This window comes from Rhinatrema bivittatum, chromosome 4, assembly GCF_901001135.1.
Source record: "Rhinatrema bivittatum chromosome 4, aRhiBiv1.1, whole genome shotgun sequence".
Lineage (NCBI taxonomy): Eukaryota > Metazoa > Chordata > Amphibia > Gymnophiona > Rhinatrematidae > Rhinatrema > Rhinatrema bivittatum.
In genome coordinates, this window is record NC_042618.1 from 64287639 (window position 1) to 64575996 (window position 288358).

The 288358-nt window shown below is 43.3% G+C and overlaps 2 protein-coding genes across 6 annotated transcripts; one reads left to right on the plus strand and one right to left on the minus strand.

The window, feature by feature from the left end:
* Positions 1-35053: 35053 nt before the first annotated feature.
* On the minus strand, positions 35054-69305 carry AP5M1 (adaptor related protein complex 5 subunit mu 1). 2 transcript variants are annotated; one of them, XM_029598245.1, is made up of 8 exons: positions 68903-69304; positions 64142-64787; positions 58943-59170; positions 51427-51566; positions 49272-49357; positions 49061-49179; positions 37075-37171; positions 35054-35783 (listed from the first exon to the last, which is right to left on the minus strand). In XM_029598245.1, exons 1-8 carry the CDS (start codon positions 68968-68970, stop codon positions 35701-35703), a joined length of 1467 nt encoding a protein of 488 aa, XP_029454105.1. In that variant the 5' UTR covers positions 68971-69304; the 3' UTR covers positions 35054-35700. The 2 variants fall into 2 exon arrangements, with proteins under 2 accessions (XP_029454105.1, XP_029454106.1); XM_029598246.1 differs by lacking the exon at positions 35054-35783 and having other exon boundaries at positions 49268-49357; positions 68903-69305.
* A 51-nt stretch (positions 69306-69356) lies between these two features.
* On the plus strand, positions 69357-171979 carry EXOC5 (exocyst complex component 5). 4 transcript variants are annotated; one of them, XM_029598243.1, is made up of 18 exons: positions 69357-69648; positions 74079-74173; positions 82189-82336; positions 83337-83531; positions 86298-86362; positions 91864-91892; positions 92051-92160; positions 103458-103502; positions 103602-103742; positions 104514-104596; positions 106485-106694; positions 111227-111374; positions 127656-127764; positions 129461-129581; positions 139211-139297; positions 140549-140657; positions 141349-141564; positions 164135-164324. In XM_029598243.1, exons 1-18 carry the CDS (start codon positions 69622-69624, stop codon positions 164297-164299), a joined length of 2103 nt encoding a protein of 700 aa, XP_029454103.1. In that variant the 5' UTR covers positions 69357-69621; the 3' UTR covers positions 164300-164324. The 4 variants fall into 4 exon arrangements, with proteins under 4 accessions (XP_029454103.1, XP_029454101.1, XP_029454102.1 ...); XM_029598241.1 differs by lacking the exon at positions 164135-164324 and adding an exon at positions 144412-144675; XM_029598242.1 differs by lacking the exon at positions 164135-164324 and adding an exon at positions 169750-171979 and having other exon boundaries at positions 69361-69648.
* Positions 171980-288358: the final 116379 nt, after the last annotated feature.

Below are 288358 nucleotides of genomic sequence, written 5' to 3' on the forward strand. Positions count from 1 at the left end.
AGGAGCCACTGAAACCGCCCTGCCCCGAACCACCCATGTCCCGCCCAAGCCTCGCTCCTTTTTTCAAGCCCCGGACTTACACGTGTCCCGGGGCTTTACGCACGCTACCAGGCCTTTTGAAAATAGGCCCGGCGCGCGTAACCCCTCTACACGCGTAAATCCTTGAAAATATGCCCCTTAATCTTTCAGATGGTAGAAGGACTAGAGGGCATGCAATGAAGTTAGCAAGTAGCACATTTAAAACATATTGGAAAACATTTTTTTTTCACTCAATGCACAGTTAAGCTCTGGATTTGTTGTGTTTGTGGCAATGTGGACCCTTGGTCACTGTGGAGATGACTCCACCCACGGGGAGGGGCCTCGTGGGGAACCACAGTGATCGGCTGAACTCAGATAGCAGACACGGAATGAATGGAAGGCTTTATTGTACTGCTGTAGATAGATGGTATGAAGCAGGAAGATAAGGCACTGAGGTCCGCGAGGTGCCAATACGTTCAACAGTCTCAGATGTATCATTCTAACCTCCCCCCTCTTCCCAAACCCATTTCACAACACGCACGAAACCTAGGCATTATGATAGACGACCAACTATCATTAAAACCATTCATCAAAGCCACCCAAAAAGATTGCTACTTCAAGCTACACGTTTTAAAGAAATTAAGACCCCTCTTACATCTCAGTGATTTCCGCACTGTGCTCCAGACCATCATCTTCTCCAAAATCGACTACTGTAACTCCCTCCTCCTAGGCCTTCCTGCCTCCACCATCAAACCTCTACAACTCTTACAGAACGCCACAGCCCGAGTCCTAACCAACTCCCGCAAGAACGACCACATTACACCCATTCTGAAGATCTTCATTGGCTCCCCATTAACTCGAGAATACAATACAAAACCTTATCCCTCATACATAAATCCCTAGTGAACAAAAACATGCAATGGCTTCATGAACCTCTCCAACTCCACTCCCCCATCAGACCTACACTTTATGTAATGCATCCCATATGCCAATGCCCTTCTCTCCATGCTACCTGATTACCCGGTTTCCCGTTTTTCATTTTTCCTGTTTCCCAGATAGTCCATGTTATTGTTTATTTTATTATTTTGTGTTGCATGTACTCGTTGTGCCATGCATTTGCCTTTCTATCTCTATGTTCCTTGTAAACTGAAACAATGTGAAAACGGTTATCGGTATATAAAACACACAATTTATTTATTTATTTATGCGATTTTATATACCGTTACACAGAACACAAGATTCTATCTTTACGGTTTACATAGTAAAAATCATTATACAAAAGTTAGAAACAGAATAAATACAATAAAATTCAATAAAAATAAAAACAAATAACTAAAATCTACTCATTAAAAATAAAATAAATAATAATAATGTAGAATCTCACCCAGATGTTCAAAAGAGGTGGAGACCCGCGGTGTGGGCAACGCCGAGCCTGGTGGGTAGAGAAGAGCACCGGATCATAGAGGTACTCATAAGAGTGTAGGCATCTTCCTGGTAGTGAGATGGTGGGACCGAAGGTCCATTGTACAGGATGCATAGACTGGTAGGCCCTCAAGAAGCGAGTACCTGATAATCTGGAGATCCTGAAAAGAATAAGAGAGAGAGAGAGAGACCCCCGAGGAGTGGTTGTCTCAGTTAGTAGAGGCCCCGAATAGCGATGGAAGAGAGAGACCCCTGAGGAGCGGGTGTCTTGAGCTTTAAAAGGAGCGAGGCCCTTGGAGTGAAGAGCGGCATCTAACTGTGCAGCTTAGAGCGGTCAGAGTAGCTTAAACCGAAGTCCTTGCTAATTCAAAGGTGGTAGCGAAGCGGAGGCTTTAAATACCCGAAGGTATTGACGTCATGCGGTGGGGACGCCCCCGAGGTTCCCGCCATGACGTGTATTTGAGCATAGGAGATGTGCACGCGTGCGCCCTAGGAGGCCATGGGAGTGAGCATGGAGGACTGGAATGTCCATGCTTTGCTGGAGACGCCGAGGCCCTCGGCACTAGAGGCAGCCATCTTGCCCAAGGAGGAGGAAAAGGGAAGAAAAGAGGTAAGGCTGAGCGGTCGCAGCTGTCTACGACCGACGGATGCAACAGGAATTCATTACCAGAGGATGGGCTAGGACGGTTAGCGTAGCTGTGTTTAAAAAAGGTTTGGATAAGTTCCTGGAGGAGAAGTCCATAAACTGCTATTAATCAAGTTGACTTAGGGAGTAGCCACTGCTATTACTGGCATTAATAGCATGTGATCTATTTAATATTTGGGTACTTGCCAGGTACTTGTAAACTAAATTGGCCACTGTTGGAAACAGGATGCTGGGTTTGATGGACCCTCGATCTGACCCAGTCTGGCAACTTCTTATGTTCTTAGGATTTACTTTTGTGACATAATTAACTGAATGTTTCAATTACCACAAGAGGGCAGGCAAGATCTTTCCAGGATAAGGAGTAATCATGCATTTGATATATATATGAACAGAAACACCTAGATAACAGGCAATATATATTCAATCTGAAGCACTGAAGTACTTACACATGTATAACCAAGAAAGACACTAATATCTGATATAACTAAATATTTAATACATTTATTCATAATTCATATATGCTTATCAATTTATAAATGTTTATAAACATTTAACTAGGCAAATAAACACAGACATTTACAGACATTCAGATAAAGAATCACTGTACCAAGCAACGTGCTAAAATCGCAAAGTGCAAAAAAGCGGTCTCCCATGATATCAATAGCATAATATCACCATATTAATATATAAATCTGTCCCAATGCAATCTGGGGGTTTGATGATTTTTGTATCAATTGGAAAATGTTTTGAAAGTTCAATAAGTTAAGTATCAGATGTGTAATCAAAGGAACAGGTTAAGCAATCTCTTTCCTTTGGCACAACACAAGTGAAATTTTAAACACAGAAAACGCTGCAGTATTTCCCTCTGGTGCAGTATTTTACCCCCAACAAAGGATCAGGCAACTAGAGTGGGATCCAAGCATTAGATCCAAGAACTGACCATCAAATCGTTGGAACTTAAGTATTTCCTTTATAACACTGTTATTCCTGTGATCATCGGAAGGTTTACAGTTTGTGCTGACAAATTTGGTAGACTACTTTTGGAGGGCACGAGGGATTTGTGCTTATATTTTATTAGTTAGCGCGTGAGTGTGGTTGAATGGATGTGGGATGTTTTTAACTTAGCACCAGTTTTGTGTATCATATGATTTGGAAATTGTACCTCTTAACACTCTTAATTAGAGCATTGAAAATTTTTTTTGGTAATCCTAAAATCTTTAGAGGTAGATTTTAAAAGCCTTGCATGCGCAAAAACGGCCACCTAACGCACGTGGGTGGTACGCGTGGGAGCTAGGCGAATTTTAAATAGCTGGGAAAGGTGCACGCACATTAATGTACGTGCATCCAGAAAAAGTAGGCAGAAAAGGGGCAAGGTATGGGCATTCCAGAGCTGAGGCCAGCACTGACGCGCATAAGTTTTCGGGAGGTGGGTTGGGGTTTGGGGTGTGGTGTTACAGACACAGTCAGAGGTATTCATCGTAAAATTGACATCGTTAAAGAATTTTAGACCTTGTAAGTGATGAAAAGGAGCTGATCTGTACAATGTAGCTAGTCATCACTTACAAGGTCTAAAATTCTTTAACGATGTCAATTTTACGATGAATACTCGCCCTCCAAAAACTCACCCCGAATCAAAGTGCCCCCTTTACAATGGTGCATATATTGAGTGTCAGGCTGAAGCTGTGCCTTGTAAAGAGGCTCTCTCTCTAAGATTCTTTTTCATTGTAATCCAGGAAAAACTGTATTAATCAGTTTAGCAGAGGCCAGGTACACAGCAATCATATTGAAAAGACCCCACTTCCATGTGCCAGAGAGGTACAGGATTGTTCACCATTCTTGCATTTTAAAATCATTGGACCTGATTTTAAAAATCATTTACTCATGTAAAACTCGGTTTCACGCGATTAAATGCACTTTACTCAAGTAAGTGGGCTTTTGAAAATTGCTACAATATACGCCATTGAATTGTCCATAGGATTTGCTTGCATAAGTGCCATTTACATGTGTAAATGGCTTTTGAAAATTGCTACGATAGTAGTTACATTTACACATGTAAATTCATTTGAAAATTCACCTGAAAATCTCTAGTATGTGGTGAGTAGCTACATCTGTTATGCCTTGAAATGTTTCCTTAGAAGAAAATGTGTCAAAATAGGTTCATGAAAGTTTGGCAAAATCAAAGTTTTCACAGCTGAAATAAATTGATCCATTTTCCTATATGATTTAAAACTTAACGAATGATAAACCGGTGTTCTGTACCCAATTAATACTGTCACATTTGGTAAGTGAAATATTCTGTTCAAACAAAAATGGACATGGTTTTTATGGTTCATATATAATCATTTAGATACTGTTATATTTATATATCAGTTTTTCAGTACCCTATTTTTTAATGAATAGTTAATGATGGTTTATTACTACTATATATATATATATATATATATATATATATATATATTTTTTTTTTTTTTTTTTTTTTTTTTTATGGTTTCTAACTCCTTTTTGTAGTAGCATTGTTGGACTACATTGAATATTTTAATGAAAACATTACCATTCATTTGACTCTCTAATTACAAGTCCTAGAGGGACTATAATATACAATTTCACCATAAATGGAATGAATATAAATGCAGATAACAGTATATTTTTGATTCAGTATACAATGGTTTCAGATGTAAATTATGATCATTAGAGTGAATGCCATGATTTAGCAAACTTTGAGCCTGATTCAGCAAGAGACTTCTTTCACTCTAGGGCAGGGGTGGCTAACTCCAGTCCTAGAGGGCCACAAACTGGCCAGGTATTCAGGATATCCACAATGAATATGCATGAGATAGATTTGAATTCAATGGAGGCAATGCATGCAGATCTATCTCTTGCATATTCATTGTGAATATCCTGAAAACCAGGCTCCTTTGTGGCTCTTGAGGATTGGAGATAGCCACTCCTACTCAGCAGGTACTTTATGTTTCACAGCAAACATGACATCATCATCATAAGGTTTGTCTGTGTCTTCTTCTTAGTTTAATAGCACATAAGACAGAACAATGTATATGAGGGGCTCTATATTGGCATTATTGACTACGTAAAAAAAAAAAAAAAAGTAATATCTTTTTTATTGGATATCTATTGGATAATGCAATTTTGTGATTATACAGTAAGCTGGGAATGCCTAATGTCTATTTGATCTTTAAATGTTGAGTTAAAAACTTTGGGCCTCATTTTCCAGAGGGATCGCACGCGAAGTCCCTTATTGCATGCGATACCAAAATGGGGGCGGAGTCGGCTCCAGAAGAGGAGGAGTCAGGGCGTCACCGGGGCCGACTCCGAGAAGACGCGCGGACAACGAAAAGGTAAGGCCCTTTTCGCAGGCCTGCGATACTTTAGAAAATGAGGCCCTTGCTTTTTAAACAAGCCTTTTAATCTTTAGAATCAGTTTTAGGAGCCCTATAGAATGTTTATTTATTTAAAGGCAAATTTTAAAAGCGATATGCGCGCCAAAACTTGGAGAACATGCGCATGAATCGTTTATTTGCGCCCAGTCGATTTTATAAACATGCCACATACGTGCACAAGTACCGAAGCACAAATATCTCGCATCAGGGAAAAAAGGGGGCGGAATGGGGCAGTGGCCTGGGCATTCCAGGGCGGAGCAAAGAGATATGCGCGTATATAACAAAGTGAATGCGGCGTTGCAGCCGGTTCATTTCACTGCAAATTTACGTCTGCTATTGTTGAAAGTCTGAATAACAATTTTTATAGCCACATATAAACTGCTTGAGGGGGACTGGGTAAACTAGGGAGAGTACAGGCTATAGAACCAGGGGGATCTTGATGACTTAGGGATTGATTGAACAAACTGGTGAACGAACTGGTTAAACTGGTCACAAGCCTATGTAATACAATTTCCCCATTTGTGCGAGTAAATGTCAACAATTCCCTGCTGTGCAAGTAAGTGCTTAAAATTAGGAGCACACCAACACATGCAAGACCTATTTTGTAACATGTGTGCATACTTGTGAGCAGAATATAAGATTTCAGTGTATGTGGCCGTGCGCCCATATACATGTATATATGGGCACCCACGTGCTTATTTTAAAGTTACCATCCCTATCTGTATATTTCACTCACAATTTAGCTGTGTCCATTGAATTTTCTATTAATCTATTTACAAGGATTTATGTTCTGCATATCCAGTGTAGGAGTTCTAAGTGCAGTACAAGCATCAAATATAAGTATACAAAACCATTAATCACAAAGATGATGAGTTAATGTTTTCTATTTTAGGCCTGGATTTATCAAAATGCACTAAATATCGCATGCGATAGGAAAAGGGGCATGTTTTATGGTAATAGGCTGTTTATCGCAAAGTGCGCTATCTTAGCACTTCGCATAGGTATTACCGCAAACTGCGATAACTTTGTGCAATGTTCTCTCAACCTAGCTTGATGGACTCTCTACGTCGGTAACATCAAGTTAGGTTGAGAGAACATTGCATAAATCTCATCTTTGGGTGACTTTCCTCACTCTGAAGGTCATCAAATCTTCACAAGATTGCACTGTTCTGTTCGTATGTCGCACTCTGCATGTCAAAGTGTCCCCTAACCCCTACACTAATACCTAAACCTCACCTTGAGTAGCTAGGTGGGCCTCCTATAGAGGTATCTCTCTCTCTCCTAACAGTTTAAAATACTGAAAATTCTATTTGCGAAAACATCGCAAAGTGCGATAAAGCCATATCGCACGGCTTAACGCAAATGAAAAAGGTGTAGTTAAAATCCGCGTTAAAGCCGTGCGATATGGCTTCGCAAATTGCGAAGCCGGCCTGCTTGGCCAGAAATCCCGCCCCCAAACTCCTCCGCTTTTCCTAATTTGCATCTCACCATGCATTATGGTGTTTTTGCATGTGTTAAAGGTGCTTTTCACATGCAAAAACGCCTTAACACATGCGAAAATGCCATATTGCACTTTGATAAATGACCCCTTTGTTTTTTTTGATGACTGGTTTTACATGTTTTTAGTTACCTACGTTTTATGTTTATCTGATTATTGGTTTTATATTGCTGCTGTTATGTTTTATTTAGTTAAAATATTTTATTTTGGTTTTTGTATATCCTGCCTTGTGCATTAGTAATTTGGAAGGGGAGTTTGTAAATCAAATAAATAAATACATAAACAAATGACAGCAAATAAGGCGCAATTATTCCACCCAGTCTGTTTGGTTGTTCACATCTACATTGCTTTAGCCAAGGTTATAGTCCAGTTGTCAGCTATACAAGCTTGATTGCCTCTAGGATATTGCTCCTTATCCAAATCAGTTTTTTCCTTTCTTCTTTGGTCCTGTATCATTATGGGTAGATGAACCTACAAGTTCTCATCTGTAACCCAACACCCAGGATCCCACCCATCCAACCTCTTTACCTTGTACTTACCATTGCTCTCTGATTGTGCCCCATACATTTATTTATTTATTTATTTATTTATTATATATTTCTATACCGGACTTCATGAATAGAAATTCACATCAGGCCGGTTTACATGGAACTTGGGGGAAAACAAGTGTAACCAAGAACAAGAAGGCTGAATCAAGCAAAGTTACATAAAACAGGGGCATTGAACTTGGGGGCTAGAGTAGCCAGGAAGAAAGGTAGGGCGGAAATAAGCAACAAATAAATAATAAATAACTGGTTATGAGATTGGTAATTATCTCATTCCTTAGGCTGAGTTCGAAGTGGCATTTTGACTAGGGGAAGGCTTGGAGGAAAAGCCACGTCTTCAGTTGTCTTCTTAAATGCTTAAATTATGTCACAATTATGGTTTTCACCAGCTCTCCAGGAAAGTTATTGCAGGCATCTACCACCCCTCTCAGTAAAGAAGTATTATTTTCTTCAGATTGCCTCTAAGCCTCCATCCAATTTAGCATCATGACCCTTTGCCCTTGAAATTCCTTTTTCTGTGAAAAATGGTGCCTTCCTGTACTTTACAGGGATGTGCACAGAAAAACCTTTTCTTTCATTTGCTATTTATTTTATTTCTTTATTTTTGTTTTGGGTGCACAGTGCATGCTGAACGACTGAAACAAAACAAAATTGCACTGATTTGTGTTGCTTCATTTTGCACATTACATAATGATTGTGATTTTCATGTTTTTAAATGACGGCACATCTCCAGTTTTGTTTTTTTTAATTGAAGCTGGCTGAATATTTGAATGTTTCTGTCATATCCCCCCCTTTCCATTCTATCCTCCATCAAGTGCATTTTGAGTGTCCTAAGCCTTTTCTGTGTGTTGCAGATCCCCGGACAGATTTAGCAGGCCCCTTCTCTGAACCACTTCCGACCTTTTAATGACCTTATGAAGGTGCGGCCTCCGGAACTGAACCCAGTACTGAAGGTGAGATCTTTCCAGTATCCCCGCCTTTCTCCTGCTGCTAATGCCCCTACGTATTCTCCCAAGCTTTCCCTGTGGCTTTAGTACACTGACTGGCAACCTTCAGGTCATGTAATATGGTGAGAAATGCGGTGTTAAGGTAACTCTGCAAGAGACAAAGGCCATTTTTTTTCCACTGTAAGAAACATCCATGATTGAACAAGAGCTTTGACGTGTATTACACTATAAGTCTGCAATGCCAATGTAGCTGATGTTTGCCGTGTGCTATATTAAGGGCTAATAAGAAGTACCAGTGTTCCTAAAAAAAGCTGTTGGGACTGAAACCAAAAGGCGCCGCTCGTCCTATTACATAAGAAACAAACTTCATTTGATATTCAATTGACTTTCTAACTTAGCAGACAGGATTTTACATCTTCAAATACTGAAAATAGATTGCATTCTTGGCCCTTGCCTGAAAAGGTTATGGAGAATAAACGCTCACCCTGGTAGTGTTCTAGTGATCTCTCTAATCTCAGTTGCACTTTGTCAGAACGAGGTAACTGGTAGTTAAGTGAAATAGCCTAGATCAAAGGGGGGATTAATCACCAACTGAATCCATGCTGAATAAACCTGTCATTCAAGAAAATTATTTCCACCGAACTTAGCAGAGGATTGAAGGTATTTGCATAAGAGGGACCAATGCACTTCAGCCAGGTTAAAAGGTTCCGAATTCAGCCAGTGTTTAGCTTTTTGCCTCCTATTCCTTTCAGGTGCCCCATACAATCGTTTCTAATCTGATAATACAGCTAACTATCTCACTGATGTCAGACAGGAAAGTATTGCAAAGTTTGCATGTCGGATGGATCAATTTCACTTTCAGTAACTTCTAAATCTGATTTGTTGGAATTTAAGATGTAATCCTTAAAAAAAAAAGTCCCTTAAACCTGAGGATTGTTTATTAACATCCTTCTTTTCGACTTTTGTCTTAAAGACAACTATTTCGAGGCCTCCCTTCAGAAGGGAGTCTGCTATAATTCTGTACCAAGGTCATGTCTGGTGACAGAATTCCTCATGGTATCAGACGCCCAGCCTTCCTCATCTTGTAGGTGCGCTGGAAGTTTGCACTCCCTTCAGAGCATCCGTCCCATTTGAGTGCCATTCCTCTAGGCACTGATTATGAAAAATTAAATCTTGTGCTCACGCTTCAGTGCACCATGCATAACAAATGTTATTTCTGGCTGACCAGCCAGTACAGTTTCTGAGAACTGTGGTTTGTTTAAGAAGGAGCGCCACTCAAAACTAGATTTCTCCAGGGAGAAAATCACTTCATTTCTTTTTGTTTTAAACAAGAAAATAATCTTTCTGACCCTCATTTTGAAAACTGTAATGCAACAGCACGGTTTATTCCTGTATCGTACCTTGCAATGTAAAAAAGCATGGAAAATGTGACTTCTCTTCCGATATGGGTCGTCATGCACTCCAGAGTTTTCCTTTTCCTTTTTTTTTTTTTTTACCTTTTTTCCACATCCCTGAAGGATTTTTTTTTTCTTTACAACATAGGCCTCAGATTTCCTCAGTGTGCTCTGACATCACCACCAGGATCCATGTGATGTAATACATATCTGATTCCCAGTTCCCAGTTTAACCATGCAGTTCCCAGTGCTGCGTGGTTAAAAGATTCCTTCGCACACTTTGGGCCTTATGCCAGAAAGGTTTTTTCTATAGGCGCAGAATGGGAAAAAAATAAGTAAAGGCCCTCTTTAAAATAAGGCCCTTATATTCAAGACATCTTTTAAGTTAAAACAAACAAACAAACAAACAAAACAAAAACAAAGAAAGATAATGAAAGAAAATCCATCTAGAGATAATTTAAAATTTTTTTTTTTTTTTTTTTAGAAATTGATTAAAGTTTTAACCCAAGAAAGGACTTGGAGTTTCTTATAGCTTAGAATAAGAACTTGTCAATCACGATTAAGCTTCTGGAATCGGAATCCCTTTGAAATGCAGCTGTTTCTTCTTTAATTGTGGCAGCGAACTCGAAAGAACAGAAAGGTCCAGCCTTAAAGATGAGTAAGGAATACAAAATAGGGCAGGATTAGCTGCGGAGTTCAAAGGTCGCTAATTACACTAAGGAGTTCCCAGACAAGGGGAGAACACTGAACAGGTCACCTACCAAACGGGAAACAGACTTTGCACCAGAAATTAAACCTTGGGCCAAGGACCTGCACTGCTTTTTGCGCAAGCTTTGTCCTGCACAATTTATTTTTCCTTTGCAGGAAATTTTAGCCCTTGCAACTGATGAGCTAATTCTGAACTGGGTGGGCAAACTGGCTTGTGGACTTTGTGTGGCACCTCTGTGCCATTTGCAATGCAGACTAATTCCAAGGACGATCTGTGTTAAATGGGATGGTAATGGGGGGGGGGGGGGGGGGGAGTCAAGGTATCTATCTTACAATTATAACAAATATTTTGATTAGATTTATCCCTACTGCAGCCAGCTTAATGACTTTGATTTTGCACTTTGCGTTTTGCACTTTTGGAAAGGGTGCAATCTGAAAGTTATACATTCACCCTAATAACATCTAAGACTGAAGACTGATACAGACAGACATGTATACCATACACAGCCACATTGAAATGCAGGAGTCAGCAATTCTGATGATGCCAACAATCTTGCAAAATCTCTTTAAGAGATGTTGGCATGCCAGGATGAACCTTGACTGTTTGGGGGTTCCCTCAATGTGTTCTACCTTCACGGATTCCCCCCCCCCTCCCCCTCCCCGATCAGATCCTGCTCCATTTGCTTGACTGCCCAGTATGCAGCTCCAACCTAAACTGCTGGCAGAATGAGCATTTTCAAAATTTGTAGGAGGGCTGAGATATACAAGATCAGCATGGCCAGCATGCCAATAATGAAAATGCTCATGGTTTTGGCTGTGTAGATCGGAGTGGCATGGCAGGGCCATAGGTTGCTGACTCCATCCATGTGTAAAAAAACAAACAAACAAAAGAAGTAAACAAAATAACCACAGTTATGCTAAACACCTAAAATTCTTAACTTCAAACAGTCCTGTATGTATTAAAGTTGCAATGACATGCTCATTAGATGTTGCATCCGTCAGTCACAAACGGCTGTGACCGCTCTGCCTCACCTCTTTTTTACCTTTCTCCTCCTCCTTGGAAAAGATGGCTGCCTTTGGTGCCGAGTGCCGAGACCCTTGTCATCTCCAACACAGCATGGGCATCCCCATCCGCCATGCTCCTTCCCGTGGCCTCCTAGGGCGCGCGCGCACGTTGCCTACGCTTATCTACACTTCATGGCGGGAACCTTGGGGGTATCCCCACCGCATGAAGTCAATACCTCCGGGCATTTAAGCCTCCACTCATCTCCTAACGAACGAGATAGCAAGGACTTCGATTTAGCTACTCTGACCGCTTCTAAGCTGCACACTTGGATTCCTCGCTACCCTCCAGGGTATCTCACTCTTGAAGAAGCTCTGGGCACCTGCTCCTTGGGGGCCTCTCGCTTCCATCTACCTTTTGGGGTTTCTAGTACCTAACTCAGACAACTGCTCCTCGTGGGTCTCTCTTCTCTTTTCAGGATCATCTGCACTCCTAGGTACTCACTCCTCGAGGGGCCTATCCAGCTCAGGATATCCTGCACCACGGACCTCGGGTCCCATCTTCAACATCTACCAGGAGGATTCCTGCACTACCCTTCAGTGAGTACATCTATGCTCCAGCTCTCCAATTCCACCCTCCAGGTTCAGCTTATCCCGCTCTGCGAAACACTACCAACCTAGTACATCCGGGTGAGACCATCTACATCTGAGACTGTCTGAGCTTATTGGCACATTGCTGGACTTTGGTGCCATCCATTCCTGTGCAAGTACCATCTATCTACAGCAGTTCAATAAAGCTTTCCCTCTCAAGTAGGGATGTGAATCGTGTGATCGAGCGTCTTAACGATCGATTTTGGCTGGGGGGGGAGGGAAATCTGATCGTCATGTTTTGTTTTTTTAAAAATCGTAAAAAATCGTAAATCGGGGGAGGGCGGGAAAACCGGCACACCAAAACAACCCTAAAACCCACCCAGACCCTTTCAAACAAATCCCCCACCCTCCCGAACCCCCCAAAATGTTTTAAATTACCTGGGGTCCAGTGGGGGGGTCCCGGCGTGATCTCCCGCTCTCGGGCCACGGCTGCATTAATAGAAATGGTGCCGGTGGCCCTTTGCCCTTACCATATGACAGGGCAAAGGTAGCGCCGGTGCCATTTTGGTTCCTGTCACCCGACGTCACGAGTGCAGGAGATCACTCCCGGACCCCCGCTGGACCCCCAGGGACTTTTGTCCAGCTTAGGGGGGCCTCCTGACCCCCACAAGACTTGCCAAAAGTCCAGCGGGGGTCCGGGAGCGACCTCTTGCACTCGTGCCGTATTGCCAATATTCAAAATGGCACCGGCGCTACTTTTGCCCTCACTATGTCATACGGGTCCATATGACATAGTGAGAGCAAAGGTAGCGCCGACGCCATTTTCAAATTGGCGCCGGCGCTACCTTTGCCCTCACTATGTCATACGACTCGTATGACATAGTGAGGGCAAAGGTAGCGCCGACGCCATTTTCAAATGGGCCACCGGCACCATTTCTATTAATGACGATAAATCGGGGGAATTGTTATTGTATCGCGGCTCTAACGATTTTTGACGATTTAAAATATATCTGACGATTGTTTTAAATCGTCAAAAAACGATTCACATCCCTACTCTCAAGTATCTGCTCTCTGAGTCTAGCCTATCACTGTGGTTTCCCACGGGCCCCTCCCCGTGGGAGGAGTCATCACCACTGCGACCTCACTATGTCATACGACCCGTATGACATAGTGAGGGCAAAAGTAGCGCCGGCGCCATTTTGAATATTGGCAATACGGCGCGAGTGCAAGAGGTTGCTCCCGGACCCCCGCTGGACTTTTGGCAAGTCTTGTGGGGGTCAGGAGGCCCCCCTAGGCTGGCCAAAAGTCCCTGGGGGTCCAGCGGGGGTCCGGGAGCGATCTCCTGCACTTGTGACGTCGGGTGACAGGAACCAAAATGGCGCCGGCGCTACCTTTGCCCTGTCATATGATAAGGGCAAAGGGCCACCGGCGCCATTTCTATTAACGCAGCCGTGGCCCGAGAGCGGGAGATCGCGGGAGATCGCGCCGGGACCCCCCACTGGACCCCAGGTAATTTAAAACATTTTGGGGGGGGGGGGTTCGGGAGGGTGGGGGATTTGTTTTAAAGGGTCGGAGAGGGTTTTAGGGTTGGTGTGCTGGTTTTCCCGCCCTCCCCCGATTTACGATTTTTTGACGATAAATCGGGGGAATTGTTATTGTATCGCGGCTCTAACGATTTTTGACGATTTAAAATATATCTGACGATTGTTTTAAATCGTCAAAAAAATGATTCACATCCCTACTCTCAAGTATCTGCTCTCTGAGTCTAGCCTATCGCTGTGGTTTCCCACGGGCCCCTCCCCATGGGAGGAGTCATCACCACTGCGACTAAGAGTCCACACTATGCCACAAACCCAACATTAGATTGTTCAGCAGGCCAGTTTACCCTTATTTTCGACTCTATTGTTCTTACAATAAAATTGTGTACACCACCGAACCACCGAACCAAAGAATGGCTTGATGATTGAGTGTGAAAATTGATTTCTGGACAGCTAAGTGGCTTTCCTGGATCCACACTTATTGACCAGATGCATAATACTGCAGTGAAAGGACTGGAAGTAATGACCCCCCCCCACACACACACTTGGTTAGTTTCTTATTACTGCTCACAGTCTTTGCACTAAACACAATAAGTATGTTTATGTTTATTAGGATTTACGTATCGCCTACACACAAGGAACTACGCGAAATACATTACAAACACTCATAATATAAAATATACACTAATATAAAACAACACAACATCAGCAAAAATATAAACTGACCAGAATCAACTGGAAATCTGTACATGGGCAATCCTTAAATAGACAAGTAAGCTTGCTGAAATAAAAAGGTTTTAAGCTCCACTTTAAATGACTTCAAACTTTCTGGCTGCGAGTTCCGGAAAGTAGGAGCTGCCACAGAAAAAAATCAACCCCCTTGTTTCTACAAGTCCATCCTGCTTAATTGATGGTACATGGAGGTGAGCATACTGTTGAGATCTTAACATCGTAGATGGCTGATAGAACCGCCCTAGCGTGTTTGCCCAAGGGCAGTAATTGGAGGTAATTAGTTTATGTATGGTTACTCCAGTTCTGTACTGAATTCACTGGAGGTTGTGAAGCCAGTGTAGCTCCATCAGTATGGAGAGATGTGTTCATGATGTCGCTTACCAGCTGCATTGAGCAGGAGTAAATTCCGTGTACCTTATCCTTAGTCTTCTCCTCCTCTCTGCCATTTGATTTCTTTTTCCCATTCAACAAAATAGTGCTGGCCTCAGGGTCGGTCATTACCATTGTACAACTGGAACAACAGGAACAACTGGGGCTCATTCCTGCCCCTTGGACCCAAAGATTGGGTGAGTGGTCCAGTGCCATTGTGTGCAAACCAGGAGGGTCTTTATAGTAGCGGTGGCTGAAGTGAAGGGGTCAGAACTGGGCTCAATATTTTTTTTGTTTCTTTTTTAAATTTCTTTTGTTTTTTGTTTCAAATAAACAAAATAAACAACAAACCAAAAAAGAATGATAAACAAAACGAAAAAATGTTCAGTGCATACCCTATTCAATATCTTTGTGAGTGATATTGTAGAAGAATTAGAGAAGAAAAATATGTATTTTTGCAGAGGACACAAATATTCTATTCTGCAACAGAATAGACACCATTGAGGGAGTACACAGAATGAGAAGTGATCTAAGAAAGCTTGATGAGTGGTTGAATTCTTGACAATTAAGATTCAGGGCCAAAAAGTGCAGTCATGCACTAGGGATGGAGAAATCTAAGGGAGCTAACCTGAAAAAGGAGATAGAGCAGCTTTTAAACTAGAACAAAGGGGAAAGCTGACAGTCACCCAGCAGTGCATGGCTCGGAGGGAGGTACCTTCGAAGGATACTAATGAAGCAGGAAAGTTAGGGAATCCCAACAGAGAGGTTACAATAAAAGCAAACGTAGTTCATGTGACTTTAACCAAAGAATCACATGTGCTAAAAGATTCCAAATTATTCTTGTTAACTGAAAAGCAGGTTGTTAGTGGCATAGCCAGAAATTAGTTTTTGGGTAGGCCCAAGGTTAACAAGGATGGGCAGTAAGCTTATAGGTGTGAACCCTACTAGCTGTACTCTTATTGATAAATAGTGCCTTAGCATGCATCTTACAATGGGTTCCTAAGTAGTCCACAACAAACCTTATGCAACATGAGTGAAACCTTTTAGAATATTTTAACTATATTATTTCAAGCACTTACCAACATTAACAATTCCTTCTTAATCTGTATTAATTTATTTTATATTTATTACCATTAATTAAATAAACAAGAATATCAGGTAAAAAGCAAAGAACACAAACATCAGAACCAATCAATTATGTCATAAAACAAATATCAATGTATTCTTTCTCGAATCCTCTTTCCAGAAAGGCAGAGATCACAATAACTACAATAAAATAGCAATTATCATGAGAACAGGTGCAGAGCAAAACTATGACAGTTCATATTACAACCCAACATGAAAAAAACCTATATTCTAATTCTGGGGTCACCTCACAAAAAAAAAAAAAAAGATTCCCTCCACAGCTAAACTTTTTGTGAAGTGACACAAAACCCTGCAACAACAAAATAAAGAGCGCCTAGAACCTTGCCATACCATATCATAACAGCACTGACTCTCAGGACTCAAACAACACCAACCTTATGAAAAAGAAGCAATGCAAATACTACACTAGGCCCTAGAACATTAATATACCACCTACTGGGATAACAGAACAAGCCAGACTGCTACAAATCTCTACAGAGAAACTACATGCTAGCAGCAATACAGCACCTCAGTCACACTCAGGCAGAACACAGACTGACCCTTATCTAATACAGAAATAAGGGACTACAATTTAAAAATTGAAACACACAAAGATGGCATATTCCAATTGCTAAAATCTCAAAATAAGTTTTTGTTTTTACCTTTGTTGTCTGGTTAAGGTCTCTTTTTTCCACTTCCCCCTTGTCAGTCTTTTCCTAATTCTTTCTCCAGGTCACTCTTCTCTTTGTTTCTTCTCTTTCTTCTCTTCTTCCCTTTCTCCCTCTCTCACACACACAAAGGCTCATGCTTTCTCTCACAGATTCCCTTACACACACAAGCTCTCACTCTCACATTTTCTACCACACATAAAAGCTCTCACTCACACACCCAGGCTCCCATCCTCATGCACACATCCAGGATCCCAATCTCATAACCATACCCAGGCTCCCATTCTCACATAAAGCACACAGGCTCCCATTCTCACATACAAACACCCAAGCTCCCATTCTCATACACACACACCTGAGCTCACCGTCAAACCTCTTCTTTTGCTGCTGTGGGGATGGGCTCCCACTGTGGCTTTACTGTGGTGGGCCTTCTTCTTTGCTGCCATGGAGATGAGCTCCCATGGCGGTTTTGCTTTGGTGGGTTCTCTCCTTCTTCAGCCACCATGATGAATGAGTTGGGTCTGAGCCCAAGGTGGGTGGACCATGACCCTCCCAGGCCCACCCATGACTATGTCACTGTTGTTAATACAAACAGTGAATGATGAGATAGACTTAGGGCCGGATTTAGGCGCGCCGGGTCTATTCTAGAAAGGCCCGGCGATGTGCGTAAAGCCCCGGGGCACATCTAAGTCCCGGGGCTTCGAAAAAGGGGCGGGGAGGGGTGGGGGCAGGGCGGGGCGGGGCCAGAGGCTCCCAGCACAGTGGCCAATTACCACTGTGCTGGGGGATCGCGTGCCGACAGACGCAGAAGATAAAACAAAGGTTGGGGGGGTTTAGGATAGGACTGGGGGGATAGGTTAGGGGAAGGGGTAGGAAGGTTAGATTAGTGGGTTAGGAAGTTCCCTCCAAGGCCGTGGCCTGGGAGGGAATGAGTGAAGGCCACGGGTGTCGGCATGAACAGGGTCACAATCAGGCGTCCATGTGCTCGCGCCGGATAGTGCGTGCACATGGACGCTCGCACATACCTTTTAAAATCTATCCCTTAATTGGCATCTCAGAGACATGGTGGAAGGAGGATAACCAATGGGATAGTGCCATACCAGGGTATAAATTATATTGCAATGTTAGAGAGGAGCAACTTGGTGTGGAGATGGTGCTTTATGTCCAGGATGGCATAGAGGCCAACAGGATAAGGATCCTGCAAGAAACTAAATGTACAATAAAATCTTTATGGGTAGAAATCCCATGTGTGTCAGGGAAGAGTATAGCGATAGGAGTATACTACCATCCACCTGGTCAAAATGATGCGACGGATGATGAAATGCTAAGAGAAATTAAGGAAGTTAACCAAATTGGTAGTGCGGTAATTATGAGAGATTTCAATTACCCCAATATTGATTGAGTAAATGTAACATTGGGACATGCTAGCGAGATGAATTTCCTGGATGGAATAAATGATAGCTTTAAGGAGCAATTGGTTCAGGAACCGACGAGAGAGGGAACTATTTTCGATCTAATTCTTAGTGGAGTGCAGGATTTGATGAGGGAGGGAGGTGGAGTTGCTTGGCAATATTGATCATAACATGAACGAATTTGAATTAGTGACTGGATGGGGGACAATAAGTAAATCCATGGCTCTAGCACTAAACTTTCAAAAGGAAACTTTGATAAAATGAGAAAAACAGTTAGAAAAAAAACTGAAGAGTGCAGCTGCAAAGGTTACAAGTGTACAACGGTCATGGACATTGTTAAAAAATATCATCTTGGAAGGGCAGTCAGATGTATTCCACACATTAAGAAAGGTGGAAGGAAGGCCAAATGATTGCCGATATGGGTAAAAGGTGAGGTGAAAGAGGCTATTTTAGCCAAAAGATCTTCCTTCAAAGATTGGAAGAAGGATCCATCTGAAGAAAATAGGAAAAAGCATAAGCATGCCAAGTTAAATGTAAAACATTGATAAGACAGGATAAAAGAGAATGTGAAAAGAAGTTGGCTGTAGAGGCAAAAACTCCTAATGGAGAAATTACTACTTACTGTTGCGCTGCGATGGGATGGAGCACTACTGGGAGCTCTTCAACGCAGGACGAGAAGAGTGTGTGCCCTTGCGGTGAAACCAGTCCAAGTCTGGAAGGCTGGAACAGGCAATGAAAGTCCTTGAAGACTTGGGAACAGACATGGAAAGTCCTTGATGACTTGGAGTAGATGAGGAAAGTCCTGGAAACATAGACATAGACACAGAGGGGGTTGAGCAACGCCCTCAGGCGCCCTACACAGCCCTGAGGCTGGTCGTGGATCACGCTGTCCCCAACGCGCCCTACACAGCCCGAAGGCTGGTCATGGACCACGTGGGGAGCGGGACAGACTCGGGAAGTCTCAGAGCACAGGAAAGAAGCAACCCCTCGGATCCTCCGGAGTCAGGACTGGATTCAGGAGTAGATAAAACATGGAACTTGGAACTTGGATTAAAAACAAGGAATCTCCGGAGGCACGGGTTGTTCAAGATCTGGAGCATCAGGACCGGGATGGAACATAGGGACTGGAACGGAACATCAGGACTGGAATGGAACAACCAAGAAGATCCATGGATGAAGATCAGAGATGCCAGGCAGGAGCTGGAGACTAGGAGTCCTAGGGAGGACTAAGCCCCTTGCCGAAGCAAGGACTGAATGACTGAAGAGCCCTTTTATAGGGCAGAAGCAGGCAACTTCCTGTGAGTTCAGGAGGACCACACCTGCATTGGCCCTTTAAATACAGAGAGAAGACATGGCCACACCCCCTAGGCAGAGGGGGCAGGACCCTGGACAGCGGCCAAGCTTGCCGTTGAGGAGACGGAGTAGGGCTGGGCTGAGGAAACAGGCCCCGACGTGGAAGGTGGCTCTCCTGCTGCTGAAGAGGCAGCTGATGGCGGTTCCATGCCGCAGGAAAGTCTGGGGACTATGGCCTCCAGGCCGTGGAGCAACTGGTGTTGTTGGTGGCCTCCGGGCCGCGAAGAGGAGCTGAAGTCCGTGGCTCCTTGCCGTGGTGAAGAGGAATTCGGTGACGGCCTCCTGCTGCATGAGAGAAGCCCGGTGCGGATCCGGCCACGCTGGCATGATGGCAGCCTGGGCCGTGGAGTTAAGAGGCCTCCCGTGGCTCTGGCCATGGGAGGAATCGCAACACTTACCTAATAATTTTGCTTTCCTTCGTGTATACAGATGGACTCAGGACAGTGGGTTATGCTCCCCTGCCAGCAGATGGAGAAAGCTGACATCACAGTATATATACTCCTGCAGTGACACCAGCCTGCCGGTATTCTCTTCAAAAGCAACTGTGGATAGACTAGCAAAAAACTTGATTAAAAATAGTCAACCATAACAGTACCATAACACTGAACTCAAGAAAGAATATAGGTACCTCAATCTAGGGACTGAATGAACACTTACCAAAAATCCCCTGGGACTCGGAACCCCACAGAAGGACCATTGACACAATCATTAGGCAGCCGAGGGTGGGAAGCTGAGTCCATCTGTCTACACTAAGGAAAACAATATTATCAGGTGAGTAGTAATTTCTCCATTTCCTAGCGGGTAGACAGATGGACTCAGGACAAGTAAGAAGTATCAAAGCTATTCCCAAACAGGGTGGGAGGCTGCCCGCTATCTAGTCAACACTGTACGTGCAAAATCTGCGCCCTCCTGGGCCGGCAGATCCAGATGATAAAACCTGGAAAAGGTATGTAAGGAGGACCATATCGTAGCTCAGCAAATGTCAATGAGAGACAACAATCTAATCTCTGCCCATGTCACTGCCTGAGCCCTAGTGGAATGAGTCTTAACCTGAGTAGGCAACGGCTTTTCAGCATCCACATATGTGACCATGACTACCTTCTTAGTTCAGCCATCTATAGTAACCCCTGAAGCTGGTTCACCCTGCTTCCTTCCACCATGAAGAACAAACAGATAATTCATTTTTCGGAAAGGTTCAGAAATCTCCAGATACCGCATGACAAATCTCCTGATATCCAAGGGATGCAGGAGGCGATACTCCTCCGCAAGGAAATGAACTGATTCAAATGAAAATCTGAGACCACTTTGAGCAAGAAAGATTGACTAGTAAGCAGCTGTAACGCCCCTGGAGTCACTCACAGGAACAGCTCCTGGCAAGACAAGGCCTGCAGCTCGGAAATTCGACGCACAAAATAGATAGCCACCAGGAACACCGTCTTCAAGGTCAATAACCACAAGGAAAAGCTATGCAGTAGTCGGAACTTAGAGCCCATCAAGAATTCCAACACAAAATTAAGGCTTCACAATGGAACCAGTAACCTCAAGGGAGGCTGAAGATGCTTCATTCCCTTCAAAAAACAAGCCACATCAGGATGAGATGATAAGGAATCACTATTTACCCGGCCCCTGAAACAGACAAGAGCCATAACTTGTTCCTTCAAGGAATTAAGGGCCAATCCTTTATTTAAGCCATCCTGCAAAAATCCAGAATGAGCAGGATCTTAACCGATTGAGGAAGAACACCTCAATCCTCACACCAGGCCTCAAACACTCTCCAAACCCGCACATAGGCCAAGGAAGTAAAGAACTTCTGAGCGTGGAGCAAAATAGCAATCATAGAAGAAGAATATCCACTCTTCAACAAATGTGCCCTCTCAGGAGCTAAACTGTAAGACAAAACAGAGTTGAATTTTTGTGAAGGACAGGTCCCTGCTGCAACAGATTCATGCATAGCAGAAGATGAAGGGGGTCTCCACCAGGATTCTTCGCAGATCTGCATACCATGGTCATCCAGGCCAATCAGGTGCCATCAGGAGTACCATCCCCCTCTGGCCTTCGATCCTGCGAATTACCCTGCCCAACAAGGGCCACAGAGGAAAGGCATAAAGTAACTTGTTTTCCGGCCAGACCTGTATGAGAGTATCTATGCCCAAGGACCACAGATCTCTCCTGCGACTGAAGATCCACTATCAGCTGAAACACCTCATCCGACAACACCTATTCTCCTCGGTCCAGACTCTCTCAGCTGAGAAAGTCTACTCTTATGTTGTCTTTTCCTGCAATGTGAGAGGCCAAGATCATCTGTAGATGTCCTACTGCCTGTTATGATAACGTGTTTTGTGGATCCTTGGGTGCTGTGGAGATGACCACGCCCACGGGGAGGAGCCCCGTGAGGAGCCACAGCTCTGGGCTAGACTTGTACACACAACACACAGGAGTTCTTTATTAGACAGCTTGAAGATATCCACCAGAGGTGGCAGTAGTGAGGCAGTCTGTAGTTGCAGTCTCAGGGACCTCGGCAGAGGGAGCCCTTCTCTCCTAGATGACGTCAGGAGGTTCTGCAGCAGGTCTCCCAGCGAGGAGATACTTTAGATGACATAGACTGAGAGTTAGAGTACTCACTAGGTGTTGCTGTTTATATGCGATTCCACCAGGTATGTTGTAGAAGGTACAGGCACTGAGGCAGGGAGAGCAGGTCCTCGAGGAGCGAGTACCTGTTCCCTGTAAGGCACCTGAAATACAGCAGAGGGCCCCCAAGGAGCGGGTACCCAGGTTAGCAATTACTCCGAAGGGCAGAGAGCGAGCTTCCTGCGGCAGCATGGAAGCGGCAGAGTAGCGTAGACAGGAATGGATTTGAGTCCTTGCTAACTCAACGAGCTAGCAAATTAGTGAAGGTAATATACCCGGATGGCATGATGTCAGCATGAGGGATCGCCCTCGAGGTTCGCACCAAGAGTTGTACAAAGACGTGGGTTGCGCGCACCCTAGTAGGTACCTGGGAGGAGCAATGGCAGGAGGCTGCACCATAGCCATTCTGGGGACGCCAGAGAGGTCAGCTTGTAGACGTGGTGGTAGCCATCTTTCCCAGGTAAGCGGGAGGAGCCGTGAATAAGGTGAGACAAACGGGGAAAAGCCGTCTAGGACCGACGGACGCAACACTGCCCATTCCATAAGTTGGTCTATTTCCTGCAGCACTTGTTGGCTCTTGGTTCCTTCCTGTCGATTGATGTAGGCCACCATTGTTGCATGGCCTGACATCACACAGACTGCTTGAAACTGTAGTCTGTGGCTGAACTGCAAGCATGCCATCCAGACCGCCTGGGCTTCCAAGCGATTGATATTCCAGAGGGACTCTTTAGAATTCCAATGCCCTTGGGCCGTCAGGTCCTGACAGTGAGCTTCCCAACCCTGGAAACTCGCATCTGTCATGAGTATCAACCAGTTCAGGGAGGTCAGGGAAACACCCCTTCTCAGATGAGCCTCCTGCAACCAGCACTGGAGGTGAGAGCAGATTTCCATCGGCAACAGGAGACAGACTGAATAGTCCTGAGACTGCGGGTGCCAACGAGACAGCAGTGAGCACTGAAGAGAACACATATGTGCCCTCACTCATGGCACTACTTCCAGTGTTGCCACCATCAAACTGAGCACCTGTAATTAGGACCACACTGTTGGGCATATTGTGCTCACCAATTAATGCATTTGTGACATCAATTTCTGAATATGAACCTCTGGCAGGAAAACCTTGACCTGCCTCGTGTCAAACCAAACACCCAGATATTCCAAGACTGAGATGGCTGAAGACTGCTCTTGGCCAGGTTTACCACCCAACCAAACTCCTGCAATAAGGAGATCACCTTGTGGGTCACCAGGTAGCTCTCTTCCTGAGACTTGGCTCGAATCAGCCAGTCGTCCAAATACAGGTGTACCAGGATCCCATCTCTTCTCAACATCACTGCTACTACCACCATAACCTTGGAAAATGTTCTGGGAGTGGTGGCTAGACCAAAAGGCAGCACCCAAAACCGATAATGGTGTCCCAACACCACAAAATGCAGAAAACGTTGGGGTTCCAAACAGTTGGGAATATGAAGGTAGGCCTCAGACAGATCCAGGGAGGTTGGAAATTCCCCTGACTGAATGGCCATTATCACTGAGCACAAGGTTTCCATGCGAAAATGAGTCACTCTCAAATGACGGTCGACACTTTTGAGATCCAGGATGGGATGAAAGGAGCACTCCTTCTTGGGCACCACAAAATAAATGGAATATCGCTCATACTTTCTTGAGATGTAGTCACTGGAATCATAGCCCTCAGCCAGAGGAGCCTTAGAAGCATAGATTCCACTGCCTGCTTCTTCTGCGGGGAGTGGCAAAGAGACACCATGAACGTGTCCTGAGGAATACTGTGAAATTCCAGTGCATATTCTTCTCGTGTCACCTCCAGGACCCACTGATCCAATGTGATCTCAACCCACCTCTGTTAAAAGAGACGTCCCCTATCTCTTGTTCCCGAATGTGGGTCAACAAACCTTCATTGGGAAGCTTGGGAGGATACGCCATCCGAGCCCGCTGCTTTCTTGGGCTGTCGGGGATGAAAGGACTGAGACCTACTGAAAGTCCAAGTACTCTGAAAGGTTGACACTCTGTAGGGACAAAAGCGTTTGGAATCCCGGAGATAACCCTCATACCAGAGGGGCGCTGCAACTACCTCTTATCCTCCGGCAACCAAGGGACCGGAGATTCGCCCCACTTACTGGCCAATTTCTCCAACTCGCTCCCAAACAAGAGTGAGCCTTTAAAAGGCATTTTTGTAAGATTGGTCAGGTGATGCAGCCTTCAAAACTAATTTTGTAGCCATAGTTGACGCCTGGTTGCTACCACCAAAGCCACTCCTCTGGCTGAGGTACAGACCAAACCACAGCCCGCATCAGCTAAAAAGGTGGCAGCGGATTCCATAACCACTCTGGAATCCACTCCAAAATCATCAACTTCCTGAGAGAGAAGCAGACAAGATCATGCCACTGGGACGCAACAAGAAGCTATCTGTAAAGTCATCGCCACTGTTTCAAAGGCTTGCTTAAAGATAGCCTCAATCCTCCTATCATGCACATCCTTCAGGGCTGCTCCTCCCTCCACAGGGATAGTCATCCGCTTAGAAATGGCACAGACCAGTGCACTCTTTTTGAGAAAATGCAAATGCTTCCTCACCGCTGGATCCAGGGGTACAGCATGTCCGACCCCCTTTGAACATTGCCTCTGGGGTGCCCCATTCAAGATCAATCAATTTCTGAATGGCGTCCATAACAGGGAAAAAACAAGAAGCTTTGTACAAGGAAACCAAAATGTGATTCTTCTTTGGTTCAGACACAGAATCTGCACCAGGAACACCCAGCATCTTTAAGGTCTGGGAAATCAAGGCCGGCAATTCATCTCTATGAAAGAACCGCAATATGGTCTGATACGGCTCCAGATCCAGAGGAATTTCCACATTTTCCAAGGAATCAGGATCTGCCTCATCATCAGTGCCATCTGGGTTCCTGTCGGGATTACCTGCAGCGAACTGAGGCATGTTCTGTACTTAACATAGGACTGGAAGAGGGAGGGGCCACCGGCTGAAGGTCTGACTGACAGGAGTGGGTGAAGCTGAGGACTGAGCCTGCAGAAAGGATTGCAAACCTTGAAAAACCTCTACCCAAGAAAAGGCAGTTGGATCAAGGCCAAACCCAGAAGATACTGGTGTGGGGCCCATAGAACTGCCATCTCCTGCGGTGGAACCAGTCAAGGAAGTTCCAAGATCCGGTGTACCTCCAGACAGATCCTGAACCAGACCATCAGTAGGCTGAGAGGATCCAGGCTTAGCAAAATCAGAAGATTACTCTCCCTGAGCCTCCAAACAGTGCTGATACATTTTAGAAGACACATCAGGCTAGATGCCCGAATATGACAGGCAACACAGAGAGAAAAGCGCTTAGGTTTCTTGCTCACTGGCGCTATCAGCACACAGGTGATGGAGAATGTGCATCTAGCTGGCTCACACTGAAAAAATTTCAAGTGCACAAAATTTATGCACCCCAAGAGTAGGTGCCACAAAAAACACATGCACAAACAGTGTGCCAAAGCCTAGGCACACTGCCAATGCTTAAAAATTTGTGTGTGCAAAAGGCACACCGATGTTCTACAAAGGGCAGTAAAGCATGCACAGAAGTGTGCAAAAACGCTGCCATGGCCTACCATGCAGCACGCAGGAAAGAAGCCTAACTCCAGGGCCTAGCCCACCGAGGCCACTCAACCCGCCAGGCTGCCCAGTTCCCCTAACTCCCATGGGAGCGGGAATGGTGCACCGAGCAAGGAGCCCGGAGGAAGTCCTGCAAACTCCTCTACACTGTCTCTGCATTTACGTTTTGTTTTGTTTTTTTTAACTTACTCGAGCTCAGCCTTACCGGCTGAGTACAGAGATGGTCTCCGGTTGTGGTGGGAGAGGGCATGTGCCATCACCGCTGTGCTCGAACTCCTGCACCCACTGCCTTTAAACTGTACAATCAGCTAAGTCCATGCCGGGAAACCCAGGCACACATCTGAGGGACCACGGAAATCACCTCAGGAATTCTTAACTGGGGGAGGAACCATCTGGTATCACCACAGGAGAGGGGTGCTTTCCTTATTCCATTTTAAATTCTCCTTCCAAAATCTGAAGCAATCCCCATTGGGAGGTGCATGTCCACCATCTGCTGGAAAAGGAGAATATTAGCAGGTTGGTATCACCGCAGGAGTATATATACTGTGACGTTAGCTTGCTCCATCTCCATCTGCTGGCAGGGTAGAGTAACCCATTGGTCCTGAGTTGAACTCTCTACATGCTAGTAAATAAACACTTTTTTAAATGTATCCCAAGCAGGAAGTCTGCAAGGAAGTCGGTGGGACTGCTAGATGATCGAAAGGTTAAAGGGACACTTAGGGAAGATAAGGCATCATGGAAAGACTAAACAAATTCTTTGCTTCGGTGTTTAAAAAGTGGATATTGGGGAAATACCCATTCCAGAGGTTTTCAAGGGTGACAATTCATGTGGAATGACCCAAATCATGCTAAACCTGCAAGATGTAGTAGTCCAGATTGACAAACTGAAGATTAGCAAATCACCTGTATACATCCTGTAGTTCTGAAAGAACTAAAAAATGAAATTTCAGACCTGTTACAAGTAATTTGTAACCTATCAATAAAATCAGCCATTGTACCTGAAGACTAGAAGGTAGCCAATATAACCCCAATATATAAAAAGGACTCCAGAGGTGATCTGGGAAAATATAGACCGGTGAGCTTGTCTTCAGTATTGGGAAAAATTGTGGAAACTATTATAAAGAATAAAATCACAGAACATATAGAGATAAGAATTAATGAGACACAGCCAGGTTGGATTTACCCAAGGGATGTCTTGCCTCACAAATCTGCTACATTTTTTTGAAAGGGTGAATAAGCATGTGAATAAAGGTGAACAGGTAGATGTGGTGTATTTGCATTTTCAGAAGGCATTTAAACAAAGACCCTCATGAGAGGATTCTAAGAAAACTAAAAAGTTATGGAAAAGGAGCCGATGTCCTTTTGTGAATTGCAAACTGCTTAAAAGACAGGAAACAAGAGTAGGATTAAATGGTCTATTTTCACAGTGGAAAAAGGTAAACAGTGGAGTGCCTTGAGGATCTGTACTTGGACCACTGCTTTTTCATATATATATAAATGACTAGAAAGAGGTACGACAAGTGAAGTGATCAAAGTTGCAGATGACAAACTTTTTCAGAGTAAAATCACAAGTGGATTGTGATAAATTGCAGGAGGATCTTGCAAGGCTGGAAAATTGGGCATCTATATGGCAGATGAAATTTAATGTGGAGAAGTGCAAGATGATGCATATAGGAAAAACTAACCCATGCTGCAGCTACACGATTGTTACCTCCCCCGATGGCGTTGGCGTTTCTCCCTGATGCTGGCGTCTCTTGCAGCGCGGTCCCGCGCGAATCGGGGCTTGGCCATGCCCCCCTATGATGTCAGACGCCGACGGGATTCGGATTGCGCGGGAGATTTGCCTTTTTATTGAGAGTCTTCTCTCTTGTTCCCTGCTTCGGCCACAAGTGCGTTGAGGAGTCTCTCTGTTGGTTTATTTCCCTGCCGCTTGCTGCCTGCTTGACCTGGACTGTCTCTGGATTACCCTGCCTGCCGCCTGCCTTTGGATTATTGCTTTGGTCCTGTTGTCTGCTGCCTGCCCTGACCTGGACTGTCTCTGGATTACCTGTCTGCCGCCTGCCTCCGTCACCGCTACGGGTTTTCTGGATAACCTGATGACCCGCTGTGAGTTTCCAGTTCCTTGTGCCTCATCTACTCAAGGTAAGCGGTCACCGACCTTGGTTCCACTCACCTAGTATAACAGTTGGCCGAAGCAGGGAACAAGAGAGAAGACTCTCAATAAAAAGGCAAATCTCCCGCGCAATCCGAATCCCGTCGGCATCTGACGTCATAGGGGGCATGGCCAAGCCCTGATTCGCGCGGGACCGCGCTGCAAGAGACGCCAGTGTCAGGGAGAAATGCTGACGCCATCGGGGGAGGTAACAACGATGTTAAGTTCCATTCTAAGAGTTACCACCCAGGAAAAAGATCTGGGTGTCAGAGTTGATGTTACATTGGAATTGTCGACTTATTGTGCTGTGGTGTCAATAAAGCAAACAATGTTAGAAATGCCAAATAAAATGGAGGATGTCATAATGCCTCTGTATTACTCAATGGCTAGACTGCACCTCGCTTACCTTGTGCAATTCTGTTCACCACATTTAAAAAAAAATATAGCTGCACTGGAGAAAGTACAGAGAAGGGTGACCAAAATGATAAAGAGCATGGAATGGCTCCCATATGAGGAAAGGCTAAAGACATTAGGGCTGTTCAGGTTGGAGAAGAGATGGCTGAGTAAGGATATGATAGAGATCTACAAAATTATGAAAGGTCTTGGTTAAATGTGAAATGGTTATTTTCTCTTTCAGATATAATAGAAGGACTAGGGGGCATCCCATAAAGTTTGCATGTAGCAGATTTCAAACAAATCAGAGAAAAAGTTTTTCACTCAACATACAATTAAGATCTGGAATTCATTGCCAGAGGATGTGCTTAAGGCAGCTAGTGTAGATGAGTTTAAAAAAAGGTTGGATACATTTCTGAAGGAGAAGACCATAAACTACTATTAATCAATAGGGAATAGCCACTGATTATTGCTGGTATTTGTAGCATGGGATTTATTTAATGTTTTGGTACTTGCAACTTGGCTTGGCCACTATTGGAGACCGGCTACTGGACTTGATGGACCCTTGGGTCTGACCCAATATGGCATATGTTCTTATGTTTGCAATAGGTGCACCAACCAGGACAAGACTTAGGGGGTGGGGTTGGGGGAACAGTGTGATAAGAGATGCTGGGGTGTATTGGGAGAGGCATAATCATTAAAAGAAAAAGAAGAGATAATGCCTCTTTACGAGTCATTGGTGAGGCCTACAGTGATGTGAGGCTGGCGTTTCTGCCGTCTATATGCAGCTATGCTACCAGTGCAGGTGATCCGGACTGAAGATTCAGATAAAATGAAGGTACAGGGAAGATGAGAGGGTAAGGGTTAGGGTGGGGATGTTGGAAGAGAGGAAGCTCTGTAGATGTTAAAATTTAAAAATTGAACGGGCCAGGGATTAGGTGATGGGGGGAGGGGCCTAGACCAGCACCGGTCACGACCAGTATATTTTTTAAAAAATTGAGAGGGGATTTTAAGAAGGAAATTTCTGGCTCAGCCTGGCAGGGTGTCGGTAAGCAGTGGGAGTGAGTGTGGTGGCTCGTGGGGCAGTAAACAGTACCTCCCTCCAAAGCCCCTCCCCTTTCTTCTAGGCTTGGGTTTCCTGTGGTATCTCCTGCAGAATTCAGATATGAGTTAGGGGGCTTGCAGGTTGGAGGCTGGCTCCCAAGAATTCTCCTTGAGTCCATAGTTCTTTTCTGGAGATAAAGATACTGCAACTGGTTTTGGACTCTTTGGGAATCTAAAATCTCCTGGACTTTGAATTGAGTGTCCTCTTTTGTAGCAACTTTGGTGGTCTGGAGGGTTGGTCTGCCCGGCTAAGAGAGAATAGCAGGTTTCAACAGTGAGATGTGGAAAACTTCATGAATTCTTAAAAATGCCAGTTTGAGCTTGTAAGTTACAGGGCCTAGTTGTTGTTCAATGGGGAGTGGACCCACGAATCATGGTGCAAACTTTAGTGATGCAGCTTAAATTGTAGATTTTTAGTGCTGAGCCAAACTGAGTGAAGTTGAGGCACTGGGTGGCGTTTCTTGTTTGCATGATTTTTAAAACACTCTGTCACTTGCTGTAGGAGATGGTATATCTTCTGCCACAATTCCTGAATTTCCTGCTAGCTGCTGGGCAAGGGTTAGCGATCAGAATAGGTCTGGGAATACAGGGATGGAGCTTAAACACGATGTAGAAAGGTGATGACCCTGTGGAACTGTTCACATGGTTATTAAGGAGAATTTGGCCCATGGGAGGAGAGAGGCCCAGTTATTCTGCCATTGGTTCACAAAGGCTTGTAGAAAAGATTTGAGTCTCTGATTTACCCTCTTGGTTTGTCCATTGCTCTGGGGCCCGTAAGCTGAGGTGAATTTCAATGTAATTCCAGACTTCCTGCACAAGCCTTTCCAGTAGAGGGCTGTGAACTGAACTCCCCGGTCTAAGAGGATATGAAGAGGTAGCCCATGCAGACAGAAGATGTGTTGGACAAAGAGTTTAGCCAGTTCAGGCATAGATGAGAGGCCTGGAAGGAGTGTGAAATGAGCCATCTTAGAAATTATATCCACTATCACCCATAAGGTGGCTTTACCGTGAGAGGGGGAAGGTCAAATGGGTCCAAGGTTCCTTGGGGCTGGCAGTGGCTGTAACAACCCCCAATGTCATGCTTGTACACTCTTATTCATGGCACATGGAGAGCAAGACTCTATGTAATGCTTTGTGTTGTCTTCATCTGAGGGCACCAGTAGTGTCAGACGATTAATTCCAAGATTTGGGTGATACCTGAATACCCTGCCAAGTGGGAGTCATGAGCCCTCTCAAGAACCTTCTGTCATAGGCACCTGGGAACCAGTTTTCTTAGGAGGAACTATAAATATGGCAACAACCACATTTTTCATAGGGTCGATGATATGCCGTAGAGCTTCCAGAAAGCCCTCAATATCAAAGGAACATGAGAGGACATCAGCTCATCAGTTCTTCTCAGTAGGACAGTACGTCACCTCAAAGTCAAACAGATTAAAAAATAATGACCAATGGGCTTGCTGGGGAATCAGTCTCTGAGGTTGCACTAGATGCTCTAGGTTCTTGTGATCTGTATAGAGAGTTACTGAATGTTTGGCTCCTTTCAGCAGGTGTCTTCTTCCAAGGCTCACTTGACCGCTAGCAGCTCATAATCTCCTATGGTATAATTCTACTCTGCTGGAGAGAATTTCTTTGGTAAGTAGGAGGAGGTCACGAGTGTACTATTATGGTTATGCTGTAGGAGGACAGTACCTATCACAAGGGTAGACGCATCTACCTCCAAGATGAATGACTTGGATGAATCTAGGTGGTGTAGGAATGGATAAAAAATGAACTCCTTCTTGAGATGTTCGAAAGCTTGGATAGTGTTTGTGATCCAGTTCTTGGTGTCGGAGCCCATTTTAGTTACAGCTGTGAGTGGGGCCACCAGGGAGGAATAATCATGGATAAATTGCCTATAGTAATTTGCGAATCCCAGGAAGTGTTGCAGTGCCTTAAGGCCCACTGGCCGGGGCCACTCCAATATAGATATTAATTTATCTGGGTCCATATAGAGGCCTTGATGAGAGATAATATATCACACGAAGAGAAGTTCTTCCTATTCGAAGGTACACTTCTCTAATTTGGTATAGAGGTGGTGCTCATGGAGTCTCTGGAGGACCTGTTTCACATGATGTTGGTGGTCCGACAATGACTTCAAGAAAACTAGACTATTATACAGGTAAACTACTATATGGGAGTGGAGCAGGTCCCGGAAGCTCTTGCTTACCAATTGGAAGCTGCAGGGGCATTGCAAAACCCCAAGGGCATCACTAGGTATTCATATTGTCAGTCATAGGTGTTAAATGCGGTCTTCCACTCATCGCCTTCTCAGATTTTGATCAGGTTGTATGCCCCATGAAGGTCTAGCTTGGTAAATATTTGCACACCCCAAAGGTGGTCAAAGAGCTTGGAGATCAAGGGAAGAGGATAACTATTCTTCTTGGTAATAGAGTTAAAACCACGATACTAAATGCAGGGATGTAACAACCTTCCTTACGAAAAAGAATCCAGTCCTTGCAAGTGAGGAAGAAGGGCAAATGAAATTTGTGTCCAAGTTCTATTTAATACATTTGGTCATAGCCTCTATTTCAGGGGCAGAGAGCAGATACACTCTGCCTCTGGTTGGAACCTTGTTGAGGACCAAGTGTATGGCAGCATATATTGTAGCAATTTGATACTTAAGAACAGGGGAAATATCCTTGCCACCCCCAAAAACCCCATCAAGCCATTTCCCCTTCATTCTGCCCCATCTAAAATTTCCCACCAATTAGCTCTTTCCCCTTCTTTCCTCTCCTCACCAAGATCCCATCAAGCCTTTTTCCCCAGGTTCTAAGACTCCAATAAGCACTCTCCCCCCCCCCCCCCCCTCCTTCAAGGTCCCAACACCCCAGAAAACACTCTCCCCCCCCCACTCTAATCTTCCCAGGCACTTACTTAGTGCTGGCAGTCTGAATCTACATCTGGGCTGCTGACTGCAAGGCCCCCTTTCCTTTTGCACTGCACGAGCTGAAAGCACCCCCTTTCTCCACGTCACAGGGCAGACACTGCACAGATGACACTACCCGTTCAGTCCTGCATTTGGTGGGAGGTGTCTGTGCTGGCTCCCAGTTCGTACCCCCCTAAGGATGGCCCTGGTGGTTGGGAGAATGGTTTTTAGTTATTCAGAATAAAGAGATCCTCGTATTACTTTCTGGGTTGGGTTTATTTGGAAAACAAAACAAAACAACCTACTGAATTCTCAGATGCACCTTAGCTGGGTATTATTCAGTTACAATTTGTTTTGTTTCAAGTGAACTGAACTGCACTGTTACTATGGCTTATTCTACCCTTAGGAAAAACTACCAGTCAATTTGATTTCTATTGCAATTCAAAAATGACTAGTCTTATTTCATTGTGTATGGTTAAACAAGGGGCATTGCGGTTGCACAGCCACTGTGCTCAGATATTAGAGATAACACATCGCGTCTTTTGTCTTTTGCCCCAGGGTCACACATCTCTCGCTCTCTCCCCCACTCACCCTTCAGGATAATGTTTTAGAAATCTGTTTTCTATGCTCCTGCATATGCTGGGAGGGCTCTCTGTTAAAAGAAGCTGGGACTGGGTCCTTCTAGATTAGTGGCGGGGATGATTATTTGAGAACTTTCAGGCAGAATTCTGTTGGCCCTTTATTTAATCATGTCATTACTTTGTGGGTTCGGGCAGCAAATGTAAAGGATTTGGATGTTTAGTATCCACACAACAAGAGGGAGATGCAGAGCAAATACACAGTCCAAAAAAATTAATGATTATTAGAATCGTTCTTTTATTTTTTCAATATTTTCAAAGCAGCTCATCCACAGCTCATCACAGTATAAAATATTGAAAAAAAATAAAAGAAGAACGATTCTAATAATCATTTATTTTTTGGACTGTGTATTTGCTCTGCATCTCCCTCTTGTTGTGTGGATAATTTTTGGAGTGCTGACTTTCTTCTCGCATATTTGTTGGAATGCTATTTTTAGGTATGGGATACTTCCTTTCACTCTTCTGGTGAGGGGGGGCTGTGTTAGGAATGGTTTCTTGTATTTATTTTGATAGATTTTACTCATTTATTATAGTTTATTGATGTACGTTAATATTTCTAAAAATGCAGACTGCTTTGTGGAGAAAGGTGGTATATGAGCCTAAAGAGAAATAGGTTTTTCCCCCTCCTGCACCTGGGCTCTCTTCACTTGTCCTCTAAGCCTCTATTTCTAATTATAACGGTAATAAACCAACTATCTTGACTGTGCCAGATATCATCAACAACCTACATCTTCGTTTGCTCGAGTTCAACAACAGGGTCAGCTGAACTGTGTCCCATAAATATTCTATTACAGGAACAAACAAGGGACTGCTCTGTACCAATTTATAAAACTTTACAAAAGACATTACATGCTGCAATTACTTAAAACAGTTTATTGAGAAACAGAACACCATGTTAGCCTGGCAAAAATAAACATTTCTTAAAGGAAACCAACAAAGTAGTTAGGTGAAGACAATACCTTCACAAGGCTAACTAGTGTTGAAGGATACCAGCCTTCAGGACTATTTTACTTGGCTCCTGTTCTTTTATGGGACATTGCTTGAGGAGCTACAGTAAGATGGCAACAGGCGGAAAAGCAGTGTGCTGCGGCAGTCAAAAAAGCAAACAGAATGTTGGGAATTATTAGAAAGGGAATGGTGAATAAAACGGAAAATGTCATAATGCCTCTGTATCGCTCCATGGTGAGACCGCACCTTGAATACTGCGTACAATTCTGGTCGCCACATCTCAAAAAAGATATAATTGCGATGGAGAAGGTACAGAGAAGGGCTACCAAAAGGATAAGGGGAATGGAACAACTTCCCTATGAGGAAAGACTAAAGAGGTTAGGACTTTTCAGCTTGGAGAAGAGATGACTGAGGGGGGATATGATAGAGGTGTTTAAAATCATGAGAGGTCTAGAAAGGGTAGATGTGAATCGGTTATTTACTCTTTCGGATAGTAGAAAGACTAGGGGGCACTCCATGAAGTTAGCATGGGGTACATTTAAAACTAATCGGAGAAAGTTCTTTTTTACTCAACGCACAATTAAACTCTGGAATTTGTTACCAGAGGATGTGGTTAGCGCAGTTAGTATAGCTGTGTTTAAAAAAGGATTGGATAAGTTCTTGGAGGAGAAGTCCATTACCTGCTATTAAGTTCACTTAGAGAATAGCCACTGACTTTAGCAATGGTAACATGGAATAGACTTAGTTTTTGGGTACTTGCCAGGTTCTTATGGCCTGGATTGGCCACTGTTGGAAACAGGATGCTGGGCTTGATGGACCCTTGGTCTGACCCAGTATGGCATTTTCTTATGTTCTTATGTAGCAGCAGGAACAGTGTGCTGCGGCCCCAATCAGCAATCCAAGACCAGCTACCTCGCTCAGAAACACATCCACAAGCTGCAACAGAGTCTGCGGATCCCAGATTATCCAAGTCCAGCCACCTCGCTCAGAAACACATCCACAAGCTGCAACAGAGTCTGTGGATCCCAGATTATCCAAGTCCAGCCATCTCGCTCAAACACATCCATACGCTGCAACAGAGTCTGCGGATACCAGATTAGCTTTCTCCACCATCTTTGGACTCAGACAGGACAATCACTCTTGGCTGTGAGGGACTGGAGATGAGCACCCCCGAATGCTGGTACCTTTAAACACATTTAGTCTACTTTCTAAAAGGGAAGAAGGCTTATGGGATCACCATGTCCATGTGTGTATTCCAGTAACTTCTGTGTTTAGTGTCTGATCCATGCAACATTTTCATAACATGTCAGGGGGTTCAAGAGAATCCTATCAGGAGTATTATTTGTGTGAATAGCGCGGGCTACAAATCCTTTTTTTTTTTTTCTTCTTCAATAAATAAGTGTGAGCGTAGGTTCCATGGAATTTCTTGTTGATTTTATAATGGTATCAGTTTTATCCAACTATTTTGTTGATTTTCTTTTTAACCACTTTTTCAAGACCATTTATAAAAATCACCATTAGTAAAATCAATTTTAAATATGATTTAAAGTAATGTATAGATTATGATTAACAACATATAGTTAATTGGGATGACAGAAAAATTTAACGATTTCGTAAAACCACATAGATTAGTTTTTTTTCATTCACTGTATGAATACTGTCGTCATCTTACTTCTTGAGATGTGACACAAACATCAAAGTAAAATAAGAAGTTCAAAATCAGTTTTGAAAATATTTTCTTCCAAAAGGTTCTGGCTGTAAAGGCAAAAGCAAACTGCATGTGGGACAAGAGTATTCTGGCATTAAAAAAAAAAATAAATTCTTATCTCCACCACAGAAATTTCAACATATAAAAGTTTTAATTAAAAAAAAATCCTGGAGCAGTTTTATTTTTACTATTTAACACACGTTTCAATAGGTTCATTTTCCTTTTCAGTGCAAGAATGCTTAATCAGGCAATTAAAGAAATGGAGATCTGTACACTACAGGTGCAGGCGCTTTAGAATTCCAGATATAGTAATCTGATGAAATTAGTTCCCGTGCTAAAAAAGAAAAAAAACAAAACCAAAACAGAATTAGATACAAACACCATGGGGTTAATCCTTCCCACCTTAACCCTCCCACGTCAGCCACGTTTCTCAGAGACAGACATGAAAAACACTGGCTCCGGCACATATTGTCAAATTATGCAGCTTTATAAGTCAGCTCCTGTTACATTATCAAGGTGCATGCTAAAAAAAAGTGGCATGCTAAAAGGGTCCAAGTCAGAAATAGTAATTGGGGTTTGCAGGAAACTTTAAGACCGTGCAGCTTCAGGGTTTCAAATTTTTTTATTTTTATTTTTTTAAGTCTGCGAGCCAGGCACGCTGATCTCCCGCTTCCACAGCAGCAGCAGCAGCATCTTCATTTGGAGGGACAATGCCTCACGCAGAGCACACCAGCTTCCATGGAGAACTCTGACTTTTTTTTTTTTTTTGGCCATCTGCCATACAAGTTTTGACAATCCTTGGCTTGTGCAAATACAAGACAGGCTTATACTTTTATTAAAGAATCAAGTTAGGATTGTTTATAATGACTAATGTGATGTTATTTAATATCACAGTCTTAAATATTTTGAGAACTTAGGGCTTTCTTCAATTAATGCAGTCCTCCAGATGAAACCTTCATGGATTAAAGGGTCCCACTCACTCTACATAAATCATAGCGCATACATGCAATAAATAAATAAATATATAATATTAACTTAGATCACCTCAAAATTAATTTAGTTTAGGTTATTTAGTATAATATATAAGCAATTACACAGGAGAAGACAAACTCACTGATGTGCTAACTGCGAGCATAGTACAGAGTTTGACTATCTTTGTAGTCTTATTCCCTGTTATTTAATAGTTTTGAAGAAACAATTGTAACCACTAATATCAGACATTCATTAAACATGCCATTAAGGAGCCAGTCTGATGTCTGAGCAGGGCTTTCATGTGGAAGAACCATGACCTGCCCATGGTCCTAGACGGAGAGTACCGCAGAGATGTTCACAGCCCCTGACAGACAGGGAGTCCAAGTTAACCGCACACAAGTGACACCTACTGGCCAGGCTTAGGATGCACATACAACGGGTTTCAAAAAGAGAGCCACGATTTGCGGCTCTTGGCCAAAAGCACAGTTACTGCAATGGTTGGGCTAGAGAGAGTTTACACAAGGTAAACTTTACACAGGGAAAAAGAAAGGCTTAAACTCCTCCCCCCCAAAAAATATTCCCATTATTGTATTATGCTATTTGTTCATAAAAAAAAAAATAAACAAAATATTCAAATGAAGTGTACAACTTACATGCAATTATTTTGGGTTTTGCAGATGTAAAAACTTGAATAGAATGCTGATCTGTATAACAGCCAGTAAGGGTGTAATCTGGAATCCTAAAATAAAGCTAATAAACAGAAAAAGAAAATAAGAACAGATCCTCCTGAACATAACAACAAAAGAAGTTGCCATACTGGGTCAGACCGAGGGTCCATCAAGTCAAGCATCCTGTTTCCAACAGTGGCCAATCCAGATTACAAGGACCTGGCAAGTACCCAACATTAAATAAATTCCATGCTACTAATTCCAGTAATAGCAGTGGCTATTCCCTAAGGCAGAGCTTTCCAAACTTTTCATGTTGGTGACACACTTTTTAGACAAACAATTTCATGACACAGTAATTCAGTCTACTAGCAAAGCAGAGGTTAAAAGTTAAATGAACATACATTTACACACACACACACAGGCAGGCACCTATTCTCACACAGACAGACCCCAGGAAGACATTCATTCATTCTCATACCCAGATACATTCACACATATACACCCCCAGGCAGACTCCTATTCATACACTTGCACACACTGAAGGCAGACCCCCCTCTCTTTCTTTTGCCAGCCTCTGTCATTTTTTGCCAGAGCCTCTGTCATTTCTCTGCTACTGCTGTCACTGCTGCCATGTGGATATTTGGGGAGGTGCTGATTGCTGCTACTGGCATTGAAGCCCGTTCTGCTGTCTCCTCTGTGCAGGCCCTGCGGTATTAAATATTTGCGGGCTTCCACTTCCTCCATGCCGATCTTGTACATTGCGAGATCAGCATAGAGAAAGTGCTACTCTTGCACATTCCCAAAGATTACATGTGCCAATCATTAAAAAGTAATTTTTTTTACCTTTGCTGTCTGATCTTAGTTTTCTAATCGGTTGGTCACAGGCTTTTTTTTCCACCTTCCCTATCTTGTTTTTTTGCCAATTCCTTTTACAGGATGTTTTTTTTTTTCTATTTCTTTTCTCTCCATCTGTCTTCTTCCCTCAAACACAGGTTCTCATTCTCACAGCGGCCCTACTACTGGGTTTCCTCCTCTTCTTGGGCCACTACGACGTGGGATATGCGGCGGCCCATTAACGCTGCTCTTCTTCTGTACATGGCAGATGCTCTTCCTCCTTCCTGCCCACGCAGCTCCGGCAACGTTTTTCTTCCGGGGCTGTGCAGGCAGGCAGGAAGGAGGAGTGAATGTGACCCTTTTCTTCGGGCCGTGGTGAGGTAAGCTCCACCACAGCCCCGCCGATCTTCCTGCTGTAGTTCTCTGCTTCCGCCGGCCCTGCTGCTATGCGGACCGGGCGACACACCTTCACACTGCAGGCAACACACTAACGTTTCGCGACTCACAGTTTGGAAAGCTCTGCCCTAAGGGCTAGATTTTAACAAAATACGCGCACGCGTCCAATGTGCGAGTGCTACCCGCCGCGCACACATGGACGCGTGATTTTATAACACGCGTGTGCTGGTGCGCACATGTTATAAAATCAGGGGCGGCATGCGCAAGGGGGGTGTCGATTTTGGCAACATTCGCGTGGCAACATATCGGGGCCTTCCCAAGTTCCCTCCCAGTCCGCCCCAATTTAGGAGCGGACTGGGAGGGAACTTTCCTACCCTAACCTCTCTTCCCCTTCCCCTCTCCTCCCCACTCTCTAAAACCCATTTTTAAATTTTTGTACCTTTTATTTTGCAAGTTACTTCAGGGCCCAACCTGAAGTAACTTGCGTGCGCCGGCAGTGGGCCGGTGTGCGAGGCTCCGGGACAGCGAGGAATGACGCTGTCCCGGACAGCACCGCTCCACCCCCTCCCCCGGACCGCCCCTTTTGAGGCCCCAGCACTTACATGCGTCCCGGGGTTTATGCGCATGACTGGGCTGGTTTGAAAATTGGCCCGGTGCGCATAAACCCCGGGATTTACGCGCCGGAGTTTTAAAATCTGGCCTTAAATCAACTTGATTAATAGAAGTTTATGGACTTCTCCTACAGGAACTTATCCAAACCTTTTTTAAACCCAGCTACACTTCATCTGGCAATGAATTCCAGAGCTTAATTGTGTATTGAGTGAAAAATAATTTTTTTCTGATTTGTTTTAAATGTGCTTCTTGCTAACGTCATGGAGTGAACCCTAATCCTTCTATTATTTGAAAGAGTAAGTAACCGATTCACATTTACCCATTCTAGACCTCTCATGATTTTAAAGACCTCTATCATATCCCCCCTCAGCCATCTCTTCTCCAAGCTGAACAGCCCTAACCTCTTTATCCTTTCCTCACAGGGGAGTTGTTCCATTCCCTTTATCATGAATTAATGCTTATAACTAATTTTGTTTATTTACCCCATTTTCTCCTATTTCATCCTCCATCAAAATACTATCAGAAAAATGAAATCTGCCACACATCCCAGTGACACGATACCCACTAAACATCTTCTTTCTATCCCAGAAATTATAGCACCTTCAATTGCTGAAATAATCAATTGCTCACTAGCTTCTGGAGAAATCCCTAATACCCTTAAACAAGCTATCATCAAACCTATACTAAAAAAGCCCAAAGCTAATACCTCCGACCTCACGAACTACCGACCCATTTCCAACCTTCCTTTCCTAGCAAAAATTCTCGAAAAAATTGTAAACATATAGCTCACAGATCACCTAGAAAAACATGAACTTCTTTCACCCTCACAATTTGGATTTCGTAAATTTATGAGCACCGAAACCTTGCTCATCTCTCTCTTCAACGCCATACTCACTGGGTTTGATAAGGGACAATCCTACCTACTAGCCATGCTCGACATATCTGCAGCCTTTGACACCATTAACCACAACATTCTCATTACGCAGCTCAAGGAAATCGGCATAACTGATACCCCACTACAATGGTTTGAAGCCTACCTGCAAGGACGGCAATATAAAGTCAAGTTCAAAAACCATGAATCACAACCTTATAATATAAACCATGGAGTACCGCAAGGATCTGCCCTTTCATCAACCCTCTTTAATATATACATCCTGCCACTTTTGTCACCTTCTATCGGAACTTGGCCTACTGTACTTCATCTATGCGGATGATGTACAAATCATTATCCCCATCACTCACTCCCTCAATGACGCCCTCAAGACATGGGAATCCACCCTCACAACTATTAGAAACCTCCTTACAAATATCAACCTGGCCATCAACCCTGATAAAACTGAGCTTATGATCTTTACCCCCCAGAACTGCAAAACTAAGATTGATGCCACTAACACACTACTCACATCTTTTGCCATCACACATAACGTGAAAAACCTTGGAGTCACATTAGACAACCATCTTAATTTTAAAAAACACATCAACAATACTATTAAAGATGGTTACTTCAAATTGCATACCCTAAAAAAACTAAGACCATTATTATATCGTCATGATTTTCGCACTGTACTGTACTGCAATCCCTTTTATTTTCAAAAGTCGATTACTGTAATGCCCTCCTCCTGGGCCTCCCCAAAACTACCATACTGCCCTTGCAAATGCTGCAAAATGCAGCAGCGCGCATACTTACTAACACTAGAAAATCGGAACACATTACCCTCATACTCAGAGATCTGCATTGGCTCCCCATTGCACAGAGAATCATGTACAAAACCTTATCATTAATACACAAAACCCTACACAATGAAAATATGACATGGCTCAATAATGATCTTCGCTTCCACAAGCATTCCAGACCCCCCAGAACGCAACATACTGCCACCCTACACATTCCCCCTCACAAAGCCATCATTCATGAGTCAACTAGAAAGCGTACAATAACCATAGCTGGCCCGATTTGTTGGAACAACATGACACCTGAGTTACGTCAAGAAATATGCCCTATAAAATTTAAGCAAAAACTCAAAACATGGCTATTCTTTCAAGCTTATACATAATTTACACATTTTCCTCTTATCTGCTTGCCCGCAATTGTTTCTCTATGGAATATTCATAAGATCCCCTTTGTTCTAGAAACTCTCTCACATTTATTTATTCAAGTTCCACTATATTTATTCAAGTTCCACTCCCAAGATAACCAACACCCATCATCAGAAACCTACATTGGTTACCAGTGAATTTCAGAATCCTATACAAATCAATCACCCTAATACACAAATCCATCCACCATCAACTTCAACTCGACCTTGAATTCCCTTTCAAACTACACTCCTCCAACAGACCAACTAGAGATATTCACAAAGGAACTCTGAATTTTCCACCTACTAAAGCCACACGCCTCTCCTCGACCAAAGACCGAGCGTTTTCGATAGCAGGCCCATCGATCTGGAATAACATCCCATCAGACCTCAGATTGGAACCCTGCCTTTTAACATTCAGAAAAAAACTCAAGACGTGGCTCTTTCACCAAGCCTTCTCTGATCCCCCAGACAATCACTAGCCGCCCTTACTCTTACTTGGACCTGGATGGTCTTTTATCTTCATGAACGATGTACTCTGGCACTTCCAGGTTAAAGCGCTTTAGCTTTAACCCGTATTCTCTATTGTATTTCATAATTATTACCTGCCTTTACCTTCTTTCCAGCTATTTAAGCTTCCAAGTTCTTTACTCTTGTTGAATGTAACTTTGCCTTATTCACCTCTATTGTTTAATTACTTTAGTTGTCGCTTTAGTTATACCCTTGTTAAATGTAAACCGATCCGATATGGTTATTACTATGAAGGTCGGTATAAAAAAGTGTTAAATAAATAAATAAATAAATATATGGCATTTTGCCTTGTAACGCTCTTCGCTTAAGGTATTTTACAATTATCTTTCTTTGTCCCACTTCATAGCATTATTCCTTGTAGCTCTTTTCACGTATTGTATCTTTTTGCACCTTTTTTCCACCCCCCTCTTTACTTAGTTTATTCATTAATTGTAATGCACTGGTGCTAACCTCCTGTTATTTAGTACTGCTGCAACTTTTTGTTGAATGTAAACCGATGTGAGGTTACTAAACAAATGTCGGTATATAAAAACTGCAAATAAATAAAAAATAAATAAAATCCTTTTCTCCCAAGAGAACTGACTTTGGCAACTTATGTTCCCTCACTCGTGAAAGTCTAGTGGTGACAGGACCACTTAAGACAGAAACTCTTAGCACTGGCCTGCACCAGCAAAGGTCACTCTTGCATCAGAGGGCACCATCCTTCCCTTCCTCCCTCCCTCCTTCTCAGAGCCTAAATTGATCAGAATCGCAACTATAGCCAACCCACACGGCCTGAAAAACAACTGCTATTTGTGGGTTAATCTATATGTTACCTTTGAGTAATACCTGTGCCACACACTCTATATAGGGATGGTCCCCAAAAAAAAAACAACACCACGGAAGCCGATCCAATGCAGCAGAGATGCCAACAAGCCAGAAATAGGATCAGTGTCAGAAGAAGAAGATTTTATTAATCATGTGATAAGATTGCCCGACTCGGGCCGAGTTTCATCCATAAACAGGGGCTGCTTCAGGGGCCATATCATTCAGAGTTCAGAAAATAGTTGTAGCCAGGTAATTATTTTTCAGGAGAGTAGTGCACAACTCCATCTCCTCTAACAGCAGTACACCAGCCGGCTTTAAGGTATACTGAACTCTGAATGATGTGGCCACTTCTGGTTTGTTGACTCACTCTATTATACGCATCAGTACACAATGTCTCCGTGAGAGTGAAGAGAGTGCCAGAGCTGTGAATCTGCCAGAAACAGAAAAACTGGTAAATGGTCTAATGCTGGGACCATCTCCAGTGAATATCAGTGGATGCAAACAATATGAAACAGACCCACAGACCACAACAACATTAATATTATTCATTATACAGCAAATGTGTTTAGTAATATGAATCATGTCAGAACACATGATTTTTAAATGATGATGTAAGTTAGGGATGTGCAGCCCAAAGACATTCATTTTGGTTCATATTTTGTTTTGGAGATTTTTTTCTAGTTTGTTTAACAAATATTTAGGTTTTCATTGTTTCCTCAAACGAAGGTTAAATTCTTTTTATCTGATAATTTTCTTTGCTTGAGTCCAGCTAGACCACTCGCCACGAATGGGACTTCCACCTCCATAGCTGACAGAGACAGAGGACACATCTCTTTTACGACCTCACTGTGGGCTATGAGGGAGGTGTAGTCCAAGGTTGACACCAGCAGCCTACTGCTAGAGGCCTGTGACTGTAAATAACTCCTCCTTTCCTTCCCCCCCCCCCTTAAATATATGATAGGGCCCACAAGACGGTTCTGAGTGAGGTAAGAAGTACAGCGATAGAAAGAGAGACCAAACACCATTAGGGTAGTAAAAGTGTTTTTTATTGTTTATGCTCTTCCCAACCCTGAGTTCCTGGGTGGGCTCTGGACTGGTCTAGCAGGACTCAAGGAACGAAAATTATCAGGTAAGAATAATTTAACCTTCCTTATCTTCCTGTTACACTAGTCATCATGTATGGGATTTACAAAAGCTACTCCTTAATGGGTGGGAGGAAGGCAGGGCTCTCTTTATGATTCCTGCCCCAAAGGCAGCAACTGCCTCATTCTGTATATCCAGTCTGTAGGATGACCAGATAGCTGCCCTACAGATTTCTTTTGGGGGAGGTTGAAGCTGCCTCTGCCCAGGAATACATCTGTGCCCTTTTAGAGTGGGCTCGGAGTGCTGCCCAGGGTATGTTTACCTGATAGCATGGTAGCCTGATATTGCCTCCTTGATTAACCTGACTATGATGGCCTTGGAGGCTACCTTTCCTTTCTGGGGGCTGCCAGTTAATTCAAATAAGTTGTCTGTTTTCCTAAAGGCATTTGTTACTTTCAGATTTCAGGAGCATAGGCCGTATGACCAGAAGGTGCAGGCTCTTATCTTTTCCCTGATAGTCACCTCCACTGAAGGCAGGAAGGGATACTGATTGATTTGTATGAAATGCAGAGACTACCTTGAGCAGAAAGGATGGGAATGAAGCAAAAGGTAACTGCGAAAATATTAAATAATGATCCCTGTATGACAGGGCCTGAAATTCTGAGACAGGCTGTACTGAGTAGATCATTACTAGAACAGCAGTCTTTAGCAACTGGTACTTAATAGATGCTTGCTTTATTGGCTTGGTGGCTTGACCAAGATCCTTAATATCAGATTAAGGTTCCACTGGGGAGCTAGTGGGCGGAATGGAGGCCTGATGAACCTTACCACTCTAAGAAAACACCCTATATCTGAGTTCCCTGCTATTAAGATGCCCCAATTCGGCTCCTACAGCATGAAATAGCTGCTACCTGAACATTTAGGGAACAGAGGGCCAACCCTTTATCCAATCCGGCTTGCAGAATGTCGAGTATTCTTGAGATATCTGCTCTCCAGGGGGAAAACTCCTGTGTGTTGCAGAAGTTCTCAAACATTTGTCAAATCCTGACAGACTAGAGAAGTGGAGAACTTCTGTGCCTTTAACATCATTGAAATCACATAAGAGGAATAACCTCTCTTTTGCTGGTGTGCCATCTCAAGGGCCAAGCCAAAAGAGAGAATGGAGACTCGTCTTCCACTGGAACCGGACCTTGCCAGAGAAGACCTCGCTTCCTGAAACTTAGCAGGGTTTTGTCCTGCAGTCTTACTAGATCTGCATACCAAGGTCTCCTCGGCTACTCTGGGGCTACTAGGATGGCCAAATATGGATGATTCTCTATCTTCTTTATTGTCTTGTTCACAAGTGGCCATGGTGGGAAGACATACAGGGGGCTGACCCTTGGCCATGGGCACAGAAGTGCATCTGTGTCACTGGACCCCAGCTCTGCAACTGAAAAACATGTCTGTTCATGGTGCCATTAAGTCTGCACATGGGGGAACCCAACGATCCATTATCATTTGAAAGGCTTCTGGACCCAGTGCTCATTCTCCTGGATCCAGCCTGCTCCTGCTGAGAAAATGGTCTTGTTGTTTCTCCTTCCCTGCTATACAGGAAGCTAAGAAGTGGAGGAGATGCTCCTCCGCCTACTCAAAGAGGCTGGCTGTTTCCTGAGCCAGCGAGTGGCTGTGAGTATCATCTTCTCAGCTGACATATGCTACTGCTGTAGCATTGCCCAATAGTACTTGACTGGCTTCCCTCTTACCAGCAGTAGAAAGTGCTGAAGAGCCAGCCAATAGCTTGTTGCTTCTTCTCTTGACCAGTGTCTGCCCTATGCTCCCAGGCTGGCATTCGTTGTGATCAAGATCTAGTTGGGTGGTTCTAGGCTTATCCCTTTCTGAAGATTTGAGGGTTGAGTGCACCAGGTCAGACTGCTTTTTACTTACTACGAAGTCTGCACTGGTAGTCTTGGGAGAAGGATGACCAACATGATAGTAGGGCCAGTTGGAGTGGCCACGTGTGAAGCCTGGTCCACGGGCCTAGATCCATTAGCCCAGTAAATATAGGTAGTCCCATGCCCTGGGAGCTTCCTGAGCCAGAAAGGACAGTAACTGGTTTATTAATTTAGACATCTTGCTAGGTGTCAGAGAAAAACTGCCCCTTCTCTTGTGTCGAAGTGAGTGCTGAGAAACTCCAACATCTGAGACAGTTCGATCTTGCTCTTTGAGAAGTTTACTACCCAGCCCAATTGCTGCAGGAGGCAGACCACTGTTTTGGAGGTTCAGTGGCTCTCTGGGGCTGACTTGGGTGCATCATGATGCACTTGACTGATTAGGGCTGCTGCAACCATCACCATGACCTAGGTAAAGGTTCTGGGGGCTATCGCTAGGCTAAAGGGCAATGCCTGAAACTGGAAATACTTGCCTAACATGCAGCTCCTCAAAAGGCTCTGGTGAGATACCTGAATTGGGAATATGGAAACATGCCTCTGCCAAGTTCAGTGATGCTGGATACTCCCTGTGCCTTACTAAGCTAGTACGGATTATAATGTTTCCATTTGAAAATGGGTCACCTCTATCAGGTCCAGCACTGGGCAGAAATAGCTGTCTTTTTTTGGAACAATGAAATAAATTGAGTAAGGGACCTAACCCTTCTTTTGTGGGGGTGCTGAGATAATTACCTGAAGGAGCTGTAATTTTGTGTGTCCCCTTGACTGTACAGAGGGGAGGTACATAGGAAAGCTACAAAGGCCCCCGGGACTGGTCTTGTACATTGGTCTGAGGTGATTCAGGCCCATTCTGTGTAGTACCCTAGCAGGCACCCTCCTACTGGGACCACTGCCAGAGGCACCCGCTGAGAGTCATTGGGTTGGGTGGTCGCCATCTGCTGCTGCGGGTGGCTCTGTTTTTGCTCTTGTTGCCTCACAAATGGGCTGATTCCTATAGTATATTGCATGTCTGAAGGGCCTCGCGGGCTTGTATCTGCGTCAACCCTGGAACTGTTGGGACCTGAAACTCCATGACCCTGACAGGTTTTTACCCTCAAAATTCTCTGGGGGTTTGATTCCTTTACCAGTTTTTCCAAATTCTTCCTTAAAAGTAGAGTTCTCTTAAAGGGCAGCTTGCAGAACTGAGATTTTGATGCCAAGTTTGCCACCTAGTTATGCAGTCACTGCAGTCTTCTACCCACTACATCTGAGGCCAGTGCCCTGGAAGACATTCTCAACAGATCATACATGTTGTCTGCTAAAAATGCTATGGCTGACTCCAAGCAAGTTGTTTTTGGGCTCTCGGGGAGCTGCTGGGGCCACCGCAGAGCAGTCTGGGCCACATGGCCACCACAAACGTATGCCTGTAATGACATTGCACTTGTCATGAAGGCTTATTTAAGAACTGCTTCTGTCTTCCTGTCTTGGGGGTTCTTTAATGCTGAACCCCCTTCCTACAGGAATCATGGTCTTGAATATCACAACCCAAGCAAATCTAAGGAGGTTATTCCTTTCCTCTAAGGAGAGAGAGTAAATTTTACTTAACATTCTTCCCCCTTTTATCCTCTTCTGCAGGGTATTCCATTCCATAAGAACCATGCACCTCAGGGTGCTATGCAGCAATTCCTTCCAGAAGAAACAGACTGTGGTGGAGTCATCTTCCTCCAAAGAGAGCTCCTCTTCCTCCTGTGAGCCATTAGGAAACTCCTGGGGTGACTCACACCTGGACCATGACACTTCCCCAGAATTCTGGGTCACCGTAAGGCCAGTAGGGGAAAGCTTCAATCCATCCCTTGGATACTGCTTGCTGTCCCTCTAGGGTGAAAGTTGAATCCTGGGGAATCAGATGTCCTAGGTTCTACAGATCTATGCATGGCCATGTATGCCTTATGTATTGCCATAATAAAGTCTGGGGTGAAGGTTCCTTGCTAGGATTTCCTATAGCTCACTTGTAATGACTGAGGTAACAAGCGCCCTGCAGACATTGACCTTGCACTGAGGATGCCCCTTCCATAGGGAGGGGGAGGAGGGTGCAATTCTCCAAAGGGTCCAGGGCTGCTTTGCATTAAAGGCACCTGCCCTGGTTCAATCAGGGATTCTGCTTTTGATTGATCATCCCTTGGATGAAGGGCTGTGTTACTGACTTCCTCCTCAGGCTCCCTGCTAAGCTCCCCTTCACAAATGGGGCAAATGAAGCCTGAAACATTTAGGATCTGCTTAGCCCCACACATGGAATACGTCCTGCCTCTATGCATGGACGCCATCCCGAGAAACATGCCACAATGTTGAGCAACTGCTCCCTCCTCCTGCATCATTCTAAGCATGTTTTAATTACTGCCCTCTCTTCCAGCGGGCCTGGTGTCAGTTTTATTGCCATGGCTGAACTTAATCGCCCTCAGTTCCTGCCTGCTCTACAGAAAAAAAAAAATGCTGTACTGCTGATTTCCCTTCCTGACAAAAAATGGCTTTGCTGGTACTCACCACCTCCAAGACCGTGCTGCTACAGTCCCGGCTCCCTCCTGATGCTTCACTTACTGCTGCTAGAGCTCTGCTGTTCCTTTCTTTTTTCCTTCTATACCTTCCACCAAGATAGTGAAGAAGAAGAGGAGGTAGCAATAGAGAAAGCAGTCCTGTTGGCCCATTCTCCCCCCCCCACCCCTTTTTTTTTTTTTTTTTTTAGGGACTTCACTCCCGTTGGTTCCTCTGAGGTCCAAAACCTTAGGGTACAGGGATTGTCCCCAGAGGCTCAACCAAGGAAAACCCCAGAACACCACTTCCAATTGGAGAATCAACCGCTAGAGGTGTTGGTCCCAGAAGAAACAGAGACTTAACCAGGTCAGGGCCACATCCAGGCTCTGGGATTTGTCCTCAAAAGTCTGCAGTTGCCAGAGACAGATATTACTGGCAAAACCTTTGGACCACACCTTCCTTATAACCCACAGTGAGGTCATAAGAAAGGTGTGTCCTCTGTCTCCATCAGCTATGGAGGGGGAAATTCAAACATGACGACTAGTCTAGCAAGAAGTTAAGGAAATAAACATTAAAAGAAAAACAAAAACCATAACAAAAACAAGAAGCAAAAATGAGGCCTCCCCAAGGCCTTCAACTCCTCTCTGCCCCCCCTTGACAGCTATAGTACCAGGGCTGAGCCCTGACGGGGGCTCTCTGGGACCCTCTGTCCTCCTTTCCGCTCTTCAAAGAAATCAACAAGACTGGGCCTACCTGACTGGGCTGAGCCCCAAGAATGATTCCAAAGTGACATTACTTTTGTGTCATTCTCAGGGCTGGCTGCACCATTTTTAAAGTATGTGGCTAGGGGCAGGAGTCAATGGGCATCGCTGTTGTCTCTTTCTTCACCAGCAACCCCCACAGAAGAGATAAGTGGGAGCCAGGGAGATCCTCAGTCCCAACAAATTTTTTTTCGGGGGGGGGAGGGGCGAGAAGGGCCAGTGAGGTCCCTGCCGGGATCAGCTCTGCCAAACCAAGTAGGTCCAAGCCCCATGGGTTTTTTTTGAGGAAAGGGAGGATGGTTGGAAGGACCTGGGGAAGCTCCAGCTGGGCTCTGCCCATGACCCATAGCTGTCTTGGTGCGGAAGGGGGACTGGAAGGACTTGGGAAAGCCCCATTTATTTTTAAAGAAAATGAAAATACTTGAAAACTACAGCTTACTTTAACATAGGCCGTGTTCCCAGTACAAATAGGATTACATGGCTGTTGAAGATGGCTCACTGAACCAAAAGTCACAGTGCCAGTAAGAGAAATCTCCAGAGATTTTGGAAACTTCTGACCTGAAAAACAAAATATTTCCAATGAAGCAAGAATACAAAAACTAACTGAAATGTAATGGTAAGGAAATAATAACAAAAGTGCACTTACTCACCAATGATCCAAACCAATGAGCCCTTCTCTCGTAATACTTCCAATTGACCAAAACTAAGTTTGTGCTCAAAGTGTGCGATCGAACCCCTATAGCACAAAAATATAAAAAAGACTAACGACGGAGCAGTGCAAATATCCATCAACCAAATACCTGATCAAAGAAAGCAAAATGTATTATAGTACCAACACAGAGGTCTCACTAATACAGATCCTGCCCGTAAACAGTGTAATTTGCTGCAAAACGATTTCATATTAGGATATTAGATATATCAGCAATTCATGAAAACTAAGACAACTAGCTATTTAAGCAGACACCTTTGTACTTTAAAATGACAATTTACACATTGGTTCTAATGTTATAGCCTAAAAGATGGAATTTTAGGGCTGAATTTTTTTTTAAAAGTCATTTATGCAAATAAAACCTGATTTTATGTATGCAAATGGCTCTATTAAAATAGCCTGGGGGGCTCAGTTTGCATTAAAAGTGCATGCATAACCAGGTTTCACACATGCTTTTACGCAAACTGGCAAGAGGCGTTCTGGTGGGGGCATAAATTAGGATTTATGCGCACACATTTAGATTTTACAATGCTTGCGCCTCTGGTGACCTGCACAAGTTAGGCCCTTGATCGAGCTGATGCAACTTTGCGTGGATGGGGTTGTGCATACACGCGGGCATTCACTTACATACATGTCTGCTTAGAAAATGTAAGTGTTTTACCCTGCTGCGCACAGTTAATATTCCTGATAAATTAAAAAGAATAATAAAGCTTTTCAACCAACTCGCATAAAGGGGGTAACTTCTAAAACTACCTCCCCCCACAGACTAGGCACCAGTTCTCAATGGGAAAGTGTACGTATACTTCCTCTCTGAAAACTGCCTAAGGAAAAGAAACCGGTACAGACTTGCAGTCACCTTTTCTGTAGATACCCTTTCCCCTGAAGCACGACACACAGAGTTCTGAAAACGCGAAAGGTTAAGTGTGGCGTTGTCTTTTCCGAACTAAGCCTGCCTCTGAGCCAGGCTATGGGTAACAGTACATGCGTGGCTGATCCTCGTGTATACTTTGACGCAAGTACAGGGCAGGCAATTTTGATGCAGGCCATCTATCCAGGTAAATGGCTTTTGAAAACTGCCCTCTTAACTCTTTTGTTCTGAATGACAGGAATATGCAGCCGGTTCATATTCTTTTCTGTATAGGTCTTGGAGTTTCCCTGTCGATGCCATTTGATTTTAAGAACCCAAAGTTGTGGCTCATACTCATGTCTGCCCTAACACTAACCTATTTGTATTTTCTGACAAAAAAAGGATTCCATGAAGTTAGCAAGTAGCACATTTAAAACTAATCGGAGAAAATTCTTTTTCACTCAACGCACAATAAAGCTCTGGAATTTGTTGCCAGGGGATGTGGTTAGTGCAGTTAGGGTAGCTGGGTTTAAAAATGGTTTGGATAAGTTCTTGGAGAAGTCCATTACCTGCTATTAATCAAGTTGACTTAGAAAATAGCCACTGCTATTACTAGCATAGGTAGCGTGGAATATACTTAGTTTTTGGGTACTTGCCAGGTACGTGTAGCCTGGATTGGCCACTGTTAGAAACAGGATGCTGGGCTTGATGGACCCTTGGTCTGACCCAGTATGGCAATTTCTTATGTTCAATTTAAGAATAATCAGTTATGTTACAGTACTGTCACTGAGGTTAGAACATCAGAGTATGCTTCCAAACCTGCCAATAGTGGTCTTAATAAAATTGTGTGCCTGCGAAATGGGATAACTTTTCAATCACTTAAATCGAAGCTCTTAGTTTATGGATGGGAAAGGCTCAGCATGGCAGGACTGAACATAGCTCCTGGAACACTGCAAATCTAAAATCCTGAACTAGAAATACACAATCTACAGCTGGAAAAAGATTTCTATTCAAACCCGAACCACTCTGCTAAGCTCAAAAGATTAAAAAGTGATGTGGACACCTGCCCACTTGGAACTGGACTGTTTGCCCACCAAATAATTTTGCACAAGGCACTGCATGACTACAGTGCTCTGGATCAGATTTTTTCTTGTGACCTCATGGTGGAGGGCTTTGTACAGTATATCATAGGCAACTCATCGATCCATGCTCTCCCTAATCTTTGACTTTAGCATTTTACCATTTTTACCTGTTAAAAAAGGGTATGTGAGCTTCACAGTACTCAAACCCATTTTTTACACTTTCATGAAGTTTTAAATTGACCGTTACTTTTAACTTCAGTTCTTCTTCTTGTAACTGGTAAAATCCCAAAATGGGTGGTACAGGGACCTGAAGAAAAGAGGATAAAAAGTCAGCACAAATGAATCCACTCCTGTCACTTCTTTGCTGAAATTCAGGAAAATGGGCCTCATGTAAAAAGGACTTTTTTCCCATTCTATGCTAATGGAAAAAATTATTGAATAAGATCCAATGTTTGTGTACAGAAACTGAATATTATTACTTTTCAAACCTGAGTTTAAATAACTGGTCAGTTAGAACCTCCCGAACCCCACCCTGAGGAAAAAGTTATTTATCTATGAAATGTCAACTCTTGGCAGCTAGAAGTCAGTTTTGGACTGTTTTAAGTATCACCTGCAGTCCGAACTGGGAAGCAGGCCACTTATAAATTTGAATTAATAAATTAAATCACAGGGAGCAGCTGACCAATTCCATTAAAATTGAATAAACCAGCTGGAAAAAAATATTCAAAATTCTCTTCCAAAATTTTCTGGATGATGTTAAACAAGAAAAAAAAAAATGAAGAGCATTTCGTACCAGAAATTTTCTACTCAGTTTAATAGGAAAATGTCATGTGTTTTCTTTCTGGACAAGTTTATGGGAAAACATTATTTCTGTTTCTAGCTTGTATATAAGTCTACCTATCCTGAAAATTTGTTGGCTGTAGGTTAAATAATTAAGGAGATTATGTGCACCAGACAGACAAAGCAAATGCATGTTATTTATATCAAATCTTTTTATTAAATCAAAATCGTGAACATCACTTACAGGCCGATACAGCGCACTGTCAGCCCCCGGTTGGATGCGCTATTTTTACCCCTTATATAGTAAGGGGTGATAGCACGTGGAAAACGCATGTCCAACCCCCCCCCCCCAAAACTAATAGCGCCGGCAACATGCAAATGCATGTTGATGGGCCTGTTAGTTATTACCGCGCGATACAGAAAGTAAAATGTGCCGCCAAGCCGCACATTTTAATTTCAGCCGGCACCAGGGAAGTGAACAGAAAAGCAGAAAAAACTGCTTTTCTGTACACCCTCCGACTTAATATCATAGCGATATGCCGGTAAAATTGAGCGGCGGCTGTCAAACCCGATGACAGCCACCGCTTCTGTCAAAAAGGAGGCGCTAGGGACGTGTTAGTGTCCCTAGCGCCTCCTTTTACTGCAGGCCCTCATTTGAATATTTTTTTTTCTGAATCACATGCCCAGGAGAGTGGCCTGGGCGTGCGTCGGGAGTGCGGGTGCTTGCTGGCTCTCCCGCAGGGTTTTCTGTATCGGACTGTTACATAGTAGAGTGCTTGGTTTCTGATACACCCTACTACCATAGTACAACGGTCATAACATTTTTTAGAACAGATATAGCCCTCCCCTCCCCCCAGCCCCTCTCTTCAAAGTAACATAAGCTTTTTTAATCAAGCTCGAAATCTCATTTAGATTGCATCTATGGGTAGTTAATTAGTTCACTTCTAGCCCCCTAGGGGATAGTGTTCGGAGATAGGGATGCCAGACACTTATAAAAGATACGTTTAAAAGATATTGCAGTGGATTGGTTCTCCATTTGCACTACGGCATGAATTTTATTTCTCCATAACCAAAAGCTGGGGGGTTCTGATTTACACCAGTGCAGCAGGATGGCCCATTTTGGTCTGGTAGACCACTGGATGGAGCTTAAACATACTGTGGAGGATATAAAATTCTGTGTCATTAAAAAATTAGATTTGCGGAATGGTGGGAATGTGTCCTTAATGCTGAGGAAGATAGAACGTCGTTTTATCTTTAATTGGGGTACAACTGCGCCGGGCGGTTTAAATGGTCCTATCGAGTGGAATGCGTTTTTTTTTTAGAGCAGAAGGTATAGGTAATTGGTCAGTTCATTTGGTCAAAAAACTTGAAAAGCGGGGTAAGGACATTGAGATCAGGTGAATTATATTATTGATTTATATAGTGCAGCTGATGAGTTCGGCTTTATTAAGAGGGGGTAATGGCGTAGAGATCACACAGTGTTATGTATGATGAATTATGGTGAGGACGTCAGTTCCGGTTTAACGTGAGTATTCAACAGGGCGGTAGTGAGCGGATATGGTGAAGGAGGTAAGATTTGTGTAGTTTAGTTTTTTGATCCTGTGTTTGATTTGTAGATATGTAGATATGTGAGAGACCTATTGAAGAGACTGTCGTTGGTTAAACAATTTTCAAGTCCATGGTTTTGATATATCGGATTGAAGGTGATATAAAAGTATAAGCGGTTTGTAAGTGAGTTTGGGCAGCATTAGAGGAGGTAGTTGAATCTGTAAAACATTTTTGAATGTGGAAGGTTATGTAATTGTTTTCTTTTTAGGAAAAGAAACTGAAGGATTATTTAAGAAGTGCAATTGCGTTAGAGTTTTTTGGGTTAGTCCCTGAGGAAACCCTTGTGTAAGGGAGAAACGAAGATATCTTTGTCGGACGGACAAGATACATCTTGAAACCCAATGGAAAGAAGCATGTGATAAAAAGATTTATGAAGAATGAATATCAAGTCATAAGTAGATAAAAGAAGCTTTTGAACATTTGTTTACATATATACATAAAAGAAAGTGTTAGAAGTGACTATGTTTACATGTATTTGTTATATGTTGTTTTAAAGGTATGAATGAGGAATGTGTGGGTATGGTATGGTTCAGTCAGATTTTAAAATGTCTAGATAGATGTTTGTATACATTGCTTGAATAAAAAAATAATATTGTATTTATAATAGTGATATTGTCTCTGAGTGTGTTGCCATTTTGCTACCAGACATGCTTTATGGATCAAGAGGCTTCTGTCTCTTCCCCGGTCTAGGAAGGAAGAAGGTACATCGAAGAGTACCCCCTCCAGCGTAAAGACCACTGGTTGCTTGATTAGAGATGATAAATGCAGCCGGATTTTTCCCCAAAAAAACTTGAATGGGTTTACAGGTCAGAAACTGTGCCCCAGTGTACCCTTACAACTCTGGCATTTACCGAAGGAGTCAGAATCCAACAACCCTGCTCGAAAAAGCCCACATGGTGGGAGATATGCCCGATGAAGAATTTAATATTGCATTTCCTTAGGTTAGCAGCCTCTGTTAACTCAGGTATGCGCTTGAAAGATCCCAAGACCAAGAACTCCATCAGGGTGGGCAGGTCAGCCTTCCAGCCCACGATAGAGGAGGACAAAATGCCATTTTAAGCTTGGCCAGTGCCTTCCGGAGGCAAGACACACCCACCTTCCCCCTGCATTCCACCTGCATCAATTCCTCAAGGTTATCTACAAAAGTCTCAGTGAAGTGGGTTTTTTGCAGGGAAGAAATATAGTGTTTCACTTGAAGATATGCAAAAAAAGTTTTAGAGGAGAGATTATATTGCGTTTGTAGCGCCTGAAAGGGAACCACGGTCCTCTGGGAGTCAAGAAGCTGTGATATAGATGTTATGCCTGCTCGCATCCATTGACGGAAGATCGGGCTCTGAATACGGGGGAGAAAGTCTAAATTGCCTAAAAGCGGCAGGTAAACAGAGGTCCGTGGATCCTGTTGCAGGCTGGCACAAATATAGGTCTAGGCTTTACATAGGGTTCTGATCCGATTATTACTTCGTAAGGTTGGAGGAAGCTGAGACCTGCGGGCAGGAAGTAGAAAGATCGGAGTCAGGGGTTTAAGGAACTTGGTCTCTCCATCTAGAGGAGTAAAGTGGGTAGAAGCCAGAAGATAGTCTCCGACATGCTGTAAAAGGCAAGCCATGTTATAGTGTTCAATGTTTGGGAGACCGAGGCTACCTTGTTGCCAAGTGCCCACCAGCTGAGTGAAAGAAATCCGTGCTCTCTTCCGCTTCCATAAAAAGCGTGATAGCACGGCATAAATCAAGCGTATGTCTCGTTTCTGTAGGGTAAGCGGCAGTGTCTGCAGGATGTAAAGCCAATGAGGCCAAATGATATTTTGAATAGATTAATACGTCCCGTTACTGACAGTGACAATTCCATCCAACCTAACAACTTATCTTTAAGAGTTTTGAGCAGTAGGAGAATATTAAGATCATAGATCCGGGCCAAGGATGTAGACATTTGAATACCAAGATAACGGAAAGAGTCACCCGCCCAATGAAAGAGGAATCGTTGACCCCAGAGTGCTTGAAAATGTGCGGGGTGCGCCAGGACCTCAGATTTTGTCACATTAAGTTTAAATCCAGAAAATAATCCAAAAAGTTAGGAAATTCTTCCATCAATACTTCTAAAGAGACTTCTGGGTTGATCAAATGGACCAGTAAATCATCAGCAAAGGCTGCAACCTTGAAGTCTCTGGGGCCCAGTCGCATGCCCGCGTTATTGGCATTTTCTTGAATGGTACGCAAAAGAGGCTCCGGAGTTTGTATAAAGAGCATAGGAGAAAGGGGGCAGCCCTGCAGTGTCCCGCGTTGCAGTAAAAAGTCCTTAGTCAGGGCTCCGTTTATCAAGAGTTGGGCACTTGTGGCAGAGTATAGGAGACTGATAACAGATATGAAGGCTCCCTGGAAACCAAATTCAACATGGATCCAGGAACCTTCTCCTGGGTGGAATTTTTCAAAGGGCTGCAAACCTTTGTCCAGGCACAACCAGCCCCTGCTGTCCACCTGACTCAAATCCAGCCGGAAGCACAAGTACTTCCCAGCGCCTCCCGGGCTTCTCGAGACATGCCTCTCCTAACTAAGAGCCTCTCTGGGGATCCAGATACCTCAGAGGATGAAACAGACTCCCTGGAAGAAGGAGAAATTCCCTGTTGAATTTTCCTGTGGGGGCGCTGAGTTGGAGATACTTAGGTCCGGGATGCCATCATCCGTGGTATCTGATCCCTCTCCTGGCTGTAGACGGTCTTGATTTGGTTCTCCCTGGTTCTGTTCGCATTGTTGCACAGGAGGGATTCCAATCCAGGCTACACAGCTCTTAAGTGGCAGGCTGGGCAAAGGAAGGGTCCCTTGGCTTTCTTGGATGGCAGTGCCAATATTTGTGCACGTATAGGGCTTAGGAACTTGCCCGTGAGTGGAGTTGTGCGCGTGGATGCACTTAGTTGTGAGCGTCGCGGACACCACGCCCCGACCCCTCACTGCAGAACACAAAGAAATGCCAAGACAGTAACGCCCACGGAACAGCGTGTGCAGACACAGAGCTCAACACAAAGGAATGCGAGGGGAAGGTCAACGCACCCCACGAAAAAACAGCAGCTCCCAACATCCAGCATGCCCAAATGAAACGAAAGGAGGGGAGGGGAAGTCCATCAGCCCTCCCTTCCTCTCCGCCCTGCGCCAAATGAATTTCAGGAATTCCAAAGGGAGGGGTGGACTCACACAGTTGGATGCACAGAAGTTATGCGCACGAAGTGCGCACAAGCTGTGCATGCGGGCAATGGAGTTTGTGCGCATGGCACAGTTATGCGCCCAGTTGTGCATACAGCCTAATTGTGCGTGCGCCCAGTTGTGCACATCATAGTTAAGCACCTAAGTTAGGCGCTTCGGCCTCCGGCCTGCCCCGCACATACCAGAGGGGGAAAATGGCGCCAACGACCCCGAAGGCAAGATGGCGACGCCCCTGGAGGGTCTCCACGTGTGTGGACCCTCGCACCGAATCGGGACCTGACCCAAAGGAGGGCTGCTCAACCCGATTTAAACCTCGTCAGAGGAAGGACGGTACGGCTGTTTGAGCCTTGGAGACCGGAGACTTAGAAGTAAGGTTCCTACCTTACCTGGTCTCGGTGCTTACCGGTCATCTGCCGGGCAGTCTCCAGCTGCGGGGGGAGAGGGAAATACCTTCACCGCCACGCTCAAATCTGCACCCACTGCCTTTCAGCCACCTTGGGGGCTAAGTCCATGCCGGGATTCGGCCATTGGACCAAGGCTTGCCTTTGAGGGATATCGAGAATCGACCTCAGGAAAGTCTCAGCTGGGGGAGAGACCGTTAGCTTTCACCGCAGGAGAAGCGGGGCTCTCTTAAGGTAAATTTTCTTTCTTCTTTCTTGCTGTAAATGCAACACTATTCTTGTTTGGGATAGTGTCCACATCTGCTATGGTGACGGAGAAATACTGAAGAGCTAAGTATGCTGCACAGGTATATGTAGGCTGACGTCAGCTTTGAAATCTGACTCAGTCTCCCATCTGCTATCAGGAGAGCACAATACCCATTGGTCCTGAGTCCATCTGGCTACACGCTAGGAAATTTATGTTTTATTCATATTCAGTACCAGCTTATTTGCCAACATCCAACCCTTAATTGTTCTCAAGTAGTTAGTGATCTTATCTAACGTGAGACGCACAGAATGTTGAATAGGCACAAAAAACTGGATGTCGTCCGTATAAAGACGATAGCCCACATCTAGGGATTTTTTTTGATACTTTTAATTTTTGTTTGATTTTCTAGTAATGTGATTTTATTGTATTTTTATGCTGCACATTGCTCTGATCAGGTCTGGTATCTGTGCAGGTGGCATATAAGAATTTGGAAATAAATAAATAATACTTGGCAAAGGAAAAACATAGATATTCAAAAGAATTGCTGACAGGGCCAAACCTGAAGTGCACTGGTCAAGAAAGGAAATAAAGAATTATGCACTAAACATACAACCTTTTGAAAGCATGCGGTTAAAAAAAAAAAAAAGACTCAAACCAAGAAATAACCACTAGCAGACAATGAACAAGCATCAACATACAGATTAAAATTGTCTAAAACTATAAAATTATTCAAATCAGCATTAAAAGATAATAAAACCTCAAAGTTGATAGGCATAAATTCAAAAAAGTGGGAGGGTTATAGACTAAACAAATCCCCCTTATTGGAGATTGTCAAAACCTCAAAATTAGCAACAGACTCAGTCTCTCTAAGGAACATGAGAACTTGGCACCTGTTACTAGATTTGTAGGAAGGACATGGCTTATCAAACCACAGGGGATCAGGAAAGGCAAACCGCAGCACTTTAATATAATGTTTGAGCTACACAAAGAGGTTTTTCTAAATCCCAATTTTAAGTCATTCACACACAAATGGTGTTTCGGTTTAATATTAACCCTTCTCTCTCCTTGCCCTCACACAATATAAAAGTTATCCGATGGCATGCTTATTAGATATCACAGACCAAAATGTATTTATTTATTTATTTAACAGTTTTATATACCGACCTTCATAGTAAATAACCATATCGGATCGGTTTACAATTAACAAGAATAAAACTGGGGTAACTATTCAAGTAAACGAAAGATAAACAGTAGGTAGGAATGAGTCAAAAGTTACAATCAACAGGGAAGAGAACTTGGAAGCTTGCAACAAGCTGGAAAGAAGATAAGGCAGAAAATAAATATGAAGTGATACCATAGGGCGTACGGGTTAAAGCTTAATGGTGCTTTAACCTGGGAGAGTCAGAGTTTTAGAGTTGAATTTAGAATATAGCCTTGTAGGACAGAAAGTGTTTACCTGTGATGTGTAGTAGCACAAACTGAACCAATCTAAAGGTGGCGTGAATGGAAATTTGTAGGGTCCACTAAATGCAGAGTCATCAGCTAAATCAACACTGCTAGAAGTGAGAACAGCAGAGTCCAGGGATGTCACACAAGGATGAACCAGGATATCCTGAAGAGGGGAGCCATTGGCAGGAAGATTCAGGCTGACAGTCACATGTGGCATTACACCTTCCAAATCGCACTTGAAAAAACAATAAAACAGGAAGTTACCCAGCAAAATTCCCAAACTGGAAAGCAGACTATGTATCTATCTTTTCCTCTGCACACATCTGAGGACAGAACCTGTGCGGTCTGGTAAGCCAAGCCTGAGTGCATCATCCCCTTTAGATAAATTTTGTATTTTGGCCCAGTAACAGGAGGTACAACCTTCAAAGGATCTGGATTTCTCCAGCACTAATATACTAGTACCCTGACACACACACACACACACACACATACACACCTTTAACAGAATCCCTCTACTGGATTCCCAAATCAGTTTCTTTTGGGCTCCAGTTTGAACGATACCAATACAAAAAGTGTCCCAGATGTAATAAACTTTTTCCATAGACACAAAGGGCCTGATTCCCAAAGGAATTCTCCCCATTCTAAGTCTATGGAGGAAAAAAAAGCTTTAAAAAAACCCTTCAGTGCATCCAACTCATGGTCAGCAGAGACCAGTTAGAATTAATATGTGAATGTGGCTGCTCACAGGGATTAGGGGACTTACAGGAGAGCTCCTTATCCAAGCTCACTAACAAAGTATAAATAAAATGTTGGTTTGATACAGGTTGTACATTATTCTATACAATGTGTACTTCTGTATTGTCAGATTGGAAAAAAACCCCAAACAATTCTTAAAACAAGCCGGTGAGTCAAACTTCAAAAAGGAGACAAAACCAGTCCCTTTCATTTATTGCAAAATGATTTCATGGTTCAGCTTTTGTATTCATGATCACGCCACTTAATACAAATAACAGGAAACAATGTTTTACAGAATCTGGCAAGCAAGTGAATCCCTTTGCAACCCCATACAACATTTAACAAACCCAACCTGGAGAGTTCATAAATGACATTACAAAGACTTACATTGCCCGAATGGAGCCAGACATTCCTACAATTAAAGAGGAGACTTAATCATATGCTGTCTCCGTTGTATGCAAATTTATCTCATGCATATTTACTGAGGATATCCTGAAAGCCCGACTGGCTGGGGGTCCTCCAGCACTGTTTGGGAACCTCTAAGTTAGATGATTCAGCAGGTAAAGTCCCACTGAAAGCAGTATTCTCCTCCCAGTTACTGCACCCAACTCATGAGCCGCTTTTTCCCCAAACAGAATTTTAGGACACACCCAAAGTCAATGGTATAAAGTGCCTTCAGCTTCATATTTTAAACATCTGTCAGAATTTACAATCCCAGCTTTACAAGCTCTCAATGGAGAAAAAAAAAAAAGTGTGCATGGAAAATGCAAATTTAAAGTTCCCTTAGCTTGATGTTCTCTGAAGTTTTATATATAGATACACTTAAGGCAATGAAAAATCACGTTGCCTGATACAACTACATTTCCAATGTTAACCACTAGTAAATTAATGAACGAGTAGGAGAAGCATTTCACAAATGGTACTTGAACAAGTGTTTGGCCCAAGAGAGGAGGTGACAGAATCGTGAGGTTACACTACAGGGAACAATTCTGGATGCTGAATGAAGATCTTGATTGATTCTCTCTAATTTGATAAATGAGTGGTTATGTTCTTCTACATTTGTTCCTCAGGCGATGCCTACATCTGATGGGTTTACTTTCAGATAGCCACTGCATATATCCCATGTTATTCCAGAGGAGCCAGATTACAACTATGGGATTTCGGGCAAGAGAAGCAGCATTAGAACAATTGCCCAGAAAAGGAATTGTTGAAACACGGCCAGTTTGGGTGGTTCCCTGATTTCTCTAGAGTGACTCAAGGAAGAAGGAAGAAATTCCTTTCTAGGCATAATGCAGCCATTAGTTTAGGCGCACGTTTTTTTTATTGCATTTTCCATGTTAAATTTATATTTCTTCAGAAAGATATGTTTTGGTTTTTTTTAACCTTCCCAGCTTCAGTCCTTTTTAGATTCTAGGTTGCAGATCAAAGTAATGTCTCTTGAATGGGGGATTAGTGCAGGATGGGGTTGGTATCTATTTTGTAATGTATGAAGGAGATGTCTTCTTGGAAGAGTTTTTCCATTGAAAATATTTTCCTCGTTTTTTCTCTCTCTCTTGTTTTGGCTCTCTTCCTCCTTATTTTGGGACTGTCTTAGCACATATGGTTATATTGTAATAATTTTTCGTGTTTTCTTTTTTTCCTTATGTGAAGATTTTCTTACTATAAGGTTGGCTTAATTTGCCTTACCAGTTATACTTGTATGTTATTTTGAAACTATAAATAAAAAGTTAAAAAAAAAATATGCGGCCAGCATCGGGCAGTGGCCAAATAAGTTGACTGAATATTAAGTACTATTTTCAAGATAAGTAGTCCGATATTTGAATATTTATTCATCAGTTTCTAAAACTCAAGTCAAGATTTGGGCAATACATTTATATCAGGCGCCATTCACACTTGCTGCATTCTATTAAATCAAGTATTTTATTTGCAAAATATGAAAAAATAAGGAAACAGTGATTTGCACTGTTATTTAACAGTAGGAAGAAGCTGGCTGATAGTAATGGGGCACTGGCATGAAAACTGTATCCATAAGTGATATGCTTCTCCTACTCTTCCATTACTTGTAGTTCTGTCAAACTAAGTGATTTTTGCATTAGATTATTTTCAATTTGCACATCGTTGTTCACTTCAGTATGGTCTCATTTAAGGGAATACAAGATCTCTCTGCCACAAATCAGCAAGTATCACAGAAATTCCCTGTGATTTCAAGTTGTTCAGAAATGTATGCAGACCTGAGACAGATAGAGTGTCTTGTTAAAATAGATGAACAAATAAAACTCGGAAGAATGATAATGCAATATATGTCGAATTTGCAAATATCCAAAAAAATACTCTCTTTGCTTCTTGCTAATACAAAAATTAAAAAAAAAAAAAAAAAAAAAAAAAAAAAAGACTACAATACCCGTTTTTTGTTGTTGTTGTTTTTTTTTTTTTAATCAGCAGCTTCTTCACTATAGATGCTCCAGTTTTAGCCAACTTCTTGTAAACTGGATACAACATCACACCCCATTTGAAATGACAGATTCCCAACAAATGATAAGTATAAAGAGATTCAATGCAGCAAGGCCATCTATGTTCTTAAAAAAACCCCATGCTTTCCTGGTTAAAGCTACTTCAATAATAACAATCCTTTTCTGCAGACAGCACATATTTAAGAATCAGGCGACAAACTATCTGATTTTCTAATTCTAGATCATTATGTATGTTGTGTGCACTAGCCAGTCATCCAATGATCGAAAGAGGCATGCTACGTTTTATAGCTTAAAATGGGGAAATCCCGTGCTAGCTACCTCTAAAGGGTCAGTTGTAGTTTTATCCCCTGCCATATAAATTTGGAACAAAGTCTGTCAAGCCACAATGATTTTAAATGTTAAAGAGCAGCTTACCAAAAAGATTGTTCCACACCAACGAGGCACAAAACAACCCATTTCAGATATAAAACTGTTCTCATGTCATGCGCATTATTGCAAGTCATGTACACCTTTGAACTTACAAGTTATACAAATCTATATAAATAAAAATGTTAAATAGTTTGGACAAAATCGCTAATCTCAGAAACCACTGAACCGATTGCTTTCAAATTTGGACACGACCTTCATTTCGCATACAGGAAGGTTCTTCTGTACTTACATTACAGATATGTCACACCTGTGACAGGTAAAATAGGTTTAAAGATTTTTTCTAGAAAACAGCGACATCTGCTGGACGTAAGCGCCATCTGTTACACCTTACACTAACACATGCTACACTAATCATTTCGCCAGTCCAGGTCCACGTTTCACTTCCATTTTAACACATTCGCACACTTTTTTCGCCGGAAGATAACTATTTCCTTTACAGATAAAATATATCCACCACCCTCCTCACACCTCCCACACACATGGCAAATTTATTTACTTCCCAGGCCCTCACAACACACACAAAACCTGACAGAAGTCCGGGAGGCTTCAGCAGGGGGCCAGGACCGGTCCGGGACACATCTCCTGCAATACGGCCGTCGGCTGCCAGCAATCAACATGGCGCCGACGGCCCTTTCCCATACTATGCCACTCGGGGACACCAATGGCGGCAGTAGCCCATGTGACATAGTAAGGGCGAGGGCCCGTCGGCGCCATTTTCAGGACTGGCAGCCGGCGGCCCTTTGCCCTTACTATGTCAGAGGACCTACTGCTGCCATTGCTCCACCCCAATGACATAGTAAGGGCAAAGGGCCGTCGGAACCCGTTTCAGTGCTCGCAGCCGATGGACCAACGACAATACATCGCTCCAGGACCGCTCCTGAATGCCCGCTCCACCGACTGACATTTTTATCAGGTCTCGGGGGGTAGGTTTCATTCATTCGGCAACTCGGGGGGGGGGGGGGGGGGGCAGGAGAGTGTGGGGTGGTTAGTTTAAGAGAACGTTTCTCATAGGGTTGTTTTTTGGGGGAAGGGGGAGGTTCACACACAAATACATACACTAAACTTGCGCGATCTCAGGAATGCACCAAAATAGCCCTCCCCAGACCACAAAACAAATTTGGTAGTGCAAAATTGGTTAGGCACTCCCCTATTTGGCTACATAATGCGCACAGACGCCCAGGGACAGACCACATGTAGCACCAACAATTTTAATTTCCCAGGTCTTGGGGCGGGGCAGGAGGGTGGGGGGGGGGTTCCCACAGAAATAGAAAGACAAAGGTTTTCTGATCTGAAGGGTAGGCAGTAGGCGGGGGGAGGTGACAGTGAGGGGAGGGAGAATAAGGGGGGAGGTGAGTGTGAGGGGAGAGAGTTGGAGTGGGGACAGGGGAGGGAAGGGGGGGTGAGTGACCAAGGGGGAGGGAGGGAAAAGAACCTGACTCTGCCACTGCAACGCGTGGCGGGGTACCGCTAGTAAGTTATAAGCTTAGTTTAATTTGTAATCAGTGTATTTCCATGTTAAAGGGAACATTCAGGTTTATGCTAACTGATCTTTTTTTTCAGCATTTTCTCACCTTGCAGCTAACGGTTCCATGCACCTGCCACATATCCGTGGTGTCCCCCCTGTCATATTGCATGCACGTCACTTTTTCTGAAACAGAGACTTTCACCTGTGCTTTGCCTTTGTATTTGCTGGTCTTCCATGCTGGTTGTTTTTGTGTCTGACTCCCAGAAACTCCAGCATGGCTGTCCAGGAGACCATGCAAATTGCTGTCTGTTGGGGTGCCAAGAGGACAGGCCTGTGTGAGCAGAACAGGAAGCTGAGCCACTCTTGCACAGAGCTCAGCTTCTGTTTTCTGACCTGAATTAACAAACTCCAATAGTCCTGCCAGGAGAGTAAAGGCTTCAGAGATTCCACTAATGGTAATGAGTGGCGGAAGAGGGTTCAGAGACTGCTCCACCAGTGGAACGCAGGCATATATCAGATTGTTGTTTGGAATGGCAAGGACAGGCCAGAGATTTCCGTCTCCGACAGGAAGTGAATAGACTGAAGTCTTATCAATTCGAGAGCAGCTATCTCTGCACTCCACAAAGTTCTTATCAGGCTCTGTCAGACCAAGTTCAGTAAACAATGCTGTGAGGAAAAGGTCATCCTCTGGCAAATGTATGTAGCTTTCTCCATTGAAGATTTTTGCTCGCTTCTCAACAGTGGGATATCTCCTGCATTGTGGAATAAAAATATAGGTTAGCTCTGATTATCTCTGACAAGTGTAAGCAGATTAATTTCTTTTATGTTGTTTGTTGTTTTTTTTCTAGTATAGCATTTTAGGACTCCCATGACTTTTTCTTCTGAAAACTATTAAAAAAAACAAAAACCAAAACAAACTTGTTTTCTCATTTCTCTTTACAGCAACGTACTTCCAGAAGGTGCACCAAAGGAAGGGTCCTCATTGTCTTTAGTCAGTTCAAGTGCAGATAAACATAATGCAGAAATATCTCATGAGAACCAGAACAGCAATTATAATATTTAAGTGTTCTTTTGAAAAAAAATGAATACACTTCAGCATGGCCCTATACTCAAAATGCACCTCTATGTACAGATATGGGGTAGATTTAAAAAGAAGCGCGCGCACATGTACGCCCGATTTTATAACATGCGCGCGTGGGGATACACCTTGGAGCTAAAAGCCCTAATAAGAGAAGCCTTTGTTCTTTTCCCATGTAAGATTTGAAAAAAAGGAGGTGGTACAGGCAACAAGACAGACTACTTTACCTGGAAACAGTGGTACCTGTGACAAGAGAAGAGATAGGAAAAGGAAGATATTCAATTTACTTTGTTGTTCCAAGGAAGGAAGGGGCAGCTCAACCAGTTCTGCATCTGAAAGATGTGAACCAGTCTTTGAAAATACTTCACTTCTGCTTGGAGACTTTGAAGACAGTGATCAGTGCAGTAAGAAAAAGAGAGTACCTGTCCGCGTTGGCTCTGTCCAATCAGACATCAGCAGCAGCAGGACCTGCACTTTGCTGTACTAGGAAGCCACGTTCAATTCAAGGCTTTGCCATTTGGACTAGCCGCAGCTCCCAGGACCTTCACAAAAGTAGTGGTAGCGGTAGCAGCCTACCTGTGCAGGGAGGGAATAAGCGTACACCCATTCTTGGACAACTGATTGATAAGAATGGACTCCTTACTGGAAGGACGCCAAGTGACAGACAAGATCATACAGATGCTGGAGAAGCTGGGATGGGTGGTGAACAGGAACAAGAGCTAGCTGGAGCCCTCTCAAACATTAACCTATCTTGGAATCCAGTTTGATGAAGTTGAAGGGAAAAAAAAAAGAAAAAAAAGAGTGCTTAACAGAGAAACAGATCAGCAAGCTACAGCACCTGGCGAGGCTGACATCAGCTTCCTTATGGACGTGCCAGTATTTACAGCTTCTAGACTCCGCAGTGTAGAGGTGGTTCCCTGGGCAAGGGCCCTCATGCACCCTCTGCAGCACAGCCTGCTGACAAGCTGGCCCCCACAAAGTCAGGAATACAACAAGGCATTACCGATAACAGAGCAGTCCTAGAGAAGTCTAAAGTGGTGCCTGGTGATGACCAAACTAAAGAAGGGAGTAAGCTTGGAATCCCCACATTATGTTACAATTATCCAAATGCAAGCATATCTGGGCAAGGGCCCTCATGAGGGCCTGTGCATGAGGGCCCTCATGCACAGGCACAGCCTGCTGACATGTTGGCCCCCACAAAGTCAGGAGTCTATGCACTCCTGTACATAATTAACATATGTTTATTGTTATCTACCTCGTTATACATTAATATTTGCAACATGTTAGGAATCGGCACGCTGAACCTTATATTCTTAGGTTCTGAACCTTTCTGCCAGTTACTCTATATTTCTATGCCTCTCTATTCGTTCACATGGCCCATGCCTTATTACTCCCCTGTTTAATGTACATCCCTGTTTAATGTATTTTCCAAGCTACTGTTATAATGTAAACTGATGGGATGTACACACTAACACTGGTATAAAAAAAAAATCTTAAATAAAATAAATAAAATAAATTTTTGGCTTGGGGGGGGGGGGGGTGCACTGCAAGGGATAAATGGCACAAGGACACTGGTCCCATATGGAGGCGTCATTCTTCATGAACTGCTTGAAGACCCAAGCAATCAGGTGTGCATTAAAGAGCTTCTTCCCCAAAGTAAAGGGGAAAGCAGTTAAGGTATTTTCAGACAATGCCACATTAACAGGCAAGGAGGAACAAAGAGACTGCAAGTAGCGGAGGAGAAGGAGCTCCTCATGAGGTGAGTGAAGTACACCTGCAAGAGATTTCAGCTGCTCATATAACGGGAGCACTCAACATACAAGCTGACTTTCTAAGATGCCAGATTCTGGACCCAGGGGAAATGGGAACTGACTGAAGTAGCCTTCAACCAAATTGTGACCAAATGGATCACTCCAGTGAGATCTAATGGCGACATCCCAGCCAAAAAAAAAAACAAATGGAGATCCAGAGGGATAGATGCACTAACACAAAAGTAGCCCAGCAACACACTACTGTACGTATTCCCACCTTGGCCAATGGTAGGAAAGGTGGTGAGAAGAATTGTGGACCATCCAGGGCCAGTTATACTGGTCACCCCAGATTGGGCAAGATGCCCTTGCTATGCAGATCTAGTCAAGCTCAAGTTAGGAAAAGTAATCAGATTCAGTCACACGAAAGATGTACTACACCAAGAACCAGTTTCTTTGGAGGGTCCAGTGCAATTTTGTCTTGCAGCATGACTCTTGAGAATAAAAGACTCAGCAGAAGAGATTATCCAGAAGAGGTAACATCAACTTTACTGAAGGCAAGAAAAGTTTCAATCTCTCTAACATACATTAGAATGTGGAAGATTTTTGAATGGCGGTACAGGAAGAGAAATGTACAACCAAAGAAATTTCAAGTAACTGCTACTCTGCAATTTCTACAGGATGGGCTATATAAAGAGCTATCGATGAGCTCAATGTGGGTATAGTTAGAGATTGCATTCTATACGCCGCTGTGTATATGTTGCATCCAGATACAATGTGCTTCCTGAAAGGGGCATGCCGGATTAGGCTGTTAGTGAAGCCACTAATCCTGCCCTGGGACCTAAATCTGGTCCTGAAAGTCTTGACAAGGGCTCCATTTGAGCCTTTGAGGAAAGCATCCATAAAGGATCTTACATTGAAGAGAGTGATATTAGTTGCTATTTATTCTGCCAGAAGGATCTCAGAATTACAGGTCACCAACAGGCCAGTCCTATCTTTCTTACTGAAGGAAGTATCAGAATTTCATATAAATCAAATGGTTTCCTTGCCAGGCTTTAGGAAAGAGGATGTAAAGGACAAAAACAAGAGCTCAGATTTTTAGATGTATGTAGGGCTCTTTTGAAATACCTAGGAGGCCACAAATGACTGCTAGAAGTCAGATGACTTTTTGTGTTGTTTGCAGAGACCCCGCAGAGAAGTGGCCTCTAAGGCAACAATTGCACAATGGATTAAGGAAGCAATTGAGACAGTGTACATATTAAAGGGAAGGCCGATGCCAGAGGGTCTAAAAGCACATTCCACTACGGCTCAGGTAGTGTCATGGGCAGAACAGAGATTAGCAGCCCCAGCAAAAATCTGCAGGGTAGCCACATGGGTATCACTACATTAATTTATAAAGCACTTTGTACTTTTAAACAGAGATCATGGAAGCAGCTCTAGAATACTCTTGCCTGGGGTAGGTACTGCTTAAGTACATACTTATTGTCTGAACTGGTCTGGTAGGCCAATTTTGAAGGTTCAATTAGATTCTTACCTGCTAATTGTCTTTCCTTGAGTCCTGACAGATCAGTCCAGAATCCACACTGAAAAAGAACTGGGGGTCAGAAGCGAAATATATAAGAGTAATAGGATGAAAAAGGGACATATAGATATAAATGATAGGAGTATCCTTATCCAGAAAGGAAATGCAACACAAGGTAAAGAAAGCAGAAGTGATGCTCAATCCCTTTCTATTTCTTTCTTTCTTTTTTTTTTTTTTAGATCTTCTCTTTGTTATTGAAACTATATTCTTATTTTCCTCATTTTGAAAAATCTTCCTTTGAGTATCAGGGGAGTGGCAAGAGACTATTTACCCTTTCCCTGCTGTAGCAGAATATATAGGAAGGGACTTCAAGTCAGTTCAGCTTGTTCTCTGCCTCCACCTGATGGTGGGGTGAAAACAAATCGCACTTGTCTGCACTGGTCTGTCAGGACTCAAGGAAAGTCAATCAGCAGGTAAGAATCTAGCTGAACCTTTTTCAAAAGTGGACATTATTTTTACCTTGAAAACTTGACGGTTCCACAACCCCCTTTCTCATGGCTTATGAGCCATAGTCCTCGGATGGCCATCTTGCGAAGAGCAAACGCTGGTTAATTTCTTATCAAAGTCTCCGGACTGGTCTCCAAAATGTTTGTCCGTGCAGGGTGTGGCATGCTTTCAAGCAATAACAAACAGCAGCAGTAAAATAATTACCCTGAAATAGAGAGCGAGGCACGAAGAAAAAACGGTGGTCAGTTTCAAGGTGTCATGCACCGTCCCCGATGCAGAAAGACAGACACAGACTCGAGGTTTGCTGGTAAGAGTCTCAGCAGAAACTCGAAGTTTGTTAAGCATAATAGCTCCAGTCCACAACTTAGCACATTCTTGCAAGACTGCGCTTCCGGGATAGGACGCAGAACGTGCGGTTCAGAGGTCACCAGCTGTCTGCGCAGAAGGTTACTTCGGGGCCTGCGCGCAGCTCCACTTCCGCTAGTCGCTGACATGGTGACGGTGAAAGCGGTGCGGCGGCGGGCGTGCTGAAGCTCCGGTTTGGTGCTCGCTTTGCCCTTTGGGTTTTTCTGTTTATGGCCCTGGGTTTGGCGGCTGCCGGGGTCCGACTGCGGTTTTCCCACTGCGCTTGGCCTCTCGGAGGGGGGGGCAGTATGTGAGTGGGGGAGCCCGAACGGGGACCTATTTGTAGGGGAATTGCTCCGGCACTCGGTGCGGCGGATCCGAGCGGAATGGCCACCACAGCAGAGCTCTTTGAGGTGTGTCCCGGGCTGAGCCGTTGGCTGCTCGTTTTTCTTCCTTTATGAGTAGTCTGTGTAGGCATGTCTGGGACTTGTGCTTGATAACCAGTTCGGGAAGTGATATGGTTCTTGCGATATTGACTCTAGATGCCAGGAGTTAATAGGTCCATGCGTTAATAATCTCCCCCACCAATGTCTCTAATCATTGTATATGTAAGATTCTAGCCTCCACCCGTAGCAGGAAGAAACCCATTAATGGAGTTTGGAGTAGGGGTTTTCCCTTTTGTATGAAAGAAAAAGGAGTTAAATAGAATTTACTACTTGGAGATGTGGCATATTGGAAGTCATTCAAAATACTGCATATTTCAAAAAAATTGTTTCTATAAGCATTGGTACTAAAACGAAGATTAAACTGGAAACAGTATCAGTGCATGAGAAGCGGTCACCACGCTTTTTGCATCGATGTTGTTTCTTTACGGCAGGGCGTGTGATTGCAGAACAGCTGATCGAGAACATCAATATACAAGCCATCACATAGGGTTTCTACTTTGTAATTTATACATGCTTATATTTTATCCGGGTCAGAACACCTCCCATTGAAGTGCAGATGTAAAATCAGTACATGAAACATACAAAATGGCATCACATAACTGCTTTTCAATAGCTTTACTATTTTGGCATAGTGCCTCCAAGGGAAAACTTAATATCATATTTATTTCGCACTATGACCATAATTTTTACTACTATTGACCATAACAATATTTTTTTAATATGGACTCTTAATTGTCTTCTAAAAAACAGTTAATCTAGAAGTTTTATGAATTGTATATTCCAAGCTACTTAAAGTTTAAAAAAAATGTAAATGATTAAAATATAGTACATGAATAACATAGTGAAGCCTACTGCATAATAATTAATAGATATAGGCTATAAGGCCAATTTGAAAGAAAGATTGGATTTTTTTTCTTAGTATTTTAATATTTATTTATTAAATAAAAAAAAAAAAAAGATTCTAATTGTTTGATTAAATATTTATATACTTACCTTTGTTAATTGTATAACGCCTATATAACTCTGTTAAATGTATAACGCTTTGGCGTAAGTTCCTGTTTACTGTACACCGACGTGATATCTTTGATGAGCGGCGGTATATAAAAATTTATAAATAAATAAAATAAATAAATTTATTAAATACTGTCAGCATACACAGCATTGCACATTCACAAGGAGAGGAGAACTAAACTAAGCACAATTGGTAACATAAACAGTGGAATAGAGTGGTGAAGATGCTTTAGGTCTTTACCCTAAAGCACTTAAGCAGTTTCTGATGAATCAATGCTGATGGCCAGACTATGGAACCAATTTACTAAAGATTTACAGTCTTTGATTTTATGTATGAATTTGGTTTTATTTCATTTTAATTTAATTTATGAATGTGAATTCTGTGAACCATTGTGATTATGATAGAACAATGGTATAAAAATATTTTGTGCCTATATGAAAAATGCTTAATAAATAGCGTTCTCTATTGCAGGTAGAATAAGGAAATACTTTGTGCATGTTGCATGTACAAAGCTATGGCTGAGTAATCTTAGCTAGTTAATTTGTGACCATTACTGTGCCATAAACACAAATTTAAATTTGTATATGCTACCAAAAATTGTTGATAAATGCAGAGCATTAAAGGAAACAAGTGTATTGAAACTATTGATAAAGTTGTGATTGCAAGTATATTTAAAAAAAAAAAAAAAAAAAAGCTTCAGTTTAGCCATACATTTAATGCTTACTGTAATTGTTAGCTGTTTAAGGTAGTATGGCTTCCAGCATACCTTCAGAACTGCTGGTTTATAGTGACCTGATTTTTTTTTTTCTTAGACCAAATATTTCACATTGTATGCATTTTTTATTTGCATTTAAGGGAAGGTTACTATGGGGCGCAATCAGAAAACAGCTCACATAGACTATATTTTCCAATCTATATGTGGTATTTTCCACTGAATATTTAGCATCATAAAAGCAGGTGTAAAGTCCATGGGTACATGTTGTACCAATGGCAACTTTCAAAAGAGAGTGTATACATACATTCCCTTTGAAATTAGGTGCAAGGTACAGGTATATTAAGCATTTTCCCCATAGACTCAAAATGGGAGTCATTTGGTACATCTAGCCCTTAGATTCTAAGTCGCTGATAACCAGTTAATCACTTTAGCTGCAAGCAGTGACTGTGGTGCTATGAAAACAGGAAAGGAGGGCGATGCCATTGGTGTAGACTAGTATGGGACCGAGGGTAATCAGGTTTAAAATGAGGTGGGGGGAGAGTTGGAAATCTTTCCATCCCTTCCCAACTTTATTTTAAAGATGATCACCCTTGGTCCTGTACCATTTCCTTCTCATGCTTTTAAAGGCATCACTCTCACTTATACCAGAATTACTCCATCATGACTATGAAATCTCATTTATGATTGTAGCAGAACAAGACAGCTTGTTGGGGGAGCACTGCACTATGGCCTGTGGAGCAACAAGTTAACTGCAAGCACAATAATCAACCAAGCCTTTCCTTAACCTTAAACTCACTGCAATGACAGTGACTGCTGTGTCCAGACTGCAACAAAGACTCCTTTTGTGACTTGACTACTGAACTTGTCCTCTCAACTGTACCTTTCATTCATTGGACTTCCTGTCCCCGTCCCCCCCCCCCAACTCTCTTTTCCCTCTACACCACATGCTTCCTTTCTACCCTTTCACCTTTCCCAGGGCATCTTCCATCTCCCTGCTCCCATGGCACCTAGCAACCCTGACTACTTCGCCTTATGTTCCCCTTTAGTTAACCTCCCCACACCTCTGCCTTCCTTATTCCCTTCCTGGAATTTCCTTATGCTTAGTACCACTGGTTCATTCTTTCTGAAAATGTCTTATGCTTGGTATAAATATAAGCACCAATGTATAAGAATTCTTCTATAAATTGATTAAGGTAAAATATTAAATGTTTATAGATAAATGAATAAATGCAGCATGGCAGAATTGACCACAAAAGTCCTTACATATAAGGAGTCAAATATTATTGTAAGGGTGGAATGTGCCATAAAAATGTAATAGCTTGGATTTGGCTTTTGGGTTTAATTACCTGCTGTTCCAAATACATCAAGGCACGTTACAATCAGGTACAGTTGGTAGGGCCTTGCATAAGAGGGCTTAATATCGAAAGGTTTTCCTCAATTTTCTGTCTATGCTAAAATGCTTAGTAAATAGGACCCTGTGGGGCAGATTTTTATTCTTACGCGCATGGGGTACATTTGTGCTCGCTAACCGGTGTGCACAATTGTACACCCGATTTTATAACATGCGCGTGCTGCCGCGCGCATGTTATAAAATCCAGGGTCGGCGCGCGCAAGGGGGTGCACACTTGTGCACCTTGCGCGCGCCGAGCCCTAGGGGGAGGCCCGATGGCTTTCCCCATTCCCTCCCTTGGAGGGAACTTTTTTTCGGCTCCCCTCCCCCCAGCCCTACCTAAATCCTCCCCCCCCCCTACCTTTTGTTGTCAAAGTTACACGCGCCGGCATGGCCGCTGTGCCGGAGGACCCGGGACCGCCCCCGGACCACCCATTTTTGAAAGCCCCGGGACATACGCGCGTCCCGGGGTTTGTGCACGTCACCGAGCTTATGCAAACTAGGCTCGGCGCGCGCAGGGGTAGGTTTTCAGAGGGGTTGCGCGCATGTAACCCTTTGAAAATCTACCCCTAAGTTTGTATCTGAAGCAATGGAGGCTGAAGTGAGTTGCTAAAGGTCAGAAGGAGTGGCAGTGGGATTTGATTCTCAGCCGGGTGCTCTAACCACTAGGTTATTTTTCCACTCTGATGTTTCATTTATTTTGCTATTTTTAAATTTTAATTTAAAGCCATTCACTTTTTTGAACACTTTTCTAACAATTTTGTGCAAGTGAGGACCTCAGATGCTCCATGATGTTTTGAGTGCCTGCAGATTTAGGCTATGACATGTGATAGGTAGCCTTCAGCTTGCAATGCAGGAACCAAAGGATTTCAGTTTGTGTGGATTGGATTTTATTTCCAACAAAGCAGAATTGAAATCTTCCCAGCACAGAGTAAAAGGGTTATTTTAAAAGGAGTTAAACGTATAAATGTTACATATTAGCATAGGAATTTTAAAAAGCCTTTTACGTGCCTAAAGTGCACTTACGTGGGTAAATCCTATGAACGATTCAATGGCATATATTGTAGCAATTTTCAAAAGCCTGCTTATGTGGGTAAAGTGCATTTACACATAAAATACCCAATTTTAAGCATTTAAATTCTTTTTTAAATTACCCTCTAATCTTTTACTGCTGAAGCCTTATGCCAGTCTAAACCAGTATTTACCCCTTAGGGCAGACAGTAGTTAGTTGAGTAATGCTTGGTGAATAATATGTAAAAGCCCATTTATTTTGTGACTAGGAGCCGTTTGTTGCGGATGAGTATATTGAGCGTCTCGCATGGAGAACTCCTGGAGGTGGTTCCAGGGGAGGGGCAGAAGCTTTTGATCCTAAAAGGTAAAATGAAAACATCTTTGCATCCTTGAAAACAAAAATTCTATAATTTATGCATGTGGAACCAAATGGAAAATAATTAAAACATAAAATTTGAATGATCATGAAGTTTGGAAGCAGAACTTGAGCATAAAGGACCAGTTTTTTCTATTTTTATGTCCGTGGGAATAAAGCTTAGAACATCCGGCTCAGTGTGTTTTTGATATGCATGAAACAGGAAGCCAGCCAAGAATCAAATATATAATGTTTGTTTTTCTGTGTCATTTCTAATAATTCTTGGAAGTGAATTCCTTGCTTGTCTAAGACAGACAAAAAAGAGTTTGATCTGCTGTTTAATTTTTCATCGTTTTATCTACACATTTTTATCATGCTAAATAGCTTTTAACTATTTTAACCTTTTATTTATTTAAAAAGCATTTAGTACCCGCCCTTCCTATGTTCAGGGTTGGGTACGTTATGAACATGCACACAGATAGGACCAAGATCATATGACACATTACATGTCCTTGAATAAGGAAACATAGCCTATCATATGACAACAGATTAAAAACATAGGTGTTAATTTCAACAAAACAGAAGAGCTAGTAGGGGGCCTAAAATAGGATATCGAGGATCCACTGAGGTGAAGGGGTGTCGGGGGCTATCCATTATCATTTAGGTTTGGGAATGCTTTTCTGAAGAGGAAAGGTTTTGGTGCTTTTTTTTAAAAAAGAATATTGGGGTGGATTTTTAAACTTAGGGGCGCGCGCACATGGATGTGGCTATTTTATAATGCGTGCGCGTGTTCTAAAATACGAGGGGCACGCACACGTGCGTGGCAGATTTTAATATCTGCACGTGCATGTGCATGCGGCCTATGACTTTAGCACAGAGGGGTAAAATTTATATTTATGCGTGGCGATGTGATGGTCCCTTTTCCCAGTTCCCTCCCAGTCCGATCCGATTAAGGAGCGGACTGGGAGGGTACTTTCCAAACCACCTAACTAACTTGCCTCCCTCTTCCCCTCTCCTGTCTAACCCCCAAATTTTTCTTTTACCCTTTGTTTGTCTTCCGGAGCAGAAGTAACTTGTGCGCGCTTCCCCGGCGCAGCAGCAAATGGCCGCTGTACCAGCCGCCTCCAGCCCCGCCCCCCGGACCGCCCCTTTCTCTGGGCTCGGCACTTCGGCGCATAACGGGGGCTTCGCACATGGCTGGGCCCCTTTGAAAATGCGCGCGGCACGTGCAAGGCCTGGCCACGCGCATAACCCCCATTTTTTAAACGCGCAGGGGATTTAAAATTTGGCCGATTCTTTTCCGGAGGCATCTTGCTTCCTTTGGTAAGCTGTTCCATAGGAGAGGACCTGCAGAGAAGAACGCATGCTCTCTGATTTCATCAAGGTGGGTGAGCTTTGGAGATGGGACATCTAATAATATTCGGTTTGCCAACCTGAGTGACTGGGAGGGAGTGTGGATTTTTAGTATCGAGGAAATCCAGGGGGGGAGTGTAAGTTGTAAATAATTGAGTGTATGAGAATGGTGAGCTTGTATTGTATCAGGTATTCGATTGGGAACCAGTACAGTGTTTCAAGGACAGGGGTGATGTGTTTATGAATGGGAGTTATCTGTCCTTAACAGGTGAAACAGTACATAATCTTTTTCCACTTGGTGTGCAGGATATTTTTCAACTAGACAAACCTTAAAAAAAAAAAAAAAGTGTCATATTTTACTCTGTTTTTATCCAGCAAGTGCAGACTATTGTTGTAGTGCTTTCATTTGTTAGGCAGCAGACTAGGTGTTTAAGAAACATAACCTGGCTTAAAAAATGCTGTATTACTGTATACTCGCATATCTTCAGGTTGCTGCTAAAAGGCCCATTTCAGCAGATAATGGATCTTTGGTCTCATGGATACATCATAGCATTTCTGGGATCTTCCTGCTAGATATCCAGACATAATAGTTCATTATCATTTTAGTCAGCCTTTTTTTGTTTAGGAGCTGTTAATGTACCCCAAAAGGCTTCCTCTTGCATGCGCACCTGAATCTTACCATACAGTGAATTGATCTCTATATAAATAATTCTGAGCAAGTTGTACTAATCTTACACCTATAATCTTAATTGTAACTTTGCACATATGCAAGGCCTCTTGCTCAGTTCTTAAATAGAACCACAGGATAATGCTTGTTAGTAACCCATTCCAAACTGCCTGCAGGCTGAAGAGTTCCTTTTTTTGCTATCTGTTTCAGTTTTCCTTCTTCTGGGAGCACTCGATGGTATTCTACATCACTGAGAGTCGTGTCATGTCATATAATAGTAGCATGGCACTTCAGAGAGAGCGGATAATGCAATTGTTTACATTCCTTTTGTGTAGCATCCCCTTGTGCAAGTGTGCGTGTGTGTGCGCAAAATAAATGTTGCTTGTGCTCCCCTGCCATGCCATAATGCTTATTCCTCATTGTCCTCTAGACTAGTCCAGACAAGTGGGATTCATCTCTCCTACCAGCAGATGAAGGCAGAGGGCAACATGGTTTGAGCTGATGTTCCTCCCTATATAGACTAGTGCAACAGGGAAGGCTTCAGTAGTTTTCTGCCTCCAGCAGATGGTAGGTGAAATCCAGAACAGTAGGAAAGGTGGAGGAAGCAGGCTCCTGGGGCAATGATCTCTTAGGCTGCTTTCCCTAAGGAGACCTTGGGTGAGGAGGGCGCTGGAAACCCAGGATGACATCAGTAAGGTGGCTGATCTTCCCCTCCCCTTAGGGCAATCAGGGCTTGAGATTCCTGCATTTCCCTTGAAAGACAAAAGGGAGTTGATCATGGTGAGCGTGTATTGTATCAGTTATACGATTGGGAACCAGTACAGAAAGAAAGCAAGGGGAAAGGAAAAGAGAGCAGAGAGCCCTGATAACAGACAGAGAGCCCTGATAACAGACAGAGAGCCCTGATAACAGACAGAGACTCGCGGTGGTGACTGGGCCAGAAGTTCCAGTGATTCCGGGAGCATCCACCTACTGCATCGAATGCAAGGTATGGAATGCAAGAGGAAATGCAATGGTGGTGGGCTCCACCGCATCATGAGTTTAGTTGGCTCCTTTTGCAGGAGCTGCGATATTTATTTTATTTATTTATAACTTTTTTTATACCGAAGTTCAGGTAACAGAATTACTTATCACTCCGGTTTACATTATAACAAGTAGAAAACAATGACAACATATGTCTTACAATGAACAAGGGAGTGAACAACTTGGATAATATAACATAACTAGGAACAGTAGCAGTATGCAGTATTAGAGCGAAACTAGCGCATGGGGAGGGGGAAGGAAGGTTGTTCGTGGAGGGGGGGAGGAGGGAGAAATTTCTTATTGATGAGTAAAAACATGAGCATAGGTTCTGGACGTCAACAGTATGAAAACAGTCTATGGGAGCTGTGGAAGACTAAGTAAGTTAAGGGAATGCTTGACCGAATAGCCATGTCTGATAGCTCTGAAACAGACTCAGCACCACTGAGGGAGGGGCCCATGGTTAGAGTAACTACCGCTGAATTTCAGGGCCCATCAGAAGCAGTGTTCCCCCCACGGGCTGGAACGGGTGGATCGTTCCAGGCACTCCTCGGCCACATCATACCTGTACCTTGGAGGTCCACAGCAGGCACAGGAACCATAAGAGCTGAAGAAATTTGAGGAGCAGGGATTTACTATTGATTTTGTAACAGTAATGCATCAGGCATTTTGTAGACTAAAGCCCAGGAAGAGACGGGGGAGAAAAGCCAAACAAGGCTCCACGAGAAGCTGAACCCTGAGAACCTAAGAAGCCATAATTACAATTAGATCATTTTTTACCTCTGGAGAAGGACTCCTTGCTAGATAAAGAGGATTTAGAATCTCTGGTATATTCACAAGAAGAAGGGGAAGTAGTAGAGAAAACAGCAGATGCAGCAGTTAGGCTATTCAGAGGTGAAGAATTGGGGTGGCTGATTGCTAAAGTAACTCATGCCATAAAACTGGAAGAAGACCAACCCTGACGAGGGGCCAAAAGGGACCCAATACTGAAGGGGATACAGAAGCCCTCCAAGGCTTTCCCAGTCCATGCTGTCATAATGGAAATCCTGGGACTGGATTGGACATATATAAAATCTAAATAAAATTAAATAAGGGCAGAAAGGCTATGGAAAAATTAAACCCACTACAGCAGCAACAAAGGAGCAGGTTGCCTAAAGTAGACACCATGGTGGCAGCAGTCACTAAAAGAGCCACAATTCTGGTTGAAGGTGGAGCAGTACTGAATATCCTGCAGGATAAGAATGTTGAGTCTGCAATGAAGCAATCATTTGAAGTAGCTAGCCTTTCACTTTAGGCAGTTATTTGCAGAGGATATATAGCGAGAACATTGCTCAGATGGATGCATTAGTTCCCTTGGTGCGAGGATCTGGAAGTATCACAATCTAGTCGTATACAGATATACTGCTAGAGTCCACAGCAGCTTTTATAGCAGACACCCTGTATGATTTGATCAGGGCATCAGTCAAACAAATGGCAACTAATGCAAATGCCAAGAGACTGATTTAAGGTCAGATTGAGCAGATTCCCATTTAAAGGCAGCCAGCTCATCAGGGAGGAGCTAGAGAAATTAGTCAAAAATCTTTGGGCTATCTGAAGATAAGGGTAGGATTAGTTTTAAGAGTCACTGGGAGGACCTGGCCAAATGACTATAGGTCAGGGAGATCTCTGGCAAGGCAGAAGTCTAGACTGTTAAGACGAATGCAGTCCTTTCGAGAAAGTAGGCACAGTGGCACAGATAAGACACCAAGAGGGTCCACAGCAGGGAGAGGCGCCCAGTGATGATACTCAGGGCCACTCCACAATCCGACTGGTAAGAGGATGACCACGACAATATTACGAGGAGTAGATCCATGTAATGAGGAGACCAATAGTTCATGGAATTGATCCGGTGGGGTTAAGCATTCAAATTAAATGTCCTAGTAAAAAGAAGTCTTTATTCAGTCCCCATGCAAGGTACGTAAAAGGTTAGCGGTACAGGCAACAATAGATGGTTTACTGTACTTACAAGCTATAATACCAGTCCTAATACAGAAAGAGAAGGTATCTATTCAATCTACTTTTTGGTCCTAAAGAAAGATGGAACCTTTTGGCTGGTCTTGGATCTCAACGTGATAAACTAGTGTCTGCATGTACCTCATTTTCGCACGGAAACATTGAAGACAGTGATTATGGTGGTAAGAAAGGGAGAATTTATCAACAATAGATTCCACTAAAAGTTGTGTCAGAGTTCTGCAGTCACCTTACCAGGATTCAGAAAGGAACAATGTCAGGGACAGAAGAAAGATCTTATATTTCTGGATGGAAGGAGATACCATTCAGATATTTGGATGCTACGAACAAGTTTAGAAGATCAGGTAGACTCTTTGTATTATTTGCAGAGGCACTCAGAGGGAAAGCGGTCTCAAAGGCATCAATTGCTAGATGGATTAAAGAAGCAATTGCATCATCTTACATAATGAAGGAAAAGCAAATACCAGAGGGTCTAAAAGCATACTCCACGAGAGCTTTGGCGGTCTCATGAGTGGGACATAAACTGCTAGATCCAGTAGAGATTTGTAGGGCAGCCACTTGGGCATCGCTGTATTCATTTTCAAAACATTAATCGGAGAAAATTCTTTTTCACTCAACTCACAATTAAGCTCTAGAATTTGTTGCCAGAGGATGTGGTTAGTGCAGTTAGTGTAGCAGGGTTCAAAAAAGGTTTGGATAAGTTCTTGGAGAAGTCCATTAACTGCTATTAATCAAGTTTACTTAGGGAATAGCCACTGCTATTAATTGTATCAGTAGCATGGGATCTTCTTGGTGTTTGGGTAATTGCCAGGTTCTTTTGTGGTCTGTTTTTGGCCTCTGTTGGAAACAGGATACTGGGCTTGATGGACCCTTAGTTTGACCCAGCATGGCAATTTCTTATGTTCATTATGGGCTGAATCCTTAAGAGAGGAGATTCAGCCTTTGCCATGGGAGTCTTAGAGGGAACTCTAGGATACTCTCACCCAGGATGAGTATTGCTTAAGTGCATACCACTTGTCTGGACTAGTTTGGTAAGCCAATTGGGAAAGTTCAATTAGTTCATACCTGCTGATTGTCTTTCCTTGAGTCCTGACAGACCAGTCCAGACCCCAATCCAGGAAGGGATCGGGAACACAGTTTTTTCTAGTTTTGTTCTTAATCGTGAGTATAATGAAATGAATGAAAATAGAGAATATGAAGCAAACAGATGACTCTCTTCCTTTTTTCTTTTGTTTACATAAGGGCCATAAACAGGATATTTATTTATTTATTTATTTATTTATTTATTTATTTGAATTCTTTTATATACCAACATTCGTTTAGTAACATCAGATCGATATGATCCAGAGAAGATGAGCAGAGCTTATTCTAATTCCTATTCATTTCCCAATTAGGGATCTAATGTATGAATATCATTCACAATATGTTTTTGACAAGTTCCAGAGGAAACCGTATCATTCAGCATGGATAGAGACTACTGACACTTTTACTGCTGCATAAGGCATTAAGGAGAGGGATGTCAGGTCAAAACATGTTGCCCTCTGCCTCCATCTGCTGGGGAGGGGTTGGGGGAGAAGAATCCCACTTGTCTGGGCTGGACTGGTCTGTCAGAACTTGATGAAAGACAATTAGCGGATAAGAACTAGTTGAATCATAATATTCGTTTCTTTGTATTCAGAACTCCAGCTCTTATAGTAGTTTCCTAAATATCTGCAAGGTTATTTGAGCTATTTTATCCTGTCTTTAATCAGATTAACAGAAGATATTCAAGCTCTGTGGCATTACATGTGGAAATCTTTAGGCATGTGTGAAGCCTTTACCCACTATATCAAAAGTCCCTCCTTGCATGAGGGAAGCTATGAAGAGAGAACTTGTACCAGCCCTGACTTGATGATTATTTGTTGCAGCATTGAATTATCTTTAAATGTGTTTGATGTTTGACATTTCTGTGGCCTTGCCAGCAGTTTGCAGAATATTTTGCCATTGAATTGCAAGCTTGTCTATCAGTTTCACATTGTTTTATGAATTTTCCATGATCCATCGTATAAGTATTCAACTTCCAGATAAATATTGAATTTAATTTGAGACTTAATGTATTTCCCAGTTCTTGTAGAGGTATTTAGATGCTGATACTGAAAGTTCAGTTGAGAAGAGAGGAGTTTTATTGGTTTTTTACTAGTGACAATAGCTTGGCTTCTTCATCAATTCGTTTAAAGTAGTTGAACTCTTAATTGTTCTTTTCTTCCTCGCCTTTCAAACCCTAGTCTCTTATTTATTTATTTATTTAGAGATTTTTATATACCGCAGTACGTAAGGATATACATCACCGCGGTTTACATTTAACAATAACTTAGCAACAGGCTTTACAATTGACATTATTAACTAGAATTAGAAATTAATTACAAATAACAGGATTGACGGAGAAACAGTCTGTACAGACCGTGGACCATCCATTAGAGTTTAACATACAATAATGAAATTGAAGTAGCTAAAAATATTTACGAACCAACACTAAAACCATAGAGCAAATAATACAATAACAGTGCTGAGTGGGAATACAAATTCAAAATTGATCAATGGATAATTCTATTATATAAAATCAATTAAAATATCATAATCGGGAATGGTGCAGGCAAAAGGGAGGTGAAGATTTGGGAGGGACAGTGGGTAGGAGGGACAAGGAGCATGGGATAAATAGGGGTTGCAAATTGAATGGTATTTCAGTTTAATTGTGTATCAATGTGTGACATTTCAGTTTAAATTGGGTATCATTGTGTGAAAGCTAGTTCAAATAACCACGTTTTGAGGCCTTTTTTGAATTTCTCATGGCAGGGTAGGTAACATCAAGATTCTATACAGCTTTACGTGTTAATAAACTATTGAACTCATTCCCTGAAACATAATCTCAAATTTGGCCCACACACTAACATAGCATTCTGAGTATCAACCAGTCCTTCTATTAACTCATTATCAGATTGTTAGAAGAATTTGTAAATCATATCCAAGAACTGAAGATAATGGATGAAAGGATTCAAAGAAAAGTTGAGAAGCTAGAACATCAGTGCCAGAAGGAAGCCAAGGAATTTGCCAAGAAAGTGCAAGAATTACAAAAGAGCAACCAGGTAAGACTAAAACTGATGACAAATAACTGTAGTCATTGCATGCATCTCTGAAGTTTTCACCTGTATAGTGCTGCTTCTGGATCAGGCCAGGTAGTCCCAATAAAAATGTCTGTCTGAAATTTTCAGAATAAATGTTTTAAGTGTAGAGAGGCTGCAGAATGTATTGGCCTGGCATTTCTTGCAAACTCCAGTGCAAGGGATGTTTATGATTGATTTGTAGAAAGCGTCCCCAGAGAGAATACAGAAACTGAGATGTTTCTTTGGTGGCTGTAAAACAAGACTACCTGCTGAGTGCTTCTAAACAATTTAAAATAATCCAGTTGGCAGCTCAGGCTAACGGGGTCATCAGCAATCAATTTCAGGTTTCTGAGCAGGTGTTTGCAGTTTTTGAAAGATCCTTCATGTTATGTGGTTTCACTTTGATGCACCTAAATCTAAACAGATGGATGCGGCACCTTTTTTTCTTTTTGAGTTAGCTTACCAAATAATGATGGCTCACTCGTGGTCAGCAGAAATAAAGCATGGGTGTGAAGTAGGGGAGCCAGCTAAAAGATGTCGTCATTGAGTGCTGCCTGAGATTCGTCCATCCTTAGTGCTGGAAGTACTCTTTGTAGTACATCAGAAAAGAAGCAGAGAATCGAAGGCGAGTCGGGAAGATTCAGTACAGAAACGGCACTTGCTGCTGTTAGAGCAGTGCTTTTTCATATCTGAGGGAGAAAAGTCTCTTCTGGACCAGTGTATCGAGCTTCTAGGGGCAAACAGGGGCAGTGTGCCTGAGGTCATTTTGTGAGATTTAGTGGCTCAAAGAAAGGCAGCGTATGGTCGTGTCCAGACAAGAGTTATTGAGGCTAGTTCCCGTGGTTTAGGACCGTCTTCATATGTTAACTTGGATGTGCTACTTTTCATTGTACATTATTTTGGACAAAAGTATGGAATTTTGTCCGAAAGTGTAGTAAAAAGGACACTTTTTTTTTTTTTTTTTATGTGCGCTTCCCTTTAGGTTGCCTTCCAGCATTTCCAGGAGCTAGATGAGCACATCAGCTATGTAGCAACCAAGGTCTGTCACCTTGGTGACCAGCTGGAGGGGGTAAACGCGCCAAGGCAACGGGCAGTGGAGGCCCAGAAACTGATGAAATACTTTAATGAGTTTCTGGATGGAGAACTGAAGTCTGAGGTTTTTACAAACTCTGAAAAGGTAAGAGCTGTCAGCGGGATAAAATAAGTTCAAAGCAAGAAAGAACACTGCCCTAATTACAAGCCGCTACCACAACCTGCCTTGGTCAGACTTCAAACCAGTCAGTGACTGACTTGTTAGTTTCATTGTTCTGAGATGTAAATTAACAACATTAGCCTGCAGAGTGCTGATAAAGCATTTTTATTCATGGACTCTTAATGTTGCAACGCTAACATTTTTTCATTTTTATGAAATTATAAGAGATTTGAGAAACGCTGAGAGAGCAGCTATCACATGCGTAGCAATCTTTTCCCTCTTTAAAAACATTAATCCAAGCATTGGGTCAGATTTATTAAGCTTTTGCAACCATGAAAAGAATTAAAACTAGCAAGGTTTTTGTGTGTGTCCAGCTTGTAAGGCTTGACTGGGCCTGTCGCACACGGATCAATTATTTGCAGGATTTCCTGACAGACTGAGCAGATATGAATTTGAGAGACTGTTGGGTTCATTCCTAAGGAGGCATGAATTGGGGTAACCACCCTAGACCCAGTGCTTGGGTGGAGGAGAAGCCCAGCGCTTCAATCCTTTCTAACAGGAGCAGAACAGCGCTTCTTACCTGTGTCTGCTGCCACCTTTGCTAGCTTCATTCTGGGGTTTGAACTGTATGGGCCTTGTAGTCAGCCCCGTGTGGTTCACTCTGCAGGTTGACGCTTGAACAGGAGGAGGCAGACACAGGTAAGGCGAGAGCTGCTCCTCTCCTGCCGGCGAGATGGAGGATTGTCTTTGGGGGGAGAGGGAGGAGGAGGGGGAAAAGGAGAACAGGAATTGAGGGAGGAAGAAGTTGGATGGGGAGGACTCACACAAGATGATGGGTCCTAGGCCTTGCACCCCTCCTTGGGTCAGCCCAGGGTATTGTTTAGAGAGGAAGGCAATCAGGAGATTTTCTGAAACCTGAGTTTGTCCCTAACTCTCTCACTTTGTCATTATGTCTCAATTTGCTTAACTGTAGATTAATTGTAATAGTATTTAATACTGTTGTTCTCTTTCTACTTAGTTTAGCCTATTTTTAATTTTGCTATACTGGCTTTCTGTAATAAAGTGGTTTACAGTGTAATATAATGCAATCTGGAATGCAGTTCAAACACAAGGAAAGAAAGGATAGTTAAATATTTCACCAGAGAAGTGGCTGTAGGCAAGCTTGACATTTCATACCGTAAATCTACTGTAGACAGATAATAGTGTGTAATTCTAAATTCTTATTGTTTTTATCATTGAGCTTATAGCAGTACTTCTTCAAACTTACCTATGCATGATTGCTCTTGAAATCAAGAGTTTGCTAGTATTACCGTATCTCATTAACCAATGTTATATATTTTTTAGCATGGTAGCAATATGTTTCATCTTTCAGAATCTTATTAACTACCCCAAAGTTGATGCCCTGAACAGAGAGCACTATATCTAGGCCAAACCATTTAGATTTGCTGTGATGAGCAAATTCACTACCATCTGAAATATGTGACTTCATAATACTCTGAGAAATGTCCATCCTTTGTATCTGGTCTAAGAATGAACACATAATCTTGAAAAGATGCTTGCAGTTTTGAGTGTGAGATGATTCAGTCTTTGAGGACAATTTTCAAAGCCATTTATGCAGGTAAATAACATTTTACACGTTTACACTGGCTGAGGAAAATTGGCCTCAGTATGGCAGAAAGCGTGCCTGGAGGTGTTCCCCAGTGCACACCTTTTAGCTGCATCAAGAGGAGGCCTTCCCGGTGACATGTTTAGGTTTCGGGAAAAACGAAACATGCATAGATTCTGTTTCCAGCACTGTGCGCGCTGTTCTCCCCGCACAAAACGGGAGGTGAAAGGTACACAGTTTGGAACTCTGTGCAAAGGTCCTGGATGAAAAATGCTCACAGAGCTGGTTGCAATGTGGATAGTTTGAAAAATCCTCCCCCCCCCCACCTCCCTGCATATGCATTCCATAGCAAGACCATGGCACTTTGTGTGAATCTTTTATGCTTTATAGCAAGGGCCTGGCGCTTTGGAGGAATTCTTTTCTGTATGTACATAACATTTGCTTGTAGTTCTGCACTGATTAAGATGCTTTGCTGGCTGCAACTTTGAAAGAAACGATGTGATAGAAACACAAAGAACGAATATTTATGCTCTGAGAACAAAAGGACTGAGCAAGATGGAAACAAAACCTTGAAAATGATCAGCTTTTTGAACTTAATCTAAATAAAACAGTACTGATAATTTATTTTTTAAACATAGGCTCTATGTAGTGCTTCGATTTTGCCTTATCCTTGATTTCATTTTAGTGGATTTGTAAACAAACAAACAAAAAAACCCTGTTAGACACACAGTCCCAGAAGTTTTGATACCTTAGAGCATCATAATATAGTATTGCAATACAAAAACTAAACTCCACCCCCCCCCCCCCAAAAAAAAAAACAACAAAAAAAATGTGTGTTTATCTAGCAGGCCACAAGGGTGACCTGTCCTCCAAAGCCACAAACAGGTCTGGTTTTCAGGATATTGTCAGTGTATAAATATCTCGTGCATACTTGAGAGCTCGCCTCACAGCCAGACCTGTTTGTGCTCTTGAGGACAGGAGTTGGTCACACCTCTTGTTTAGGCATTGCCATTATCGGCGTCAAGTTGGAGAAACATACAGTGTGAAAAGAAATGAAAGTTCAAAAGCTCTGGATGTGGAGGATAGACATTTTTCATGACATAGGTCACTGTGCAAATAACCTTTTTTTTTTCTCTCTTTAATAGATTAAAGAGGCAGCTGATATTATTCAGAAGTTGCACTTAATTGCGCAGGAGTTACCGTTCGATAGGTGAGTTTCTGTTTTAGATGAGATACGAACTGCATAGATCAGGAATCACCTGGCCATTCTGGTTTTCAGGATGTCCATAGTGAACATGCCTGAGCTCTATATGCAAAAAGCAAATTGGAAGCCGATCCAAGATGGCTACGTGGCAACCAAAAAAGGAAAAGAAGATCCTTGAAGTAGTTATGAAAACAATATCCACTGGACAACTTAAAGACAGAGCTTGGTGATGCGTCTGATCAGATATTGCGAATCATTTTGTATGATTAACATTTAGTGTTATGAGTTAAGGCTTCTCATGACTATAGGACTGAATATGAAGTCCGTCAGACCACATAAATCAGGGCTGTGAAGAGAGTTCTAATATTGTAGGCACTGTTAATCATCCAAAATGATTTGCAACATCTGATCAGATGTGTCACCAAGCTCTGTTTGTAAGTTGTCCAGTGGATATTGTTTTCCTAACTACTTCAAGGATAATTGTGTCCGTGGTACTAATAGCAGATGCGCTACTACGAACACTTTACAATATTTATACATACCATTTGCTGATCGTTGACAGAGGAGAGTACTTTTTATTTAAAAGTTCTTCTGTACAGCAGCCCCTGAGGCAGCTCTGTATGAGAGCGAAACTCGACCAGCGCCGGGCAGGAATATTTTACAAATAAAGGTCTTTCTTATATACCCATCTTCTTTTCCTTTTGAGCTATATATGCATGCACTGCCCTCCTTGTTTTCAACTCTCTCTCATGTATATTCATTGTGAATATCCTGAAAATCTGAGTGGCTGAGTGGTTCCTTAGGACCAGGTTGAGAACCACTGGAAAAAGTTTGTCTGGTTTTTGACTCTGACAAATCAGTTTGGTTTTGTAGAGTAACTAGAATATGCAAATTAACCTCATTCTTGGATTGATTGCAAATAAATCTGATGAGTATTCATTTTGACATCCTGAAATCCCAGCTTGCTAGTGGTCTTTGAGGACTGATTTAAGTTATATGACCAGAATTTTATTTCTTGTTTCCAATTTTTTCTGCCCTTGAAAGCTCCTTCATTTCAAGCAGCAGTGCTGTCAAAATACTTTAGGCTTATCATCCGGTAACCTGGGGACCTTATTGTCCCCCAGAGACTGCATCAACTGCTCCAGGCCCTCACCAAACAAGAGCCGACCCTTAAAAGGCAGCAAGCCTAACTGTGACTTGGAGGAAACGTCCACCGACCAATTACGCAGCCAGAGCAACCTCCTGGCAGAAACCGCTGATCCCATAATCTGAGATGACGTACGAACCAAATCAAACAGAGCATCCGCAACGTAAACGACTGCCTACCTCAACACGTTTGGCCCTGTCCATCTCCTCGCCCGACTTCAGCAGGCTTTCTTGCATCAGTTGCACCCAGCACAGGCAAGCATGCTGCATAAAACTAGTACAAATAGCAGCACGCAAACCTAGAGATGAGACTTCGAAAATCCTCTTGAGGTGTACTTCCAATTTACAATCCTGTACGTATTTCAACGCTGTGGACCCTACCACCAGGATGGTTGTCCTTTTTGTAACCGCGGAAACTGCAGCATCGACTTTAGATAGGGCAAAAAGCTCCAACATCTGTTCAGGCAATGGATAAAGCTTCACCATGGCCCTTCCCACCTTTAAACCAGAATCCAGCATTCCCCACTCTGTTTCCACCGACTTCCTAATGGACTTGTGATATGAGAAAGCCATCGGGGACCCTGAATCGCACCCAGGACCAGATCCGCCCCCTCCAAATCAAAGTTCTCCTGGAGCATTTTAACCCCAAGTACCTGAAAAGCCTGAGGAAGTAAGGCTTCTAGCTCCTCCTTCCTGAAAGATGGACTACCTTTGGGTCATCCCTCTTGGGGACCGGGATTCCCTCAGGATCACCCCCTTGATCCACACCTCCTGCCATCGGATCTACCAGTAAATCCTGGCCAGGAGGGTCCCCTGTCCCCACTGGAGCTACATCAGAAATCTCTGACTCTTCCTCACCTGGGCCTGATCCCAAAGGAGGACCCAACAATCTCTGAATAGGGGAAATACGTCTTCTAACAGTTTCTGCCTTGGCCCTACAGATCAGCCCCCTGGTGGCTGAGACCGAGAATCTATACCCACACAAACTGCCTGCTGGCTGGCAATATAAGCTTCATGCAGCAGCAAAATAAAGTCAGCTGAAAAAAGGACTTGACATCCCAGCCCCAGTAGGATAGAAGCTAGGGTCTGGCAGCATGGGACTCTTGTTCCTCTTCCGAGTCCCCCTGATTATGCCTGGAGACAAGCTTAGGGGAACATCCCCTGATGGCGCAGGAATGGCCGAAAGTGAATTCAAAATGGCCCCATTCCCACACTGAGCGGGAAGGGATCAGCAACCTGGCCCGAACCCTAGAACGGCGCAGAGGCGGGAGCAGTGGACATCAGACGCTTTTTTTTGTGCCTGCCGGCCCATCGTACGAGCCCTCCCCGCTCTCCAAGCATCCGGCACTCAACCTAAGCTGGTTGAGATGCCAATGCGCATCCTGACCCACAGCCCATCGCAATCAGGGAAAAAATTGTCTGAGGGCACAAATAATGAAAATAACCTACCTCAGCACTAAAACAGCCTCACAAACAAAAATAAACACATCAGCTGCCAAAGCAATGAGGAGGAAGCTGCCTGCACAGCAGGGCAGCACTTTTTTTTTTTTTTTTTTTAATTTTGTTCAGCTCCCCAAAGCTTAAACAGAGGCTTCAAAGAGAAAAAGGAGTACCTCATAATTAAAGAATATCCTGAGCCTGCAGCCGCTTTAGCAGTCTCGTGAAGGGGAGGGATCTGGACCACTAGATTTATACTCTACGGGCGCATGGACTGAGCACACACAAGGGTCACCAACCCCTGGCTCATCCACCTCAACTGGACAGGGAAGAACCCACTAGGATTCACAAAAAACCCCCGAAAGGAAGGCTCAAAAGAAAAAAATTGCCCAGACTGCAGAACTGCAGGTCTTGAGCCATCTACATTTGCTGGAGACAGAAATACTGAGGAACTGCAGGTGGCACATGTAGTTAAGTAGCAGCGTCAGTAAAACTTTCTCTGTCTCCATCTGCTGGCAGGGAGGCATAACCCACGAGTCTGGACTGATTTGGGAACATACATGGAAAGTTAATTTATACGTGAGCCTCAACTAAGACTCTCTCTCCTCCTCTCTTCCCTTCACTCCTCCCAAACCGGCATTTGCGATTAAAAAAAAAAAAAAACAAAACAAAAAAACGTTTTGCAGGCATAATGCACAGAAAAAAGGTGTAGTTATTTCCGGCATGAAAGTCTGCGTTGGTATGCGTTACTCTATCGCATGCCATGTTAACCGACCCTCATTTCTATTTACTTTGCCCAGTCTCCTCCCTCTCGAATACTAATTTTAAATTTGCATACGCATTTTGCAATGCAAAGCGTTAGGGCCCTAACACAATTTTATAAATGACCCTGTTAGATTGTGAACCTTGTGGGCACAGAGAAATATTTACAGTACTTGAATGTAATCTGCTTTGAAGTTCCTGAAAAAGCAGAATATAAATAAAAAAAACTAGAGAGAAGACTAGGGGGCGAGCCTGGAGCAGACAGAAGAGCCTATTTTTAAGGCTGGGGGAAGGGGGCCCAAACAAAAAGGCCACAGGTTGCCCTGTGGCCTAAAACCACCCATCATCACCCTACAGTCACTCTTCTTTGGCGCGTACTTCCATGGGAGGTCATGCGCATACCTCAGTGTCCAGCACTGTCCTCCGCACTCTGGCAGCTTCCGGTCCCTGCGACAGCAAGGGTGGAGGTACACCGTCACACCCGGTGCTGTCTCCTGATCCGGAGTCGTCATTCCCCTCAACATCGAGGGGGGGGAGGGGTTGCCGATCGTATACGGGGGGGGGGGGCGGCAAGGGAGGAAAAGGGATCCTTTTTGGGATTAGGGGGAGAGAAAGGGGCCTCTCACCCCCTCGCTTTGTTTCTGGGTGAGGGGAGGGACACCCAAAACGTGCACAACTTGAAATATAACTACAACAAAAAGAACTTAAATTTTCAGGATTAACTCAAAAAAGGGGAGGTGAGGGAGGGGAGCAGAGCACCCCGTCCACTGCCCACTGGCGTGCAAACTCCTCCACCCGCCCAGTGGACAGCGAGCAGAAGTGCTCTGCTTTAAGCCGGGCACGCACCACTCCTCAGAAGAAGACCTCGCTGTCAGACAGAGAAGAGAACAGCCACTCTGCTGCCTAATCCAGCCCCTCCCCTCCTGTTCTCCATCCCCTACAGAAGGGGGAAGGGGGTTTACTGAAACAGACACTAGAGCAAAGACCAGACAAAGAAAGGGGATGAATTAGCACGTTTGAAAGTTGTGAGCAGTAGTGCCATTCAACAAGGCCTTTTCCAGGCTTGATAATTGGCCCTCCATTACTGAGGGCTTAATTTCTGGCAGAATAACCCAGACCTGAGAAAGCGGACCAGAGCCAGCAGTGTATATCAGTTCTGGCTCCCCTGAGGAAACAGAGCAGATCCAGTACTTGCATGGATTATTTATGGCCTCCCAGCCCTTGGAGGAAGCAGAGAAGAACATAGAGTATTGGAGCTGCTCACCCTGAGATAAGGGCAGCGGCCCCATTCTTCTCACCCCTTCCATGATTCCACTTCCTTTTTGTTTACAAATCAAGCCCTGGCTGTAACTATAAAAGAAATGCTGTACTGCTTCTTTTAAAATTATGGTTTTGTTTGTGGTTTCCATACCTCTAGACTTTATTTAACCCAGACCAGCTACCTGTTTTTTTTCTTTTTTTTCATCAATAAATTTTAGCTAAAGCCCACAACTGCTGAATATGGACTTCAAAATCTGTAGTATGACAGGATGACTTTCAATAGACTATATTTACTTAATGAGAATTTTAAAGTATGTGCTATTATGTTTTACTTTGTAGTTTACAGAATAAAAATGGATGTTTAGAACATTAACTAACTAAAACCAGCTTTTCAGTCTGATTTTAATGGATGGCCATGCATGATCCTGGCTGTTGGCGTAGGTTTCAGATGCAGAAAGCTCACGCTATATATTACCGCAGCATTCTGCATTCTGTCTAGCGCTACACACTTCAGTAGGAAAGATGACTGCTTTGTAAAGTTATTTTTCTGTAACTGTAGTGGGCTAGTTCTAGGGCTTCTGGTTGTCCTTTGACTCTTTGGTACGCCTCGTTGATGCACAGTTCATGAAATGCAAACCATATTAAACAGCTTGTAGTTGTATTACAGCACCATGCATGAACATTACACCACTACTAACTCATTAACTACTTTGAAATTAAGCTGTTGCTTAGTAATGCTACATACCTGAAGCAGAAAAGATGTTAATGTAACAGAGAAATGTTTTGTTTGGCTTTAACTAATGCTCTAATATATTTTTAAATAATACAGAAGTGTGTCAGGTCACATGCGCCACAAATATATTTAGGTTTTAAATAACCATTCTGTTTGCTTTTGTTTACAGATTTGCAGAAGTAAAATCTAAAATCGCAAGTAAGTTTTGGAAATATGATTTGATATATCTATATTTGCATAAATATATGCCTTTTATTTCCTAATTCTATTCTGAATTGAATGTTTGCCTTCTAGAATTTAATAGTTTGAATCCTTATCCACAGTTTGCTTTAAGGATTGTTTCTGCCTCTTGACAGGTAAATATCATGATTTGGAGTGCCAGCTGATTCAGGAGTTCACCAGTGCACAAAGAAAAGGAGAAATTTCTCGCATGAGAGAAGTAGCAGCAGTTTTACTTCATTTTAAGGTAAAGATTGCCTATAGTATCACACAGTACAAAACAATGTGAATGTATTGATTCTTTTGCTGATGTCAGCTTCATGTGGAGGGCCCTGAATCACAGTGGCAGAACATATTAGGACACTGGAGCTGCTTCATGTTGGAAAGAGACTGCTTTAAATCTTAAACCCTGACTGCCTCTAATAACAGCTGTGCCGATTTTTTAATTTTAATTTAATTGTTATTGAATTTATTATTTAATAACAAAATAAGGCTTGAAAATCATAGAAACATGATGACAGAAACAGACCATATGGCCCATCCAGTCTGCCCATCCATCCAATTAATTTAATATTATAATTCTTAACACTTCTTTAGAGATCCCCTGTATTTATCCCATGCTTTCTTGAATTCAATACTCCATCACTTCCACTGGGGAGCTGTTCCACACATCCACCACCCTCTCTGTAAAGAAATACTTCCTAAGGTTACTACTGAGTCTACTACCTTTCACCTTCATCACATGACCCTCATTCTTGAGTCTCCTTTCCATTGAAAAAGGCTCACCTCCTGTGCATGGAAAGCTTTGAGAAATTTGAATGTCTCTATCATATCTCCCCTATCTCGCCTTTCCTTTAGGATATACATGTTTAGATCTTTGTCTATCCCACTATGATTAACAACATAACATTACAAATTATATAAACAAAAAGTAAAAGGGGATCAGCAGAGAGAGAGAGCGAGCGAGCTGCTGTCTGCTTTGGTTGCGCCTCAGATCATCTCAGGAACGGTCTCCTTCCTTGGCCTTGCGGCAGTGGTGGTCTCTCTGCAGGAGTCCGGCGTCTGATGTCATCATCTGGAGATGTCAGGTGGAGCCATAAGAGCATCCTTCAGTGGCACTCCACCAGGATCGGCAGAGAGAAAGGGAGCTGCTGTCGGCTTTGGGTGAGCCCTGGATCATTTTAGGAACGGTCTCCTTCCTTGGCCTCCTGGTGGTGGTGGTCTCTCCATGGGAGCTCGGCATCTGACATTGCCATCTGTAGACAGTGACGCCCCCAGTAGATAAAGAGAGAGGGAGCTGCTGTTGGCTTTGGGTGAGCCCCAGATCATTTCAGGAACTGTCTGTCTCCTTCCTTGGCCTTGCGGTGGTGGTCTCTCTGCGGGAGCCCGGCGTCTGATGTCATTATCTGGAGATGGATGGAGCCATAAGAGTGCCTCTTCTCTTTTCTGCATCAGTTTATGAAGTTCGAATTCACCACCAAGTAAGGAGACTCTGCCTCTCTTCTGTTTTTTTGTTTTTTTTTCCTTATCTGCAAATCCCTTTTGGTCAAATGGGGAAAAAAGAGGAAAGGAACTATTTGCCTTCCCCCACCCACTCTTCAAGGCCATCCTCCCTCTCTCAATCATCAATTAGGTTTCATGCATTCTCTTTGCACTAGAACTCCTGGGTCTGTTCAGGTTGGCATGGATCCCCATGCTGCTCCATCTGGGAATTCCATCTTCCTCGGTCCTGATTCTCGCATACCACCATTATTGAACTCTGTGATGTCAGCAAGTTCTTTGGAGGTATCTCCCCAATTTCAAAGTGTTCAGAGCTCTACCTCTGTGGTAGGGGGCACTTGCTTTGATAGAATCTCAAGATCTGGCTGGGAGCACCAATGAGACTCTGGCTAACCTGATTTTGGAAGCCGTTTCTGAAGTTCTAGCTCTTGAGACTCCCCCCGCAGATAACATTGGAAACACTTTGGATTGCCTTCAAAGGGTTTAGAACAGTGATTTCTGTCTAAATTAGTTGATGTTAATTCAACTGTTGCACAAATTCAAACTCAATTTTCGGAACATGATCAAGTGATTAAGAGTAATATAGAACATATTTCTTTCTTAGAAAAACTGAGTCTTGTGGGAAATGTGATTTGTTTTTGATTAAAGGTCAAGAAGTTTTACAACGTAGATTGGAAGCTCTTGAGAATAATTCTTGGAAACTGAATCTACGAATACTTAATTTTCCTAAATCCTCCAGTGTCTCTCTAATTGAATTGGTAAGGAAATTCTATGTTGAGGATCTTAAGGTCCCTCATGAATCAGTTCCTCCTATTACTAAAGCTTTTTATCTACCTTTCAGACTGAGTGGGAATGTTAGTGGTCACTCTTTATTGCATGCTGATGCATTGGGAAATTTGACAGCTTTATTACAAGAATCCCAAATAGAAATATAGGGTACTGCTACGCTACTTGTAGTATTTGCTTTGGAACATGACTGTGTGTGGACTATGAACATTTTTTCATTCCCCTAATGAGTTTTCTTGGTCAACAATTGGCCTTATTTCCTGATGTCAGTACGGTGACCCAACTGAGATGGAAGTTATTTTTGGCTAAAAAACAAAGAGTATTAGATATTGGTGAATCATTTCTTTTACAATTTCCTTGTAAGTGTATTATTAAAATGGGTTATAATAGCTTAATTTCTTTGATCCTGATCAGTTGGAAGGTTTTCTTCTAAATTGAGAGAGACCATCTCCTGTTCTTCCTTAATGTTGCAATACCACTATTAATGATGATTTATTGTGCCTTTTTCTCTTAAATTGTATTAATAATACTATTATATAGGTTCCCATAATGTGGTCTTAGAGGATATTATTTCTAATGGTATTATTTATTTTTCTTATTTACTGTATATTTCCTCATTTATCTGTATTCTAGATGTCTTTTGTTGACTTGTAAATTGTGAGAAAATTCTGAAAATAAAGAATTAAAAAAACAAAACAAAAAGAAAAATGTCTGTCCTAGTCCCCATAAGGGGGAAGTAACTACAAAAGTAATTATCTAAAATAAACAGAGAAAAAGAGACACATACTACTAAGCCAATCAATCACCATTATGAAATTTAACTACTTTCAACTTAATTGTAACCACATCCCAGCCTTATCTGAAATAAGTTTCCAAATGTAGGAGGTCCAAGAAAATAAACTTATTCTTCTGATAAATGGCCATGCATTTGCAAGGAAACTAAATAAAATGAGGCTCCCAATGCGAAGTCTGTCTCAACTGGAGAAGCTTATTTCCTCCTAGTCTGAGTACTACGTGAAACTTCAGGAAAGTCTTTATAAATAAAATACTTCTGAAAGATACTGTGCTGATTTTAACAATGTGTGCTATAATAAATTAATTTCCTGAAGCTGTATTTGTCTTGTGTGTGTCTTCATTAGATTGTAAGCTGTATGGAATAAGGCTGTCTCTTATAGGTATCTGTGCAGCACTACATGAGTCTAGTAAACTATAAAAACAGGAGTTAGCAGGAGAAGAGAGGAAGGACAGAAAAGAACACTTAAAGAAATAAACACACACCTCTGGCCTGATATTGAGATGCTATCTGAGTGCCTAAGATAGCCAGATAGTTATCTGGCTAACATGGCTGAGATATTTATTGGCGCAGTTATCCCGCTGAATATACTTAGCTATCTTACAGTTAGTCGGATATGTTTAACTGGCTAACTTATGGGGTAATTTTCCAACTTGCGTTATGGCGTTTTCGCATCCGAAAAACGCCTTAACGCATGCGAAAAGCACCATAACGCATGGTGCGATACTAATCTTTAAAAGGGGAGGGATTGGGGCAGAGTTGGGGGCGGGAGTTTTGTATAAGTGGGCTGGCTTCGCAAAGTACGAAGCCACAATGCTTGATATTGCAGTTCCCTGTACGTACCCGGATCAGTCCAGACCTTGGGTTGAGCCTCCTTTCCAGCAGATGGAGACAGACTAAAACTGAAAGGGTGTCCTATATGAGGACAGAGCCTATCCTGTAACCCTCCAGTATTTGTCTGTCTCCAGCAAGTGCAGCACGTCTCCCTTCGGTCTCCTGATCTAGGCTAGTCAGCCTTCTTTTTCTTTCTTTCTTCTTGGATCAAGCAAGTACTTATTCCTTAGGGATCTTGTTTGGTTTTCTTCCTGTAAAAAAAAAAAAATAAAATACTAGATAGGGAGTTTAGCTTTTCTTTGTGCAGGAGACAGTCCCGTCTCCTGGCTCTTGCCGGACTCAGGGGGGCTTCGCCCCTTGTGCAAAGCATAGCCTGAGTCCGTAAGTGATTCCCGGTGTGGGGACCGACGCTGGTGGTCCAGTGGTAGCCTTCCCCCCCCCCCTCCCTTCTTGCCGGTGTGGGGACAGAGCCTGGTGGTCCAGTGCTCGTCTTCCCCCCCCACCCCGGCTGCCCAGGGAGCCTAGAGCTTCCTTGGTATGCTCAATCTGTGTTAAAATAAAATAAAATAAATAAATAAATAAATAAATATATAGAAGATAATAATAACATTAAAGCAGCGATTTCATTCTGATTTTTCAAATTGTACTTACTGGGGTTTTGAACCGGCAGCCAGACAGGCAGGAGTCAGCAGGTTTCTCCCCTGCTTCACTCCTGCCAGCAGGCTGCCAATCAAATCTATTTTTAAACTTGTTTTTCTTCAGAGCGGCTCTCATGCCGAGGCTGGCAGCCTGCCTTCCTCTGTGAGCAGCCCTCGTCGTGATTTTTCGCATGAGGGGCTCTGCTCAGCCTGCCTGCCGGGTGGGGAAGGCCCCTCCTCGGCAGGACAGGCAAATTTAGCTCGGGGATCGTGTCGTCCCCCCCCCCCCCCCCCCAGAATGGCCAGGCCGTTACAGGGTCTGCAAAGCCCGGGAACGGCGGCCATCTTGAATTTTTCGGTGGCTCCGTTTTCGGAGCTGCCTGGGGCTGGGGGGGCCAAATTTTTTGGAGCCCCCCCCCCCCAGATTTCAACCCCGTGGTCCCCCTGGATGGGATTCCTGACCCCCCCCCCTTCGCCCCACCCCTGGGAAATTCAGGGCCCGTTTTTTTTTCTATGGATTCCTCCTCCTCCTGCACAAATTTTATCTAGCCGGCAGGAGGAGGAGACGGGTCCCCTCCTTGCCCCCCATATAAAAAAAAAAAAAAAGTGGGTCAGTGTCACACGTTGTTCGCTGGTTGTCCGGCCGCGATAGCCCCGGGGTCGCTTCGCTGGGTGGGGGTGGTTCCGGGAGTGGCCCCCCGCCCCCGGGGGTCTCAGTTCTTCAGGATCCTGATCCCATGTCTCTTTCTGTGAGCTCCCTCCCGTCCCTGGAAGGTGACGTTCTCAGGGTCCTCCGCATATTTTTCAAAGGAGGAATTGGGGCTGGGTGAGCCCTCCGCGGATACTACGGCCTCCTTGGGGGGGCGGGGGGAAAGAATAATAAATTTATGGACCCGATCCTGGCAGGACTCAGGGCTCCGGCAAGCTACTGCTCTTGCGGGCATGGGGAGGCACCGGTAGCGAGAATCGGGTGGGGAGTGCGTATGTTTTAGATATGTTGAAAGTTCCCGCTGGGTTCTCCTCGGTCTCTGCATGGACAGGACCGTAAGCTCGAGGCCATATATACCACACATTTTTAAAGTCCTAGCTCTGGGGGTCCATGTGGCTGTCTGCGACAGTCTCATGCAGCGGGCAGGTCTCACGTGGGTTCAACAAGTACTCGGCACCCAGGACCTCCTGTCTGCAGAGGTGGAGCAAGCTGAACATCTGGAAGCAGTTATCGCTCACGGGGCTGCTGCGCTCTGCGACCTCCTTCGCGTCCAGGCGGAGACAATGGCCTCAGTGGTGTCTGCCACATGACTCTTCTGGTTGCCAAATTGGGCGGCCGAACCGTCCTTCCAAGCACAGCTCGGCGCATTGGCCTTCAAAGGTGAGTTGCTCTTTGGAGTGGACCTTGAGAAGCTTATTGGTTCCTCAGGGGAAGTCGAGGTTCCTACGCTCCAGCGGACCGTCCAAAACATTCACGCTCCCGTCCGCCTTCCAGGGATAGAATCGTTATACGCCCCGCGGCTGATGTAGCCCCTCCGGGGGTTATCCTTCTCGCTCTCAGTTCTGCTCGCAACTTTTTAGCGGGCATCGCTCCCTTCGTGTGGGCCGTCCTCGCGCTCCGCCCCGGAACCTGCCCCGCAAGTAAGTTTAGTAAACCCGTTCCTTGGTCCCTTGTCAGTGTGACCGGTTTTTTTCCCCTTTTTTTCTTCAAGGAATGGGTCAAGATCGCGGCGGTCCCGGTGGGTCTCCGACATTGTCCGAACCCTCGCCAACCTACGGAGTCTGGGCGCAGTGGCTTCAGTTCCGGTAAGGGAGCGCAGCGCAGGCCGGTATTTTACTTTCTCAGTGGTGCCCGTGAAGGACGGACCTTCTCGGCCGATCTTAGCTCTCAAGGGGGTCCTCCGGGGCCTTCAGATCCCATTCTTCCGTATGGACACCTTGCAAATGGTCATCGCGGCGGTTCGCCCCGGAGAGTTTCCTTGCCTTCGCTCCTTTTGACGGCGGCGTGCTCCCATTTTCCGATTCACTGCAATTTCCTGGTGCATCTTTGCTCCCACATCCTCACCAGGTTTTTCCACTTTCGGCCGCTGCCCTTTGGCCTTGTGCCTGTGTCGCACGCCTTTCCCGAGGTCCAGGTGGTGGTACTTGTACAGGCCCAGTCGGTGGCTCTTGCCAATCTAACGGTGGATAGGGTATTAGCTCTCCTCGTGTCTCTCGGGTGGATATTGAATTCTCCCGTGGACAACCCTCAGCCCTCCCAGGACTTAGGGTACCTGGGAGCCCACTTCCACATTCGCGTGGGGCGAGGCTACCTGCCGGTCGTCGAGTCCATGGTCTCAGCCATCGACCTCGTCCCCTGGGCTTTTGCTCATATGCGACCATCACAGAAAGCTTTGCTATTCCGTTGGCAGCCGGTGTCATAACAGTTTCACATAGTCCTCCCGTTTTTGGACTCTACCATCGCCGACTTGCAGTGGTGGCTTCACTCCCCCACCATCTCAGGGGAATGCCCCTTCATCTCCACAGTGGACGATAGTAACTTCTGATGCCAGTCTCTCAGGCTGGGGTGCGGTCTGCCTGTCTCGGTCCACTCAGGGGAGATGGTCGCCCATTCAGACTCGCTGGCACATCAATCGGTTGGAGACCAGGATGGTGCCTCTGGTGCTGCAGGAGTTCTTGCCCCTCATACGTGGCAAAACGGTGAGGGTGCTGTCCGACAACTCCACCACCGTGTCATACATCAATCGCCAGGGGGGCACCCGCAGTCGCCTGGTAGCCCTGGAAGCCAGCCGTCTCCTCGCATGGGTGGAACGACACCTCGATTGCCTAGTGGCCTCCCACATTGCAGGCAAGGAGAATATTCAAGCTGATTTTCTCCGTCGCCAATTGCTCTATCTGGGAGAGTGAGAACTCTCGGAAACGGCCATGGACCTGATCGTCAGAAGGTGGGGTCAGCCCCACCTGGACTTAATGGCAACCTTGCGCAATGCCAAGGCCAATCTGTTCTTCAGCTGCTGGAGGGACCACGGCTCAGAGGGAGTGGATGCTCTGGCTCTACCTTGGCCCGCGGACATCCTTCTGTACGTGCTCCCTCCGTGGTCCCTAGTGGGAAAGGTCCTCAGAAGAATAGAACGCCACAGGGGGCCAGTGATTCTGGAAGCGCCAGAGTGGCCTCGCCGGCCATGGTTCGCAGATCCTGTCAACCTGACGACAGACGGACCTCTACGGCTGGGCCATCTTCCTCGGCTGCTGCGGTAGCAGCCTGGCTTTTGAACGGCGGCGACTGAGACGCGAGGGCTACAAGGAAGAGGTCATCTCTACTTTGCTTACAGCTCGGAAGCAGTCGACTTCTCTAGCCTACGTGTGCGTCTGGAAGGTTTTCGACACTGTTTGTGAGGAGTCAGGTGTCTCAGCGTGCTCCGCTTCGGTTTCATTATCCTCTCTTTTCTGCAGAAGGGCCTCTTCTCCAGTTCCCTTCACGTGCAAGTTTCCGCTCTTGGCTCTCTTCTTTGACAGGTCGAGGATCATCCCTTAGCAGCTCACCCGAATGTGGTTCGGTTTTTGAGGGGAGTCAAAGCCCTGCGGCCGCCCGCTCACAATACTTGTCCTTAGTGGAGTCTCAGTCTGGTTCTCCGGGCCCTCTGTTCTGCTCGTTTCGCACCCCTCCATCGGACAACAGTAAAGGACCTTATGCTCAATACAGTTTTCCTTGTTTCGATCGCATCTGCCCGGCGGGTCTCTGAGATTCAAGCATTGTCCTGTCTGGAACCTTTTTTGCGATTTTCTGACTCCGGTGTCTCCCTCATAACGGTGCCTTCTTTTCTTCCGAAGGTGGTATCCGCCTTCTATGTCAACCATCCGGTAGAGCTCCCAACGTCTTCTCCGGAGGAAATTGCAGGTACCGCCGGAGGCAACCTTCGTAAACTGGATGCCAAACGCGTCCTACTCAGGTATCTTCAGGTCACCAATGACTTCGGGTCTCCGACCATCTCTTTGTCCTCTGGAATGGTTCCAATCGAGGCAAGCCGGCTTCTAAGACCACTATTTGCAAGCTGGTTTAAAGAAGCCATTTCCTCGGCTTATCTCTGCCAAGGTCGGACTAATCCGGAAGGCTTAAAGGCTCGCTCACTACGTTCTCAGGCTACTTCCTGAGCGGAGAGTCAATCGGTTTCTCCGCAGGAAATTTGCAGGGCCGCCACCAGGTCGTCCCTACACACTTTTGCCCGGCACTACCATCTGGATGTGCACGTGCCTGTGTTTGGTTTTTTGGGCGGCAAGTGCTTCGAGCGGGACTGTCTCGGTCCCACTCGGGATAGGGAAGCTTTGGTACATCCCAAGGTCTGGACTGTTCCGGGTACATACAGGGAAAGGAAAATTAGTTCTTAACCTGTTAATTTTCGTTCCTGTAGTACCACGGATCAGTCCAGATGCCCTTCCCTGTCTGTCTTTCTTTTCTGTCCTCTTGAAGCTTGTTCTTACAGAATCACAGATTTTGATACTTAATTTTTCACAAGAATACTGAGCAATTACACCGGAAGCCTTGGTTTTTCCAAGTGCCAAGTATATGCAAGAGCGTATAGTCTTACCATGTTCTTACATTGTTCTACAGTTGCTCCATTGAGCTTTTCTAGTTACTTGCTTGATCCAATTCTGGTTTTGTTGTTTTCTGCTTTGACAATGGTCATATTGAAGGGTTACAGGATAGGCTCTGTCCTCATATAGGACACCCTTTCAGTTTTAGTCTATCTCCACCTGCTGGAAAGGAGGCTCAACCCAAGGTCTGGACTGATCTGTGGTACTACAGGAATGAAAATTAACAGGTAAGAACTAATTTTCCTTTTTAACGTTGAAAATAACTACAACTTTTTCATTAGCATTAAGCTGTGCGATGTAATGTAATATGCCCATTTGGGCATTTTTAGGTTGGGGAAGGACCTGAGATGTGGGAGGGAATTGAGGGAAGGGCCTGAGATGTGAGAGGGGATTGGGGGAAGGGCCTGAGATGTGGCAGGGGAGGGGAGAAAAAGAGTGTGCATGCTTCTGGGGGTGGCACCATAGTAAGCATCTATTTATGCTACTATAGGAGGCCCACCTAGTAACCCGAGGTGAGGTTTAGGTAGTTGTATAGGGGTTAGGGGCCACTTTGACATGCAGAGTGAGACATACGAACAGAACAGTACACTCGTGTGAAGATTTGATGACCTTCGGAGTGAGGAAACTCACACAAGGATGAGATTTGTATAGTGTTCTCCCAACCTAGCTTGATGTTACCCAGGTAGAGAGTCCATCAAGCTAGATTGAGAGAACATTGTACAAATATCAAAGTGGTCCCTAACTCCCCTACACAACTACCTAAATCTCACCTCGTGTTACCAGGTGAGCCTCCTATAGTAGATTATATGGCTAACTACTACAAGGGCCTTTGCGGTAATATCTATGCGAAGCGCTAAGATAACGCACATTGTGATAAATAGGCTATTACCATAAAACACGCCCCTCTTCCTATTGCATGTGATATTTTGATGAATCTAGCCCTTAGCCAGGTAATGCTGAATATTGGCATTTAGGGATTTATCTGGCTAAGGCCTAGATTCATCAAAAAGCTATAAATAAATGTTTGCGTCAAGAAAGACTGAGCGCCTCTGTAGAGACCAATATGTAACTTTACTATTTATACCACTGTAAGAGGGGGCACTTTTAACTCAGGGTGGGGTTTGGAGGGGCGGAGTAGGTTGGGGGGGGCAGTTTTACATATACAGTCGGAGGTACGAACATCAAAGTTGACATCACTGAAGATTTTCTGTCATTTGGAGCGATGAAAGGTAAAAGAGGAGTTGATTTGTACAATGTACTTTGTTGTTCGTGCCTCCGACTCTGTATGTAAAACTGCCCCCCTTACAGTGGTATAAATAGTAAAGTTACACATTGGTCTCTCCTCCCTCTCCCCAAACGGCATGTGCGATTAAAAACCTTTCCGGTCAGTAATGCACAGCTAATACAGGCACAACGCACAGAATAAAGGTGTAGTTATTCCTGGCATTAAAACCCATGTTGCTGTGCGTTACTGTATCGCATTTGATGTTAGGAAACTGCTCATTTCCATTAACTCCGGCCAAACTCCTCCCTCTTGCATATCAAATATCACATTTGCATACTAACACGCGCTATTTACTGCGTGCGTTATGGCATTATTGCGTGCATTAGTGCATAATTTTTTCCACATTATCGCCGGCAGCATCATGGGAAATAACACCACCTTTTCCTGTGGCGCTATGGGGGCGATAGTGTGTGGCACCGCTGCAATGCAGCCGGCTGCTTACTATCGCCCCCCCACCACTTTTGTTTTTCCACGACTCATCATTCTGGTATAAATATAGCAGAAAGATGAATCTAGGGGCTAACTTTTTAGTTGGCTAAGTGGCAGTTGCTGACTGCAGCCAGATATTCAAATGGTGCCATTTAGCTGGCTAGGTTTACACGTAGCCAACTAAATGGCACTGAACATCAGGTTCCTGAGAGTTGGGGAAACCTAAAATAACAAAAGGTGGCCTAATGGTAGCAGACACCCAGAATCTGTGAAGCCATTAATGCCCATATCTGCATATAGGTATTTGTGTAGCAGCAGGTTTGCTGATTCTTAATATAAATATGTGGTTTAAAAATGCTTTCAGACTTCCCATAGTTTGCATGCAATAAATCTTTCCTTGGTTTTGCAATAATTTGTCCTTTAATGTATAGGAGGGGGGTGGAAAATAAATTTTCTGACTGTTTCGTTTCATGTATTTCATATGCTTTACCTGCTTGAGGAACTTTTCTGACCACAGAATCGATCATGCTCATATATCTGTATTTGATTTTTGTTTTGTTGTTTTATTATTTGGTTTGGAACAGTTTAACTTTGTTACTTGGTTATGTGGCCAAAACATTTTTTGATCTTTTTACTTATAAAGCAGGTGTACCTTTTATTCATGAGAAACCCTGATTAATTTATTTGTTCATTTCTAGGGCTACTCCCACTGTGTTGATGTGTACATAAAGCAGTGTCAAGAGGTAAAGTTTGAAAGTGTTTAAAATTTGGAAGGCTTAAGATGGTTTGCTGTGTTTCTGCTAGCTTGGGGAATTCTGTAATGCCATATGTTTCTTCTCCAGGGCGCTTATTTGAGGAATGATATATTTGATGATTCTGCTGTGCTGTGTCAGCGTGTGAGCAAGCAAGTTGGAGAAATTTTTAGCAGCCCTGAGGCAGTGTTGGCCAAACTTATCCAAAATGTTTTTGAAGTCAAGCTTCAGGTATTTTCCAATGTGAATATTTGCTTTTTATTCCATAATGAATTGTAGAATAAAATTCAGCTTGTGTGTGTGTGATACAGTGTTGCACAAGCCTGTAATAAGTGAGCAATGGCCTCTGGCACTCCCCCTTCCTTGACCCACCTTCAGATATTGACAGAATGCATCAGAATTGATTTTACGAAGCGGCAGCATTCACACACATTACAGTGTAACAAAATGATGGGGGCAGTTTTCAAACGAGCCAAACAGTGAGGCAGCACTGTAGCCACAGTGCTGTTGTTTAGGACAGGCTAACCCTAATCAGAGATTTTCACTCTTGCCTGTGTGGTTGCAGTATGTTTAAAATGTTACTTTTATTAAAAAAAAAAAAAAGGAAATATTTTTTTAATTTCAATAAAAGTGGGTTTTGCACAAATGAATCAGTACTCCATATTAACTTTATCTATATTGGTAATGTGAATGTTGACTCATTACTTCAAGATATGTAGTCATCTTCCTTATCCGTAGAATTATTTTTCCCATCTTTGTTGTTCATGGCTCCTTTTGTAGAAAATTGATCAGCAAGATCTTTTCAGTACAGATGATGGTGCCTATCTTTCCTAGCATGATGATAGGTAGATTTAATGACCACACTCACTTTGAGACAAAGATGAAATAGTTTGTTCAAGCTTGTTATCATAATGCATGACAAATCGGACAAAGCACGTATCTTTGGATTTTCCTTCTGCCATCTCTTGAGGTCAGAACTTAATAATTTTTAAAATTTTACAGAATTTTGTGAAGAACCAGTTAGAAGAATGTAGAAAATCTGATGCTGAGCAGTACCTAAAGAACCTGTATGATCTGTATACCAGGTAGCTATGGCTTTATGAAATAAAACACTGGTTCTGTGGACATTGTCTTTTCTAACCATAAATTACAAGAAGGGGGATCCTGGCATGAGTGTGTTTGGCTGCAAGTTGTTTTGAGAAGCACAGTTTATCTGCCTTGATCAATTAATGCCATTTAATTTTAGATGAAAGTTTGCATTTCAGTGATCACACTTAAGGTAGCACTATGTCACAGGGACATGTCTGGAAACACCTCCATGCAGCTTTTCTAAAGCATAGTTTGTTTTTCTTTCGTTTACGTTTTATTTTTCATTTTTATTTTTTGTGGTATGCTTCTCTTGATCAGGTTAGTCCTGCAAATTCCCTTTCCCTTTTTCCCCTCTGGCATGACTGATGTAGCTTCCAAGAACTGGCTGACCTCCTCGTTTAGCCAGTGGGAAATCCTGGTTCATAATATAGTTGGGAGCATGGCTGTTAACTGAGAGATTTGTACCGGTGCACCGTTTACAATATTTATAATAAATGTACTTAAAAATAACTTTGGAAGCACTAGCCATGAAATAAAGAAAAACAGCAAAAGTGAAATAACTGATTGAACTGCTTTATTCATAGCTTGAAAATTCCATTAATCCATGCTTAAATTCATCCGAATTTTGAACGGATTCATGGCACTCTAGTTTTATAGAGGCATTATCCCCGGGAAACCCCTTCTCCTGAAACCCTTGCCATAGCATTATGAGATTACATTTTAACATTAATTTAAATTAAACTTACTTTATAAATGGATCCTGGCTTCATAGTAGTTTATGAACATAAAGGCTCTGGAGTCCTCAGCCCCCAGCACATTGGAAATCCATTGGGGGTACTAAAGCCATCTGCATCCTCTTGACTTGAAATTGCTCTATCCAGGCCAAGGACTCAAGAGCTAATGGAGTCTGTTTTATTAGTGGAATATGAAGTTGTCTGCTTTCAAAGTAAGCTTATTTTCCGTAAGTTAAAAAAAAAGAAAATCTAGCTTACCTCCACTCTGATAAAATATCTAGTGATGCTTGATGTTAACAGAGGAAATGCTGTCCCTTTAAAGTTAGTACTTAACTAAAGAAAAAGATACTTGTTAGCTCACACACACAGTTGCAGGCAGTTCAGCTTTTCCATTGCATCATCAAGTCAGCATTTCAAAATCTTGGGAGCTTCTTCTGTATGTAGTGGATGAGATCCTAGCTATTGTGGTAGGTCAAACCAGTTTTTGAAAGGTAAGTGCCTCGATCCCTAGTGGGAAAAGCAGCCATGGGAAATTTGAATATTTGTAGGGGTATTATCTGACAAGTAGAAGTAGTATTTGTTGACAGCTAGTTTTCCTTTTATTCCCAAAGTGTAAAAATGTTTTGACTGTATCAGAAACACTTCTATAATAAGTAATGGGAGCTGCATATCTGTGGTAGAGTTCTGACCTGGAACAAGACTAAGTATAATAGAGTCTAAAGGATGCCAGAGACAAAATGCAGAGAGGGTATGTGTATAGGTAAAGTGGAGCGCATTACTAGAGCATCTATGATGACACTTACATACCTGTGCACTCTGAATATCCATTTTTGGAGGCCATGACCAATATCCTGTTTTGTTTTTTGGGGGGGATAAATATCTTCCAAATATCTTTATTTGCTGGTTGCTTTTTGTGTTTTTGCTGTCTTTACCCTCCAGTAGCCAAAAGGAATTTGGGTGAATGAAGCCGTATGGTAGCTGAAATAATTTTATGTTCATTTTGCTTATATGATTATGTGGTTTTTAAGGTAGCTGTATTTAAAAGTATATCAATCAAGTATATTAAGCATGTTAATGGGCTGTGGCAACCTAAAATACATGTGCAATAAATTTTACTCATATCTCTCTCTTTCCTTTGTTACATATTAAGGACAACAAATCTGTCAAGCAATCTGATGGAATTTAACCTGGGTACAGACAAGCAGACTTTCTTGTCTAAGCTTATTAAAGCCATATTTCTTTCTTATTTGGAAAACTATATTGATGTTGAAACTGGTTACTTGAAAAGCAGAAGTTCGATGATTCTGCAGCGGTATTATGACTCCAAAAACCATCAGAAACGACCCATTGGCTCAGGAGGGTATGCTTTATTTTTCCATTTCCTAGAAAGAAAATCATCTCTTTGTGGGCCTCTCCACTGCAATCTGTTCAAAATGCAACTGTACGACTTGTGTATCTTCAGCATCACTGTGATATGTAATTTCTCAAATTGCTACACTGCCTGCCTGCCTGCTTCTCTTATTGCGTATAAATGCATACACGCTGCAGCTGCTTATTGCCTGTCTTCTGTCTCCCTTTATCCTTTCTTGTGTCCTCCGTTCATCCAGCAAGTCGCTCTTTATCTGTGCTTGCCCAACTCCTAACTCCCGCACTTTCCACCTTGCTATGCCGTATGCCTGGAATAAGGACTTCAGTCCATGCGTCATGCTCCCTCTCTGGCTGTACTCAAATCCAGTTTACAAACTCACCTTTTTGAAGCTACCTTTTAATCCTAAGCATACTACAATAAATACACTTCTTGCAGACTCTTTTTTTTTTGTCATTTATATTTGTCTTGATAAGATTGTAAACATGGAGCAGGAACTGTTTATGTGTATCTGCACAGCACTGTATAAGTCTAGTAGTGCTTTAGAAATGTTAAATAGCAGTAATAGTATGTTTTTCTCCCTAAAACATTTTTTAACCTGATAGCTTACTTTTGATAAGATGCATCATTTAAACCTGCTAAAAATATTTGCAGACTTTGTAGACTATTGTCATTAAACAAGTCAATATTCAGTACCCAGTGAGCTGAGATTTTTTCCAGATAAAGTTACCTGGATAACTTCAGCTGAATATTCAGTGACACTAATCTAGATAAAAGTGCTGCTGAATATACTTGGTTAAAGTTACCTAGAAAACTTTGCCTCTCACCAGCTCACTGAATATTAGGACCCCCCCCCCCCCCACCAAAAAAAAGTAGTGGCTGAGCAACAGCTGATTCCGCACCCCCCTCAAATATAATTCAGAAATGTAAAAAATATCTAACTAATCGGACTCCGCCCAATATATGACAACCTTGTAGTTCCCCAAGTGACCACCTCCCCCACCCTCCATGTCCCAATTTAATTAAAAGTTGTCCCACAGTGAGAGGCGCACTGATTCTCCTCCTCCCCCGAACCAAAAGGTCCAAAATCCCTTCCCCATTGTCGTAGTGCAGTGGCGCAGTATCTGTCAGAGGTACCGGTACTTAGTGTTCAGTGCAGTGGGAGCAGCTAACAGCCTTTCCTGCTCCCAATCTGCTTTTGGGAGTGGGTGGGGATTTTATACCATTATTTTTGTAAAGGTAGGGGTTGGGGAGATCAGTGCTGCTCACCATGGGAGAATTTGAAATCATATTGGGGATGTGGCTGGCTGGCTTGGTATATTACAAGTTTGACATATCAGTCAGGGGTACTCTGCTTGATTGTGCAACTTTTTTTTTTTTTTTTCATTTTTGAATCATATTGTGGGATGAGGAGGGAATTAGCTATGGCTTGACCAATAGACTTCTTTTTTTTTGTTGTTTTATCTGGCTATATTTATGTCTGTAAGTTTTCTGACCAGAGTTAACAGGAACACTTTTATCTGCTAGCTGGATAAACATATGTCATATCCCTGCAACACCCTGGCACTGCCTCTTTCTTATCTGCTTAAATTGTAACTGGGTAATGACTTACGCAGTTGAAATTTAAAACCTTGGTGTGCTTGGAAATTCAAGCTTCAAAAGTTAATCAGAAAAACACTTTTTTGAATGTTGACCTCAAATAGGATCAGTATTCAAAGCCATTTAGACAGACAACTCACAAGCTATCTAAATGGCTAGTTTTGAATATTCCCCTTTCTTATCCAGCTAAAAGAAAGGTGCATGTTGGGGGTATTCCAGGCGAATAACTTATCCAGCTAACTGATATTTGATTTGAGTTAGCAAAATGGCTTATTCAACTTAGATGTGCCAGAGAAAAGGCCTACGTTTATCCAGCATCCTGTTCCTGGATAACGTTAGTCTTACAATAGGCAAAATATGTTAATACAAATTGTTTTATTTGTGAGTACAAACCACGTACCACTTTGTGCATGTACTCACAAATAAAATATTTTTTATTAGCATATATTGATCAGTATATTGCTTGCCACACATTATTGCCTATTGTAATTTCTCTATATGTGTGAGCTGTATACTCCGTCCCTTCTTTGTTAACTTTTGTCTTAACCAGCTGTATTTAAAAGAATATAGCTGCTGAAGTGGTGAAGTGTGAGGCTTTGGGGGGGAAGGGAAGATTGTGGACCTACTGACCCTAACACTCCCCCCCCCCCCCTCCTCCCTCCCACCTGAGGTCCAAATGCTCAGCTTCACTATAAAGTCAAGCCTGCAAACCCCTCCCCCCCTAAACCACCTCCATCTAATACTGTGAAAAATACAAGCACCGGGACCAATCCCAGTCTTTCCCTTCCTCCCCAACCATACCTGGAAATTTAAAAAAAAATTGTAAGTTCCAGGTACCCCTCCCCTCTCCCCCCAACTCTTCCCCTCTCACCTTCCCTGTACCTTTATTTCCTTTAATCTTCCGCTTGGATCTTGGTGTGGCGGCCTGTCAGAACATGGGCCCAGCGCTTCTGCATGGTTCTCTGGAAGTGCTACTCTGGAAGCCTAGCAATGGCAGAAGCCCTGGGCCAGGGTCGCAGTAGGCCACTACCATGATCTAGGCTGAAGATGAAAGGAAATGAAGGTACCTGGTGGGTGGGAGGTAAGGGCTGAGTTAGGAGGGAAGCTGAGCCCTGGTGATTACAATTTTTTAAAATTTCGACGGGACCTGGAAGCAGGGTGGAGGGAGTGGGAGAGACCAGGACTGGCCCTGGTGCTTATATTTTTCAAAGTATTAGATGGAGGTTGGGAAGGGGGGGGGGGGGGGAGCAGGCTTGGTCCAGTAAGTCCAAGCGTTTGACCTAAGGTGGGAAGGAGGAGGAGGGAACATGTTAGGGCCAATAGGCCTGTGATCCTTTTTTTTTTTTCCAAGGCCTCACTTTGTCACTTAACTGGCCCTATTTATTTGAATATAGCTGTTAAGACTAAAGTTATTTGGCTAGCTATAGCTGGATAACTTTATAACATATAAAAGCTTTCACACTAGACAAATAATTCCACCTCAGCCCCCCCCCCCCCCGCCCCCCTGTTTCCCACCCTGCCACTGTACATAGTTAATTTAAACTCTTAATATATTCTGTATTATGTTATGCTATCAAGCATGTTAAGGTAATACTATCTTGTAAAACAGTTATTTGTACGTAGCCAGTTGCTCAGTTATGCTGTTATAATGTACCATGTCATTATAAGTTCGCCTTGGACATCTATTAGATAAATGAGGCTTGACCGATGTGCCGCAAATGCACAGTAGAGAGCAACTCTACTGCACATGTGCAAGCAAACACGTCGGTCACAGCAGAGCGTCAGCTCTTTGAAAACGTGGCGGCGGCGAGGAGCTGTGGCGGTGGCGCGCATGAGGGAGGGAGGGACCTCCCCTAGAGATCTTCCGTTTGTGCCATCCGAAGGGGTTGTGAATGAGCTGAGAGAGAGGGGGAGTGACTGGGGGAGGGAGGAGGGAGTGACTGGGGGGAGGGAGGAGGGAGTGACTGAGGGGAGGGGGGAGGAGGGAGTGACTGAGGGGAGGGGGGAGGAGGGAGTGACTGAGAGGAGAGAGGGAGGGAGACTAGAGGGGGGAGGAGAGAGGGAGGGAGACTAGAGGGGGGAGGTGGGAGGGAGAATAGAGGGTGAGGGGAGAATGGGGGGGAGGGGGAAGGAAATGGACAGAAAATTTTTTTTTTAATGTAGCCCGTTGTTACGGGCTTAACGGCTAGTCTTGTTATATGTAAACAGATGGGATATGTCAAATTGAATGTCGGTATAGAAAAATAAATAACAGGCGATGTTCAAAAAATTGATGGTTAGGTTGAAAGTTACCTGCTTTAACAGTTATCTGGATAGCTTTAATTGGGGATATTCAGTAGGACATTTATCCCACTGAATATTGGGCCTAGTATATATAGGATTAGAATTAGCACGTCTGAACAGTTCTGTGATCTTTGTGTATTTGTCTTGGTGGCTGCTATACACATGCACTGATTGTGAATATCATGCATTATTTGTACATTGCGCATGGTGGCTGCTGGAAAAAACGCTGTCCCCGATCCAAGTTTGAAGAAGTGCGGTTTCTCAGCCTTCCTTTTAGCCCCAGGGCAGGGCAAGGCCTTGAGGGGCAGGAGCGATGCCCAATTGCTCCCGCCTTGCTGGCAACAAAATTCCAGATGTTATCTGCTGACCTAAGACTTTGCCTTGCCCTGGGGCAAATAAAAAGATCTGAAGTGGGAGTTGTGTGCTTAATTTTTGTAAAATCAAGTGGGTGAGGAGGGGTAGTTTCGGACAGGGAGCAGGACTTTTCTGTTGGGAGCAAGTGAGCTCAGTACAATTTGATTTTAGTCCCTCGTTTTTGATGGGCAGTTACACTAGTCTGTGCATATCTGTATCTCGCTACCCTTAGGCTGTTTTTTGCGTCATGGATAAAACAGAGCATTCACTTTCTCTTTGCTGTGTTGTAGCATTCAAGACCTGAAAGAGAGGATTAGACAGCGCACAAACTTGCCGCTTGGACCGAGTATTGATACCCATGGCGAGACCTTTCTGGCCCAAGAAGTGGTGGTTAATCTACTGCAGGAAACAAAGCAAGCTTTTGAGAGGTGTCATAAGGTAAGAGGCACAATTATGCTGCAACAGGTTGTAGATGTCCCATTTAAAGTCACTTTCAGTGGATAGTATTCAAATGGCCTATGCGGGGTTTTTTTTTAGTGCACAACGTTTACGCAGGTTTTCAGAAAGAAACTACCCATTTTTCTCTTCAAAAATTAGTAAATGCAAAGTGTGCGTGATCTGTGTACTTTGCCATCTGTTTGGGTGGGTGGCTGAGGGGGGGGGGGGGGGACGACAAAATAAGTGTACAGATATGAAAATCGAATATATGCATGCTGTGTTCATCCTCAACCTGAATGTGCTCCAGGAACTCCCATTTTTGCCCACAGCTAAAAGTACGCATGCTGTGGCAGCCCGCATGTACTTTTAACTGCTCCAAGAAGGAGAGTAGTGTTCAGCCAAGCTGTTTTGCCCATGGAAATGACTTTGAAAATTGCCCTCAAATTGCCAAGGTCCTACGGGGCTGAATTTACAATCCCCCCCCCCCTCCCAAAATGGTGCATTTCTTAGCATTCAGACAGGTTAATCCATTCTAGTAGGTTATGCACCTCTACCAGCAGATGAAGATGGAGCAAAGCTGATGTCATAGTATATACACCTCTGCACCTACATCAGCCCACCAGTATTCTCCATCTCTAGCAGATGGTGGATGAGCATCTCCCGACTGGGGATTGCTTTAAAAAAAAAAAAAAATAAAAAAAAAAATATATATATATATATATATAATGAAAGGAGAAAAGGAGGAGGAAATTAATTTGCCCCGCTCTCCTGTGAAACAGTATCGGACATTGGTTCGCGCTTGTGCGCCTGGGTGTGCACTCAGGTGGGCATCTATCTGGACCGCGTATTCTGTGCCTATATTTTGGATACTTATCGGACAGGCCTTGTTTTTGGGCACCTTGTCCAAGCTCACTTGTGCGGGTGCGCAGCTTGGAGCGTGCTACTAGTGAGTGTCTAGCTTGTGCTGGATGCCATATTCAGGCATTTCAGCTTGGTGTCCCCCCTAGCTTGTGTCGGTGCTGCTTGGAGGCTCAGGGAGAGTTATCTCCAGCTGCTTTTACTGAGCCCACCCTTCCCAGCATATTGTGGGAATGGGGCCGCAGGGGGACCTGTCAGATTTTTGCCTGGATATGGGGCTCCTCTAACTGGCTCATCAGTAGGGAAAGGCTTCTCAATGGGCACAGGACTGACGGCCCCCCCCCCCCCCCCCCCAGGTTTTGGTATGGACTGTGGCAGTCTTCATGTGCTTTTCTACGTGCAAGTCTGCTGCGAAACAGATTGACAAGTTGAGCAGCCTTTTGACTAGGCCCCGCTCGCAGGTTTTGCTCAGTTGCCAATGTGGTAGGCCTAAGAGTTCAGGCTCGCAAACTGTGGATCCCCACATGCTTGGGGCCGCAAATAAGTATCCGAGTATTTCTACGCCTGCTGTGGGTCATGCTGATAGGGACCCAGGTGATGGATGATGAAGGCAGCCCTTGCTCCCTGGAGGATGGGTTGGAGCCATATAGAACAATATTTGTTCTTTTATTTATTTATTTAAAATCTTTTCTATACCGTCGTTAAGCTAGTTGCCGTCACAACGGTTCACAATAAGGCACATAATTTCAAACTTAAATGTGTTGAGTTATATTAACTAAACAGGTGCCATCAAATACTGTTACATAGTTTCATATTAAATATTACTTAGTGGTTGTGATAAGTCATGTCTACTTTAAGTATATCGGTTATAAGATAAATTAACACTTAAGTCTTGTCCTCTATTGTTGCAATCTAATAGAGGTAAAGTGAAATAAAGTATACACACACACACCATTTGAGTAAGCTGATTGTGTGTGGGAGTTCTTCGGACTGCATCATACAATTCCCTGGATTCTACTCTTCATTCTCTTTGTGGTATGCTTGCTTAAATAGCCATGTTTTAAAACTTTTTTTGAATGCTTTGATGTCTCTTTGTGTTCTGATTTCTAAAGGCATTGTGTTCCATATTATAGGACTTGCTAGGGATAGGGCCCTATCCCTTACTTGCGTTAGTCTGGCTGTTTTTACTGAGGGAATAGTTAGTAGGGCTTTGTTTGCTGATCTCAAGTTTCTATTAGGGACGTGTACGTAAAGGGCTGTGTTCAGCCATTCTGCCTTTTCGTCGTGTATTAATTTATGTATGGTGCAAAGAGTCTTATATTGAATTCTTTGTTCAATGGGTAGCCAGTGTAGTTCAGTTAGGGTTTTGGTGATATGGTCTCTCTTACTTTTACCGGTTAAAATTCTTGCAGCTGTGTTTTGTAATACCTGTAGAGGTCTTATCGTGGTGCGGAGTAATCCTAGTAGAAGGGCATTACAGTAATCGGTGCTTGAAAAAATTAATGCTTGTAGTACTGACCGGAAGTCATTTGGTGTTAGTAGTGGTTTAAGTCTTCTGAGAGTCATAAGTTTGGCATAACCTTCTCTTACTCCAAGGTTTCGTACTTTCTCTGCTAGTTGTATTTTTTGGTTGTTATTGATTATGATTGGGTTTTGAATGATTGTGATGTTTTTTCGTTCAAGATGTAGGAATTCTGTTTTCTCTGTTGTTAACTAATTCCATCTGGTTTAAGAGCTGTTTTATTATATCTAGACTGCAAAATATATCAAATCCCCTACTCCAAATGTTAGGTATTGATCCCTATCTCATTTCACAACGTAGAGGTCGATGACCGGGGGATATTGTTTATTATATCTAGATACATGTTAGCTAAGGTTAATGTTTTCTCAATTGAGTCATTAATTGGAAGTACTAATTGAATTTCGTCAGCATATATGTAGTGTGAGATGCCCAGACCAGCTAGCAGGTGGCATAACGGCAGCATGTATATGTTGAATAGTGTGGCAGATAGGGCTGATCCCTGCGGAACTCCTGTTTGAAGGTTTATTCTTTCTGACATTGCTTTTTTGATTTGCACTTGGAAATATGTTATCTAGGTATGATTTTTTATAGAGATGAGTTGCATGCTCGAATTGCCCAGGCACTGAAGATTCTAGGGGTGCCAGGTGCTGAAGCTAAACAAGAATCCCATTTAGATTCCTTATGTTAAGTATTATGGGTGCTAGTCAAAAATTGATTGATCTTGAATGGGGTGCCATTGGAAGCTAATTTTAAAGAGGGATGAACCTTGGTAGCACTGTACGCCCTGGATCTGGCAGAGAGAGAGCAGTTGCGCTTTCTGAAAGTGGTAGCGCTAGTGTGCGCCATCACCAAGTAGGTGACTATCCCTGTGGAAGGGGGAGTGACTTGAAAGAGGCGCAGGATAGGAGAATTGAGGCGGTCCTTAAGCAAGCCTTGAGGTGGTGGCAATGAATTGCAGATGGGCTCTTGCTTGCTCTCTCTTGGGAAATCAATGTCTGGTTTGAATTTCAGGACAGTGCCCTATGGCCTCAGCATCCTGGATGCGCTTGAATCTGCTTTTTAAAGGATCACACTGGTTTGGGAATGAAATGAAAAAAACAAACCCCAATAAGTGGGGTGAGTCCCAGGTTCCTCAGTTACCAGAAGATTAAAAGCAGGCGCCACGCTCGTTTGGCATTATACATCATGCATGGGGTTTTCAAACATTTTCGACCCTACATAGGGCTCGACCTATGGGTAGGTCTCAATCCAATTTTCTCAGCAGACAGAATCTGGATCCTGGAGAAAGGGAATTGTACAACAAAGCGTTCCAGCTCATGGTGGGCTGCTGGGATCTCCCGTTCCTAGGCTTGCTGGCAACATTACACAATGCAAAGGTTCCTCGCTTCTTCAGTCGCAGGAGAAATCTGAAATTTTCGGGAATTGATGTCCTCATACAGGAGTGGCTGGAAGGCAAGCTTCTATATGCCTTTTCCCCAGTGTCCCATGTTGGGCAGAATGATTCAGAGGTTCGAAAGATAGACAGGGTTTGGTACTTCTGGTGGTGCCAGATTGGCCCAGGAGGCTAGGGTATGCAGATCTGTGGAGGCTTCTGGTGGACTCTCCTCTCCGATTACAGGTCCAAAGAGGGATCTGCTACGGCATGGGCCTATTCTTACAGTTGGGCTTTGATTTTTGTCTTACAGTGTGGTCGTTGAGAGGGTTCAGTTGCTGAAGTGTGGCTAGTCCAATGCTGTGATTTCCACCTTGCTTCGAGTGTGAGTTACTTACTTTCTTAGCCTATGTTCGCGTTTGGCGAGGTTTGAGGCTTGGGTATGAGGTTAAAATCCCGCTCAGTTTGGATTTTTACAAAATGAGTTGTTTAAGGACTTGGCCCTTAATTCCTTGAAGGTACAGGTGGCAGCTCTTGCCTGTTTCCAGGGGTGAAGCACCTTCGTCTCCCCTTGCGGCGGCTGGTGCCCTTGTGGAGTCTTAATCTGGTTTTGGATTTCTGGCGAATCCCACCTTTCAACCATTGTGTAGCTTCTTCTTGAGGTTACTTACTAGAGGACTGAGTTCTGCGTGTAGAATTTCCGAACTGCAGGCTCTGTCTTGCTGGGAACCGTTTCTGTGAGTGACTCTAGGAGCAGCCCAAATGTGAATGGTTCCATCCTTCTGGCCAAACGTGGTCTCAGATTTTCACTTGAATCAGTCAATTCACTGTTGACTCTGGGCAGGGAGAGAGATGTGGATGAATATTGCCTGATTACAAACCTTGGATGTCAAGCGGCATATCATGAGGTATTTGAGGTTTCTAAACCTCTCAGGAAGACAGACCAGCCGATGTTGCGGGCTACGAGAGCCCGCTGGATTAAGAAGGTTATCACAGCCGCTTATGTGGATGGCTGAGAAGCCATTATCTAGACAGATTAGCACTCATTCCACTAGGGCTCAGGCTGTGTCGTGGGCGGAGATTAAATGGTTGTCTCCCGTCAAGATTTGCCAAGCTGCAACGTGGTCTTTCTTACGCAACTTCCAGGCATTATTGCAAGCCTTGGAGGATGCAGCCTTCGCGTATGCGGTGTTGATCGGACTGTGGACACATTCCCGCCATGTTCGGGAGTAGCTTTAGTACATCCCACTGGTGTGGATTAACTTGTCTGAATCCTAAGAGAGAGAAATTACTACTTACCTGATAACTTCCTTTTCTTTAGTGAAGACAGGTTAATCACCTTCCCATTCTTGGCTGCCAGATGGTAGTGCTGTTGTCCTCCTGAGTGGTTGTGTTTCCGGGGATTACTGGGAAGTGTTGGATCCAGTCCCTAGATTAGTATTATTGCAATCCTTGTCTGACCTTAGTGTTTTCTGTTAACTGACTATTTGAATGGTTGTCTTTTAATGGTTATGATCATGTATTGCTTAGTTGTCCACAGTTGGCTTTTGAAGAGAATACTGGCAGGCTGATGTCGGAGCAGGGTATGTATATATATATATATACAAGCCGTAAAGCCCGTTAAAACGGGCTACATCCCTCTGTCTCTCACCTCCCCCTCATTCTCTCTCCCCTCACTCTTCACCACCCCCCTCCCCCACCCACTCCTCTCCACCCTCCCTCTCCTCTCACTCAGTCCCCCCTCTCCCTCACTCCCTCCCACTCAGTCCCCCCTCTCCCTCCCTCCCACTCACTCAGTCCCCCTCTCCCTCCCTCCCACTCACTCAGTCCCCCTCTCCCTCCCTCCCTTCACCCACCTCCATTTCCTCCCGGCGCCGTAAGCGCGACTTCCCGCAACCCTCACCCGGCTCCATTAACTCCTCCCGCTCCTGCCAGCAGATCTCGGGGGGGTCACTCCCGCGCGCGCGGCAGTGACCCCCCCGAGATCTGCCGGCAGATCTGGGGAGGAGAAGTAGTGGCACCGCGCGCGCGCGGTGCCGCTACTTCTCCTCCCGCTCCTGCCGGCAGATCTCGGGGGGGGGCGCGGGAGTGACACCCCCCCCGAGATCAGATCTGGGGAGGAGAAGCAGCGGCACCGCGCGCGGCGCCGCTGCTTCTTCTCCCGCTCCTGCGGCCCCACCGCCATTTTTTTTTTCTGATCGACATCCTTGCCCGCACATGCGCAGTAGAGCTGTGCTCTACTGCGCATGTGCGGGCCGTCGGTCACAGGCCATTTATAAGGTAGATACACACCGTGACGTCAGCTTTGCTCTGTCTCCATCTGTTAGTAGACGAGCATAACCCACTGCTATGTGGATTAACCTGTCTTCACTAAAGAAAAGGAAATTATCAGGTAAGTAGTAATTTCTCGATTAATCTTAACTTTTTTTTTTTTTTTTATCGGGGCTGGGAGTCCTCCCCCCCCCCCCCCCCCCCCCCCCTGCGCCAGCTTCCCCTTGTACAAAAATAAATTCAATCTCACGGCCTCGAGAGTCCTCCTCCCTTCAATGCCCATCCCAACCCTTTCCCTTCTCCCCCACCACCTGCACCATTATTTCAAGTTACTCTACAGGATTGCAGTAGCCGCCTACCGCGATCTGGTCTGGTGCTTCTGGCAACGCTTCTGTCGTTGCTTGGCTACTATGCCCCTTTTTCTTTCTGGCTAAATTATAGTTGGAGTTATCCGTCTAAATGGCTTTTGAATATCTACTCCTAAACGTTTAATTTGCAAAGAGAGAATGGGGGAAAACTGCCTTAATGAATCAGGCATTCAGTCATGTGGATATTGCTTTCCTTAGGAAACTAGTTCAACATAGCACGGAACAAAAGTTCTCCTCTGTTGGTATACAGTGCTATTGTGTACCACCATAAACTTGGGAAAGCTTAAAAAGCAAAGTTAAAATGAAAAAGTTATTTACCTTCATTTTTAAGGGAACATCATATACCTATTCCAGACTTACCGGGGACATTTGCAAGAGCTGAAATTTATTCACAAGATTTACCCACTTCTGGGCCCTTTCTACACAACTATGTCTTAATATCTCTTGCACCTCCAGTACTAAACTTAGAGGTAGATCTTAAATAAGTACGCTAGATTTTATAAGATACGCGCGTATCTTATAAAATCCGGGGTCTGCGCCACAAGGCTGCGCAAAATCGGCAGCCTGTGTGCGCCGAGCCGCGCAGCCTACCTCCGTTCCCTCCGAGGCGGCTCCGAAATCGGAGCGGCCTCGGAGGGAACTTTCCTTCCGCGTCCCCCCACCTTCCCCCACCTTCCCCTATCTACCCCCCCCCCCTACCTTTGTTGTGCAAGTTACACCTGCTTGAAGCAGGCGTAACTTGCGCGCGCCGCCTCGGCATCCCCCGGCACAGGCCGCAGTGCCGGAGGACTCGGGACCACCTGCTCCAGGACTTACGCGCGTCCCGGGGCTTTGCGCGTGCCAGTGGCCTATGCAAAATAGGCCGCTGGCACGCGTAAATCCAGCAGGATTTACGCGTGCAGGGCTTTTAAAATCTAGCCCTTACTGTTTAACTATATATATGCATTTTCTATATCCAATTATTGCTACCCAGGGTACCCCACTTGTACCTACTTTTATGCATCACTTATGCCAAATGCACCTTAGTTGCAATCTACCCCATATCTCTGTTGTACCTGTGTATGCTTTATGTGCTCAGTGATGTTTTTAAATTTTATGTAATCTGCCTTGTGCCTACCTTTAGGAAAAGGTGGAATATCAAATATTTATCAGTTTGATCTCTTGCTGGACTATACTTCTAGATGTACCCTTTCATAGGCTCCGCAGAGAGCTTGGGTTCCACTGGGAAGGGAATGCAATTCTTGGTGCTGAGTAACCTAGAAACATGTAAAAAAAATTGTTAATACATCCTCTTTCTTAAGGGCATTAAACATTTCATTATTGGTGGATTTTTCTTATATTAAAGTGCTTGTTGAAATGTTAAGGACAGTGTTTTACATATGAAATGCCATACTGGGTCAGACCAAGGGTCCATCAAGCCCAGCATCCTGTTTCCAACAGTGGCCAATCCAGGCTACAAGTTCCTGGCAAGTACCCAAACATTAAATAGATCCCAAGTTCCCTGTACGTACCAGGATCAGTCCAGACTGCTGGGTTATGCCTCCCCTCCAGCAGATGGAGTCAGAGAGAAAACTGAAAGCACCTCCCAGATATACTGGTGTGCCACCTGCTATCCTTCAGTATTTCCTCTGACTCCAGCAGATTGAGAGACATAACCTGCGGTCCTGTCTATCCTGACAAAAAAATCTTTCAGGTGTCATTTACTAATTATTACTTGTTAGTTATACTGTCTAGATCAATTAGTTGGTTCTCTAACTAGTTTAAAAAAAAAAAAAAAAAGAGTTTTAGTTTATTTCGTTTCTTGTCCCTTTTTCTGGTTCAGCGCAGCGTGTTATTCACTGCAGCATAGAGGCAGGCTGTGAGAGCATTGCTCTCATTCTTTTTCCCGGTGTTGTGTGCCTTTTGGTCTGGGGGAAAGCCTACCGGTGGTCCGGTCACCCTCCCCCATCTATCTCTGCTTTATTCCAGGTGTTTTAACCTGAAGAGGGCCTTGTTTATTTGTAAAAAAAAAAAAAAAAAAAAAAGTTAATTAAATTTAGAATTAAAGATTAAGGACCCGTAAGCCCTGTTGGAAACAGGCTGCGGTCCGTTGTAGCCCTAGCCTGCCGCGCTGACCGGGGACTCCGGAGGGGGTGAGGTTTCTTCACCCAGCGAATTTGCCAGTCGCAGCGACAGCTTTTTTGGCGCGAATTTACTGCTCCCAGACCCAGCTACTTACTTTTGGGCGCCCTTTTCTGCAGCTTCAGGATGCCCCGATCTTCGGCCTGCACGGCCTGTGGCAAGGCGGGGGCGCGACTCTCCAGGGAGGGTCTCTGCTCCCACTGCATTCCCGGGGGCGAGGGACCCTCCCGGGGGCCGAGCGCAGCCCACAGCACGGCTTCTCGTCCTTCCTCGGAGCGATTAGGCAGGCTGGCAGCCGCGCGGTCCTTAGCCCCGCCTCCCACTGTTAGGGAGCCGGCGGCCATTTTGACCACACGGCAGCCTGCTGATTCGGCATCGGAGGAGGAGGATTTTTCTTTTAACTCTCCTCCTGCCCTAAGCCCGTGCCGTGAGTCGGATTTGGAGGCTCCTCGAGCCCCTCCCCCTCGGGACCAGCCCGCGGGGGGCTCCAACAAAAGGAAAGTGCCTTTTTATTCCAAATTTGTCTTGTTAATGCATCAGGCGTTTTTAGACGCGGAGGCAGGCTGGGAGCCGGATGAACCCCCTCCCCCTACGGTCCCCAGAGTTTCCCCTGAGCAAGGCCGGTCTGGGTCTCAGGACAAAGTGGGGGGTTCGGATGCTGCTAGAATTTATTCCCTAGGGGGAAAGGGAGGTCCGGGAGTTCCGGATTTTACCCAGGGGTCTCCGGATGGCACATGGTCTCCGGATGGCACAGGGACAGAGGTCTCTGACGCTCAGGGAGCGCTCAAAGGCAATGACCCCCAGATTCTGCGCCTCTTTGGCAAAGATGAACTTAACTTTTTAATCCTTCATGTTTTGAAGGAGTTAGAAATCCCAGCGCCGCAGCAGGGCACTGACACTTCCACAGGGGACATAGCTATGGCAGGTCTAAGGGCCCCCCCGCAGACTTTTCCTTTACATGCCAAGGTCTTACAGATCGTGTCCAAAGAATGGGAGGTGCCGGAGGCATCCCTGCGCGTAAGCAGGGCAATGAATAAGTTGTATCCCCTGCCAGCGGATTCTTTGGATATTTTTAAGGTCCCTTCCGTGGATTCGGCAGTGACTGCTGTGGTTAAGCATACTACCATTCCTGTCACGGGAGGGGTAGCCTTGAAGGATCTCCAAGACCGAAAGTTAGAGGTTCTGTTAAAGCGCATTTTTGAGATAGCGGCCTTAGGGGTCCGAGCAGCGGCATGTAGCAGTATGGTTCAGCGCGCTACTCTCCGCTGGGTTCAACAATTGCTTACCACACAGGAGCTCCCACCAGCCGAGGCTGAGCAGGCCAACTGTGTGGAAGCGGCGGTTGTTTACACGGCGGATGCCTTGTATGATTTGTTGAGAACCTCGGCCCGCACCATGTCATCGGCGGTCGCTGCTCGGCGTTTGCTGTGGCTTAGGCGTTGGTCGGCGGATGCCTCGTCAAAATCGCGCCTCGCCTCTTTTCCCTTCAAGGGAAAATTATTGTTTGGTGAGGAGCTGGATCAGCTCATCAAAGACTTGGGGGACAACAAGGTGTACAAGTTACCGGAGGACAAGCCCCGTTCTTTTCATTCTTTTGGAAATGTACGGTCCCGATTTCGGGGCCAGGTCCCCAGGTCTCAGCCTTGGTCTCCTTCCTTTCGAGGCAGACGTCCACAGCGTCTGGGATCCTTGCAGAACTTACCCGCCGGAAAGCCTTCGCAATGAAGGCGCGCAGGCCCATTCCTCCCTTCCCCACATCGGAGGTCGGTTGTCCCTGTTTTGGGAGGAATGGGTCAAGGTCACATCGGATCAGTGGGTCCTCGACGTCGTTCGCTACGGCTACGAGTTGGAGTTTGCTCGTCCCCTCCGGGATCTTTTTATGATCTCCCCCTGCGGGTCTCAGGAAAAGAGGCAGATTATCGCCCACACGGTACACAGGTTACGGGCTCTGGGAGCAATATTGCCTGTTCCTCCGGAGGAGACCAGAAGAGGCAGGTATTCCATTTACTTCGTGGTCCCAAAGAAGGAAGGTACGTTTCTCCCAATTTTGGATTTGAAAAGAGTGAACGAGGCCTTGCACGTTCCCCGATTTCGTATGGAGACGCTCAGATCTGTTATTGCGGCTGTCCACAAGGGAGAATTTTTGGCTTCTTTGGATCTAGCCGAGGCGTATCTTCATATCGGGATCAGGGAACGTCACCAGAGGTACCTAAGATTCACAGTATTGGGGGAGCACTTCCAGTTTTTGCGCCCTTCCGTTTGGGCTAGCAACAGCCCCGAGGGTATTCACCACGGTTCTCATAGTAGTCGCAGCTTATCTGCGACGCCACGGAATTCTGGTGCATCCCTATTTGGACGATTGGCTAATCTGGGCGAAGTCGCAGGAGGCGTGCAAGCGGGCAGTCCAGTCGGTGGTGCAGCAACTTCAATCGCTAGGTTGGGTGGTCCACTTTGCGAAGAGCCAGTTGGTCCAGAGTCAACAGTTGGAATTTTGGGGGCGCGCGTTTCAATACCTTGGAAGGCAAGGTATTCCTCACTCAGCGGAGACTAGAGAACCTGATGTTTCAGGTGCAGGCCTTACTAGATCTCCCGTTGCCCACGGCCTGGGATTATTTACAAGTCATTGGTCATATGGTGTCTACTCTGGAGATGGTGCCGTGGGCATTTGCTCATATACGTCCTTTACAGCGCGCTCTCCTCTCCCGTTGGGACCAGAAATCAGGAGATTACGGCACCCAATTGCCGCTGCTGGAGCCGGCTCGTTCCAGCTTAGCTTGGTGGTTAATCCCAGACAATTTATTGCCAGGGCGGTACGTCTCGCCTTGCGCCAACTTCTCCCGTTGGTACAAGGGCGGGCAGTGCGAGTTCTGTCAGACAACGCATCCACAGTAGCGTATATAAGTCGCCAAGGCGGCACGAGAAGTCGGCCGGTAGCGGACGAAGCGTCGTTGTTAATGTCCTGGGCGGAACGTCATCTCTCCCGCATAGCGGCCACCCACATAGCGGGCGTCGACAACGTACAAGCGGATTATCTAAGTCGTCAATACTTGGATCCCGGAGAGTGGGAGCTCTCGGCCGAGGCAATGAGTCTCATCACCCAGCGATGGGGAATTCCGCGTCTGGACCTGATGGCGACTCGGCAAAATGCACAGGCAGCGCGTTTCTTCAGTCGAAGGTGAGAACACGGTTCGGAGGGGGTAGATGCCCTGGTGCTTCCATGGCCTCGTCACATCCTCCTCTATGTGTTTCCCCCGTGGCCTCTAATAGGCAAAGTGTTAAGACGCATAGAATCTCATCGCGGGCCAGTGATTCTTTTGGCCCCGGAGTGGCCAAGAAGACCGTGGTTCGCGGATCTAGTCAACCTGGCGCGGGACGGACCCTTAAGGTTGGGTCATCTTCAGGGCCTGCTTCGCCAGGGACCCGTATTTTTCGAGCGGGCGGACCGCTTCTGTCTGGCGGCTTGGCTTATGAAAGGAAGCAGTTGAGGAGGAAAGGATATTCAGAGCCTGTCATTTCCACCCTACTGCGGGCGAGAAGGCCCTCCACCACGCTAGCCTACGCCAGAGTGTGGAAAGTGTTTGACGCCTGGTGCGCGGCAGCTAAAGTTCCACCGCGCCGGGCCTCGGTAGGGAATATCCTTACGTTCCTGCAGGCGGGCTTGAAAAAGGGTTTGGCGTACAGCTCTCTGAGGGTTCAGGTAGCGGCCCTGGGGTGTTTGAGGGGTAAGGTAGACGGATTCTCTCTCGCGTGCTACCCGGATGTAGCTCGATTTTTGCGTGGCGTTCGGAGCTTGCGTCCCCCATTTAGACCCCCTTGTCCTTCTTGGAATTTGAATTTGGTGCTCAAAGGTCTCAACTCGGCCCCTCTCACGCTCAAGACCGTGTTCCTAGTGGCCATTGCGTCAGCCCGTCGGGTGTCGGAGCTTCAGGCACTTTCTTGTAGGGAACCGTTCTTACGTATTGTAGGGAACCGTTCTTACGTATTTCGGATGCCGGCGTGTCTCTGCGTACGGTTCCTTCGTTCTTGCCGAAGGTGGTATCGGCTTTTCATGTTCATCAGACGGTGGAATTGCCTTCCTTCTCGGCGTCTGACCTAAAGTCTTCGCACGGTTCCGATTTGAAGCGTCTAGATGTGCGTCGAGTGATCATGCGATATTTGGAGGTCACTAATGCATTCAGACGGTCAGATCCTTTGTTTGTCCTATGGCAGGGGCCCAAGAAGGGCCTACAGGCATCAAGAGCAACTGTTGCTCGTTGGTTGAAAAGTTCGATCGCATCCACGTACATTGGCTGTGGTAAGTCTGTTCCTGAGGGGCTTAAGGCACACTCACTGCGTTCTCAAGCAACTTCCTGGGCAGAAAGTCGTTTAGTTTCTAGCCAGGAGATTTGCAGAGCAGCCACGTGGAAGTTGTTGCATACCTTCGCTCGTCATTATCGGATTGATGTTAGGGGAGCATCAGCTGATACTTTTGGCAGCAGTGTCATTCGAGCGGGACTCTCTGGGTCCCACCCCAATTAAGGCGGCTTGGGTACATCCCAGCAGTCTGGACTGATCCTGGTACGTACAGGGAAAGGAAAATTGTTTCTTACCTGATAATTTTCGTTCCTGTAGTACCAAGGATCAGTCCAGACGCCCGCCCGATGTTGAGTGTCAGGAGAGTCCGCTCCAATAACCAGTTTCTATACATAGCTTTTCGATATTTCAACAAGGTAGGTACCTATCCCTTTTTCTTTGCTTTTAGAGGGTGGTGCCTTTTTTGAAGTTACGTTGATGTTTGCCAGGTTTTTGGCATGGGAGAGTTTTACTACTTGATCTAGACAGTTGCCATGTTTTTCATTAGTGGCTAAGTTGGCGGAGGATTTGGTTTTGCCTATCTTCTGCTTTGTTATACTTTATACTGAAGGATAGCAGGTGGCACACCAGTATATCTGGGAGGTGCTTTCAGTTTTCTCTCTGACTCCATCTGCTGGAGGGGAGGCATAACCCGGCAGTCTGGACTGATCCTTGGTACTACAGGAACGAAAATTATCAGGTAAGAAACATAATTTTCCTCTACTATTGCTTATTAATTACCGAAATAGCAATTTATGGATTTAACCTCTAAGAACTTATCCAAACCTTTTTTAAATCCAGTTACACTAACTGCTGAAACCACATCCCTGGCAATGAATTCCAAAGTTTAACTATGCGCTGAGTGAAAAAGAATTTTCTTCAATTTGTTTTAAATGAGCTACTTGCTAACTTCATGGAGTGCCCCCTCGTTCTTCTATTATCTGAGAGAGTAAATAACAGATTTATATTAACTTGTTCAAGTCCTTTCATGATTTTGTAGACTTCTATCATATCCCCCTGTCTCTTCTCCAAACTGAACAGCCCTAACTTCTTTAACCTTCCTTCATAGGGCAGCCATTTTGTAACCGTCTCTTTTTAGTCAGTAAGGAGGTCCAGACAACTGATCCGTAAAGATAGACTTTTATTGCCAGCAAGATGCAGCTAAGACAAAGGCTCAGTACAACTGCATGCCACGCCCCCTTCGGAGCAAACTTTTATGCACTTTACAACTCTTATCTTTCACACATGCGTTCTGGTTTTTGCTGAACAAACATTTCACAAATTGCTGAACAAGCATTAGCTAGCGTGGTCCTCTAGTAGGTGTAGCTTATGATCAGACTATTGTTTCGTCATTTAATTGACGTGTTAGACATTTTACATCGGCATTCGTATTAATACAATACAAAGTATTATTCCAAAATGGAGTTACGTTACGCTAAAAGTTAGTGCGCCACTGCGTCACTACGCATTACGTATCATTTGCGTTGCAAATATTAGTACGTTCAAGATGGCTGTGCGTTTCACTGCTGGCATGATTAGTCGGAGGATGTTCAGTTGTTCGTTCGTACTTCAGGGGGGTCACGAAATTGAACCCCTTCATTCCCCCCTTTGATACTTCAACTTTGAAGAGAAGGCAGAAGTATCACTTTATATCTGAAGAGTAACTGAAACGACAAATAAGAATTAATACCAGTGACATTGAATGTGAGCCCTAATATGTTGTTAGGTCGTTGGTTGCTTCACGGGTTTGAGACGGGTGGACCCTATTGGTGTCACCCCCCTTTGTAGCCCGACTTACCCCAACAACACGGTGGCTCCATTATGGTAATGCTTAGAGGTTAGAGTTTATTAGACTTATAAGTTAGTAGTTAGGTACTCTTTATCAGAATCAGTATCCGAATCATTGTTAGGGTCGTAGTCAGAAGAATCAGATGAAGGGAATGTGGAGACAGACACATACTTATTAATCATCTACAATTTCATGCCCCTTATCAAGCTCTGCATTTTGTCCAGTGCAGCTATATCCTTTTTGAGATGCAGTGACCAGAATTGCACACAGTATTCAAGATGTGATCTCACCATGGAACGATACAGAGGCATTATGACATCCTCTGTTTTATTTTCCATTCCCTTCCTTAATAATTCCTAACATTCTGTTGGCTTTTTTGATTGCCACAGCACACTGGGCTGTCTATGATTCCTAGATCTTGTTTGCCTTTATTCTCATTGATAACTTCTTTTACACCCAATGCAGAACTGGATTTTAACTCTAGAATTACATCACAGGTTTTACTGCTCTTCAGACCATGCTTTGTTTGATAAGAGCTTTGCGATTTGAATTACAAGCACCTGTTTTAAAAAATCTGTTCACTCTGCATTGCTCCGTCGTGCAGTAAAGACACGTCTTTAGTATTCTTATTAGCAAATACCTCCAATGCTGAATCTTTTAAATGTTGTTCTGACAGTTATATTCATATAAACCAGTTATATTTCCAAAACCTCCAGATGCATTTTTAGTAATTACAGTCGACCTAAATTAGCTTTTTAAAGTAGCAGCATTTCAGCATTGTAGGCTAAAAGAAAAAAAAAAAGCAGCAGTAATGATTAAGAGCATAACCTCTAATGTATATTGCTGTTAGAGATGCACGCCATCTGGAAGTATAAATAATTTGTAATTAGAATTTGTGGCTTCCTTATTTTTTTAGCCTAGTGCATGCTGGGAAGTCTGTCTTCTCCTTTCTGCCCTCCCTCTGATAGCCCCCCTAACTTCTGCTGAGCCCAGTCAGGGGCCTGCACTTTGTTAGCCAGTTTCTGATGGAGTCCAGCAGCATGGGGCTGGAGGCCAGCTGACACTGCATGAGCAAAACCTAAAATTAAAGAAGCTATCATTTTTATTTAACAAGATATCTTTGTTTTCAGAAAGGTTTATTTCTCTGTATAGTATAATCTGATGCACAATTGACTGATTATTGCTTTTTATCAAATGCTTTTGTTTGAGTATATTACCAGACCTGTGTGGCTCCCCTAGTGCTGTGAATCCATGTTAATTTTATGTAGTGTCTCTGTGGGAATGTTCTAGCAGTTTTTGCCACTTTGCTGTGCTGTTATGGCACCTGCAACTACTTATCCTCCCTACCACACAAAAGCTGATAGCACTGGGTGAGATTTTTGTGCAGGAGCCTGTGCCAATATATCAGTTGCCAGCTAAATAAAGTAAGCAGAAAGGACAAGTAAATGGTAATTAACAAGCTGACAGAACTGTGGTCATCTAGATGTTCAAAATATGTATTGTTTAGCTAAGTTTTTTAGATGCTTTTGTTTAACTTTAGATTTTTTTTTCAGTTGCTTTATTAAATTGTTGGCCAGTAGTAGCCTGTCTTTGTACTTCCTAAATTGCATATACTTAATAGAAAAATATGCTTTTTTTCCCTTTTAAGTTGTCTGATCCTTCTGATCTACCAAGGAATGCATTTAGAATCTTTACAATTCTTGTTGACTACTTATGCATCGAGCACATTGACTATGCCTTGGAAATCGGACTTGCTGGTAAGGCTATAGCAGTGTATTTATAAATCAAATCTTTTCAAAGATAATATTTATTTATTAACATAGCAATTGCTTGGGAATATATGACCCAGTATATTTCTGTTCTGATTGTTTGGATTTCTTGCCTTTTTTTTCTACTTTTACTTGACCTTTCTATGCTGCTTGGAAAAGTATGTCAGGGATGGTTAACTCCGCCATTGAATTGCCTCCATGGTATGCAAATCTACTACTCCTCACACGATATACACAGCGCTGTATAAACACACAAAAAAGACAGTCCTTGCTCAATAGATCTTACAGTTTAATAAGACAAACATATAGGGCAAGAGACTTGGGGTATGTCATAAAGCAAGGCAGTGATTAAAAAGAAAGAGAAGAAAGTTAGTTAATGAGGCTAAAAGCAGACAGTCTGGCCTAAGATTTAAAAACAGCTTTAAAAAGGTGGGTCTTTAGATGGGCTTTAAACATGGCAAGAGAGGGAGCAAGACAAACCAGTTCAGGAAGACTCTTCAAAGCACACAGCGTAGCCAGGTTGTAAGCACAGAGTCTGGAATTGGCGGTAGAGGAGAAGGGCACAGATAGGAGTGACTTGTCTGATGAGCGAAGTACACGAGGAGGTTTGTAGAGAGAGGAGAGGTAGTGAGGTGCTGAAGAGTGAAGGCATTTGTAGATGAGAAGGAGGAGCTTGAACTGTATGCGAGAGTGAATAGGGAGCCAATGCAGGAGAGGGGTTATGGGAGCGTAGCGACTTTTGGTGAAAGACAAGTCATGCAACTGAATTTTGGACATATTTCAGTGGAGAGAGGTGGCTTGCCAGGAGACCTGTGAGGAGCAGGTTACAATAGTCTAAGCAGGAGGAAATGAGAGAGTGGTAAGGGTTCAGAAAGGAAAGGATATTCATTGTGGATATCCTGGAAACCTGGGCAATTTGTGGCTCCTAAGAACCAGAGTTGGCCATCCCTGGTATATGTTCTGCCCTCCAGATGTTAAAAACTGTGGAGGAACATAGGTAAGGGGCAGAGTTCACCCTCATGATAAACTCCTGCAAAATGTACATCTTCTAGTACTTCTCTCCCGGGCAATCAGTTCAGAGATTACCACAAGTATTGAACCAATATTTTGGTGGGCTAAGATGTTGTCCTGCGCGTGTATAGTCATATAGTACTGCATTATTAAACTTTCCAATAAAAAATCTTTTTAAGACAGCAGTTTCTCTCCAATTTTTTCAGTCAGTTCATCAGGAGCTATTTTATTCCCCCTTCCCCTCCAAATGATGTTTTAGCTCCCCTGAATTTTGTTCCTTGTCCTCAACAGATTTTAGAGCACAGAACCAGGCTTTCACTGTGAGGGAAATTATTAGTTATAACTAATAAATATTTAGTTAAAAAAACAATTTTTTTCCTAGTGGGGGAACTTGCCTTGTCCAGGCGGGATTTCCTTTGAGTGATGCTGGCTAAAAGTATGAAAAAAATTGAGGGTAAGGGGAGAGGAGTCTTTTGTTCTGCATAGCCCCAGAGTGAGCCTTTAGAAAACAGCCTTCCTGTTCCTAGTAAAGTTTCATTCATGGTTAACATTTAAATAACTGCAGCAAGTTTATTAACCTGAAAAATAGGCTGTGATCAATACAATTGTGAAACTGTGACTAATTGTAGGGATTTTTGTTGTAAAGTCCATCTAGTGTCTGTTTCTGTTTTAGCAATTCCTTCTCCGGATTCCAAGAATGCAAATCTTTATTTCTTGGATGTTGTACACCAAGCCAATACGATTTTTCATTTGTTTGACAAACAGTTTAATGATCATCTTATGCCACTGATAAGGTAAGACACATTTTCCCTTTTCTGTCATTCCTTTGCGTGTAAGATTCATTTAATATTTAAAGTAATGCATGAAGGAAAGCCTCAAGATTTGAAAGATGTATACTACATCCTTATATGTCTAAGCATACACTATGCTCTCAAGGCCAAGGTTTAATAATTCCATCACCTAAAGAGGCACGATTGGTTTCCACATGTGAATGTGCATTCCTGATTGTTGGCCCTGTATCATGGAATGCACTTCCATCTGATTTACATGCTCTATTAAATTTGAAAGAGTTTTGTAAAAAAACTAAAACATTATCTTTAAGTTTCAGCAAGCATTTGTATAGTTTCACTATGATTTGAATTTTATCTTTTCTATTTCCTGCATTCATGTATTTTAGGATGTTTGTGTTTTTGTTTTTATTCTATGTTTCTGTACTGTGTTCCTCACTTAGAATGACTATTGTTGCAATAGTCAGTGTCCGTGCTGACTTCAGTGAGCCCAGGTGGACCTCACCTGACCCACCGTTCGGGCTGGCAGTGAGATATTGGAGTAGGGGAGAGAGGTCAGTGTCGCTGACTTCATTGAGCCCATGTAGACCTAAGCAGCCGGGTTTCTCTAGTTTTACACAGGCGGGTTCTTGTCACCATAGTTGGAACTGAAAGGCTCTTTGTTAGGTGAACTAAGAAGGGGAATTGCCATTGAAGAATTGCAGTTAATGTAGCACCAGTACTAGTGGGAGAGGAATTCAAGGCTGGCAGAGGGAGCTATTGTTGCGATAAGCTGGTTACAAGCAATTTTAAATAAATAAACTGACATGAGAAAATTGCTCGGTCCTGAAGAGCAGTTAACTCTGTTAAAGATCTTATTGAAAATGTAGAAACAGTCCATGCTAATCAAGGCAGAAAACTCAAATCTTCAGAGCATTTTAAGCATCGAAGAACCTGAGGCTTGTGACACCTGTATGCGCTGTCAGTGCTGAGAGAATATTTGTCATTGCATCTAGAACATTATTCAGAAGCACATCAGAGGAAACCAAATGTAGTGTGCTGTTCATTGAAAAACATGTTAACAATAAAAAAAAAAAAAAATCTCACGTTTCACTTACTGGTATTATTTACTAGAAAAACGGGTCTATAATATCACCTCTGGTTTCTCTCCTTTTCAAAGGAACAATTCATTTTAAAGTGTCACTAATACTGCATTTTGACAGCCTTTTATAAGTTATTGAGCATATGAGTGCTGCCGTAATATTATTTTTGCTAAAAATCAATTTATAAGAAAGCTAACATACAGTAGTAACAACTCTGCAGGACTCTGGGCTGTCAGTTACAATCACACTGATTTTGGCTTCTAGTATCATTTATCCAGTTCCCAGTGTTGCCAAGTTTCACAGGAAAAATGAGATGTGTGATCATTTCATGATGCCTAATTTCCTCCTTTGGTATGGAAATGTGCACCTGATCATGATAACATTCATTTTATGAATTTCTATTTAATAATTACATCACTAAATATTGGAGTTTTTCCTATAGAAAACTAGGCGAGAAACGGACCACAGGCACTAACTAATGGTAGGGCAGTTTTTAAAACTGCTTGATGACATCACAGTGTGCTCTGAACACAACTGACATACTCCTCTTTAGGAAATAAAAAGAAGAGGAGATGCTAAATGTTGGGGCCATCAAGGGCACATACAAAAATGTGGTTCAAAAGGAGAGGGAGGAGCACACACGGACAGATGTGATCTCCTAGGGCCAGTTTCCTTAAAGGACATTAGGCATTCTAAAACCAGACCAACCTCTTTCCAAAAGTGTGTAGGTGTTCAGATAAAGTAACCAAAAGCTGTTCTTGTTCCTTTAAAAATTCTTATGGATGTATTAGGAAGGTCCAAGATGGCATCCTAGCTGGCTGCAGCATGTCTGATTTCATTTTCTTTGGAATGATTGTTCTCTTAGGACAAGCAGGAAGGTAGTCCTCACATATGTGACATCAGATGGAGCCTGGCACGGAAAAAGTCTGTCAAAGTTTCTAGAACTTTGACAGGCACACTGAGCATGCCCAGCATGCACTATCCACGCGTCCACGTGGGGTCCCTCTTCAGTCTTTCTTTCCGTGAAGTGTGTGCCTCGCGGTTGTAGAACTCTGCTCGAAATGTGGAAAAGAGGATTTCCTAAAGTGTAGCAGATGGACTCAGGACCAATTCGTATGGTGTACTCCTGATAGCAGTTGGAGACGGATCAGATTTCAATCTAACGTCAGCCCTAGTACATATACCCCTGCAGGAAGTGCAGCTCTCCATTATTTTCTGTCTCCATAGCAGTTAGGGACTCTATGCACACTCACACAGCGTTAGAGTAAATTTACCAAAGAAAACCAAGCTAAGAAGAAATCTTACCTCTAGAGACGAGCCCCGCTCTCCTGCGGTGACACCCTTTGGGTCCCTCCCCCAGTTGAGAATTCCCGAGGTGATTTCCACGATCTCTCTGAGGTAAGCCTCGGTCCGGAGGCCGACCCTCGGCGGGGACCTAGCCCCGGACTTCAGGTGAGGCTGAGAGGCAGCGGGTGCAACTTCGAGCACAGCGGTGAAGATATCTTCCCTCTCCCCCCGCAGCCGGAGACCGCCCGGAACGAGACCGGGAAGCGCCGAGACAAGGTAAGGTAGAAATCTATTTAAAAGTCTCCGGTCTCCAAAGCTTGAGGAATCGCACAGGTCGCCAGCCAGTGCCACTGGATTGATCTGCCCTAGCAGGGCTAGACCCCGGTCAGATCTGAGTGTCCTCCCACGTGGAGACCCTCCGAGGTGGTCGCCGTCACCATTTTGATCTGTTGCCACCCTGTCCGCCGTTCCGAGCTGTGCGCACAAATACCTTGTGTGCACAATGTCGAGCGCCCGAGTACCGTGCGCACAAGCGACGTGCATAGCCACACGCTTACTGTACTGGGCGCATAACTTCGATCTGTGTGCATAACAGCGCGCACCAAACCTAAGCGCACAACTTTGCACTGGAGCACACAAGCCATGGCACAAGCTCAGGGTCTTTGCCTAGCATGCCACATTAGAGCTGCACAGCATGAGGAAGCCATGGCCCTGTGTATACAGTGCGAAGAGGCCCTAGGGGATCCAACTCATGGCCCTCCCTAGCCGGTACCGGGTTCCAGCCTCTCGAGCAGTACACCGGAACTAGCATTGTATGGCACTCCTTAGTCTAGACCCAGCATCTATCTCCTGGATGGAATTCTTCAAAGGTCTGCATACCTTTGTCCACATGCAACCGGGGCCTCCTATAATATGGCCACAGGCTCCACCAGAGGACCTCAACATCCCGGGACCCTCTATGCCCAGGGAAGTGATCCCATCACCCAGAAGCTCCACCTTTGGGGACACGGACAACTCGGATGAGGATTCAGAACCCCTGGAGGAAGGGGAACTCCCTCCGGGGACAGAGCCCCACCGAACCATGAGACGCTTCTTCACCAAGGACGAGCTTCCAGACCTGGTCACACACAGCTTAAAAGAGCTTGCTATCCCGGGCACAAGTGCCTCGGGGGAACCTAAGATGAACCCACTACTAGAGGGACTCCGTCAGACCTCCCGCCATTTCCCACTATTACAAGCCGTCCAGCAACTAATTGACCTGGAATGGGAGGCCCCAGAAACTGCGTTCAAAGGGGGCTGGGCTCTGGCAGCCATGTACCCTCTGGACCCAGCCACCAAAGATCTCCTGGCATGTCCGAAAGTGGACGCCATGGTCTGCACAATCTCGAAGTGCACTACTAATCCCGGTGGAGGGAGGAGCAGCACTCAAGGATGCTCAAGACAGATGTCTGGAATCTATCCTCAAACAGTCCTTTGATGTCTCCACTATGTCTTTACAGATCGCTGCCTGCTGTTCCGTGGTGACACGTGCCTGCTTAGCACAGATCAGGAACAACACTCCTAGGGAGGCCCTAGAACCAGCAGTATTTTTCCTCGTGGACGCCGGTTCTGATCTGATATGCACCGCAGCTAGAGGAGTGTCATCCGCTGTAGCAGCCAGAAGACAAATCTGGCTCCGAAACTGGTTGGCCGACGCATCCTCCAAAACAAGACTCGCAAGGATGCCTTTCAAGGGAACACTCCTGTTCGGAAGCGAACTAGAGAAACTAGCCAACAAATGGAGCGCGTCCCCAATGCCGTGGCTACCGGAGGACAGGAATAGGAGAAACCAGCGATCCTTCCCCCGAATCTCCAGGGGCAGAGGATCACAGCACTTCAACCCATATAGAAGCACATATTAAGCGGGCCGCCCCGCAGGCCGGAACCAGTCCTTTCGGAACAAGCACAACAAAAGGGGAGCCAGCTCAGGCTCAGGTCCCAGCCGCACCCCACAATGAAAATCAGCCGAGCCGTCCAAAGGAAGAAGCCATAGGGAGCAGACTTGCCCTATTCTACCAAAGATGGGTCGAGATAACTTCAGACAAGTGGGTCCTATCCATCATTCGAGAGGGATATTACCTGGATTTCCACCACCTCCCTCCGGACAAGTTTGTGGAATCCCCCTGCTACGACCCTTCCAAGAGGATGGCAGTGGAAGCTACACTGACCAGATTGCTAGCCTTAGAGGCTATAACACCAGTGCCTCCACAACAAGTAAATACTGGACATTATTCCATCTATTTTATCGTCCCCAAGAAAGAAGGGAACGTTCAGTCGCATCCTTGACCTCAAGGCGGTCAACCGTCACCTGAAGATTCCTTGCTTCCACATGGAAAAACCCTACGCTCGGTGATAAGGGCGATACAACCCCAAAGTGGTATCTCACTTCCATCTCAACCAAACCATCTCGCTACCATCGTCAGATGAGCATAAGAATTCGGAAGAGGCTCGAAGTCTACGCTACCTCAATGTCGGCAGACTCCTAGTCCAATACCTGGAAAGGTCGGAATCCGTACGAAAGACGGACCATCTATTCATCCTTCACAGCAGGAAGAGGCAAGGGGAAGCGGCTTTGTGAGCAACCATAGCCCGCTGGATCAAAGAAGTCATCAAGGCGGCCTACTTAGCAGGCAAGCCACCGTCTTTACAAGTCAAGGCCCATTCTACTAGAGCCCAGGCAGTGTCCTGGGTGGAAAGCAAGATGCTGTCACCCGCCGAGATCTGCAGGGCGGCGACATAGTCCTCCATCCACACCTTCTCCAGGTTTTACCCCCTGGATGTTCAGGCTCGGGAGGACACAGCATTTGCAAGGGCAGTACTAAATGAGTCATGGGCAGCCTCCCACCGGTTTCGAGAGTAGCTTTTATACATCCCATTGGTCCTGAGTCCATCTGCTACACGCTAGGAAATGGAGAAATTACTTACCTGATAATTTCATTTTCCTTAGTGTAGACAGATGGACTCAGCATCCCACCCACTGCTGCTGTTACTCATGGAATTCTCGGATGACATCACCGAGAGCGAGTGATTCACGGGTAAGCCATGCTTTCCTTCAGCTAGGACACCCATCCTACCGGGTGTCGACGTTTCTCGGTTGAGGGCACTGGCGGTCTCCAGCTATAACCAATTCAACCTGTTCAAATTAATTAAGTTAACCAAGTTATAAAGTTAATCAAGTTATTCAAATTATTCAGTCATACATATATCCATAATGCTTTGAGGAGAATACTGAAGAGCTGCACTTCCTGCAGGGGTATATGTACTAGGGCTAACGTCAGATTGAAATCTGATCCATCTCCAACTGCTATCAGGAGTACACTATAAATTGATCCTGAGTCCATCTGTCTACACTAAGGAAAACGAAATTATCAGGTAAGTAATTTCTCCATTTGCATTCAGACAACAACCAACAAGGACTGAACTACACAGTCTGGGTAAACAAGCGTGGGGGTAGCTGATCTGGTGGTTACTACCCTAAACCAATTAAGCCTGATACATCACTTTGAATGCATATACAGCGTTGCTCTCTGCTTCAACGGCAGGGGGAAATATGGAAAAGAGGATTTACATTCAGACAACATCCAACAAGGCATGGATCTGTGCAGTCTGGGTAAACAAACATTGGGGAAATTTGCTTGATGCGGCGGTTACTACCCTTAACCATTAAGCCTTATATTCACCCTTGATGCAACTCCAACATTACTCTCTGCATCAATGGCAGGGGGTGGCAGGAAATTTGAATCAAACAGTTACCAACAAAGACCCTGAACTTGGTGGGCGGTGAAACAGATAAGTATGGGAAAATAAGTGTGGGAGCTTTCTGGGCAGACTGGATGGGCCGATTGGTCTTTTTCTGCCGTTATTTCTATGTTCCTTTTCAAAGTTTTTTTTCTCGGTTGCCATCCTTTTTCTGTGCTGGGTTCCTCTTCTCCCAGTTGATGTCCCAGTAAGGCAGCGCGATAAGTTTTCTCTCTCTCGCAATTGATTCCCAGTGTGTCGCTCCCCAATGGTTGCCGGTCATAGATCGCTCGTCGGCAGTTTTTTCATGGCATCGTCTGGTTTTTACTGATGCCCCCAGTGCCCATGAACCATGTCCCTTACAGATCCACATGAAGTTTGCATCCTCTGCCTGGGGACATCGCACATCATCTGGGGTGCAGCTTTTGCAACCAAATGACACCCCCCCCCCCCCCCACAAAGGCCGTTATGCCTGCCTGGATAAGATGGAGAAGCTTTTTGGGTCCAAAAGGTCTGATCCATAGACTCTGGCATCGGGAGCGTCGACACTCAGAGGCCGCGGGGAACCTTTGAATATGCCATTGATGTCCACCCCTCTGTCGGGGCCCTCTCTCTTGAGAGGGGCTGGGGATAGGCAGTCTCTGGTGTCATCTCACTCCAAGTCGTCTGGATCATCTCCATCCACCTCAGCACTGGGGAAAGACCGGTCGAGCATTTAGGGAAGTCTCAGAAGCATGAACACCGATCACGGTCTATGCTCAGCACCGGACTCTGTTCGGCACCGGCAGCTGCCGTGATGCCACCAAAGCGACCCTGTGAGGAGGAGACTTCAATCTCCTTCGGACCCAAGAATCCCAGGCTTTCCACACCTTTGCCGGTGCTGGGCACTGAGCTCTCTTGGGGCTCCGAGGGAGTTATGGTGATGCCTTCTCCACCTCCTCCTCAATCTGTCCCATCTTCGGTGGATTTTTAGGAGGAGCGGGATCGCAGGGTACAGCTGGTGGTGCTCAGAGCCTTACAGGGTATCGAGCTGCCAACTCAGTTGAAGGAACACCATGAGACCCTCCAGCACCTTTCAGCCAGTACTTCTGACCCGCCAAGCTCTGTCCAGCGAGGAGTGGATGATCCTGGTTTTGAGATGGCTTACTCCCTCTAGTTCCCTGACCGGAGCCGCCTCTGGAGGACCTCCCTATCCGCAAAAGTACTGCTGATGACTTGATGACTGCATGGAACCCGAAGAGGAAGAACCTTTCCCAGACTGAAACATCCTTGACTCACGAAAGTGGGAGTGGGACAGAAAGACCTTCTTATTGCCCTTCTTGTCCTCTGGCAGTCTATTGCCCTTGGTTTTCCCCAAGGACTTCATCAGCTGACCAAGATCCTCCCCAAAGAGCAGCTTCCCCTTAAAGGGAAGATTGCATAACTGCGTATTGGACCCATGTCCACCGACCAATTGCGCAGCCACAGAAGCCGGCGCGCCACCACCACTGAGACCATTCTCCTAGCCAAAGTGCACACCACATCATATAAAGCATCCGCCACATAAGCCACCCTTGCTTCTAGCTGCGCCATCTAAGCGGGAGATAGCACACCAAATGATGCCTGCTCCTGCAGCTTCTGAATCCAACATAAGAAAGCGCACATCATGCTAGCACACACCGCAGTCCCAAAAGGGGATACTTTCCTGAGAGAGCCAGCAGCAGACAGGAGGGGACCTCTGAGCACAAAGAGGGAGCCAGTCCCCTGGCTATCAGGGGTCCTGGAGCTAGCGGGCTGCAACAGCCAGGGGTATCCAACCCCCCCGCCCCCCCATTCGCCTGGCTCAACCCAAGGGATGGCCCACGAAGGAACCTGGCACCTTGGGGAGCAGAATCAAATCTCCCAACTCCAGATCAGTCAGGACTGCAGGTTTGCACTGAATCTGGAGACCAGGGATCAAGTCCCACTGTTGCTCCTTGTGACCTTGCGCAAGTCACTTTACCCTCCATTGCCTCAGGTACAAGCTTAAATGGTAAGCCCTCTGGGGCTAGGGAAATACCTACAGTACTTGAATGTAATCCACTTTGAAGTGCTGGAAAAAAAAAGTGCAAAAAGCGTAATATAAAAATCTAAATAAATAAAAATAAATAAATATCGAGGGACTGCAGGTGGCACTCTCTGTTATGTAGCAGTGCCTCAAAGTTTTTGTTCTCTGCCTCCATCTGCTGGTAGGGATGCATCAACCCACTGGTCTGGACTGATCTGGGTATGTTCAAGAACTGTATTTTATCATCCTGGATACAAATCCACATCTTTAATAAAAGAAGAAGAAGGTGTTGATATATTGACCCCCTGCTACTTTGAACTCGTCTGACTTGAGACCTGCGTGGAACAGGTCAAAACTAGGGCCACTCTAGTGGTCTCCTTCGCAATGGATCTGGATAGAGACTTAGTTCTACAAGCATGCTTTTAAGAATTGGAATTAAATTAGAAGTTACCCAGATTTATTGCTTTGCAACAGAAAGTTGATTTTGAGGCTACTTTCTTAAGTTTCCTTGTAAATATTTTGTGGTAAATTAGGGGAACAGCTTTATATTTGTTGAGCCTGAACATCTAGTCTGCTGTTTTATGGAATAAGTCCAGTAAAATCACATCAGTGCTCATTTAGTTCAAATTGACTGCTTTATAATTTTTTTTCTGGATATGCAAGTTTATTTTTCTGGTTTGTTTTTTCCTTTTATTGTAATTTTCTGTCTTGCATCTATTGGGCCCCTGAATTGTGGAGTTTGATTAAGTTTGTATAATATTTGCTTTGTTTTCTTAATGTAATGTAATATATTTCTAATGCATGATGTTATTGCATAAAATAAAAGTAAATAAAAAGTCTTGGGTCCAGCACATACTACATTACAATTTAATAGTCCAGGGTGTGGTACTGGGATGCAAGGAAATTTGTTTCTTCCTTTTTGCACTTTGATTACAGATTCTTTTGTATGAGGTTCAAGAGCAATTTATGCCTACAGAGATGAGCTGCAGTTCTATACATTGGCTTGAAATAATGTCTTATTAAACAGCAACTCTTCTGCATCTTTTTTGTGCCTGCATAAGTAATTCAATAGGAATCTTTATAATTACATATGCATTTGTCAGAGAGATGCACAAGTGGTGTAGTGTGATTTGTGACTGGTACACATTAATGCCCGTTACAAAAACAGCCTTAAAAAAAAAAAAAAGAATCTCATCCATTTCCAATCGGATTTATGTTCCTGTCCACCCTGCGCTATTTGCACTTTCTCCATAAGGAAATATCCAGTTGAAAGTCATCCCTCACGTTTATTAGTGGGGAAAAAAAGCTTTTTTAGCATGGATTTGTTGGAGACTCGTAAGAACTGCCTGTGTTCTTGGCCATTTACTTTTTTTTCCCTCAGAATGAAATTTGGACTTTCTAAGGTTAATTGTAGGAGGTCTCTGGTCACAATTTATAATTTGTTTCTTTTCTTTTGCTTGCAGCTCTTCTCCTAAGCTGACTGAATGTCTTCAGAAAAAAAAGGATATAATAGAGCAAATGGAGGTGAAACTAGACACGGGCATTGACAGGCAAGTCAATTTTATCTCTTTCAGAATACAACCTGACTTACTGTACCAGCACTTGGAGCATCCCTTGGATACTACATAGGTTACTGACCTGTCCCTGAAATAAACCAGACAGAAGGTTCCCTAATCTGTTCTTACAAACTCCAATAAAGGAGATTTCGCCGCTTCACTGGCTAACTTATTCTAGTATTTAACTACCTTTACAAGTGACAAATTCTTCCAAATGTCCAACCTAAATTATCCCTGCTGAAAATTAATCCCATTAGCACTTGTTTCAACCCCAGTAGAGATGGAGAGCAACTGATCACTATCTCCTGTATAAACCCCTTCAGGTGTTTGAATTCTGGTATTTTCTGTCAGTCCTGTCAGGGAGTAAATGTTCAAGTTGTAAAACTTTCACTAGGTTTGAAAATGATTTCCTCTCTAGACCTGGCTGTAAATTCATGCAGAGAAGCCAAAGCTTTGATTGCCATAACGTGGAGACCAACTTGCCTTTCTTATCCTTTAAAATAATTTCTCCAGAGAAGGTTGAGTCATGAGATAATACCCTGAGTGCTGTGGTGTTTCTTTGAGTTAATGGAATATTCCAGTTTCCGGCTTGGCATGTGGAACGCAGTACAATGGCCCTTTATATAATGAATGGACTGGGAGTTAACCCTTTTTTTTTTTTTTTTTTTTTAAGACTGGTCTTTCCATCTCTTCCCTGTTCTCCTTCCCTTTCTTCTTTTTCCTTCCCACCATCCATCTCCTTTCTCTTCCTCCCTTCTTTGCTCTACATACTCCTCCTGTCTTCCCCTTTTTACTCCCTTGTCAGCATGGTCTGCAATGGTAGCACAGGCTGCGGGAGCACAGAGTACAGCACTACCTGGCCCCATAGCCACCCATCCTCTGTCCCTGTGTCCATCCACTTTAAACAGGAAACGTGCAGGTAGAGAAGCAGGGGCATCTGGGAAACGGAGTCTGTGCTCTTGCAGTGTTCCTGCCGTCAGTGCTATAGCTACCTCTCTGTGCTAACGTGAAAGCATGACTAGAGTGTACAGGTAGTCTGGAGTGGCAGTAGTGGCTGAGTCCTCCAGAGGGATGGGGGCAGGCCTGTAAGGGAGCTTCATATGTGGGCTTGAGCCTGCCCCTCTTTAAGTAATAAATAGCCAAACTGCTGTAGTATTGTATGTATGCATGACTGAGCCAGTGGTTGGAGCAGTTTCTTATTTCTAGCTTTAAAGGATAAAAATGATCTGCTTTTTTAATCCAAAGGACACTGAATTGTATGATTGGACAGATGAAGCACATTCTTATTGCAGAACAAAAGAAGACTGATTTTAAACCAGAAGATGAAAATAATGTTTTGATTCAGTACACCAATGTAAGCAAAGTTCATGTCATCTTATCTGTGATAAATTGGATATAATTTTGTTAAAAATGTTTTCCTATAAAGCTGTCTAACCCAGGATTACAAAAAAGATGCACACAACTTGATGCAGAGTTACCCATTTACTAACTATTCTGGGCAATAGTGATGGTCAGATGAAAAAGATGACTATGATCAAGGTGGCTCTTACGAATGATGTAGAATTGCTGATGAGTAAATGTCAGCTAGATGGTGACTAGATGTGACCTGGCTTCAATGAAACACAATCAGAAATAGAATGCATTATCCCACTTCCATGCATAGAACTGTTCTCAGTAATAACAGTACCCTTTAAAATTCATCCCTCACAAGTTTCCTTCCTCTAGTCTAGCATTACTGGGCTCCTGGTTTTTTGTTTTTATTTAACATTTTATTACTGTAAAACCCCTTGAACTGGTATATCTCTACTTCTAAGTGACCTGCCCAGATAAGGCTTCTGTGCATTCTAATTATTGAAGGGCTAAAACGAGGGGCATATATGGGGGATTTTAGATGGTATATAATTGTATGTTGTCCCTTTAACTTGTTTGGTAAATTGACAGATTACCTTCAGTCCATATATACATATGTAACTAATCCAGAACTTTTATAGACCAAGTGGCATTTCAGGACCCACACCTTTTAAACATGAGCACTGTTTTTTTAGGCCTGTGTTAAAGTTTGTGGCTATGTCAGAAAACAAGTGGAAAAGATTCGAAATTCCATGGATGGCAAAAATGTTGACACAGTACTTATGGAATTTGGAGTTCGTTTTCATCGACTTATTTATGAACATCTACAGCAGTATTCCTATAGTTCCATGGGCGGCATGCTAGCAATTTGTGATGTGGCTGAATACAGGAAATGTGCCAAAGACTTCAAGGTTAGTGTTTGGAAAATATGGACAAGAATGTGTGCAAAAATAAATTAATTTATACTGTCAGTTGGCAATATAATGTAAGTAAAACATAGATGGGGCCCAAGTTGCCTAAAATCTTTTTTGTCTCTGGAGGATGGGTATTGGATAAAGTCCAGACAGAAACTCATAAAAGCAGATAATCAAGAGAGATATATTTATTTATTTATTTATTAATTTTTATAGACCGACATTCTTGTATAATATACAAATCATACCAGTTTACATTAAAACAGGAGATGCAGGAAAAAAAGTTACCTTTGTCAAATACATTTAACATTAATAACAATGAAAATTGTTAACAAGGGATAACAACTATGAAAAAAGAGAAAGGTAAACAAAAGTGGAAGAAACATAGAAGTTAAAAAGAAAAAAAATGAAAAAAGGAAGCACCAAGGGTTGCACGAAGGAGTGCACAAAATAAATTGCATTCACCATAGTCTGAGAAAAGATTTCTACTGTACAAGAAGTAGATTGACCATAAATGAGGTATTGCTGCCTTCCATGCTACTCACAGACATACCCACAGTCAGCTGTCTGTCCAAATATGCATGCCTTTTATTCACTTTGTGAAGCACTCAGACCCTACTGCTCAAGTCTGGTGTAAGTTTGGATTGGTCCACTACTGCATTTGAGCAGCTTCTATTATTTTCTACGGAAATTACTTTGACGTATTCAAAAAATGTTTGCACTTGGGGAAAAAATAGGACATCTAGCTGCAACAAACCCTTTCTCTTTTCCTCTATTGGAGAACACCCCAAAAAGTGTAACAGCCTTTCCCCATTTTTAAACATTGGCTAAGCTTTGCCATGTAAACGCCTCTTCTAAAGGACCAGTTCTGCTTTCCTTCTAGAGTTCTTGGCAATTGTCTTCTAAAAATCCATTTTGGCCTACCATAAAGGCCAAACCACAGTATTTTAAAGTCCAAATTAAGGGTCTCCCAACACAGACCATGTGTTGAACAAAACTGATTCGGGAAGGACCTGAAGTCAAAGTTAAAATCTTATAAAATCAAGTACATTGGCATATGACAGGGTTCTGCCCTTTCAGTGACCTTGTTTAATCTTTACATGCTCCCACTTTGTAAACTTTTATCTGGTCTAGGTATTATTTATTATATTTATGCAAATGATGTGCAACTTCCTATACCAATAGATGATACAATAAAGAAACTGAAATTATTGGATGTATACATGCAGTCTATCCAACGATTATTAACATGTATGAGATTAAAACTCAGCCAACACAATACTGAAATTATTTATTTAGGCAATAATTTGAATTCAAATAGCTCACTGTCATATAAATTTGGTTCTCATGATATCACTATTGTTGATGTTGCGCATGACTTAGGAATCTTTACCGACAGAAAATTGAATTTTAAGAAAAATATTAATATTATAATTAGAGATGGCTTTTATAAATTGAATGTTTTAAAGAAACTAAAACCTCTTGAATTTTGGAGATTTTAGAACTGTTTTACAAGCATTACTTTTTGCTAAAATTGATTACTGTAATGCACTTTTACTTGGCCTTCCAAATTACTCCCTCAGGCCACTTCAATTGTTACAGAATGCCGCTGCCCATGTTCTGCATGGAGGTACAAAATTTGACCACATCACTCCAGTGCTGATGGACTTACACTGGTTACCAGTCAAGTTTAGGATAGACTATAAAGTGTTACGCATAATATACAAGTCAATTTATAATAAATCTGTTGAATGGCTAAATGCAGCATTGTGAATTCATATGCCACAATGCAATTTGAGATTGGCTAATAAGTTTCTGTTCCCTGTACGTACCCGGATCAGTCCAGACAGTGGGTTATGTCCCCGTTCCAGCAGAGGGAGTCAGAGGGAAAAAAAAACAACTTGAAGGGCGCTCTCCCAGACACAGGTGCGCTCACTAATTCCCTTCAGTATTGCTCTGACTCCAGCAGAGGACGGTCACAAAACCTACTACTCCTTCCTACAGGGTTTGAATTTTCCTTTTTTATCTCTTCTTTCACTAATTTTCTCTTGGATGGATCATTTCTGTATTTAATTTAAAAAAAAAAAAAAAAAAAGGGGGGGATTTAAATATATTTTGCTCTGAGAAAGTTTCAGAGACTTCTCCTGGCTTTCTCACTTTCTACTTGCTGGCTGAACCTACAACAGTCTAGTATAATTTAATGTTAATTTAATTTTATTCTCTTGCTGTAATATTTTCTTCACAGATTTATTTTGGCTGTTTGGGGTCACGTTGGTGGTCCAACCTCTCCCCCCCACAACGACCCGCTGCCTTGAGAAACCGTTTTCCTCAAGGCAGCATTGTCAGAGATGCGACATTCCTCTGCCTTATTATCATTATATTAATTTTTTATTGCAAAATAACTATTGGGTCATTGTGAATTTTCTTTGAGCGGAGGTATGTGCGCTTTCCTGCTCTGCACAGCCTTTGGGGGAAGTTGTTTAATTTTTCCTTACTTACCCTTCCCCCATGCCGCGACTTTCGCGATGTTCGGCTTGTGGAGAGCCGGGGTCCCGGATCTCTCGCCATGGTCTTTGTTTAAATTGCCTCCCTGGTGGGGAGGGTACCAGCGGGCCGGCTCTTCTCCTGTCTCAGGCGGGAACGGCGGCCATTTTGTTGCTTGCACCGACTTCTCCACAGCAGCCCCTGGAGGATTTAAATGTTTTTGCTCCACCGATATTAACTCCGGAGGACCCCTCGGAGCAAGAGCATTCTTCAGAAGCCCCCCCCCCCCCCCCCGGATGTCTCCACCTCGGGACCTCTCCCTTCCATTTTTTCTACAGATTTTATTTTGTGTCTCCATAGAGCAACAGCAGAATCCAGCTCCTGCACCTACTCCTCCCAAAGTGCTCAGGATTGCAGATCCTCTCAATCATCCTCCAGCTCCTCATGGTACCTCTAAGGTTAGTGTGGGTTCACAGCCTGATCCTCTCCCTCAGGATCCTGGTACTCTTCAGGATACTTTTCAGGAAATGCTGGATGATTATGTTCAGGTGGAAGGTGATGACCCGAGGGTCTTGCGTTTATTTCAAAGAGATGAATTGGATCTTCTAATTCCGCATGTTCTGGCGAAATTAGATCTGGATCCTCCTAAGGAGGCTCCAGTTACCCCCGTAGGAACTAGAAAGGGTGACTCTGTCTTAGTTGGACTACGTCCTCCAGCAAGCACCTTTCCATCCAATGTTATGGCAATTGTTGTCCAGGGAATGGGATTCGCCAGAGGCTAGTCTCAGGGGTTGGTAGAGCCATGGACAAGCTCTACCCTCTCCCTGATGAGTATCTGGAACTTCTTAAGGTCCCTAAAGTTGATGCTTCTGTTTTGGCAGTCACTAAAAGAACTACTATTCCTGTGACAGGTGCAGCTGCCCTTCGTGATGTACAGGATCGGAAGCTCGAGGTTTACCTAAAGAGGATTTTTGAAGTTTCAGCCTTAGAGCCACAGTCTGTAGCTCTCTTATGCAGCGTGCTGGTCTCTGCTGGGTTCAGCAGCTGCTTGGTACTCAAGAGCTGCCTCCAGAAGAAGCTCAACAGGCTGAGCGACTAGAAGCGGTAATTGCTTTTGGAGCAGACGCTTTATATGATCTTCTCCGTGTTTTATCCAGATCAGTGGTATCGGCAGTGTCTGCTAGACGTCTTCTCTGGCTACACAACTGGTCCGCAGATGCTTCTTCTAAGACTCAGTTGGGATCTCTTCTCTTCAAGGGTAAATTGTTGTTTGGTGATGATCTTTATCAAATCATTAAATCTCTTGGTGAAAATAAAGTTCATAAGTTGCCGGAGGATCGTCCTCGGACCTTTAGGAACTTCAGCTTTAACAGAAACCGATTCCAGGGGCAGCGTCGTTTTCGTCAGTCAAGGCCTCCTCTTCAGAAGCTTCCTTCCTCACTATCACAGTCCTGGTCTCATTCCTTTTGGGACCGCAGACCAGCTAGAGGTGGCTTCGCCCAAGGAGCTTCCTCAAAGCCAGCCCAATGAAGTCTTGCCAATCCACTCCTCAACCCTCAGAATAGGGGGACGTCTTTCCCTCTTCTTAGAGGAGTGGGTCAAAATTACCTCGGACAAATGGGTTCTGGATATTCTACAGCATGGCTACGCTTTAGATTTTATTCGCCCTTTAAGAGACAGATTTCTCTTTTCTCCTTGCGGATCCCTGCAAAAACAGGTGGCTCAACTAACTCTAGATCGCCTTCTTCATCTGGGAGCTATTCTTCCGGTGCCTCCATCGGAACAAGGATCAGGCCATTATTCAGTCTACTTCGTCGTTCCCAAGAAGGAAGGCACTTTCCATCCAATTCTGGACCTCAACATGGTCAACAAGGCCCTGAGAATTCCTCATTTCCGGATGGAAACCTTACGGTCAGTGATAGCTGCGGTTCACTGCGGGGAATTTCTAGCCTCCTTGGATCTCATGGAGGCTTATCTTCACATTCCCATCCTGAAGCAACATCAACGTTTTCTTCGGTTCAAGATTCTCTGTCAACACTTTCAATTCCAGGCCTTACCGTTCAGTCTCACGACCGCTCCCCGCACTTTCACCAAGGTGATGGTGGTAGTAGCGGCAGCCTTACGAAGAGAAGGGATTCTGGTCCATCCTTACTTGGACGATTGGCTCATCCGAGCAAAGACTCTGGATCTTTGTCATCAGGCAGTCAACAGAGTATTACACCTTCTGCGTTCTCTGGGATGGGTCATCAATCTTGCCAAAAGCAAACTTTCACCCTCTCAGTCGATTGATTTCCTGGGGGCTCACTTCGACACCGGCATTGGCAAAGTCTTTCTCAGTCATGATCGGGCTCAATCTCTGATTTCTCAAGTTCAGCAATTTCACTGTCTCCCTCTTCCTACAGCGTGGGATTATCTCCAGGTCCTGGGCTCGATGGCTTCTACTATAGATCTAGTTCCTTGGGCCTTTGCTCATTTCAGACCATTACAGAGGGCATTACTCTCCCACTGGAAACCTGTGTCTCAAGATTTTCAGGCTCCCCTGCCTCTACCAGAGGTTGCCTTCCACAGTCTAAGCTGGTGGCTCTCTCTGGACCACCTGCTTCAGGGAGTGGACTTGGAGATTCCCCAGTGGGTGATCATCACCACGGATGCTAGTCTATCCGGCTGGGGAGTAGTATGTCAGTCACATTCTGTTCAGGGACAATGGATGGCTCTACAGGCGACATGGCCAATCAATCATCTGGAGACAAGAGCTGTTCGTCTCGCGCTACGACATTTCCTTCCTCTAGTGCTTCACAAAGCAGTAAGGATCCTCTCAATGCCACTACGGTAGCGTACATCAATCGTCAAGGAGGAACAAAGAGTCTACATGCTTCTCGAGAACAGACAAGCTAATGGCTTGGGCGGAGCTCCATCTCTCCCGTCTGGCGGCCTCCCACATAGCAAGAGTCGACAATGTGCAAGCGGACTTTTTAAGCTGTCAGCACAAAGATCCCGGGGAATGGGAACTATCCGAAGAAGCAATGACTCTGCTTGTCAGACGCTGGGGGTTTCCCCATCTGGATCTGATGGCCACTCAGCACAATGCAAAAGCTCCGCGCTTCTTCAGTCGCAGAAGAGAACACTGAGCAGAGGGCGTCAATGCTCTGGTCCTCCCATGGCCAACACATCTTCTGCTTTATGTGTTTCCTCCATGGTCTCTGGTGGGAAAGGTGCTTCGACGAATAGAACTTCACCAGGGGTTAGTAATTTTGGTGGCTCTGGAGTGGCCCAGGAGACCATGGTTCACGGATCTTGTCAACCTTGTGGTAGACGATCCTCTTCAACTGACACATTTACGGAATCTGTTGCATCAGAGTCCTCTATTTTTCGACCAGGCAGATCGCTTCTGTCTTGCGGCCTGGCTTTTGAAAGGCGCAGATTAAGGAGACTAGGTTATCCGGAGCAGGTTATCTCGACACTCTTGAGGGCTAGAAAGACTTCCACTTCCATTTCTTATGTACGGGTCTGGAAAGTTTTCGAAGTCTGGTGTGATTCTATTCACATATCTCCTTGTAATGCTACTATAGTCCAGATCCTCTCCTTTCTGCAGAGGGGTCTTGAAAAGGGTTTGGCTTACAATTCCCTGAGGGTCCAGGTAGCTGCGCTTGGTTCTCTCATTCATCGTCTGGATGGGGCTCCTTTGTCTTCTCATCCAGATATAGTCCGTTTTTTAAAGGGAGTAAAGCATTTACATCCACCTGTGCGTCGCCTATGTCCTTCTTGGAGTTTAAATCTAGTTCTTCGAGTCTTGGGCGGACCACCTTTCGAGCCATTGCGTAGAGCCACTCTCAAGGATTTAACTCTTAAAACAGTTTTCTTGGTGTCTATCTGTTCTGCCCGCCGGATATCTGAGATCCAAGTGTTGTCGTGCAGAGAACCTTTTCTCAGTTTTTCAGACTCGGGAGTTTCTTTGAGTACAGTACCTTCTTTCCTACCGAAGGTAGTTTCAGTTTTTCATCTGAACCAGTCAGTTGAGCTTTCATCTTTCTCTGATGAAGACTCCAAGGATCTTAGAGGACTAGATGTTAAACGAATTCTGCTTCGCTACTTGGAACTTACCAATAATTTCCGACTTTCGGATCATCTCTTTGTTTTATACAGCGGGCCCAGGAAAGAAAATCCAGCGTCCAAAACTACCATTGCTCGCTGGCTAAAAGCAGCTATTTCTTCAGCCTATATTGCTTCCGGGAAGCCTCCGCCGGAAGGCATTAAAGCTCACTCTCTTCGAGCTCAAGCCACTTGGGCGGAAACTCAAGCAGTGTCTCCTCAAGAGATCTGCAGGGCTGCTACCTGGAAGTTGCTGCATACTTTCGCCCGTCAATATTGTCTGAATCTGCAACCACCGGTTTTTGGCTCCTTTGGCAATCAGGTCATTCGAGCAGGGCTATCCAGGGCCCACCCTACGTAGGGAAGCTTTGGTACATCCCACTGTCTGGACTGATCCGGGTACGTACAGGGAAAAGAAAATTATTCCTTACCTGCTAATTTTCGTTCCTGTAGGACCACGGATCAGTCCAGATGCCCACCCTTAGTTTATTAGGGGCTTTATTGGGATTATTTTCCTGCTCGATCATTGAGTACATTTCAGACTATTTTGTAACTGTTTAATGGTTCAGTTTACAAGTTCTTCTGGTTGTTGAATTTACATTTTTTGACACATTTTATATACATTTTATTGATTGTTTGATTCTTCATAATCCATCCTTCATCTTCTTTCCTCTGGCTTTGATATTCTTAATACTGAAGGGAATTAGTGAGCACACCTGTGTCTGGGAGAGAGCCCTTCAAGTTTGTTTTTTTTTCCTCTGACTCCCTCTGCTGGAATGGGAACATAACCCACTGTCTGGACTGATCCGTGGTACTACAGGAACGAAAATTAGCAGGTAAGGAATAATTTTCTTTTATCTATTCCATCTGGTAAACGGCACATTTATCCAGAGTAAGAGTTAGAGCGTTATCGATAGCGGGTCCCAAATTATGGAATTCAATTCCATTGGAACTGAGGATGCAGGAAAAATATCAGACATTTAAAAAGAATTTGAGAACCTGGTTATTTCGGCAGGCTTTTGGAGATACTGCACAATAGTAAGCACATGAAATAATAATGAAAGTTAAGTACTGATTTTCTTAGAAGATATTTTTAATGCTATTTTATAGATTGTATTTTAAGAATGATTTCATTTATTAATGTATTTATGTATGTTTTATTTTGTTTAAATTTATATAGCTGTTTTATTGTATGATTGAACCCAGAATGCTGGTATAAAATATCTTAAATATGACGTCACTTTATAAGACCTTAAGTTTTCACTTCAGGTCCCTCCCGATGCAGCTTCATTTGAAACACGCTCTGTGTCGCCGCCCGTTAATTTGTACTTTAAAATACTGTGGCTTGACCTGCTATTGAGAATTAATAAAATCTACATCTGAACATTGCAATTGTTGGACAGTTTGATATAATACCATTCCTTCCTTAAATCTAATTGTGACAGTTTGATTTTCCACCGAGTTACTTTGTGCTACCATAAAAGCCTACATTAGTCATCTTCTCATCTTATTAGTCTAGTTTTGCTTGCATTCACAGCTTTATTCATTCTCTTCCATTGCCATCTCACTCTCACTTATTCAGTCACACCTCGCATACTTACACTTGCACTCACAGAAGCATAAAAACATGATGGTCTTCTCATCCATACCAACTACTCAGCTGTACAGCAATGCTCCCTCCAAGAAGTGACTAAGTGTGTGCAAACCTTTTTTCATGTGAGCAACAATTGTTTTAAACAAACAATTTTTGAGCACCATTATTAGCATTGCATTTCTGTATATAACCCACAGAAAAATTTATGTGAGCAACTTATGTAAAACCTGTGAGTGATGCTCTGAAATGTATGAGCAATCGCTCATGCGCTCAGTTTAGAGGGAACAATGCTGTACAGCTCTTGCCCGCTCCCACAGAGATCTCCAGTGCTTATCCCTTGCTCTCTTGAATTCAGACATTGTCCTTGACTCCATCTACACTAGAAAGCTGTTCCATGCATTTACCACCCTCTCTGTAAAGAATATTTCCTTAGATTAATCCCGAGTCTACCCCGTTTCATCCACATCCCCATGACCCCTCATTCCAGAGCCTCCTTTCCATTGAGAGATCCACCTCCTGCACAGTCATATCTTAGAGGTATTTAAATATCTCTATCATATTTCCCCTAGCCTACCTTTCCTCTAAAATATTCATGTTTAGATCATTGTCTGTTCCCATATGCTTTACAATGAAGACCACTGAACATTTTAGTAGCTACCCTCTGGACCAACTTCAGTTGGTTTCTGTCCTTTTGAAGGTGCAGTCTCCAGAATTGTGTACACAATTCTAAATGAGGTCTCACTGTGTACTTACACAAAGGCAATATCACCTCCCTTTTTCTGCTAACCATTTCTCCCTCAATGTATCCAAGCATCTTTCTGGCTTTTGTCATCACTTTATCCATCTGTTTGGCCATCTTAAGCTCATCAGATCACCTTCGAATTCTGCTAGTTTCGTGCTAGAAGATTTTCACCCCTTATACTGAACTGCTCCCTTGGGTTTTCGCAGCCCAAATGAATGACTGCATTTTTTAGCAATAAATCTTAGCTGCCAGATTCCAGACAGTTCTTCAAGCTTCACTAGAACCCTCCTTATGTTTTCCATATCTTCCTTGGTATTGAAGAGTTTAGTATCATCCACAAAGACACATTTTTCCCCGATAGTCTTTTGGCAATTTCACTTATGAAAATGTTGAAAAGAACTGGTCCAAAGACCATTCCCTGCTGCAAACCACTAGTAATTCCCCTCTCCTTGGAACAAACTCCATTTCCCTGTACGTACCCAGATCAGTCCAGATTCCTGGGTTTTGCCTCCCTGCCAGCAGATGGAGACACAGTTTCACTGACATTTTATATAACCCAGTGTGCCACCTGCAGTCCTTCAGTATTTCTCTGTCTCCAGCAGATGGTAGATGGTGTAAAACCTGCAGTCTGGAGAGAGAGAGAGAGAGAAAAAAAATTAAGACAACATTTCTGGATCCTCCCAGGGGATTGTGAGGTCCTGGTAGGGCCATCTCCCCTGGTTTTGAGGTAGATGAACAGAGGGCTGGTGACCCTTCTGATAGCTCGATCTGGAAGTCCGTGGAATCTGCTGGTAGTTCTGCACTGCAAGCCCAGTGGAGAACTACCTTGTCCTGGGCTGGGTCACTAAAGTTTGGCAAAAGAAGACAGATATAGCCAATGGTCTGGCTCTTTTCTGATCTGCCATGTGGCCTGTGCTCTTGGAATCTGAATCTCTGCACCAAAGGAAAGTATTGGTTTCTATGTATCTTTATTTGATCTCAGAGAAAAAAAAAAAGGAGCTTGTTAGAGAAATCTGTATAGCAGCAGGGTTCGGGAGGGGGGGGGGAGCTACCTTAGTAGCTGAGGGATCTCAGTGATGGGGTTTTTCAGCAGCTTCTCTGCCTGCAAAGGAGACCAGGTATTGGCTACGTGGCACTGAGGGACTGTTCCCCTGCTTGCCGTTGAGGTGCTGTGGGTGCAAGGAGGAACAGTGTGTGCATGCGGCAAAAGCAGCATGGTGTTCGGGGAAATGGTGGCCATTTTCGATTCCCTAGCAGCATTGGTGGGAGAGGAGGGGGAATCCCCTTCTCAACTATCGCCAGTGGTTCCCTGTCCCACAGAGGTGCAGAGATGCACTTATATTGAGGAGGAGTCTCTGGTTCTGGTGGAGGTCTTATGCTGGTTTTAATTTGCTTATACGTAAAGTGTGTTTAGCAGGATGCTGGCTCTTGGCCAGTTAAGAGGCCTAAGCTGTTAAGAAGCTCTTCTGGCCGATGATGTTTGGTACTGGATATTAAACGGATCTGGGCCTACACACGCTGAAGGTGCAGGAAGGCTTTTGCTGGTGGTAGTCCACAGCAGTGTTTCTTTTCCCTTGTGCTTAGGCATGCATGTGCATTTTCGCCATGAAGTGATTGCATGTGCAGGGACCTATGTGCATAAGGCTGCGGCCTAGATTTAAGCACATACATCTGCGACCTTACTTGAGTGCGTATTTGCACAGGTACATGAGCGTGTAAGGCCGCAACCTAGACTGAAGTGCGTATTTGTGCGGGTATTTGTATGCGTATGACTGCGACCTAGTCTTGAACGCGTCCTGGAGGGGTGTGCGTTTATGCCTAGATGGCATTGTTGTGCGCACAGGAGGCCAACTAGAACCAAAGTTCAGGAGAGCTATGCGCCGGGGACGAACAGGTCCAAGTGCCTTGCTATCTGTGAAACTTGCCTCACTCTCTCTCCGCTTGTGTCAGTGCTGTTTAGAAGCTCAAAGCGATTTTTGACTACTACAGCTTTTGCTCATGTTGGGACATCCCCTTGGCCTGTGGTGTCTCTGGAGATATTGGATATTGGATTTAAAGACTGTAAACTCGGCGGTCCAACTTGGAGGTCCGTCATAGCGGCAGTATGCAAGGGAGACTTCTTGGCATCTCTCACCTTGATAGAGGCATATCTATAAATAGTCATCAGGCAGGAGCACCAGAGATTCTCGAGGTTCATGGTCTTAAGGGATCATTTTTGGTTTCAAGCCCTTCCCTTTGGCTGATGACGGCTCCATGTACCTTTACCAAGGTGATGTGGTGGGGGTGGCCGCAGTGCATGTGAAATTAGATGATCTCTGTTGACCATCAGTACAAAAGGTACCAATGCGCTTGAAGTTTCTAGGATGGGTGGTGAAGCTAGCAACAAGCTATTTAATCCTTTTACAAAGTCTGGAATATCTGGGAGCTCAGTTGATATGCTGGCAGAGAGTGTTTCTCACCAAGAGAGAGTGCTGAAATTGCCAAGTCAGACTAGGCTTCTGCTAGAACTTTCAGTGCCCAGTGTGGTGTGGAATTGGAGATTCTGAATTAGATAATAGTCACCACCAATGCAAGCCTGTCTGGATGGAAGGCAGCTTGGCAAGATCAGTTGGTGCAGGGCCAGTGGTCGAAACAGGAGGCCTTGTGGGCCTATCAGTCAGTTTAAGACGAGAGCAGAGCATTTCGCAGTGCTTGCCTTATCTGCCAAGGTTACGTGGCCATCCAGTTCAGATCCTATTGGACAATGCAGCGACATCAACCATCAAGAATCGGGCAGTGGCTTGAGAGGCCTGCGAGTTGATACTCTGGACAGAGCAGCACTTGGAGCGGCTGGCCGTGTCTCATATCGCCGGTGTGAACAACATTTAGGCGGATTTTATCAGTCAGATGAAATTAGACCCCAAGTAATGGGAGCTGTCAGAGGCAGCGATGTGTCTTATTCACGGAAGATGGGGATATCCCGACCAAAGAGAACATCAAGGTGTCATGGCTTTACAGCTGCTGAACAGAACACAGTACAAAGGAATCTATGCTCTGGTGCTGCCATGGATTCAAGGGATTCTTCTTTGTCTTACCTACCGTGGCCTCTGGTGGACAAGGGATTACGGCGGGTAGTGAAACATCCAGGTAACATGATCCTGGTAGCTCCAGAGTGGCCACATCGACCATGCTTCCCAGATCTGATCAACATGGCCATAGACTGGCCCCTAAGGTTTGGAAATCAGTCGACTGTTTTCCACCAGGGCCTAATATTTTTGGGACAGGTGGCTCACTTCTGTCTCCTGGCTTCGCTTCTGAGAGGAGACGACTGAGATGGAGGGGACATTCCGAAGTGGTTATTTCAACCTTATCACAGCCTAGGCAACCTTCCTCATCCTTGATGTATGTGCGAATTTGGAGGATCTTAGAGTCCTGTCTGCTGTTGTCAGAGTGCAGCCTCAGTCTGTTCAGGCTTTTGTGTTGCATGTTTTGGCTTTTCTACAGAAAGGCTCTGGTCAAGGGACTGGCCTTTAAAACTCTGAGAGTCCAAGTAGCGACACTGGGTTGTCTCCAGGGTAAGGTGCAAGGATATCCTCTGTCCACACATCCAGATGTTATACGGTTCCGTCAGGGAGCTAAGAACTTGCATTCTCAGGTGCAGAACATTTGTCTATCTTGGAATCTGAATCTAGTCCTTAGAGGATTGTGAGAGGCTCGCTTTGAACCACTAAAAAGAGCTACAGTTAAGGACTTGATGCTCAAAGTGGTTTTCTTGGTGTATATTTGTTCAGCCAGGAGAATTTCGAAGCTCCACACACTCGTGTCAAGATAAGAACATAAGAAATTGCCATACTGGGTCAGACCAAGGTCCATAAAGTCCAACATCCTGTTTCCAACAGTGGCCAATCCAAGCTACAAGTACCTGGCAAGTACCCAAACACTAAGCAGATCCCATGCTTCTGATGCCAGTAATAGCAGTGGCTATTCTCTAATGGCCTGATATTAAAAGGGCCAAAGGCATAAATGAAACGCATGATCGGGCCTTGTGCGCTGAGTGTGTTTTACAACAGGCCCACCAAGCACATAACCCCTGTTTCATGGGGGGCGAGCTGGGACAGAGCATGGAGATTACCTCTGCTTCTCCAGAGCAGTAAGTACCAAAATAATAAATTTGGGGATTGTTAGGTGCAAGGAAGAGGGATTCAGTTTTATAAGAAACTGGGAAACCTTTTGGGGAAGGGGAGTCTTTTCCGAAGGGATGGACTCCATCTTAACTAGGGTGGAACCAGACTGCTGGTTCCACCCTAGTTAATCTTTAAAAGGAGATAGAACGGCTTTTAAACTAGAACAAAGGGGAAAGCCGACAGTTGCTCAGCAGCACATGGTTCGGAGGAAGATATCGTCAAAGGATACTAATGATGCATTAGAACTAGGGCATCCCAACAGTGAGGTTCCAATAATAAGAAAAGTAGTCCAAGTTCCTATAATTAAAAACTCACCTGAGCTAAAAAAAATTCCAATTTATCCCTATCAATTAAAAAACTGAATGAAAAAACAAGCAAAAAACACACTTTGAAATGTTAGTATGCTAAAGCCAGAAGTCTAAGTAAGTAAGATGGGACAATTAGAATGTATACAAATGAATGATGACATAGACTTAATTGGCATCTCAGAGATATGGTGGAAGGAGGATAACCAATTGGACAGTGCTATACCGGGGTACAAATTATATTGCAATGACAGAGAGGAGCATCTGGGAGGTGGGGTGGCGCTTTATATCCGGGATGGCATAGAGTCCATCAGGATAAAGATCCTTCATGAGACTAAATGTACAATTGAATTTTTATGGGTAGAAATCCTTTGTGTGTTGGGGACCAATATAGTGATAGGAGTATACTACCGTCCACCTGGCGAAGATGGTGAGACGGACAGTGAAATGCTAAGAGAAATTAGGGAAGCTAACCAAATTGGTAGTGCAGCAATAATGGGAGATTTCAATTACCCCAGTATTGACTGGGTAATTGTAACATTGGGACATGGTAGAGAGAGAGCAAGTTTCTGGATGGAATAAATGACAGTTATATGGAACAATTGGTTTAGGAACAGACGAAAGAGGGAACAGTTTTAGATCTAATTCTCAGTGGAGCACAGGATTTGGTGAGAGGTAATGGTGGTGGGGCCGCTTGGCAATAGTGATCATAATATGATCAAATTTGAATTAATGACTGAAAGGGGGACAGTAAGCAAATCCACAGCTCTCGTGCTAAACTTTCAAAAGGGAAACTTTGATAAAATGAGAAAAATAGTTAGAAAAAAAGGAACAGCTACAAAGGTAAAAAGTGTGCAAGAGGTGTGGTCATTGTTAAAAAAAAAAAAAAAATACCATCCTAGAAGCACAGTCCAGATGTACTCCATACATTAAGAAAGGTGGAAGGAAGACAAAGCGTTTACCAGCATGGTTAAAAGGTGAGATGACAGAGGCTATTTTAGCCAAAAGATCTTCATTCAAACATTGGAAGAAGGATTCAACAGAAGAAAATAAGATAAAGAATAAGCGTTGGTAAGTTAAATGTAAGACACGGATAAGACAGGCTAAGAGAGAATCTGAAAAGAAGTTGGCTGTAGAGGCAAAAACTCACAATAAAAACCTTTTTTAAATATATCTGAAGCAGAAAGCCTGTGAGGGAGTCAGTTGGACCGTTAGATGATCGAGGGGTTAAAGGGGCAAGTAGAGAAGATAAGGCCATTGCGAAAAGATTAAATGATTTTTTTTTTGCTTCAGTGTTTACTGAAGAGTATGTTGGGGAGTTACCCATATCAGAGAAGGTTTTCATGGGTAATGATTCAGATGGACTGAACCAAATCATGGTGAACCTAGAAGATGCGGTAGGCCTGATTGACAAACTGAAGAGTAGTAAATCACCTGGATCAGATGGTATACACCCCAAGATTCTGAAGGAACTAAAAAATGAAATTTCAGACTTACTAGTAAAAATTTGTAACCTATCATTAAAATCATCCATTGTACCTGAAGACTGGAGGGTGGCTAATGTAACCCCAATATTTAAAAAGGGCTCCAGGGGTGATCCGGGAAACTACAGACCAGTTAGCCTAACTTCAGTGCCAGGAAAAATAGTAGAAAGTGTTTTAAATATCAAAATCACAGAACATATGGAAAGACATGTTTTAATGGAACAAAGTCAGCATGGCTTTACCCAAGGCAAGTCTTGCCTCACAAATCTGCTTATGTTTTTGAAGGAGTTAATAAACATGTGGATAAAGGTGAACCGGTAGATGTAGTGTATTTGGATTTTCAGAAGGTGTTTGACAAAGTCCCTCATGAGAGACTTCTACAAAAACTGAAAAGTCATCGGACAGGAGGCGATGTCCTTTCGTGGATTACAAACTGGTGAAAAGACAGGAAACAGAGAATAGGATTAAAAGGTCAATTTTCTCCGTGGAAAAGGGTAAACAGTGGAGTGCCTCAGGGATCTGTACTTGGACCGGTGCTTTTCAATATATATATAAATTATCTGGAAAGGAATACGACGAGTGAGGTTATCAAAGTTGCGGATGATACAAAATTATTCAGAGTAGTTAAATCACAAGCAGACTGTGATACGTTACAGGAGGACATTGCAAGACTGGAATATTGGGCATCCAAATGGCAGATGAACTTTAATGTGGACAAGTGCAAGGTGTTGCATATAGGGAAAAATAACCCTTGCTGTAGTTACACGATGTTAGGTTCCATATTAGGAGCTACCACACAGGAAAAAAATCTAGGCATCATAGTGGATAATACTTTAAAATTGTCGGCTCAGTGTGCTGCAAGAGTCAAAAAAGCAAACAGAATGTTAGGAATTATTAGGAAGGGAATGGTTAATAAAACAGAAAATGTCATAATGCCTCTATATCGCTCCATGGTGAGACCGCACCTTAAATACTGTATACAATTCTGGTCGCCGCATCTCAAAAAAGATATAGCTGCGATGGAGAAGGTTACAGGGAAGGGCAACCAAAATGATAAAGGGGATGGAACAGCTCCCCTATGAGGAAAGGCTGAAGAGGTTAGGGCTGTTCAGCTTGGAGAAGAGACGGCTGAGGGTGGATATGATAGAGGTCTTTAAGATCATGAGAGGTCTTGAATGAGTAGATGTGACTTGGTTATTTACACTTTTGAATAATAGAAGGACTAGGGGGCATTCCATGAAGTTAGCAAGTAGCACATTTAAGTCTAATCGGAGAAAATTCTTTTTCACTCAACGCACAATTAAGCTCTCTGGAATTTGTTGCCAGAGGATGTGGTTAGTGCAGTTAGTGTAGCTGGGTTCAAAGAAGGTTTGGATAAGTTCTTGGAGGAGAAGTCCATTAACTGCTATTAATCAAGTTGACATAGGGAATAGCCACTGCTATTAATTGCATCAGTAGCATGGGATCTTCTTAGTGTTTGGGTAATTGCCAGGTTCTTGTGGCCTGGTTTGGCCTCTGTTGGAAACAGGATGCTGGGCTTGATGGACCATTGGTCTGACCCAGCATGGCAATTTCTTATGTTCTAATGTAGGAGAAGTCCATTACCTGCTATTAAGTTGACTTAGAAAATAGCTACTGCTATTACTAGCAGCAGTAGCATGGAATAGACTTAGTGTTTGGATACTTGCCAGGTTCTTATGGCCTGGATTGGCCACTGTTGGAAACAGGATGGACCCTTGGTCTGACCCAGTATGGCATGTTCTTATGTTCTTAAGCCCTACACAGTTTGGACTGCAAAAGATCCTTAGCCTTCTATCTGGCGTATACTGAAGCCCATAAACAATCCACCCGTTTTGTTTCTTTTGATAGGAATAAGTTGGGAACAATCAATCTCAATCAAGGAAACACCGGTTTAAATCAAAAGATTCCAATAAAAAGATCATTGTGAATTTTTTTTTTTCTGTTCAGCTTTATCTCTTTACTCAAAAAAATTACATTTATTGAGGGAAAAAGACCTCGGCACTGGAGGAAAACACAACAAGCTGAATCCTAACCCAGTAGGTGCAGTCATGGGTCTAGAAAAATCTCTCCACTTTTATTTAACTTTTTTCTTTTTTTGTTTTCTTATTTTCAGATGTTAATTTATTTTAAAAAAGCAGAGTTTAGCCCAAAGTTAATGCATATCAGTTTATCTTAGCCATAGATGTATTTTATGGAGCATATCACCTAATGCTTATATAATCTGAAAATGGATAGGCTTTAGATTTAATCTGCAGTCCAAATGATTGCACTGATCTTTTGTTGCTTTTTCTTTGTATTAAATTGGATTCAAGCCACCATTTTCATTATAATGAATGCCGATGTTGGCAACATTTTGGAATAGCTGCATCAGGGCACAGACAAGATCTTCAACCAACTGGAGTCCTTGTTCAAATTGTACATCCTAAAATATCTTCTAACAGATCTTTCTTTAAGAAAATGGCATAATATATTTACAATGTCCTCCTATTATCACCAACTGCATACTATCATAGATGAATCGTATCAAAGTAGTCCATTCTGTTTTGCTGTTCAAACCAGTCAGTTCGTCTGCTCTTAATCTGAAGATCTATTTGTTTAAGCCTGTTCAGTTGTTAGAAACATAGAAATGATGGCAGAAGACGACCAATCGGCCCATCCAGTCTGCCCAGCAAGCTTTACACTTCTTTTTTTTCTCATACTTATCTGTTTCTCTTGGCTCTTAGTAACCTTTGGTTCTATTTCCCTTTCACTCCCACCATTAATGTAGAGAGCAGTGATGGAGCTGCATCCAAGTGAAATATCAAGTTTGATTAGTTAGGGGTAGTAACCACCGCAATAAGCAAGCTACACCCATGCTTATTTGTTTACCCAGACTGTTATTCAGCCCTTATTGGTTGTTTTTCTTCTCCCCTGCTGTTGAAGCAGAGAGCTATGCTGGATATGCGTGAAGTATCAGTTTTTCTTCTCCCTTGCCGTTGAAGCAGAGAGCTATGCTGGATATGCGTGAAGTATCAGTTTTCTTCTCCCCTGCCGTTGAAGCAGAGAGCTATGCTGGATATGCGTGAAGTATTAGTTTTTTCTTCTCCCCTGCCGTTGAAGCAGAGAGCTATGCTGGATATGCGTTGAAAGTGACGTATCAGGCTTATTTGGTTTGGGGTAGTAACCGCCGTAACAAGCCAGCTACTCCCCGCTTTGTGAGTGCAAATCCTTTATTCCACATTTCCTCTTGCCGTTGAAGCTTAGAGCGATGTTGGAGTCGCAGTAACCGTGTGCATGTTTATTGAATAAGGGTATTATCTCCAGGCAGTAGCCATCATTCTGGCGAACCACCCACTCTTCATTGACGTCCTCTTGACTTTATGGATCCACAGTGTTTATCCCACGCCCCTTTGAAGTCCTTCACAGTTCTGGTCTTCACCACTTCCTCCGGAAGGGCATTCCAGGCATCCACCACCCTCTCCGTGAAGAAATACTTCCTGACATTGGTTCTGAGTCTTCCTCCCTGTTGTTGTTGTTGTTCTCTATCTCCTCCTAACACCACATCTATAGCAAACCATTTTAAATGTTGTACAATGGGAGCCCCCCCTCTCTAATTATGAATACAACTTTTATGTTCTCCCTACCTTGTTTTCAACATTCTTTTAGTTTTTCCTACTTACACTTTGTTGCATGGACATTTAATAATTTATACAACAAATGTCGAGGTATAAGTTGTAAAATGATGCAGTTTGTAAATGTGTTTTGTTACTGGACATGTAAACTCCTTTAATTGTAAAGTTTGCTTACATACTCCAAAATGTCCACGTTTAAATTGTCCTTGTAATTTCTCTCCATTTACAGTTGATGCAACTGTGATTTTCATTCTTTCCAATGTTGGGAGACAGTATCTCCCTTAAATTCCTGGTTCTTGAAAAAGCCATTCTGAAATCTATATTTTCCATTCTTGGTATGGTTTGAATGATGTACCAATACTTTTATTTATTTATTAGCATTTGTTAATCGCTTTCCAGATAAAATCTTATCATCCAAAGTGATGTACAAAATAAAACAAAAATATAATAATAATCATAACATAACTAAAAACCACACACAATTCAAACAAAACATACATAGTATGCAGCAAGTTAAAATTATCTTTCCTGATCAAGACATTATTTCCTAACAAGCAGAGTAAGCCACCGCTTTCCTATTGAAAGCTAATACATCTTATAGTTCATTGACATAAACCAGATTTTTAGTTTTTTCAAAATCTTAACACATTTTCTTCCCTCACCTACCTAGGCAAAGTATTCCATATATTTGGGATAGCATTTACAAATGACATATGACCCAAACGTAAATGTTTGAATTTCCCACTGGAGGAAGTTGTAAATATCGTCTGCCTGTTGAACATAAATTTCTTTTTGGGACATTCCATTCTAGAGTTCCCTTTAAAGAAGGAGAACCCATACCGTTTAAGACTTTAAATGCCAAGCCAAGTTCTTAGACACAGATCTGTCCATAATAGATAACCAACGTCATTCATACAATACTTCTGCATGTCACTAACTATTTTAGACATAGGGGAAAAATGAATGCCACATGTGACAGTATCCGTCTCGTTTCCGCGAGTTTTCTCAATGAGTAGAGTCTCTCTATCATAACATAAACCTCTTTTATAGGCTTGTTTGATGCATTTATGCTGATATCCTCTGGATATCAAGTTTGAAATAACCTTTCTGATTCTAGTTTGTAAACTTTAATTCCGAACAATTGCATCTGTATCACAAACATTGAGAAATCGGTAAACTTTTTTTCAATGGTTCTGGGTGAGCACTGTTGAATTGCAGAAAAGGTATCCTTGTCTGTCTTTTTCTGATGAACTGTTTGTATGTATAGAATCTCTTTGGTTGAAGATTTTGACTATCAAAATATTATGCCAATATCAATGAAAGGTGGAGAAGAGAAACAATATGATTGGACAGAATTTCAAATAACTTCACATGATAAATTGAAAAAATGCTAGCCATGATTTAGTATTGCCTGCAAAGTTGGAAGGAACATATGGAGCCAATTTAAAGCATTTAAAAGGAGCAATATCAAAGTAATTTGAACGGACTGGTACTGAAATAATTGTGCTCTGACGCAACTATTCCGAAACGTTGCCAACATCAGTGTTCATTATAATGAAAACGGTGGCTTGAATCAAATGTACCTCAAAGAAAAAGCAACAAAAGATAAGTGTAATCATTTGGACTGTGGATTAAATCAAAAGCCTATCTGTTTTCAGACTATATAAACATTAGGTAATATGCTCCAAAAAATACATCTATGGCTGAGATAAATTGAGTTGGGTTAAATTCTGCTCTTTTTAATAAATTAATAAATCTGAAAAGAAAAAAAGAAAAAAGTTAAAAGCAGAGCGGTTTTTCTAGACCCACGACTGCACCTACTGAATTGGGATTCATCTTGTTAAGTTTTCCTCCAGGGCTGAGTTGGTTTTTTTTCCTCGCAATAAATGTATTTTTGAATAAAGAGGTAAAGCGGAGCAGAAAAAAAACCCACATTGACACTGGTCATTTTATTGGAATAAGTTGGGAACCGCCGTTGCCAAGCAGACACTTTCCAATTGGCTGGCAGACGGCCTCTCCTTCTGATATACCAAGGCGGGACTGCATCTTTGAGGCCATTTGAAGGCTCACTGTGTTTGAACCATGGCAGTGTTGGTGGCCCACTTGCAAGCAGTTCCCAGGGAGGAGTTCTGCAAAGTTGCGATGTGGATTTCTCTCCATATATTCACCTCACATTATTATTTGGATAGGGATGGCCACTACGACAATAGATTTGGCCAATCTGTCCATCATAACCTGTTTAAGGTGTAGAACCAACTGTGTTCCCGCCTAGGGCCTTTTTCATTGGAGGCAGCTTGTAGCTAGGAAGTCACCCTTATGTGAGGATTACCAACCTTCTTGTCCTTGGAGAAAGCAGAGTTTCTTACCTGTAACAGGTGTTCTCCGAGAACAGCAGGATGTTGGTCCTCACAAAACCATCCCATCATCCCATGGAGTTGGGTTTTCACTACATGGGTTTCTTCTCCTTTTTATTTTATCCGTGGATTGGCCACTGTTAGAAACAGATGCTGGGCTTGATGGACCCTTGGTCTGACCCAGTATGGCAATTTCTTATGTTCTGTATTGTAAGACTTAAGGGGATTCCATGTGGACTCATGGTATGCATGCTGAGTATGCTCAACGAGGCTCAAAGTTCTAGAAATTTTGACATGTTTTCCATGCTGGGCTCCTTCCGATGATGTTACCCATATGTGAGGACTAACATCCTACTGTCCTTGGAAAACACCTGTTACAGGTAAACAACTCTGTTATATCCTTTTCCTGATTTATAAAGTTGAACTACTTTTGCTCGCAGACCTTTGATAGTTCTTTTGCTTTCCCCATGCTTCAGTAACCACCAAAGTCAGTGCAGCCCTGGGTGAAATGCAGAAAGCTTTCTCAAGAGCTAAGAAACTCATTAACTATTCACAGATAGTAATTGCAATCAGACAAGTCATAGGTGCAGATACCTACCCTTCATTGCCATCTCAACCTGTGTGTGTCAACTTGAATGTATATTATCAGCCCAGGCATTCAAGGGTATGCAAACTTTTCAACAAGATCATTCTATTATTTCCCTTATTGCCATGGTTTGTTTAATAATTGTGCTATTCTGTGATGCATAATTATTTTTAATGTTTCAAATTAAACTTGACATGGTTAGTCTGATCACTCATGTTTTGTTAAAACAATACATATCTTACAGATTTTGCCAGGGTTATGTAAACTTATGAACACAACTGTATATGCTAAGGCACAACTCATTCAAGCAAATGCCCAAGCAGAAAGAAGTAAACTACAAAACCACAATCCATTAGACAAACTTCCCAGCAGAGAAACTTCAAAGATACAAATCAAGCAAGCATCCCAAGAACTCCATACAGTTTCAGCTTGTATGGGACAGTGCATTCTCAGGATTGTAGGAATATTTAGCCTCCTACAGTACTGGCATAAAATACTACTGGCAGATGTGACCAAATCTGGGCCTAGCCATGCTGCTCATGTAATTTGGCAAAGCCCTTAGTATATATGGAGTTGTAGAACTCAGTTTGGAGTTTTGTTAGGTCTATATTTTTATTTGTTAGGTCTATATTTTTTGTTAGGTCCCCAGTTATATGAACCTTGTTGTAATGTAACTTTATGAACTCTTTGCACTTGTTTATGTTCCGGTTTTTGTTCACACCCCCTTGTTATATGTAAACCGGCATGATGTGGTTTTTAATCACGAATGCCGGTATAGAAAAACTCCAAATAAATAAATAAATAAATATATGGGAAAAAAGTGTTTAGTCTTGTGAGGGAATGTTTTACGTACTGTTGTGTCCTTGTATGTGTGTAGTTGATATTGGGTATCTCTTCCTGCCTGGATTTTAACTCTGGCTCTGATGTAATATGATGCACTAGCCTGTGTACACAGATCAGTGCATTATCCTTTGCACATTTTTATGCCTATAACTTTACTGATGTAGCAAGGAGTTTCTTCATCATTTTGCTGGACCAGTTCAGACAAGTGGGATATGTTCCCACCTATCAGTAGCTGGAGGCAGAGAGCAAGCTGATCTGACTTGACTTCCCTCTCTATGTATTCTTTTACAGAGAGAAGGCATCAGTAGTTCTCTGCATCCAGCAGATGTAGGTGACTTCCTGTGCAGCAGGAAGGTGGAGGAAAGTGGCTACTGGGACAACAGCTTTAATCTCAGGCTGATTTCCCCAGTGGGAGCCTTGACCGGGTCTGGGGGACACAATATGGACATTGTTTGAACTCTTGAATAAAGGAATTTAATTTTGGAAATTCTGTCTGAGATTTTCTACGATACAGACTTAATTCTGATTGGTCACACACCCTGCACTTTTTAAGAGGTTAGTAATGCCATAACGCCCTTTATGGCAACAGCCCAGCAGACCAAGAAACTGAGGCTGCACTCAGGACAGGAGTCGGTCCAAGAGAAAAACCTTCCTATCAGGTAAAGAAGAGAGAGACTTCTTGGAGAATTCCCAAGAAGAAGAGGCGAAGGGAAAGCTGACAGGTTGTAGCAGACTCCGCAATTAAATTATTCAGGGCCGTAATCTCTAAAGTGACCCATTCTCTCAAAGTGGATGAGGACCGACTGAAGGAGGAAGGACCCAGAGGGGATCCAAATCTCACAGAAATTAAGAATCTGTCCAAGGCCTTCCTCATCCATACAGAGATATTAGATATGCTCGGAGTAGAATGGGCATGCCCTGGTACAACATTCAAGGGCAAGAGAGCCATGGAAACAACAGGATCCCCAGGTTGGATACAGCAGTGGCAGAGGTTACAAAAACAACCAATCCCGGTCAAAGGAGAGCATAGGGCTAAAGAATCCACAAGTTAAGAAGGTTGGAATCCGCACTCAGAAGATCCTTTTGAAATGGCCAGCTTATTGCTCCAGGCAGCGATCTGTGGAGGTTAGGTTACATGAGCATTTGTTTGGATGCAGCAGGCTTCATGGTGTGGGAAGATAGAAGCTTCCGAGTCCAGTGGGGGCAAGAGGGCACATTTTGAATAGATTTCAACAACCTATATTGTCTATTCTCCTTAGGCAAAGGAGAATAGACAATATAGGCTGTTGAAATCTTCCAGCATGCAGAGATCCAGACCTCTGGGAAAGGTAAAGCTCTTTGAGGTTGCAGGTGCAATGGCGGGGATAGACTGCCAGGGGCCAGCATAATGTAAATGGCACAGTTGATTCTGGCCAAGGCCACTGTTAGCCACCACAAGTAGGCAAACATCTACAGCAATATTGCAAGAAGTTGACCTGCATAAAGTGAGATCAGTGGATCCTAGAAGTCACTCAGTGGGGGATATGCCTTAGATTGGAAAGCCCTAATAAGAGAAGCCGTTATTCTTTCCCTATGGAAGATTCAAAAAGGGAGGTGGTATAGACAACAGTAGACAAACTATCTACCAGAAGAAGCAGAACCAGTACCAAGTAAGAGATAGTAAAAGGAAGATATTCAATTTACTTTGTTCCAGAGAAGGAAGGTACATTTCAGCTGGTTCTGGATCTGAAAGTTATGAACCAGTCTCTAAAAATAGACTGATAGTCTGACTTTCAGACTATCATGCAGGCTTATGTTCTACCTCTTGTTGACTACTATAATTCCATCTACTTAGGTCTCCCGGTAAAGACGTTAAAACCGTTGCAGTTATTATTGAATGCAGCATCTTATTTAATATCTGGTAACAAGCTCAGGGACCATATTATACCAGTACTAATCGATCTTCACTGGCTACCTGTTAATCAATGGATAAACTATAAGACTTGCACCACAGTGTTTAGATTGAGTTTATCTGCTGCTTCCCCTTGGTACAATGCATTATTTCATGTATATTGCCAGTCCCATCTGCTAAGGTCTTCACAAAGAGATTTTTTGGATATTGCTTCACTACAGTAAGGGACTATGCCTTTTCTGTTTCAGTCTTGGTTCTCTGGAATTCCTTACTTGTGGCATTATGCTTGTTAGACAGTTTGAAATCCTTCAAGACTTTGTTAGACATTTTTTTAAGCAGGCATACTATTAATTTTGCCAGGCTTTTGGATGGTCAAGAACTGAGCAGCATGTAAGATATGACGCAATGATTTTTGTTTTTAAGTAAATGTCCTGTGAGTTTTTATTTGTCTGTTCTTTTGTACAGCACTTAGATTTATGTTAAGCGATTCACAAATTTTTAATAAAGATAAAAATATCGCACTTCCTTATGGAGACCAAGAAGATGGTGATCAGTTTAGTAAGAAAAGGAGAGTACCTGTCTGCTTTGAATCTATCAAAAGCATACCTTCACATCTCAATCAGACAGCATCAGCACTATCTGATTGCTTCCCAGTTTAACACTATTTGCTAAACTGGAAAGCCACTATCAATTCAAAGCTCTGCTCTTTGGATTAATCACAGCCCCCAGGACCTTCAGAAAGGTAATGGTAGTGGTAGCAGCCTACTTGCACAGAGAGAATAAGAGTACATCCATACCTGGATGATTGATTGATTAATAAGAATGGACTTCTTACTTAGAGGGATGCCAAGTAACAGATAAGGTCATACAGACACTGGAGAAGTTGGGATGAGTGATGAACAGAGATAAGAGCCAGTTAGCTTAAACTTTGCAAGGGCTCCATCTCAGAGTTCAGTTTGATAAGCGAAGATGAAAAGTGTGCTTAATGGACAAAACAGATCAACAAGCTACAGGACCAGGTGAGGGAGATACTGACATTTGCCTTTCCACAGGCGTGCTAGTATTTACAGCTTCTAGGTTCTATGACTGCAGTGATTGAGGCGGTTCCCTGGGCAAGGGCCTACATGCGCACTCTGCAGCAGAGCCTGCTGTGTCAAGATGGTCCCCGCAAAATCAGGAGTATGACAAGGTGTTACCGATGATGGAGCAGTCCAAGAGAAGTATAGAGTGGTTATTGGGAGATCTGGCTAGGATGGCACATTGTTAGGGGTAAATGGCGCAAGGGCACTGGTCTCATATGGAGGTGTCATTTTCCATGAACTGCCTGGAGACCTGAGCAATCAGGTGTGCATTAAAGAGCTTCTTCCCCAAAGTAAAGGGGAAAGAAATCAGCTTATTTATAGACAATGCCATGGCAATAGCTTACGGAAATAGGCAAGATGGAAAAAGGAGCCTGCAGTAGTGGAGCGCCTTATGAAATGGGCGGAAGTACACCTACAAGAGATCTCAGCTTCTCATATAGAAGGAGCACTCGAAATACAGGCTGACTTCCTAAACCACCAGATACTGGACCCCGAGAGATGGGAACTGGCCAAAAAAGCCTTCAACCAACTTGTAACCAAATGAGGTCACCCCCAGTGAGATCTTATGGTGACATAAAAGAACACCAAAGCAATAGAGTTCTTCAGCTGAAAAAGAGAATGAGGATCCAGGTGATAGATGCGCTATCACAAAAGTGGCCCACAAAACACTACTGTATGTAATCTTACCTGGGCCAATGGTAGGAAAGGTGGCGAGGATTGTGGACCATCCAGGGCAAGTTATACTAATCACCCCAGATTGGGCAATGTGCCCTTGGTATGTGGACCTAATTAGGCTTAAGTTAGATTCAGTCAAACAAAAGACCTAATGCACCAAGGACCATTATCCATGTAAGATTCAGTGCAATTCTGGTCTTATAGCATGGCTCTTTAGAGGAAGAGACTTAGCAGAAAAGGGTTACTCAGAAGAAATAATATTGACTTTACTGAAGGCAAGAAAAATTTCCACCTCTCTAATGTACATTAGAAATTGGAAGATCTTTAAAGGGTGGTGCAAGACAGAGAGCGGTAAAACCACAGAAAGATCAAGTATCTGCTGTTCTGCAATTTCTACAAGGTGGGCAGATAAAGGATAATTGGTGATCTTATTTTGGGTACAATTGGTGGCAATTGCAAGCTATAGGGGTCCCTTTAATGCCACATCCATATATAGTCCGCTTCCTGAAAGGGGCATTCCAGATTAAGCTGCCAGTAAAGCCACTAGTCCCACTGTGAGACCTGAGCCTGGTCCAGAGAGTCTTGACAGGGGCATCATTTGAGCCTCTGAGGAGAGCATCTGTAAAGTATCTTACCTTGAAGACAGTGATATTAGTGGCTATTTGCTCAGCCAGAAGGATATAAGAGTTTCGGGTATTATCCTGTAGGAATCCTTACCTGATCTTTTCAAGAGAAAAGATCATCATTAGGCTGGTCCCATCATTCCTACGAAAAGTAATATCAGAATTTCATATAAATCAAGTAGTATCCTTGCCAAGCTTTAGAAAAGTGGAGTATCAGAGTCTCAAAGCAGGTGCTCAGATTTCTAGATGTATGTAGGGCTATTTTGAGATACCTAGAGGTCACAAATGACTTCTGGAAGTCAGACAGACTTTTTGTGCTGTTTGCAAGTATCCACAGAGGAGAAGCGGCCTTTAAGGCAACAGTTGCACAATGGATTAAGGAAGCAATTGAGGCAGCGTACATTATTAAAGGTAAGGCCGGTGCCAGAGTGTCTAAAAGCACATCCATGAAGACTCAGGCAGCATCATGGGCAGAACAAATTAGTGGCTCTAGTAGAAATCTGCAGAGCAACCATATGTGTATCCCTATATTCATTTACAACACATTATAGGCTCAGCTTTAAGGAGAGGAAGGACACACCTTTTGCCACAGGGCACCTGAAAGCAGCTCTGGTATAATCCTGGCTGGAATAAATACCGCTAAGGTTGTTAGATTCTTACTTGCTTATTATCGTTCCTTGAGTCCTGACAGACCAATCCAGAACAACCATGAGATGAAATATCAGGTCAGAAGCAATAGGTGAAGCACTCTTTAAAACAAACAAAAAAAAAGGGACATATGGATATATAGATATACATACAGATATAAGTGAAAGGAATGCCCTTTCCCATGAAGGAAATCTAACACAGGGAGAAGAGAGCAGAGGTAATGCTCAGTCCCTTACTCATTTTTGTTGAGGTCTCCTCTTTGTTACTGAAACTATTTTTTCCCCCATTTGGTAATATCTTCTTTTTGAGTTCCAGGAAAGCCAACAATTCAGCTGGACAAGACACTGCTGCCACCTTCCCTGCTGTATCAGAATATATATTAGGGAGGGACATCGGGACAGAACAGCTTGCTCTTTGCCTCCATTGCCTGGTGTGGGGGGGGGGGGGGGGGGGGGAACGACAAATCTCATTTGTCTGGACTGGCCTGTCAGGAATTAAGGAAAGACAATTAACAGGTAAGAACATTACTGATGCTTTGCAAACCTGAGTAGAAATGTGTGCACAGCTTAACCCCCCTTCTCAGTGCAAATTCCATGTTATTGAAATCATTAGCTATTCCAGTGCTGGAAATTGAACTCCTGATCAGAAGTGGAGTAAAGTTTCTGAGGCTAGTGTTAGTCTATGGAGCTAAAGTTTTGGGCAGGACTAATCTTTTAGCTGGTATTTGCAGTTTTCGAGTTCTGTTTGGCTAATGTTACATGCATAAATCTTGTTAACTTTAGGACAGGTACTTTTCTATCTGTTTTTAAAATTATGCATGAAATTTTTGTTGGGTATTTTCAATGGCAGATTTTTCTGGGCAAGTCCCGCCAAATATCCAGATAAAGTTACCCACTTGCTTGTTCTCTGAATATTGACCTCATGGTGCTTCATATAATATTGTACATGTTTTGATATATTACATTTTGTTTATTTTTCACAATACAGATTCCACTAGTGTTGCAGCTTTTTGACACCTTGCATGCCCTTTGTAACCTCCTTGTGGTAGCTCCAGACAACCTAAAGCAGGTGTGCTCCGGGGAACAACTTGCCAGTCTGGAGAAGAGCATGCTTCACGCCTTTGTGCAGCTGCGGGCAGACTATAGATCTTCACGCCTTGCTCGCCACTTCAGCTGAGACTGCGAGTGAAACAGTGGATCAAATCTTTGCCAGATCCTGGTTGTTAGAAAGCACAGGGAATTGTTCTTTAGTAAACAGAAGTTGCTTTACTTTTTATTGGACCATAATGACTGGTCAGAACAAACAAAGCAGCCATATTTAAGAGATTTTATTTGAAGACTCTTCCTTAGAGGCGATTGTTATACTGATATTTTTCCATATCTTCTAACTTGATGCTCCCCCTGCCCCAGTGTGTTGAAATGGTTGAAAGCCATTCAATGCTGTTTTGTACTGGAAAATGTTGATGCAGGAAGACTGTGAGTCATTTATAATATTTGACTTTCATCCTTCAGATTCCATTTGAGAAGATTTCCACTCAGCACATATGTAATGAGACAGAACTGTATAAAACGTATTCATTGTTTGATCTTAATGACTCCAATTTCAGCACAACTAGTCAATTATTTTTTACCCATTCCTGTTTCTAAGTCATATAATTCCTTCAGAATGTAATCCCCTTTGGTCTAATTTCTTAGATTAAGTACACTGTAGCAACACTGTCCCAGGAAAGATGTAATTTATTATATGTACAGACCTTTAAGCTAAACTAAAATTGACAAGTTTTATGCTAATATTAATCAAAAGCACTCCAGAATATATCTACTTAGCCTGGTACTCTTGTTTACTCTCTGATCTGGGCATATTCATTTTAAGTGTGTTCCTAATTTAATGCAACCTTTGTGTTTTACATTGTGTAGTTTTGGGGCGTAGGAGAGCTTTGGCCTTAGGTAGCCATGTTTGTTTTTCCTTTTGTGTATTTTGAAGGATAAGCAAAGTACTAAACGTTGCTTAAAATTTACCAGTGCATTAGTAAGCGAATACAACATTGATAACCCTGCATGTATTTTTCTAACTTATTGGGGGCCTTGTCCAGCAATTATCAAGTCACATAGTGCAGTATATGCAAGCAAGGCCCAAACTGTCAAACCATTTGGCACAAGTGTGAATCCTCCGTTGTGAGTGACGGATTTGGGACTTGTAGATAAGTAAAGATGTATTGCACATCCCTTTTCTCATCACTGGATGGGACTCTATAATTGTTAATGCCTGAGGAATAGAAGTGTGGGTTGGAGGCACAGATCTCTCTAATTGTTTGGGAGGGATGGAGCTGCTTCACTACTGGCAGCAACGAAGTGTGGGGTTATTTGTATCTTATGTTTGGGTGAGCACTGCTTATCCCATATCACTTGCAAGATGAACCCCTGTTGGATGTACAGGAAAAACCAATATGTTTACCTAGATAAGCTACCCACATGGGAAAACAAGGTTACATTCAATGTCCTCCATTGTACTTGCCTGTGGATATCACAGGTAACGCTTTGTTGTCCCATCCTTCGCACTATTTAATTTTTTATTTTTCCTTTGTGGCTTCAAGGCTTCATTTTTGTGGATTCCAGACAAATGTCAGGAACAAGATTTCTTGCTGAAAATAATGGATTTGCTTTATTCAGTACAGTATTACATCAGTAAGCAAGGGCAATATGGCTTGCGACAGCTCAATAGCTCTTTTGTTTCTTGAATATGGCAGAATTGCAAAGAGTTTAGAGCACTAGAGAAGGCAACGCTTGTACTACTGCCATGTTGGAAAGCTTTGATGTGAATTCAAATTATACCTCTGTTGCTGAAGCCAACAATTAAAAGGTAGTGGTTCCACTAACCATATAAAGTCTTTGTACAAGGTGTCAATTTGTAAACACTTCAGAACCCTATTGAATAAAAACGTAAGTTATCATTTTAAGGCTACAAATCACAGAAGTGCTTCAGAATTTTTATATTTTGTACCCTGTCTTGTTTTGACTTATGTTTTAAAGTATAGAGTGTACTAATCACTGTGCTGTTTCTTAAATACAATATTAGCTACATTGTTTTCTATGCATGCCTTCTCTGCAGTATTTTCCATTATGTCCATTAAGAGAATGGTGAAAAACTTTAATAATAGGAAAGTAATTACAGTTTAGACATGTAAACATTTTTCCACAATAAACAAAAATTCCCTCCAGATGCCTTTTTTCATTTCAGTCCATTTATGCATTAAAGTAGCTTCATCGTTACTTACCTTCATAAAACTTTTATTTTAAAAAGATCCAAAGTTAACTGTAGGAAGACAAAATCAAGACCTGTCATGTTGTGGTAAATTACAAAGCCAATGCATTTAGGGGTCTTATTTAAGAAAACTGTACCAGTATATTAGGAGTCATATTAAAATCAGAGCTATTGTTTTATTATTTTTTTTAATGTATTTCTTTCCTTCGATGCAACAAATTACACAGCAGCTTAATTGTGTGTTAAGTAAAAAAATGCAATTTGTTTAGATTTGCTACTTGCTAGTTTCATGGAGTGTCCCCTACTCCTGCTACTATTTGAAAGGGTAAATAATTGTTCCTATTTGCCTATTCCATCCCACTCATGATTTTATAAACCTCTATCATATCTCCTCTGTTACCGCTTTGTCAAACAGATTCCTAACCTGTTTATCCTTTCTTCATAAGGGGGCATTCCATCCCCTGTATCATTTTTGTTGTCCTTCTCTGCACTTTTTTTTTTAATAGTTTCACTATATCTTTCTTGAGATGGGGTGATCAAAGTTGTACACAATATGTAATCAATATAATCTTACTGTTAATCTGAATTGTTTACATATCAGATAAAATATTAGCCCAAATCGAACCTGGATTTCTTGCACATTTAAGGTAGATTATAGGAATGTTTATCGCAGTATCTTAAGCCATACAATGATTTTAGATATGAAACATTATTTTAACTTTGTTGTTCAGCATAGTAAGCCAAATGGCAAGAGTGAGAGAACAGAATATCAGAACAATTTTAATAATCCTTGAAGGTACTCCAAAATAAATTCTAATTCATACACATGCAATCTTAAAATCATGGATTGAAATGATAAATATAGATCAAACTAATACAATTTCAAATCAAATATTCCATTGTTTATCACAGTTCATTGTGTAGTGAAAATTCAAAAGCATCAGCAAAAGTGTCAGCCTGATATGGTCCCCCGACTCAGCCATGTTTCACATGCTGACTTCAAGAGGAATACAACTGAGGAAGGAAAGTGCATATAAACATCATAAAAACAATGGGGTAGATTTTAAAAGGAGCGTGCGGGGCATACATGTGTGTGCTACCCGACGCGCGCACATGTACGCCTGATTTTATAACTTGCGCGCAAGTTCTAAAGTCAGGGGTCGGCGTGCACAATTGTGCACTTTGTGTGTGCCAAGCCGTGCTGCCTTCCCCAGTTCCCTCCCCCCTAGCCTGACCTTCCTACCCCTTCCCCTAACCTTTCCCCCCCTAGCCCTACTCTAACCCCCCCCCCCAAAATTTTTTTTATCATACCTTTTGCACCTGCCGGCAGCCTGCTGGCATGCAATCCTTTAACAGTGCCCCTTTTTGCAAGCCCCGGGACTTAGACGCGTCCCGGGGCTTTTCACGTGTCGCCGGGCTTTTTTAAAATAGGCCCGATGCGCGTAACCTTTTGAAAATACGGCCCAATATGCACTTATAACACTTAAATAATTCTTCAACATGTATAAAACATAAAACTGTACCTGAGAGAATCTCCAAATACACTTAAAGACAGGTTTCAGCAGTATTACACAATGATGTTTGACCTAGAGCAGTGTTAACAAGGAACATAAGGCTGTCAAAAGTGGTGCAAAATCATGTGACCTATGAGACCCAATCAGAGAACAGACAGATTATATAAAGATTGACCATTCAATATAATGGTTTAAACCAGATGGAGGGTAGAGTGAAAATCCATCTCTGTTCATACTGTGTCAGAAGTCTGTCCCTATTGCCCCCTCTCGAGGGTGCTGTAATCAGTGTCAATAGCAAAACATCTTATCAGACGGTGTGATGTGATGTGAAGCCAGCCAATGGGAGACCAGAGGAGCATTTTCATTCTCCTTATGATATTACTACAAGTCTCATAAATGCAAGTTCTGAGAATTCATGTAATCTTGCTAATATACAAATTATTACAAAGGCAAATTATACTATATACCACCCATGATGAACCACAGTCAAATGAAAGTCGTAGTCTGTAAGGTAACTTGAGGGTTGGATGATTGATCATCATAAGGGTAAGGGACATGTCACATGCTAAGCAATGACCACAAGGTTTATGTCCTAACTGTTCTGAGGGAAAATCTGAAAGAAATTCTGAATCGTAGGGTAAGTCTGAAGAAACCAACCTGTCTCACAGATTACGTCCAAGATAGAAAGCAAATCTGGGAAATTTAGAAAATGTTTCTAAGGGATATTAAACCTGCCAGTGTTGGCGGATGATTTTGTAAAATTTGACCCAGCTGCAATGAGAAAGGCAGAACACATGTTAAACTCATAGAAGAATCTTGCTGGCATTGAATAAAAAGACTATCCTGATTTATATACAGTGCACGTTTATAGGCCTGCTTAATAACCCGCCGAGGGTAACTCCACTCCAAGAATTGATTAAATAGTATAATAAAATTGAAAAGGGATGAACAAGTACAATGGAGCCAAAAGAATTGGCCTCGAGGGATACTGTTGTGTAGGGCTCGGGGATGGTGGCTAGAATACAGTAACAGGGTGTTCTGTCGATAGATTTTTTTTTTTTCGTAAATAGAAATGACTAACATAGCATTGGGAGGCTGACAAACACATCTAAAAGTAGAAATTTGACAGGTGCTAAGTGCAAGTGTACACTTCAGATTCGGGTCCTGAGTATTGAGTCAATCAATGAACAAAAATAGCTGTACTTTGTTGCCGCACCAATTAAGGAAGATGTCATCAATGTTTCTCTGCCAAATGGCATTCAAAGGCCAAAAAGAGGAAGTGTACATACAATTGGATTTGAATTCAGTAATATATAAAGGTAAGCGATGTCAGAGGCCATGGTGGCCTCCATCGTGATGCCTTTGATTTGTAGAAAAAATCTATCCTCAAACCTAAAAAAATTTTTTGACAAGGCTACATGAATCAAGTTAACCAAAAACTGTAGAAAGTTGAGCTGGCTACAGTTGTTGGCTAAGTGCATCATGAGCTATTATGAGGGCTGCTTCCTGCATGTGTGCGTGCATCTGCGCACTTTTTAAAATACTCCTTTATGTCTCTAGCATGTCCTGATGTTACATGTACCCAGTCGATATTGGGGTAACTGAAATCGTCCATTATTACTGCACTGCCAAATTGGTTAGCTTCCCCGATCTCTCTTAGCATTTCATCATCTGTCTGATCATTTTGGCCATGTGGACGATCGTATACAGTGGTCCCTTGACTTATGAACTCAATTGGTTCCAGAGGGCTGGTTGTAACTCAAGTTGGTTGTAAGTCAAGACTATTTTTTCCATAGGAAATAATGGAAATACCCATAATGCGTTCCAAACCTCCCAAAAGCACCCCTTTCCTAAGAAATTGCCATGCTGGGTCAGACCAAGGGTCCATCAAGCCCAGCACCCTGTTTCCAAAAGAGGCCAAAACCAGGCCACAAGAACCTGGCAATTACCCAAACACTAAGAAGATCCCATGCTACTGACCATTTCTATAATAAAAAATGGTTGTATAATGTCTGTAATAACCAGAAACACCAATAATTTCCTAGTGTACTCACCAAAAAGTTATAAAATGTGCCTAGCCTACCAGAAACAACAATTTCACCTCCTCCACCAGTTCCTTTACAATATCTGCATATGGATTATCTACCTGGGTAACATCAAGAGAACATTGCACAAATCTCATCTTTGGGTGGGTTTCCTAACTCTGAAGATAATCAAATCTTCACAAGAGTGCACTGCTCTGTTTGTACGCCACACTCTGCATGTCAAAGTGGCATTATGGCTTTCTCTCTCTCTCCCAGGAAATATTTTGGTTGTAACTCAAAATCTGTTCGAAAGTCAAAACCAGAATTTTGTTCGTAACTCGAAATTTGGTCGTAACTCAAGAACAGAAAAGTTGGTCGTAACCCGAGTTGGTCGTAACTCAAGGGCCCACTGTGTACTTCTATCACTATACTCCTACCTAACACACATGGGATTTCTACCCATATAGATTCTACTGAGCATTTAGTCTCTTGTATGATCTTTATCCTGTTGGACTCTATACCCTCCCGGACATAAAGTGCTATACCCCCACCAACTCGATCTTCCCTATCATTGCGGTATAATTTGTACCCTAATATAGCACTATTCCATTGGTTATCCTCTTTCCACCAGGTCTCTGAGATGCCAATTATGTCTATCTCATCATTTACTGCTATACGTTCTAACTCTCCCTTCTTACTTCTTAGACTTCTGGCATTGGCATACAGACCTTTCAAAGTGTCTTTTTTGTTTGTATTAGCAACCTGTCTTCTCAATGTTTTACACGTAACTTGACCATGCTTATGCTTTTTCCTATTTTCTTCAGAAGGATCCTTCTTCCAATTTTTGAAGGATGTCTTGGCTAAAATAGCATCTTTCACCTCACCTTTTAACCATGCCGGTATGGAATACATCTGAGCTGTACGTCTAGGATTATATTTTTAAACAATGTCCATGCCTGTTGAACACTTTTAACTTTTGCAGCTGCACCTTTCAGTTTTTTTCTAACTATTCCTCATTTTATCAAAGTTTCCCTTTTGAAAATTTAGTGTTAGTGCTGTATATTTACTTATTGTCCCCCTTCCAGTTATTAACTTAAATTTGATCATGTTATGATCACTATTGCCAAGTGGCCCCCCACCTCTCCCACCAAATCCTGCATTCCACTAAGAATGCATGGAGGAGGAATAGCGTAGTGGTTAGAGCAGTGGGCTACGAATCAGGAGACCAGGGTTTGAGTCCCGCTGTTGCTTCTTGTGACCTTGGGCAAGTCACTTTATCCTCCATTGCCTTAGGTATAAAACTTAGATTGTAAGCCCTCTGGGGATAGGGAAATACCTACAGTACCTGAATGTAAACAGATGTGATATCTCAGATCAAATGTCAGTATATAAAAAATAATAAATAAATAAGAATTAAATCTAAAAAAGCTCCCTCTCTCATTGGTTCCTGAACTAATTGCTCCATGAAGAGTCATTTATTACATCCAGGATCTTTATGTCTCTAGCATGTCCTGAAGTCAAGTAAGCAAGTTGCAACTGCAAGAAGAATTGTTGTGCAAAAAACACTGTCGACACAAAAATCCCCAAAGAACTTGACACTTCGAGCCCTGGGACTTGAAATACATCAGTCCTTAACACCTCTATCATTAGGGCAGGTTGCTCCATTGTCAATAAATCATGCAGTAATGCTTTCAACACAGCTGTATGCTGGCCTAAACAGAATTTTGACAGAGGCAGAGGGGTGATATGAAACCCCTAACCCCACCAATTACCAGAACAAAGGTTTTGCCTAAAGACTCCAGATCCCATTTGCTCTCTGGTACCTCTCATATCTAATCAGTCTCCATTTCAAATTTTACAGAACCCTGAAGATGTGCAGGATTCTATTCTGGTATCAGAAAAGATGTTCCATAACCTAGGCCAGGGCAAAGGGAACTTCTGCTCCTTGGCCAGATAGCAGAGTTGGTGAAGGATTTCTTTACCAATATAATGGCTAAGGATAGGGAAAGTACCTTCCAACTTCTCCTTTCAGAGATATCAGATTTAGTTCTATGAGGAGGACTCCCAATATCCACCGGTTCAGGTAGATTTTCCATCAAACCCCCCCCCCCCCCCCAACCCCAGTGGTGTTCTTGTCCATGTACATAAATATATCTGAAACAGGAAACTTGCAAGGGAGTCAGTTAAATCGTTAAATGATCGAAGGGTTAAAGGAGTGCTTAGGGAAGATAAAGCCATTGCAAAAAAACTAAATGAATTCTTTGTTTCCGTGTTTACTAATGAGGATGTTGGGGAGATGCCAGTTACGGAGATGGTTTTCAAGAGTGATGATTCAGATGAACTGATCCAAATCATGGTGAACTGTGAAGATGTAGTAGGCCAGATTGACAAATGGAAGAGTAGCAAATTGCCCGGAGCAGATGGTATACTCCCCGAGGTTCTGAAAGAACTAAAAAATGAAATTTCAAACCTATTAGTAAAAGTTTGTAACCTATCATTAAAATCGTCTATTGTACCTGAAGACTGGAGGGTGACCAATGTAACCCCAATATTTAAAAAGGGCTCCAGGGGTGATATGGGAAACTATAGACGAGTGAGCTGGAATTCAGTGCTGGGAAGCATAGTGGAAACTATTCTAAAGAACAAAATCACATAACATATAGATAAAATTGGTTTAATGAGACACAACCAGCATGGATTTACCCAAGGGACATCTTGCCTCACAAATATGCTACATTTTTTAGAAGACAATAAATGTGGATAAAGGTGAACCAGAAGGCATTTGACAAATTCCCTCATCAGGGGCTACTAAGAAAACTAAAAAGTCATGGGATAGGAGATGATGTCCTTTTGTGGATTATAAACTGGTTAAAAGACAGGAAGAGAGAGCAAGATGGCCGCGCTATGAGGTAGACGCGAAAGAGCTGCTTTCTGCTCAATTTCCTTCTATTTCATTCTTGCTTAAACTAATAGCGGAAGAATGCCACATACCAAGCGGAAGGCTAAGGTAAGGGAGATACCAACCTCATCTCCCTTACCGGAGACATCACTGGCATTTTAACAAGGCGGCATGTTTATTCCCTGACTGTAAATTCCAGCATGCTTGCTCCATATGTGGGGCAGGACATCCAGCTTCAAAGTGTGTTAAGCGGAACAAAATCATAAGGTTTTGGGGGCAATGCGGGTGTGGTTGTTGAGGTATCCTGACGAGGTTGCTTCAACTATGTAGTTAGAGGGTTTTGGGAAGGGGTTTATCATTCCTTATGAAGGTCTGGGATTTGGGGGGTTGTTAAGAATGCCAGGTCAGTTACTCGTCTAGCAGGGGTAGTCCGGGAGAAGTTAGGGTCTGAATTAGCATTATGGTGCATAGCTGGGCCATTTGACTTTCCACCTTTCAGGGCTATGCATTTGTCACCTATTGCAGCTGTCCCAAAGAAGGAGGTGGGAAAATATAGATTGATTACTAACTTTGTCTTTCCCTCCAGGATCTTCGATTTAATGATTTCATGCCTAAAGACAGGTGCTCTGTTCGGTATACATCTTTTGATGCGGGGGTGGCATTGATTAAGAGAGCTGGTCAAGGGGTATTAATGGCAAAAACAGACATAGAGTCAGCCTTTCGATTGCTTCCGATTCACCCTGGCTGTTTTCCCTTATTGGTTTTTGCATTTGAAGGCCAATACTTTGCTGATAGATGTTTGCCAAAGGGGTACACAGTGTTCTGCTCTTTTTTGAGGCATTCAGTACATTTGTGCATTGGGTCATGATTCAGGTGATGGGCTTGGATAATGTTTACATTATTTGGATGATTTCTTGTTTGTAGGTAAGGCACAGGTGCTTGTTCAGATCGTCTCTGGTTTTGGTATTCTTGTGGCTCATGGAAAGATGGAAGGGCCGGCATCAAGAATCTCTTTTTTGGGGATTGAGTTGGACTCTATTTGTATGGTTTCCCTGTTACTGGTTGCAAAAGTACAGAGATTTAGAGAATTGGTTGGTTTGATGAGATTGGCTTAGACAAATGCAGTCTGATTGGATCATTGAATATTGCATGTAGTGTTATTCCTATGGGAAGAGCTTTTATTAGGAGGTTGTCAACTTCAACTGCAGCTATTAAGGCCGGTCATCACTTCACTCGAATTTCGTGAAGAATAAAGGACAAATTTGGTGTTTGGAACATGATTTTGGAGTCCTTTAATGGAGTTTGCATATTGCAGGCTGACTAGGTGATGAATAGGGACATGGTTTCGGAGTTTACTGGAAAGGGGAGTGATGTGTGGGACAATGGCCTTCATTTTGGGAGGAGTCTGGTATCACCAAGACATTACTTTCCTGAAATTATTTCCCATTATGGTGGTCTTGGCATTGTGGGGTCATCGCTTGAAGGACAATAAGGTTTTGCTTTGGTCTGATAATAAAGGGTTGGTAGAGGTTATAAATTTGCAATCAGCCAAATGTCTGTGGGTGTCTGCATTGTTACAGCAGTTTGTGTTGTTGTTCCTTCATTGGAATGTGACTGCGACTGCCAAGCATGGTCCTGGAGTAGATAATTCATTCGCTGACGCATGTTCTCGTTCAAAGAGGGACATTTTCCAGAGTTTGGCTCCCTCCCCCCCCCCCCCCAACAGTCAGCGGAGTTTTTAGCACCCATCCTGGAGTACTTCTGGAGGTTCGAGCTGAAGGAGCATGTAAAATGATGCAGTCATCAATGGCTTCGGCAACGTGGGCTTCATATGTCAAGGGTAGAGGTGCTGTTTCTAATTTTCTTTGGGATCAGGGTTGGAAAAGGGGGGCTGGTAGTGGATGGAGTCATGGTTCAGTTCATTTTAGCGGCAAAACAGGCAGGTTATTCTTTGGCAACAATGAAGGGTTATTCTTTCTTTTAAAAGATTATGGGCTGGGGCAATCTAGTGATCAGTTTTTGTATCAAACGCTTGCTAGGTGGTTGGAAAAAGGGTGTGTGTTAAGAAAGATAGCAGGAGGCCAATTTGTTACTGGAAATTGTTGTTCATACGGGATGTTTATCTGAAGTATGTAAATCATCATATGAGGATTTGTTGTTTTGCATGGCGTTTGTGTTTGCCTTTTTTGGGGCTATGAGAGTGGGGGGTTCAGTGGCTTCTTGAACAAGGCATCCAGGGAATGGGGGATTAAAAGGTGAATGTGTGGGTGTTTTAGGATCAGGTTCGTTTTGTAATACACTGGTCCAAGGTGGATCAAAAGGATAAGGGAAAAATGGTCTGGTTGGGACATGTGGCGGATGCCTTAGTTAGCCCAGTACAATATGTGAAGGCTTTTTTACAAGTTTGAACGTCTGGTGAAGGTCATTTCCTGGTGCATTTTGATGGTTCTCTTATGTTGCGTTTTCAGTTTACTAGTGTGTTGCATATGGTAATAGTGCAATAGTATAAGACATATTCTTTTCAGATGGGGGCAGCCAATAGTGCAGTGAAAGCAAGTATGTCTGAAGAGCAGATTCAGAGTATTGGCCAGTGGCAATCGAAGGCATTCACATCTTACATTAGGTAGGGGAAATAAAGGTGTTGCGAAGGGTATCAGAGTGAGGGTGGTGGTTACTAAGCATTATATGCTTGTTTTCTAGGGTTCTGGGAGGGTGATGTCAAGAATGAGTATGCCTAGGTCATGGATCACTCATTTGTGCACTGGGCATACAGAGGGCTCTGTTGAGGCTGACAGTAAGCATCTGGGTATGGTTTCATTGCGGCGGCATATCTGCTAGTTCGGACACAGAGGGATGAAATGGAATGAGCAGTGGCACTCCTGAGGTCCTGGTGATGCTTCTGGGTGGAAATGATTTGGGGAGGGGGTGTGGTCATGCAGAGAATTTGTTTCTGTGGTTCTTGGTGATCTAATGAATGTGATGCTGGACACTCGGTTTGGATGGTCTGATATCGTAGTCAGGTGGAAGTTCCGAGATCAGGCTTTGTGGAAGCATGGAATTAAAAGAGTTAATTAATAGGTGGGGTCATGGGTGAAGGGGCAGGGTGGTTTTAGGATCAAGCATGATTGGACAGGGAATGCTTGTGAGGGGTTGTATCGGTCAGACAGTATTCATTTGTCTGACATTGTGCAGTGAAGTCACTATTTGGGCTGTGGGCTCTTCCTGCTGGGACGTGACAGGGAGGACTGGTAAGCAGCGGAGGGAGCCTCTGGTGGCATTGGCAGAGGGGGACGGAGAGCATTATGTCACTGGGATGTGGTGGCATAAATGCTATGAAGAAGTGGGGGAGGGATTCGTTCTTATGCTTGTTGAGGCTCAGGTTTGGATTTTGTTAATAAACTGTGGCCTTGTTGAAGTCCCAGTTTGTGCCTTTTGTGCCCATGTTGTTAGCAGGTGTAAACTAGTGTACTGTGAATAAGTTGCCTAATATGTTTGTGTAAATCTCTATAAAATAGAAACAGAGAAACATAGAAACGATGGCAGAAAAGGACCAAATGATCCACCCAGTCTGCCCAGCAAGCTTATGCCAGTATCTGCTGCACTGTGCAGGTTACCCCCATGCTTATCAGTTTACCAGACCGAATAGGTCAAGGCCCTTGGATGCTGTTTGAATCCAATTTCCCTTAGCAATTGCCGTGAAAGCAGAGAGCAATTATGAAGCTGCATCAAAAGTATCAGGCTTAGTGTTTAAGGGTAGTAAGCGCCGCAACAGCTAGTTACCCCCATTTAGCAACTTTCTGCATGTAACTCTTGGGCCCTGCCTTGGAATGCTCCTAGCCTGGGCCTTTTTTTGCACAGGTAAATGTACTCATGAAACTGGAACTATGTGTGTACTTTCGATGTTTACAAAATAGCATGTATGCGAATACAAGTTACTTATGTATATACAGTATATGCTAATTTTACGCCCGTACCTCCTTTGGAAATTAGCTCCTGAATGTACAGGATAGGGATCACCCCTCTACTAAATGTCTCGGTGAGAACTTTTGAGCTAAGATATGCAGCAGCCACTTAATGTAAATTACATGGGGGCTGCAGGGGCTGATTGTCCAGGGTGACGATTTCCCTGTTCTTCTGTGTCGCCATCTTCAATGCTGCTTGCCTCTTGGCCCAGGACAGTGATGTGTACGGCACCTCCGCTGCTCGATGGTGGTTCGCCATTGATGCAGAGCCGAAGGGCTGCTGGCCTGCTGCCCCACCAGGGGAAGGAGCTGAAGGGGGCCATCAACCTGGGAGGTGGACTTCGAGTTTGCTGAGGCTTTCCTGCTCCTGCTGCTTCTTAGGAATAATTAAATCAGTATTACCAACAGTCCCACCATCTCCTGCAAGAGTCTGAGCCTCATCTCCCTCTGAAGCTGCCAGATTCGTCACTTTTACCCTGCTAGCCAAGTGATCGGAGCAAATGCCATATCTTCCTCTGCTAGCAAGTTGTCCAGCAACTGGTGTCTGTTTTGAAAGAATATTTAGCATTACTGACTGTGCTGTCACTCACCATCGTAGGCACCTTCCACCCCAAGCTGTGGAAAATATTTATTCACTGAAGTCGATTACTGCTGGGGAAGTTCACAAAGTTTATTCAAAAAAAAAGCCTGGGAGAATCACAGAGGATCCCTAATTGCAAAGAAATGAAAGCAAGAGATCAACTGTAATGTGTAGGATTGCAGGGAATGAAGGAAATTGGACAGACCAAATGGGCCTTGCAGTCTTTATCTGCCATCATAGACTGTTTCTACATTTCTGAAACAATTGGTAATGGCTTTCTACTTGCCATGAAAATGGGAAAAGCAGTAATGGTGAGGAAGATGGGGATGAAGACGATCTTGATTATGGGCCCTGTTAAGAGTATTGTTCAGGTTAATGTAAGTCTTCCCAGTGAGAACAGGCCATCCACCTGATTCCAGCCTTCCCTCTTCCTACTCCACCATCTTCCCTGCTTGCAGTGTTTCTGACTGCTACTTTCTATTTTCTGTGACAACCTTTTGGGGAAGGATAATTTATGAAAGCTTTAACAACAGTTTTGGAGGGGAAAAAAAATCATAAATTAAGTAAAATAAACTGGTAGATTCCAGAAACGAGGAAACACCAGTTCCAGCCTCTTGAAACAAGCGATCGGGATTTGGAATTGGTATCAAAATCTGACTGCAGCAAAGGGTGGGTGGTTTCCCAGTTTTATTTCTACTTCCAAATAGGTTTATTTTTTTACATAAAACCAACAGGGTTGATTTTGATGTTTTTGCTTGTAGAGGGGTTTTAACTCTTAAATATGGCAACGAAAGTTTATCTCTTAAATGTGAATCATGTTTTGTGATTTGTGGGCAAGACAGGAAAAAAAACCCCCTGAAATGCACTTTAAAGCGTGAGACCCCTAAAACCAATATTGGATTGGGCCATCTCTAAGAAGAACTTGTTCAGGCTTTGTCAAGACAAATGTGAAAATAGCTCATTCTATTTGAGAATTCATTCCATGTGCCAATGAAAGTATGAATATATAAGATTTTACTAGTAGGTTAAACAGTCCCAGTGAAGAGACAATTATTCTGAAGACAAAACTTTAAACTTGGCAGCAGTGATGCATTACAAATATTATATAATTATTTCCAATAATATTTGAGCAGGTGGAATGGATTAGTACACAGTCAACATTATACTACTGATAACATGCATTTATCTAAATGAATATGTACGAGGCAACATGTATAAATATTGTCAATAATTCATTGCAACAGGGAGCAATGTTTAAACTTCTGTTTTCTATGGACAGAACGGTGAGCAGAAAATGTGTGCAAAGCCATGCTAGATTTCATTTTAATAATTAAAAGAGAGAATTAATTTCACCCTTAAATCTGGGTAAATGGCCTAATACTTTCTTTAAAATTGAAGAGACTGAGCCAAGTGATAAAACATGAGGTAAAAAAAAAAAAATAAGGCACTGCACTACCCATAACATAAGCTGTTTTCTCTGAGTAAACAGAGAGTGAAATTAGGAACAAAATGGGCATTTCAAACCCTTTGGGAAGCCCAACTGAATCACTCTCCATCGGAATTAGCAGCAGCAGCAGACTTTGTTGCCTATGGCCTCTTCCAATCTCTCTGAAGCTATGTCTATATCTGTTTATTTATATATAAAAATATTTTGTAGCTTTTATGATGGTCTAAAATGACAACACACACCTTCCCCCAGCAAAATACAACTATTTACCACTGACTAGTTATTAAAATGAGCAACAAACTGGATTAAACCTAAAGAGTTAACATAAGAACGTAAGTTTCCATACTGGGTCAGTCCAAGGGTCCATCAAACCTAGTATCCTGTTTCTAACAGTGGCCAATCCAAGGCAAAAGTACCTGCCTAGTATTCAAACATTATATAGATCCCAAGCTCCTAATGCTGGTAACAAGCAGTGGCTATTCCTTATTAATAGCAGTTTATAGACTTTTCCTCCAGGAAATTATCCAAACCTTTTTTAAACCCAGCTACACTAAACCACATCCTTTAGCAAAGGATTCCAGAGCTTAATTGTGCACTGAGTAAAAAAGAATTTTCTCTAATTTGTTTAAAATGTGCTACTTGCTAACTTCATGGAGTACCCCCTAGTCCTTCTGTTATCTGAAAGAGTAAATAACTGAATCACATTTACCCGTTCATGAATATTCATGATTTTGTAGACCTCTATAATATCCCCACTCAACCATCTCTTCTCCAAGCTGAACAGCCCTAATCTCTTTAGCCTTTCCTCAAAGGGGAGTTGTTCCATGCCCTTTATCATTTTGGTCGCCCTTCTCTATACTTTCTCTTGTGTAACCATATCTTTTTTGAGATGTGGTAACCAGAACATAAGAACATAAGAAAATGCCATACTGGGTCAGACCAAGGGTCCATCAAGCCCAGCATCCTGCTTCCAACAGTGGCCAATCCAGGCCACAAGAACCTGGCAAGTACCCAAAAACTAAGTCTATTCCATGTTACCATTGCTAATGGCAGTGGCTATTTTCTAGGTGAACTTAATAGCAGGTAATGGACTTCTCCTCCAAGAACTTATCCAATCCTTTTTTAAACACAGCTATACTAACTGCACTAACCACATCCTCTGGCAACAAATTCCAGAGTTTAATTGTGCATTGAGTAAAAAAGAACTTTCTCCGATTAGTTTTAAATGTGCCCCATGCTAACTTCATGGAGTGCCCCCTAGTCTTTCTACTATCCGAAAGAGTAAATAACCGATTCACATCTACCCGTTCTAGACCTCTCATGATTTTAAACACCTCTATCATATCCCCCCTCAGTCGTCTCTTCTCCATGCTGAAAAGTCCTAACCTCTTTAGTCTTTCCTCATAGGGGAGCTGTTCCATTCCCCTTATCATTTTTGTAGCCCTTCTCTGTACCTTCTCCATCGCAATTATATCTTTTTTGAGATGCGGCGACCAGAATTGTACACAGTATTCAAGGTGCGGTCTCACCATGGAGTGATACAGAGGCATTATGACATTTTCCGTTTTATTCACCATTTCCTTTCTAATAATTCCCAACATTCTGTTTGCTTTTTTGACTGCCGCAGCACACTGAACTGACGATTTCAATGTGTTATCCACTATGACACCTAGATCTCTTTCTTGGGTTGTAGCACCTAATATGGAACCCATCATTGTGTAATTATAGCATGGGTTATTTTTCCCTATATGCATCAGAATGCACACAGTATTCAAGGTGTGGTCTTGCCATGGAGCAATACAGAGGCATTATGACATCCCCCATTTTATTCACCATTCCCTTCTTAATTCGTAACATTCTGTTTGCTTTTTTGACTGCCAAAGCACACTGAACCGATTTCAATGTACTATCTACTAAAATTCCTAGATCTCTTTCCTGGCTGGTAGCTCCTAATATGAAATATAAGATCATGTAAATAAAAGGCTTATTTTTCCCTATATGGTTCACCTTGCACATGTCCACATTAAATTTCATTGACCATTTGGACACCCAATCTTCCAGTCTCACAAGAACCTCCTGCAATTTATTATAATCCGCTTGTGATTTAACTACCAGTTCTCTGAATAATTTTGTGTCATCCCTTGTCATACCCCTTTCCAGATCATTTATAAATATATTAAAAGGCAAAAGCACCTGTCCAAGTACAGATCCCTGATTCACTCCACTGTTTACCTTTTTCCACAATGAAAACAGACCATTTAATCCTTCTTTGTTTCCTGTCTTTTAACCAGTTTGTAATCCACAAAAGAATATCACTTCATATCCCATGACTTTTTAGTTTTTGTAGAAGCCTCTCAAGAGGGACTTTGTCAAATGCCTTTTGAAAATCCAAATGCACCACATTTACTTATTCACCTTTATCCACCTGTTTATTCACCCCTTCAAAAAATATAGTAGATTTCTGAGGCAAGACTTCCCTTGGGTAAATCCATGCTGGCTGTGTCACATTAAATTATGTCAGTCTAAATGTTCTGTGATTTTATTCTTTATTACAGTTTCCATGATTTTTCCTGGCACTGATGTCAGGCTTATCAGTCTATAGTTCCCAGATCACCTCTAGAGCCCTTTTAAAATATCCGGGTTACATTGACACCTTCCAGCCTTCAGGTACAACAGATGGTCTGGTCTAGACTACTGTAACGCTCTTTATTTAGGACTACCAGACTCCACACTATCCACTCCAACTGATTCAGAACACTGCCGCCCGGATACTAACTAGAACCTCTCCACGTCATCATATCTCCCCTATTTTACAATCTTTACATTGGTTACCCATAAAGTTCAGAATAAAATACAAAATTCTCTCCATTATCCACAGCTTAATTCATAATCATACATCCACCTGGCTCTGCTCACTACTTCGGATTTACAAACCAACACGACATTTAAGATCACTTAACCAAAATCTCCTAGATATCCCCTCACCCAAACAAGCCAGATTAGACCTCACTAGAAAAAGGGCCTTTTCAATAGCCGGACCAATACTCTGGAATTCCTTACCAAACCCCCTACGTTCAATATCTAACCCCTCTCACTTTAAAAAATCTCTCAAAACCCACCTTTTTCAACTTGCATTCAATATCTCATCTAATTAAACAATTATTCATATGTCAACCTATACTTGCATAATCACTTGCACCCTCTATAATCCTCATTCTCTACATTTTGAATCCTACATTTGTCCTTACCCCTCCCCTCCCCCGTGCAATATTAAACAATCTCCATATTTTCTATTATTTCCACCTCACTCGACTCCCTAGAAAATTAAGCCCATGGCATCAAATCTTTTATTTTATAAAAGTCTTTAATTCTAGCATTCTGACTAGTTATTGTTTATTTTATGTATATTTGAAACCTCATTTTATTTTGATTATTTTTATGTTTATTTTATTCTTGTAAACCATTTTGACAAACATTTATTTTAAAAAACGGTATATAAATGCTTTTAAATAAATAAAATAAATAAAAAGATGATTTTAATGATATGTTACTAATTACTTGTAATAGTTCTGAAATTTCATTTTTGAGTTCTTTCAGAACCATCCATCCAGTCCAGGTGATTTACTACTCTTCAGTTTGTCAATCTGGCCTACTACATCTTCCAGTGATTTGGTTCAGTTCATCAGAATCATCCCCCTTGAAAACTATCTACAGAATGGGTATCTCCCCAACATCCTCATCCGTAAACACTAAAGCAAAGAATTCATTTAGTGTTTCCATGAGAGCCTTATCTTCCCTAAGTGACCCTTTAACCCTTCCATCGTCTAACAGTCCAACTGATTCCCTCTCAGATTTCCTGTTTATGATATATTGTAAAAAGTTTTTATTATAAGTTTTTGCCTGTACGGCCAATTTTCTCTCTTAGCCTGTCTTATCAATGTTGAACATTTAACTTGACAATGCTTATGCTTTTTCCTATTTTCTTCAGATGGTAAGATGGTTATTTCCTATATTTATTTGTTCTAGAGGGAGAGGTAATTTGCCTTCAGCAATCCCTGAGTGGGAACTGAATGCTTGCTTCTCTGGTTTAGGGCCCATCACTCTGACCACTAGGCTACCACTCCACTCCAGTACTTGTTATCTACTTGTTATGTACTATACTAAGCGTAACAACATTTGTAAGTTTTGCATGTTTTAATTCCGAAACACTGCAAGCATAAACACATTTTAGTCTGCTTGGATTCCTTTGAGTTATGTCAAGGCGGTGATGTGAGCCAGTTTCTGCAGGGACACTTTTGGTTGGTCCTAGATTTTCACTTGAATCCCCTAGTGCATGGTAGGATTTGTAGTCGTCCTGCTTCCACTTGCAGGCAGGACCCGATAGCACCAGAAGAAGGCAAGATATCAAGAAGCCAGGCCCAGCTTCGGGTCTCCCTCCAGAAACGGGCTCACATCTCATCACTGCTAGTTTTGATTCTCTGAGATGAGAGGGTAATTTGTTTTTTCCAAATGGAAAAAGTATATCTTCAAAGTTAAAGGACCTTCGCTGGTTGACTCTTCTGAGCACATCACCTGGAGTAATTTTAGTTTTCTCTGTTTACTTGCTGATGGCATCATGATTTTCTAGAAAAAGAATTGCTTTTCATCCATGGATTTGCCAGTGACATAGATCAAATACTTTAGTGTTGTTGACATCTGTGGCAATAAATATATCATGTGGAAGGAAGGGGGAGCATATTTCCAACACAGATTTAAATTAGAAAACCCACTGGCAAGAATCAACCAGGTGTCCTACATCCTATTGTACATTATTTTCGGAATAATATCAATACAAAAATGTGAACATAATTAGAAAACTTAGCTGGGCTGTGTAGGTGCATGTCACACAATAGGGTAGGGCCTTTTAATCTTACTAATACACGTTGATTTATAATGACAACAGTACAGGCAGTGATTTCACATTGTACCTTGTTTTCCAAGAGGAAAAAGCAGGTAGAAAAGAGGAATGAGTTGGGGGGATGGGTGTCAAAAACAAAGGCAAACAGAATCACCGCACCTGCAACTCTTATTATGCAAGTTGTAATTTGTTACAAGAACTTTGCATTTTCGGTTTTCTTTATGAGGTTTCTTTAAATTGCCAACTGGTGGTAACTGAAGTTATCATTAATCTAAATAGTATGTGGGCAGCATGCACTTCTCCTGTGGATCTTCTGTGCCTGAGTCAGAAATGAGCTCTGTATAATGGAGTTCCATGATATCTTGCACTGTAATCCCATAATTACCACTGGCCACCATGGTATAACATTCAGTATTCTCAAATAATGTAAAGTAGAAGGAAAGTCAATATGTAGAGCAAAAAAAAAATACAAGAGAGAAAAAAGGATTCCATTATATAGTATGTACCCTGAAGGCTTGATTTTCAAAAGCATTTACCGCTTAAAACTGGGATTTACATTTGTGAATGCACTTTACCCATGTAAGTGGGCTTTTGAAAAGTGCTACAATACATGCCATTGAATTGTCCATAGAATTTACCCATGTTAAGTGCACTTATGCGGGTTTGAAAATTGCTATGATAGCGAGTTACATTTACATGTGTAACTATTTGAAAATTCACCTGTAAGTATATCCAGAAAGGTCTAGGCAGGTGTCTGTCTTCTGATCTTCATAATCACGAGAAAGGTTATAGGGTTAAATGCTCTGAAATTCAAGGTTACTTGAAAATTGCACACAGGGGTGAATTACTACAGGGCAGAACTGAATGTCACCTACGTCAGCCCAGATACATTTATGCAGTATAAGAAAAGATGTCACAAACTGCATATCTCTGGATGTATGTCCTTTTATGCGGCTTGGCTATTTTGAAGAACTGAGGCTTATGTGATAATTGCTATGTTCTATTTTGAGGAGGTCTTCTGCTTGTGTTCCATTACTCTCATCACACTGACCTTTAGTTTCTAAGGAGAGACCCATCACCCACTACATGGATGAGCAAGAAGACTTTTGAGTTGTAGATGAATAAGCTTATTAAATATGAGGTCAATATTCAGTGACTTATCCAGCTAAGTGGCGGCCGTAGACTATCCGGCTACATTCAGTGGGCGCCAATTAGGTGAATAAGCCATTTATTTGGCTAAGCAGTTAGCCAGATATCTAGTGGGCAGGTAGGGGGTGGATCAGGGTGGCACTACTTATCTGGCTAATTTAGTTGGATAAGTTCCAATATTTGGACTTATCCAGATAAGTTAGACCTGCCATAGAGCAGGTTTAACTTATCTAGCTAAGTAGCGCCAAATACAGGGATAGTCAGCAGTATAGCCATGCTGCTTAATATCCCATGTAAATTAGCCAGATAGGTTTTATCCAGCTAACTTACCTAGCCATTTTCCTTTGAATATCGACGTCTGAGAGAAACAAAAATAAATGAATTACTCCTGAGCCCCAAAAGAATGGCAATGTGTGAGAATGCAATTACAAAACCAGAAGAGAGAGAGAATCTGTTTGAAGCTAATAGGAAATGATTCATATTTAGGTAAATCAGGAATTAAAGATGTATCCTTAGAGACAGAACGTTAAATTTACATGCATAACTATTTGGAGGAATATCCTAGGGGCTGATGCAGTACAGTGCGCTCAGCTGAGCGCACTGTATAACTCGCAGTCAGACATGGGTTAAATAGGCGCTAATCCACCCCCTAATGCAATAGGGGGTGGATTAGCGCCTATTTAACACGCGTCCGACATGGAGTGAATGAGATAGCGCACATCACATGGAAATGCATGTGAATGAGGCTATTACTCATTCACTCCGAATGCAAAAAGATAAATGTGCATCTCAGACGCACATTTATCATTCAGATATTAACGCCTACCCGGAGCAGGTGTTAATAGCTGAGCGCATGTAAAAGAAGTACAGAAAAGCAGAAAAACTGCTTTCCTGTACTTTACTTCTTCAGTAAAAAAACAATAACAACAACAAAAAAACCTCGGCAGACCACCGAGTTATGAAGACCGACGCCGGTAAACTCGAGTTTACCGCCACGGGTTCACGTTAGCAAGGAAGCATTAAAGTCACCCAAGCAACCCTAGCGCCTCCTTGCTAGCGCTACCCCCTAATTTGCCTATTGCATGGCACCCCCCTTGCGGGCGCCATGCATGCGTTAAGAAAGCGGGCGCTGAAACGTTAACACCCACTTTCCGTGACAATTATTGCATCGGCCCCCTAGTGATTAGAGCAGCAGGTGGAAACCAGGGTTCAAATCTCACTGTGGCGTCTTGTGACGTTGGGCAAGTCACTTTACCCTCCATTGCCTCAGCTACAAACTTTGATTATGAGCACGCTGGGGATAGGGAAATACCTACAGTACCTGGAGGTAATCCACTTTGAAGTGCCAAAAAGCCGAATATAAAATAAATGATTATGAAAATGCAACATTTTAAGAAATGGAAATATCCAGAATCCAGCTTCTCTATTTTCCCTTATTGAACTTCTCTCATTTATTTGGGTTTGAGACATTCAGTGAAATGAACTCCGTGGCTCATGATTTGGTTTACGAATATGACAAGCGTGCTTCCAGATCTACTAAAGTGCTACAGAAAAAGCCTATGCCAGGCAAAGTGTAAAAGATTCCTCGTGAAGCGTAGTGAAGCTAGAACGTCTCATGAACTCTGCACCAGTATGAAATGAACCCAGATCCCAGACGATGGCTCGATCATACCACTAGAGGGAGGGCATTCTTACAGCAAGAGGATGATCTAAGAATCCACTTTAGGGCTTGATTTCCAAGCAGCCTACATGGATAAAACCCTGCTTTAGGAGTGGGGCTTTCAAAATCAGGGGGGAGTTGTAATTGTAAAAGTAGGCATAAACCCTTATTTCATATATACTTTTACCCACACTAGGAAGAAGCATCTCCTGAGGGTGGATGTATTTGCATGCATGCTTTTGATTTTCAAAAGTATGCCCGTAAATGTACATGCAGAAAGTTACACTTCCCTTAGCAGATTTAAATCCAGCCTGAAAACTCTTATCTTTGAGGCTGCTTTTAAGAACTGAATCTCAATTCTTCCTGCTCATTCAGTAGATTTATCACTCCCGGCTCTAGACTAGGGAGTTCATTTGTTAGTCTTGGACAGAATAGGGTCTGTTACTCCATGCAAGATGAGGTTGATTTCCAGCAGCTTACATACCAGTTCTCTCTGTGTAAAATTTCCAGACCCCAAATGTCATCACTTGATACTCAATTAAAAGTGCTCCTCCTCAATATAACCCCACCTGTCTTAAATCCTCTCGGTTATGGCCTTGCTGTCTTAACTTCAAAGCCTCTTCTTTGCTTTCATTGTGAATCCTGTCTATTTTGACTACATTGTAAACTACAAGGATGCGTTTCTGTGCAGTACTGCATACATCTGGTATGCGCTATACACATGTTGATGAGAAAGTGACTTGCCCAAGGTCACAAGGAGCATCAGCTGGGGAAGTAGGGTTTGAGCCCTGCTTTCTCTGATTCTCAGCCAGTGTGTGTGTGGTTGTAAGGCCTGGGAGACAGTGGCTGCTTCCATTGACTCTAAATATGACCCCTTGACTCTCTTCCTTCTCCACAGGCTCTCTCACCACTCTTTTCCAGAGGCTTACTGTTTGCACTGCCTCTAGAAGAGCTGGTTCTGTATTTTTCTGGCACAGCGTGGCCCTCAGTGATTTTGAGCTGTGTGCTTCCCAGACTCCTGTGCTACTCTTGTAAGACCATTAGAACAGCGCGGCGATTGAGGCACAGTGCGGCTCAAATGCACTGAGAGCCGCTCGATGCCAGAAAGAAACAGAATGGCTAGGCAGCAAGCCTCTGGACAAGGCTCTGGTGGTGGTGGGGGGAGGGACAGAAGGGTAAAGGTTGATTGGAAGGAAGGGAGGATGGAGGGTGAGGCTGGCTGGGATGGGGATGGGGAGAGTGTGTTTTGGGGTAAGAAGGTGTAGGCGAGGGGAGCCAAGGGGAGAGTGTCAAGGGGAGTGTGCTGGGGAGATGAGCTGGGGCAAGAGAGTATGAGCGGAGATGGACTGGGTTGGGGGGAGAAAGAGATGGGCTGAAGGGAGGAGAGAGTATGGAGAAAACAGAATTTGTTTTAGTTACAGGAGTTGCTATGAGTGTGCGTAAGTAGCTGGGCCACCTTTATCATTTAGGGAAAAATCTCTTTCTCCCAGCTAACTGCATTTTTTTTTTAGGGGGGGATCATCCCCTTGTCCAGGGTGCTGGTCATTTTTTATGGCAGTGAAGCTTTCTTTTTTTTTGTCAAAGTGGTCCCCGCTTGAAAAATAGTGATGATTACTAGTGCTCCAACCACTAAGCCATGCCTCCCGATGCATAGCACATGCATTCTCACCAAGTCTCAGCCAGTCTGACTTACAAAACCTGATGATCTTGTTACCACCCAGTCAACCCAACAAGCAATCAATGCTGCCGTCCCAACTCATTTAAAAAAAAAAAAAGCACAAAAAAAAACCCTTTTTTTTTTTCATTTCTTTTTATGGCAAACCCCCAGTGAATTGTCAAGGTAAGGGCTCTTCTCTCTTCATCTGACTCAGTTTCAATTGTTAAGGCTTTTCAAAATCTGCCAGACATTCCCGACACATGGAGCTGGACGTCTGCGATAATAAATTCCAGACATTAATATCCTGCAGTGCGGTTATAGTACTGCCTCTTTCTTTTTAACTGTGGCAAAGGACCCTGGTAGGCAGTCAACCAACTACTGTATCACATTTAAATTGCATTCATTGTTCTTTATGTTGCCTCTGTTGTGCCAAGCTGTAAGGATTCTTTTTTTTTTTCTCTCCATATGTCTTTTGTTGATAGTTCTGCTCATATAATAGATCTTTTAACATCTTCATAAAACGGTACACTAAAGTCTTATTGATAATCATTTACGTGTGGCACCCAATCTGTTTCCACTATAAAAAACCATAGTCTCCCGAAGGCCAGAGAATCCAGACAGACTAGAATGGAGAGTGCTTTGATTTATTCAGTATATTCTTGGTAAACCAGTTGCCACGATTTACTATTACAGCAGGAATGCACTCTTTAAATACAAAATTGAGACTATTTAGTGTAGTGTTCGCCTATTCCCAGCAGATACTGTTGTTTAGTTATTTTGAGGACCTGACTTTTAAAGCTGATATATATTTTGTTGGAGGGAGGGGGAAGGACCTGGCACATTGGGACACCTTATTAAACTAAAGCCTTTGTTGTGTTCTTTCATACAGACTGTGCCGTTTCTAAATATTATTCAACATACCACATCTTTTATTCAGACTAAACTCCTATAATCAGTTTGACTTGCAGATTACCTGTTCCTGTTCTGTTTGTTTCCAATCTTTATTAATGCATGGAATCAATCCTATCCCGATTACTGAAATGTCTTAAGCAATAATCCCCTATGGAGAGCGTATTTACTAGATTTTTATGCACTATCTGGAGGAACTGAAGGCCTGAGGTAAACACTAAGAGCTTTTAGTCCACATAAGACATTAACTGACAATAAATGCCCTAGCTGTAGGGCTGATGCAGCTTATTAGGAAACACAAGCAGGTGCTAAAGGTGGCAAACAGCAACCTATAGTAAAAAAAAAAACCCATCAAAAAACCACCCTACAGGCCTACACTGTTGCTATTCCTCCATAGGATGCTGCTGTCCTTCTGTATACCTCCATCCCTATCACCATACTCCTTCCATGCCGCCCCGGGCCCTCACTTCCAAAGGAGCAGGGTGGTCCTGGGCCCAGCTGGTATGAGTGTACAGCACCAATGACAGCAGCAGCAGTAGCACTCCCTTCCTGAGAGCAGATACTTTGACCCATCATGTGTGCACAGTGCACACTCACAGTTCCTGTGCTGGTCCCACATCCTCCCGCACTAGTTTCTCTTTCAACGGCAAACTTGCATGGGAAGGGTCGGGGCATTCATAGGGACTATGAGCACATGCGCTGGCTCCCAGTCCCCGTGCTCAGGAAGGAAGGGCAAGCTCTGTTTATTGATACCAGCATGGCTCAGAGTCACCTGGACACTCTGCAAGTGGGAGGAACGTGGGTGTATGTGAAGTGGATCGGTGGGTGGGAAGGAGAATGGGTTGGCAGTAATGGACCGGAAGGGTGCCAAAGTGTGAAGCTGTGCAAGGCAGCATTTTGTGTCTGGTGGAACAACTTAGTAACTACTATTCTAAGATAAAAGACATTTGTTTAAATTTTATTTTTAAATATTTGCAATGATATTTTTCAAGCCAATCAGTTTTTTTTCAAAATCTAATGAGCATGCTTTTTAACTTATTGTTTTAAGGACTATGCTTAAACTTAGCTCAGTTTGCTGTCATTATGAATGTCAAACAGCTCTATATAGTACAATTTTATTTGCTAAAACAAAACAGGGTTTCCTAAAGGTGCAGCACTAGCATCTTCCACCTCTCTGATATTTCATGAGGATGGCATTGTTCTGGTCTGCATTTCTAGATCAATGGTTCCCAAGCCTGTCCTATTGAACCTACAATCAGTCATGCTTTCATAATATGCACCATGAACATGCATGAGATATTTGCATACATTAGCAACCCGGTATATGCAAATTTATATCATGCATATTTATTATGGATATCCTGAAAACTCGACTGGTTGTGGGGTCAATAGGATAGGTTTAGAAGCCACTGCTCCTGACAGGGAAAGAGTGCATTAAAAGATTCAATAGTTTCTTCCACAGGAGCTCTCAGCCTTTTAGACTTTATTGGGTTTAAAAGAGACGAAAAAAGGGGAGGAAATGAGAAGAAACGTCATCTTTGCATCACTCCTGGATTAATTATTTCTCTTCTTCTCACATGCAAATAGGGGATCCCGCTCGCTTTTTTATTTCACTTTCCATCCCACTAAACAAATCCATTGCAAAAATATAACAGGAAGTTTATCATAAACCATTGACCTTTACAAATGTTCAATACGCAGGAAAAGACAGCAGAGTTAACACAATTAATAGAGGAAAATAAGTAGTGGGAGTGAGCCATTATAATTACATTGGCAAAGCTTGCTGATGCTGTACTACTGCGCGAATGACAACTTATTCCAAACCACCATTTTCCCAAAAATTGCAATTCCCCTCACCCTCCACCTCATCCCATTGCCCACCTAAAAAAGCAAGCAACCAACAATAACAAAAAAAACCCCTCCAAAACGGATGCCTTAGTGTTTTCGGCAAACCAGTACCTCTGTCAAGAGGGAAATATTAAAGCAAGCGTTGTGTCCTAATTTAACTCCAGCACCGGTGGAAATTACAAAAGCGGTCTGTTTTCTGAGGTTAACTTGATTAGCAGAGGTCTCACGTTTTCAAAGCAGGTAAATTCCTTTTGTTTTGCATCTGGGCCTCCACTTAACACGAAGATCAAGACAGCGGATATTTTAGCCTCAAATCCCTCTCTGCCAGTCGTACCTCAGTAAATGATTTTGATGAGATTAGCAAAGCATGTAAAACAAACAGTGTTATTCATCTGCAAAATAGACAGGAAGTGTTTTTGGAAGGATTTTTTTTTTTTTTTTAAGATTTGGAAGTTGCTTATAACATGAGCAGGGAAATAGTTAAAAATCTTAAGCTCCGTTAGGGAAAAAAAAAGTTGCCAACATATTTTTTGACAAAAGACTTTAAAATGACAGGTTGTTCCGGGTATGCAAAATGCTTTTCTTTTCATAGATATTGACAGTCAGAGGGGGGTTAGGATTGAGAATATGGGTAAAGTTGCTGCCAGTTTCTACCGGTACTCGTGTTTAAAAAGAAACTATGGAAACCAGAAGTAGGATTATTAATTAAGTTTAAATTTGGAATGCCTTTGCCAGGAGTGCCTGTACAAATTCAATGAAGCTACCTGTTGGGTTGCAATTCAGTCTGTTGTTTGTAATTAAATAGAATACTGAACTGTTCATAAATTAACACATTGTTTCAATAATCTTATTAACAGGTTATTTCATGATAAGATTAGATTTTGGGTCTTTTTTTTTTTTTTTTAATAAAAAAAAGAACCAGTGCCTATTCTCCCTATGCTGTAGGGGTAATCTGTATATTAAACTGTAGACTGTACATAATAATTGTGAGATTTTGGTTGCTAGACACACTGCGGCGTTACTTGTATCTTTTTTTAAAATTTTTTTTATTACATCTAGGCTTTAATAGCATGCTGTTTCCACTAGCATAGATGCACTCGCATGTTTGTTAGTCTGACTGGTAATACTGTAATTACTGTTTGTATTTGGGAAGTATTAGAGATTCTATCTACTTTGTAATCAGATAAATTAATGTTAATAAACTGATGCAAAATAGGACTATAGTAAGGCACCTTAACTACATGCCTTCCCTGACAAGTGCAAAATGTTAAAGCCTGTGTCATGTGCCTTCCTTATGTGTAATACAACAGGCATACTTCTTTCTGTGAGTTTGCATTTCAAGTCTAAAAGCTGAAAATCGTCATGATTCCGTGTTCCTGCAGGCTTCATGGTTAAGCACAAAGTACTTCGGGAATGGTGCCAGTTTATGAAACGCGGAGAGTCACTTCGGTACAGAGCTGCTTTGTCAGTGGTGTGACAGGAATGACTATTACGCTTAGCAAACACTTATTAGACAAAAACTAAATCCCCATTTGCATGTGAAAAGTCAATGTTAAATACAACAACTGACTGCAGTGGGATCTTAAAGCTAAATTGAATGTCTTACTGCTTTTTATGTGAAACACAGGATGATGATGCACTTCTCTTCGGGGGCAGAAGGGAGGCAGCCTTGATTCAGGTGATATCGTGCCTGGGCGATAATCCAACATGCACAATAGGCAGAAGCTAAAAAGGAAGTGCTTACTTTTAGGTTTTCAAACTCTATCCCTTAAGCCTGTGTGATGATTGCCAATCTCGATGTAGAGTACGAGGTGTCCCTCTTAATTCAACCCGTTTGATGTTGTTTGTGTATCTAGAATGGCTTTATTCAGCTAAAACTAAAACGGCAGACTGTGCAGTCGATGCCACCTTCATTGCTGTTTCCCGGACTGGCTTCTTCTTTTTATAAACTGGTGCATTGGTTTGGTTTTTCTAAATTAAAGATTTCATTCCAGATGTCAGATTTGCAATTAAGGGCTTATTGTTAGGTAAAAAAAACCCAAAGGAGGATGCTTCTTCCATACTTCAGGACGAAGGCAGAGATCATTCAAGATTACATTAATCCTGATGTCATAATGGTATCTCCTGTTCCCTCCCACTCCACATTTCTTTATACTATTATTGATTAAGATGCCACAATATGCTGCCTTATTAGTGCTGCTGTCCAAAGGACAGATGAACTACTAGCATGAAAGCATTTATTGCAGCTACTTATAAACAGCCATGGCACCACCATGGAATGAAGTTTGTGTTCTTTCACTTTCTGCCAAACTGCAAAGTATTGCTGCTAAGGAAACGTTTTCCACATGCCTTAGCTTATGGTCCTGGTCCAGGGAGAAAAGGAAAATGTTCCAGTGATTCTCCTAATCAACAGGTCAGCGGCAGGGCTAGGAATTAAGAAAGAATATGGACTGGAGAAGACTACAGATCCTAGCGTCTACAGAACTCTGGACTGGGAAGGAAGTCAGCAAGAGAGAGGAAGAAGGAGAGCTGCACCTGGGAGAAGATTTGTCCACTGGCAACAAGCAATGAGACAAAGGGTTCAGGCTATCAGGACTGGTGTTAAAACGCCAGGTGTAATTCTTGTGTCCAGGGTTCCAGGAGCTATCAGAAGAGACAGAATATCTGCATAGTCAGTACTGAGACAAAGCAGACAGAATTCAGAGCTCAGGAATAAAACTTCCAGATGTAGCACGGCACGGAAGGACTAAATGATGGGAAGAATAGCTGCCAGTGTATCATAGAGTAAACTGTAATTCCATGAGACTCAATGCAATTACCCAAACATTGATAGATAGAATCACCAAATGAAGAAAACTGCTGGTTTTATTGAAGTCAGAATCATCTGTAGTTAACAATGCATAGACTAACAACAAAGTATGAGCATTTGTTTTAACAAATGGGCAAAACATAGCAAATGTGCCCATATTTGTTTAATTTGTGGCCCCTGAAACAAATGGAGGGGGTCCCACAAATGAAACAAATATTCTTTGTCACATTTGATTATGTTTCTCATTCATTTCTATGGCCCACTGAAGTCTATGGCTGTGTACTATGGTGAAAAAAACAAACAAAAAACCCAACAACAAATGGTACCTACCTATAGCAACCAGATGTTGCTTGTGTGACCTCATCACCTTGTCAGAGCCTTGTCAAAGCCAAGGCAGAACAAGTTTGCAAGGAGACTAGCCAAAGGACAAATCACAGTGCAGCATGTTTAAAAAAAGCCTATAGTGGCTATCTGGATCATGTGATGCTGACCCACTCCCACTGTAAACTCTGAGCATGTCCAAGAAACTCTGTAGTTCCACTCTAGCTCATGGCAGAGCTTATAAACTTTGGAATTTGGCACTGGTAAAGGGCTGCTTCTGCTCTTCTCTGTACTGCAGTAGTCTTATACATTCATTGTTCCAAAAAGAGAGGCAGTGCACTACTGCTGATTTTGATTTTTCTCTTCACTGGTCGTAGGGCAGGGGAGGAAACAGTCTGGAGATTGCAGTTGTGGCAGTGCTAGAAATTTTTTTGTCTCTTTCTGTCTGGGCATCAGTGAAGTGAGCTGTGCATGCTCAGAGAATGAAGTGAAGAGTCTAACCAGGCTGCCTGTCTTTTTTGTCTGTTAGTGTTTAACAGTTATTTTTGTATGTGTAGAGTCAGACAGCAGTAGTTTACACAGCACAGTGTGTGTGTGTGTGTGTGTGTGTGTGTGAGGGAGAGAGAGAGAGAGAAACATGCACACACATACAATGCTTCTTACAGCAATTGGTATTGTGAGTGGAGGTACATATGGTATCAATAAATTCAGTTATATTTTTTACTTTTTTTTTAGATTTTTTTATATTCCACTTTTTGCACTTTTTTCAGCACGTCAAAGTGGATTACATTCAGGTACTGTAGGTATATCCCTATCCCCAGAGGGCTTACAATCTAATGGGGTCATTTTCCTACCGTATCGCAAGCGAAAAGGGACTTTTCACGTACAATAGCTAAAACGTTATAATAGCCAAACCCCCAGTAGGCAGTTCACTTCAACCAATTCTATCATGTCAGGAAAAGAGAGAGGTAGGAATGTTGCCAGGGTTGGCAGCTTTGGCAGGAGCAGCAATCAAAAGACAGTCCTGCACCTAAATTGAAGAGGTACTTTTAAATATCCTGAATGGCAGAAAAGGAAGGTAGCTCAACACACAAGATATTGAAAATTTGGAGACCATGTGCCACCATTGCCAGTTTCTCTCCCTCTTGGCGTGGGGCAGAAGGAAAAGGTGGAAAGGTGAGAGAGTCATCCAAGACTGGCATTAGCAGGGCAGGAGTAGCAGAACTGCAATGCTAAAAATCAGCAGTGAACTCCTAACAAGAACATAAGAATTTGCCATACTGGTTCAGACTGAGGGTCCATCAAGCCCAACATCTATTACCAACTGTAGCCAATGCAGCATACAAATACCAGACACATACCCAAATATTAAATAGATGCCATGCTACTAATGCCAGTAATAAACAATGGCTATTTCCTAAGTCAGCTTGACTAATAGCAGTTAATGGGCTTCTCCTCCAGGAACTTGTCCAACACCTTTTAAACCCAGATAAGCTAACTATCATAACAATATCCTCTGGCAATGAATTCCAGAACTTAATTATGCATTGAGTGAAAAATAATTGTCTTCAATTTGTTTTAAATGTGCAACTTGCTAACTTTACGGGAGTGGCCTTTAGTCCTTTTATTATCTGAAAGAGTAAACAATGGATTTACAATAGCCCATTCTAGTTCTCTCATGATTTTATAGATCTCCATCATCTCCCTCTTCAACCGTTTCTTCTCCAAGCTGAACAGCCCTAACCTCTTTAGCATTTCATTACAGGGGAACCATTCCCATCCCCTTTATAATTTTTGTTGCCCTTGTCTGTACCTTCTTCAGTGAATCAATATCAATGTCTTTTTTGAGATACAGTGATCAGAATTGAACACAGTGTGGTCTCACCATGGAGCGATACAGAGGAATTATGACATTCTCCATTTTATTCACCATTCCCTTCCTAATAATTCCTAACATTCTGTTTGCTTTTTTGACCACCGCTTCACTCTGAGCCAATGGTTTCAATGTATTGTCCACTATGATGCCTAGATCTTTTTCCTGGGTGGTATCTCCTAACATGAAACCTAACATCGTGTAACTACAGCAAGGGTTATTTTTCCCTATATGCAACACCTTGCACTTGTCCACATTAAATTTCATCTGCAATTTGGATGCCCAGTCTTCCAGTCTTCCAAAGTTCTCCTGTAATTTATCACAATCTGCCTGTGATTTAACTACTCTGACTGATTTTGTGTCATCTGCAAATCTGATCACCTCACTCATCGTTCCCCTTTCCAGATAATTTCTGAATATATTAAAAAGCACCAGTCCAAGTACAGATCCTTGAGACACTCTACTGTTTACCTCTCTCCACTGAGAAAACTGACCATTTAATCTTACTCTCTGTTTTCAGTCTTTTAACCAGTTTGCAATATACAAGAGTACATTGCCTTCTATCCCATGCCTTTTTAATTTTCTTAGAAGTCTCTCATGAGGGATTTTGTTAAATTCTGAAAATCCAAATACACCACATGTACAAGTTCACCTTTACCTACTTGTTTATTAATCCCTTCAAAAAAAAGAAGCATATTTGTGAGGCAAGGCTTCCCTTGGTTAAAGCCATGCTGGCTGTGTGCCATTAAACCATGTCTATCTATATGTTTTGTGATTTTGTTTTTTAGAATATTTTCCATGATTATTCCTGGCACTGAAGTCAGGTTCACTGGTCTATAGTTTCCTAAATCACCTCTGGAGCCTTGTTTAAATAGTGAGGTTACATTGGCCACCTTCCAGTTGTCAGGTACAGTGGACGATTTTGATGGTAGGTTACAAATTACAAGTAATATATCTGAAATTTCATTTTTGAATTCATTCAGAACCCTGGAGTGTATACCATCTGGTCCGGGCAATTTTCTACTCTTCATTTTGTCAATCTGGCCTACTACATTTCCCAGGTTCACTGTGATTTGGGTCAGTTCATCAGAATCATCAGCCTTGAAAACTTTCTCTGGAATGGGTATCTCCCCAACATTCTTATTAGTAAACACTGGAGAAAGAATTCATTTAGTGTTTCAGTGATGAGCTTATCTTCCCTAAGTGCCCTTTTAACCCCTCAATCATCTAATGGTCCAACCGACTCCCTCTCAGATTTCCTGCTTCAGATATATTTTATAGTTTTTATTATGAGTTTTTGCCTCTCTGGACAACTTCTTTTCAAATGCTAATTAGTCTGTCTTAACAGTATTTTTCTCCTAACTTGCCAATAGTTATGCTTTTTGCTCTTTTTTCTCAGATGGTTTCTTTCTTCCAACTCTTTAAGGAAGTTTTTCTTGACTAAAATAACCTCTTTCAGTTCATCTTTTAACCAAGCCAGCAGGCATTTGGCCTTCCTTCCACCTTTCTTAATGCATGGAATACATCTGGACTGCACTTCTAAGATGGTATTTTTAAACAATGTCTATACTTTTTGTACACTCTTAAACTTTGAAGCTGCACCTTTCAGTTTTTTTCTATCTTCCTCATTTTATTAAAGTCTTCCTTTTGAAAGTTTAGTGCTAGCGTTGTACATTTACTTTTTGTCCTCTTTCCAGTTATTAATTCAAATTAGATCACGTTATGATCACAATTGCCAAGTGGCCCCTCCACCATTATATCTCTCACCAAATCCTGAGTTCCACTAAGAATTAGATCTAAAATAGCTCCCTCTCTTGTTCTTTCCTGAACTAATTGCTCCATGAAGCAATCATTTATTCCATTCAGGAACTTTACTTCTCTAGCATGTCCTGATGTCACATTTACCCAGGCAACATTGGGGTAATTGAAATCTCCCATTATTACCACATTGCCAAATTGGTTAGCTTCCCTTATTTCTCTTAGCATTTCATTGTCTGTTTTATCATTTTAGCCAGGTAGACAGTATATACTCCTCTAGCTATTCTCTTCACCAACACAGAAAGGGATTTCTACTAAAGATGTGCATTCTTTTTAAATGAATTTGCAAATCATAACAAATAGGGGGCAATTTTTTTCATTTGAGGGCCACAAAATAAATTGAGAAGCCTTCAAATTAAATTAATCTTATTTGTTTAATTTGTTTGAAACCTCCAGTCGTTCCTAGGCCTGAGGCCAGGGTTTTCCCTAGGGTGTAGGCCAAGGCTCAAAACAGGGGCCATGGCCTACACCCAAGTGCGATAGTGGGCCTTGCCCAGGGTGAAGGCCAAAGCCCAAAGTAGGGACTGCAGCCTAGGCCCAAGTGTGACACTGGGGTCTCAGTTGAGACTCAAGCAAAGGCCAGAACCCCACAAAAAATTACTTACCTGATCCATGGGATATCCAAAGCCACAACCAAGCTGTGTCCTGATGCCTAGGCTGGAGGTTGGATTTCGATGACTGGACCTCATCCTAGTTATAGGTACTGATGCCAGGGTCTTAGCCCGGACCCAAGCCTGATACCAGAGCCTGACCTGGAGGCCTGGTCCCAATGCCTTGGTCTCAACCTAGAAGTAGCAACCCAGCCTCTGGGCCATGCCGGGCTGTGGCATTGGGCCTGGGCTTGGGCCATGGCCTAGGGTTAGGCCCACATATCAGAATTCAACTTCCAGACTGGCCCCAGTGTTGGGCTGGTTCTGGGTTCTGGTCTGGGCCAAGGCCCAGGTGTCAGAATCCAGTCTCTGGATTGGGCCCCAGCATTGAGCCTGGGCCCAGGCTTTGGCTGAGTCCGTGGCCCTGGCATCCAGCTTAGGCAGCAGCATCAGGCCTAGGCTGAGGCATTGGGACCATGCCTCCAAGCCTCAGCCTTGCGTAGATCTAAGGCCGAGGTCACTCAACCTACTATGGTTTTGGCCTATGCAGTGACGAGGCTTCTGCCTGGGCCTGGGCCACTCAGTGGATTCCCCACCAAACTAGGTAAATGGGGCCTGAGGGAATCCTAGCCCCAGCATTTTTCTGGGTGGGAGGGATGTGTGGTGGGGAAAGGAGGCCTTAGGAGGCCCTGTTCCTTTTCTTTTTTGTTTTTGGAGGGTTTTATTTTTTAATGTTTGATTCATTTTTTTTTTTACATCAAACAAAACAAAATTCATTAGGAAAAAACCTCCTGAAAATGAAACAAAAAAAAGAAACAAATGTTTTACCCTTGCACATCCCTCATTTCTACCCATAAAGATTCTACTGTGCATTTAGTCTACTGTAAGATCTTTATCCAGTTGTACTCTATATCAGCGATTCTCAACTGGTATGTCACGACACACCAGTATGTCACCAAGCACCGGCAGGTGTGTTGCGGCTCCCGGTGTCCCACTGCCCCACTTGTGCTTCCCTTCTCCCCCGGGGCGGGGCTGCAGAGCGGAGAGACCCTGTGCACCGCCGCCAGAGGCCAGGCCAGCGGCGGCTGATAAGCAGAGGCCAGGCTTATTGGGCCAAACAATGAGAAGGTGTTCCATGTGAACTTGTGTGCGTATGAGTGGCAACTTTGTGAGCCTGTGGTAGAATGGGTGCCTGGATGCATGAGTGAGAGCTTGAGTGTGTGTGGTACAATGGGTGCATGAGTGGCAGCTTTGTCTGTGTGTGCATGATAGAATGGGTGCCTGGGTGCGTGAATGGCAGCTTTGTCTGTGTGTGCATGATAGAATGGGTGCCTGGGTGCGTGAATGGCAGCTTTGTGTGTGTGTGCATGATAGAATGGGTGCCTGGGTGCGTGAATGGCAGCTTTGTCTGTGTGTGCATGATAGAATGGGTGCCTGGGTGCGTGAATGGCAGCTTTGTCTGTGTGTGCATGATAGAATGGGTGCCTGGGTGCATGAATGGCAGCTTTGTGTGTGTGCATGGTAGAATGGGTGCCTGGGTGCATGAATGGCAGCTTTGTGTGTGTGTGGTAGAATGGGTGCCTGGGTGCGTGAATGGCAGCTTTGTGTGTGTGTGGTAGAATGGGTGCCTGGGTGCGTGAATGGCAGCTTTGTGTGTGTGTGGTAGAATGGGTGCCTGGGTGCGTGAGTGGCAGCTTTGTGTGTGTGTGTGTGTGGTAGAATGGTGCATGAGTGGCAGCTTTGTGTATGTGTGGTAGAATGGGTGCCTTGGTTCGTGAATGGCAGCTTTGTGTGTGTGTGATAGAATGGGAGCCTGGGTGCGTGAGTGGCAGCTTTGTGTATGTGTGGTAGAATGGGTGCCTTGGTTCGTGAATGGCAGCTTTGTGTGTGTGTGATAGAATGGGAGCCTGGGTGCGTGATTGGCAGCTTTGTGTGTGTATGGTAGAATGAGTGCCTTGGTTTGTGAATGGCAGCTTTGTGTGTGTGTGATAGAATGGGAGCCTGGGTGCGTGAGTGGCAGCTTTGTGTGTGTGTGGTAGAATGGGTGCCTGGGTGCGTGAGTGGCAGCTTTGTGTGTGTGTGGTAGAATGGGTGCCTGGGTGCGTGAATGGCAGCTTTGTGTGTGTGTGGTAGAATGGGTGCCTGGGTGCGTGAGTGGCAGCTTTGTGTGTGTGTGTGTGTGGTAGAATGGTGCGTGAGTGGCAGCTTTGTGTATGTGTGGTAGAATGGGTGCCTTGGTTCGTGAATGGCAGCTTTGTGTGTGTGTGATAGAATGGGAGCCTGGGTGCGTGAGTGGCAGCTTTGTGTATGTGTGGTAGAATGGGTGCCTTGGTTCGTGAATGGCAGCTTTGTGTGTGTGTGATAGAATGGGAGCCTGGGTGCGTGAGTGGCAGCTTTGTGTGTGTATGGTAGAATGGGTGCCTTGGTTCTTGAATGGCAGCTTTGTGTGTGGGTGATAGAATGGGAGCCTGGGTGCGTGATTGGCAGCTTTATGTGTGTGTGTGGTAGAATGGTGCATGAGTGGCAGCTTTGTGTATGTGTGGTAGAATGGCTGTCTGGGTGCATGAGTGGCAGCTTTGTGTGTGTGTGGTAGAATGATTGCCTGGGTCCGTGAGTGGTAGCTTTTGGGTTATGGTAGAATGGGAGCAAGAGCATTTATGTGTGATTGATAGCTTGTATGTAAGTAAGAGAGAGCATGTGTGTGATTGAGAGAGATACTGGTCAGAGGTGATGTGTTTCTGTGAGAGACAGACTGGACAGGAAGATGACTGGTGTGTATGTGTGTGTGTGTTGTGTCTGTCGCTGCCTGACGTCTCCGCTCCACCCACCTTACCTCGTTGGCAACCTCCCTTCGGGGTTGATGGAAGGCTAGCTGCTGCGGCGTCTCCATGCCGTCCTCTTCCGGCATCCCTGGACCAGCTTGACGCTACAAGCCGCCATATTGACCAGATGCCTAAGGGCACGCGCACGCATGTGGCCTGACTAATGTACCAGCGTTGGCATGAACCTCAGGGGCGTCCCCTGAGATGACGTCACCAGCTCCAGATATTTAAGGTCTCAGTTTTCGATAACAAGACGAGTTAGCAAGGGATTGGTTACCTAGCTTCCTCCTGGTTGCTGCGGATGGGATTCGCTCTCCGCAACCCTAGCTACTCTGCCTCCTTGGACTTCACTAGAGGTACCCGCTCCTTGGGGGCCTCGCTTTCTCTTTTTCTTTGCAGGTCGCAGTCCGGAACTGGTACTCGCTCCTGGAGGGCCCACGTCCTGGACTTGCTCCCGAATACCACTTCTGCTAAGAAGTCATTGCTGCTTACAACATTGTGAGTTTGCTTCTATCTCTCAGAGCTTTTCCTGGGTACAGGTACTCGCTCCTCGAGGGCCTAATGCATACCAACTCCTGGGCTGCCTTAAGAGACTATTGTGTGAGTGTTACCATCATGGACTTGTTCCAGAACTTTGCATATACTGCCTACTCACTGTCTTAGTTTCTCTACAGCTCAGCCACCCTGGGATTGCTGTTCCAATACCTGAGGGACTACAGCCCAGCCGGGCACTTCCAGCTCACTACTGCCACCTCTGGTAGTTTACTATATTGTCTAATAAAATAACTAGTGTGTGTCTGTCTCCTACACTAAGCCTGACTAGTGGTCCCTCTCGGGATTTCCCCCAAGGGCGTGGTCACCTGCCACTAGTCCAAGGATCCACCCACAACTATTCTAAATAACTACAGATTGCAAATTACCAGCTTAACAACAGAGCTTTCTGACAGTGTGAGAGACAGACTGGTCAGGGAGGTGACTGGTGTGAGTGAGAGAGAGACAGAGACTGGTCAGCGAGGTGACTGGTATCTATGCGAGAGAGACAGAGGCTGGTCAGCGAGGTGACTGGTGTGTGTGTGGGAGAGACAGAGACTGGTCAGGGAAGTGACTGGTGTGTGGGAGAGACAGAGACTTATCAGGTAGGTGACTGGTGTGTGTGACAGAGACAGAGACTGGTCAGGGAGGTGACGGGTGTGTGTGAGGAAGAGAGACTAGTTAGGGAGGTTATTAGTTTGTGTGATACAGAGACTGTGTGTGAGTGACTGGTTGTGGGCCCTAAGGAAGAGGACTGTGAGGACAGAGCGTCAGCAGGCACTGTTGCTTCTGGTGAGTGCTATTGGCCTGCAAGGGAAAGGAGTAGGAGAGTTGCTGGAGAGGGTAAGTAAAGGTGGCTTTTTAAGTTTATTTTTCTTGATTGATTGCCATTTTAATTATTGGGTATTATACGATGTCTGCTGTTTTGAAATATTTTATTGATATTTGGACAATTTTTAATAATTTTTTATGAGTTTTTAATTGTTGGATGTTATTCTGTTCATCAGTTGTTTTGTAACATTTATTAGTATAGTTTTACAATTATTTCTGAGTGGGGATCTATAGCAGCTTGGCTTGCTCTGTTTTCCTAATGGGAGGTGTATTAGTGTTTAAGGTCTGGTTAAATATTTGTAGATTTCCCTTTTCTTAGATAGGGTTGTTACTGTTTGAGTGTGTTCCATAATACAGGTTTAACTTTGTGCAGGTTAGTTTATGTGCATTATTATGTTAGATGCTATATTTCTGTTTTCATTTCTCCAGGTTTGCACTGCATGCAGAGTGGCTGTTTTGGTTTTCCATTCCAGTTTGCTTCCATATTTATAATTTGTGGTCTTTCTGTATTTGGTGAAGGTCAGTTCTGGGTGTGTGACCGAGGTGAGGTATTTTATTAGCATGTAAGTATTTGTTTCAATCTTATTTGTTATGTTTTCTCAATAGGACATGCATTAGTGGTAAATTACTGTCTTTTCATAAGGAGGGCTATTGTGCCTGCCAGTAAAGAGAGTTTGTTTTGCTTTTACTGGGATGTCACCAGAACCAGAATATCTTTCTTGTATGGTGAGTTGTACAGGTATTGCCCTAGCTCTGCTCTGCACCCATTGTTGGGGGTTGAGGGGGTTCCTGAGGATGCAGAATGTATATTTACATTTTGCCCAACACAAAAAAGACGAAGTAGAATAATCTCTACTGCTGTGCAAACCCTTGTTAAATCAGAGAAATTTTCAATTTAGAATAAAACCGCATCAGCAAGCCAGACGGCGGCAGTGCAAATCACTTGCCGCCCGGACTACTCGTCACTTGCGGTGTAGATGTTTTAAAGAATGTATTTAGAACAGTCTTGAAATATCAGCTGGTCCCTAAAGGTGAGCTTCAGAAAATAAGTCCCCGACAGCGGCCGGTGTTTCGCAATACAAGGATCGCTTCCTCAGGAGAACTTTATGAATAGTTGGTGAGGGTGCTGATAAACAAAAAATCAAATTATCAATGGATTGAAAACCAAAAACAAAGTTACTTATCTTAAAGCGGCACAGCTTCACACCTTCTATACGGACGAAACCGTCTCAAGCGTAATTGCAAACAAAACGGGACAGCAAGAGCCTTGAAGAAGCCGTGTCTTTAAAAAAGCCCGCGCTTTTTTTGCGTGATGACGTCAAAACGATGCTAGCGTCACTGACATTGTGTTACCATGGTTTCAGGCAAACGATCTCAAAAAAATGTAAAAAATAAGACAAAAGGCAAAAAACAGTTAGAGAAACAGAGTTCCAAAGAAGAATTCAGACCTTCAGGTTCCACACAGCCAAGTCGATGAATCCAGCGTTGTTCGGCTCGGAGCAGCCGAACGTTAAAGTCCCCACCTCTCCAACTGGGAGAGAGTTGTTCAAGCACACAGACTTTGAGATCGTCAAAAGTATGTTGTAGACGAGAGCAATGAGCAGTGAGCGGAGCTGTCAACCTCAATGTCAATCAGCTCAATTTTAAAAAATTCATAAGCACAACCACCAAAGACTGTTTTTATAAGTTACAAGTCTTAAAAAAATTGAAGCCTCTTCTTTATTTCAATGATTTTCGGATGGTCCTACAAGCCATTATTCTATCAAAAGTCGACTATTGCAATTCGCTTCTCTTTGGCCTTCCATATTCATCCATCAAACCCCTCCAAATGCTACAGAACTCTGCAGCCAGAATCCTTACCAATACGAATAAAAGAGATCACATCACCCCCATTCTCAAGCTCCTCCACTGGCTGCCTATAAAGCAAAGGATCCTATATAAAGTACTCACCGTAATTCATAAATCCATTCACAATATCTCTCCTCTTCAATTATGTAACCAACTACGCCCTCACTCCTCCTCTAGACCCATCAGAGGAGCATATAAAGGCACACTCTATGTACCTTCAACAAAATCCTCGCATCATAAACGTGCCATATCTACAGCAGGCCCCATTCAATGGAATGCGCTCCCACCAGACATTCGGATTGAGTTCTGCCACTCTTCATTCAAAAAAAAACTTAAAACCTGGCTCTTTAGCCAAGCTTTTCCAGGACCATGATCATCATTTTTTCCCCTCCAACCAGCAAGAACATATCTTCTTCACAAACCCCCATTTTCCATACCACTACCTACTTCGGTATCTAATCTCTTGCTGCAGGACACTTGAGACTTTCTCACTTATACGTTATAATTTTTATGCTCAATAAGACCTGTCAACTTAATTGTTTAAGTCTTTTTTTTTTTTTTTTTTTTTTTCTCCTTTATCTTTTGGTCATCAATGTTACAACGTTATTGTTAAATTTTGAACTTATGTACACTGTTCCAAGTTTCATAACCTTGTTCTATGTAATGCCTTTTGGCAATTTTCATGTTCTGTTTCAATGTAAACCGATGTGATCTTTATTTCATATAGGAACACCGGTATATAAAAATCTAAAAATAAATAAAATAAATAATAACCTGCCTGTAGAAATGCATGACCGGTGCTCAGACGAGTCTTCAGTGCCCGTTGTGTTTTGCCAACATACAGGAGAAGACAGGGGCATTGTATGATATAAATGACCCCTGTGGAACGGCAATCTGTAAAGTGTTTAAGAACAAAAGTAAAATCCTTTCTGATGAAATGAATAGCTGATGTGTCAATCATCACGTGACACACTGTACATGTGCCACAAGAAGTATGAGCTCCTATCGTGTTGGCTGCATGGGGTACTGTAGAGTCGGAGTGAACCAAAAGATCTTTCATATTGGAGCTCCGAGTAAAAGAAAATCTAGGAGCATCCTGAAATTCATTATGTGTCTGTAACATGTGCCAATTATGATGCACAATACGTTTCATAGTCTGTGTCATGGTGGAAAATGGCAACACATAGGTCAAAGTGTCTGTAGGATCCATTGGACGAGGCATAAAAAGCCACTCTCTATTGGTGAAGCGTGCTCGTGTGAAAGCACGTTTCACACATCGTGGGGGGTACCCTCTATTAATAAAGAGGTGGGGACTTTAACGTTCGGCTGCTCCGAGCCGAACAACGCTGGATTCATCGACTTGGCTGTGTGGAACCTGAAGGTCTGAATTCTTCTTTGGAACTCCAAGTGTTTCTCTAACTGTTTTTTGCCTTTTGTCTTATTTTTTACATTTTTTTGAGATCGTTTGCCTGAAACCATGGTAACACAACATCAGTGACGCTAGCATCGTTTTGACGTCATCACGCAAAAGAAGCGCAGGCTTTTTTAAAGACACGGCATCTTCAAGGCTCTTGCTGTCCCGTTTTGTTTGCAATTACGCTTGAGACGGTTTCGTCCGTATAGAAGGTGTGAAGCTGTGCCGCTTTAAGATAAGTAACTTTGTTTTTGGTTTTCAATCCATTGATAATTTGATTTTTTGTTTATCAGCACCCTCACCAACTATTCATAAAGTTCTCCTGAGGAAGCGATCCTTGTATTGCGAAACACCGGCCGCTGTCGGGGACTTATTTTCTGAAGCTCACCTTTAGGGACCAGCAGATATTTCAAGACTGTTCTAAATACATTCTTTAAAACATCTACACCGCAAGTGATGAGTAGTCCGGGCGGCAAGTGATTTGCACTGCCGCCGTCTGGCTTGCTGATGCGGTTTTATTCTAAATTGAAAATTTCTCTGATTTAACAAGGGTTTGCACAGCAGTGGAGATTATTCTACTTCGTCTTTTTTGTGTTGGGCTTTTGATTGATAAGACGAGTGCCGAAGTTCTTTGTTGTATTGTATTTACATTTTGCCCCATGATGGTCACATCTTCAGTGTGTCACGCATGTGAGAACCATCAGTCAGGTGTGTCCCGGCCGAAAAAAGGTTGAGAACCACTGTTCTATGTCATCCTGAACATAAAGTGCCGCGATGCCCCCAAGTTAATCCACCATATCATTGCTATGTAGTTTGTTCCCTGGTATAGCACTGTCTCATTGGTTATCCTCTTTCCAGCAGGTCTCTGAGATGCCAATTATGTCTATCTCATCATTCACTGCTATACACTCTAATTCTCCCATCTTACTTCTTAAACTTCTAGCATTGGCAAACAGTTATTTCAAAGTGTGTTTTATGTTGGTATTAACAAACTGCTTATCAGTTGACAGGTATAATTTGGAATCTTTACTTATAGGCACATAGACTACTTTTGTTTTTATTGGAACATCTTTGTTGGGATGCCCTAACTCTCCTGTTTCATTAGTATCCTTCTCAGATACCTCCCTCCAAAGCATGCATTGCTGAGCGAATGTTGACTTTCTCCTTTATTTTAGTTTAAAAGCTGCTCTGTCTCCTTTTTAAAGGTTAGCACCAGCAGCCTGGTTCCACCTTAGTTAAGGTGGTGCCCATCCTTTTGGAAAAAAAACTCCCTTCTTCAAAGGTTGGCCAGTTCCTTACAAAACTTAAACCCTCTTCACTGCACCATCATCTCATCCATGAATTGAGACTCTAGAGCTCTGCCTGCCTCTGGGTAGGCAGAGCTGTTCCTCTGCGCATGGAACAGGAAGAATTTCAGAGAATGCTACCCTGGAGGTTCTGGATTTAAGCTTTCTACCTAAAATCCTAAATTTGGCTTCCAGAAACTCCCTCCCCCACCTTTCTATGTCATTGGTGCCCACATGTACCACAACAGCCAGCTCCTCCCCAGCACTGTCTAAAATCCTATCTCAGTGATGCATGAGGTCTGCCACCTTCACACCAGGCAAGAAAGTTATCAGGCAATCCTCACATCCAGCAGCCACTCAGATATCTACATTCCTAATAATCAAATCACCAACTTTGATAGCTGACCTAACTCTTCCCTCCTGGGCAGTAGCCCTGGGAGATTTGTCGTGGAGATCAGGTTCTTGATATAGGATCACTTCCTGCTTTACTAGGGTGATGGTCTCTGACCAGGAGACCTCTCTGAAGGTCTCACCTATATTCCAGTCTGTCTACCTCAGCTCCTTGAGGTCTGCCTTCTAGCCTCCAGTGATTGGACTCCTTTTCTGAGAGCCAGGTATTCTTTGCACTGGGTACACACACATACAACTTCTCTTACCAATGGTTAAAAAAATCATACATGTGGAACTTGATGCAAAAGACAGGAAGGCCCCTCTCTTGCTGCTGGACTGCTGCCTTCATCTTAACTTTATTGAGTTCTTATTTAAGTTTAGGTTGTTATGGGAGTAGTAATATGTAAATTAGAGTCCTCTAAATTTATTGATGCATTTCCTACTAATTTGGTAGTGACCTCTAAGGAGATAATCAAACTCTTGATAAGGGCTAGGGCAATTCTGTGTTTTAGATAAAAGCCTAATATATTTTTTCAAGTGTTTTTTGCTTATACACCAAAGGATGAGCTAGGGGTAGGAGGGAGAGAAAGATATACACTAGGATTACTTGTCTTAGGCTTGGTTTATATTATAGTCACACACACATACACATTAATAGGGATGTGAATCGGGCTTCGGACGATTGAAAATAGCGTCGATATTTTCAAAATCGTCAGAAATCGGGGGCTCCCCTGAAACGATACGAAAACCCCACAATATTGATCGTGGGGGTTCTCTTATCGCTTTGGGGGAGGGTGGGAAAAACAGCACACAAAAATAACCCCTAAACCCACCCCGACCCTTTAAAACGAATCCTTTAGCTTCCCCCACCCTCCTGACCCCCCAAAAAACATTTTACAGGTACCTGGTGGTCCAGTGGGGGTCCCTGGAGCGATCTCCTGCTCCCGGGCTGCCGGCTGCCACTAATCAAAATGGTGCCGATGGCCCTTTGCCCTTACCATGTGACAGGGTATCCGTGCTATTGGCCGGCCCCTGTCACATGGTAGGAGCACTGGATGGCCCATGCCATCATGGCCCGAGAGTGGGAGATCGCTCCCGGGACCCCCACTGGACCACCAGGTACCTGTAAAATGTTTTTGGGGGGGTCAGGTGGGTGGGGGACGCAAAGGGATTAGTTTTAAAGGGTTGGGGTGGTTTTTTTGTTTATCGGCTTGAGCACAGCCAATAAACAAAACCGCGATCGGGCCCGATGAAAAAAACCCCACATGTGAATCGGAACCGGAATCCGAACTGATTCCGGTTCCGATTCACATCTCTACACATTAATATTCCTCACTATTTCACTTTTCCCCCAAACTTTTTAAGTCCTAAAATCTTACAAAGCAATACTTACTGATCCTCTTCAGCCACGAGCAAGATGATCTTTTCTTCTCAATGCTCCCATAGGGAAGATTAGAAAGAACTTACCTAGCTCCCTAGTCTTCTCGTTTAATCAAATAGCACACACATGAACACTAGAAAATAACTTACTTAGCTCCTAGCTCCTTGGCCTTCTTGTTTAATGAAAGACACACACACACACACACACACACACACACACACATATAGAAAATAACTTACCTAGCTCCCAGTTCTTTTTTATATTCTAGATTTATTGGTTTTTTTTTAATTAAGCACACACACACACATACACACTAAAAGAAATTACTTTTCCTGGCTTTTAGTCAAGGCACACACACTTGAAGAAAATTTACCCCACAATTCCTCCTCTCCCCAAAACTTTTACATCCCAATATTACCCAGCTAGAAATATTTACATTTAGCTGCCAGCTAAGTCTTCCTCTTCTCTCAATACTCCCTTCTCTTTGATTCTTGCTTCTGAAGCAGTGAAGGCAATATTTGTACCAGCTGATTCTGAGGAAGAATCTTGACTAGGGATTGTCTGAATCAAAAGATATTGAAGAGGTAGTAGCTGAAGAGAATTTGGGAAGTTTAGTCAGTAGCATCTTAGTCTCCAGTGATGTAATGGGGGAGAGAGATGATACTAACAATGTTGAAATCAACCCTCAGGAACAGCAAGCAGGACAGGTACAAAGCGTGAGTTATGTCCTGGTATTTTTCATCAGAGACCACCCTGTACCTCAATTCCAGTGTCATTTGGAGAAAAAAATCCATGATCTGGAGGAAATGTAAAGTGAGGGAGGACCTGTGATTTGCTCAGTGTATTCACTGCAGGAAGGATATCAATCAAAAGAAGCAAGTGGGGCCTCTGACAAACACTAGTATGCAGTATCACCCGCTAGCATTGGCATCAGGGAAAGTGGTAGTATTAGCCAAAGGACCACTTCTGCCACTCCGAGTAAAAGCCAGAGGAAAGGGGTTGAAAAGGGGAAGACTTTTCCCCAAGCTGATCCCACAGCCCCTTCCAGTCCCGAATTATGTGTCAAAAGTACATTCCACCATAGAGGAAAATGGGGTACTGTTCTATAGCATTGTCCTGGGGCAGAAGGCAGGCAGCATCTAAAATAGTAACAGGGAGCATCAGGGAAATTATTGCATTTGATGACCAATCCCTGCAAGTAGTGGAGAACATGGACTTTAAGAATCTGCTGCATTTATTAGCTCCTAATTACAAAGTGCCTTTCAGTACTATATTTAGTAGGAAGGCCATTCCCACTCTGTACAAACAGTGCTGTAATCGCATGCAGGCACAGCTGGCTAAGGCAGAGGGGAGTAACGTGCATTTCACCAGAGTTATCTGGACCAGCACGAATGCTATGAACTCTTTCCTCTTCCTGATGGCACATTGGTGAGGCCTGGCTGAGGCAGCTGCTGGCAGCAGCTCTAGTGGAAGTGGAGCAACAGGCTACAGATGGGCTTTGCTTCATACCCAGTTGATGTATAACTCCCATACCTTGTATAATATTCTATCAGCCGTAAGAAGGATGCTGAAGGGTTGGCAGTTAGACTGGAGAGGCAGGAGTCTTCAGGCAGTTTTCTTTGTGATAGACTGTTGGTGCAAATATAGTAAAGTCAATAAACAATGGGGGCTATCTTTGCAACACTTGATGCACCTGGTAGTGAGAGATGACCTGGGGCTGGGGCCCAATGAGTGGAGGAGTTGCCTAGTGGTTCGAGCAGTGGGCTATGAACCAGGAGACCAGGGTTCGAGTCCTGCTGTTGCTCCTTGTGACATTGGGCAAGTCACTTTACTCTCCATTTCCTCAGATACAAACTTAGGGCTTCATTTACTAAGCATTTTTCCATAGACACAGAATGGGAGAAAAGCCTCAGTAAATCAGGTCCTTAGATTGTAAGCCCTCTGGGGATAGGGAAATACCTACAGTACCTGAATGTAATTCACTTTGAAGCACTGAAAAAAAGTGCAAAAAGCGGAATATAAATAAATAAATTAAATAAATAAAATGATAATGGGAATCCATTCCTGAAGAACCTGATAGGAGGTACAGAAAATAGCAGGTCATTTCCATAGAAACATGAAGGTGAAACAGCTTCTACATGAGAAGTGGGAAGAATTCAGGATGCCTCACAAGCAGCTGATTCAAGATGTTGGTAGCTGCTGGAATTCCACATATATGATACTGCAGAGGAAACTGGAGCAATAGAGGCACAGTCATGATTTGTCTCTGGAAAAAGAGATAGGTATGCATTGCCCCTAGGGGCATCATGACTGGGTAATGATGAGGCAGTGGTACAAACACTGAAGCCCTTCAAGGATACCATAAGAATAGAAGAAATTGCCATTATGGATTAGATCAAGGATCCATCAAGCCCAGCATCCTGTTTCCAACAGTGGCCAACCGAGGTTACAAGTACCCTGGCAAGTACCCAAACATTAAATAAATAACTTGCTACTTATGCAGTTAATAAGTAAGCAGTGGCTATTCCCTAAGTCATCTTGGCTAATATCAGTTTATGGACTTTTCTTCCAGGAACTTGTCCAAACCTTTTTTAAACCCAGCCTCAACCACATTCTCTAGCAATGAATTCCAGAACTTAATTGTGCATTGAGTGAAAAAGAAGATCTGAGTTCCAGAAATGCCACTATGGGCGGGGTCATCCCTATAATAAATATTCTGGAGGAAATGTTTGAGGGCTTCCATGAACAAGAGGGAAAGAAAGCAGAGATGTTGCAGTTTCTGGACTCCTTTTCATCAGGAGGTGCAAGAGAGACTGAAACCTCTCACACAAAACAATACATATATACTCGCTACACTTTGTGATTCATGGGTGAAAGGGAGCCTTGCCCTTCAGTCCAACCATTTCACATAGCATGAAGGAGATGCTGGTAGCTAAGTTATCTGAATAGGAGTGCCAGAGGAAGAGACACAGTGGCAATGTAGCATAGGAGAGAGTGGCCACCTCAGAGAGGAGTGCAAGAAGGAGCAGCATCCTGTTAGCTAACACTTCCTCACCCACAATATGCCCAAACCACGTTGGGCAGCTGGTAAGAGAGACCCTTGCCACACCACAGCAAAGGAAATGCCAGCACAAATTTCTATGACACACTATCTCACAAAGCCCATCGAGGATATCGACACAGATGTATTGGCATATTGGACACACAAATCCGCAGTTTTGCCAGATTTAGCCAGGGTGGTTGCTGCGGTCCTGGTCGCTGGACTTGCGACTGGGTCCTTACCTTCCTCCACCCTGGGGTCCCGTGATCGTGTCCGACATTTTTCAGGCCTTCTTGGCCCTCTCCGTGACAGCGTCTCCATGAGGGAGAGGCCGCCGAGCTCTGCTTCTGAGCTCCGCCCCCCTTAGGCATGCATGGATGCAAGGGGACGGCAGTTGGAGGCGCAGGGGCATGAAACCAAGGCTGGCCCCTGAGATGACGTCAGACGCTGGCAGGATATTAAAACCCGGCGTCTGACTGAAGTCGTTGCCTTGCAACAGAGTTCTTTCTAAGGAGTGACTGTTGCTGTCCTTGGTCCTGTGCTCCTGATTCAGTTTCCTCACTTGTTCCAGCCTCCACTTCAGATCCTGCTTCTTCACCTGTTCCAGCCTCCGCTTCAGATCCTGCTTCTTCACCTGTTCCAGCCTCTGCTCCTGATCCAGCTTCCTTGCCAGTTCCAGTCTTCGCTTCAGTTTCTGCTTTCCAGCCCTCGGACTGACTTCCTGGTTCTTGATTTTGGTTCGTATTCTGTTTCTTTTGCCTGCTGCCAGTTTTGATCCTCAGACTGTTCTCCACTCAGCTGGACTTCTGCTCCGGGAGACCGCTCCTAAGTCCCAGTGGCCCGGGTCCTCATGGGCTCCTCCCGGGGGGATCGCGGGCTTCCAGTGGCGAAGCTCCTGCTTGGTCTCCCGGCTCCATGCCGCATCCCGGCCATATCATCTCAGTGGAGTTCTCTTCTCATCCAATCTTCATCCGCACGGCCGGCCCAAGGGTCCACTAACCCCAGCGTTAACAGTGGTTCAGTGCTATATTTACTGTCTTCTTAATGACATGGGACATCGTGAGCCCTGATTGCTCAAGGCTGGCACCAGAGTTGATGGAAAAACTAGTCTTTTTGAAAATCAATATGCCTTTGCTGGGTCTCCAGAATTTCCATGCAAGTGGAAAAGGACTGAAAGACCTTGAAGGACTTGCTTCTGCTCTGCATACCTGTCATGCTCCTGGTATACAACCTTAAGGTTCTTGCTGCTACTGCTCTGTGTACTAGCCATGCACCTGATATACCACCTTAGGGGTCTTGTAGCCACATGCCTACCTTCCATGCCCCAGATGTACTACAAAAGGGTCTTTCTGTACTGCTCTGCCTATCTTCCATGCTCCTTATGAATGTATTTATTTATTTATAAATCTATATGTCACATTATCCAAGGGCCTAAATGGCTTATAATAAAACATTCACAGAGATAAACAAGATTTTGACCAAACAATGCCTAAGACCAAATGTACTACCTTTGAGGCCTTGCTACCACTCTGCCTACTTGCCATGATCCAAGGGTACAACTTAGGGGTCTTACTGCCACATGCCTGCCTGCTATGCCTCTGATATACCACCTTAGGGTTCTTGTTGCTATTACTATGCCTACTTGCCATGCCCCTTACGTAGCGCCTGAGGGGTCTTGCTGCTACATGCCTACCTGCTGTGCCTCTTATACTCCACCTTAGGGGTCTTATGGCCACATGCTTGCTTCCATGCTTTTGATATACCACCTTAGGAGTCATGCTGTCAATATGCCTATCTTCCATTCCTATTATGTATCAGCATGTGAGTTTTGGTACTTCTGTATTGCATGATGTTTGGATCTTAGCCTAATTTTCCCCACTCAATTTGTTGGTTACACTGGGGTGTTTTGACCCCAGGAAAAAAAATGGAAAAAAGAAAATTAAATACAAGTTTCTCCTCCCATCCAATCTCTTTTCTGATTATCTACTTTATTTTTTTGTTAGACATTTTTAGGATACAAATCTAGTTGACCCATCTTTCTTTTCTCTTGGTTATATTGGGGTGTGTTGTTCCCAAAAACCCTCAGTCAGAAAGAAGAAATGCAGGCAGAAAAGAAAAGATGCACAGGAGAAACCTTTTACATGTTCTGAATGTGGGAACAGTTTCAGTAGGGAGAAAGAACTAATAACACCAAAAAATTAATAAAGAGAAGAGTCTGTGTTCAGCTACAGAATATAGGGAAAGATTTCTTAATAAAGCAAACCTCACAAATTACCAGGAAACCCACACTGATGACAGACCATTGTCATGTTCTGATTGTGATAAAAGTTTCAATTGGAAAGCAAATTTCACAAGAAACCCCAAATTCCATTCAACTTCAAGATCAAAACATGTGACTAATATTGATATGTTTATACAATAGTGCACTATTCATTTAAGCTCCATAATACCACAATCTAACTTGTACCTTTTTGTATATAATTTTTTGTATATAATTTTTTGAATATATTTATCTGTATATAATTTATCTTATTTCTCTTATTTCTCCTATGTAAGCTCATGTACGCTCAGTTAAATTCATTTTTTATTTCCCTTGTTCCCCTTGGCCCCCCCCCCTCCCAATTAATCTGTTATCTTCACCTCAGTTAATTTATATCTGTAAAGCTCCGTTGCTTTCCCCTTTTTGTAGCACGGTTGCAAATTTATGTTCTATGTAAACTGATGTGAAGTTACTAAACAAATGTCAGTATATAAAAACTGCAAATAAATAAATAATAAAAACTTATGTCACAAAATTGATACTGATGATAGATCATTCTCTTGTACTAAATCTTACAAGTGCCATGTGCTTGTGTTATGTACGGGTGTTTTGTGTGCCCATGGGCCTCAGCCTGACCCAGACCTTCTAGGCCAAGCCAAAGGTTGACGGTGGCCCCGCATGGCTGACGGTCTACCCTCCGCCAGGCCGGCAAGCTCCCATGGCCAAATATCCGAGGATGTTGGAAGGTGAATGGTCCTCCGACCATTCCGGGCCCTTTCGGACCTGCTGCGAGCAGCACGGAGCAGCAGGCCTGGCCTGAGGTTGAGGGCAGACAGGCCTTGACATGAAGACATGACTGTGGATTGATGCGATGGCATCCAGACGAAGACAAAGGGTTGATGCAACGGCATCCTTGGACGACACTTGGGCTGAAGACATGACACCAGGGCTATGAATACGTGACACCAGGATCGATGCAGACGGCATTGCAGAAGAGACACTTGGGATCCACATGGCAACACAAGGCATGGACATTGGCACTGTCTCTCAGGGCGCCCTACTCAGGCCACCCGCGAGACTGAGTCGCAGACCACCCTGTCCGTTACGCACCCTACACAGCCCTTGTAGACTGGTCACAGACCACTACGGGAGCGGGACAGCACAGGAACACACATCAGGACTTGACGGCTCAGGAGCACAGGACAACCATCCACCGGCAGGCTAGTCCTCCCAGGAGTACTGCATCTGAGGGACCCCCGGCCTACCGGTAACAGAAGACTCGAGAGCGGAGGCAAGGCATGACGTAGGAAGGAACATCAGGGACGGCAGGAACACCAGGATGTGGAGGATGAAGGCACCTGGACATGGACCTCAGGCATGAAGACTTGGACATGGCATGGCAAGCATGATGAGACAAGACAACATCACGGTGAGGAGCTCCACAAGATGAGAAGACCTTACAATGGGCTCTGGCAGGTCGGAGCCTCCAGAGCGAAGAGACGACGACGATGCAAGGCACTGGAGCAATGAACGGAGCAGCCCTTTATAGGGCTGAGGCAGGAAACAGTCCCAAAGGTGGGGCCCAGACACTTCCTGTGTCTGGCCCTTTAAATAGGAGAAGAAGACACGGCCGCGCGCCTAGAGAACAGAAAACAGGGGCTGTGCAGGACCATGGCCAGCGGCCTGCACAGCGTCTGTGCGGAAGACGTCAGAGAGGCAGGGCTGAGCCTGAGCGCAGGCTCCAACGTCGGCAGCGGCTCCAGCCGCTGCAGGAGGCCCCAGGGGCAGCTCCAGCCACTAGCCCAGCCCGGGGCTGCGGCCTGTGCACTGCGAAGATGGTAAAGACGTCGGGGGGGCACTCCCAGCCCCGAGGGAGACCGCGGCTCCAACCGCAGAGCGAAGGATAAGGCAGGGCGGCCTCCTGGCCGCGTGGGCAGGCTGACAGCGGTGTCCTGCCGCGTCGGCGAAGAAAAGGCTGCGAGGGTAAGTGGCCTGCTCGCGGGGGGACCCGCGGGCAGCGCTATTCATAACAGCTTCAACAGGAAGACAGATATCACCTATGCCACTGTGTCATGCTGCTATTCCTCTTATCCTATACCTTAAGGGTCTTTCTGCTACTCAGCATTGCTGCCAAGCCCAGACTTTGAATTTTCCCTTATTTTATATCCCCTCCCAACTTTATTTACTCCAGTTATTGCAGTTTTGGTCCTGGCTGGGGGCCATACACTAGGGCTCTCATCAGAACCCTGAAATCATGGGCCCCAATCCAACCACTTTACCCACAATTAAATATTATTCAGTTTTTACATAAAAACGACATTCTGAGAAAACAATTCACTTACAACAATAGGTATCTTATATTTAGATGCAGTGCTGAGGTGCAAACAAGAAAACTCTGCAAAACAAGTAAAAGCAAAAAGATACTTAGAAACCTAAGGTATTAGGCCTATTGTAATGCATATTAGGTGTAGGTTTGGTCCTCAGAAAGTCATGAATAAACTGAATTACAGTTACATAGAAACATAGAAATGACGGCAGAAGAAGACCAAACGGTCCATCCAGTGTGCCCTGCAAGCTTTCACACTTATTTTTCTCATACTTATCTGTTTCTCTGACCGCTGAGGTCAGGGCCCTTATTGGTAACTTTTTGGTTCTAATTTCCTTCCACCCCCTCCATTGATGTAGAGAGCAGTGCTGGAGCTGCATCAAAGTGAAGTAACAAGCCTAATTGGTTAGGGGTAGTAACCGCCGCAATAAGCAAGCTACTCCCACACATTTGTTTACCTAGCCTGTGCAATTTAGTCCTTGTTGGTTGTTGTCTGAATATAAATCCTCTTTTCTTACAATATACTATATCTTCCATACCAAAACAGCACTAACTGACAGCTCTCAAATGGTAACAATCCCACCGATGAAAAAGGAACATTGCAAATAATGTACATTAACCACTCAAAAACAGAAATCCTGCACATCTCTAACAATCCCCCTACAGAGAATATCCAAGACCATTCCTCCATGCAGAGCAAAAGCCAAATCGTTGCAACTGTAAGAGACCTAGGCATCACACTAGACTCCGAGCTCAACCTGAAAATCTTCATCAATACTATAATAAAAGAGGGCTACTTCAAACAACAAGTCCTCAAAAAAATCAAACCCCTACTACTCACTCAAAGCGACCGGTCAATACTCTAGGCCCTCATCCTATCGAAACTCGACTACTGTAACTCCATCCTCCTCGGAGTCCCTGCCTCCACCCTCAAGCCACTCCAGCTACTGCAAAATGCGACAGCCAGATCCCTCACAAACTGCAAAAGCTCCATACACATCACCCCCATACTAAAAGACCTACACTGGCTCCCTGTAACCCACAGAATTCAATATAAAGTCCTCATCCTCATGCACAAATCCATCAACAACGAGAAAACAGACTGGCTAAAGGACACCCTTCATCCATACACCACGCAAAGAAACCTGCACTCTAAAAACACTGGACTACTCACTATCTCCTCCATCAAACAGGCCCACCTCACCTCAACACGACAACGCGCAATCTCAATAGCAGGCCCTGCACTGTGGAACAAACTACCAGCAAAACTCCGAACAGAACCCTCATCACAAAACTTCAAGAAGGCACTAAAAACCTGGCTTTTCTGAAAAGCCTATGCCCGCCAACAATTAACCCTCGACACTGTAGATCCAACCCTGAACAACCAGCTCTATAACCCCACACATAATCCACTAGAGATCTCAATACATCTCCAACCAAAGGCCCATACTTTTCACATAACGTTAGCTGTTATAAATGTTAAGAATTTAAGTCATGTTAGTTATTCAATGTAATAATATTATAATTGTTAGAGCAATACGTAGATGCAGTTTTTTACTATGTTTACAATGTTAACCATACAATGTAAAGATAATATGACCTGTGGTCACACTATCACTTAAGTATTATGTAAACCGATGTGATACTTATGTTTGAATATCGTATATAAAAACAAACAAACAAATAAATAAATAAATATAACACAAGGCCCTGTCATGATTCGTGCTGCCCGCGGGTCCCCCTGCGAGCAGGCCACTCACCCCACGCTGTTGTCTTCACCGACGCGGCAGGACGCCGCTGTCGGCCTGCCCACGTGGCCGGAGGCCGCCTGCAATCCTCTTCTGCTCTGCGCCTGGAGCCGCGGCTTCCCTTGGGGCTGGGACCGCCCCCCGACACTGTCTGCCTCTTTGCAGCTGGAGGCCGCAAAAGCCCCGGCTGGATTGGCAGCTGGAGCTGCCCCGGGGCCTCTAGCAGTGGCTGGAGCCGCTGCTCATGCTGGGTCTGCGTCCCAGGCCAGCCCTGCCTTCTCTGACGTCTTCCGCGCAGAGCCGTCGGTGCAGGCCGCTGTCCGTGGTCCTGCACAGCTCCTGCACTCTCTCTAGGTGCGCGGCCGCGTCTTCCTCTACAATTTAAAGGGCCAGACAGGAAGTTGTCTTGGCCCCACCTTTGGGACTATTTCCTGTATCAGCCCTATAAAGGGCTGCTCCGTCAGTTCTTCAGTGCCTTGCATTGTCATGAGTCTTCGCTCTGGAGGCTCTGGCTGCCAGAGTCCATGTAAGGTCTTCCAGTCTTCTAGGAGCTCCTTGTTTCGTTCAGCTTTTGGGTATTTTACTAGGTACTTGTGACTTGGATTGATCGCTAATGGAGACAGGATACTGGCTTGATGGACCCTTGGTCTGACCCAGTATGGCATATCTTATGTTCTTATTCTTTTATGCAATACCTTAGTCAGAATTTTGATATCTGAGTTTAGTAAAGATATGGGTCTTTAAGAACTATACTCCTCAGCATCCTTTCTCCTCCTTGAAAATTAAGGAAATATTATTTGCATCATCTAAATCTCTCAAAGAGGCCTCTTCAACCCCTGCAGTATTGGATAGGTCTAAAAGAAAAGAAGCCAGAACTGTCGTCAGTTTTTTGAGCAGGTCAATATGAAACCCATCAGGGCCAGGGCATTTCCCTCCAGGAATGCTTTAACCACCACCTGGCTCTACATTAAGGAAATACAAAACTGAGAGCACTTCTTTCTGTCCTTCATGCAATTTAGGAAGATGTAACAAAGTCAGAAAACATATCATATTCTGCACACCTGCCTCATCATGTCTGGAATACAATTTAGTGAAATATTATACAAACTCCTTTTCAATTTCAGCAGGATTATATGTAACTGTCCCATGCATGTTCCTAATTTTCAGGATATTAGATCAACTTGATCTATTTTTAACTGCTCTAGCCAAGAAAACACCCAGTTTGTTTTCATGTTCATAAATTTATCATTTTGTATATTTAAGGGTTTTTCTCATCCTTTAAGAATATAAGAATATAAGACTTGCCATACTGGTCAGAACAAGTGTCCATTAAGCTCAGTTTCCTGTTTTCAACAGTGACCAAGCTAGATCACAAGCACCTGGCAGGATCCCAAGGATTAGATAGATTCCAAGCTACTTATCCCAAGAATAAGCAGTGGATTTCTGCAACTCTACCTTATTAATGGTTAATGGACTTTCCCTCCAGGAACTTGTCCAAACCTTTTTTAAATGCAGCTACACTAATAGCTTTCACCATATCCTCTGGCAATGAATTCCAGAGCTTAATTATGCATTGAGTAAAAAAATATTTTCTCTTATTAATTTTAAATATAATACCTAGTAACTTCATTGTGTGTCCCCTGGTCTTTGTATTTTTCAAAAGAATAAATAACTGATTAAAGTTTACTCGTTCCAGTCCACTCATTATTTTATAGACCTCTATAATATTTTCCCTCTTCCATCTCTTCTCCAAGCTGAAGAGTCCTAACCTCTTTAGCCTTTCTTCATAGGGAAATTGTTCCAACCCCTTTATCATCTTGGTCGCCCTTCTCTGTACCTTTTCTAATTCTGCTATATCTTTCTTGAGATGTGATGACCAGAACTGCACAGTGCACACAATACTCAAGATGAGATCACACAATGAAGGCAATATTATATTCTCTGTTTTATTCTCCATTTCTTTCTTAATAATCCCTAGCATTCTGTTTGCTTTCTTGGCTGTTGCTTTTGCACACTGAGCAGAATATTTCAACTTATTTTCAATGATGATACCTAGATCCTTTTCCTGAGTGATATCTCCTAATGTGGAACCTTGCATTATGTAGCTATAATTTGGGTTACTCTTCCCTAAATGCATCACTTTGCACTTGTCTACATTAAATTTCATTTTCCATTTGCATGCCCAGTCTCCCAGTTTTGCAATGTCCTCTTGCAATTTCTCACAATCCACCTGTGATTTAACAACTTTGAATAATTTTGTGTCATCTGCAAATTTGATCACCTAACTTCTTGTTCCCATTTCCAGGTTGTTTATAAATATATTAAAAGTAGTGGTCCCAGAAGAGATCCTTGGGGCACTCCATTATTCATCTTTTTCCATTGGAAAAATTTACCATTTATCTCTACTCTCTGTTTTCTTTTTTTTAACCAGTTGGCAATCTACAATAGGACACTGCTCCCTATCCCATTACTTTTTAATTTCCTAAGAAGTCTCTCATGAAGGACTTTGTCAAATACTTTCTGGAAATCCAGATATACTATATCAACTGGCTCACCTTTATTCACGTTTATTTATGCCCTAAAAAATGTAGCAGATTTGTGAGGCTAGACTTCCCTTGGCTAAATCCATGTTGGCTTTGTCCCACTAAACTATGTTTATCAATATGTTCAGTAATTTTTTTTTAAGATAGTTTCTACCATTTTGTCTGTCACAGATGTCAGATTCACTGGTCTGTAGTTTCCTGGATCACCCCTTGATCCTTTTCTAAAAATTTGCATTACATTGGCAATCTTCCAGTCTCCGGTACCATAGATGATGTTATTGATAGTTTAAAAATTTCCAATAGCAGGTCCGCAATTTCATTTCTCAGTTCTTTCAACACTCTGGGATGTATACCATCTGGTACAGGTGATATGCTACCCTTTAGTTTGTCAATTTGCCCAAGTACATCTTCCAGGTTCATTGTGATTTGTTTCAATTCCTCTTATTAATAAGAACATAAGAAATTGCCATGCTCGGTCAGACCAAGGGTCCATCAAGCCCAGCATCCTGTTTCCCACAGAGGCCAAACCAGGCCACAAGAACCTGGCAATTACCCAAACACTAAGAAGATCCCATTCTACTGAAGCAATTAATAGTAGTGGCTATTCCCTAAGTAAACTTGATTAATAGCAGTTAATGGACTTCTCCTCCAAGAACTTATCCAAACCATTTTTGAACCCAACTACACTACTGTACTAACCACATCCTCTGGCAACAAATTCCAGAACTTTATTGTGCATTGAGTGAAAAAGAATTTTCTCTGATTAGTCTTAATTGTGCTACTTGCTAACTTCATGGAATGCCCCATAGACCTTCTATTATTCAAAAGTGTAAATAACCGATTCACATCTACTCATTCAAGACCTCTCATGATCTTAAAGATCTCTATCATATTCCCCCTCAGCCGTCTCTTCTCCAAACTGAACAGCCCTAACCTTTTCAGCCTATCTTCATAGGTGAGCTGTTCCATCCCCTTTATCATTTTGGTTGCCCTTCTCTGTACCTTCTCCATTGCAACTATAGCTTTTTTGAGATGCGGCAACCAGAATTGTACACAGTATTCAAGGTTCGGCCTCACAATGGAGCGATACAGAGGCATTATGACATTTTCCATTTTATTAATCATTCCCTTACTAATAATTCCTAACATTCTGTTTGCTTTTTTGACTGCTGAGCACACTGAGCTGACGATTTTAAAGTATTATCCACTATGATGCCTAGATCTTTTTCCTGGGTGGTAGCTCCTAATATGGAACTTAACATCGTGTAACTAACTATAGCAAGCGTTATTTTTCCCTATATGCAACACCTTGCACTTTTCCACATTAAATTTCATCTGCCATTTGGTTGCCCAATCTTCCAGTCTTGCAAGGTCCTCCTGTAATGTATCACAATCTTCTTGTGATTTAACTATTCTGAATAATTTTGTGTCATCTGCAAATTTGATAACCTCACTCATTGTATTCCTTTCCAGATCATTTATATATATATTGAAAAGCACCAGTCCAAGTACAGATCCCTGAGGCATTCCACTGTTTACCCTTTTCCACCGAGAAAATTGACCATTTAATCCTACTCTGTTTCCTGTCTTTTAACCAGTTTGTAATCCACGAAAGAACATTGCCTCCTATCCCATGACTTTTTAGTTTTCTTAGAAGCCTCTCATGAGGAACTTTGTCAAATGCCTTCTGAAAATCCAAATACACTACATCTACTGGTTCACCTTTATCTACATGTTTATTAACCCCTTCAAAAAAATGAAGCAGATTTGTTAGGCAAGACTTCCCTCAGGTAAATCCATGTTGACTGTGTTCCATTAAACCATGTCTTTCTATATGCTCTATGATTTTTATCTTGAGAATAGTTTCCACTATTTTTCCCGGCACTGAAGTCAGGCTCACTGGTCTATAGTTACCCAGATCTCCCCTGGAGCCTTTTTTAAATATTGGGGTTACATTGGCCACTAGGGATGTGCATTCGTTTTGAATGAATGCGCAATCTGCAACATATAGGTCCCTATTCGTTGCATTCGTGGGTCCACAAAATGTATCGCGATCCCCCACGAATGCAACATATCATACGTTCCATTCTTTAAGTTCACACCGCGGTGTTTGAGAAAGTGAGAAAGTATGGGCGGATTGGCCTATCGGGGGATCGGGCTTCCCCCGGTGGGCTGGACTATTGGATCACGTGGCCTCCTCTGCTCTGTCTATCTCATCATTCACTGCTATACACTCTAATTCTCCCATCTTACTTCTTAAACTTCTAGCATTGGCAAACAGTTATTTCAAAGTGTGTTTTATGTTGGTATTAACAAACTGCTTATCAGTTGACAGGTATAATTTGGAATCTTTACTTATAGGCACATAGACTACATTTGCTTTTATTGGAATCTCTCTGTTGGGATGCCCTAACTCTCCTGTTTCATTAGTATCCTTCAAGGATACATTTCTCTGAACCATGCACTGCTGAGTGACTGTTGGCTTCCCCCTTGTTCTACTTTAAAAGCTGCTCTATCTCCTTTGAATATCTTTTCTGGCATGGATATATCTCTTACATCTTCCTCAGTGAATACTGAAGCAAAGAATTCATTTAGTCTCTCTTCTATGGCTTTGTCATCTCTTGATCATCTAGTGGTCTAACTGATTCCTTTGTAGGCTTTTTACCTCGAATGTACCTTTTAATATGAGTTTCTGCTTCAATGGCAAGATTCTTTTCAAATTCTCTCTTTGCCTTCCTTATCAGTGCTTTGCATCTGAATTGCTAGTATTTATGCTGTTTTCTGTTTTCTTCATTTGAATCCCTTTTCCATTTCTTGAATGATGTTCTTTTAGATATTATAGTTTCTCTCACCTTACCTTTCTACTATGATGGTAGTCATTTAACCTTCTTCCACCTTTACTAATACATGGAATACATCTGTTCTGGGCTTCCAAGATGGTATTTTTAAGCAACATCCATATCTGAGCTAAACTCTTAACCTTTACAGTTTCTCCTTTCAGTTTTTTTCCTAACCATTTTACTCATTTGATCATAGTCTCCTTTTTGAAAGTTAAATGCTGTCATAGTAGATTTCTTTTTTTGCGTTCCCTCCAGTTATTAAGTCAGATTTGATAATGTGATTGCCAAATGTTTTAAACTCTCTCCAAGCGTTTTCTAACTAGTCCAAAGTATGAGTTGTGCCATCTCTTTTGTGCTAAGACTCCAAAATTCTTTAATTCTCACCTCTACCTTGTCAATAGCTTCTCATCATTCCCTATTTTTAAAGTTAATATATGAAATAAGCTTGCCCCTCAAGCAGACCTTGAATGCTTCCCAGTGTAGACCCACGGCATAATCAACCTTTGAGTTATGAAAATTAAAATCTGTGATAAATTCCTTAAGTAAGGTTGGGAATGCTTATTCCCCAACAAGGAGACATTTAATCTCCAAACCATAATATGAGCCATAAATGCTCCACAGGATAATGATCTGACAGGGAACAAACCATTATGACACCCCCCCTGACTGATGAGACAAAGCTAAGGAAACATAGAAATTAATCCAATCTGTTGTATATTTTATGCCTAGGGAAATATAAAGTTATAATCCCTCTCACCAGGGACATCAATCAAATGATAAGTTTCTATTATGCCTCCAAAACCACAAGCAGACGCAGCTCCTCTTCCAGAAGTAGAAGTCTTGTCCATGTACTGATCTGACTAAAGATGCCAATCTCTGTCTCTGCAGATCTTATCTACTGGAAGCATGGCCAGGTTTATCGGTAAGGTTCTGCTAAAATTGTCTTTGATCTGAATTGGGTCCATACAAATTAACCAGTGCAAATTTGACATCATAGGTGGAACAAACCAGGATCATGTATTTGCCCTCTGTGTCACAAAGAGAACTATATGGACTGCCAGTGCACACTCCCCTATTCCTAGAGTTGTATGGTGAGGAAAATACCTGTCCAACCCAAACGCACCACAGATTCCAATGTTCTGAATTTGTAAAATGTGTTTCTTGCGGTACAAGAATCTGAATTTTGTTCCTACAGGCAAATTAGAATATTCTCTTCCTTTTAATAAAGGTAGAATTTTCATGCAGATTTAGTGAAATACACTTGAATATGAAATGCTTTGAACCAGTATATACATTTCAGGAACAGAGGTCCACAATGTGTAACCATCCAATGTAAGTATCCAATGCAAAAAGAAAAGAATGTTAGAACAAATACATATATGCAACATGTAGAGTACTGAAAGTATACCAGTCTGCCAAAACCAGAATTTTTAACAGGTCACAACCCTAACCTGAGCCCCATTAAAGAAAAAATGACAACTCCCCCATCCCTTCCCTCCCTACCATCCAAAACTCCTATTCTGTCCCACCCCTCCCACCATCCCCCATAATCTCTAAATGACCCTATAACCTTCCGTTCCTGTAAAAGATACAAATCACATCGGTTTACAATGTAACTGCAAAATTCGCTCATAGGCGATACAGAGAACAAGGGAGACAATTAACAATAGAACGGGTCATAACAAAGCATAACAAAGCAAAACAAGGCATAACAACCTATCAAGCCATCTAAAAACAGATGAGATGATAAATGAGAAACAAAAGAGACAATGTACTAAACTGTGGAGTCTTGCTAAAGTGATACTGATTAGAGATATGAATCGGAACCGGAATCAGTTCGGTTCCGGTTCCAATTCAAATCTTATAATTTTTATCGTCCGTCCCGATTGTTTTTTTGTTTATCGGCTGCGCCCGATCCAATAAACAAAAAACCCACCCTGACCCTTTAAAACTGACCCCTTAGCCTCCCCCACTCTCCCGACCCCCCAAAAACATTTTAAAATTACCTGGTGGTCCAGTGGGGGTGCGGGGAGCAATCTCCTGCTCTTTAAAAATGGCGCCGGCCATCCAGTGCTACTACCATGTGACAGGGGCCGGCCAATGGCACGGACACCCTGTCACATGGTAAGGGCAAAGGGCCATCGGCTCCATTTTTATTAGTGGCAACTGATGGCCCGAGAGCGGGAGATCGCTCCCAGTGTCCCCACTGGACCACCAGGTAATTTTAAAATGTTTTTTGGGGGGTCGGGAGGATGGGGGAGGCTAAGGGGTCAGTTTTAAAGGGTCGGGGTGTGTTTTTTTTTATCGGGCCATCGGCACCATTTGTATTAGTGGCAGCCAACGGCCCGAGAGCGGGCGATTGGTCCCGGGGCTTCCACTGGATCACCAGGTGATTTTAAAACATTTTTTTGGGGGGGGTTTGGGAGGGTGGGGGAAGGTAAGGGAGTAATTTTAAAGGGTTGGGGTGGGTTTAGGGGTTGTTTTGGTGTGCTGGTTTTCCCGCCCCCCCCCCCCAAATAACTCCCGTTAGTGGACACAAACCCGATTAACGATTTTTCATGATAAATCGGGGGAATTTCTATTGTATCACACTCTTTAACGATTTTTGACGATTTAAAAAATATCGGACGATATTTTAAATCGTCAAAAAACGATTCATATCCCTAATACTGATATCATCATAACATAAGGATAGATCAAGTTGTGGTCTGTTATAAGAAGAACATCTCTTAGCCTGTATCCAAGATAGAACTTTTTTCAAAATGAGATCCTTTAGGTATTCATGTATTTGATAATTCTGTGTTAGTATGGTATTATGTTATATATAATAGAAATGAAAGCATCTACGTGAAAATTGTAGCAATATTACCTGAAAAATAAATAAGTAGTTAAGAGGATTAAAATAAAAAGTAAGCCAAAATTCCAATTATTTAATATTCCTCTTTTGTTATTATATGATACTTTCCATACTTGAAAATTCTTATGAGATATTAAGATAAACTAGAATTATTTTGGTTTTATCTTGATAAATTGTATTAAAATAATATTAGAGCAGGAAGGACAGCTTTTTACCCAGGGCCCATGATTTATATGATATCCTGTGTTTGCTAACTGCTTCTTGAGTTTGGCACTATCCCGAAATGCTTGTGGAAAGAGAAAATCCCAAAAGCTGGGCCTTTTTTTATCCCTAGGGTTGGCAGCATCCATTCGGCTTTCATCAGCATTCCAGAGTGTGCCAGTCTCATGCCGGCATAAACAGATGTGACTCTAGAGCTTAAGAGTCTAATGAAAGAGGCATCACATTATACATTTCTGAAGCCAGCAACAATCACCAGACCTAAAGTTTTAGAGATGGATTAAAGCTTTGGGCAAAAGTAGGGCACATTTATTTTAAAGGCCTGCTGCTCAGTTTACTTTGCACAGTTTCAAAACAATGCATCTTTTACTCAAAGCTTTAATTTCTTGCAATTTTAGGGAAAGAAAAAATGCCCACAAAAATATTGTTCAAAGAAAAAGCTAGTGCTTTGGGACAGAGAGGGAGATATTCTAAGCTGCAATGATATGGGTAGGTATTCCATGTCAATTAATGTGCAAAAATGGCCCAGGTTAATGGCATAAATCACTTTGATGATAAATGGCGCCTATTATAATTTGTGTATAATGAAGTTGTTATTGCAAATAAAACCTTAGCTTTACCTCTGGGAGGAATAGTTATATTTCTTACTGAAATGGATCTGCACTTACAGTTGCACGTTTTAATGTGCATTGTTTAGCTAATAGCTATACATCCATAAGTGTGAAGGGACTTTACGTTAGGCCCTGAGTCACCAGCGTATTGCCTGAAAAGGATTCTGGGTGTAAGAGTTTGCTTAACATCTACCTGATGATTTTGTTTATGATATTAAGTACATTTGATGGTACTATAAGAGACCAGGAGCTCATCAGTTCACTGTGATGCCAAGATCTTGAAGAGTATGACATCAGGAAAGAATTGTAATGTTCTTTAAATTTGATAACTGCATAAAAATCAGCATATATGTGTGTAAAATAGCATATACTCACATATACAGTATGCTATTTTATAAGCCTCAAACTACATGTGTAAGTAAGGGTACATGAGTAAATTTGCACAGGTAGAAAGAGGTGGCCCATGGGTGTCTGGGGTGGGGCCAGCATTTACTTGTGTAAATTGCTATTTTAGAAGCAATTTACGCATGCAAATTTGGCAGCTCACTCATGTATATTTATACCTGCTCTATAACTGGAGTAAGCGATTGTAAATGTATTAAAAGTAAAATAGGGACTGAGTGCGGAGTCTGAGTGAAATGGGGGGAGTTCAGGCCGAAGAGCCAGGAGGGTCTTGATGACCTGCAGATGGACTAGGAGAACTGGTAGACTATTTAGTAAAACTGGTAATTTCATTTCCGCACATATGTTACAATATCTCCTGCCTTACATGCGTAAAAGCTGACTCACGGAGGCATAAATGCATGTAAATTATGCAGGTAAAATTTCCACGCATATATTTTTAAAGTTAGACATAAAAATATGCAAGTGGATAAATTTCAATTTATACGACTAACTAGGGGCTTTGCTACTTAGCTGCATAAATCTTGAAAGTGGCACTTATGTGGATATCTAGCTAAGTAATAACACTTATATGGATGAATTCTAACTTATCTGCTACTTAGCCAGATAAGTCTCAAATAGAACTACTTATCTGGATAAATAGTTTAATTTGAAATTTATCTATCTATCTTACTTATCTGGATAAGTAGCACTATTTAAGAATTATCTGGCTAAGTGGTGGTTTTGCCACTTCTTAGCTAGATAAATTATAACTTATCCAGATAAGTGCTGCTACGTAGCTGGATAAATCAGAACTTATCCTGATAAGTGCAATATGTATTCATGTGTCTTCTTTAAATCCGCATGCTTGCTGCAGGGTACATTTACGCGTATTTTATAACCTGAGTGTTTCTACAGGAGTAGATTTTCAAGTGCCCATATATACGTGTATATGGGGGCGTGCACAGATGCTTGAAAGTTATCCTCCCTGGTCTTAAGACTGGACTCTCACCAAAACAGGAGAAATATACATCCCATTTAAAAAATTCTTCTACGCAGTTATTGGGAAATCATGCTACTGCTCTTTTATGTATAAAATATTTATGCAAGCATTTATAGTAGGGGGCAGTACATATGTGTTCTGTAAAGTAGAATTAACATTTACATTAAAAAGTTATAAAAGTGTTTTTTTTTGTTTTTTTTGTTTTTACAGATTATCGCCTATATTTTCATTAATTACAATTTCAAGCTTCTTGAAAGATTCATGGCATTCTGCAGTTTAACAACTGCGCATCAAACTGATCAGCTGAGCCATATAAACTTGAGACTGGATTTAAACATTTTCTTGTTAGCATCTTGAAAACCAACTGCTTCCCAAGCTATGTCAAGCAAAGGTCTCCTCACCAGCTAGTTCAGAGACATTTCCCTGTCATTTCTGTCCAGTTAATTTGAGCAGAGACTGCAATTAGATGCAAGTGGTCTTGTTCCCACAGAAATGAATGGCAGCCTCTGGGGAGAGACAACTGCTCCAAAGACTTTGGCTAGCAGCTCTCCACAACTTAGCAGTATGGAACAAGGGCCTTCATCCAGACTTCTGTTGCCCTAATTTTATATCTGTGGAAACACAGCTCTGAATCCAGGCTTCCCAGTGCCTTGCTGTGTTGGGTGAACAGCAGAGCACATTCCAGACTGCTGTGCTGGCAGCTCCTCCTGGGAGGCCCATCATGTTTGTGTCTCTATGTATATTCTAAATATTTTTTTTTTTCAGATCATCTGGACTAGAAATAAAAAAAAAAAGATTTGCATTTTCTTATAAAACTTGACAGCATCTGGGCACTAGTTTACCAGGCAAGAAGAACACTTGATTCTAATTGATGTAGAAGGCACTTTTTTTTGTCTGTAATTGGGCTAGATTTTTTCAGACTTATTTTCACCCCTGTCAAATATTGAATTTTGAATGTGGGACATAACAGTGGATGAGTTGCTGGAGTATGTTATTATCCATGGTTGAGGTGATGCTTATCTACTGAGTCTCTCTTTTAAGCTTTTCTTCCCTTCCCCCACCAAATGTTTATTTTTCATATCCATTTTTATTATAGTGCAGCAAAGCTTTAAATAAGCTCTATAATGATAAAATTCCAGTAATGCTCTGTACCTTCTATAAATTCTGTTTGTAAAAATCTTATGAATATTATGTTTTTCTTCTGATTTCATGCATTTGTTCTTCACAAATTAAATTATAGACATGTGCATTCATTTCAAACAAATGTATAAAACATAAAAAATGTGCCTATATTTGTTTCATTTGTGGCATCCCAAAATGATTGCAGGGGTCCCACAAATTAAATTAATATTTTTTGTCCCATTTGTTTATGTTTCCCGTTCATTTCTATGGCCCATTGAAGTCTATTTCTGCGTACTGTTGAGAAAAAAAAAACAATTGGTAACTACAGCAACCAGCTCTTGCCTGTGTGACCTCACCACCTTGTCAGAGCCTTGACAGAACCAAGGCAGGTCAAGTTGGCAAGGAGACTAGCCAGAGGGCAAATCATGGGATAGCATCTCTTTATCCAGCCTATAGCCTCTGTGGACCAAGTAATGCTAACATCCTCCTACTGTAAAGTCTCTGCGTGTGCAAGGAGTAGTCCATATTTCCGCTCTAGTTCTTTGCAGAGAAGAACATGCTAGGAGAAGCTCTCTGATAATTTTCAAAAATATTAGCTTTTAGATTTGGCACTACTAAAGGGCTGCTTCTGCTCTCTTCTGAGCTGTAATGGTCTCACACACTCACTGTGCCAGAAAAAGAGGCAGTGCGCAGTGCTGATGATTTTGATTTTTCTCTTCACAGGGTAGGAGATATTGAAGAGATTACAGTTGTGGCACTGCTAGTGATTTTTCTGTCTCTGGATAGTGAGATTAATTCAGCATACTGTCATGGGTCTGTGCCACAGCTATTCTCCCAGTCACAATCTGGCTGGGATTCTCTAGTTAAATAAGAATCTGAAATTCTGGCTAAGTCTCAGGGGTGTTTCTCCACAGTCCTGCTGCCCGACTTCTGCTTGCAGCTTCCCCAGGTTCATCCCTCGGAGACTCCCCAGGTAAGGTGTTCCAGTCTTTATTGCCGACTTTTACCCTGTTCCTTCCAGGGTGTAAGAAAATTAAAAATAATTGCTGTACTTCTCTGTCCAACATAGCTTCTATTAGCAGAATAGTATTCTTTAAAGTTATGCTTAGCACTTGCTATGTGTTAGCATTCACGGCCCGGGGGTAGCCCCATGAGCCATGGCACTCACTCCCGATACGGCTCAGCCTTGGTGCAGCAGGAATGCCACCGGTGTCGGCCTTCCACATCATCTTCCTCCTCCCTGCGGTCCCGATGCCCAGCCTTGGAGCAGTGAGCAGGTGGCTCTCATCTCCTCTGCTGCCATGATAGCATGAGCTGATGTTTCCTTAGATGCACGTGTTCACACTTCCCAGCTTTAATAGGCCATGGCAGGAAAGTCCCCGCAGCACCCTTTGATGACATCACAGGCTCCTCTGTATATAAGGAGCCTTCTGATGAACAACAGATGCCTCAGCAATGGGTCTACTGTCTAGCAATGCATGTTTCCAGCATTCCCGATTCCTGTGTCCAGTCCTGTCTTGCAGCCTTGCCTCGTCCAGTCCTGCCTTGCAGCCTTGCCTCATCCAGCCTTGCCTTCCAGCCTTGTCTTGTCTCCCTTTACTTGTCTCATCCAGTGTCTTCAGTATGTCTGCATCCACATTTGCCTTGCCTCTCTGGATTGTGACCTCTTGCCTCGACCTGACCGCGATTGCGTACCACCTGTATCTGACCTCTTGCCTGGTCCTGACTATTCTTCCTAGCTGCCTGCCCCAACTTTGGCCTGTCTCTGACTCTGTTAGCCTGCTCCCTGCCCTGACTCTGGTGTGTCTCTGGACTCTGGTTCTTCTCCACTGTCTTAGGGACCTGCCTATGACCTGCTAGCTGCCAGAATCCAAGGGCTCAACCTGCAGGGGAGGCGGCTGGTAAAGGTGAAGCTCCAGACTGTCCTGCTGCAGGGTGCATTCACCAGCTGCTGGCGTAGACCTTGGGAGTTTGCCCTTGAGGCTGCGTCAACTACATCACAGTACTAAGGGTTCACACACCTGCTAACCCTCACACACTGTCTGCAAAAACTATGGAACCAATAGTACTGTGAGTTGGGGTACAATTAAAGGATCAATACATTTATTTGCAATCTCCAAATCCCTAGTACAGGGCACTTCAGCAAATTCTTTCATACCAGGAAAAAAGAGAGGAGAAGTTGTTAGTAGGGTTGACATCTTTGGCAAGGGCAGAATGGGAGGAAAGGAAAGCACTCAATAAGAAGAAATTGAAATGTGGAGGGCATATGTAACCAACCACTGCCTTTTCCTCTCCGTCTTGTTTTGGAGCTGAGGGAAAAGATAGGACAGCCATCCAAGACTGGCTTTAGCAGGGCAAGGGTAGCCAAAGTACAATGTCAAAAACAAGCAACGTGCTCCTCTTTAGTTCCTGCTTCTGAAGCAGTGAAGGCAATATTTGCAATAATTGATTCAATGGAGGAATCTTGTCTAGGATTCTTTGAATAAGTAGATATTGAAAAGCTAGTAGCTTGATGCAAATTTTAAGATTTTGCACATGTATATTTTATGCTTTAAATATATTTGTCTTATATGTTTCTTTATTTTATGCTGTATATGTTTTTATTGTATTATTTTATTGTGGGTGTTCATTTGTAATCCACACTGAACGTATTCTTTGGAAATGGCAGAATATAAGTACTTTTAATTAAATAAATGAAGATAATTTGGAACGTTTGGTCAGTAGCATCTTAGCCTTCAGCTCAGTGATAGGGAGAGAGCGATGATACTGATGAAGTTGGAGTCAACCCCCAGTAAGACCAGGTAGCCCAAGTACAGAGAGTGAGCAATATCCCTAGCATTTTTTCTGAGGGTCCATTCTCTACCTCATTTCCAGTGCCAGCATCAGCCTTCAAAGATATAAAGAAAGGATTGTGGAAGAAACCCCTGATCTGGAGGCAATTTAAAGGGAGGGGGGGGGGGACCCACCTTTTGCACTGCACTGCATCCACTAGCATTGGCATCAGGGAAGGGTAACAGTACTGGACTGGGGACTCCTTCTGCCACACCAAGTAAATGCCAGCGGAAAGGGGTGAAAATGGGAAGATGTCTTCAAAGCTTATCATACAACACTTTTCAGCAGTCAGTTACCAGGCCATTAATCCTCAGCCATGGAAAGCACCATAGAGGAAATAGAGTGGTGTTTTCTAACACTGCCCTGGGGCATGAGGCAGGCAGCATCTAAAATAATAACTAAAAGCTTCAGGCAAATGATTGCCCTTGATGACCAGCCCCTGCAGGCAGTGGAGAATGTGGGCTTTAAATATCTCTGCATGTGTTAGTCCCCGATTACAAAGTGCTCTCCAGGACTGCATTTAGTAGGAAGGTCATCCCCACCCTCTACAACCAGTGCTATAGTCATATGCAGTCAAAGTTATATAAGACAGAGGGGAGTAACATGCATTTCACCAACGATATTTGGACCAGCACGAATGCTATGCACTCCTGTCTCTCCCTGAAGCACACGGCTGGTGCCTTGCTAAGGCAAGGGCTGGCAGTAGTTCTAGCAGGGATGAAGCATCAAGGTGCAAGTAGACTTTGCTGCATAGCCAGTTGATAGATAGCCCCCATAGCACGTGCAATATTCTGTCTGTCATAAGAAAGATGCTGGAGCGTTGGCAGATAGACCGGAGAGGAGGGAGTCTTCAGGCAGTTTTCTTTGTGACAGAATGTGGTGCAAATATGATGAAGACAATAGAAGATGGGAGCATTCAGGCTATCCATTGCTTTGCACACTTGATGCACCTAGCAGTGAGGGATGCTCAGGGGCCAAGGGCAAAAGATGATGGGAATGCATTCTAGAAGAACCTGACAGAAAGGTGCAGGAAAATAACAAATATACAATGCAAATCAAGGGATCAAAATATTAATGAATTCAAAATTTAAACACATTTCATAAATTATTTAGAACATGGCATCAGAAAAAATGGTTTAAGCCAATTTACATCCACCACCTCTCGCCACGCAATCCGGGAGCGATTTCCTGCCGCGAATCGTTTTCCGTACGGAAAATGGCGCCGGCGGGGGTTCCGGACCCCGCTGAACGACCTCCTGCAGTCTATCTCCTGCCAGCGCCATTTTCCATACGGAAAACGATTCGCGGCAGGAAATCGCTCCCAGACCCCCGCTGGACCCCCAGGGACTTTTGGCCAGCTTGGGGGGGCCTCCTGACCCCCACAAGACTTGCCAAAAGTCCAGCGGGGGTCCGGAACGACCTCCTGCAGTCGAATCGTGTTGGTCTATGGCCGCCGCCATTTTGCGCCGCCATTTTGCAAAATGGCGGCGCAGAATGGCGCCGGCTGAAGACAACACAATTCAATTGCAGGAGACCGTTCCGGACCGCCGCTGGACCCCCAGGTAATTTAAGGCATTTAGGGGGGGGGTTCGGGAGGGTGGGGGATTTAATTTAAAGGGTCGGGGGTGGGTTTTAGGGTGTTTTAGTGTGCCGGTTTTCCTGCCCTCCCCCTTCCCCCGATTTAGCTACGGACCGCCGCTGGACCCCCAGGTAATTTAAGGCATTTGGGGGGGGGGGGTTCGGGAGGGTGGGGGATTTAATTTAAAGGGTCGGGGGTGGGTTTTAGGGTGTTTTAGTGTGCCGGTTTTCCTGCCCTCCCCCTTCCCCCGATTTAGCTACGGACCGCCGCTGGACCCCCAGGTAATTTAAGGCATTTGGGGGGGGGGGTCGGGAGGGTGGGGGATTTAATTTAAAGGGTCGGGGGTGGGTTTTAGGGGGTTTTAGTGTGCCGGTTCACGATTTTAACGATTTTCACGATACTCTAAACACCCAAACGGCGACGATATGATTCCCTCCCCCTCCCAGCCGAAATCGATCGTTAAGACGATCGAGGACACGATTCACATCTCTAATGTACACATCTGATCTCATTCATATGCTGGATCTATTTTCTCCTATAACTAAGTATATTATTTATTTCCAATTATAATTAAAACTACACTCAGATCACTTACACATCCATTCTCAGACAATGCATTGTGAATCATCAATAGAATTCTGAAAAATGTTAACTCATCTTAAAGAAGCAAACATGCCGCTCACATCCTCACTGCAAACTCCAAAATCAGAACACCCAACATGAGCCCATGTTCCGGCGAACAATGCTGTGTGCTTCAGGGGTGACAATTTGAGCTGGGACAGCCATCAACTATACGTTGTTTAATTACCCAGTCTGGGAGTTATTCATAAATTAAAAAATGGCAACTATCCTCCAAATATGCGCTAGTCACAATCAGTGTTTCCTGTCACCTTTTCTGCTTCGTCCCCCCTTCATGGTGGCCACTCTTGGCGCCACTTTGCCTCTCTGCTGCCTTTGAGGGTTCATGTCACTATTGTTGTGCCCTTTTTTTGAAGCTTCGGGGTGTGCTTGCCTCTCTTGCTGCTGCTTTGCTCCTCTGACGGTGCCTTGGAGAACTCCGGCCATTGTTGTACCCCTTTATTCTTTACAGTGACTGCATTTATTCCATTTTTGGTGCCAAGCTGACGTTGTCTTGATGTGTTGCCACCCCTCTGATGATGTCTACCCACCAGTTGTATTTGAACTGATGAGAAACCCCCAATTTTGGAGCCCAAAAAAGGCTGCATTGCTTCCTCCATAGATTTTAATGGAATGAATGAATAAACAATTTTTTGTTTTTGTTTTAGCATAATGAACCAAATGGAGGTGCCTTAAAAATGAATGAATTTACAGAAATGAAAATTATTTCTCTGTACACCCCTAACATATTATTGAAAAGATATGATGGCATCTTAGAACAAAGGGAATGAACATTTTGCCTGGAAGATCTGCTTTTTGTGTGAAAAACAGCAGAGATGAGTAATAACTAGCAGGTATTTCTCTGGCTTTGATTCAGGGGACAGCCTTATGGAGTCTTTAAATGTCCCCGATCCACACTCACCACTTTGAATGAAAAAATAAGTAGGACCAGTGTGGGCAGAAAGCATTAATTAGCATGGCGCGAGGAGAGGTGCATGTGGTAGCCACATGTGGCCTGTAGCTTATGTATCCATATCTGCTTAGGTCTACACTGCTTTGGATTCCTCATCAAGCATATTTGCATTTAGGGGTAGATTTTCAAAGGGTTATGCGCGTAATGTACACGCGTAATCCCCGAAAACCTACCCCAACACCCCCCCCATGCGCGCCGAGCCTATTTTGCATAGGCTCGGCAGTGCGTGCAAGCCCCAGGACGTGCGTACGTCCCAGGGCTTTCCTGGGGGGGGGGGGGGCGTGTCAGGCGTGCCGCGGCCGGCGCATCATTGGGGGCGTGTCGGGGGGGCATGTCGTGGCTGGCGCATCATCAGGGGTATGGCCGTGGCCTCCGGACCAGCCCCCGGATCAGACCATGGCGCGCCGGCAGCCAGCCCGGCACACGCAAGTTACGCCTGCTTGAGGCAGGCGTACCTTTGGGAATAAAGGTAGGGGGGGCTGTAGATAGGGCTGGGGGGGTGGGTTAGGTAGGGGAAGGGAGAGGAAGGTGGGGGGAGGCGGAAGGAAAGTTCCCTCCGAGGCTGCTCCGATTTCGTACTTTTGTTTGCGCCTGGTGCGCAAACAAAAGTACGAGCTCGCGCTTTTTTAATAAAATGTACCCCTTAGTGTCTATAAATGCTACACAAGATTGATTATTATGTCCCTCTTCAAACTACTAACTATGCAATTCTGTAAGTATTTAAGAGAAAACACTTCTGGTACTCTGAAACTGGTAGAAGTGATTATTATATAAACCAGGGGTTCTCCACCCAGTCCTCAAGATACACTTAGCAAGTCAGATTTTCATGATATCCACAATGAATATGTATGAGATAGATGGCCCATTGGTCTGGACTCAGGACTGGTATAACAGGATTCAAGGAAAGGAAGTTAACAGGTAAGACTACATTTCTCCATTTCTTATTGTAATTGCTGTTTTTGATCTGTGATTTTACTCCACATTATTTTTGCATGAGATAGATTTGCATGTACTGCCTCCATTGAATACAGATTTATCTGTTTATTTATTTAAAACCTTGTATATTTGACATTTTTATTCTTGTAATCTCTGAGGGTAACTGATGTTAAGATCAGCAGAGCACAAATGGTTCTAAATAAATAAATCTGTATTCAATGGAGGCAAATCTATTTCATGCACAGCTAGGTGTGTCCTCAGGACACACTGAAAGCCACTCATTTAAACTACAATAACTGGATGAAAATTTAGAGGACCCTTTTGTTAATTTGGATGAACAAAAGGAAAAGCTCCTTAACTATTTGTGATATTGCTTTAAATACCCTGATATACTGTACTTTCCTTTCTTTAGAGAATAGGTAAAGTGTTCATTGATCAGTTCTCTGGGAAGCTTGCATTGTACAGTATTTTGGATGGAAGCAGGGCGGGGGAGAGGGAGATAGGCTAAAACTAATAATTCGGGAGGTACCACTTTTGCGTAGTTGTAATTTGAAATGATGAAGACACTTAGTGCAATATGGGCCGGATTTTAAAAGGGTTACGCGCATAAGGTACGCGCGTAACCCTTTTAAAACCCCCCTGGGCGCGCTGAGCCTATATTGCATAGGCTTCCGGCACGCACAAAGCCCCGGGATGCATGTAAGTCCCGGGGCTTTCTTGGGGTGGGCGTGTCGGGAGGCGTGACGCGGTCGGTGCGTCATCTGGGGGCGGTGCCGCGGGAGTGGTTTCGGCCCGGGGGCGTTCCGGGGGCATGGCCGCGGCCTCTGGACCAGCCCCTGGACCGAAACACGGCACGCGGCAGCTGGCCCGGCGCGCGCAAAGTTACGCCTGCTTCGAGCAGGTGTAACTTCTGCGACAGAGGTGGGGGGGGGGTTAGATAGGGCCGGGGGGGGAGTGGGTTAGGTAGGGAAAGGGAGGGGAAGGTGGGGGAAGGCGGAAGGAAAGTTCCCTCTGAGGCCGCTCTGATTTCGGAGCAGCCTCGGAGGGAACGGGCAGCGCGCGCAGGGCTCAGCGTGCGCAAGTTGCACAAATGTGCACCCCCTTGCGCACGCCGACCCCGGATTCCATAATATACGCGCGGCTACGTGCATATCTTATAAAATCCGGCGTACTTTTGTTCGCGCGCGCACTATGTTTTAAAATGTACCCCTTTATATATATGTATTTGAATTTTATATATTGCATTGTGTCTTCATCATTTCAAATTACAATATATATATATATATATATACATATAGGATAGTCATGCACTTCCATGTAACAAATACTGCTTTAACCTTACATGGCAATGTAGCTCTGATTTCCCTAAGAAAAACAGACCTACAACTCCATGCATGCAATAAGACAAAACCAGGACTGCTCCTTTTCACATGAAGCTAAGTAATATAGTCGCCTATAAATATAATAATACTGCCAAGGCCATTTTTATACACTAGTTAGAAGACAAGACATAACTTCAAGAATGTCTGTTGCCTTTGATGTCATGTAAATCCAATGAACAATGCCATCATGCATGGATCATGTAAAGAAATGAAAGACTTATATTAACTATAGAGAGTAAAAGACACAGGCATAGAATGTGGACGTAATTTCTTGAAATACTTCTCTCTCCAATAAAATGCATTCTTATTAAATCTCTCAACAATCAATAAATCGGTCAGATGTATCCTGTGCATCTTATGTTGTAATGAACAAACTCTGTTTAATGCTGGAGAAGCATGGTGGAGGATGCCACATGGAATCCAAGAACCAGCTTTAACTGGAGTTGGGCAAAGCTATGCCCAGCAGACTAATAAATGCCTGACAGGAAGGGTTGAAAAGGAAAAATACACTCAAACCATGTTAAAAGAAAAGGTTGGGGAGGGGGAAGGCTGTAAACCCTACAAGGAGGGTTTAGGGGGTTGCTCTCACTTATCTAAGATGTGACCCTAAGAGCCGTGGAAAAGTGGGAAATAGTAGTGCACAGTCACTGAAACAGCATAGTTTAGTTGTTTTTGGTTTTTTCCTCCCTCCAGTGGTCTCTACCACTGGCATTCTAGGTGGCTCAAACGACTCTCTGTGACCCCAGGGTTGGAGGGGAGCCTCTATTTAGGCATTCCTTCATGATCCCTGCTTGGCTAGCAGGAAGGAACTGCCACTGTAGTAGCAGACATCTACCTTCCCTTTCTGGTCATGTGTGCACCCAGTTCTGTGATGTATCCTGTCCTGAATTGCCTTGATGAATGGAGAGCTTCAAATTTCAGTTCCCTGTAACACAGCACTGGTGTCACGGGATTGTCCTGAAACTGCATACCTTTAAAAAAAGAATCCTGCCTATAATATCTATATAATGCTCCTAGATTCATAAATTCTCAGGTGAACTATAAATTGAATTTTTCTGTTAAAATATATTACAAAAAATAATGTCTTAATTAAATATATATTACAGAAATGAAAGCTTGTCTTCCATGCAATTAGAAACTATTTTATCTTGGGGGGTCAATGATACTTGTAAAGAATATTTTCAGGAAATGGGTAAGAAATGTTTCCTTAATTCATTTTATTCATTTAAAATACTTATAGGTCTCATTATATAATAACCTTGTTCTAAGCGGATAGCAATGGTCATCTTGCATTTGGGAAGACAATATTGCAGGCTGCTTAGTGAGTGAAGAAGAGAAGGATGCTTCATTATTTAATGAGAACAGAGGAATGCTGCAGATTGTCTCTTTATTTTTCTGTTCCTACAATATTCTTAATTGAATTTTTGCAAATGGAAATCCATGATATACCTAGATTATGCTTCTCTGTTAAATAATGCTGAATACTTGAAATATTCATATATTTCATCCTTTGGTTATTGCAAGTATGAGTAATTTAGTGATAGATTTCCTACTTTTAAGATACCACACTTTTGTACTTGATCCAGTTAATAGGATTTTCTTGTATTACTTCATAAAAATAGGCCATCTTTAAATGTCTAACATTATTTTACATTCATTAGTGCACAGGCCTCTCGGGCCTGTTCACAAGTATGTTAAAGTTGCAGTTATGCCTATAAAATTCATGATAATTTGGAGTATCAAAAGGACTTATTAATTCTAAGATCTTAAAAGAGCAAAAAGCTAAACTGATATTGGATTAAGTATATTTTTACACGCATTTAGTCAAAGCACCCTTAAGGACCTTAGACTAACTTAGAGAGGACATTATGCAAATACGAATATATCTCTAAGTGCCTCATAGGCTTCTTGATGTAATATTTTACATGGTTGGTTAAGTACATCAAAGAAAACATTTGCCCATGATATACTATACTGGAAGAAGTATTTCCTCTGAAACATTTGTTTCCATGGCATTGTGAAAAACATCAAGAGAAAATGCAATTTTACCAATGAAACTGGTTAAAAATGTTTCAGCAAATCATCTGCCCACAATAGCTGACTTCTAAATAGATCAAAATCTGAATACTAATTTTATTTTCCTCGGGGTTCATCCTTGCTATTTGGACTATCATAAGTTCCAGCTTTTACAGCAACATGATGCTTCTTATGAGGACTTGTAGAATTCTCATGATTATATTATAGACACTCATAAAGCTTTAGCTTGATTGGAGATAGGTGAAAGGGTTGCAAAGCCTTTCAATTATTTTGTTTTGTTTTGTTTTATCATGTATGTCTGCCTTTTTGTTGTTTTTTAAACATGGAACTAAAATAGTCTTGGACTCTAGGTGGTTTTGATATTATGGGACCTTCTCCTCTGGAATGAATGTGGCATAAGTTAGTATCAACTGAAAATCATTACTGAGGCTATATTTGTGATTATGAAATGAATTTTCGAAGTCATTTATATGCATAAAACACAGGTTTGTGCACATACATGGCTTGATGTAAAATTGCCCAGGGTTTGTACATATGGAAATATGTGCACAAAAAGAGGCATTCCAAGGAGCAAATTTGGAGTAGAGTTTGGATTTACATACAAAGTATGAATATAAATTCACATGCACAAATTAGGCCCTGCAAAGAGAAGGTGTCTTTTTGTGCAGATCGAATGTTTGCACATAAGTTTGCTTTGAAAATTGGTGTAACTTATGTGCATAGCTGCTACATAGATGTTACAAAATTACCCTCTCTACGTGAAATGCGAAGGTATTTGCCCTCACCATGTCACAGGGAGCAATCATAGCTCCCTGTGACAAAGTGAGGGCAAAGGTGATCGACTACCAGTATGGCGCCGATCACCTTTGCCCTCACCATGTCACAGGGAGCGACCGTCGCTCCCTGTGACAAAGTGAGGGCAAAGGCGATCGACTGCCAGTATGGCGCCGATTGCCTTTGCCCTCACTATGTCACAGGGAGCGACCATCACTCCCTGTGACAAAGTGAGGGCAAAGGCGATCAGCGCCATACTGGCAGTCGATCACCTTTGCCCTCACTATGTCACAGGGAGAGACCGTCGCTCCCTGTGACATAGTGAGGGCAAAGGCGATCGGCGCCATTTTGAAACCAGTCCAGCAGCACCGGCACCGAGGGTATGATTGAAGGGATGGCTCCTGGACCCCCCGCTAGACCACCAGGTACATGTAAAAGGTTTTTGGGGGGGTCAGGAGGGTGGGAGAAGCAAAGGGGTAATTTGTAAAGGGTCGGGGTGGGTTTTTTTTATCGGGCCATCGTCGCCATTTTTATCAGTGGTAGCCAAAATGGCGCCGATGGCCCAAGAGCGGGAGATCGCGCCGGGACCCCCCCTCCACTGGACCACCAGATAATTTAACATTTTGGGGGGGGGTTCGGGAGGGTGGGAGAGCAAAGGGGTCATTTGTAAAGGGTCGGGGTTGGGTTTTTTTTATCTGCTCAGGTCTCACTAAAAAATTAACGATGTGAATTGGAATCGGAACCGATTCCAATTCACATCTCTAACGATCCGATTTTTTTCTCCCTCCATCCGAACCTGATCGTTAAAACGATCGGGCACACGATTCACATCTCTAGTATATAGAGCAGATAAAACCATTGTACATTGCTTTCATCAATTTCACTAAAGTCTTCAAACTTGTGAGCATAGCAGCTCTATTCAAGCTGCTGGAAAAGATTGGCTTTATTTTCAAGCTTCTTAGTTGATTAAATTCTTCCAATATAATATGGAAAGTACCATCCATACAATGGCTCAATTTTGGAAGCCTTCAATATACTGTATTTAGCAGTGTCAAACAGGAATGCATCCTCACCTCTACTCTGTTTAGGGTATTCTTTGTGCTCCTGGTAAAGCATGCCTTTGTGTCAACAACTGAGGGAATATACCTGCACACAAGATCTGATGGAAAACTGTTCAAGCTCTCTCGATTCAGAGGAAAACCCAAGGTGAATAACGTTCTCATTAGAGTGCTGCTCTTTGCTCATGAAGTTGCTGTGGCTACTTACATTCAATAACATTTTCAAAGTTTTATGGATCACTTTTCCCAAGTATGCCAGGACATTGAGCTCACTATTAGACTAAAGAAGACAAATGTGATGGGAAAAGATGATGACAAGCACCCGTCTCTCCATCAGTATCAACAACCACATAGTAGAGGTCATCAATAAGTACATTCCACGGACAACATCTCACTTGATGCAATTCAATTAATTCTGCAAATTGGAAATGCTGTCACCACTATCTATGGTTACAAAACGTCTGAAAGAACAACAAACCTATGGATCATACAAAAATCAGTGTCTATAAAGCCTTTGACAGTAATTTTTGCTGCAAACATAGTCTGACGCTCAAGAGCGTGAGTCCCTGTGCTGCGATGTGATTTGTGCAACCCCGGGGCTGGCCATGGTCCATGACACTTGTAGTTGAATGCATCCGAGCATGGGCTGCTTGAAACAGGAATACATTTGACTTGAAACACAAGGGAAAGACTTGACCAGGACTCAGAAGACACAGAAATCAGGACCTCAATGAGAGACCAGGAACATCAGAGGAATGAAGACATGGAGGACCTTCAACTATGAAGACAGGAAGTAGAAGACCACAGGATCACAGACCCTTGCGAAGGCAACAGAAATCAGTCAGAAGAGCCCTTTTATAAGGTTGCATGAAGGAAATCATCAGGAGGAGCCAATCAAGAAGCAGGAGCAGGTATCAGGCTAGTGTTAGATGGAGTGGCAGCGTTTCAGGCCGCAGGGTGTGGCAGCATTGATCAGATGCATCCGGTCATGCTGAAGCAGGTGGCATCCGGATTCAGCAGCGTTCGAGTGAGTGGGGCCGCTTACGGGCCTTCCCGCAAGCAGAATTACAACAATTTTGAAATGAGCGTGTGTGAGCCCATACATGCACATATCGGCACAAACAAAGATGTGCTGGAATTTTTTACTGTGCTCGTGTAAGTATGCCCCTAACTTTACTCGAGCACAGCTAGCATGTGTATGTCTTCCATAGGACTTTGTCGGCTTTTATGTACATATGTCTGCGGATTTTAAAATATGCTCACATGAGGCACATTCCCAATTTTCCAATTAGTCCACCAGTTTGTCCAGTTAATATTGAAGTTTTTCAGGCCCCTCTGGTTCTTCATCCTGCATGCATCCTGCATGCCACCCAATTGACCCAATTGATGTATCTGTTCTGTTAGCCCTAAAACTCGAGATCTACAGACTTACTTCTCATCAGGAGCAGCAGTAAATTTACATGGATATCTAGAATTCGCACGCTGCAGTTTCGATTTTAAAATACGGAGATCTGCAGGTAAGTCTTGGCTCCGCCCTGGAATGCCCATGCCCCACTCATACCCTGTCCCTTACCCCCCCCCCCCCCCTTATTCCTCACAAACGCAGAGGTAGATAGATATACATGTATTTTGTGGCTTTTAAAAATATGTGTTGCTCAGGCACGTGTGTGTTTGTGGCTATTTTTGCGTGAGCAATGCTTTTAAAATTGTCCTGTTTGTGTTGTTAGTACTCTCTTCTATGGTAGTGAGATATGGACATTGTAATCACATCAAGAAACAAGACTGAACAGTGATGTATCTTTAACATTTCTTAGAAAGACAAAATTGCAAATTCCAAAGTCCTAGAGAGGCTCAAATTATCACTGTCTACACCTTACTCAAACCAAGAGTCATCCAATGGCTTTGGCATGTACATCATATGGACAAAGGCAGAATTCCCAAATATATCCTATATGGAGAGATTTTGACAAAAGGCCAGTTGGCCATCCACACCTGCAATTCAAGGGTGACTGAAAGAAAGACCTGAATGCTCTTGATCTTGATGTTAACAAATGGGAAACATCTGTGCAGGATTGCAATCATGGAAAACACAAATTTCACAAAAGTCTTTGCAAATTTGAGAAAAGACTAATAACTATCCAGGAAGACAAGCAAGCTTGCAGGATGGAGAAACAAAACTTGGAGATAGCTGCCTCCATTTTCTGTTGCAGTCATTGCAAGAGAGGCTGCCATTTGCATGTTGGTGTTTATAGCCTCAGAATGCTATGCCTAAAGACTGAGAAGACTATAAAGGGTGCCTATTCATGGTCTCTCAAGAACCATAGGAGCCTAAGATGGATAAACCATTGTTGATTATACCACCCGGGTTCAATCCCCGGCCCTTTCCACCATTGCCGAACATACTGCTGGTATGGAAAAATACCAGCAGGCCCCAGAACACAAACCTGGGACCTTGAAGGCCAGATGCCAAAGAAGAAAGCTATAAAACTGTTTTTGCAGGAATTCACAGACACCAGAGACTCAACAGGATGGGGCAGGAGATATCGCAGAGGGTACGCAAATAGTCTGTGGGAAAGAATGCAGGGGGGAGAAAGATAAGGGGAGACAAATAACAGCTGCCTGTAGGCAGACAGTGTAACAATATAGTGGTGTGAAGCATGCAAGCAGAAATCAGATAATTAGCTGACTTTGGATTTTTAACCTATATAAGCAAAGCTGGTATGTAGTAGGGCTGGCGAGGATTTTGTATCTGTTGCAGAGCCCAGCGCTGAGCTCTTTATTATGTAAGTATATATTTGCTATATTTGCTTCCTGTGTACTTTTTGCTTCCTGAGTATTGATCTGTTTTGTGTATGAATGGCATATGATTTCCAATAAAGAAAATTAATTAAGAGTAGAATCAGAGTTGTTCTTATAAACTATTTTACCTCTGAGGTGGACTTTTAAACACCATTGATTAGCTTCCTCAGTTTATTTCCTTAAAAGCCTGCTATCCCTTCCTCCTTATTCTATATTTATGCACTTTATTTCCTTTCCACATAATCTCGTTCTTATCTTTTAACATAAAACTTTCTTCTCTTTTCCGTTTCTGTTGAGGCCATTTTCTTCTGCTTGTAACTGTTCCCTCATTCTTTATTCTCATTACTTTCTTTCTCAGAACTCAACAACACACTTCTTCAAGATTGGCAAACTGTTAGTTGGAAAGCTGTAATATTTTTCTGGGTTGATCATCTCCTTCCTATTATTCTTCTACAACTAATGTAAATTTGACTATTCTACTAGTTTCTCAGATACTATTCCACTTTTCTTTAGACATTGTCTTCTTCTTCAGTTTCCATTTTCACCACTGTACTATGTCCAAGCCCTTATTCTAATTTGCTTTCTCCCCTCAGTTTTGTTTCGCCAAACTTATGGAGTCTGCCAGTCACTGCCATTAACTTCTTTGTCTGATATTCCACTATTATAAAGGACCAACAAGCGCCTGTGGGGAGGGCCCCCTTAACAGGGCGCTTGCCAGCAAGGATGTCCACCCCTCCCCGCCTCTCCTTACCTCGGCGATGGCTCCGGGGCTGCCCGGGGGCGGGCAGGGACAGCCCGGCACGGCGTGGTGACGTCATTGGGATTGGCGCGTCGATGCGCACTGACGTCACCATGTCGGTGCGCATCGACGCGCCGATCTCGGCACCGGGGTCTCGCGAGACCTCGGGCCTTAAATGCGAGATGAGCGCTGGGCCAGGCCAGAGGCAGGCATAACTTGCACACGCCGGCCGAGTGCCGGCACGCAATCCCCCAGCCCAGTGGCCCTGTAGAGGACTCTGGCCATGCCCCCACCCTGTCCCCATATTGCCCAGCCCCTGCCCCACCCCCGCCCATTTTTTCAAGCCCCAGGATTTACACGCATACCGGGGCTTTATGCGCGCCACCCGGGCCTTTTGAAAATAGGCCCGGCGTGCGTAACCCCCCTACTTGCGTAAATCCACCTGGATTTACGTGCTTAAGTCTTTTAAAATCTGCCCCTTTATTTTTTCCTTTCTCCCCATATTATATGTAAGCAATGCTGGCAGATTTTTGTTTTGTGAATAATGTTATGGTGATTATTGCACTGCAATATTTGTTTTTCCTTGCTAAAAGTGTGTAACATTTAAAATGCAATAAAGATAAAATTATTAAAAAAAAAAAAAAAAAAGACAGGAAACAGAGAGTAGGATTAAACAATCAATTTTCTCAGTGGAAAAGGGTACAGAGTGGAGTGCCTCAGGGATCTGTACTTGTACTGGAGCCTTTCAATAGTACTACTACTGCCATTTGAACGCCCAATCTTCCAGCCTCAGAAGGTCCTCCTGCAGTTTATCACAATCCGCTTGAGATTTAACAATTCTGTATAATTTTTGTGTCACCTGAAAATTTGATCACCTCACTCGTCGTACCCCTTTCTAGATCATTTATAAATATATTAAAAAGCACAGATCCCTGAGGCACTCCACTGTTTACATTTTTCCACTGTGAAAACAGACCATTTATCTCTACTCCCTGTTATTCCACAAAAGGACATCGCCTCCTATCCCATGACTTTTTAGTTTTCTTAGAAGTCTCTCATGAGGGTCTTTGTTGAACGCCTTCTGAAAATCCAAATACACTGCATCTACCGGTTCAACTCTGTCCACATGCTTATTGACCCCTTCAAAAAACTGTTGGAGATTTATGAGGCAAGACTTCCCTTGGGTAAATCCATGCTTGCTGTGTCCCAATAAATCATGTCTATCTAAATGTTCTGTGATTTTACTCTTTATAACAGTTTACACAGCCTAGAGACCAAATCCCCAAAGTCTATGATAGCAGCTAGTGAATGCGTCCTGTAGCAGGACATTCTGGAGTTTCACCTGTATCAGCCATCTCCCCCAAGGGTTGAACCTTTGGGTTCTGGCAGCCAGCAGAAATATAGGTGGGTCCCTAGCGTGATGAAGAGAACTAGAGTCCAAAGAAACTCTGTGGTCAGCACAGGCAGCAAACTAATAGATTCAGAGACAGCCAAGGTTGGGTAGGTGGTTAGCAAGAGTGGTCAGGTCCAGGCAAGGGGTCAGGTTCAGGCGGCAGGCAATCATGGTCAGGCCCAGGCAAAGGGGTCGAGTCCAGGTAGTAGGCAATCATGGTCAGGTCCAGGCAAAGGGGTCAGGTCCAGGCGGCAGGCAATCATGGTCAGGTGCAAGCAAGAAGTCAAGATCCAGAGAGTCAGGCCAAGGGTGGACGAAGACATTGGACAAGACGATTAGGACAAGGCAAGTCTTGACGAGGCAAGGCTAGATTCAGGAATGCAGGAGAACAGGAACCAGGAACATGAAAGCAACACGGCAGAAGACTGAGGGGAAGTAATGCTTCAGGTCTCTTGCTTAAATAACTTGGTGAGGCTGATGTCATCAGGAGGCGCCACTCTGTGTTTCCTACCATGGAGCCTATGTTACATGTGTGCATGCATGTCTAAGGGAAGGTAGTGGCCTGGTGGAATCAGCGGTGGTTGGCAGCGTGTAGTGATGGTGGCAGATGCGACAGGAGGCCTCCAGCAGTGTTGGTCAGCGGTGGGGGGGAGGGGTGTGCAGCAGCTCGTAGGGCAGTCCTGCGAGCCACCAAATGAAATAGGCATGCCTTTAAGCATAACTGCATTTTTTCTTTTTAGCAAAGAAAGAAGAGATACTTTAAAACCACAGAAAAACATGTACTTTGCCCAGATACTTTGAAACACCCCCCCCCCCCCCCCCAATAAATTAAGATTTAACCAATATAAGGGTGCCACAACCAGGAGCCCTATTGCAACCTGAACTGATTTACTTTAAACCACAGAGAAACTTATATTGTGCGCAAGTACTAAAAAAATACAATAAATTAAGAGTTAACCAGGATAAGGGTGCCACAGCCAGGAGTTCTGTTGCATCCCTAGAGTCTGCAAGCAAATGAATCCCAATTACCTGAAAATCACTAGCCAAATGTCGTTGTATTTCCTGTAGCCCAGGCCCTCTCTAAGGAACTTCTCCTGTGGATGGCACTGGAACAGTAGACAACTCTCCTAATGCAAAATAATATCACAATAGCCAGAAAACAGCTTAAAAGACAATTGCTTCTACCCAAGCTAACTACTGTATGTTAATTATATTACCACAGCCCCTCAGAAGCACCCAGACACACAATTTGTACAAAATACAATGAATTAAGAGAGTTAACCAGGGTAAGGGTGCCACAGCCAGGAGTTCTGCTGTCCCCGGTGAGTCTGGAGGCAAACGGGTCCCAATTACCTAAATATCACTAGCCAAATGCAACTCTATTTCCTGGAGAAAGGTAGCGCTCTTACTTGAACTTAAACTGAATTCTTCTGCAACACATGCGGTTTCCTACTTAAAAGAGATATGTCCTACAAGTCAATGTCAAGCTCAGATTTCCCGCTCTCCTCCCATTAATGCTTGCTCTCTCCACGCCTTCTTTCCTCACTAAACTCTAATCTTTGTTAATTGTTGTCTTCCAGAATTATCCAGGCCTACAAGTTATAAGGCCAGGATCTCCCATCGCGGCATGCCGATTCTCAGGGGCTTGTGGTCTTCTCTCTCAGGGCCTGGAGCCTTTCTTTCACTTCACTTCAAGCAGAAACAAGAAGTATGTTTCATAAAACCCCACAGGGGTCGGCCAGGCTGTCCCGCTGTGTGGCACATGAGCAGGTTCAGCTGGTGGCGCTCAAACAGAGACCTCGGGCATATTTTAATGCCATTACAGGTTGTCGGGCAAAAGCATTATTTGCTAGTCGTAGGTTACTAGAAGAGCTACATTTTCTCATTTCGACTGTGGGAAATTGATTTTTGTGTGGCTGGGGAAGCATATTTTTTTTCCCACCTCCTCGGGTGGGGATTTGAAGTGAAGGAAAAGGAGAGAATGACACAGTGTGTGTGTGTGCGTGCGTGTGTGCATGCGTGTGTGTGCGTGTGTGTGTGCGTGTGTGTGTGCCTGCGTGTGTGTGCCTGTGTGTGCGTGTGTGCCTGCGTGTGCATGTGTGTGCGGGTGTGCCTGTGCCTGTGTGTGTGTCTGTGTGTGCGTAAGTGTATACCTCTTCCTATCTCCTTTCCAAAGTCACCAGCTGCCATTGAGCTTGTGAAAAGCTAGAAGCATCCTGCTCACCATCTTCCAGCACTGTAATGAATCTAAGATAAAAACAAAGCACACAGCTGGCTAACACTGCCTTTAAAATTACACGTCAATAACATTTCCAGCGACAAATACTTTCAAGGCAAACAAACTGAAGAGAAATTAAAAAATCTCAGCGGGGCATAAATATGTAATTACACTCACACAGAGAGGATTTTATCAGGTAAACCATCCTATTTTCTTAATTGAAATGCTGGGACACAATGCAAATTTTTTTTTTTTTTTGACAAAGGGTCTGAATACTGCGGTTATTATTTTCTCACAGATTTTTTTTTAAACTGAGTATATTTTTCACTATAACATTTTTCCAGTTAAATATAATAATTCTAATACAACAAGCACCTCCCCCATCCCTGTCCCCACAAATCCATATTCCTTCACTTGCACTTGTTGGAAGATAAAGTACAATCTACTTCAATAACATATTTGTGAAGCTGTTTATAAATGTTATAAATCACAGTGTATAGATGTGCGTGGTCATTCATTTTAGGCTAAGGTCTCATTGTCCCCTGGGTTAGTACAACAGAAATCATTCACAGCAATCATTTTCCAGGGCTTCTTTAAACATACTGATACTTGTTTTTCATTTTTAGTATAAGAGAGTCAGTGGTCCTCTCCCTTAATCAACAGGGATATCCTTTCGTTTAAAAAGCTTTTGTATAACACCTTCCCTAAACAGAGCCATTCAAGGTGGTGCACAATACCGAAATGAAAAGCTATAAACAGCCTAATCTAATCCATCTCATGAGCTCAATTGCCACCCACCCACCCACTTAGCCTAAAGCATCAATACATAGAGGAGAACAGCACTGAACAACTGGCAACTCTAATACATTAACATAAAACTTCTGAATCTACTCAGTGCAAACTGGACAACAAAATGGCGCCAGCCTCGAGGCCTGCCAGTGTCATTTTGAAATGCTGACCCAGCCAGGCGGGAATGACTGAGGATTGCTCCTGGCCTCATTTGAACATCTAGAGCCCAAGGCTGGGGTAAGATAGGCCCTGGGGTGGGAGCGCTATAGGGGAAGGCCCTATCCTAACGTTGCCAACACTGGTGTTTTTCTGTGGAAGGGAGGACCATGGCCCCTTTTCTTGCATTTATAAACATTTATAGGCACACAACACCCCCCCCCCCCTTACAAATGTGCCCACCTTGCTACTGGGTTTTGATTGCCAACTCCGGATTCTGCTCATCAGGTTGGCATAGGTGGGCGCATTTACAGTCTTTTGGGGGGAGGGGGAGGAGGAGGATATCCCGGCCGTTCATGCATCAACGACACGGATAGCATTAAGGGTACAGGTTAAAAATAAAAAGTAAATAAAAGAAGTTGCTGGGATTTCTTGTCACTACAACAAGCTTGTTTAAGTCTTTCCTGGCATAGCTGATGTCCATTCAACAGGGGAGTTGGCTTTTGAAATCTGGTACAAAATGCTAGGTAGCAGATCAAGTTAATGAACTTTAATCTTACTTCAGTGGCAGGGGCGGCTCAAGGCAATCTTCTGCCTGAGGCGAGGGGTGAAATGCCTCATGCCCCCTCTGCCCCCTGCCCCCTCTCCCTTTTCCACCCATACATGCATGCACACATGTACACTCATTCACTTCTCTCCCTCTTCCATACACACAGGCACTCTCATTGTCTCTTCTCACCTCCATTCTTAATTATTAGCCACAGGAGCCTCCACTTTCCCCAGGCCCATGCGACCTACGCTCCACTTCCTCCTCATTCTCCTCCTCCAGTAGCGATGACCCACTCTGCCCTTGTTTTATTTTCAGCGCGCTGCCCGACACTGTTGCTCCTCCTCCTGCGTCTTCAGTTCCCCCCCCTCCCCCCCCCCCGGGAGGAGGGCGAGGCTCCTGCTCGTCTTTCTGGCTGCGCCGCACCGGGCTTTCATGTTTTTCCTCCGGGGGCACAGCGCGCGCTGATGCCCCTCCTTCTTCAAGCGCGCTCTGCTCCAGGCCCTTTCTCTTCTGGCCTTCTAGGGCACCTGGAATTTCGGGTGTTGGCCCGGAGACCCAGCAACTCGTTCAGAACTCCGGAGTCTCCGGGCCAGATCCGGAGAGCTCCCAGGTATGAATGTGAGGCAGCAGCGGCAGGGGCGGGCAGGGTGAGGCGGACGCCACAGCGGCGTTCTGAGAGGGGCATTTTTTTACCGCCTCAAAATTCTGCCACCTGAAGCGGCTGCCTCACCCTGCCTCATTATAGAACCGCCCCTGTTCAGTGCAATACTGAAGTCCAAACAAGTCGCCCTATTTTTCGGTAGTTTCCTTTGCAGAATGTAGCTTTTTGCTCAACCGGAAATATTTGTGTTTTTGTAATTTGATACTAATTAAATCTACTTTTTATGTGTAGTAAAATAATTAACATGTTAGGTGAGAAACTCCATTAGCTTTATAATTATATGAGAACAATTCCTGTAAACAGAATTAAAAACACTTTAGAACAGAGGTTCAACTAGGAATCTAGCAAATAGGGTCACTACTACATGTCAATTTTGACAATTAGGACTGCACCTTTTTCAGAGAAACTTTTGGATTCATCACTAGTGAGCTTGCTCTGCCAGACGGCTTTAGGCCTGTGTTAGGTTGTAGAAGCTCCTTCATTAAAAGTACAAGAACTGAGAAAACAGCCCCAGGGAGGAGCACACAATTAGCACAGACTAAAATCTGTCAATCAGACATTTAGAAAGGGTCCTGGGAGGAGTTCTGAGAAGTGGGCAGGTCAGAATACTGCCCACTTGTACACAAGCAGGCCACACAGGCGCACAGCCAGGCACCGTGAAACAGCCCTCGGGGGCGGGATGGGCAGTCCAGAGTTGGTCCTAACAGGCTGCAAGTCGGCAGATCTAACCTAATGTTAAGGTTTTGTATTTGAAATGCTTGCCTGAAGATCTTTCTGTTGCAAGGCTTGATGGATCACTGGAAAGCTGGATTACTAAACCTCTGTTTGTGCTGAGTGTTTTGGGTTTTCTTGGCATCTGGTGGTGTAGCCTGCGGAGAATCTCTGGGGTTTGTTTGTTTGTTGTTTTTTTTTTGAGCACTCAGAGGAGCTTTCAGAGTGGCAGGGAGTGCTAAAGAAAACCATGTTTTTTTTTCTAATACATGACAATTTGCAGTATACCCCCAAACTATACTCTGTTTGTTCACTGTACTTTGGGCAAAGGTATAGAACCCGAAGCTTCTGATTTATAGAATGTTTTCTTCCACTTTGTGCCAGATGCTAGTGCTTGGGCAAAACATTTTACAAATTCTAGCATTTCTATGTCATGGCAAATGCCCTTGCCTCCCCTTGAACGCCAAGTATTATAGAGCACATTTCAGCAGAAACTCCTGCCACAGGCATGACCTCCCTCTGGATGTTAATAGACCCAATAAGATAGGAGAACGACAAAACACAAAATGATGCATTGCTTAACAGCCTGCAATGAGGTGCAAGAAAAAAGAAACTCTAGGACAGGGATCATGATGTGAAGTCTCAGAGGAAGTATGAGGAAGGTTAGGTAGCTTTACAGACTGAGTCAGTTCATGTGAACAGTTCCTAATAAATGAAAGTATAACAACACAACAGTGCTCTTTGATAGGGCATCTAAAGTGGGCAATTTCTGTATTTTACTCAAATTGAAATTCTGGTTGTGGAAATCGACTCTGGGGTCCCGAAATTAGCTTCAGGAACCTTGAATTTTACACTTTTTTCAAACAAACTGTATACAAGGATGTATCCGTGATGACATTATGAGCACTTCAAAATGCATTTGACATGACTAAGGAGAGGGTATAATTGTAGTACTTTCACAGATACTTTATAAAATTAATCCTGAAGTAATATTATGGCATTAGTGCTAAGTGGCTCCATTGTCAGCTGCTGATGGCATAAGATGAGTGTTTTTCAATTCTGGCTCATTTCCTGTCTGATCTTCACAGATGGTACAGTGCCAGCATCACCCAAGTACCCCAGTTCAGCAGGGAGACTTCGGCCATTCCCACCTTATGAACTTACATCCCCAGTGCATTGTGCAGTTTGCAGCCCTGCTTCTCCCATTTGACATTGAGTACCAAAATGCATCCAGAAAGGTGTCAAAATGCGAATGTCTTCTTTTGTGCCAGTAGTTTAAAAGTGCCTGCATTCAATTGTCATACTATAGATTGCCAAGGTAACTGATTCCTTAGACTTCCATGAAGCTACAGCAGGTTTGCATGGCAACCCACAGGACATTTGTAGGATGTCTGAGGACAGTCTGTGATCATAACCTTGTAGATGCACTAGATTGTAACCATTTTCCAAAGCCTCTTATTTGTCCTGTATGCATGTCTTGTGTAGATTGTAAGCTCCAGAGAGCAGGGACTGTCTCCAATGAGCATCTGTATAGCGCTGTTTACATCCTAGTAGAGCTATAGAAATAATTAGTTGAAATAGTAGATAGTCAGCCCTGGATTTGGCCCAATTTATCACCACTTTTAACTACAGACACAGAATGAAAAATAATCCTTGATAATTTACATCAATATTTTTGGAAGCTATCCTGGGTTTTTGTTCCTTGGCAGGTCAGATGGAGAAGCTTTGGCAGAGAAAATGCTATAATTTACTTTGGATGAAAAGCTTAGTTGCAAATGAATTAGGATACATGGTTTCTTCTAGTACATGACAATTTGCAGGATACCCCCAAACTATACTCTGCTCACCGTACTTTGGGCAAAGGTATAGAACCCCGAGCTTCTGATTTTTAAAATGTTTTCTTCCACGTTGTTCCAGATGACCGTGCTTGGGCAAAACATTTAACAAATTTATAGCATTTCTATGTCATGGCAAATTCTCTTGCCTCCCCCCCCCCCCGAGTTGAACTCAATGTGTTATAGAGCACATTCCAGCAGAAACTCCTGCCCCAGGCATGACCTCCCTCTGGATGTTAATAGACCCAATAAGATAAGAGAACGACAAAGCGATGTGTGTCTAAGAGCCTGCAATGAGGAGCATGAAGGTGCATTTTTCCTTAGAAAAAAAAGAAACTCCAAGACAGGGGTTATGATGTGAAGCTTCGAGGAAAAGAAGGCTCAGAGGAAATATGAGGGAAAAAAAATACTTCTTTACCGAGAGAGTCTACAACAGAGGTGGGAGTAAGCAAAGCTGGCACAGATTTCATGTGTGTTTGAGAAAGACACAGTGGGCAGAAGTAAAGGCAAGGGAAGAACATTAATACGGAGGTGCACAGAAAAAAAAATGTGTTTCATTATTTTAATTTCATTTTTTGTATTCATCTTTCATTTTGTTTGTCATTTCATTTATTTTCATTTAATTGAAATGAATGAATCGTTAGAAAATGGAAAAATAAAGAAAAAAGAACGACAAGGTCTGGCTCCCCCTCCCCCCTGCTGCATATCACCCCCAGAATAACAAAGTCAACCCTCTTTTCTTTTACCCTCTTTGGATGCATGATCTTATCACATTAAGTTGAAATGAGGCAAGAAATGATCCCCAGGCCTTCCTGCCCCACCAGGCCCCATTGTCAAAATGGCACCTGGCCGACCCTGAAGCCGTACAACAAAATGGTGCAGACCTTAGTGCTGGCTGGCGCCAGCTTGACAACAGAATGTATGGGGAAGGCGGGGAATGGTCTGAGGGATGGGGGTGCCAGTTTAATTTTTTTTATATTGCAGCAGTGATGGTGGGGTTTGGTGGCAGCAGCAGGGGGTACATTCCAAAAAGAAAGGAAAAATCCAACACATTTCATAGGGTTCTCCTTGATCTTTTGTTTTAAAATGTCACAAAATAAAACAGAGTGCTTTTGTTGTATTTTTTCATGTCATTTGAAGATCAGTGCACACCCCTATATATTAACCGAGATTGAGTAGAGTTGATGAACAAGTTGGGTGGTTCTTATCTATTGACAGCTACAGTGTTACTATGGAACAGTGCTGTCTCTCTGCATTACAGCAAGGAATAGTACATGGTAAAGTTTCTTAACAATAATCTGAACTACTAATAATTGTCAACTGAAGCTTTTATAGTATATAAAAGAACCAAGAAGGAGATGGTAAGGTTCTGGACAGTTAGTCTCTGTTCTTAAACTTTTTAACAGGTTTTCCAAAAAAATCGAGTCAATGCAGAAGTTAATCAAATCCCCTTCTTTATTTTCAGGTTTTGCCTTTCAAGTCCACAGTTTTATCACATTCATCAGGCAGAAATGATCCCAGCATCTAAAGAACACATGCAGACTGCAGAGAAGATATATTATTGGCTGTGGTGGGGGGGAGGCACAATTTATTTCACCATACAAAGAACACACCAAATGTAGGCTTCATATAGATCAGGGATGGCCAACTATGGTCCTAGAGAGCCACAAACAGGCATGGTTTCCAGGATATCCACAATCAATATACATGAGAAAGATTTGCATACATTGGAAGCAGTGCATGCAAATTTCTTTCATGCATATTCATTGTGGATATCCAGAAAAACCAGACCTATTTGTGGCTCTTTAGGACCAGAGTTGGCCATCCTTGATCTATATGAAGCCTACATTTGGCGTGTTCTTTGTAAAAGGCATATTCTTTATAGGGACATAAAAATAGGGGTTGTATCAAATTTCTCCATCTGAAAGCCTAATTGTGGTTTCACTCTTCAACTACAATATAAAAATATGGCATTAGCGGTCCTATTTACTAAACATTTTTCACGCAGATGCAAAATGAGAGGAAACATTAGTAAACAGGCCCATAAATTAATAGTTGGAATGTTACCATGTTTATTACAAATAGAAGACCTTTCTAATCTTTCAAGTTACAAATACCCACTCCATATAAAGCTGTCTATTCCACCAATGCTGAATTAATGATTCCTTAAATAATAGGAAGAAGTCAATTATACAGTTCAAGAATAAAATTGTTTCTGATATGATACAGATCTTTAAGATATGATACAGATCTTCAGATACCTAAAAGGTTTTAATGATACACGAGCTTTGAACTTTTCCCATTGGAAAGAAAATAATAGACCTAAGGGTCACAAAATGAAACTCAAGGGGGGACGACTCAGATCCAACATCAGGAAATATTTCTTCATGGAGAGAGTGGTGGATGTCTGGAATGCCTTTCTGGAGATGGTGTTGAAGACAAAAACAGTCAAAGAATTCAAAAGGGTTTGGGATAAACACCGTGGGCCGGATTTTCAAAAGGTTACGCGTGCTGGGCCTATTTTAAAAAGGCCCAGCGACACGCGTAAAGCCCCAGGACGCGTGTAAGTCCCGGGGCTTTACTAAAAGGGCGGTCCAGGGCAGGTTGGGGGTGGGGCGGGACCAGAGGCCTCCGACACAGCGGCCATTGCCGCTGTATCGGAGGATCGCATGCTGGCAGGCTGCCGGCGTGGCAACTTGCGCCTGCCCGGAGGTAGGCGCAAAAGATAAGATAAAAGGGAGGAGGAATAGCCTAGTGTGGGAGGAGGAATACCTAGTGGTTAGAGCAGTGGACTACGAACCAGGAGACCAGGATTCAAGTCCTGCTGTCGCTCCTTGTGACCTTGGGCAAGTCACTTTACCCTCCATTGCCTCAGGTACAAAATTAGATTGTAAGCCCTCTGGGGATAGAGAAATACCTGAATGTAAACCGATGTGATATCTCAGTTGAGATAAAATGTCGGTCTATAAAAATAATAAATAAAATAAGTAAATAAAGTCAGGGGGGGTTAGAGCAGGGCTAGGGGGGGAAAGGTTAGGGGAAGGGGTGGGAAGGTCAGGCTAGGGGGAGGGAACAGGGGGAAGGCAGCATGGCTCAGCACGTGCAAGGTGCACAATTGTGCACCCCCTTGCGCGCACCAACCCCTGATTTTATAAAAAGTACTTTCTGATTCAGTTTACCTTTTGAGGACAGAGAAGATTCTTTATTATGGATCATCCATTGAAAGGAAATTTTTTCCACCCTTCCTTTCTCTTTTTGTTTGGGAGCTTGTTTATTTCCTGTTTGGTTCTCTCAGCCCCAGAGAGTCCGTGCCCACATAGCAAAAACCTTGCAGAAAGTGAGGACACTTGTCCAGTATCCATAGGAAGAATCATTTCTAATACAGTCCCCAGTCTGCACTCTAATGGCTGAGATCAACCATCAACCATCCTACACATATCTCATGACATATCCATCTTTTTAGAGTCCAAAAAGAATGCGAGTTGTGATGGGTTAAAAAATAAATATTTAATATCAGTTAAATGGAAAATGAACCACAAACAAAGCACCAAGCGCAATAGCTTGTTGGTGCATTAATATAATTTTTTTCCTATGCTTCTGCATAGATCTTGAAAGGTCTGGAAATTGCCACACTTTTTGGTCAATAAAAAACATTGCCTATTGCAGAAAAACAGTTGCAATTGGAGGCCACTGAGGCAGCTTATAAGAATCATGCAGAGCAGAAAAGGCAAAGATGGGTGTTATGATTGGTGGTCCATGGGCTGCTCCCACGAACCCCCACACTCATCCCCCTGGCTGGACCCCACAATGTGGTAGGATGCTGGGCTGGTCATGTCTCTAGTGCTTCTTTTGAACCCATGCAGAGGGATGCGGCTAGTCACATCTGCTTTGGGCTGGATGTGACTGGTCGTATGACCAAGATCTGGTCATGTGCACTGGTCATGTGCATTGGGGGTTGACTGGATGCCAAATTCTGATCTCAGACTCAGTTCTTTTATGAGGTTTTTCTCACATTTCAAAACAACAAGATTGCATGTCTCTCATCTTATTGGTTGGATCTGAATATGAATCCACACCCCTTAAAATGTCAGAGCGTCCAGTTTGTGTAGGTCAGAAGAGATCATGGTGGCCCTTGCAGCATCACATGCTTATTTACAATTTCTCATGTTGTAGAGGGGGTTGTAAGAAACTTCTGAATATGAGGCCTTTCCTGATTGGATGCTTCCTCATATAGAATACATGTATAATGCTTCTTATTGAAATCAGCCGATCAATATTTGGCAATTACTGCAACTCTAGGCTCACCGCCAATCATATTCTCAGTCTGTCAAGTTCCACAGAAGATTCAAGGTCCACTCTCTGCAGCTGAAACTGTTTTTCCAGTGGAAGATCTCAAATGCTAGACAGTCTTTGGGCCTTCCTTATGTAGTTTGGTTAATGTATTTATTTAAATGTCCATTTATCCATATGAGAAGTTCATTACGGAAACTTAATCTGTTTTGAGTTTTAAATGTCCATTATTCCATGCATTTTGAGAGGCTTATCTGATAGGTCAAAATAAAAATGTGCAATTGAGAAGTCCATATGATTGCCAGGATATTCTTCAGGAGCTTATCCTAACTTTCCTATCTATATGTAATTTCTCCCCCAGCACTAATCATAACAATCTAAGGAAATATTTCTTTATAGAAAGTGTGGTAGATCCATGGAACAGTCACTCAATGAAGGTGGTGGAGTCAAGGACTGTTAATCAATTTAAGAAAACCTGGGACAAGCCCAGGGGATTTCTGAGGGAATAATAGGGATTATGAGAGCAGTTGGTGTGGATGGGCAGACTAGATAAGCTGTACAGTCTTTTTCTGCCATCATGTTTTCTCTGTTTCACTGGGCTTCTCTTTGTTTTATTATTATTTGAAAGGGTAAATAACTGTCTTTTATTTACCCATTCCATCCTACTCATGATTTTATAACCTTTTATCATGTTCCCTCTTAGCCATCTCTTTTCCAAGCTGAAGAGACGTGATCTGCGTAGCCTCCCATCATAGGGAAGCCATTCCATTTCCTTTATCATTTTTGTTACCCTTTACTACACCTATTCTAGTTCACTATATGGCCTTATATTTACTCAACACATAATTAAATTCTGGAATTAATTGCTGGAGGATGTGGTGAAAGCTGTCAGTATAGCTGGGTTAAAAAATGATTTAGACAAGTTCCTTGAAGAAAAGTCCATAAACCATTAAGGTAGACTTGGGGAAATATACAGCTTATCCCTGGGATAAGCATCATGGAATCTGTCAGTCTTTTGTGATCCTGCCATGTACTTGTGTCCTGGATTGACCACTGTTGGAAACTGGATACTGGGCTTGATGGACCTTTGGTCTGATGCAGTATGGCAAATCTAATGTTCTTATGTACTTAGCCGAATAAATTCTGATTTATCTGGCTAAGTGTCAGCATCTGAATTTTGAGCTGCATTCAGCAGATACCACTTAGCCAGATAACTACTTATCCAGTTAGGTAGTGGGCAAGACAGGGGTGTAATGGGGAGGAGCTACTTATCTGACTAAATTAGCTGGATAAGTTAGACCTTTTAAGTAGGTAGATAAAATTATCCGGCTAACTAAAACGTTAACCAGGTATATTCAGTGGTGCGGCTGTGCCGCTAAATATCCTGGTTAAACTAACGAGACTTATTTATTTGGATAACTTCCCGAGATGGCAATCTTTTGAATTTGGATCTCTGTCTTTTTGAGATGGGGTGATAAGACCTGCACACAATACTTAAGTTACGATTTCCGCATACAGAGGTAATATGATATTTTCTGTTGTATTTTCTATTCCTTTTTAGATCATTCCTAAAATTTTATTTGCATTTTTTTTTTACTGCAGCTGCACACTAAGATAAGGATTTTAATGTACTGTCCATTATAACTCTAAGATCCTTTTCCTGGGTGGTGACCCCAAATACAGAACACAGCATTGTGTGCCTGTAGTTGAGATTATATTTCCCTATATGCATTACTTTGCATTTTTCTACATTAAATTTCATCTGCCATTCAGTTGCTCAGTCCCAGTCCCACAAGATCCCTCTGCAGTACCTCATAATCCATTGTCATTTTAACAAATTTAAATAATTTTGTGCCATCTGAAAATTTGATCACCTCACTATTCGCGTTTCCAGATCATTTATGAATATATTAAACATCACAGGTCCCAGTTCTGATCCTGGCAGTACTCCACTAGTTACCTTTTTTCATTTGGAAAACTGACCATTAGAATGGCCCTTCCAGAGCCTCAGATCATTCCCTGAAACAAGAGTCATCGGTCCCTCCCCCAGACTCTCTTCTCCTACTCCCACAAAACACTAATGGATCTCTGTACCTTTTCTTCTGAAACAAACAACAAGGGGCCTTCGTTAAAGACTGATGTACTGGAGCTTGCATACTGGAGTTTGTATGAAATGCATTAATTGGAAACTTACCCAGAATGTCTGTGTGGAGAGGCCAAAGATAAAAAAAACCAAACAAAAGAAAATTAAATTAAATTACCTTTTCTTCCTAGAGATGATGCCTTAAAAAATGGTACATTGTCAGGTGACATGTAGAGAAGCTTGTAAAGTTACTGTCTATATTGTAGTTTTTCATAGAATTCCAAAAGTGTTCTTTAAAACATAATCATAGGCAATAGTCTGAAATTCCCAGGTTTTGTCTTGGCTCACTTCCATGGTAAAGGCAAAGAAAGAAACTTTAATTAAAAAGGATTATAATACAAATTCATAACCACCATGGAGCTATAGCTAGATTATATATTCCCCCCAGAAGGGCTTTAACATGTCTTAAAGTGACCCCATTTTATCAGAAGATATATTCAAGACTCCCAGCGCAGCCAAATATAGTGTTGAAGTCGTGGACCCTTGGACTGACGAAGAGTTGGCACAACTTCAGGGAGGAACCCTGCAGGTCCCCCACCGTCGTCAGGCAGATCCAGATGAGGCAGAGGCTTAAACTGGAGCTTCACCTTTACCAGCCCACGTTTCCCATTTTGGGTGCCAGGGTCGGCAGGTCTTAGGTGGAGGCCTCTGTTGATGGTAGTGAAATCTGTTGGGGTCACTGGATCAGAAAGAAGATAAGCCAGGTGAATCCTGAAGAAGGCAGAGGTCAGTGGCAGGTGGCAATTGAGAATGTCCAGGAGGCAGGCAGTGGTCCGTGGCAGGCGGCGGTCAGGAGAATCCAGAAGTCGGGCCAAGGTCAACATTGGGTATTCATGCGAAGGGAAGGCAGGATGGATAGGCAGGGCAGGAAGACAAGGAGCAGAGCAGGCTGGCAGGCAAGAAGATGTGGAAGAACTGAAGATATGACCACAGAAACAGAGGATGAAGACAAGACCACTAGAACTGAAGATGAAGATAAGGACTGGAGGATGAGGACACAGGAACTGGATAACAAAGACGCTGAAGCAACTCGCACTACTAAATAGTAAAGAGACCTATTGCGAGTGTAATGAAACCGCTATCTGATGGGAGGAGCAATCAGATAGGAGTTAGCAATCAATAGTATTTAGGAGAGTTGTGGGTGGATCCTTGGACCAGTGGCAGATGACCATGCCCCCGGGGAAGACCCCGAGAGGGACCACCGGTCAGGCTCAGAGTATGGAGTCAGACACACACTAGTTCTTTTATTAGACAGTAAACTGAACCACCAGAGGTGGCAGTAGTGAGTAGTGAGTCCCTCAGAAGCTGGAACAGCGATCCCTGGAGGCTGAGCTGAAGAGAAACTGAAAATTAGTGAGTAGGCAGGGTAAGCAGAGTTCATGTACTGATACTGATAGTAAGACTCACACAATGTCTCATAGAAGCCCAGGAGCTGGAATGTGTAGGCCCTCGAGGAGCGAGTACCTGGTTCCAGGGAAAGCTCTGAGAGAGCGATAGTAACTCACAGATGTAGTAAGCAGTGCTGACTTCCTGGAAGAAGTGAATTCGAAGAGGTCCGGGAACAAGGGCCCTCGAGGAGTGAGTACCAGTTCCAGACTGCAATCTACAAAGTAAGAGAGAAAGGGTGAGGCCCCCGAGGAGCGGGTACCCTTGGTTAGTCCGAGGAGGCAGAGTAGCATAGATAGAATGAATCCATATCCTTGCTAACTCGATGTGTTAGCAAATTCTAAGACCTTAAATATCCATCACGGGTGACGTCATCTTCGGGGGACACCCCCGAAGTTCGCACCATCGCCGGTACTTCAGTCGGGGCCGCGCCGCACGCACGCCCCTAGGACTCCAGGAAACATGGCGGTTAGCAGCATGGAGCCTGTCCGGAGACGCCAGAGAACCTCAGCAGGAAGACGCCGCCGCAGCCAATCTTCCCGCGGCCAAAGAGGAGGCACCAAAGAGGTGAGGAGGGCGGAGAGAGGGCGTTGGGAACCGACGGACACAAAAGCGAGGTGAGGAGGTGATGGTCTGAAGACCTTTTATAGGTCTTGGGGCATGATATCATCAACCCATGCTGTGGGGCTTTTCCCACTTCAGGCTCTTTAAATTCCTCAGTGCCGGCTGCATGTGTGCCTAGGGAAGTGAGTTGGTGGCGTCCAGCTGCAAAGAATGCCACCGGCATATTGCTGCCAAGCAGAAGTGGAGCCAGCCGAGTGGAGGAGTAGTGTCCTGCCACGGAGACATGTCGCCATGACCAGGGCCCGGCCTGAAAGGTGAGGGCAGCAGTTCACGGGGTTAGCCTGAGGACCGCTGAACATAACATCTAAACTAGTGAGAGCTGCTGCCATCAAAAGGAAGAAGAAGAATATATGTTGCAGAACAATTGATCAAAATCACACATTGAAAATTATATTCCAGAATTAATTCTTTAAGCTCTGGTAATTTATCTTCTATTTTTAATGTCAGCAAGTTCATAACATCTTCAATTGGATACTGAAATGCTGCCTTAAGCTTTGAGAGGACAATTTTCAAAGATTTTTTACATCCATAAACCTATATTTAGCCAGATAAAAATGCCTTTATCTACTTTTTGTTCTTTAAATCACCTAATTGGACTATTTCATTGTCTTTTATAGATGAATGAGCTGGCTCTACTATAGGTCATGAAGCCTGATTGCTCTCCTATGGTGTTCTCTGTCTCTGTGACTCCTACACTGCTAGATTATCACAAATTGCATTTCGAATTCCATTGCCACTTTCAGTTCTGCATTGCAAATATTGTAGGGATTGTCACAGTAAACCAATGAAAGGGCTACCCAACTGCTCTCCCTCTGTCCCATAACTACTATAGTTAAAACTTCTAGGATGGAGCAAGCAAAGCTCTTGTATTGCTAGTGGATCCCTTACCTCTCCCCCCTTCTTTGAACATATTAGTATTTTACTGTGGTACTGTCAATACATTGAAATATGTTTATTTTATCATTCTAACTGTCACCAGCCACCGGGCCTCTCTCTACCAAACATGAAGTAGTAGGGAGAATAACCAGTAGCATCATTCCCTGTACAATTATAGGTGTAAACCAACCTGCTCACATGCTGGCTCCAATGACATTTCTGCTGGAGTTCTAGAGTACCCAGCATGTTTAACAGGGTTCAACTGGAATTAGGAATGTGCATCGTTTTTATGACAAATTAAAATATTGTACAATATTTCATAATTTGTCATGTATTGGGGGGGTCCCCGAAAATGATAGGAAAACCCCACGAAATTTCGTGTGGTTTTCTTACCGCTTTTTGGGGGGTGGGGAAGGGCACACAAAAAACCCCTCAAATCTACTCCAACCCTTCAGATCTAATTACAACAATCCCCCACCCTCCCGACCGCCCCAAAACTTGCCTGGTTCCAGGGACAGCTCTGAGAGAGCGATGGTAACACACAGTTATCTATCTCTGTAATGGTTTCTAGGCAATAGAGAATAGTTAGTATATTCAGGAACAGGACCCTGTAGGCGAGTACTGGTTCCTATATGCAAACTGAAATAAGAACTCACAATATCTGTATATGAAATAGCTTCTGAAACAGAAGAGAGTCTTTGGAGGGTTTTAGGAACATGGGCCCTCGAGGAGCAAGTACCGGTTCCTGTCTGCAATCTGTAATAATATCTGACGATCTCCATACCTGCGATAACGTCTTAGACAGAAGAGAATCTTCAGAGTTCTAGGAACATGGGCCCTCAAGGAGCGAGTACCGGTTCCTATATGCAACTGGAATAGAATCTCACAATGTTCATGTCTGCGATCGCTTCCAAGCAATAGGGAGTCTTCTGAGCATTCAGGGATATAGGCCCTCGAGGAGCGAGTACCGGATCCCGTCAAAACAATCTGAAAACAAGAAGAGAGAGCGGGGCCCCCGAGAAGCGGGTACCCCCTGGTAAGTTCGAAGAGGCAGAGCAGCGGAGAATGAAGTGGGTCGAGATGATCCCCGCAATCAATCCCTTGCTAACTCAATTCGTAAGCATAAGCAAAGACCTTTTATGTTGGAAGCGGATGACGTCACTAAGGGGGGATGCCTCCGAGGTTCGCGCCCTTGCTGGTACAAACTTCGGAGCGCGTGCACACCCTATGTCATCAGGAACATGGCGGATCCGCAGCATCAGGCCAGCCCAGGGATTCCGGGAAGAAACGTCGAGGAGACGCCGCAGCAGCAACTGTCCATCAGACCCGAAGGGAGTCACATCAGAGGTAGAGAGGGTGGAGCGAGGGCAAGAGCAGGCATGAACACAACAGTAGGCATGCATATAATAGACAAGATCTCCTTAAGGCACTTCCCATGACATTCTGGGCCCCAGCGGGAGAGATCCAAGGATGCCCAGTCAAATTGGGGTTGGTGCACTTGCAGCCAGGGTAACCCCAGGACGATAGGGTGCATGGCCTTTTCCAGAACAAAGAAGAGCGATTCCATATGGAGAGCTCCGGTGCGGAGAGTAACTGGAACGGTTTGGTAAGTCACGTCGCCCAGTAAGGGCTCTCCATGAATGGATTTTTATTTTTCCTAGAAGCCTCTCATGAGGAACTTTGTCAAATGCCTTCTGAAAATCCAAATATACTACATCTACCAGTTCACCTTTATCTACATGTTTATTAACCCCTTCAAAAAAGTGAAACAGATTTGTGAGGTAAGACTTGCCTTGAGTAAAGCTATGCTGACTTTGTTCCATTAAACCATGTCTTTCTATATGTTCTGTGATTTTGATATTTAGATCACTTTCCGCTATTTTTCCTGGCACTGAAGTCAGGCTAACTGGTCTGTAGTTTCCCAGATTGCCCCTGGAGCCCTTTTTAAATATTGGGGTTACATTAGCCACCCTCCAGCCTTCAGGTACAATGGATGATTTTAATGATAGGTTACACATTTTTACTCTGAAATTTTAGCTCTGAAATTTCATTTTTTAGTTCCTTCATTTCATTTTTTAGTTCATTTCATTTTTTAGTTCCTTCAGAATCCTGGGGTGTATACCATCCAGTCCAGGTGATTTACTACTCTTCAGTTTGTCAATAAGGCCTACCACATCTTCTAGGTTCACCATGATTTGGTTCAGTTCATCTGAATCATTACCCATGAAAACCTTCTCTGATACAGGTATCTCCCCAACATCCTCTTTAGGAAATACTCAAGCAAAAAATAATTTAATCTTCCCACGATGGCCTTATCTTCTCTAATTGCCCCTTTAACCCCCCAATCATCTAACGGTTCAACTGACTCCCTCACAGGCTTTCTGCTTCGGATATTTTGAAAAGTTTTTACTGTGAGTTTTTGCCTCTACGGCCAACTTCTTTTCAAATTCTCTCTTAGCCTGTCTGATCAATGTCTTACAGTTAACTTGCCAATGTTTATGCTTTATCCTATTTTCTTCTGTTGGATCCTTCTTCCAATTTTTGAATGAAGATCTTTTGACTAAAATAGCTTCTTTCACCTCCTCTTTTAACCATGCCAGTGATCGTTTTGCCTTCTTTCCACCTTTCTAAATGTGTGGAATACATCTGGACTTTGCTTCTAGGATGGTATTTTTTAACAATGACCATGCCTCTTGCACACTTTTTACCTTTGTAGATTCTCCCTTCAGTTTTTGTCTAACTATTTTTCTCATTTTCTCAAAATTTCCCTTTTGAAAGTTTAGCATGAGAGCCGTGGATTTGCTTAGTGTCCCCCTTCCAGTCATTAATTCAAATTTGATCATATTATGATCACTATTACCAAGCGGCCCCAGCACCGTTACCTCTCTCACCAAATCCTGTGCTCCACTGAGAATTAGATCTAAAATTGCACCCTCTCTTGTCGGTTCCTGAACCAATTGCTCCATAAAGCTGTCATTTATTCCATCCAGGAACTTTATCTCTCTAGCATATCCCGATGATACATTTACCCAGTCAATATTGGGGTAATTGAAATCTCCCATTATTACCGCATTACCAATTTGGTTAGCTTCCCTAATTTCTCTTAGCATTTCACTGTTCGTCTCACTATCTGGACCAGGTGGACAGTAGTATACTCTCCTATCACTATAGTCTTCCCCAACACACAAGGGATTTCTACCCATAAAGATTTGATTGTGCATTTAGTCTCATGCAGGATGTTTATCCTGTTGGACTCTATGCCATCCAGGACATAAAGCACCACACCGCCTCCCGGGTGCTCCTCTCTGTCGTTGCAATATAATTTGTACCCCGGTATAGCACTATCCCATTGGTTATCCTTCCACCATGTCTCTGAGATGCCAATTAAGTCTATGTCATCATTCACTGCTATACATTCTAATTCTCCCATCTTACATCTTAGACTTCTGGCATTAGCATACAAACATTTCAAAGTTTGTTTTTTGTTTGTATTTTCATTCTGCTTTCTAATTGATAGGGATAAGTTAGAATGTTTTAGCTCAGGTGAGTTTTTAGTTACAGGCACTTGGACTACTTTTCTAATTATTGGAACCTCACTGTCGGGATGCCCTAATTCAAATGCATCATTAGTATCCTTTGAAGATACCTCCCACCGAACCATGCGCTGCTGAGCGACTGTCGGCTTTCCCCTTTGTTCTAGTTTAAAAGGAGCTCTATCTCCTTTTTAAAGGTTAGCACCAGCAGTCTGGTTCCACCCTGGTTAAGGTGGAGCCCATCCCTTCAGAAGAGACTCCCCCTTTCCCAAAAGGTTCCCCGGTTCCTAACAAAACTGAATCCCTCTTCCTTGCACCATCGTCTCATCCACGCATTGAGACTCCGGAGCTCTGCCTGCCTCTGGTGACCTGCGCGTGGAACAGGAAGCATTTCAGAGAATGCTACCCTGGAGGTTCTGGATTGAAGCTTTCTACTTAAGAGCCTAAATTTGGCTTCCAGAACCTCCCTCCCACATTTTCCTATGGCATTGGTGCCCACATGTACCATGACAGCTGGCTCTTCCCCAGCACTGTCTAAAATCCTATATAGGTGACATGTGAGGTCCGTCACCTTCGCACCAGGTAGGCATGTTACCAGGTGATCCTCACGCCCACCAGCCACCCAGCTGTCTACATTCCTAATAATCGAATCACCAACTATGCTGGCCGACCTAACCCTTCCCTCCTGGGCACTAGGCCTTGGAGACACTTCCTTGGTATGAAAGGACAATGCACCACCTGGAGAGCAGATCCTTGCTACAGAATCCTTTCCTGCTGCACCAGGTTGATGCTCTCCGATCATGAGATTTTCTTCCTCCAAGGCAGCACCTTGGATGCTGTCCATTGGGGGTCATGCCAGTGTTAATTGACTGTGATGCGCTCATCACAGTTGATGACACCATTTTGAAGTATGCATTGTCATACAAAGGCATACATCAAAATGGCATTGTGCTCTAGTGTGAATGCGCTGGGTCCAGGGCAAGGCCTCTGTGGGATCCAGCCTCTGTGCTAGGCCGTGGCATCTAGCCTGTGCCCGGGCTTTGGCCTAGGCCCAGGCCCTGGCATCAGGACCTGATCTTTGTGACGGGCTGCAGTGTCAGGCCTGGGCCCAGGCTCTGGCCTATTCTGAGGCCCAGGTGTCAGGACCTGACCTGCTGGCCGAGCCATAGCATCAGGCCTGGGTCTAGGTTGTAACCCACGTGTTGGAATCAGGCCTGGTCACTTCCACGGATACCCGACAGATCAGGTAAGTGATTGTTTGGGGCGGGGCTTGGGTCTTGGTCCTGGCATAGGCTGAGACCCCGGCATCGCCTAGGTTGCAGTCCCTGCTTTGGACCTAGGCCTATGCTTAAAGCATTCATTTAAAATGAATGTAACAAATAAGGTTTGTTTCATTCGTTGGCCCTTGATTTGAATGAAACAAATTGCCCTTACTCATCATGTTTTGTGCATTCATTTGAAATGGATGCACATCCCTACTATTTAGCATGCATGTCAAAGAACACGTGAAATATTATTCCATGCATACTTTTACATGCATACCCACCAGGGCTAATTTCAAAAAGCCACTTGCATGGATTAATCTAGTTTTATGTGCATGCATGCCTTAAAAAATCACTTCCAGGAAGTGGGAGTATGAGTCTACATGCACAGTTTGCAATTCCTGCACCGCAGAGATGTCTGCCATAAAACTAGGGTACTTTATTGCATATCTAGTTTCTCTGTCCCATTACTGCAACAATTGAACCAAACTGAGGCCAGATCACTCCAAGCTAAATTGTTAGCACTTATTTTGTTACTAATAATAACAGATGTTTTCAGTCTAAAGTATAATCTGACAGAAGAAAGTTGCCTTGGGGGAAGAGGAAATCAGCTGTCATGTCCTTTCTTATTTCCTAATCTTTAATCTGTTTAGCCTGTCTGATCTCTAAACTGTCAATCTGTGTTTTTTGTACGCTGTTTATGCACACGTGTACAAATACATGTGCAGTGTTCTTTGAAAAAGAATTCCCATTTTCAGTTTCTTGTGCATGCTATGTTTTCCACATGCCTTGTTCTTCATGCTTGCTTCATGACGTGTGTGAGAGGGTACACGACACGCATGCAGATGGCAGGAAACATTGCTGTCAGACATATGCAATCAGGGCTGCTTTAACCAAGTAAGGAGTCTGGGCAAATTTTTGAGAAGGGGTTCCCCGTTTATTTTTTCCATATTTGGTATTTGGATTTTAGAATCATAGTAACACATGAGTCTACCCCCCTTTCACTCTCATCCCATGACCCCCTGTTCCAGAACCTCCTTTCTGTTGAAAGTTGTCTGCCTCCAGTGAATTGATACCTTGGAAGTATTTAAATATCCCTATCATGTCTCCTCTATTCCACTTTTCCGCTAGGATATATGTTTTGATCTTTAAGTCTGCCCCCTATTCTTTATAATGAAGACCACTGACCATTTTAGTAGCCACCCTCTAGATTCACTCCATCTGGTTTGCAACCTTTTGAAGGTACAGTCTCCAGAATTGTACTCAGTATTCCAAATGAGGTTTCAGCAGGGACTTATACATGGGCAATATCACCCCCTTATTTCTGCTATTAGGGGTGTGCAGGGAAAAAAAAAATATTTTTGGGGGTTCATTTTCAGAAAGTATTTTCCCGTGAATTCAGTTGGTGGAATGTTTGATTTGTTTCATTCATGTGAAAAAAATGAATCAAACAAAAAAAAACCGAACAAGAAAACTAAAATGGGGCATCTCAAGGCCTTTCGTCTTGCCATTCCACCCACCTGGAAAAATGCCAGGGCAAGGATGCTCCTCCCAGCCATAACCTCCCGGGTCTGGTGGGGATCTGCCAGCAAGGCCAAGGCCCAGGCCGAAGACTCAGCCTTACGTAGGCCAAGGAAGTGGTAGTTTGCCGTGATTTCAGCCTTGGCCTGCACAAGGCCAATGCCTCAGCCTAGGCCACAGCCTGGGCCCAGGTCCGACACTGTCGCCTGGCCCAGAGACTGGGTCCTGATGCCTGAGCTCAGCCTAGGGTTAGGCCCAGGCTTGGATCCCATGCCTTGGAACAGCTCTGATGATGTCCTCGTCTTTTCTTCTTCAACCTACGCTATCTGCTGGGGATTGCGCTGTAATTAATTAACTCTGGCGCATTCACTCCAGCAGAGGTGCACCATTTTGATGTATGGCATTGTTCAGCAATGATGTACATGATAATGGCGCCATCCATGGGCTAATGCGACCCCAGCGGATGGCGTTAGTTGAAGAAGAAAAGAAGAAATAAGAGAATATCATCAGTAGCTGTTCCAAGCCTAGGCCTGACCCTAGGCTAAGGCCCAGGCATCGAAACCCGGCCTTCAGGCCAGACCCCAACATTGGGTCTGGGTCTGGGCTGAGGCCTCAGTGTTGGGACCCAGCTTCCAGGCCGCAGCATCGGGCCTGTGCCCAGGCTCTGGCCTAGGTGAGGCCCAGACATTGAGACCTGGCCTCCGGGGCCAGGATTTGGCATCAGGCTCTAGACTAGACAGAGGCCCCGGCATTGGGCACGGGTCCAGTTTGAGGCACTGGTATCAGGACCCGGCCTGGCTGCTTCCGTGGATGCCCGATGGATCAGGTAAGATGGATCTGCTTTGGGCCTCGGCCTATGCCCACATGAGGCCCCGGCTTCGGGCCTAGGCTGAGGTGCTGGTTTCTTGCTCAGGCAAGGCCATAGCTGTGGCTTATGCATTAGATGAGGCCCCAGCCTCGGACCTAAGCTTATACCTAATGCAATTTTTTAAAAGGAATGCAACAAATAAGGTTTGTTTTATTCTGGAGGCCCTCGATTTGTTCCAGGGCCCCCAAATGAAATGAATTCCCCTTATTCTTCATGTTTTGCACATTTGTTTTCAACGAATGCACATCCCTACTTACCATTCCTCTCTCTATGCACCCAAGCAACATCACCTTATCCACTTGTTCGAACCCTTTAATATCATCAAATACCGAAATGATTAGCAACATTGTTGCTAGAATTTCGGTATATAAAAAAATGTTAAATAAATAAATAAATAAATACTGTTATTGTTTTATGCATAGAAGAATTTCACCCCTAGACTGCTCTCTTGGATGTTTGCAGCCCATATGCAAGACTGCAGTTTTTCCAGATTCTAGATCATTCCTTAAATTTCTCTAAATTGCTTCTTTTATTTTCTGAGCAAACTCATCACAAAACTTTGTTATGTGCAAGGTTTCCTTGTGTATAATGACTTTCAGTCTCTTTTTCCTTATAGTGCTGGTAAGATCCATGGTCATTGTTCCCTAACTTAGGGAGCTTTAAGGGGCCTTAGATGAAGGGGTGATACTTCACAGAATCCCATCCAGAGGAGTAAATGTGGTGTATGTTGCTTTCATTGTTGTTCCCTGTAGATGCAGACATTGGAGTGCATGCCATAGGGACCAAAATGCCTCTTACTTAGTAATGTTTCTCCATGGGCTTATTATCTGGCAGAAAGAGCCCATATGTGCCCAGTTTACTCTGTAGGAGTGCCTGACATGGGTAAGCGTGAGCATGCTGGTAGGATCAGTATTCCTCCTTACGGGCATTGTGACCTCATGGGAAGGTGACCGTCTCACAGACGTCACCAGAGTAGGGATGTCTACAAAATCATGAAAGGACATGAACAGGTTAATATACATTGGTTATTTACTCTCTCAGATAATAGGAGGACTAGGGGGCACTCCACGAAGTTAGCAAGTAGTTCATTTAAAACAAATAGGAGAAAACTCTTTTTCACTCACAGGTCGATCCAGTAAGGCCGCGGTAGAAACAGTGCGGTAGTGTCAGGCGCACCCTTCCTCCCCGCACGCACAGTTCTCTTCACTAACTCCCCGATACTCTCCTCTAATCGCATGCAAATGCATGCCGCGGCTTTAAAGCGGTAGGGAAGGGTTATGGCCGCGTAACCCATTTTACTGTATAGGCGCTTAATACAGCGCCTATACAGTAACCAGGGTGCGCTGGTACCTGTCATTTCAAATGACATTTGAAATGACAGGTACCAGGAAGTGTAAAAATCAAAATTTTTAAATACCTGTCGGAGGGCCGCGTGGGTCCAGGCGGCTGGCGGGATCCGGGGGGCCGGTGGTCGCGTGTTAAATCTAGGCCGCGGGCGGGTGGGCGCCTGTTCCGGGCGGCAGAGGGGTGGACGCGCGTTAGTTTCAGACGGCCGCGTGGGTCCAGGTGGCCGGCGGCGGCGGGAGCCGGGTGGTCGCGTGTTAAATCTAGGCCGCGGGCGGGTGGGCGCCTGTTCCGGGCGGTGGCAGCGGCGGCGGGGGGACACGCGTTAGTTCGAGATGGCCGGCGGGTGGTCGCGTGTTAAATCTAGGCCGGGTCCGCATAGGCGCGCATTCACTGCCGGTGGGGGCTGCCTCTCCCGGCAGTGAATGAATTCATTCATCCAGGCGGAGGAGCCGGTGGCGAAAGCAGCCGGCTCCTGCGCCTGGATGAATGAATTCATTCACTGCCGGTGGGGGCTGCCTCTCCCGGCAGCCCCCACCGGCAGTGAATGAATGCGCGCCTGTGCGACCCCTGCGATTCGGCGCTCAAGGCAGTCACATGCCGTGACGTCACGCCTTGAGCGCCCAATCGCAGGGGTCGCACAGGCGCGCATTCATTCATTCACTGCCGGTGGGGGCTGCCGGGAGAGGCAGCCCCCACCGGCAGTGAATGCGCGCCTGTGCGGACCCGGCCTAGATTTAACACGCGACCGCCCGCCGGCCGTCTCGAACTAACGCGTGTCCCCCCGCCGCCGCTGCCGCCGCCGCCCGGAACAGGCGCCCACCCGCCCGCGGCCTAGATTTAACACGCGACCACCCGGCTCCCGCCGCCTGGACCCACGTCGGCCGCCTGGACCCACGCGGCCCTCCGACAGGTATTTAAAAATTTTGATTTTTTCTTCTGACAGGTTTTATGTGTCCCACATCATTACATTTTCTCGATCATCTCTGTATCGCTTTTTTTTTAAATTGTGTTTTATTGTTTTTGAGTATCTTAAGCGGTGTCGATGGATTTATTACTAGACTCACAGTCCTAACTCCTACTAGGGGGAGGCGGTAAACTAACACGTTACGGCCGCGGCAAAACAGTGCGTTACTAATGAGAGAACCTGAGCGCGCGTTATGGTATCGGAGGGGAATAGCTAATTCCTTCATTATACAGCTAATTCGTTCATTTACATGCCGGGTGCGGGAAGGGTTACGCGTCTGTTTTAAGAAGCACTACGGATGCGCAAAATTGGAGACTGTATCGCTGGTTTGCCTTACGCGTCCGAATTGTGCGCAGCGAGCTCGTTACAGACGAGAAATCTTCAACTGAACTTTACTGGATCGAGCTCAGTGAGTAGGAATAAAGAAAATGAAATCTGAGTAGCCTCTCTGACCCTTTCTTTTTTTTTTGTTTTTTGTGGTAGGAGAGGAATGTAAGGAGGATTTTGTTCCCTTACGATTTATTTTCCCTTTCTCCATCCTAGGGAGAGACTTTGGGCACTTTTTGGACCAGCCCTAGGATTTTTTCCTTGTACTGGGTATTGGGAATGGTCACCTCACAGTATGAAAACCAGGCTGAGTGATGCAATCATGGTTGGTTGTAGTTTTTGGTTTTGGAAGGAGAGGGTTGCCAACTGGTTCCAGATTTTCAGGACAGGTTGAACCAGTCTTGGTTTTACTCTATTGCAAGCTGGAATTTATTCTGATTTCCCTATTGCATTCCCTAAGACAAGCAAGACTATACATACCTGTATGCAGGTGAGCAAAAGCAGGACTGGATCAACCTATCCTGAAAATCTGGAGCTAATTGGCATCCCTAGTTGGTGATTCTCCAAACTGAGACCCACTGGCCTGTTCCACTACCATTTTTTTGTAGGCTGTAGCCTGGGGTGGGAAATTGGAACAGTGATTTTTGTGTCTCTGTCTAATGCAGCCCAGTGTACTGCAGCACAGTGAGGTTATCTGCAGACAGAGTGAAGTGAAGAGAAGCACAGCCTTGACAGCCTTCTTGGTTCTGTTTCTAACAATTTTTGTAGGCACAAAAAGAGTCAGTCAGCAGTGCATAGACATACACTGTATTTGTGCCTTTGTCAAAGACATTTTTGTATATATTGTGAAGGATAGCTCTAGAAAGACAGAAACTGATTTTGTGCCACTACTAGCAAGCTGCTGTCAATTTTGCTTGGCAAGTTGGAGCTGTGTTGCTAAGTACAGTTTATTTTATTTTATTTATTTTCTGCTTTCCGGCACTTCAAAGCTGTTTGCATTCAGGTACTGTAGGTATTTCCTTATCCCCAGAGGGCTTACAATCTAAGGATTTTTCCCATAGACACATGTATGTAACCCCCTCTTTGGTTTAATGCCAGAATAAAAGGGGCTACACAGTCCCCAGGGCCAGTCTCACTGTTCTGGACCTCTAAATCTTTCTATTTATTCACCACACATTAGTTACTTGGGTGCTGAGGTTCCACCGATGAGGAAGAGGGCAAGCATCACAGTTTCTTGATCCATGATGGATGGAGATCAATACACAGTTTCTCAAGTCCCATTCAGTACTAGAGTGATATTGTGAGTTCTGGTACAATATCAATATATTCAAAACTCCTAGCAGGCACTTTAAATTCCATCATACCATTGCGAGGAAAGAGCAGAGGAAGGAATAGCAGGGGCAGAGGATTTGCTGCAGAGCCAATCTAGCCTGTGAGAAGTACAAACAGTACTTGTTAGGGATGTGAATCGTTTTCATAATGAATTGAAATATTGTACATTTCTTAATTCATTATATATCATTTAAATCGTGAAACCAACACTTTCCCCTGAATTTTCATGAAAAATCGTTTTTCGGTTTAGTGCGCGCGCTAATGGGAGTTAGCGTGCATTAACAAAAAAAACATTTATTTTTATTATTTTTTGTTACTTTATGTTAGTGTGCGCACTAAGCCGAAAAACGATTTTTTACTAAAAAAAAAAATGCAGATCTGTGGGAAAACGAGATTTTCCCGCGGCCACACGAACCCGAAAGTGCAAACAATCGGGCACCCGATGCACATCCCTAGTACTTGTATCAGTGAAAGAAAAGGGATCCCTGCCCCTAAACTTAAGAGAGACTTTTTAGCTGCAAAAAAAACAAGAGTGGAAGCCAGCTCATGCCATAAGAAATTGAAACTGGGACAGCATGTGCCATTGCCACCTATTTCTCTCCCTCTTGTTTTTTGGCAGGGGCAAAAGGTGGAAGAGCCATCGAAGGCTGGTTTTAGCAGGGCAGGGGCAAGGACAGGGGCAGAGGAAGTGCAATACCCAAAGCAAGCAGCATGTTCCTCCTTGATTATTGCTTCTGAGATAATGGAGGCAGTATTTTCAACAACCGATTCTGAGAAAGAAATTTGTCAAGGATTACCTGAATCAGAAAATATTGAAAATCTAATTGCTAAAGAAAATTTTGGAGCTCTAGTAAGAAGTGATTTAGCCTCCAGTGAGATGATACATGATACTGATGGTGGTGAGAGCAATCCCAGGAAGAGCAGACAGTGCAGATAGAGAACATGAGTAATCCCCCCTGGCCTTTTTCCTAACAGTCCACCCTCAACCTTAACTCCAGTGCCAACATCAGCCCACAAGGATGTAGAGAAGAGACATTACAAAAACATATGTGGTCTGGAATCACTTTAAAGTGAGGGAAAACCCGCATTTTGCATAGTCTTCTCAGTTCAGTAAGGCCATCAGTTGATAGAACGTACTGGGGTATCTGACAAATTCTGGTAAGTTGCATCATCTGTAGAAGCAGCACCCACTATAATTGGCATCAAGGGAGGGCATCAGTACTAGCCTGGGGACCCCCTCTGCAACCATTGCAAAAGCCATAGGAAAGGGGTTGAAAAGGTGAAGACTTTTCCCCAAGCTGATCACACGGTCCCTTCTAGCAGTTAGATGGCATGCCAGCAACCCTGCTATGCATCTGCAGCAGCAACCCACCACTTAGGAAATGGGGTGGTGTTCTTTTATCACTGTTTTAAGGCAAGAGGCAGGCAGCATCAAAAGTAGTAATGAGGTGCATCTGGGAAATGATTACCCTGGACGACTAGCCCCTGCAGATAGTGGGGAACCTGGGCTTTATATGACTGCTGTACCTGTTAGCTCCTAATTACAAACTACCATTCAGGATTACATTTATGGAGGGGAGGGGGAGTGCTAGAAGAGGCATCCATTGTACCTGAAGACTGGAGGGTGGCTAATGTAACCCCAATATTTAAAAAGGGCTCCAGGGGCGATCCGAGAAACTACAGACCGGTTAGCCTGACTTCAGTGCCAGGAAAAATAGTGGAAAGTGTTCTAAACATCAAAATCACAGAACATATAGAAAGACATGGTTTAATGGAACAAAGTCAGCATGGCTTTACCCAGGGCAAATCTTGCCTCACAAATCTGCTTCACTTTTTTGAAGGAGTTAATAAACATGTGGATAAAGGTGGACTGGTAGATGTTGTGAATTTGGATTTTCAGAAGGCATTTGACAAAGTTCCTCATGAGAGGCTTCTAGCAAAACTAAAAAGTCATGGGATAGGTGGCGATGTCCTTTCATGGATTGCAAACTGGCTAAAAGAGAGGAAACAGAGAGTAGGATTACAAGGACAATTTTCTCAGTGGAGGGGAGTGGGCAGTGGAGTGCCTCAGGGATCTGTATTGGGACCCTTACTTTTCAATATATTTATAAATGATCTGGATAGGAATACGAGTGAGGTAATCAAATTTGCAGAAGATTTATTTATTTTATTTATTTGAAGATTTTATATACCGACAACCGTTTGCATATCGTATCGGTTTACAGATAACTTAGAACAAACCATATCAAGTAGGTATGGCGTTTACAAATAACTGGAAAAATATACAAAATTATTCAGAGTAGATAAATTGTGATAAATTGCAGGAAGACCTTGTGAGACAGGAAAATTGGGCATCCAAATGGAAAATGAAATTTAATGTGGATAAGTGCAAGATGATGCATATAGGGAAAACTAACCCATGCTATAATTACACAATGTTAGGTTCCATATTAGGAGCTACCACCTAAGAAAGAGATCTAGGCGTCATAGTGGATAACACATTGAAATCATCGGTTCAGTGTGCTGCAGCAGTCAGAAAAGCAACCAGAATGGTTGGGAATTATTAGAAAGGGAATGGCGAATAAAACAGAAAATGTCATAATGCCTCTGTATTGCTCCATGGTGAGACTCTACCCTGAATACTGTGTGACTTTGAGATGTGGTCGCCGCATCTAAAAAAAGATATAGTTGCGATGGAGAAGGTACAGAGAAAGGCAACCAAAATGATAAAGGGGATAGAACAGCTCCCCTATGAAGAAAGACTAAAGAGGTTAGGACTTTTCAGCTTGGAGAAGATATTGCTGAGGGGGGATATGATAGTGGTGTTTAAAATTATGAGAGGTATAGAATGGGTAAATATGAATCGGTTATTTACTCTTTCGGATAACAGATGGACTAGGGGGCACTCCATGAAGTTAGCATGTGGACATTTAAAATCAATCGGAGAAAGTTCTTTTTCACTCAACGCACAATTAAACTCTGGAATTTGTTGCCAGGGGATGTGGTTAGTGCAGTTAGTGTAGCTGGGTTTAAAAAAGTATTGGATAAGTTCTTGGAGGAGAAGTCCATTACCTGCTATTAATTATGTTGACTTAGGAAATAGCCACTGCTATTACTAGCAACAGTATTACAGAAAAAGCCTTAGTGGATGATATGAAAAAATAGACTGCAATAAACACGTATTCACCAAAAATAACACATAAATAGTATTTTTCTATGGGACCATCATATACACCCCAAATATTAATATCTTTTAGAGCATTAAATGTGCTCCATCGATAATTCAGAGGGGTATGGTTTTAATCATTGGTCCAGTTTTTTTAAGGTTTTTTAAGCATTTCCTGGATTAATGAAAGTAGTGCACTTTTTAAACTAATTTTTTTGTGTGAAATGCTTAAAAAACCTTAAAAAAACTGGACCAATGATTAAAACCGTACCCCTCTGAGTTATCGATGGGGCACATTTAATGCTCTAAAAGATACTAATATTTGGGGTTTTATATGGTGGTCCCATAGAAAAATACTATCTATGTGTTATTTTTGGTGAATACGTGTTTATTGCATTACTAGCAACAATAGCATGGGAGAGACTTAGTTTTTGGGTACTTGCCAGGTTCATATGGCCTGGATTGGCCACTGTTGGAATCAGGATGCTGGGTTTGATGGACCCTTGGTCTGACCCAGTATGGCATGTTCTTATATTCTTAGGAGAGATCAGTGAGAGAATATGGGGAAGCCTGAAGAGACAGAGAAGGGAGAGACCAGTGAAGGAATACCCAGAGTATCTGAATGTAATCCACTTTGAAGTGCTTGAAAAGTGGAATATAAATAAAATAAATTAAAAAAATAAAAAATTTAGTAGGCAGGTTATCCTTACTCTGTACATCTAGGGCTGTAGTTTATTTATTTATTTATTTATAAAAATGCATATGCCACTTCATCTAAAATTTTGAGCAACAGAGGCAAGTAGCGTGCATTTTACTAGCAGTGTCTGGACCAGTGCAAATGCTATACATACTTGCCTCTCACTGATGGCACACTGGTGGGAGATGGATGAAGCAGGGACAGGCAGCAGTTCTAGTGGGGACTGAGCTTCTGGGTGCAAATGAGTTGTGTTGCACACCTAAGTGATAGATAACTCTCATTCCTTGTGCAATATCCTATCAACTTTATGAAAGATGCTGGAGGGTTGGCAGCTAGACAGGAGAGGTAGGGGTCTTCAGGCAGGTTTTTTTTGTGACAGTAGTACAAATATGATAAGGTCAATGAAAGATGAGGACTTTCAGGGGGATCTGTTACTTTGCACAATTGCTGATAGTTACAGGAAAATAACAGCACATTTCCATCAACGCATGAAGGGTGAGTAGCTTTTCCAAGAGAATCAGGAAGAATTCAGCATCTGATTCAAGATGTTGGCCCCTGCTGGAATTCCACCTATTTGATGCTACAGAGATTAGTGGAGTAGCAGATACCCCTTCATGTTCTGTCTCTAGAAACAGAGGTAGGTGTGGATCGCCCCCCTAAGGCACCATGATTGGGTAGTGATAAGGCAGCTGGTAGAAAATGTGAAGCCCATCAAGGTTGCCATGGAGGATCTGAGTTCCAGAAGCACCATCCTTGGAGGGGTCATCCTTGTAGTAAATATTCTGAAGATAAAGTTAGAGGGTTTTTGAATTTGTATTACTTCTTTATCGTCATTTTTGTGTTTTTATTGCTTTTGTTTTTAATTAATATTATTTTATGAATGTTTTATATGATCCAGGATGGACCAAATTATTTTGGGAAGTTGAGGAATACAAGATTTATAATAATTAATAATAAATAAATAAAATAACAAGAGGAAATGGAAGCAGAGGTGTTGCAGTCTGTAGACTTCTTGCAGTAGCAGGTGCAAATGAGACTGAATTAGGCCAGATTGACAAATTGAAGAGTAGCAAATCACCTGGACTGGATGTACGTACACTAGGGTTCTAAAAGAACTCAAACATGAAATTTCAGATCTACTAGTAGAAATTTGTAACTTATCATTAACATTCTCTATTTTATCTGAAGACTGGAGGTTGGCCAATGTAACTCTGATATTTAAAAAAGGGCTCCAGGAGCGATTCTGGAAACTATAGACCAGTGAGCTTGACTTCAGTGCTGGAAAAAATAGTGGAAACTATAGTAAAGAACAAAATCACAGAACATGCAGATAGACATGATCTAATGGAACATAGACAGCATGGATTTACCCAAGGTAATTCTTGCATCACAAATCTGCTCCATTTTTTTGAAGGGGTCAATAAACATGTAGATAAAGGTGAACAGTAGATGTAGTGTATTTGGATTTTCAGAAGGCATTTGACAAAGTTCCTCATGAGAGGCTTCCAAGAAAACTAAAAAGTCAAGGGATAGGAGGTGATGTCCTTTTGTGGATTGCAGACTGATTAAAAGACAGGAAACAGAGAGTAGGATTAAATGGTCAACTTTCTCAGTGGAAAAGGGTAAACAGTGGAGTGCCTCAGGGATCTGTACTTGGACTGGTGCTTTTCAATATATATATAAATGATCTGGAAAGGGATATGACGAGTGAGGTGATCAAATCTGTAGATGACACAAAATTATTCAGAGTAGTTAAATCACATGCAGATTGTAATAAATTGTAGGAAGACCTTGCAAGACTTGAAAATTGGGCAATCAAATGGCAGATGAAATTTAACTTGGACAAGTGCAAGGTGAATCATATAGGGAAAAGTAACCCATGCTGTATTTACATGGTTAGGTTCCATTTTAGGAGATACCATCCAGTACAAAGATATAGGCGCCATAGTGCATAATAAATTGAAATCATTGGTTCAGTGTGCTGCAGTGGTCAAAAGAGCAAACAGAATTTGGGAATTATTTGGAATGGAATGGTGAATAAAATGGAGAATATCATAATGGCTCTGAATCGCTCCATGGTGAGACAGCACATTGAATACTGTATGCAATTCTGGTTACCACGTCTCAAAAAAGATATAATTGCACTGAAGAAGGTACAGAGAAGAGCATCCAAAATGATAAAGGGGATGTAACGACTCCCCTATGAGGAAAGGCTAAAGAAGTTAGGGCTGTTCAGTTTGGAGAAGAGACGGCTGAGGGGGGCTATGATAGAGGTCTATAAAATCATGAGAGTACTAGAATGTGTAAATGTGAATCGGTTGTTTACTGTCTCAGATAATAGAAGGTCTAGGGGGCACTCCATGAAGTTAGAAAGTAGCACATTTAAAACAAATTGGAGAAAATTCTTTTTCACTCAACGCACAATTAAGCTCTGGAATTCATTGCTGGTGGATGTGGTTAGGGAAGTTAGTGCAGCTGGGTTTAAAAAAGTTTTGGATAAGTTCCTGAGGTGAAGTCCATACACTGCTATTAATTAAGTTGACTGCTATTATTGACATTAGTAGCATGGAATCTATTTAATGTTTGGGTACTTTTCAGGTACTTGTAACCTGGATTGGCCACTGTTGGAAACAGAATGCTGGGCTTGATGGACACTCAGTCTGACCTAGTATGGCAACTTCTTATGTGAATGTGGACTCAAATCTGCTGGCATATTGGGAACATAAGTCTGCATTCTAGCTAAACCTGGCCAAGCTGGATCAGCATTATCTTTGCTATTCACCAACCAACATGCCCAGTGAACATGTCTTTTCAGTAGTAGGGGACATCGTGAGCTCCGATTGTTCAAGGTCGGTATTAAAGTTAATGGAAAATTTAGACTTTAAAAATTAATCTACCTTTCTTGGTTTTCCAGAATTTTCATGCAAGTGGCAAGGTGAATGAAAACAACTTGAGTTTTGCTACTCTGCCTATCTGCCATGTGCCTGATGTACCATCTTGGGAGTCTTGCTGTCATGTTGCCTAGTTGCCATGCCCCTGACACTATGGGCTGGATTTTAAAAGGGTTATGCGCATAAGTTATGCGCGTAACCCTCTTAAAAGGCCCCTGCGCGTGCCGAGCCTATTTTGCATAGGCTCGGCGGCGCGCGCAGGCCCCGGGACATGTGTAAGTCCCGGGGCTTTGCAAAGGGGGCATGTCGGGGGCGTGTCGGGTGGGCGGCACGGATTTCGGGGTGGGGCGTGGGCGGTCCAGGGCGGTCCGGGGGTGGGGTGGGGCGTGGCTAGAGCCTCCAGGCACAGCGGCCATTTGCCACTTCTTCAACAAAGGTAAGGGGGGGTTCTAGGTAGGGCTGGGGGGTGGGTTAGGTAGGGGAAGGGAGGGGAAGGTGCAGGGGGGAGGAAGGAAAGTTCCTTCCGAGGCCGCTTCGATTTCAGAGCGGCCTCAGAGGGAACAGAGGCAGGCTGCGCGGCTCAGCGTGTGCAAGTTGCACAATTGTGCACCCCCTTGCGCGCGCAGACCCTGGATTTTATAACATGCGCGCCGGGTTGTGTGAAAAAATCTGCGCCCGCGTGCAGGTTTTAAAATCTGCCCCATTGCCTTTCACTGGAGACAATTTTTAAAACTGAATGGCTAGTTTCTATCCATGAGCTTGCAAATACGTTTTGAAAGGGAGATTTTGCAGTGCAGATACTTTTACCAGCAGATGGGGAGGGCAATTTTCAGCTCCCAATTTTACTTGGGTAACTAATTAGTTACTGGGGTAAAATCTTTTAAAAATAGCCTTCCCCATGAATACTATCAAGATGGGGTAGCTTTTAAGAAATACAGCAATTTGATTGGATAGGAATTTTCTGTTTCCTAGAAGCTTGCACGTTCTAAGGAAACACTGAATATATTCAATGAGACTGCCAAAAAGAACTTCTTTTCCTGGTGGGAGAAACATGAGTCAAACTACGGTATATCCTGGGTATGACAGCAAGTTTTTGCATTTTGCTCTGCCCTTTTATATGGAAAATAGAAGATGGTTTCCAAACAGTGCTGCAAACAGCTGACCCTTTTAGCCGAATGCTTAAATACCCTAGTGCTCTGCCAAGGCAGCATGTGCTGAGTAAATATTTTAATCCCTAATTAATCACTTTGGTTAGATTGGTAAAACAGAACTCTAATGAAAATAATTTGAAATTTCCTTCATGAATAATTGCATTGTTCAGGGAATTGTGGGAAAAGTCAACTGGTTGACCTTTCAATCTTGCTCTGCAGTACTGCTACAAGATTTAATTTGTGTCCTTCAGCTCTTTTCCGTTGCTTCTACAAGATTAGAGAAATACATTTCGTACAGATTAGCAGCAGCCATGTGAAGGGAGGAGCATGGTCCATAAGAAGTGAAAATTTGCCCAACTTTCTGGTGACCATGTATTAAATGAATGGTACTCCACCCTTGGGACAAAATTCAAAAGTAGGAACTTGAAAAAGATTTACTGTTTTGCAGTTCATAAAGTAGAAATTTGTCAGCTGTATTACAAAGAAATAAGGAACAATTGAAACTGC

Coding starts and splice junctions, on each gene's coding strand:
- EXOC5 (XM_029598241.1), top strand. CDS start 69,622: ATGGCCACCACAGCAGAGCTCTTTGAG. Junction 74,174..82,188: donor GAAGCTTTTGATCCTAAAAG/GTAAAATGAAAA, acceptor ACTCATTATCAG/ATTGTTAGAAGAATTTGTAA. Junction 106,695..111,226: donor CGACCCATTGGCTCAGGAGG/GTATGCTTTATT, acceptor GCTGTGTTGTAG/CATTCAAGACCTGAAAGAGA.
- AP5M1 (XM_029598245.1), bottom strand. CDS start 68,970: ATGGCCATCCGAGGACTATGGCTCATAAGCCATGAGAAAGGGGGTTGT. Junction 51,567..58,942: donor TGTGCTACTACACATCACAG/GTAAACACTTTC, acceptor TCTTTTCTTCAG/GTCCCTGTACCACCCATTTT. Junction 49,358..51,426: donor CACATACCCTTTTTTAACAG/GTAAAAATGGTA, acceptor TTTGTGCTATAG/GGGTTCGATCGCACACTTTG.